At 42.5% G+C, this 288,358-nt stretch overlaps 4 protein-coding genes and 1 pseudogene across 15 annotated transcripts; 4 read left to right on the top strand and 1 right to left on the bottom strand.

Moving 5' to 3' along the window:
- Nucleotides 1–7,585: 7,585 nt before the first annotated feature.
- LOC147438470 (uncharacterized) lies at nt 7,586–8,192 on the bottom strand (annotated as a pseudogene).
- Nucleotides 8,193–17,871: 9,679 nt separating this feature from the next.
- On the top strand, nt 17,872–21,559 carry LOC147438469 (uncharacterized). The gene has a single exon (XM_086484569.1). It carries the CDS (start codon nt 18,315–18,317, stop codon nt 20,532–20,534), a length of 2,220 nt encoding a protein of 739 aa, XP_086340695.1. The 5' UTR covers nt 17,872–18,314; the 3' UTR covers nt 20,535–21,559.
- A 74,271-nt stretch (nt 21,560–95,830) lies between these two features.
- LOC147438467 (uncharacterized) lies at nt 95,831–222,280 on the top strand. 11 transcript variants are annotated; one of them, XR_015184494.1, is made up of 12 exons: nt 95,833–96,295; nt 158,970–159,061; nt 159,279–159,389; nt 159,531–159,613; nt 159,706–159,839; nt 159,933–159,985; nt 160,140–160,232; nt 206,755–206,846; nt 206,953–207,059; nt 221,082–221,144; nt 221,978–222,053; nt 222,143–222,280. XR_015184494.1 is itself a non-coding variant. In XM_086484562.1 (11 exons), exons 1-10 carry the CDS (start codon nt 95,894–95,896, stop codon nt 221,112–221,114), a joined length of 1,200 nt encoding a protein of 399 aa, XP_086340688.1. In that variant the 5' UTR covers nt 95,833–95,893; the 3' UTR covers nt 221,115–221,144; nt 221,703–221,805. The 11 variants fall into 11 exon arrangements, 7 of the variants coding, with proteins under 7 accessions (XP_086340694.1, XP_086340689.1, XP_086340688.1 ...); XR_015184495.1 differs by lacking the exon at nt 221,978–222,053 and adding an exon at nt 221,847–221,977 and having other exon boundaries at nt 222,143–222,276; XR_015184496.1 differs by lacking the exon at nt 206,953–207,059.
- LOC147438468 (uncharacterized) lies at nt 214,447–216,081 on the top strand. The gene is made up of 4 exons (XM_086484113.1): nt 214,447–214,702; nt 214,799–214,845; nt 215,099–215,143; nt 215,251–216,081. Exons 1-4 carry the CDS (start codon nt 214,485–214,487, stop codon nt 215,325–215,327), a joined length of 387 nt encoding a protein of 128 aa, XP_086340239.1. The 5' UTR covers nt 214,447–214,484; the 3' UTR covers nt 215,328–216,081.
- A 34,655-nt stretch (nt 222,281–256,935) lies between the features above and the next one.
- SPO11-2 (sporulation 11-2) lies at nt 256,936–261,566 on the top strand. Of its 2 annotated transcripts, XM_086484559.1 has the most exons (11): nt 256,938–257,101; nt 257,217–257,300; nt 257,392–257,521; nt 257,680–257,817; nt 258,014–258,102; nt 259,158–259,286; nt 259,385–259,479; nt 259,627–259,689; nt 259,770–259,846; nt 259,925–260,052; nt 260,138–261,563. In XM_086484559.1, the coding sequence occupies exons 1-11, from the start codon at nt 257,021–257,023 to the stop codon at nt 260,276–260,278; spliced, it is 1,155 nt and encodes a 384-aa protein (XP_086340685.1). In that variant the 5' UTR covers nt 256,938–257,020; the 3' UTR covers nt 260,279–261,563. The 2 variants fall into 2 exon arrangements, with proteins under 2 accessions (XP_086340686.1, XP_086340685.1); XM_086484560.1 differs by lacking the exon at nt 259,627–259,689 and having other exon boundaries at nt 256,936–257,101; nt 260,138–261,566.
- Nucleotides 261,567–288,358: the final 26,792 nt, after the last annotated feature.

The raw sequence follows: 288,358 nt of genomic DNA, 5'->3' as shown, positions 1-288,358 counted from the left end.
CGCTGCTACCGGGAATCGAAGAGACCTAAACTAGGGAAAAACATGAGTGTACTGTGAAGTTATCCTTTAACTTCCTCTAGGTTTGCCTAAAGTGCAAAACTTTCTTTTAGAAACCGCATAGCTTAAGATTGTTGTCTTTTGCTGTGTAGAGGTAGCTTTGAAGTAATCGTACTTGCTGAGTGCCTTTAGGATTGTAGGATTGTGGAAATAGATTATGATTTTGAGAATGATTGGTAGAAAATACAAGTCTTAAGATAAATGCTCAAAAAAACATAAAACACAAGAAAACGAGTGTTTGTGGACACTTTCCACAACCCCATTGCATGAGAATCTAGGAGTAGGGTAAGTAGGATCCGAGGTGGATTTCAAAACATTGCTCTCTCTGAAAGAATCAAGTGTGAGTTGTTATTGGAAGTTGCAGAATTTCAGGTCTACGGCTAGAAATAGCTCAAAAAGACTCGAAACCACTCAATCCGACTGAAGAGTAAGCTTAAGAGTTGTCTGAACCAGTTGGTAAGCTCAACGACACTTTGAGGTAAAATTTTCAAGAGTTGGCCAAAACTCATATTATTTACTTTTTCTTGACATTTTAGGCCAAATTAAGTTTTGACTTGATTCACAGGCTAAAATAGCTCATATAAAGACTGTCTTTGAAAAAATTGCAAAAAAGTGTTCACTTCAAGCTTGAAGTTAATAATCATGATTGTTAACTTTCTACTCTAAATTGACCAAGCTTCATACCATTGACTCATTGCATGTGTACAAACAACTTTTGTAAAGGCCCAAGAGATTTGGATCACTAAACTGGTAAAAAATGGGTAAAAACTAAAGTTTGTACTAAGTTTTTGAATCTTGAGTGTAAATTGGGAAAAAACTTGTTGAAAATTGATTCATAGGCTTATGTTGATGTGATAAACATGTGTACATGCTCAATTGAACAAAAATTTGTAAAAAGTTGTCATTTGTAAAGAATTGTGATTACTTACATCTGCCCCATTTTTTAACATTTTTGACCAGCATACCACTAGTTTTACCATGTTGTATAAAGCCCACAAACCAAATTTGGTAAGATTTGGATCACTAGATTGAAAATTGTGACTAAAATTGCAAAGTTAGTTTGCAGACAGATAATTCATGACCATTTGACCAAAAATTGTCCAAACTTGATGAAACTTGGCTAGTGACCTTAACTTAAGGTGCTTAACAGATCTGTATCAAAGTTGGAGCAAAAGGTTGCAAAAATATAGCTGGAGTAAATAATCGCGATTATTTACATCTGCTTCAAAACTTGACAAAACAGTTGATAAACTTGATCAGATTTTGTCCAAACTTGTTGAAACTTGTCTAGGGTCTTTAACAAGTTGTGTACTTGCCAAACCAATCAAAAAATTGCAAAAAACTGACAAAAGTAAATAATCACGATTATTTACTTCTGCTATCCAAAGACATCCATTTTGACTTTTGAACTTACACAGTGTTAGACCAACATAATATAAAGCCACATGGCAATTTTGGGTTCAATCATATCAAAATTCGTACATGTTCACTCAATTTCCAGGTTGCAGGTTAAACCTTTGATTTTTTGCTAAAGTCGAATCTAAAAGTCAAATTTTGACTCCCATAGCTCGATTTGAAGTGATAGACATAGACCAATCACGAGAGTTAGCAAAAACTCTATTGTCTTTATAGAAGAATAGCTAACTTGATCAAATTTGTACAGAAATCAGGTTGCAGACGAGGAATCAGTGGCTTGACAGAAAGTTGCAATCGGATCAAGTGGAAATTGACGACAAATCAATCCAAAGGTGAGTACTCTATCCAAGGCTTCATAAATCTATATGAACCTTAGATCTGGTCGTGTACTAGGAAATCAGGGCATACTCGGAGAAATCTCCAGTAGAGTATCCATCGAAGAAAGCGTGAATCAAGGCAATTCCTTGCACACAATTCTTGAAGAAGTCTTAGACACTTTTTCAGACTCAACATCCAAAATGTCTTCTTACTCGACTCACTCGGAAACCGGAACGACAATACACTATAAGCATATACTCTCTTTTTATAAGACTAACAGTCATGGGGACCAGGTTTACTTGGACCCTAACAAGGAGTATGCTATTCGCATTGATGACCATGGTATTAGGTTCGAAGAAGAGATTAGGGCAAACAAACAAGGAAAAATATACAAGGATAGAAACAGAACTCAGTATGTACAAGTTGAAAACCCTGATGTGGTAGACAATTGGGGATTAGAAGTAAACACCATAATCCCAGATATGTCAGCAAAAGAAGGACCACCAAATTTAGAATTCGAGGGATACGATTAAGTATATTTGAAGCCTTTGAAACGTCTTAGTACTGATAATCCTAGGATCGGGGTCTATCGTTGGGAAGATAGAAACATAAAAGATCTTCTGTGGACTTCGCATGCCAAACTAGGACAACTAACGACCATGAAGATCATCTATATCTTCAAGATCAAAGATAAGGGATCAGCAGACCTACCAACCTACTGTTTAGGGATTGTTATGACAACAACTTTGTTATGATGACTCTTGAGGAGGTAGAACAAACCAAATGCCAAGGGTATTCCATACGAGATTGGATATTAGGACAAGGACCAGAACCAATTCCAAGAGATGAACACCGTGAGAGATCATCTGAGAGTAATGTAAAGAAACCAGAAACCACCTCATCCCGTAGAAAACCGGGTGACACTAAGGCCAGTCCAAGGCTACATGAGTCACTATTTCCAATAGACTGGTTTGAAGGACTCGAAACAGGACCAACTGCTAGAAGACCTTGAGTTGAACCAAACAGACGCATCATACCAGCTAATTTTCAAAAATGGGTCAAAAATACAGTGGATCAGGGGATCCATACGACCACTTAGCAAGCTTTAAGCAAGTGCAAGAGCAGAACGAATATTCGATTTCCATACTCAATTCGAGGGGTTTGGAATGACATTAGAAGGAAAAGCGTTGACATGGTTCCAAAACATTCCACCAAGGTCAATCATGGACTTGAACACATTAGCTCAAGTATTTGTAGCTGCTTGTTCCAAAACGGGATCAAACATAATACGGTAGCTCAAATCTACAGCTTCAAACAGAAACATGGTGAGTCTGTTAGGGATTGTGCAACTCGAATGAAACAATACATTGCCAGATGCCCAGAGCTAGAGATACCTGCAGAAGAACGACTAGTGTCATTCTTTTTAGAGGGACTGTTAAACAAAGAACTCCATGCTATACTCTATAGCAAGAAGCATACCACCCTAGAAGCATGTGTGTCAGATGCTATTGACTTAGAAGACAATTGTGAGATTTTCAACGAAGAAGATGTTCCTAAGGATAACCAAAGCGAGAAAACAACATCTACTAAACCAGCACAAGTGGGAACGGCTGCTGCAGCACTCTCAGCCATAGAAGATATGCTTAAAAGGATGAACGACATGATGAACAACATGCAAAAAGCACTTATGAGGGGACCAGGATAGGGGATGCCTCAACAGGGACAACCAATTAGGCCACAAAAATGGTGTGCAATCAAGGGTAAATGGACCAACCATGAGACCCGCGAGTGCTACTTCAGATCAAAGTATGATGGGAATGTTCAGTACGTGTCTATGAGACCACAAGGAAAACCCATGTACAGATATTAGCCTAATATGGCCCAAGCTCAAAGACCACCGATGGGTATGGAAAGACTTCAACCTGTGTTGGGACAACAACCTCTATATCCAGGACATAATGCAGTGTATGTAAAGTACATGCACTATGAAGAAGTCATAGATGAACAAGCATTAGTGCCTGTTACACCCTATGCGAAGCCTAGTCCATCTACAATAATGGTAGAAGGAGATTGGTATAATTTGCATCCACCACCAATGGAAGAAACCATGACTTATGCTCCACCAAATCTCGCACCAATGTATTATGTATCTAATCAAGGCGTCAGACCTCCCATGGTAAGACCCATGATTAAGCCAAGAACATGCATGAAACTGTCATAACTGTGGTGCAGATGATCATTGGAAAAATGAATGTCCAGAGCCTCTGACAAAAACCTCAAACCAGTTGAAGCCTATTGCATACAATGTTACAAAAAGGGAGGACACTTTCCGGAAGATTGTCCTAAAAATCCTTTGAACAAGGGTAAAACCGTAGTAAACATAGTCCAAGTGATACCTAGTAGCTCATCAAAGAGTGAATCGATTGTTCCAATCAAGGTAATCACTAGAGCGCAGGCCAAGAAAAAGAAACACAACTCCTCTATTGATTCCAAAAATACGAAAGTTTCCTCTCAAAGAATCAAAAGAAGCAGAAGCAAAAGATATGAGATGAGAAAACAAAAACAACGGTTTGAAATAGAGGAGAAAGCAAAAAAGCTATTTCAGGAAAAGTTGAAGGAAACTGGAAGCGAATTCAAGGAAACAACCGTGAAATCTGGAGGATCCATTCTGGTTGATAAAATTTTTGAGCCTATTAATGCCGCCTTGGAAGCCTACCAAGTAGGACTTAAAGAAGGCCAAAACATGGAAAACAAATGGAAAAACTATACTTCTTCAGACATGGAAGCAACTAAGCTGGAAGCTTATCAAAATTTGGTAAGAATCACGCAAGAAATGCTAGGAAAACAAAAGCCCAAGCTTGACAGTTTTGCAAAACTTGAAGAGCTTGTGGTAAGAGACACTAAAGAAAAATCCGATGTGGTGGCGGAACCCCACCTTGAGACAAAAGAACCAGAACTTATAGTGCCTGACAGCGAAGATGCCTTAGATGGAATTCCATTCGTAGAGGAAGACTGGCCAGGACACTTATGGAAAAAAGTGAGGAGATCAATGATGGGAGCCTAACTCTAAAGTCAGCTCCTATAAAGGAAGTCTGGTTGGATAACCTACCTTCTGATATTAACATAGATGTACAATCCTTGTACGGGGATTGCGGATCTGAAGCTTTAGTAGTGTCAAAACCATTGACCTTGAAAACATTACCTTCTTACTTGGGAGATGAATCCATCGTGTGTAAGACCACTCAAGTAAAAAGAGCTGAACAGACCCTAGAAGTAGACAACATTCATTCAATCATGTCTACACCTATCCAATGCACTCTTACCTTGGGAGAACTGTTAAAACTCTTATACTTGATTTGTATGGCCCCCTAGTTAGTGTTGTAGAGGGTCACTTTGGCGAACAGCCCCCTGCATATGCAAACGTAATGGTGAAGTAAAATATTGATTGTGAACGGATAGTGTTTGTCGCAAAGATAGCCACAATTTTTTGGATTGGTGCCTCCAATATTTCCATGTTTTTATATGGAGCACTAGCATGCCATGTAAGGTGCATGGAATTCTAGGCCGTGTTCAAAAAGCAGGGAAAAATGCTAGCAGATGTCTTTACACAAAACCATTGCACTAAGAAACCTTGGAAGATTATGAATAAGCATGTGTTCTTCAAGAACTTGAAGCTCTTTTCACTAAACAAACCGGGTTTTGGGACCAAAAATACTATTATCATTGACAACAGTACATACAAAGTGTGCCAAATCGATGAAGGAACTTGGCTTATTGCTCCAAAGTTAGAGCACCAGAATGTTGACCAGCGACAATAGTTTCTAAAAGGCACTTTGATTGATTGGTTGTCTCTATGGTTGCAATCAGAGGATCGTGTAGAGTATAAAACTGAAAATGTGTTTGATACCGGCCCTAACTCGTATTTTGATGCAATCCTTAGCAAGGTAGCATCAGATATAAGAGGCAGTGATGAAGCCCACTTGAGGAAAGCAATTTGTCATCAACAAAGGGAGGCTGACCTAGAACATGAACGTCATGAGAGGGAAAGGCTAGATAGGGAAATATTATGTAGAGCGAGAAAACTGAGCACGAGCAAGAAGAGAGCAGGAACCAGTGGAGCGTAAACACAAGTGCCCTGGGCAAGGCAAAAAGGCTCAGCAGTAGCATGTCCATCCTATGTAACTTTTTGTGATGTAACTTTATGGAGTTAGCATCAGCAGACTCTTTGTAAAATTCAAAACTATGTAAATCCATTTGATGTTTTAATATCACGATGGGTTCCCAATATCAATGTCCAAAACTGCTTTGACTTTCATTTGAGACGTTAAGAACCAACTTTTGTGCTATAAGATTCTTTTGTGACCAAAACGGGTTTGTTATGTGCCGGTTAGCATACTGGGTATTCTAATTAGCATACTGCGTGGGTATGCTAACTAGCATACCAAGTATGCTGACTATATGCTATTTAGCATACCCAGTATGCTAACTAGCACACTAGGCATGCTATTTAGCAGTCCTAACTAGCATACTCTATGATAGCTAACGGTCTGACTAAGCTAGTTAGCATACGCTTGAGTAAGCTAGCCAACTTAAAAAGTATGCTAGTAAGCATGCCCAATATTGTTTTGAGCATACCTGGTATGCTAGTTAGCATATAGTATGCTATTTTGAAAACCTTATATTTTGTGCTTTCGTAGGGTTTGAGTAAGCTAGTTAGCATACGTAGTATGCTTATTTGCACAACTATAGCATACACTTGAGTAAGCTAGCCAACATAAAAAGTATGCTAGTTAGCATACCTAGTATTCTTATTAGCATACTTGGTATGCTAGTTTGAAAACCTTATATTTTGTGCTAATAAGAATCTGAATATACTAGTTAGCATACCCAGTATTCTTATTAGCATACATGGTATGTTAGTTTGAAAACCTTATTTTGTGCTAACAAGAATACTGAGTATGCTAGTTAGCATACCCAGTATTCTTATTAGCATATGTGGTATACTAGTTAGCATACAATATGCTAGTTTTCAAACCTTATATTATGTGCTTGCTTAGGGTCTGAGGAAGCTAACTAGCATAGTAGGCATGCTATTTAGCATACCTGCTATTTAGAATACTAAGTATGCTTTGTATGTTATTATGCCAACATAAAAAGTATGCTAGTTATCATACCCAGTATTCTAATGAGCGTAACCGGTATGCTAGTTACCATACAATAAGTTAGTTTGCAAACCTTATATTCTGTGTTGGCTTAGGGTTTGAGTAAGCTAGTTAGCATACCCAATATGCTAATTAGCACAACTAGAGCATACACTTGAGTAAGGCTAGTTTTTTGAACATAACTGTGAAGATAGTTGTGACAAGCTATTTAGCATACCTACTATTTAGCATACCCAATATGCTAACTTTATGCTAATTAGCATACCTTGTATGATAGTTAGTGTATAGCACGCTATTATGCCAACATAAAAATTATGCTAGTTAGCATACCCAATATTCTAATTAGTATACATGGTATGCTAGTTAGCATACAATATGCTAGTTTGCAAACCTTATATTCTGTGATGGCTTAGGGTCTGAGTAAGCTAGTTAGCATACCCAATATGCTAATTAGCACAATTAGAGCATACACTTGACTAAGGCTAGTTTCATGAACATAACTGTGAAGATAGTGGTGACAAGCATGCAAGGAAGTTATCATATTGACAGCATATACACACACAAGAGACACAAATGTGAGATAACTACATTTCTCACAACAAAAAGTTTATTAAAAATCCTCAGGTTACAACTTAAAAACTAAAGGGCATGCTACTATAGATTGTTTCATGGCGTTCTGGGGTGATTGTGTATAGTTGCCTTCTCTTTGTGATGTGCTGCATAGGTATTTTGATACATCGTACTAAATGTGAAAGTAGGTGGATGATGGGTTGTTGGTGGTCTAGCTTGAATGTGTATGCATCCAGTTGCTTGTAATACAATCCTTGCACAACATACGAGCCTCTATCAATTACATTGCTCCATTCATCAATGTATCCCTTCTCCACCTTCTCCCTTGCTACAACACACTGGTTGAGGTAGAAATCCACATCCTCCGCATTGGTTGAAGAATCTGGATTTACCGCAAATGTGTCGCCAACACATAGAGCACTACTTAATGCATCATGATGGCCTTGTACATGAAATCATCATAGCCAATGACTTCATCTACTAGAATGTCATGTGTTGGCTTCGAATCAACCTCAAGCTCATCAAGTAATGGTGTCAAAAGGTGATACTCCCAAGGTTGCACGCGAGGTTTGTTTATGCAGCGATTCCAACTTGAGTGCATGCATGCATCACAGAAGCATGCCAATCGTCTTGTTGCAAGGGCATTTGGATCCTACAAGTTGTGACCATGGAAGGCATGCAAAGAGCGAGTTTCTTTAACAGTGGCACAATTCCACTTGATTTCCCTGTTCACATCCCCTAATTTGACCTCTCAGAACACACGGGCACATTCCCTATCTTTTGCAGGATATGATGCAGGTTGTGCTCCCTTTGACAAGTTTACTTGGCAATAATAAATCACATCTGCTATATACTTTAGAATAGCTCCATTAGGCTTCAGTTCTTCATGGGTCAGGGTTCTTTTCACAACTACTCCTACACCATCGTGCTCTCCCTTGCCATGCCCTAATCCAAAGAAGAACCAGTTCATTGCGATCCCTTTCAGTCCACCATATCTTGCAATAAAATAGAAAGGTGTGGCTCCCTTGAACTGCGAGACCGCACCATCAAACCACACCCAGTGTTGTTTGGGAGTCACACCCTCTTGTTGTAACCAATCATGGTGTAGCATAAAGAAATCTTGCACAAAAAATGTGTCATGCACCTTGTCATCTGATATGAAGAAGTGGATTGTTTGAATACCTCCCCTTCCTTGCGGTAGTACGTTATGTGTACAAAAATGGTTGCCTGACTAGAATGCCAATGCATTGACTGAATCTCATTTTTGCTCCTCGAAGTCATAATTCTTTGCAAAATCAACAATTGAAACAACAACGTCATTCGAAAACCTAAGTAGACAATCCTTGAATTGTTGTGCTTGCCATCAAACTGTATAGTTATGAGTGATAAAGATCTTCAACTTGGTCTTCAAGAGTTGAAGGAACTCCCATCACTGCATTTATTTATGCAAAAGATCTTTTATTTTTTTTATTGTTTCCATGCTTGTCTTTGCTTCTACATATATAGGTGTAAGCCAAGGAAAAATGATGCACGCACCACAATGCAATTCTTGTGTATGAGAATTTATTCACGCACTATGGCTTACCAATTGAGATTTTTAGTGATAGGAGAACATATTTCCTTGATGAGGTTATTAAGTACTTGCTACATAAATTCATGGTAATTCACAATTTCGCTCTTTATCACCCCCAAGTCAATGGACAAGCTATACACACTGACAAATTTTTTAGTTCTGTTCTCATGAAGCTTCTTAGCACTAGACAAATTGATTAGAAAACACAACTACATTATATATTATGGACATATTGCATTGCTTACAAAATCGCTTTGAATTTAACACCATTCAATTTAGTTTGTGGATTAGATGCAATACTTTCCATGGAATTTATATTTTTACACGTCGGGTAGCAAAAACACTTAAGTGGAATGGCCATGAACTGTTAAGCAGGTTAGATGAACTTGAGAAATTTGATGAATAGAGACTCCTAAATATCGCTCATATCTACATGTAGAAAAGAAAACAAAAACAATTGTTTAGTTCAAAATTACTCACCAAAATTTTCAAAAAACGAGACCTTGTTTTGGTATACTCGTTGTAACACCATAATCCAAAGTTTAAGAAAAAGGGGAATAGAGCGATCGATAGTGAAGATTTATATTCGAATGGTGTAGTAAAACTCACCACATCAATTGAGGATATTATGGACAACTGGATTAATTATGGAAGCTATAAAAGTAATCATTTTCCGCTAACTAATCAGATTGCATGCAGCCAAGGAATAAAAGCTCAAGAAATAGCAAGTGATGAAAAAATCTCAAGATGAGGCATGACTTTGAATTCTCAAATGCAAGTAACTCATGCATCCAAAGACCACACCAATGGAAGCCATTAAACATGTACTTTCTAATGATTCCATACAAGAAGGCATGGATGTTAAAATCTGGATTGGTTCATCAATAGTTTATCAAGAGCGGGCACTAGTTTTATAGGTGTCAAGGCATATGATATGACTCACACTTATTTTCAAATGACCACTGAAGAAATGAAACCCTACAGAATGAATCTTTTTACTACCAACCAATTTTTGCTCTACACAATTGGGAGAGTATAAATTGTTGTTACCATTCAAGATATCCCATGCAGACAGTTGTTTTATATCATATCTGATAACAAGCTAGCAAAAAGGGTAATCCTTGGAACACCTTGGATTTGGACCTATAAGGCAATTCCAATTCCATGTAAGCTTATTGAAACCCTATATACGTAGTGATGACCAACTCCTTGACGCTAAACAAATTGTCATGCCAACCCAAAACATCTTGGAGCTCCAACCATATAGAATTTTGAAATCTCAAGAGAAAATCCTTTGGAATAGAATTCTTAGAGAAAACCTTGTCTACTGGGAAGAACTATCCAGAAGAAGATGCAACATGGAAAGATGAAGCCACCTTAGAGAAGGACTACCCTCACTTGTTCTCGAGATGAGGACTTCTTGAATCCCTAAGTTGGGGAGTGTGTTATGTGCCTAAGTTTTTATCAATAAATTTTGCTTCCACTCAAGACCCTTATTGAAAGTTTACAAGCATTCTTAAGTCTATTAATAATAAGGTATTTGTTCAAGACAATCGATTATGGAATCGGACATTCTATGCGCAAGTTATGTTAATTCTATGTTTTAAATCTTAGGGAATGAAGAGAAGGTTCTCGAGGCCTTACTTTTAGGAAAGTGGATCCTGAATATTTTGTGGATTTAAAATTAATACAGAGAAAAGGACTCCAAAAAGAAAGACCAATCTGCTCATAGCTAAAAGTAGAGGTCGTCCATAGTTGACTACGCAAAAAGAGTCTTACAAGTTGGCAAGCAAGTTTTTTCGAGCAACAAAAGAAAGGAGTGAGTTTCTCAATAAATCTATTTGTAAATTAGAGAGATTTCCAAAAGTGATAAGGGAAAAGAGATGGTCGTAGATTATCAAAATCATCAAAATCTTCGATGACACACACTAACTGACTTGATCACCGCAGAGAGGATCGTGAGTCAAGGAAGCCCTTCCCCGTCTTTGAGAACCACAACCAATTGCAGGACTACATAATTAAATGCCCTCATTGTTTCATTATTTAATTTTTATATGTATGAAACGTATACTTTCATTTGGCCAATAAGGCGAACTCATGATACTCTAAAAAATGTTTAAAACACAGACTTTTCTTCACTTAAAACTACAATGAACTGTGTGATGATTGTATTAAATTTGATCACATTTATTTTAAAAAAAGACTCTTGAGCATGTTGGCAAAGCTAGAAAACTGCTTGAATCGGTTTGTGGTGCCACATACCCTTTTCGATAGCTGTCCGGCTTCTCCAACATGCTCGAGAGCCTTTCGCTTGATATAAATGTGATCAAGTTTTACCAAGTTTTTGACTTTATATAATAACCACAAAATCTTCAATAGTAGCATCTGGCCCCGCTACAACAGTGCTCAGATCCACCATTGCTGCTAGTAGCATCACCCCGTGCTAGAAGCGATCTGTGCCAGTGTGAATTGGTTGGATTACAATCAAAAAGATCATATGAAGGCCTACTAAAGTTGTCATTATTTTAAAAAGGAAAAATTACCCAAGTATTCGTGTATTTTGTAAAATTTCCCAAAATGTCTCTCAAATTTTAGAAATTCCCAAAATGCCCTTGCGTCCATTTTTAATGGATTGCTTCAACTTTTAGATACCTCATCTTTTTTGCATAATAGAGATCTATCTTTAAGAGGCTTACATAAGCAGACAAAAAAGTCCTTTGTATCTACTAATAATGAACGATTTGATCCCAAGAGCCAACGATATGATCACAAATACTGCTCCTTGTAACATTCAATGGCCTAGTAACTTGTGTGTAGTGGAAAATAGCATGAACATAGTGAGCATTTCATTAGAATAGATTCCTAATGAGAATAACAAGAGTGCTTGGGTGGAGAGAGCAACAAAAAGTATAACACCTAGTTAAATAGCATGAACAATACTTCAAAAAAGAGAGAAATTAATCTATTGACAACAGTTGAGGACCGGATTTACATGGAGCTGGCGGTCCCCCCTCCAAAAGGCTTTGTGTTATGGTTTCTCGCATCAAGAGAGACATTTTACAATACTATTCTTTGTGTTCTTCAATACTAGCTAGTGCAATGAAGATGGAAACTTCAAGCACTAAGCAAAACACTTATAAAACACAACATCAATTCCCTCGTGGTCTTAGACCTAAGACCTCACACACCTTCGAGGATGGTGAGAGCTAGCGGGGTATGAGAGTAGATTGAGAGGAAGAAGGAGTAGTCTTACGAGAAAGATGTACATCTCCTCACATAATCACTCATATTAGCATAGCTTAGCTTAGTAATTAGCATGGTAGAGGAGATGAGCATGCATTGAAGCTTGGCTCTTGGTTGGATTTGCATCACAAAGCCAAGAGTTGTTGGTGTAGGCCTCCCTTCGCACAAGCTTGGAGTAGGTGATAATCTTTCCATTAAAGCTTGAGAAGGAGAGATAGAGTCTTCTTACTCCACACATGGACTAGTGTGAGTGTGTATGCCATAATGCTTTGAGAAAATCAGCCCCCTCTCTCTCTTGGTCGACCCCTCTTGCTATCTGCTCATGCTCACACCCTATTGGACCTCTCCAGGCTTAGCCAATGGAATTTCAAGAGCATAAGTGATAGCCTTCTGACATGTGTCCCCCTTTTCCCTTTTGTGAGAGATTTAGGTAATTAATTAATGCAACTAAACTCTCATTGGACCCCTTTGTCTCCTGGCCAATAGGAATCAAGCAAGCCATTGGACTGCTAAATGCTCAATGGACCCCTTGGGAGACTGTCCAATAGTCTTCTAGAGAGCTTAATTCCTATTGGTTCTTTTATTAAGTGCTTTAATTAAACTAGATTTACTCTAGCCTAATTCTCATTGATCCACCTCCATGGCCATCCAATAGGATTTGAGTACACCTTGTGGGCATCTGGGCTAGGGAGATGACATGTGTCCCTCTTTCCCCTTGTGTAAAGGAAGCTTGTGAGTGTGTGTGTGTGTGTTTCTCTCTCATCCCCTACTTCCAGGGCTCGCCCCCTCTCTTTGAAGACTTTTTAGCACACACACTAAGCATCCAATTTTCCTAGTGATTGACCTTTGGACACAACCTTTGAATTTTGGAACCTTAGCATTTTGGAAGTCTTAATGGGCTGAACCTTAGGGTCTTGTAAGCCCATTGTTGTACTTTGCTCTTTTGCAAATGCCCCCCCTTTGGATCCCTATTTTCCCTCCTTTGAATCCCTACTGTGGCCAATCTGTCAGCTTAACCAATATTCTAGCTTTTTCTCCCCTTATACTTCCCCATATTAAATGATGAGTTTAAGATGAGAAAATCATTTAGGAGAATTAGATATTAGTTATTATGACACTTCTAGTATTTTCTAACAATGGAGAACCAATATTCCTAAGAAGAGTTGCAAAAAATTATATGTTGAGAGATGTATGCGGGATTAATGAGGGGTATATTGGGAATTTTTAAAAATTGAAGGGCATTTTGGGAAGTTTTAGCCAAACAAGAGAGGTGTTTTGGGGGTTTTTGAAATTTGAGGGGTATTTGAGCAATGCTAACAAAGTTTGGTGGCATTTTTCTGATTTGCCATTTTAAGAAATAAAAACCCTTCATAGGTAGCTTTGAACAACTTTGAATATTACGTAGCTTTGAAGACCTTTTTGAACTTGCTGGACCCATTCCGCACCGATGCGGACTGGTTTCGACAAGTTTCACAAGGGTTGGAGAGAGGCATCAGTGATGGTGAAACCTGATTGACTTCACTCTCTCCTCTCTAACCCTGTTCAAGGTTAGCATTACTACCAGATAATGCCATCTACTCTCTCTTCCCTGGAAATCTTCAATATCAGCCCTCACATTGGAGATGGAGATGCGTGCCTACATCGACTCTAGCTGCTTCTTGCTTCGAATGCCTTATCGCCTCATCAACCGAGCGAAGGTGACTACCATAACCAGCATGCAACCATGACAAGCTTGAAAGATCTGGAAAGAGTAGTGGGTGGTGTTTTGCATGTGTCCAAGAAGGGCGATGCCTGACACAAAGGAGTGCATGATAAAGGTCTGTCAAAAATTCCTTTCATTTGCATGAGTGGCTAAGGAAAGTGGAGGGGGGCTGGCTCATAATTTCAACCATAGAGGAAGCTGAGCCTAGTTGTGATCCCTGGCCTCACCTCTCCTCAATGAGACTAGAGAGCTTATACATGTTGCAACTATAGCTTCCCCCTTCATTGCAATGAGCTACTTATCAAAGGCAAATATGGCGGCCCTGATGGTGTCTGATTGTTTAAATTAAGACTACAACTTGGATCTTGTAATATAGTAAATTACAAATTGAATCAAAGAAAGTCCTCACTCAATTAGTCGACCAATGCTCAAGAGCCTCTCGTCACCTTCAAGCATCAATCAACAGTTCATGCAGAAGGCGTACAGAGGTCCACTCAAGTCCAAAAACATTAACCATCAGCAATCTATTTGTAGATTGCCTAAGTTTTTTAGAGAGCATTTTCAAGCACTGGCTTGAGTCCAGCTTCTTTATGATAGCTGTATGTTCCCTTCTTTGACTCTTGCTACCTATTGAACAAAGGATCACAAGAGAATAGTCTTCTTAAGCAAGTAAGAAAATTTGGCCACGAGGTTTATGAGCCAGTAGGCAGTAGGTTGCGCTTGCATGACATGATTATTTTCTTCAATATACCTTGCATTTGCATCAATTTGTCAAGGGTGTTACTCATATTTGCTCGAACATTGGCTTCACTCATTTTTTTTGCTTGTTGATTGGAAAGCCCCCGCAAAAAGCACTGAGAGACATGTAGCCAAAAATAGAGATACACGAGGTAAAGATCCAAAAAGCATGCGCCAAGAATAACACACCCCAAAAGCGTATAAAAAGCAGAAGAGGGTGGGTGAGCACACAACAATTAGAGAGGATGAGCAAGAGAACTCTACAAAACAATTTATTGCGATGGTGAAAGTGCCACCCCGGCACTACCCCCTTCACCTTCCCACTCCTTGACTCCCTCCAAGGTAGTGACCAATGTAGCAATCAAGGCATAGTCCATCGCTCCTCCACTTCCTCCAAGGCAGTGACCAATGTAGAGACCAAGGCATAGTCCTTAGCATACTTGGCAACGAGGCTGTGAAGGCTTTGTTGACTGAGTGCAAGGGACGAATGTTTACCAAAAAAAACTTTTGAGAGGTCACCCATCCCAAAACTGTTTTGGCAGGAGAGCGCTTAACATGGATATAAGAGGACTCAAGAGGATCACTATTTGTACACGAAGAAGCTCAATAATGATTCATTCATTCTTCTTGTGTTATGTATCAATGACATGCTAGTTGTGTTATGTATAAATGACATGCTAGCTGTTTGAAGAGCTCTCACAAAATTACCAATTTGAAGCAAATGTTCAGACTTTTGCTATGAAGCATTTAGGAGAACCTTGTCACTTTTTTTATTTGTGTATCGAATGTAACAAATTCAAGGGGATTGCATTGTTTTAGGAATTGTACATTTGTAAGGTCTTGTAATGTTTCAATATCCAAAAGGGGGGGGGGGGGGGGGGGGGGGGATTTGTGTGTGGGGGGGTTATCAAGGATCCCAATGCCGATATATCTGGAACTTAGCAAGGATGATCCCCCTAAATCGGATGCAAAGAAGGCCGAAATTGCTAAGATTCCGTATTCCTTATTTGTGGCCTAGTCTCATGTACATGACGGTGGCTACGAGGCCAGACATTACATTTGCAATGGGAGTGCTAAGTCATTACATGGCTAACCCTGGCAAGAAACATTGCAGTGCGATGAAGTATATCCTTACGCTTCAAAAACAGTGATGCATTTGTCGTTATATACGTGAATGCAAATTATGCAGGGAATGTAGACAACATGAGGGGTTGCTATGTTTTCATATTTTTTGGAGGAGCTATCTCTTGGAGATCATGTCTTCAAGATCGCATGTCCTTTTTTGCTACAGAGGCTGAGTATGTTGTAGAGTGAGAGGCTAGCAAGGAAGCTTTATGGTTGTCACATTTAATGGGAGATCTAGACAAGGGTCATAAGCTTCAAGTGTTGCATTGTGATAGTCAGAGTGCCATTGGTTTCTGTGTTTCATTCCAAAACGGAACACATAGAGGTGACGTATCACTTCATTCAATATGTGTTGGCATTTAAATAAGCACTTTGAGCTTGTCAAAGTTCATACCGACGATGACCCTTGCGGATGCTCATACAAAGAGCCTAGCTTTGAAGTGGTTTTCATTTTCCATGGAGCTAATGGGTGTGGTTCATGGTTGTACAAGATTTATACATCTTTTGTTCTTTGGTCACTTAGGGCCACATTGGCCTTTAAGGGAGGTTGTTGGGATAAAGGCCATGTCAACTGACCCAATACCACTAACACTCATCCCTAACTCACTAACCTTGATCTTTGGATACAATAGATGAATAAGGGATCATGACTAATTCATGCTGTACTGACTCCGTCAAGTAAGCATCTCCCTCTTCTCATCTCCTTCCTCATCGTACACACATGCGCATTCTCTTGCACCGCTCACTCATAGAACTTGCAACTGCACCCTTTGTCTATGTACACCACAGCTTGGACAATGACAACCAAGAGTTGGCATGGTTGTTTGTGTCCACACAAGAAAACCTAAAACAGACCTTCCACAACCCAATTTCATGTCATCAACACACTATCATCATTCATGCAACCTTCAACTCACTATCATCATGGTTGTTTGTGTCTTCACACAAGAAAACCCAAAACAAACCTTCCACAACCCCATTTCACGTCATCAACACACTATCATCACTCATGCAACCGTCCACACACTATCATCACTCACAACACCTTCGACCACCTTGTTTATGTCATACATCATCACATTACCATCACTTGCACGAGCAAGGCAACAAAACAAAAATTCTTGAGTTAGATGCATTGGCAATTATAGTAAGTGAACCACTTATATATCATCCAAAATGAGATTTTCACTTTTCAAAAAATGCCAAAACAAATATGTTTACTTTTGTAAACAAGAAGAGCATATAGCCTTGGCTTTGTGCAAGCCATAACTGTTATGTCACCAGAATATGGAACATAGTCTAGCCATAACTGTTATGTCACTAGAGTATGGAAAATTGGCTAGCCCATTTCTCTTTAAAACCAGCTAGATAGATCACAATTGGTATGTTGGGATTGTTTCCATGGTGTTGGAATTCTCCCTCTCTCTCTCTCTCTCTCTCTCTCTCTCTCTCTCTCTCTCTAGTTTGTGTATTTGAAAGCCCTTGCACATGAGGATGAAATCAATTGTTGTGACATGCATAAATCAATGTGGCATGAATATTCTGACTGCCGCTAAGCCACATTAGTAGGACACAATATGTAGTTTACCATGGTAGCTCTCTTTTCATGCGTGAAGGCTTTCGATAATGACTTTATTATCCTCCCTTTCTTGCATCACTGATGACTTGTGTGTGCAAGTGTCTAAATCTCCCTCACTCTGCAATAGTCATCGTGTGTTGATGGTGTAGGTGGCAAAAATCTGTCAATGAGCGAAAGTATCAACAAATCTGATGGCTAGCGAGTAAGCCTCTTGCCACTTCCCATTTGTTATGTGCATTGTGCACTTGCATTGGCAAGCCAAAGGTTTTGACTTGGTGGGTATGAAGAGTTCGAGTGGGACTGCCCTCTCATTAAGGAGCTTGAATTGCAGCATCTGATGTGTGCATAGTTGAGTCCGTGCCCACTACAATACACTACACTATTCAGCCCTAAGGGTAGTTTGCCAATACGTTCCGTTGCGGGTAGTGCTTGGAGCTGTTCACAGACTGAAGCCCCAAGTTCTCCTTCCACCTCTTGTCTCTTCTCTCTCTCTTTCTCTCTCCCCCTCTCTCACCTCCCCTACCTTCCCTCACCTACCCGCAACATCATCCAGCCAATTTCCTCCTTTTGGGTCGTACGCTTGCCCTGTTCTACCGAACTCTGTGGATGCAACGGATTCGGGGAAGCTGTCTTCCAATTGAGGATCGTGGAGATGGTGGCGAGGGCGTGCGTGAGGAAGCAGGTTTGTAGAATCTAGTGAATCATGTAAATTCTGCCCCAGTTTTGTAGATCTGCAGTGGGATGGGCGGCCCTTTAGCATGGCAACGACGGCATCAGAAAATGCACAGGGGAGGATCAAGGAGCAGGTGAGGAGGAGGTGGTTTCATCAGTATGGCTCCTCACGAGGATGAACTCTCGGTAAAAACCCTTCAAAAACGGTACGAAGGGCTTGTTACTGTGCGCAGCAAGGCCATCAAGGGAAAGGGTGCCTGGTATTGGGCGCATCTAGAGCCAATCCTAGTGCAGAACCAGACTACAGGAACGATCAAAGCAGTCAAATTGCGATGCGGCCTCTGTGCTGCCCTTTTTTCCGCCTCGAACCCCTCCCGAACGGCATCGGAGCATCTCAAGCGGGGCACCTGTCCCAATTTTAATGGCGTTGTCCCCAAACCCCTTGCTTGTGCTCCTCCTCTCCCCTCTCCTTGTCTTTCTCCCAGGACCTTACAGGCAGCTGGTGGCGCAGGAAGTCGAAAACGGCATGCCCCTGCCTTGCCAGCACCACCCATCACGTCCCCTGACGATATGATGCTGAGGGGAGCGAATGCTGCTCCTCCGCTCATACTCTCAGGTGGCAAGGAGGATCTGGGTGCACTAGCCTTACTGGAAGATAATGTGAAGAAGCTCAAGAGTCCAGGGGGGGGCAAAGCTACCAGCCAGGGTCTAAACAAAGGGCAAATTGAGTCAGCGCTCAATCTGTTGGCAGAGTGGCTTTATGAGTCATGTGGGACTGTCTCCTTCTCATGTGTGGAGCATCCAAAGTTTAAGGCTTTCCTCAACTTGGTGGGGCTTCCTCCAGTCAGCCGAAGGTACTTGGCAGGACCCAGGTTGGATTCTAAGTATGAAGAGGTGCGGGGGGAGTCAGAAGCCCGGCTAAGGGATGCTATGTTTTTTCAGCTTGCCTCTGATGGATGGTGGAAAAGAGTGACAATCATGGGAGAAACTCTCATCAATGTGACACTCAACCTGCCAAATGGTACAAGTCTTTTCCACAAAGTTGTGGCCCTCAGTGGCCCAGCTCTTTCAGAGAAGCTGGCAGAGGAAACACTTTGGGAAGCCGTTGTTAGTGTTTGTGGGTCTGCCCTCGAGCGCTGCGTCGGTATAGTGGCAGATGCCGATAAACAAACACTGAAGGCATTGCAGGAACTAGAGCAGAAAAACAGATGGATGATAAATTTAACTTGCCAAATTCATGGTTTGAGCAGCTTGTTGAAAAGCTTCTACAAACACCTCTCACTTTTCAGAACCCTTGACAATGAATGCAGAAAGGTGACTAGTTTCTTTGCAAGCAAGCCACCCGCTTGGAGCTATTTGCAGAAGTTGCAAGGGGATGGCTTCGATGGAGTGAAGCTGTTGAGGACACCCCCTCCCAATTTTTGGTTCTCTGAACCTCCCCAATTTTTGTATTCTATAGCCATAGCTGAGGACATTGCCAGCTCTGCAAGGGTGTTGCAAATGGCTGGCATGGATGATTCTTTCAAGATGGCTTATGCAGACGATCCCTTAGGGAGAGAGGTGGTCGATCTTGTGTCGGGTATGCGATTTTGGTCAGACTTGGAAGCGGTCCTGTCCCTCATTAAGCTGGTCAAAGTGACAGTACAGGAAGTTGAAGTGGAGAGGCCATCTGTTAGTTACTGCCTTCCACTGTGGGTTAACTTCCGGACCAAAGTAAAGGACTGGTGTGCCAGGTACGACAAGGATGAGAGTCTTGTCGATCAAGTTATAGAGAAGCGGTTTAACAGGAGTTACCACCCAGCGTGGTCTGCTGCATTTATTCTTGATCCTCTCTACCTGATCAGGGACACTAGTGGCAAGTACTTGCCCCCTTTCACTTGTCTGACATCAGAACAGGAAAAAGATGTTGACCGCTTGATTACAAGGCTCGTGTCCCGTGAAGAAGCACATATCGCAGTCATGGAGCTTTTGAAATGGAGAGCTAATGGTTTGGACCCGCTCTATGCTCAGGCCGTCCAGATGAAGGAAAAGGACCCAACAACAGGAAAGTTGAAGCCTGTCACACCGCAGAGCAGAAGGCTTGTATGGGAATCATGCCTAAGTGAGTTCAAAGTACTGGGCAAGGTAGCCGTGCGGTTGATTTTTTTGCATTCCACTGCCAGCAGCCTCAAGTGCAACTGGTCCATATGGAAATGGGTGTACAGGAATGGGAATACCAGAGTTGCAGCAGAGAAGGCCCAAAAGATGATTTACATTGCATCTCATGCAAGGCTAGGGAATAGAGATTTCACTGCCGAGGAGGACAAAGATGCAGACCTGTTTTCCTTCGATGAGGATGATGGCATACCAGAGGAAGTCTTTCTCAATGCCACGTTGTAACATTCATTTTAGGACTTAGAGATTATTCTTTGTATCGTCTTTTTTGGCTTCTTTCCCTTTCAGGGTGTCATGACAGTACATGGGGAATGAAGCCCACTGCTTGGTTTTGAAGCCTGACATTTCACAAATCTGTACATCAGACGTGACCAGTCATATAGTGTCCATCAAAGCCACCAAAGGGTGAGAGCTTCAAATGCTCTTATACAATCGCCCTTGTCAGCTGGTCATGGATGGGAAGGTCTTCAAGAGGAACCCACTCTACTCGATGTTTCTCCCACGTGATTCATGACAGTGCTAAATCTGATTTATGAATTTAGCATGCGTCTGTATGAAGGAACTGGTCCCAAGGGAAGGGACTGACAGAGCTCTCTGCGATCGCTGGGTCTGTTGTAACTACAGCATGCGGTGTATGCAGGCTTTTTTGTATGTATTACCCTCATTACATATAAACTGTATCAGGTAATGTGCCTGTTGTTGGCAAAACAGGGTCCAATACGGTTTCCCTTCTTTACAAGTTGTGCTGCCAATTTGTCAAGAACTTCGGAGCGAGAAGCCGGGTTGATTACTTTTTTTTATAGTGTAGCTCTTGAAGCAGCACACTTGTTTTGAATAATTACAGTTGCGAAAGTGTAGATCCACCAGGACTGTTGTTGAAGTGAATTAGATCTTAGGGGCCTGTTTGGGTGACATTAGTCTGTTCTTAGTTTCAAATTGTACTTATGTCCTATGGAATGGTGTAGCTGTACTTTGAATATTGTCATTACTGCCCTAGGGAAAGAGTCTTACTCAATTTTATCTCAAGGTATTCCTTGTCATCATCTTGCTGCCTGCGTTTGCAAACACCCAAGCCTCACTTGGTTTGGTACAAGTGGCTTAAAGCACCTTGTGCATCACATAGATACGAAGATACATATATTGACCTCGTTTGAAGGTTATTTGTCGCTTCGTGACCCATCCTTGTACTTTTGACCTTACTTACGCATGTTTTGTGGGCTCCTTTGATCAATGTTTGGTTGTTATAGGGAGAGGCGCGTTCTTACACCTTCAAGAAAGTATGAAAGGCAATGCACACAAACAATAAGAGCTTGCATATTTCATGCATATGGGTATGTATGAAGAAGTCCGTGTCTGTTTGCATTAGGATTATGTACTCCGTTTCCGATTGGTATCTTGCAAAGCCTAGAGGTGGTTGCTATAAATAGGTCATACATGTGTTGATCGAACTAAACATTGCAGCAAAAAGTCCCTATCAAACCCTCCTAATGTTTGCTGCTGCATAGTATCACAATGCTTCTAGTAGAGATTCTCATTCGGCCTAAAGGACTTGTCAGGCTTCCTTCAAAAGGGGCTTTACATTTAAAGCTCAATCACTGACCAGTGAGGGCTTATACGGTTACATGAATGAGGGATATGTGCTGCAGGGTCAATTCTGACAAAACGACAAATCTACTATAAGTTACCTGTCTTCCGTCCCCCTGGATTCTTGATTGAGATGAAAAAACCCATAAGCGCGAGGAAATAAATTAGAAGAGCAAAAAATTATTTGGGGTAGTTACATATGGCTGCGGTATGACAACAATCGCATCCTTATGCAAGACCTCCAGGCTAAACATGCCTCCCTTTATACAATGTTTTTGAACCAAAAAGAAAGTCCCTAGACCAGCTACCATCCAACACATCTGTCTATTTTTGGCTGGAGCCTTTCCAGGTAATAATGGCCTTCGTTGATCCTTTCCTCCAGTTGGGCAAGCTCGCTATCCAACTTTCCTATGCTTATTAGACCCACCTTTTCTTATGAAAGCATTAAAATAGTAGCCAAAACAAGGCGTCAGGCTTCCGCACAGAGGTCTCTAAATTGGCCCCTTCATCCTACATGTTGTTGACCACACATCATTACTAAGCACCATCAACAAATTTCTATGGCAAGGCCAACCAAGCAAGACTAGTTCACACGACAAAGAAGCTTCTACTGATGCTTCTACTTTTTAACACAAAGTAGTAGACCTTGGGACATCTTGTCTTGGGCCAAGCTTTTGAGATCTCTTTAGTGCAAAAGCTAGTTCGGCCTAGCAAAGGTATTGGTGATGACACCTCTGATAGTTGATAGTTGATAGCTGATTTGGTAGGACTCAGCAGTAAATGATTTTCCATGTGGAAAAAGTTTGTGCGAAAGGATGTACCAATTGGGCCATTGTTCATACTAATAACCATACCATCACACGAGCTTGCTTGTCCTAGAATTTGCTTGCTTGTTTCAGAACTCAATACACGATTCACCTTTTGGGGGGCATTCTATTATTGACCCCCTTACCCTATTGGAGTGTAGTGCAGAGAGATAGGCATTGACAAGACATGAAATAATTGAGAAACAATCTAAGAGATATAAAATTAAAGAAACTTTTAATGGGGAAGGAACAATTCAAAAGACATACATTATAATGAGGATGTTCTCATAGCACAGAAGACCACAAGTAGAAAATGTCATATTGTGTGGCCTAATCTCTGTGCACTACATTTACTTCAAACCACTACCTAACGTATCGGTGTTGAGCTAGTTTCAATTTGATGGCAACTTGGTCCCTAGCTTTATAATGCTTGGATCGTAGCCTTGCATGGCTTGAGATCCTCAACTTGAGACTTGGCACAAGACATAATAGTGGCAACGAAAGTATGCATACATGTGCATTTATCAAATGTGTACAAAGTTTGATATCAAACATTTAGTATGCTAGAAAACAAGTGATGGCTAAAGCAATTTACAAGGAGTGAGATCAAAATGCAAAAAGTTGAAATGGACCACTAACCTGGTAATTGAGTAGGCATCTCGTCTGAGTATGCAAGGCAAAGGATGTTGCTTTCTCAAGCTATAAGAAAACCATGTGACTAGTTAAACTTTTCATTAGGCAATGAGGAAATGATACAAATTATAGACCATATAGTGCATGTCATACAAAAGTGCCATAGAGAAGTATGGTGGAGAGTAGAAAACTGTCTCTCTTAGATTATAAGCGAGAACGAAAGCCATGCCCTACCGCGTAGTTTAGTTGTGTGGTTTGAGAAATTGCATACACATTTGGATGCAGATGAAAAACCGTCAGGACCTACTGGCGTAGAGTTTTATCCGCCATTTTGTAAACGCTCCCCTCGTCAAGTTACAAAGCTTGTAGTGAATGTAGAAAGTTTGATGTGGCACAAAGGTGAATATATTTGAGGTTAATAATGGACATTCTATGCAGAAGATAAACTTGAAACCTATGTTTTGTTAAAGCAATGTATACAAGTGAGAGAGACTATGTTTTTTTCTTGCACATGTTAGTCAATTTTATAGTGACTAACAACACCTCAAGTTTCAGAATGAGGTTTCTTTTTTGCATTGGCAAAGTCAATGCTATTTTCATAAGGCTACCCCTCATGAGATCATTTCTTACAGGGATTCCTTTTGAGTGTCATTTGGAAAGAAAAACCTGGAATTTATTTACAAATATTGAATTCACTTCTAAAAATCTTCAACTTAAAGTTGAAAAAACCTACATAATTCAAAAAATAATAATAATGGAAAAACCTTAAAATATAGTCAATTTATCACTCAAGATATTTGGTCTCCTACCAAGGTGGCTTTTGTCGAGTGAGTGGATTGTGATGATGGCATGGATTCGGCCCACGTTTGTGGAAGGCCCAATCAAGGGTGCATATTTTGAGAGGCCTTTTTTTAATGGTTGTAGATTGGGCAACCCGGGGGGCAGCCTCGTTCTCTCACCGCTAGGTCAGTAGGTCAATCAACTCTAGGTACCCTTCAATCCAAGAAATCCTCTAGCAGGCCTACTTCAGATGTCACCCAAAGAGCACCATGGTTCCATGCACCCATTATTCCTAGTAGGGGTCATATATATTAGATAGAGGATGAGAAATAGAGATACTCACATTCATATTCAGAGTAAGGGAACAAAGTTTACCAATGAGAGGCTGTAAGGTCCCTCCCTAAACCCTAGAGCCATTCAGAACTTTTCCAGTCTAACTCGAAGTCTCATAAATTATAGGACGATCTTCTAGCTTCCTAAAATGGAAAGCTAGGCACCATAAGAAAAGAGTAGTTGTCTAAACCCGATAGAAGTAGTTCAATTTTTTGGTATTGAAGAGTATTTCTAAAATTGTCAATTTCAAGTTTGTTTGCAAATATGGGATGGGGGAGATAGGGGATAACTTCGCGGAATTGATGTCCGTGTTGTTTGAACTGAAAAATCTACAAGCTTCCATGGAGATGCCTCATGGATGACAAAGGATTGCAAAAACCTGGGAATCGTACAAAACGGGGATTGAACTTAAAAAGTTGGCATTTTCGAAGAGACATTAAGCATCAAATGCCTATGGCAAAAACTCGCTTGTATTTTCTGAATAAACTTGGATGGTAGATAATTAATGAAAGTAGGAATTAAGGTTGATAAATGAATGAACCTGAAAATTACCAACTACGAGTTAAAAAGGAATCTCCAGAGGTGATATGAGTAGCCCATTGCAAAACATAGATTTAACTAAGAGTTGTGAAGATTGTTTGGAAATGATCGAAAACCAAGATGAAGTCTTCTTGGGTCAATTTGATTGAAAGGCCGGCCCATTGAGAGGATTCTCTTGGGGAACTTGACGGAGATTGGCCCTTTTCGGCTAGGGCAGTGTAACCGGCAAGTTGTTATACCTAAGTCATTCATGCCCGAGGGATAAGGGATGAATGTGTTTGTTTTATTTTTGCCCGGCCGGGTGAAGTACCCGCAGTTTCTTATTGGAAAACGACCATAATCCGGGTATGGCCTGATGCCAATAGTTGGATGAGAAGGTCATACTCAGGGAGAATGATGTGAATTTAATTAAGGAAATTTGTTCAACTTGGTTGCTTCAAAAGGAACTGGAAAGGCTAGGAATATAGGTGCTGTCTTGTGCATCTGTCACCAAATAGTGCTATACCTCTCAAAAGAAAATGCTTAGGAAGGAATGATTAAATTACTTGATGAGCCTTTCCTAAACACTTAATTCTAAAAAATATTGTGAAGGTGCTGCCATTTTGATGGCTTATAATCGATTATCTTGGTCCTGAATGGGGAGGCAAGATGAATTGGTCGAAACTAAATGTGTTGCATGATTAGTTAGGAAACTAGTTACAAGCTAATTATAGCAGATAAAGGAAAGAAAATGAATTTAAAAGTTTCTAAATAAAGATCTGGTGGGAACAACCAAATGAATTTCCCTGAACGAGGGTATGCAACAACACATTGCATGCTGCTCGTTGTCTGATGATGTCTGATAGATTGTTGTCTTCCTGATTTTGTAGTAGTTAAGTATTACCTCGGGAAGGGATTTTCATGAAATGGTTCGGTGGGTGGGCGGATCCGCAGGGTCAAATGGCCGGATGTTGATTTAATTTTTTTTTTGTTAAACGCTAGGACTACGGGGGATAAAAATGGGTAATCAAGGACGAAAGAGACTAGGTAGGATTGCAAGATCCCTCTTCTTAGGGGAAAGTGATAACTGCCGTGCCTGCTTGTTAGGAAAAAGGGGTTATCGCCATGAACCAAGGGAGAACAAGAAATCAAGAGCAGATCCTCAAGTTAAAGATCACGAGAATCAAGACGAAGGACCACGATTTCGGGTGCGGAAAGCTATCAAGGGCAGATTGATTATAAGAAGCGGATAGAATCGTTGAATGAAGGGATGTACCCCCTTGGGTTGGCATTCGAGATAGACCAGAGTCCTATCAATATGAGTGCTTTCCAGCAATATGAGCAATATGAAAATCAAATTGCAAAAGAAAATTTTCCCACCTCATTCATTTGTAAAAAAAGCTTGGTTTGCATCATGAAGTACTTAAGACATTGGCGATCCATTTGTAGGATGAATGGAGTCCCCAAAAGATAATGCTTCCACGTGTCAAGGGCATGTAGAACAACTAGTAGCTCCTTTTTGTATATGCCCAACACTCGCTCATTGGAATTGAGTCTTCAACTCTCGCATGCTATGGCATGTCCTTATTGAAGCAAGACTGCTCCAAGGCAATCTACACAAGCATCACATTGGACCTCAAATGGATTTGAGAGTCCGCTGCTATTTGTGAAAGTTTGTCTATGAATCGTCTATAGTATGCACACATACCAATAAAGCTTGTAGTTCATGTAGATTCCTTGGATTATGCCATTCTTTTATTACCTCTAACTTTGTTGGATCCATACGGATACCATCTTGAGAGATAATGTGACCTAAGTATTGAATCTCTTGAAGGAAAAAATCATCTTCTTTTGATTAATGAAAAGTTTATTCTCCTTCAAATCTTGAAAGATTACCTGGAGATGTTTCTTATGCTCCTCAAGAGAATTGGAGTAAATGATGATATCATCAAAGAATACTCCAGTGAACTTGCAGTAGGGCCTAAAAATTTTCTCCATTAAGCGGTTGAATGTGGTCGGAGCATTTGTCAAGCCAAAAGACATGACAAGATACTCATAAAGACCAAATGGTGTGCAAAAAGTGGTCTTTACAATATCTTCATTGACTATCCTTATTTGATGATAGCCACTTTTTAAGGTCAATCCTACTGAAGTAGGTAGAGACTTGTAGCTTATTTAACAAATGTTCTACCCACGGTACGGAAAATTTGTTCTTGTTAGTGATCCTATTTAGTGCCCTATAATCAACACACATACGGTATGTGCCATCTTTCTTTTCCACTAAAAGGACTATTGAACAAAAGGGAGAGGAACTAGGCCTCACCATCCCCTTATTTACCAGTTCATGTACTTGCCTCATTATCTCCTCTTGTTGAGATTGAGAAACTCTATAAGGAGGCTTATTAGGCGGTGAGCTCCCAGGTAGAAGCTCTATTTTATGGTCATCATCCCCTCGTTTTGGAGGTAACTCTCTAGGGATGTCATCAATAAAAACATCTTGGAATCTATTTAGGAAATTAGACAACTCTAATTCCTCTTGATTCCTATGATTTCCATTGGATAAAACATTAGGATCATTTATGACTTCTTTAACAAAAGTCATGTACGAGGAAACTGGGATTTTCATTGACTTATCAAAAGCACGTGAATTTACAAGAGGTATAGTACGACCCGACTAATTAGCATCTATGTACATGTTCTTTTTTCTATACTTGAAATAAATTCTCCTCTCAAGGAACTTCATATCGGCAGTTGTGCGGTTGAACCATGGTGCCCCTAAGATGTTGGAGAGGGGAGATTAAAATGTGCTCTTTGTTGATGTAGCTTTGGACATGAAGCCTCAATTTCCCAATCAATGGAGTAATAGAGGTGTGTTGTCCCTTGAAAGCCCCAATAGCAGTCACAATATCTCCCATCTCAAAAGCTTGTATGCCCAGTTTAGTGGCCAACTTCGTTGATATGAAGTTGTGAGTAGAGCCAAGGTCAAAAAGGATAAAGGCATCATGCTCCCTCACCTTCCCCCAAGCATAGAAAAGGGACTGATCCTTTGTAATAAGTATCCTCTTTTGGAGCTTCGACCATGGAAGCTCCATGACTCTCATTGTGTGAATTTCCTTTGGGGCAAGAACGATAGCCATGTCCTTGCTCCCTACACTTGAAATATTTATGGTCTTTGTGAAAAGCCTCTAACTTTGAGAAATGTTCTTTCCTCTAGGTTCATTTCGGTCTCTAGTTCCCATGGGATTGAAATTCCTTTTAGCCCCTTGTTGAAAATTGATTCTTGAAGTGACCATAGTATGGTGAATCACTTCAGTGATGGTCCTAGGCCTTTGAGAGTTGACATACTCGGTTATATCTTCAAGTAGTCTCGCACAAAATTGCTGCTTTTTTTTGGCAAAGTCTATCTTTTGGTAGAATATAGCTTTGAGATGTAAACCCCAAAACTTGTCCACATACTTGTGGATAGAATCATTGGGAGATAACTTCAAACTTTGCCATTCGGTAAGCACTTTGTCTTTGGCATTGCTTGCAAGAAATTGCTTCATGTGGAAACTCGTAGAGTTTTCCATGTCTTTGGAGCTTTGCCATTACCTCGTAGAATAGCCCACCATTTTGGGGAAAACTTTTGAAAAATTCATAGCTACATGACATAGAACTTGGAGGACTCCGTTATAACCTCATCTCCAAAGGCCGCATCAAATTGTTGGATGAAGGCCAAAACTTTGTTTGTAGCACCAAAGGTGCCATCATAGGTGAGAAAAGAGATTCTCTTTCCTCCCTCCTTGAAATTTTTAAGCTTGTAGGACCTTTTCCAAGCAGCATAGGATTTGCGGTGTCCTCTCCTCTTGTATTCTCTAGGAGAAAAACAACTGCTTTCATCGGAAGAGGAGGAAGATGATCAAGATGGAGAAGAGGGTGACCTCTTTCTTGCCTTTTTCTTCTTTTGATTCTTCTCTTCCTTCTTAGAATAACAAGGAGAAGGAACTATATGACGATCTTTTCCTCTTGGAAGGAATTGGGGATCGTCAAGACTGTTGTCTTCTCACAGCCACATCTTTCAAGGAATTTGGAGATTCACTTCTTTCTCTTTCATAGGATTCCTCCTCTTCTAACCGGAGAGAGTTACAAGAGGCTTTCTAAGCTTTCTCTCTTCTTGGGGAGTTTGGAGAATCCCATGAGTGCAAAGTTGTTGGCTAACTTCGGCTTGCAAGGCAGGGTTGCCCATAGCTTGTTGCAACCTAGTAACAAGATAGTTCACAAACATGTGGGCATCATTAGTAGCACCCTCTTGTGCAAAATCAAAGTCGTTAGTATTCATTTTACTCTCTTCTTGATTTTGCACCTTCTTGTGCAAAATCAAAGTCGTTAGTATTCATTTTACTCTCTTTATTATTGTTAGCCATGCTAACTAAATTTATATTTACGCTACTTTGTGCTTTGGAAACTTCAAAACTTTAGTTGCTACTATTCTTAACTTTTGAAAATTAGCTCTCAAGCAGCCACACACCCATGGTTTAGAGACTGTTGACTGCAAAGATTAGTGGAGAGGGCCTAACAATGCTCAATTGATTATGATTCTTGTTGAGCTTGCTAGTAGCTCAATAATGGTTAAGCCAAAGGCAAGCCCCAAAAGACTCCATTATTAAGTCTATCGTTCCCAACGGTGTACCTCGAACTTAGTTCATTCCAACCGGAATAATAAATCCGTGTCCCACTTATTCTCTTGCAATGAACATGTCCCACCTTTCATGGACAACTTAAGGAACTCTCTTCTTAAGTAAGAAAAGAAAAACCAATAGCTCTCATACCAATGTAACCGAAGTATGGCTATACCATTGATTGTAGCGGAATTAAAGTAACAATAGTGAGCATTTTCTTAAGAGAATTATTAAAGCGCATAAGGAGAGTACTTGATTAAAGGTAGCAAAATGAACATTATACCTAGTTATCTTGGCATGAACAATGCTTGCAAAAGAGAGAGAGAATTAGAGAAATTGACAACAGTTTGATGACCGGATTTACTTAGAGCCCCCCCCCCCCCCCCCCCCCCCCCCCCCCCCCCAAAAAAAAAGGCTTATGTTCTCCCTTGAAGAGAGACTTGGTACAATACATACTTTATGTTCCTTGAGACCTTGTTGATGCCATGAAGATGGTAAGCTTTATGCACCAATATTATGCCCGTAACTAACTTGCAAAAGCACTAACTTGTCCCCGGCCTCAATCCCAAGACCTCAAACACCTTCAAAGGTAGCGAGAGATAGTAGAAGTGAGGGAAGGGAGGAGGAAGCAGAAGTAGCATACGAGAAAGAAGTACTTTCCTCACCATAGATTACTCTTGGTTCTTAGCTTGCCATAGTAATATAGATGGTAGAGAAGATGAGCATGCCATTGAAGCTTGACTCTTGGTTGGATTTGCATTCCATAGCCAAGAGGTATTGGTGTAGTCTTTCTACTTCTCTAGCTCGGGAAGGAAATGGAGTTCTTACTCAACACATGAGAGATCATGTGAGTGTGAGTGTGAGAATGAGCAAAAAGGAGAGCCCTAGCATGCCTTGGTCGACCCCCCCCCCCCCGCTCTCTCCTAGCACCAGCTTGCACCCCATTGGCTCATGCCAAGGCTGGCCAATCACAAGCTATGGTCAAATCAAGCAATAGGGGTAGCCTTTGGACAAGTGTCCTTCTTTCCCCCTTAGAGAGAGAGAGAGAGAGAGAGAGAGAGAGAGAGAGAGAGAGAGAGAGAGAGCTTGATTAGTTAATTACATGCATCTAAATTCTCATTGGACCTCCCTAAGGGCTATCCAATAATCTTCAGGCACATTAAGAGGGTAACCTAGCTAGGGGCTTTACATGTGGCCTTTATGCCTCTTGTGGAGAGGGATTGCCTTGAGTGTGTGTGTTCTCTCTCATGCCCCTACCTTTAGGGCTCTCCCCCTCCTTTGTAGGGATCATCTTTGACTTGAACACCACAAGCACCTTGGACATCAAGCATGAAAAGAACCTCAAGCACCTTAATCATGAATCACCTCAAGCACCTTAGTTAGCTCAAGCATGACAAGCACCTCAAGCACCTTCAAGCACATGCCTAGCTTGCTCAATGTCTAAAGTACCTAAAGGTCCTAGGTCTAAGTACTTCAACACTAACCTTTGGAGGTCTTTAATGAAGCTAAGCCTAAGGTCTTTTAAGCTCCATTACCTGCTCATTGCTCTTTTGTAGACCATCTCCCTTTTGGACGCTTCATGAGATGTAGCCTTCTCTCCCTTTGGTCCCGTGCTGAGATAGGTTTAAAAGCACATATCTATATTCTAACTCTTGTTCCCATTTATTTTCCCACAATAAATGATCAGTTCAATATGAGAAAATCATTTGGGATAGGTAGATATTAGATTTATGAGACAATTACGTGCTCTATAATATCATGAGAGACCAAGAGAATAATTTGGGGGGTGTAATGGTTGAAAGGACATGATAACTATAAGGCTAGAGAGGTACACTTTATTGGGTCACACACTAGAAAGCAGAGGGAATTAGTAGACTTGGAAAGAGTAGAAGCCCTAGAAATCTGTTCCTCAAGCAAGAGGATATTCTGAAGAAAAATTAGCTAGTAGGCTCGATTTTGATCCATTTGACTATGCTGCAAACATCAAAGAAGATTCAATACCTAAGCCAATGGATGGTGCATGCCCAAACCAAAAGAAAGACATAGAGAAATTAAGTGAGTTAACAATCTCTATAGGTAAAATTGTCAAGGTTTTCTTCAATTGATAGGAGTTGCAGTAGCACAACCGCTGGTAGTCAAAGGAAATTACAGTTTTTTGACCGCTTAAAGGAAACCAAAGGCAAAGCTTTAGGCAAGCCAAGATCCTCAAAGACACCGAGGTGAACGTGGACCAATTGATCTCCAACCTTAAAGTCAAGTTTGGTCACTTCTATGGGGGAAAGAAAGAAGATCTCGACTGTCAGAGTGCCTAATTTGAAATAAAATGGACGGCTAGTGGATTTGGTGGAGTGTATGGAGCTTAGGAAAAGGTTCAACAATTTCAAGCTACTTTGGAGCATAATGCAATGACTTGGTTTAACACATTCCTTGCATAAAATTTTGGGAATTATAATGCATAAAAGACATAATTGAGGAAATTTTGCAAAGAGAAAATACCCAATGATGTGTTATTGAAAATCAAATGCATTGAACAGAGACAGAGGCTGGCAAAGGCCCTATATGATGCACTCTACCACCCAATTGACATGGAGGTTGGTAGCAAATGAACGCCCAACTAATGAAATGTTGGCATGCTATTTCCTCAAAGCATTAAGGCCATAGCTCCGACATTTTGTCACTAGTGTAGAAGAAACAAGAGGAATTGTCGATTTGGTTAATGCAGATACAAGGGTAGAGAAAATCTTTGAGACTAAAGATACAAGGGTTAATGCAGATACAAGGGTAGAGAAAATCTTTGAGACTAAAAAGTCTTGAAGATCAAGTAAACATGATAGCGTGGGATTAGATATATAAAAATTTGATACCTCATAGTCAGATTCAAAATTGAATACATAGAATTCAGATAGTTCAACATCTGATAAAGGTTCATATAATGATTTAGATGAAGAGAATAAGAAAGTAAAGAGGAAGAAAAAAGAAAATGTCAAGAAAAAAAAGAAGAACAATGGGAAGGGAAAGGACAAACTTGATGATTTGGTGGAAAAAAGGATGAGGGAATTAGGTTTGGGAGGTCCATCAAAGCCTCTTATGAAATTGGCTTAAAGCATGGGCATGCAACTACATATTGCTAGTATGACCCAAATTTTAGAGGACCTATACTTGTTTGGATTTGACAAAGAGGATCGGGGAATGCACCAGGGGAAAATCAGGTGGAGGTAGAAAGAACTCAACAAGGGCCACAATAATGGTACCAAGAAGAGCAATGGAGACCACATAATAACCGGAGATCACTAAGAGAAATATATGGGGGATGAGGAGGAAATCTTAATCAATCACCATATTGGAGAAGCAATTTGGCAGATGAAGTTCCACTGCAACAACATGCACCTTAGGGTCAAGATGTTAGGAAAAAAGATACTCTAGCACGTTAATGTCACCATATATGGGGTAGTGATGTTTTTTGAACATACTTAGGATCGTTGGGGCACTATTTACCTTACTAGGAGGTTTTCCACCCATCACTCTAGGGCTAGCTAATCTTTCTATTTGCACACTAAGAAATTCAACCATTACTAGAGGGATGGATTCACATAGCATCAGTCTATCACAAATTGGCTAGAGCCAGACTAACCACAAAAAGACGTACCTTGTATGATGCTAATACCAAGACCTGAAATGCTTTGATGCCATAAAAAATGGAGATGATGATTGATTGTACGGAGTAGGTAGATCAGGAATCTATCTTTTGGCTTATTTAAAAGGAGAATGTTGGCACCAATGCTCAAGGTACGGGTCAACCTTTGGCAATCCAAGCTCCACCTCAGTCCATTCCAAAGCCTACAAGGAAGAAGGCTCCAGATAAAAGGAAACAATGACATTTTGGAGAGTGTCCAGATATGCAAGCCAATGCACAAGCATAGAGAGCTAAGAGGCCCAACCTCAGCTAAGAGGACCAACCTCAGCTAGCAGGAAGCATGATGCACTGGGAAAAGCTTCAAATCAATTGCAGAAGAGCGAGCTAGAAGGAAAGTGGGTGGACTCATACCACTTTTTTGAGGATATCAATCATTTTCATCAACATATCTAAAAAAATTGGAAATATTCCAAAATTCAAAGAAAGTGGGAAGGAAATGTAGACATTGGGAACATACCCTAATTGAGAATCACATTAGAAGTATGAACTGGTAATTTTTGAGCCTAGTTACCATGGTAAATGTACAAGAAATAATCAGTCAGAGGCCCAGTCTGACACGTATAAATAGGGCCCATTACACATATTGCGGGCTATTATTGTTGTCATTGTATCTTCATAGCTACTATTACTTTGAAGTTTACTCTTTGGCATTTTCTCTAAGCATTACTTGGTTCTCACTATTGTACTTGAAATGAGTTGTACTCTTTTTGGAATATAAATTCCAATTTTAGCCTCAGTCTCTTGTCTTTGTTTCCAATTCCTAATCTTGTATATGAGGTCTTTATATCTGAAGTCTACTTGTCTGATCTCATCAAACTAACTCTAACAATCCAACATGGATTAGCTGTTAGAAGTGTTGAGCTCATTCCATTCAACTATCCCAAAAATAACATGTTGATGCTAAACCCCACCAATGTGGTGATCTTCCAAGTATCCCAAGTCAATCACTCAAGAGAGTGGAAAATATCATGACATCCCAAGAAAACTAAAGCCGTAACCAGATTTTTGAATTACTACCACGTTAGTTCTCATCATTTGGAATGTAGAGGGGAGGAAACCCTACTGATGTCATGGACTCAAAAGCACTTCAATGTTGAAATTGATTATAGCTTTCATCTTTTTGGTGTCGACAGGCTACAACACTCTTACAAACATTAGGTTTTTAGCATATCAGTAACATTTTCATATTCTTTTTCTTAAAGCTTTTATCATTCATTTATTGTACATTATGGCACATTTACCATTACCACCAACTATTTTTGAGCAATTATTGCATCTGCAACATAATTTTTGGTATATGAGTGCTCTAGGTGCATCAATTTAAAAGCACTCTCATGCATGCACCTAAATCTAAATCCAAAATATGAAAGGAAGAAGAAAAGAAACATAATTAGTCGCAAAGCCTCATCTTTTAAAGAAGTCAATGGCACAAGAGATGTAGGCACAATATTTGCATGGATTAGCAAATTGGATGGATCTAGTACCATCTATTGGATGGATGGATCAATATCTTCTATTTAATCTAGTATCTTGCCATAGTTGATTGAGTGCGTGCGTGAGTGCGCGCGCGCGCGCGTGTGTGTGTGTGTGTGTGTGTGTGTGTGTGTGTGTGTGTGTGTGTGTGTGTGTGTGTGTGTGTGTGTGTGTGTGTGTGTGTGTGTGTGTGTGTGTGTGTTTGTGTCTAGATATGTCTACACATGATTTGGAAATAATGATAGGTAAGGCTGATGGTGTATAAAGCTCCATATTTTAACTCAGTGGTGATCCTCTCCTCCACTCTAACAGCTAGTTGTATCAAATCTTGGGTTCCATAGGTCAACAACAACCCAATCAAATTTGACAAGGAAATATGCTCATGACAAAGCTTCAAGATTATCAAGAATTTTTGGAAAACTAGATTTGATTATGGTATTTATCCTAGAATACATCAAAAAATAACTTTTGATGTTATGATATTGAAGCAGGTGAAGAAGATTCAAAATTTTAAGCTTGGACGCTCCTTCAAGGTGATTTTTGAGATAGATAACCAATTGAGGCTATCATAAGTATCATAAGAATCAAGAAGGGAATAATTTGAAGAAAAGAGAAGCTCTCAATTATCTACATGGGAAAGGCCTTTAACACACACCAAGAAGATCTATTGACCTTGGCAAAAGTTTTCCCAATGGCTCAAACTAGGTCATCTTTGGTTGAGCAGTGATTTCCTTTTAACACAAGGGTCAAGGAGCACCACAAACCGCTCCTTCTGGTCTCTTTCTTCCTCTTGTATCGCCATCATCATTCTACTCATTGTTCCACAAAGTTCTCATCAACCCTTTCACACTATTTTTTTTTATTATTGAAGTGGCCTATTGACCTCAAATTTTGCCTTTTGAAAGGTGGACCTGACTATATGTAGAACCCATTCTTGAAATTGGCTTCTAGAGTCTTCTTATGTTGATTCTCTAATCTTGACAAATTTGGCTTCGACAATGGAATCTTGTTAGATAGGGCTGAAATAAGAATGTGGAAGCATATGTTGATTGTTTTAAAAATTGACTAATTCAATTGCAAGTAATTAAACATGTTAGTAAGAGGATTCAAAAGGAAATTAATTTTTTGCTTAGCTCCATAGCTAGGGGTGGATGTGGATATGTTTAATCCTCCTACCATTGTAGAAGCCATTTCTTTGGCACTGGAAGTGAAAGGAAGGATGGGGGATATCAACCACCCAAGCTAATAATCATGGAAGAAAGCCTCAAACTTTTTCTAATTTTGATAGGTATAGAGCTTTCAAGAAGCCATTTTTCTAAAAAAGAGACTACATGACTCATCAACGAAGCAACCATAATGTCTTCGAGTAATCCAATTCTCAACCATTCACTCCCTATATCAACCACAAACCCCAAACTCAATGCAGATGCTTTTAAGACTATTATATATTATAAATTTCATAGCATTGGTCATTTTATAGATAAGTGTCCAAATTTAAAGGACAACAACAATAACCTTAACTCTTGACATTGGCTTTTGAAGCTCACTTAATTTCATTTTTGATTCTTGAAAAACTTGATTTTGGACCAAATTATTGAATAAACTTCAACTTTTTGTACATCAAGAAAACATCAAAGGTTGGAATACACCAAAACTAAAATCTATTCAAGAATTCAAAAAATCGAAGCCATAATAGGATTGGAAAAATATTGCAGACTACACTCATACAATTTTGGGCCAATTACAAAGTGAAAAACATGATTTTATCTAGCTTTTTGTACGCAAGTTTTTGAGTGATTACTTGAGGCCAAAAGTGAAAAATGCAACTTTACCAAGCTTTTCACGTGCAAGTTTTTGAATCTACCAACTAGTACTATTTCCTTGACACAAATTGATGAAGAACTTTGCCAAGTATCATTATTGTAATACTTTTCTTCGCCTACATATTTAGATTATCTAAATTAAATACTCTGGGACTCACTCCAGCTAGTTGCAGTGCCTATAAATTGCCAGTTAGTGCTCAGTTTTCAATGCCATCTATTGTGTCTACTATCACAAGGCTATACATATTTGTTATACGGAGTGGTGCAAGCTCTTCATCACTATCTCCATAAGCTCTTCTCTCTTGGGAAGAAGAAGAACAAGAAGAAGGATATCCTCTCTCTACTTGCTTACTATCTCCTCTCTCATTTCACGGTGTACGCGTTCTCCAAAAGCTTTTGTGGTGAATACCTCTACGTAGCTCTCATCACCCCTCTCTTGCAAAAAAGCAAGAAGACTTTTGGCTGTCCCTAATCGATTCTAAAGCACGGTGAAAAGCTCTAAACTCCATAGCCATCATCATCTCTCTCTCTATGTCGTTTTTTTGAGTAGTCACCCTCTTGGTGATTGTTTTTTCATATACGAGTGCAAGTATAGGTTAACCGAGTCCATATGAAGTTTCCCCATGATTATTTCATCATGTTTAACACGCTGATTTATGCACATGATGCGTTTAGTGCGTGCATACTAAGCGCTTTTTGTTTCACGTCATAGAGGCGGTAGGAACACTGTTTTGATCATAACTCACAAATTGTTATGAATCAGCCTCAACCCTTTATACCAGAGATAAAACACATCATTTAGAACAGACATCCCAAACTGCATAGGCAAATATGATTAAAGTGGCTCTCTTCTTGGGTTACCGTTTTTTTTGTAAGTACCATATGGGTAAAGTGATGTGATAGAGTGCTAGTCTATATTATGGAGCCGAGCTTGATGCATTGGTTTGAGGTCGAATAATTTCATTTGCATGTTATGCATGCTCCAAAAAATGCCAAAAAGTTTTTTTTTTCATATGTGTGACGTTATGATTTATGGTTGACCTAAAGATCGGAGCTGTTTTGCATCATGTTTATGGTGATGGAATGTTATTATATGATGTATGGGAAACTTACGGATTTATGTGGATGCCTCATATGTATGGTTATGATTGCTTTCCACCTTTCTAGGTCAAAGCTAGCTCTATGTGCTAGGGAGGTGAAGTGCAGATGTGATGCATCAATTTTGCATGATTGGATGTTGTCAAAATTGGATTTTTATATAATGATTAGTTGCTGGTTGGACTCTTTTTATGCATGAAAGAATCATGTCTTATGGGTCATATGTGTATAGACTCTGATTGACTACAGAGGATATGTCAAACTCCAAGTGTGGGAGTTGGTTCAGTGTGATTATGATTTATGGTTAAGGGCTGCGATTCCCTCATGGATTATGGTTATGATTTTTATGGTGGAAGCCGGTGTGGCTCATGGTTTTTTATCTGGATATGGTTATACTACCGAAATGTTGCCAAAATTTTTGCTGCCATGTTATGTTCTAAAGTTGTTAAGCAGGATTGGTCGTGTCTCACCCAAGTTGGGTGGAGTGCTCACCGTGTGATGTGATTGGATTATGGTTTATGGTTTTGGGATTGGGCCATGAAGTGATCTAGATGGTTTATGGTAGATGTGTAAGGGTAGAGACCCTGTACAGTCTAACTACTTGGAAAATATTGTTTGTGCGCATGGAAAGTGCTATTGTGATTGGAATCACGTGTTATGTTTCTCATGGTAGCATCTCTACAAGATTAGGATCAACTACATCACTTAGCCTTAGACTAAAGGGTCGTTGACCTGGGGCTTTGCTGGATTGGTGGTGTTGACTAGGTCTTCTTCTTTTTGTTAGGCTCATCTATACGGTTAGTGCGTCCGGGGTTGAATGACCTACATGGCTAATGCGTCGGGGATTTTGCATTAGCTTTGCCTAAACACCCGGTGCTGGGCATCGAAGAGGCATGACGCCTAAACTGGTATGGTTGGTGTTGATACCCTACCACCTATTGGTACTTGAAATCCTTTCAGAGCTCGCGTTCATGGAGGGAGGCGAAGCGGCCTTAGCTTATGTCTGGCTCGGGTAGGTTGGAGGTGTTTTGGCTCGCTCTTGGTGAAGTGAAATTCTCCCTATCCATAGTAGAGCGGATGTGGATAGGTGGACTAGTTGTTCCCTACATAGGGTCCGGTGCTCTGCTAGTTATTTTTTCATAAACTTTTTTTTGATGTTATGATATACCCAAATTTTGTCATTGCATTAATATATGGTTGCATGTTTCACTTAGATGGGGAATTTAAAGATTCTTTGTAGTCAAATTTGACTCATGTCTTCGTGCACTCCATTTCACCATCCACTATATTCTCCCTCTCTCTCTTCCCGCAACACGGTGTACACATATATTCACCCTCCACAATGTTATATTTTTATTGAGTACACTTTCATTCATAACACCCATTCATGGGTAGCACTAGTCGCTGGGTGCCTGTGGATGCAGTCCGGCTCATGGCATAAACTCCATGCTTGGTCGGGAACTGAGAGCTCCTCCCCTATGCAAATGCTTTTGCAACTTTGATGTATATTGAAAATTGTATAAAATTGTAAATTGTATATTTTGTGCATAGACCCTCGTGGAGGGGTAGCTCTCATGAGAAGACCATCGCATACTCCTCTTCACCATAATTCAAAGAGGGAAGAGAGAAAACAAGAGAGGAAAAAGGTGAGAAAAAGGTCACCCTCTTCTCCATCTTCTTCATCCTCTTCCTCTTCTCAAGAAAGTGATGGTGTAGACAAGGAGGAACAAGGGAAGAAAAAGGCGATAAAGGGGTCACCCTCTTCTCCATCCTCCTCATACTCTTCCTCTTCTAAAGAAAGTGATGGTGCAGCTCTCAAACCACCCAAAAGAAGAGGCCATAGGAAATCCTATGCCGCCTGGAAAAGGTCGTCCAAGCTCAAAAAGTTCAAAGAGGGGGGAAAGAGCATCTCTTTCCTTACCTATATGGCACCTTTGGTGTGATGGACAAAGCCTTGGCCTGTATCCAACAATTCAATGCGGAGTTCGGAGATGAGGGCTTCACAGAGTCCTCTAAGCTACACCATGTAGCTATGAATTTTCAAAAGGCCGCCAGGCAATGGTGGTCTAGGCTATGAGCAAACAGTGAAGCTCCACAAACATGGAAATCTTTAAGAGCTTCCATCATGAAGCAATTTTTGGCTACTGATGCCAAAGACAAAGTACTCACCGAATGGCAAAGCTTGAAGCTCTCTCCCTACAAATCTATTCACAAATATGTAGACAAGTTTTGGGATTTACATCTCAAAGCCACTGTCTACAAAAAGATGGATTTTGTAGAGCAAAAACAACAATTTTTTTATGCGGGTTTATCTGAGGATATGGTGGAGTATGTTAACTCCCAAAGGCCAGGCACCATAACTACGGTCATACACCATACCGTGGTGGCTTCAAGAATCAACTTCCAACAAGGGGCTAAGAGAAATCTTAAGCCCATGGAAAACAAGGAGTGTGATGAGCCTAAGGGGAAGGACAACGTCCAAAAGTCTCCCAAAGGCAATGCCAACAACAACAAAGCCAAGGAGAAGAAAGTTTAAAAAGGCAAAAATAAACTCTTTCCTGAAGATCTAGAGCGTTATTGAAAGATAACCGTTGTTTCAGGTGCACAGAGCAAGGGCATATCTATCGTGCTTTCCCCCACAAGAATACACGTAATGAGCCTCCTAGAGCTACCTTGGTCAAAATTCAAGAAGAGGATGCTCACCACAAAGGATCTCCTCTATGTCATGCTTGGGGAAAGGAAAGAGAACATGATGCTTTCATTCTCTTTGACCCTTGTTCTACTCACAATTTCATATCCATAGAGCTGGCCACCAAGCTAGGAATCCAAGCCTATGAGATGGGAGATGTCCTACTTGCCAATGGTGCTTTCAAGCAGCAAGAAGCCTCAGTCACTCCCTTAGTTGGGAAATTGAGGCTCCATGTCCAAAGCTATGTGGACAAGGAGAATTTCTTCATCTCTCCTCTCAAGCATGAGGATGTAATCCTAGGGGCACCATGATTTGATCGCATGGCTGCCAATTTTAAATTCCCTAAAAGGCAAATCTACTTTAGGTTCAGGGAAAAAGGTATGTACATAGATGCTAAGGAGTTGGGTAGTACCATACCCATTGTACATGACCAAGCTTTCAATAAGTCAATAAAGAGCTTTATTTCCGTGTACATGATTTTTGTTAAAGATTCTCAAAATGAACTGAATGTTCTAGCAAAATAAGATATAACCAATCAAAAGGAATTAGAGTTATCCAAGTTCCTCAAGGGATTCCAAGATGTTTTTATTGACGATATCCCTTGTGAGCTACCTCCCAAACGAGGGGATAACGACCATGTAATTGAACCTCTTCTAGGAATCTCACCACCTAATAAACCTCCTTATTGAGTATCTCAAGCTCAACAAGAAGAGATTATGTGGCAAGTGCATGAGTTGGTTGAGAAAGGCATGGTTAGGCCTAGCTCATCTCCATTTTGTTCACCAGTGTTATTAGTGCAAAAGAAAGATGGCACATGTCGTATGTGTATTGACTATAGAGCACTAAATATGATCACTATCAAGAATAGGTTTCTCATTCCACGGGTAGAAGACTACAAGGGTTGACCTACTTCAGTAGGATTGAACTAAAAAGTGGCTACCATCAAATAAGGATATTTGATCAAGACATTGTAAAGACCACATTTCGCACTACGTTTGGTCTTTACGAGTACATTGTCATGCCTTTTGGCTTGATCAATGCACCAGCCACATTTAACCACTTGATGGAGAAGCTATTTAGGCCTCACCAAACCTTTACTAGAGTGCTCTTTGCTGATATAATCATCTACTCTAATTCATTAGACAAACACAAGCAACACCTCCACATACATTAGACAAACACAAGCAACACCTCCACATAATATTTTAAGTTTTACAAGAGAATAAAATTTATATTAATTGAAAGAAAAGTGATTTTTTCTTACTGGCTACCAACCTTGATGACCCTCCTCTTGCTGATGAGCTAGACCTTATAGACATTGACGTCACTTAGGGGATGATGAGGACCTGTTGGATGACGAGGATGATGACTTTTTCCTAGCAAACCTTGCTAACGTCCCTCAAAGACGGAGCTCTCTGATTGAATGTTTAAATATTTTAATGCAAACTCAACAGCCTTAGAGAAGGTCTAGACTGATGTAGTCACAATGTTATAGAGCATCTCCACATGCCTAGATATGACATGGTGTACATGTATGACACCGTAGGTGGCCGTAGATGATGGAGCTAGCCATAACTTCTTAAACTACTTGTTAGTTAAGAAGTTAAGGTTAAATTAAAACCATGAACAATCATGATATATTGTTGGGTTGGCCAACATTTACTGCAAGACAATATGAAATACCGTAGCCTTGGGAGTTTCATTACCCATGCCAGGTTATGAGGCTTTCCTTTACTTTCTAGTCATACACTTGTCTACAACAAACATATATCTAAATAGAGAGTGGCTGTGTAGCCACGGCCCTAGTTTAGTTTGGAGTTATTTGTATAATACACTATAGTTTAAGCACCGTGGTAGGGTTATCACCTTATAGGGAGACCGTAGTGTCCACTGTACCCCTCTCATTTCATCCATGAAGCTACACATAACAATCCATAGAGGCTAGATAATAAAAATTAAATTCTATTTAATTTAATTTTTTTTGCCCTCTTTTAAATTCCATTTTTGTAAATAAAAATAGAAAAAAATATTTTCGTAGTTGAAATTGTAAGTAATGTTTGCATAGATATGCATGATAGAAAGATGGCCTTGGACGAGATCCACTACTTGAAAACCCTGTTTGGTATGCATGAAATTCCAAAACCAAAAAATCCAAGCCAAAGAGACCCTTAAGAAAAAGTACATAGATGCTTTAATGAATCTATGAGAGGAATTTCAGGATGTATTTTTTGATGATTTACCGGATGGCTTGCCGCCATCTTGAGAAGTAGACCATGGAATTGATGTTGTGCCATGTACAAAATCTATAAGTAAACCTACTTTTATAAGCCACTTTGAGCAACAAGAATTGAAAAAGCAATTGACAAAATACTTGAACAAAGGTTTTATTAGGCCTAGTTACAGTCTACAGGCATCGCTTATTCTTCTGATAAAGAAGAAAGATGAATCTATGTGGATGTGTGTAGATTATAGGTTCTTAATCAGATACTGATTAGGAAATAGTATCTGATGCCGCGTATGGATGAGTTGTTTGATCAACTTTTTGAGTCAAATTATTTTTAAAGATAAACCTAAGTTATGGGTACCATCAGGTTAGAACTAGACTAGAAGATGTTGCAAAGATGATATTTAGAATAGGTTTCAAAAAAAATGTGTTCTCGGGAATGCACCAATAACATTTATGATGCTTATGGATAATGTTCTACATCCGTACTTTGGAAAAGTTGTAGTAATTCATGATATTCTTATATATAGTAAAAGTTACTTAAAGCATTTGCGTTTAGTGTTTGAGTTGTAACAAAAACATAAACTATTTGTGAAAGAAAGTAAATGTGATTTCTTTGAGATTGAGATTCATTATCTTGGTCACATTACGTGGCCAACACAAATTTTTGTGAACTACAAATTTTTCTTCGTATGCCGATGTAACATTTAATGCACTAGTAACTTGTCTGTAGCGGAAATTGATAACATAGTGAGCATTTCATCAAGAACAAGTTCCTAATGAGCATAGAGAGAGTACTTAATTTGAGAAAGCAACATAGCAATTTACATCTAGTTAGCTTGGCATAGACAATACTTGAAAAGAGAGAGAAATAGAGCATGGAGCTAGTCCCCCCTCCATAAAGCCTTTGTATTATAGCTTCTCCCATCAAAGGAGACTTTTGTACAATACAATTCTTGTGTTCCTTGACAAAACTTGTTGGTGCAATGAAGATGGAAGCTTCATGCACAAAATTATGCTTGAAAAACACACCTAGTGTCCCTAGCCTCAGTTGCAAGACCTCACACACCTTCAAAAATGGTGAGAGCTAGCAGAGAATGAGGATGATTGAGAGGAAGAAGATGTATCTTACAAGATTGAAGTATTCTCCTCACATAATCACTCTAATAGCATAGCTAAGCTTAGTAATTAGCATGGTAGAGGAGATGAGCATGCCATTGAAGCTTGGCTCTTGGTTGGATTTGCATTCCATAGCCAAGAGTTGTTGGTGTAGGCCTCTACTTCTCAATGCTTGGAGAAGGAGATGGAGTTCTTCTTGCACACACGAGTTGTGTGTGTGTGTGTGTGTGTGTGTGTGTGTGTGTGTGTGTGTGTGTGTGTGTGTGTGTGTGTGTGTGTGTGTGTGTGTGTGTGTGTGTGTGTGTAGCATTGTGTTAGACAAAAATTCAGCCCTCTCTCTCTCTCTCTCTCTCTCTCTCTCTCTCTCTCTCTCTCTCTCTCCTTGGTCGACCTCTCTTGCTAATTACTCTTCATAGCTTCCCATTGGTCCCTACAGAGCTTAGCCAATAGTGATTAAGAGGTATAATTTCTAGCCTTGTGAAAAGTGTCCCCCTTTCCCCCTTTTGTGAGAGCTTTAGATAATTAAAATAATTTATTAAAAACTCATTGGACCTTTTAGTCTTCTGGCCAATAGGAATCAAGCAAGCCATTGGGCTGCTTGATGCTCATTGGACCCCTTGGTAGACTGTCCAATAATCTTCTAGGGAGCTTAATTTCTATTGGTTCTTTTATCAAGAATTTCTAAATTAATTAGACTAAGTTTACTCTAGCGTAATTCTCATTGGTCCACCTCTATGGCCATCCAATAGGATTTGAGGGGATATTGGGGGCAATTGGGCTAGGAGCCTTCCACATGTGTCCAGTGTTCCCTTTGTGTAAAGGGGGAGATTTGGAGTGTGTGTGTGTGTGTGTGTGTGTGTGTGTGTGTGTGTGTGTGTGTGTGTGTGTGTGTGTGTGTGTGTGTGTGTGTGTTCCTCTCTCCTCCCCTACTCTTAGGGCTCACCCCCTCTTTTGTAGGGATGTGGGAAGGCTTTTTGGTCTTCCCATGACCATCCAACATTTCTCAAGTTTTGGCCATTGAATTATTTAATTAAAATTTGGAAGTTTAGCCTATGGAAGTCTTAATGAAGCTAAACCTTAGGTCTTTAAATCTCCATTAATGCACATTGCTCTTTTGCAGACTTTCCCCCTTTGGATCCCTGTTGAGACTAGTCTGGCAGCCTTACCAATATTCTAGCTTTTACTCCCTTGGTACCTCTCCATATTAAATGATTAGTTTAACATGAGAAAATCATTTGGGAGAATTAGATATTAGTTTTTATGACATTACCTCTCTCTTGAAATCAAAGCCGTCCTCGACTATGAGGTAGAGAAGATAAAGCCTAGTCATTAGTCCATTTGCTAGCGGTAGAGGATCCCTATTTTACCCTACGACAATGTTCCAAAATGGATGACTAGTCCATCTGGTGCTTGAGAGCCTTAGCTTCCGCAAGCGTGTCTGCGCATTAGTCCGTATGAATCTTCCATAGTAGAGTGACAAGCTCTTCTTGGTGTTCGGGAGACGTCGTCTCCACAAACATGATCCTAAGAATGCATACTCATTAACATTTGTGCACAATAAAGAAAAAGAGAGTCTTATAAGACAAAAACTTTGTTCATTTAAACATATTTACATTTGCTTGCACTACGGAATCATTGTAAGCATTGACAAGGTTTAGATTATCCTTTTATTGTATGCCTTGCATCCATCTAGCATCTTCAAAAGGATAATTTTTTAACTTAATAAGATATCATCGGATAGTCTTATTGCCTCTCAATACCTTGTCTTCATATCAGAGAATGGACTCGGGCTGCAGCACCTCTTCTTGGTCCTCGATCTCCGGTGGGTCTTCAATGGTTGCTTCTTGAGGTGGCTCTCCTTTGTAAGGCTTTAGTAGGCTCACGTGGAAAGAATTGTGTATGAGCCAATGGTTGGGCAAGTTGATTTGATAGGCCATCTCATTGATCAGCCTAAGAATATAAAAGGGACCAAAATACCTTTTTGCTAGCTTAGCGTAGTACTTTTGGTGTCCCGTAAGATTCTTGCCCGTCGTGTGCCTTAATTGAGCCTTGGGAAACTTAAGCAATACCCAGTCATTTTCTTTAAAGGCTAGAGCTCTTTTGTGCTTATTAGCAACAGCCTTTTGCCTTTGCTGAGAGATGGATATAACATCCTTAATCTTTTGAGAAGATTCTTGTAGGTCTTGGCTATATTCTTGGATATATTCATGTGCAGTGAAGATCCTCCCATGTACTTTGAGTAGCAGGGGACTTTTTGATCTTCCCTCAATCACCTCAAAAGGTGCTTTTCTTGTGGAAGTATGTATTGCGTTATTGTAAGCATACTCCACTGAAGGTAAGTACTCCTCCCATTGGGACCTTTGATCTACTTTTGTGACATAAGATTTTAGTAGATCAAGGATTGTTAGGTTGGCTATTTCACTTTGGCCATTTGTTTGTGGGTAATAGGCCGAAGAGAGAAGTTTAGCCTTGTACCTAAGTTCTCAAAGAGACCCTTCCAAAAATTATTGTTCATTCTAGGATCTCTATCCTACACTATGGGCGTTGGCAAGCCGTGGTATTTGAAGATTTGTGATATAAAGAGGGTTGGCATTTGATGGGAATTGATAGTATTTTTGATAGGTATGAAATGTGCTTGTTTGCTAAACTTATCTACTATTGTCCATATTCCTGTATTCCCATGGATAGACTTGGGCAATCCAAAGATAAAATCCATGGATATGCTCTCCCACGGTGAATTAGGGATTGGCAAAGGTTTAAGCAATCCAGGTTGCTTTCCTCTATCAAACTTCTTCTTTTGGCATACCACACATTTTGAAACATACTCTTGTATGTTTGCTTCATGATAGGACAATAGAAGTATGTTTCTATTCATTTTAGGGTAGATTGAATCTCTCTATGACCTGCATAAGGAGAAGCATGAGATTCATACATTACTTTCTCACATAGTGAGTTAGTAACGCATAATCTATTGCCATAGAGAAGATAACCATCTTGTGGGGTAAATGGTTCTTCCTTCTTCCCTAGTGCAAGGGCTGAAATCACATCTCTAAAATTGGGATCGATAGCGTACTCATCTATCATAGTAGATAGATCATTGTGAGTTGCTATGGATATCGCATTCACTCTCGGTCGTCTTTAGAGTGCATGGGCTACTTGATTATGCTTGCCAACAATGTAAGCAATATGAAAATGAAATTGCAAAAGAAAATTTGTGCACCTCATTTGTTTGTCGAAGAGCTTGCTTTGCGCCATGAAGTGCTTAAGGCTTTGGTGATCCATTTGCCAAATGAAAGGAGTCCCCAATAAATAGTGCTTCCATGAGTGTAGATCATGTAGAATTGCTAAGAGTTCCTTCTCATATATCCCTAGAGCTTGCTCAATAGGTCGAGCCTTCGACTTTCATAGGCTATGGCATGCCCTTCTTGTAGCAAAACAACTTCAAAGCAATCACCACAGGCGTTGCATTGGACCTCAAATGGCTCTGAGAGATCCGGTAGTGTAAGCATAGGTTGAGAGATAAGCTTCTCTTTAAGCTTTTTGAAAGCATTGTTCTCCTTGGTGGACCATAAATATCTAACATTTTTCTTTGTTAGGTCATGTAATGGTCCTGCGATTTGTGAGAACTTTTCTATGAAGCATCTATAGTTTGCACACATACCTATAAAGCTTCATGCAGATTCCTTGGATTAGGCCATCCTTTTATTACCTCTAACTTTGATGGATCCATTTGGATGCCATCTTGAGAGATAATGTGACCTAGTCCAAGGACAGGGTCGACGTGACTGGCAAGAGCCCTCTGGAATAAGAGATAACTAGACATCTACGGCGGGACAATTTGGATGGGGTTAATCCTGCAATTAATGAGAGTAAACAAAAATCCTTTAAAACTAGAGGATGGCGGGGGCACACCACAACATACAATTTTTTCTAAAAATTCATGAAAATTAAATGTGAGAAAATAAAATAATAGAGATTTGCAAAAAGAAGTTAACAGATGAGCAAGAGAGGAAAAGTAGTTGTCCCCTCTCTCCCAAGAGTCACCGACCGCCGATGTTGAAATTGGTGGTGTGTTGTAGTATGTCTGCTATAAGAGTCTATCGTAAATGAGAAGCTCCTTGGAAAATCTATTCTCTTGAAATGAGAATGCCCTGTGAACTTCATAGCTGAAAAAAATTGTGTGTGTAAAGAGCTTTTTAATTGAGCTTAGATCCTTGAAGCCTTTGAATTGGTTCATGTTCTTTGTGTGAATATCGAGAACACACACACACACACACACACACACAGCGAGAGACCCTTAATTAAGCTTAGATCCTTAAAGGCGTTGAATTGGTTAAGGTTCATTATGAATACAAAGAACACACACACACACACACACACACACACACACAGAGATTTTTGGGTGTCAGCAATGTCGGCAACCGATTGCGATGGCGATGGCAACAGGTGGCAGCAATGATGGAGATTTGCAACGGTAGCAGCAACATGGAGACAAACACTACTAGGCCACTTTATCATTAGTGATGCTTTTTAGCATGGCATAAGCGACAAAAAATGCATCACTATCTGCATTTCTACAAGAACGTTGCTTAAGCTATGCTAAAATGTCAATTAAGTGATGCTAAAACATTGCATAAGTGATGCAAAAGGCCATCGCTTAAGCGACGGCCATCATCGTTGAAAAAATAATCGTTCTCTTGCGTTGTTTAAGCGACATAATGTTGAATATGTTTCTTAGGAAATGTTGTTCCATTTTTTTTCACACATAATGGTTGGGCTCTTGGGAGCCCGACCATTACTTGCTTACCAAGGCTCTCTCTCTCTCTCTCTCTCTCTCTCTCTCTCTCACACACACACACACACACACACACACACACACACTCAATAACAAGATTTGAAGTGAAAAGTGCACACTTGAGAGCATTCTACATACACTATAACAAAAAAACAACCGGTGAATTTATGCAAACACAAAATCGAAAGTATGAATGATCACTGTATGGTCCTTTCTTCCTTGGCACTATGCGATCAAACAAAAATGATTGAAATAAATTGAATATGAATGAAGAAACTTGGCAGTATAATAAAAATGATTGAAACAAACTAAATATGAATGAAGAAGCTTAACATTACTATACAAGTAGACTAGAACTGGTAAAAAAAGCGGGCTGATTATATAGATCATCAATGTATGTATATACACAATGTCAATACCCAAGCATGATCATCTATTTAAATGACACTACGGATATGTATTAGTATCAAACTCATTTGAATGATCCTCTTGTCCCCCACATGCTTGTTGCTCCTACCCTCCTCCTCCTCTCTCGCAACAAGCTCGAGATCTCTCTCGCCGTGAACCTTTTGCATTCATAAAAGTTAAATTAAATTGTAAATCATTTTAACTTAAGACAACCCAAAGTTACAAATAGCACTCACAAAAGGGCATGCTAGTGGAAGGATGCGATGTAAAATCATTTTAACTTAAGACAACTCAAAGTTACAAATAGCACTCACAAAAGGGCGTGCTAGTGGAAGGATGCGATGTAAGGCTTTATATCCTTGGTATGTCACTATCTTGATCTCTGCTAGAGTCAGAGGTCAACCGTAATATTTGGTCTGTAAAAGACAGATCCAAAGTTTAGGGTTGTTCTTATTCACATCATTCTTTTAACTATGCTATGAAAATCTATAATTATATACTTATGAAAGTGGCTATGAAGTTGGCCTCCCCATGCGATCCAAGTGGGACATGTGGCCACTCGCCACTCTAGCCTGTGATGCCTCCTACATTGCATTCATTGAAAATAAAATGATATTAAAGTTACATTATAGATGACATACTTTTTGTTGCAAAAATGCTACCAATAATTGCATCTCCCATCAAAAGTGGGTCCATGACTCCTCATGGAGTCCCAGAGGTCTCTTATTTTCAAGGACCATAGCATATTGCCTCTTTGTATTCACAACAAGAGAAAAAAATGTATGTTTGTATGTATAAATGTATGTCTGTGTTTATATATGTATGTACGTATTTATATATACACACACACTAGTACTTTATAATCTGCTAGGGTTTTTGTGGCAAATAATTCAGGATACCCCACTTTGCCAAAATCTACACTCTGAAGGAAGATGCCAAAAAGCATGTAACTTCCAACAATTTTTTTTGTGAAAGCTTGCCAAGTCCTTGGAGTTTGCAGCTTGGTAGCTATAGACATCCACCATTTCCTTTGAGAAAAACAACAGCTAGAAAAATCTTTGATCCTTCTCTTACAAGTGATCTTTATGACTTATGCCGCCCTATAAGTCAGAACGATGAAGATGGGAGCGTGCCCGATGTGCGATGGAGTAAGGGCGGGAGTGGCTAAAAAGTGCGGGTCAAGACACAAAGATTCTTTACTAAAATATTGATTTGTATGCTCTTTGGTAGTACAAGCATGCTTTCAGAAAGCACACGCCTAAAGCTCTAACACTATTGTCACGGGGACGGGGCGTCACGTGCCAAAGGAAAAGAATAGAAAAAAAAATTTAAGCATTACAAATAACAACTGAACTAAAAGTGATGCACGACACGAGATGAGGAGTGGTGGAGCTCCACCCCAAGAGAGCATTGGCCCCAAACCTTGGCACCCCTTTCGGTATTTCTTTATATTTCTTGAACTTTGTACATTGCCGGTACTCCATCCTCTGCACCTTTATGCAAAAGCATGCCAAAAAATGAGCCCATGGCACATATTTAAAGGCCCTTGGCCTCAAAAGAAGTTACATGAAAAGATTCAAATCAAAAGAATCTGGCCCAAAAGCAACGAGCGTATTTTGTGGAAATCCGTATAGGTGCCAAATCAGCACAGCCAATGTAAATGTCTTACTTTTTATAGAGGGACTATGTCGGATGGCCCACCACAAGTTATCTAGCCACACCCTCATCAGGGCGTTCTTCTTGCTCGAGCCATCCACCTTGGCCGCTCATGATGCCCAAGGATGCAAGGATCTTCACATCGTAGACAAGTTCTATACCGGAGGCTATAGATCATCATTGAGCAGCATTGAGCACGTGCCCCTTGAGAGCTGACCATGGAGGACATTGAGGCCATACTGTAGAGGACCATGAGAGAGCTCATGGTATGATAACCATTGTCTACTTCCCCCATTTCTCACCTCATGACGCCCAAGGATGCAAGGATCTTCACATCGTAAACGAGTTCTATATCGGAGGCTATAGGTCATCATTGAGAGGCATCGAGCACGCCCCCCTTGAGAGCTGACCATGGAGGACATTGAGGCCATACTGCAGAGACCCATGAGAGAGCTCATGGGATGATCACCATTGTCTACTTCCCCCGTTGCTCACGTCATTAGCCCTCATGCAAATGTACCCACTCCCCATATGTTTTGAGATTATGTATTATGTGATGAGGACATTGATGGTGATGAGGATATAGGTGAGATATAGCTTAGGCTTGCATACCTACCCACTCTAGGTACCCTCATTTATCTTATCTTTATGTTCCCTTGACACTGTACTAGAGTCACACATGATTGTAACCTTTTGGTCTCATAGGTCATTTTGTCCTTTTGAAGACGTTAATATAACATTTCATTTCTCTCTCTCTCTCTCTCTCTCTCTCTCTCTCTCTCTCTCTCTCTCTCTCTCTCTCTCTCTCTCTCTCTCTCTCTCTCTCTCTCTCTCTCTCTCTCTCTCTCTCTCTCTCTCTCTCTCTCTCTCTCTCTCTCTCTGTGTGTGTGTGTGTGTGTGTGTGCACGTGTGTGCTTGGCTGGTCGCTGATAAGAGATGGATAGGGGGAGACCTCGCGGGGGCAAGGAGCCGGAGCAAAAGAGAGTCTGTCTGTGGGATGATCTGCGTGTGGGACGGGACGAATGCAAGCTTCTACTCATATTTGGACTTTTTTGGAAGTTTTTGGCATCGTTTAAGCAACACCGTCGCTTATGCTACGCACCACAGTTTGTAAACGTCGCTATGAGCACCACATGATTAGATGTGTTTAGCGATGCTCATAGCGATGTTTTTATTTAATTTTTTGGGAAAATTCATGGGCATAGCTTAAGGGACGCATGAGTATTTCTTAAGCGACCTCGTAAATTTTCCAGGCGTCCCTACTTACAAAGAGGCCTTGTAGTGGACGTTCAACGGCAACGACAATTGATGGTTGATGCTAGCTGCTACTAGTGGCGGCATTGGTTGGTGGAGCATGGTGCTGCTATGAGCTGAAGATGATCCTACTGTCGCCTACTAGAAGGAAACAACTGGTGGAGGTAGGGTTGCCAATTGGCAGAAAGAAAGCGGGAGTGAGAGCGATGAGAGGAGTGAGCGAGGGTGAGCGAAGAGAGAGAGAAAAAAATGGCGAGCTCACCAACATTGTGTGTGTGTGTGTGTGTGTGTGTGTGTGTGTGTGTGTGTGTGTAGCAATTCTAAATATATATACCTAAATATATACGCAAACGAACACTACAGTTCACAGACCACTAAATCTAGGACAATACAATGGATTTGTACAATAATTTATTTGCAATTGAAAATAAATTTTGTACAAGGCAGAAAAGATATCAAAGTAAATCATGGGAAGCAGTCGTCCCCAATTTTGGAGTAATGTTGCTTCACGGTAAGCAAACATCCACTAGTCATCAATAACTTAGAACGGAATGCTTTAATCAAAGAAGGTAGCCCTCACCTGCACCCATAGCCATAAGAAAGCAATTCGTTAGCAGATGACTGTACGCAGGTGATGCTGGGCATCCCAGTTGTTATCCATGCCACAATAAAAAAAGACACACAGATCTTTAACATGTATTTTGTTTTTTGAAAAAAAGTCCCTTGGCTTTTGCCAATCCAAAAAGGAAAGTGGAATTCCATATAACAGCTACATATCTGTTTTTTTCTGATTAATATATATAAAGTTTTTTTTTGGCTAATCTTAGTTTTTAGGAGTTTTAAGGAGATTTTCAAAACTAAACAGTCTTTTATCCGATTGGAGAGAATTTCTCTCTATAGAAGTAGGCACAAGAAATCTCGAGCCAGAGATCAATTTTATTACGAACTATCACCTTCCTTAGTAATTGAAGTATAGAAGAAGCAATCTTTTGGAACATATCCTACTTCAAAAAAGTTTTATAAAAAAGCTGAGATATCCCAAAACTATCTAGGTAAATTACCAATTCCAAATACAAACCATAGTCGTTTTTTTTGTTTCAATTATATTTATTGTCTTTATCAAAAAAATAACTCGGTTATTATGTCAAGTCTGATATACTTTGCCAAAGCAAACTATAAACTACTTTTCTTACCATAATATCATAGAAGACTCAGTCACAGAGCCAACTCAGACATAGCACAATAAAAATTTGAAGTAAGACCAACCAGTTAGGATCAGGTACATAATTGCACCTTCCCTTGCCTTTACCCGAAGTTATGTTAACCAGGGAAGGTCATTTTTTTTTTTAAAACACGTCTAGCCAAGTTAGTACAGATAGAACACTTAGAGACCATGCTCCCACTCTTCCCAAGAGTGCCCACCAACTAATGCCAAGTATGGTCCAATCTTAGTTTAGACCAGTAGGGAAGGTTTTACAAGCACGGGATAGTCAATCCGCTAAAAACAGGTGACAAAGATCATCATAAGCTAAAAAACTCAGCACATATTACCGAGTATGAAATATATCATTGGTATGTCATTATAGCCTATACATGTTATACAATTTTAAGATGTGAACCATCTGGCCTTAAATATCAACAGGTAAATAACATTCTATTTTTTTTTATCAAAAAACCCCATTCAGACGCTTATAACCAGTTCATCAATTTTTTTCTTATCTGGCTGTTTTATACATTAACTTAATGTTGAAATAGTTTCGAGATTTCGGCATCCCTCACCATCAAAAAAACCCTTTAATTTTTTAATTATACTAGCTGGGGTTACATCACCAGAATTTAACCAAATTTTCCTTCCTAATTAACAACATATCAGATTTTCAGCAAATTCTTTTTTGCTAAACCATCCAGCATAACCTGTGTTTAATCTTCAATAAAGCTGAAGAAAACCAACCCAGTAGATTGGGAGATGAAGCAAATCAGCTAGCCCAGTCAAAAGATCAGGCTTCACAATATCCAAGTTCAAACGCAACCGAAAGAAAGAACATGCCCACTCTTTTTTATGAGTAGTTCATTAGGTAGGACAAGAATCCAGCCAAAGTCATACACCAAGGCATTATCCTGGCTTGGAAAAAGTGACCTAATCTTAGTAAGACCTACACGGAGGGTCTACTTCCCGCGAACAAGAATCCAGCCAAAGTCATACACCAAGGCATTATCCTGGCTTGGAAAAAGTGACCTTTAAGCATAAAATTGAGTCGATTTTTTACCTTCAGTCTATATAGTAAGCTGGAAAAAAATATATATATTCTTGCTGGTAAGCACCCATACTCCCAAGTACAGATCAAAGAGAGAAGGAATAGGTCAATCATTGGAATAACCATCTTTAGGGTTTCTTACAGTCGATGACTTACTATTTTTTCTTTAAAAATTGCATTTAGCCTCCAAATTACAACCAGTAAGCAAAACCCCCCGCAAAAACCATGTCAGGAGAAACTTTCAAGTTTATAAGCCTCAAATCCAAAACGTTTATTGATATGAACATCTTCAACATCCTCAGCATATCAAATCCAACTTAGCTGTCCTGAAGTCATCAGCCCGAGACACATTCTTTAGTCTCTAAATCTGGTAGCAATATGCCCCATTCATGATACCTAAATGACATCAAGTAACCAGTCGAATCAACTCCTCAAGCCATAGATCAATTTGAAGAAACAGTTAATTTAACCAATGTTAACAGATACCGCCAATCGGTTATTTGAAGCATCATTTCCCATTAAGCAAACGGGGAATCAGATTCACAATTTCCCCCTTTTTTTATTTAATTTAGAAACCCACAGAAATAGATAACCTATAAATTTGATGCAGAAGCCTCCATCACGGCTTTCTCACTTTTTTTTGGCATGATGAAGTCACCACAGCAAAGCAGAATTGAATGCAAAACAGAGGTCACAGAACACAGTGCTAAGTGAGCATAGCTGCGCACCTTATGAGGTATTTATAGGCGAGATACTGTCTCGCTTCAGAAAGGCCACGAAATCTGCACGCTTCCCCCCATCGAGGCTGGCCTTCAAGACCTTCTATTCCCGGATTACACTCAGCAAGAGATCGGGGAATTTGAAGCAAGTATAGAGCTCAAATACGTATCATCACAAGCAAGCTAAGGTATTCCTTACAAGCGGCAGAACGCCAGCGTGCGACAGAAACAACAGAGACAGTACTGCAGAGAGGTTAAACTACGAAACCTCATACAGGTAAAAGGTTTTAAAAGGTAATTCTTTTTTTTAAAGCTTGATGTACAAGGCAATCCCCCTTTTTTTAGATTAAAAAAACTTCAAAATAGAAAAACACATTATGTGTCCTATGTGTTTAATTGAAAGTGGCAGTAGACAGCCAGTGTTTATTTGCCATTTTTCGTAATACCAATACTCGGTCTACATACGAGCCAATTCTCCCACCTTGGGTGGATACAAACCGGCGGTAAACCATAAAACCTACATCACACCTGAGTCTATGGTAAAAGATTATTCCACTAGGACAAATTTTGAGACAGATGTTAATGCCTACTAGATGAGGCATACAAAGTAAATTGGTTAGTGCTTTTTTTAAAACCACATAACCATTGGGTTCAGCACCAATATGTCTATAAAAGACGAGCATCTTTTTATCAAACCAGTGCATAGCAATTGTCGAGAGTAGCTATTGGAGAGTTTATAGCAAACATTTAAATTTGTCATCAGTTGTATTCTACATATTTATTTGCTATGTCTCATAATGCGGATCAGGTTTTAGCTATATCTATTGCACATCTTCAGCAGTCAAGTGAGTCTACTAAGCGAGCCACACTCCTCCGTTATGAACGTCTTTTATTTCCGTAGTTAGGCACATCTGTTACTCAGACGAAGTGGTGGACATATCAGAACCAAGTGACAAGGGTGACTCTTTGGGGTCGAGAGCATTTTAGGAATAACATTCGTCTGGCGATGGTCACACTGAAGCAATGGGCATAGGGCCACGATACTATTATGTAGAATATTCAATGAAGCGATGTTTTTCAGAATGATTATATTTGCTAGCGCAATTTCTTCCATCGCAAAAGATGTTTTTGTATCGCAGCTATGGCCAGCCACTCAGAGGGTATTTTAACAACACGCCATGTACCATGGAGTATGGTGTAATCTTATCTACCCGTATCCTACCTTTGTTAGAACGTCCAAACACCTATTTTTACTATGACAGTTGTTTGTGCGATGACGTAATGGATGGTTTACTAGACATGTAAAGGTGAAGAGCAGGGAGGGTTTTTTTTGTAAAAAACCAAGTTTTTTTTCAAACTAAATAAAGTGGTGAATCTTGAGTAACGACTCGTGTATTTTAGTGTGTGTGTGTGTGTGTGTGTGTGTACCCGCCCTTTCCTAAGCACCATATTCTATGAGGTAGTAGACCCATATTAGCAACACGCTAACGTGGACACCATTTTTCGAAGTTCTCCTTGTAAAAACAATTATTATTTTGATAAATCGAGAATATTGTAACTCCTATTTTCTTGGTAAACCTTGTAATTAATGAGCCGGGGCTACAAGCTTTCAGATTGTATCAGCCAGTCAATTCCCATCTTTGGTAGAACTCCAGATTATTACTTTTGACCACCCAAAAACCTTGGCTAAGGTATAAAAGCCAATTTTTGTAAGTTTTTGGATAAGAAATACATAGTGTGAGCTAACGGTGCTCACTTCTCTCCTTCTCGCGCTTCCTACTCCCTCTCCCATTGTCACATTGTGAATGCGTTTGTTGCATTGGAATCGCAGGTAAGAGCTCTACGCATTGACGTAAGCCATTCACCGTATTTCGTAGCTTTTGGCGTCGCCGACCGTGGCCTAATTTCATCATAACTAGGAATCTACACTTTTAAAACAAAAACTAAGCATAGGTGGGGTATTGGGGCATCATTGCTAAGCATTTAGATGCATTATGGGTCGAAAACGACTAGGCCAAAAATCCACTGCTGTCAATAATCATGATTTTGGAACTTGACCTAAAGTGGGGTTTGAGGCCATAGGCATGTGTGCTTAGGTCTTATAAACTTGTCCTAGAAGTTTCGTTACGTTTGGATGTCATTTGATGCTGTAATGGATGTGATTTGCTTGCCGATGAGCGATTGGCTTTTGGTGATTTCAGTCACTTGAGTGTAGCTTGAGTTAGATGCGAGTTCTTAGTTGTTTTCCGAGAGATTGACAACCTCTTGTAGCCTCTATGCACTAGTCGAGTCAGCTTTGTCCCATGGTTTGACAAATTAATCGTGATTCTCGCTAATACTGCAATAAGATAGGATAGTGAGGTTAGACATGCGTCCCACAATGGTGAGGAGCATTGTGATGTTTTCACTCCATTCTTGGACCCATTCAATGGCAAAGAGTGAAGCATCAAGAAGGTCCTCATTCACCTCGATGGGCTCCTTCTCCCTTTAGGCCAATCTAGAAAGATGATCACATTTTGGTGCTTGATTCCCTTCTTGAGCACTATCTCAATGTCAAATTCTATAAAAATGATAAACCAGCATATTATCCAGTCCTTGAGGGTAATCTAGAAAGGTGATCTTCAGGTTGGTGCTTGATTCACTTCTTGACCACTACGTCAACGTCAAATTCTAGAAAAATGATAGACCAGCATACTGGCCCAACCCGTGTTGCATGGCTTATTGACTAGTATAAGAGGTCAACGAGGAAGACAAGCTTATTTGCAAGAAAATAGTATCAAAACTTCTTGGATGAATAGATCATTGAAAGTCCCTCTCGTTCCGTGGTAATGTAGTTTTGCTCAACAAGGTTTAATTGCTTTATAGCATATGCAATAGGAAATTCCATGTTTCCATCACAGGTTGAAGATGCAACCAATGGCATAATCACTTGCATCAATGTGTATATTAAAGATCTTACTGAATTTATGTGTCTTTTGGATAGGAGCACTTGAGAGGAGCATGCAGGGGCTCCCAAGTGCGTGCAATGAGGAGGAAGAACCATTGATTTGTAGTACATGTTAGTGCAACTAAAGTCAGTCTATGCTATGAGGAGAGAAAAGCAGGGCCATGGGTGTCTAATACAGGTTCATGCCAAGGTGATAAAGTAGATTTGAAGGTCAAGAGCAAGCAGGTGGACCCAAGTGTATGCATTATACAATTGTTTTGGCCAAGGTGCTTTGCTATAGGTTCTTTCAAAGGTTCCTAGTCAAAGGGTTCATAGTGCTAAAATGGAACTGCAGAGGTTAGTCTTTACAGTGTTCTACAGGCTAGTCCAAACAACATGTGAATCGGAGGTATACAGCTCCAATTATGGCACTTTGAAGAAAAGGGTGCTTTGTAAATTTTTGCCGGATTGGATAGGTGCAAGTGGATGGTTAGCATGGGTGAGTTGATATATTTAAAGTGCTCAATGTATGGAGCATGTTGGTATTTTTGGATCATCAATCGGAGTTCGAATGGCCAAGATATGAGCAATCAAAGTTTTGTCGAGGGCCAATTCTATACCACTATGGTCACCTCCAAAAACGTATCGATAGAGGTTTTTCCACGCTTGCCAAGGTTTTCAAAGTTGGTATGCAGCATACACCGCTAGCTAAAAGTGACAGCTCTCGATCAAAGATGCAAGCATTAAGATATACTTGATTGAAGTTAGTGGATGGCCCATTTTGGGATCATCAATTTGCGATCATGGAATTGTTGGAACCCAGAGGGGGTCTAGAATTTTGGAGCCCAAGATATGGAGTTTGACCATGGCTTTACGTCTTGAGCATTAGATCACTCGGCAAGTGGAAAATTTTGTTTTAAAATGGCCCATAAGGGGAAGTTTTTTGAGGTTGATGTGTTTGTTTTAAACCCACAAGGGGGTGCAAGGCTTAAGAGCGTGCCACATGGTTCTCTAATGAACCCATATGCGTTGTTGGTGATAGTGGGGTAGGGGTACATAGCCCGTATTGAGGCATGTCCGTTAGCATCAAACAAGGGAGAGAGGGTCGTTATTGGTGTCCTCACCTTATCCTTTGCACAAGTGTTTTTCACGGCATTGGGTGGTGATATGGTGGCATCATTGGGCGGCCGATGGTCGCGCTTGTGTCGTGGTGGTGATCAAGGCAGCACTTGATTGGGCTTTTTCACGTGCCGGGGGGGGTGGGCTCCCCCGCCTGATATCATTATTGCTTATAGGAAGGAGAAGGTGGGGTTCCATGAAGAGCCAAGCCAGATAGAGATTGAGGAAAGTTTGAAATAGCAGGGAAGGGGCACCGCCCAACCAAAGATGTAGTTCCCATGCAATAATACTAAAGCAATCTAGGACAAGTATTATGTTAAGAGACAATTTCAGAATTTGTAATCTCCCCCCTATATAAGGGGCCTTCTTTGACGTACGAGAGCTTTTCTCGAGCCAATTAAGTCTACATAAAAGTTTTTTTGAAGTGGAAGGATTGGGTGGTGCTTTATTAATTGAATCAAGCTCAAATATCCTCCCTTTTCGTCTATCCCCCCAACCCCCCTCTCCTCCTCCTGTTGTTCTTTTGTATATCGGTGCCGCTGTGTGGGTGTGTCCCCTGGACCGCTTGTGATACACACACACACACACACACACACACACACACACACACACACACACACACACACACACACACACACACACAGAGAGAGAGAGAGAGAGAGAGAGAGAGAGAGAGAGAGAGAGAGAGAGAGAGAGAGAGAGAGAGAGGGAGGTATTGTTTGTGGTTGTGACTTGTGCGATAGAAGCAGTGCAAATGGTGCATGGTTGTTGATTCTCAAAAGTGTGTTTATGCTTGTTGTGGTGCATAATCGTGTGTGTGTGTGTGTGTGTGTGTGTGTGTGTGTGTGTGTGTGTGTGTGTGTGTGTGTGTGTGTGTGTGTGTGTGTGTGTGTGTGTGTGTGTGTGTGTGTGTGTGTGTGTGCGTGCGCGCGCGCGCTTTCTAGGAAGTGTCTTTTGAAGGTGTTTTTTGAGAGGAGTGGGGTGTTGTGAATCCCTTGAGAAATAGAGAGGCAATTTGGTGTGTATCTAGGTGTGTTCCCAATCCCCCTGTCCAATTATGCTGGTGGAGTTTCTTTCAGACCAAGTGTGAGAGAGCCCCTTATTCTATATCTATAAATAATCAGGTATCATATGTATACAGATAGGGGCGGCCACTAGCATGCATCCAGCCTAAGGAAGGCACGGCCTTTACCCCAACATACTCCCACTTGAAGGTGAGTGTGCCAATAAGTGGACCTACTAGCTAACTCTAGTATATACAACTCATAGGGAGAGAATAGCTCTCAACATATGCTCACTTGCTCTCTCAAAGTATATGCATGTAGCTATAGCCACTCTAGTGATAGAGAAACATATGCATCACTATTAGAGCCCATACATATATCATATAGGTATCATGTAAGAACCTGCAAAGATCCACCGTGTATCATACCAATGCCAATAATCACATGACTCACATTCCCAAGTGAAAATGCTCCCACTATAGCTATTAGGTTAGGTCTCAACACTAGAAGGTCTTACATGATACTCCCTAACATTCATGATAATTGTGTGACCTCAGCTAACCTCAATGCTATTTGCATCATCACCATCATGACTAGTAACGTTTCATGTGTTGATTATGACTCCTGGAGAACCACCTCCCTCTCATCCATAAGGACTTGATGTTTGTGTCCTGGCATAACCATGTCAGCTTACAGCATGAGCATATCAAAGAACTCCATATCTATCATCTTTGACTCCAACCTACTATGACTCATGAGATCACTTTGTTACGAGATCACCGGAATAGACATCTATAGCATAGCTATCTAGCACTAGCATACACAATATGTCAATACTCAAGGAAGAAAACATGATGGGGCACAAAGACACATTGAGTTCGTCATGCCTGATGAAGTTACTGTGAATAGAGATGCAATCCTATGTAATCACCAAATCATCACAATTTATGCACATTGAGTCCTCTCTTTCGCTAACTACTTAATTATTTTTCTCAATCAAATGAGCATGAAACACCAAATCATCACAATTAGTCTACAATTAATGCACAATTGAGTCCTCTCTTTTACTAACTACTTGATTATTTTCTCAGCATGAAACACCAAAAAACTTGGGAGACTATAGGCAAGGGATAATAGAACCTATCTAGACCCTAACAACTCATTTCTAAGAGGTACATGAATCGCAATCCATCAATTTGTAGATCGACAAAACATGAACAAAAGTGGTCTAATAGCTTCACCTAAGGCTTAGGAATAGTGTCCTATAAAAAAAATTAGCATTAATGCTAAAAAAAATACCATCAAAATAGTTGCTTTATGCTCACACAAACAATGTAGGTGCAAACTCGACCCAAACCAACAATGTATACATTTAAATGAAAGAGCAAGAGCAGAGAAACGCAATGCAACAGTCAAAACTTTAATATTACAGTTGTGGCTTTTACAAGGGAGTTTTCACTAGAAGGGGTTTCTGCTTCAACATCTACAAACACTCCCCCCCTCCTAGATGATTGTCACCCTCAACATTGCTTAATCAAGGTTGTGGTGACGGTATGCATTGAGGGCATTGAGATCACGCCCAAATTTCATCGCTCTTGCTTCAACTCTGTGTGCTATGTATTGCAATGGATTTGAAACCCTTGATTTTGATAGGCAATGTGTCGAGCTTGAAGGTCCTTTATCAATGCATTGAAGATTGATGAGTCGATTTCAAAGAATCCTATAATAAAACTCTCTTCAAATGTCTACGTGTAGTGGTTGGGTAGTAGTATTAGCCTTGCATAAAGTCCCATGATCACATTTTTGGAGGGTGTGATGGTAAGGTCCCAACATAGAACTTTGATGCCTTCAATAAAAAATTGTTGAAGGATGGCCAACTACTTCCACATCATTTGAATACGGTTATCGTAGTGATGAGCATCTTGGAAATCTTACATAGCATTTAGCATGCCACATCTGGTACATCCCTCAACAAGTCTAGGGTAGCCTTCAATGTTCTGAGCATGTAGGCTTTTGAGGACATTGTGTGCATCGAAGGGCTTGCCAAGATTGGGTAGTTTAGCACCAATTTCCTTCTAACGTTCCATGTTGCAAAGGCTACTCAAGTTCTTCCTCTTGGAACGGGGTAGTAAGTTGGGTCTAGCCTCATGTGCTGAGGTGCATTTTTGTATCTTGTCTCATTACTTGGTCTCCTCTCTAGCCACTGCTTTCTCTAGAGAGGTTGGTTGTCTAAGATAGTCTGAGTTTCTTGTGTTGTGATAGCTACACCCTCGTAAGTGCCAAGAGGGTTGGTCTCTAGATTTGAAAGCATCTTCTTTTTTCATAGATAGACTTTGTGTTTAAGTAGTGGCAAGGGAATTATCTCATGCCCGATGTTCCTTTTTTCCTCTTTAGGTTTGATAAATTGCAGTTCTACTGAATAGAGTACCTTGAGCTGCCACTTCTTGTATTGCTTTACCGACCCTTCAAGCATGTCTTCAATCCACTTTGCTAGTTCTTCTCTTGAATCCACCAAGGTGACCTCAAACTTGAACTCGACCCTTGATGTTTCAAGTAAAATATGTGTGGCTTCCATTTGTGTTATTAGCTAGTAGCTTCTATGAAACAAACTCTATTGCCAATGTGCTTGGAGCATTTTATTTGACCACTTGCAAGTCTTTGATCAGCAGATCTTTTGCACATATCTGGTCCTCCTTTTCTTGTAAGTCCTTCCTATGTTGTGCCACCTAGAGTTCCATTTTTGCTTGAAAGTTGGCTACTTGCTCCTCCATCTCTTTGATTTTTGCTTCATTTTGTGAGGTGGTGGCCATGATGCTACTCACGAGCATTTGCCTTTGGATTTTCTCTTCTTCTAGCTCTTTCTTCCTCTTTGTTGTGTTGTAAGCAGGGACTGCTCACCATAGATGACTTTATTCAATGGGTCATGAGAAGGGTAGTCTTCTCATAAGCCTTGCGTCATTGTTTATTATGCTCTTCAAACCTTTGAATCTATACATGGTTTTCACTATCCCTTTCATTCATCTTTTCAATGTCTGTGTATGCTCCTTGGAGATCTTTTTTCAATCTCTCTCTTTCCTCCTGTAGGTTGTTCCGTTGGATCTCAAGGTCTCTAACATGGTCTTTTAGAGCCTTCTTTTTTGCCACTCTCTCCTTGTAATGTGCTTTTGACAGCTAGATCCCTTTCTCTGGTGTTGATGACATTGTTGTGGCACAAAAATTGAAACTTCAGTTATTTCATGGCTCCTTTCAAGTCAAAATATTTTTACAATCTTTTGCTCCTTTTCAAACAATCTCCTTTGTACTGTTAGGATTAATGAGTACTAAGTAGCACTTAGAGTGGTGTACTTCAAGGAGAAAGATGAAACACACACAAGAGAGATAGTACAGTAGAGAGAGAGAGAGAGAGCACACAAGGTGGTTCAATCAAGTGTGGGCTACACCCACAAGAAAGTAGCCACTCAATGGCTCTACACTTCAAACTTGTAATTTACAAAGGGCTTAGAAACCCTTAATGCTCTTCTTCCCTAATTTTATCTCGACCTTGCACTTCTTGCTTCTTCTCATTTCTCCTTGCTTCACTCTATTTTCATGTGTAGAAGAGGCCTCCTTTTATAGATGCAAAGGAGCCTCTATGGGAAAGCCTCTCTCTTGAGAGGCAGTCGTCCATGTGTAGATGCACCCATGTGTAGACGAGTCCACCTAAAACTTTTGGCCACCGACCATTGATCTGCTGGCCGTTTTTCATTTACTTTTTGGATGCCATGCGGCCATGATATTCCAACAAAAACAAATATTCTCGTGAGAATTTTTTGTTTTCTAGGGAGTGTTTTTTCTCATACATGATGGCATTTCCGCATAATGGGGGCCTTACAAATGTGAGTTTCTAGAATTAAAAATACATGGGTGAATCTAGCTCTATACTTAACATCTAGGTCAATTGCTTTGTCTTGGGTGATGCTTGTAGATGGCCCTACATCTTTGGATGTATCCACTTCTTTCATCTCTATAGGCCCTTGAGTATTTCTTTTGGCGGTGTAGTGGCTTGTTCCTTATACTTGGGAAGTGTGTCTTTAGTCATTGTGGTGCACCTATGCTCAGGCTTAGCTACATTTTCTTGTCTATCTGTGGTGTCTTCATTCCATCTAGATATGGAATATCCTAGGCTTACCCTTGGTTTTTTTTTAGACCTTTTTGCCAATTTGGAGCTATAGCAGTGGTGGTTTCCTTTTATGTTTCTTCAGTGGGTATGTTTGCTCATGGATAGCTTGCCCCATTGGTGTGTTCATAGATGGGCTTCTCACTGGTTGAGGGTTGAGAATGTTGTGTTTTTTTCTCTTGCACGTGAGATGGTTGGGCTATTGAAAATTTCTTCTTTATCCACCTTTTTCTTCTTTGATCCCTCTACACACTCTTGAGTCTTCCTCTTGAGTTCTCTTTGGATTCTTTCCTTTTGAGCTTGTGCTAGGTCTATCTCTTCTTAACCTTGTCATCTTCTTTCTTCTTGTTCTTTCTTGAATCTAGCGGCCAGCACTAAGTCTTGCTCATCCTCCTCTTTAGTCTATTTCTCTTTTAACTTTGTTTGGGTGGCAATGGCCTTTCTCTTCTCTTTCTCTTCTGTTCCCTATTCAAGGTAGCTTTCATCTATTGACTTTCCTCAATTTGTGGTACTTGTTGTTCTTTTGGAAGATTTTCTTCTCCCCTAGATTTGTGGCCTTCTTTTCCCAGGCTCCCATACATTGCCCGAAGGTCGGAATCACAAGCTGCTGAGCCGGACCGGATTTTCACTGTATGGTTATCTTATGAGAACTGCATCGATACCTTTCCACTTGCACAACAAGACAAATGATGTAGTGAGATTAGGCAATTGAAAAATCGATGCATTAGTCAAATCACTCTTTAGGTTCATCAGTATAGCAATATTTCATCAAATAAGATAGAAGCTATGGAGCACTTACTCTAAAGGTTGCCCTGACAAATTGTATCATAGACCTTTATTGCCTTCAAGGAAGAATATCTAGGTAGCATCCATCTGCTCGACGCAATGGACGGTATGTAGGCAAGTGAGTAGCATCTTTGAGATCTTGACCAGCATAACGCACACCAAGTATGGTATTCCGTAGAAGAGCTAGATAGTTGACAAGAGATTGTCCACCACATGTAGTCTTCAGTGGGCTTGCCATTTGGTGGTGGTGGGAACCTTGGGTAGTTGAGCCATGCTCGTCCCTTCTCTTGCAATCACAAAACATCGGTATCAATAAAAATTATGTTCATCATGTGTGTGAAAGTGGATGATGCATTGGTGAGACCAAACATCATTAACAAAAAATTCATAGTGTCGTGTTTGTATCTTAAATGCAGTTTTATAGACATCTCCTTCAATCATTTTGACTTGATGGTATCCCAACTTAAGGTCAGTTTTACTAAAATTAGTAGCCTCTTTAAATCTATCAAGTAGGTTATTTACTCTAGGAATAGAAAATATATTCTTGATAGTGATCTTGTTTAAACTCCTATAGTTAATACACAGATAGAGAGTTGCAATCTTCTTTTTGTCAAGACGTACTAGAGGCCCATATAGTGAGCTACTAGGTTTTATGAGTTCCTTCTCTAGTAAATCGTGAACCTAGGATTGTATTTTCTTTTGTACATTAGGATTTACTCTATATGGTGCTCTACAAGGTGGCTCCAACCAAGAGGGATATCTATCATATGGTCTTTAGATAATGAAGATGGTACTCTAGGGGGACAAATCATGCATAAAATAATCCTTAAATTTAGAAATAAATGTCTTGTGTGAGTCATATGTGATGATTGTGGTTTGGAAAATATTTCATCAACAAGCACAAGGTATGCTTTTCTCTAAATTTTTGATAGCTTTGTGTGAGAAATAATTGATATTTTTTGGTGCTCAAGTATGGATCGGTTCCAGCTGTGAAAACACGTTATTGAACTCATTCAAGTGAGCACTAACGTTACTGCCTTCTTTCATGTTCATGCACATGAATTTCTTCATCAAGAAAACCTTGTTCGACGCGTTGTTGCCATCCCAAGCTTGACATAGAGCATCCCACAAATATTTGGCGTTGTTCTTATCCATTATAGTAAATTAAATGGATTCACCAAGGTGCAAGCGAATGGTCACCATATCACGCTCATTCAAGTCATCCCACTCATCATTAGTGTAAACATTTTCTCTTCTTTCACGAAAGGGTGCAATCAGGCCTTTGTTGATCAAAACATCTTTCATACGCTACCACCAAATGACAAAGTTTGAGCCATCAAATTTTTTGATGTAGTACTCTTCTCTTTCGGAAGCACTACTCGTAGCCATGATTAAGGGAATGTAGCCAAAAAACTTTATGGCGAATTGCCTGGGACAATTTCAGGAGAGTTTCCCCTAGAATAGGAGCAAAAACTCAAACCAAAATGTAGTACAATCACTCTGTAAAAACAACAAACTGCCAAGAACGCATAAACAAGACTCGCGAGAAAAATCGAGCAGAGTCTCCTTTGTATAATGAGTTAGAAATCAACTAAAAAATGCATAAACTGCTTAAAAGAACAATCACTGTGCATATATTGTGCAAAACCACTGTTGTGTGGTCGCCAACTCGGTTCAACACAAAAAACCGTCCAGATACATGTCCTATGGTGAGGGTACCGTAAAGAAGAACTCTAGCTACCGTAACTTGTTGGCAAGAAGATAGTAGCAAAATTTCTTTACACGTAAATCATAGCTAAACCTTTTCGCTTTGTAGTGGTGTAGTTCCTCTCATCATCATTTAATTGACAACTTGCAAAGCTAATGAGGTAGTCCAATTTATGTTCTCCTAGTTGAGCTAGAACATGCCCAATAGCAAAGTTCGATGCATCAATATGCATAGAAAAAATTATATTCCAATCGGACACTCGTAGAATGGGAGCACTTGTCAAGGCCTTTTTTAATAACTCATAAGCATGATCACACTCCACGGTCCAGTGGACTCAATAAGAAGCTTGTACAATGGACGAGCTATCTCAGCAAAGTTTAAAATAAATCATCGGTAATGCCTAGCATGACCCATGACCCTTTGAACTCCTTTATAGTTTGTAGGTGGTGGCAAATTGGAAATGGCTTTAATTTTGCTCTCATATGTGGAAATCCCATTTTTGGACAATATATGTCCTAAAATGACTCCATGTTTAACCCAAAATTGGTATTTGAAATGGTTTAATGAAATGCAATAGAATTTGCACTTTTCAAACACTTTTCATAAACATGATAGATGTTCTTTCCAAGAGGAATAAACACAAAGGTCATCTAATAAAGCTTCACAAAAATCCCTCAAATATTCCCTAAAAGTAGTGTTTATCAATCTTTAGAAGGTAGCAGGGGCATTGGTTAAGCCAAAAGCCATAACACAAAATGTGAACACTCCAAATTTGATTATAAAAGCAGTTTTAGCTTGGTCCTCTAGTCCAATTGTAATTTGATTGTGGCCAGAGTACCCATCTAAAAAGCTATAAGTTTCCTTCTCTACTACTCTTTCAAGCACATGTTCCAAATATGGCAAGGGGTAATGGTCTCTCCTAGTGGCGGCATTGACCTTCTTGAGATCCATGCACACTCTAAATTTCCCATTCCTTTCTGGCACAATAACTATTGGAGACACCCCATTCTAAGTGCTCAATAGGGTATATGAATCCACATTTGACAAGCTTTTCAATCTCTTCTTGAACAATCTTTGCATACTTAGGATTCATCGGGTAGGGTCGTTGCTAGACTGGTTTAGCCATGCTATTCATGGGAATTTTGTGTTGCACCATGGAAGGTGGAATACCTTTCATATTATGATATGTCCAAGCAAATATAATTGTTGGAATTAGGGTTGCAGAGAAACGCACACAGCTTGGAGAAGACGAAGGAAGCTCAAGGCACACAATAGAGAGTGTGTTACTTGGCATGCAATGGAAAGATGGATAGCCCTAGATTGATGGGCGTATATACAATGCTCGGGGGGAAAAACCTCCTAAAGAGGGAAAATATGCCCCGGCGGTCCTAGTGTGTTCACACACATCACTACCACATGTATATGGTAACAAATCCCCCCTGGAGTGATGCGGTGAATGAGAGCTGGCACATGAGTAAAGGGAAGTGCCATGCCCTGAGGACATGATCAGTCCACAAAGGGGAGTAAGACCAAAGCTTTGCGGAAAGTTTCAAGCTTCTCACGAGACAAGGTCTACAAGGTTGTCCTGTGTTGGCACATAAGCCAAGCTGATCTCTCCTGTTGAGAGCCTCTCCCTGACATAGTGGTAATGCACCTCAATGTGCTTTGTGCGAGCATGAAAAACTGGGTTCCTCACAACTGCTAATGCGCTCTGACTGTCAATGTAGATAGTATTGGCGGTGTCCTGTCCAACACCCAAATCAGCCATAAGGCGTCTGAGCCATACACACTCAACCGTAGCTGTGAAGACTGCTCTGTACTCAGCCTCACAACTCGAAGTGGCCACAGTAGGTTGCTTCTTGCTCAACCATGATATACACGAACTGCCAAGCATGAAACAAAAACCACTTATGGACACTCGCATGTCAAAACAACCAGCCCAATCTGAGTCCGAAAAAGCATGTAAGTCTGGCGTCAATGATCCCCCCTTGGGATAAAACAAGCCACGATGTAAAGTGCCACTAAGGTAGCGGAAAATCCTCTTGACAGCCTGCAATGCTTAGACCCTGGGCTATGCATAAATTTGCTGACCTGTGAGACTGCAAACTGAATATCCGGCCTCGTGTTGCATACATAAATGAGGCAGCCAACAGCAGTTTGGTAAAGAGTGACATCAGCAAGATCGCCAGCATCATGTAGACTCAACTTCAAACTTGTTTCCATGGGAGTGGCAATAGGTTTGCAATCCTCAAGTCCAAACTTACATAGCAATGTCTCTATGTAACTTTTCTAACACAAGGCAATACCACCATCACACTGCTTAAACTATATACCCAAGTAATGATGCAACAGCCCCAAATCTTTCATCTTGAAAGTAGCATTCAAATCAGCCTTAAATTCAGCAATATGTCTCTCATTTGGTCCAGTGATCAGCAAATCATCAACATAAAGAACCACAATGAGAAGTACATCACCCTCATGGTTTACATACAATGTGCTTTCTGTTGGACTATTACGAAAGCCTTGTTTGACCAAATGAGTGTCAGCTTTCTCATACCAAGCACGAGGAGATTGCTTCAACCCATACAAAGCCTTCTTACATCTGCACACTTTGTCCTCTTGTCCTTTTATGACAAAACCGCGAGGCTGCGTTACATAAACTTCCTCAAATATGTCACCATTCAAGAAAGCAGTAACAATGTCTGATTGATGTACATCCCAACCAAAATGAGCTGCCAAAGCACATAGAAAACACACAGTAGTCATACGACAAGTGGGAGCAAAAATCTCTTCACAATCTATGCCTTTTTTTGTGCATAACCCTTTGCAACAAGTCAAGCCTTATGGCGATCAATCTCACCATCCGGCTTGCATTTCAACTTGTAAACCCACTTCGTACCAATGGCCTTTTTACCAGGAGGCAAATCACATAAAGTCCATGTGTCATTTTCTATAAGTGCATCATATTCTGATTGCATGGCAGCCATCCAATTTTCTGAATTCTGTGCTTCATCAAAAGATAGAGGCTCCTCAACATCATGTAAGCTAGACACAGCCAAAGCATAACAATCTGATGCATAAGATGCATGGCGAGAGCCTGAAAGAGTACGACCAGACAAAGGTGCATCGAATTTACTGTCACGCAAAGTGTGCACCAGCCATTTTGGCATACCTCTAGCCTTCTCATTTTCAGCCCTTTCCTGATCAAGTACATCATGTACATTTGCATCAGTAAGGCTGATCTGTAACATTTTCAGCAACCCCCATAGGTTGTACATTTGCCTCATTGGAAATTACATTCTATTTCCACCACTGAAAAGAGGTAACAAAGTGTCATAAATGTCATGTGAGTTTACATTATTGTCTCTAGTACATGATAACAAGGGCTGAATAGAATCTTCCACAAACACTACATCCCGTGAAACCAAAATATGTTTTGTTTGCGGATGATACAACCTGTAACCTTTGCTTTCAGCACTATAACCAACAAAAATACATTTGACAGCCTTATCATCCAATTTTCTGCGCTGTGTTTGTGGCACCAAAGCATATGCCTAACAACCAAAAACACGCATGTGCTCAATAAAAGGCTTTCTATCATGCCATGCTTCATATGGAGTAATAGACTGCAAAGCTTTCGTAGGACACCTGTTAAGTACATAAGTGGCACACATGATGGCCTCAAGCCCAAAAGAATGAGGCAAAGCTTGACTTTTGACCATACATCATGCCATTTTCATCAGTGACCTATTTTTTCTCTCAGCAACACCATTTTGCTAAGGTGTATAAGGCATTGTACATTGGTGTTTTATCCCACGACTAGCCAGAAATGCATTAAATTATGAGACATAGACTCCCCCCCTCGATCAGAACGGACGGTGCCCATAGTACATTTTGAGACATTTTCAGCCATAGCCAAAAATTGTTTGAAGCACATAAAAACTTCGGACTTCGCTTTGAGCAAAAATACCCATGCATGCCTGGAGTAATCATCAATGAAAGTCACGAAGTAAAGGTGATTGCCCAAGGACAGAGTTTGCATGGGCCCACAAACATCACTATGCACAAGCTGCAACCTGCATGTGGCCCGAATTGAACCATCCTTTGCAAACTTACAATGCTGCATCTTACTCAAAATACAGCCTTGACAAACATGTTTGACAGGTGCTTCAAGAGGCGGCAAAGAAGCAACCATATCAGATTTTTGCAAACGCAGCAAACTGACAAAATTCAGATGACCAAAACGTGCATGCCAAAGTTTTGCATTTGAAATAGCCCTTGAATCTGCAACAACATTTGCAAAATTTTGTCCACACTTGTCATACAAAGTGAGCTTATACAACCCATGGCACAAAAGGCCAGATGCAACAATTTCATCACCAAAACTAAGATCATGAACTGTACATCTGTCATCCACAAATTTGACTACAAGTCCAACTCTAGCATGTGCGGATACAGACAAGAGATTCTTCTTGATCCCAGGTACATAAAGTGCATCAACAAGTGTAAAGGAACTGCCATTTGCAACAGTAAGCACAATCTTTCCAACTCCCTGAACCGGATAAGAGGCATTGTTGGCACAAGTGACTGAACTCCCATGAGGGACAGACTCGAGAGTGGTAAACAATTCATGATGTGAGGTAATATGCTTTGTAGCACCACTGTCAAAATACCACACATGTGAATGTGCAGCAAAACTGACAAGCATGCATCATGGACAGCAGGATTGTAAGTGCACTCTGTCCTAAAAGCCCATTCTGCATCAACATCAGCAACACAGTCTCCTTTCATAGAAGACTCAACAATGGCTACATTTGTAGTGGAACCAGCATTTGCAGTGGAACCACCCTCTTTCTTGTTAGCCTCTTTGGCCTTCAACTTAGGACATGACTTGATCAAGTGATCATTAGCTTTACAATAATGGCAACGCATCTTCTTTTTGCCCTTATTACTAGAATTTCCAGACGAATTGCTCCCAGCAGCAGAAGCATTAGGAACAGAAGTTTTCCCACTCACATCAGAACCATAAGAAGTGGCCGCATTGCTGTTACCACCCTTTCTTTGAGAAGCAATAAAAGCCTGTTCAACTGCACACAGCCTAGTTCTTTTTTTTTTTTTGAAAAGTGACTCTTGCAACAACAATGTGCATAATTCATCAAACTTGACAACTTCAGGCTTTCCTTGGGTCATCAGTCTCCAAGTACTAGCAAAAGTCTGGTAGGAATCTGGTAAGGCATCAAGAACAGTCTACACAAGGGAATTGTCCGAAATAACTTCACCTGTAAAAATAAGTTGCTCATTAATATCCTTGACACTAGTAAGGAAAGTGTCCATATCATCTTCCTCATGCATAATCTTCGACTCCAGCTCTTTACGCAACAAAGCAATTTTAGCCTCATTGCGACTTGCATAAAGACCAGCCAAAATATCCCAAGCCTATTTTGCAGATTTTGCTGAACGAATGTGAGGAACAATGGTGCGCTTCACATACAATGTGATCAATGAATGAGCCTGCGCATCCTTTACATCCCAATGAGCCTTTTCTACCGTAGGCAAAACAACTCGAATAGCAGCAATCCTTGTAGCAAGACCTAAAACATCCTCAACATCTCCTACATCCTGAGAACCATGACGTACATCAATGCCCTGCACAATGTTCTAGACGCCCTTTGACACAAAAACATGTTGCATCATATAAGCCCACATAGGGTAGTTGTCCCCATCCAACATGTCCTCAGCAGCAAACATCTTGAACACATCTGTGTTGTTGTCAGCCATGGTAATTGCTGCACTTGATGTGAAAACTGCCCTAGAATAGGAGAAATGGAGCGGGAACAACACATGCTATATAGCACAAATCATAGAAGACTATGAGGCACCTGTTATGCAGAACACGGACTGACAAAAATTCTTCACAAAATGACGAAATAGTTTGTGCAGTACTGCAATGTCAATGGGTTGTGGATTGCACCACATGACGCTTTTAAGGTATTTTCCCCAATTATCTACCACTTTGATGAGCATCACATGCCCCCATATGACTGAGCCATTATGCGGTAATTTTCTTTTCATTTATTCTAGTACGCACATTTGCTTGATATCGTCACCTCTTATATCTCTTACTTCTCTTGTCTAATTTTTGACTATGAACTTCATCCAGTGAAGAGTCACTAGATGAATCGCTACTCATGTCTTCTCCTCTCTCGGATAGATTGTCATCTAGGGTATCATTGGGCCCTGAATGGTTTTGCCTCACATTTGCACCAAGATTTAACTCAGATTCTTTGTCCTCATAGTCAATTTCAATTGATGATTCTGACTTGAATCGTGTGGGCTATAGTCTTTTGAGATGCTACTGGTTTCAATGTCAGTCAAGCCTTCATTTGGTAGGTCATTAGAAGCTATATGCATTGCTCCTATCATATTCAAAGGTACGAGTTGTGGCATTTCATCCCCCTCAGGTGTTACCCAGGTTGTCCCCCTATTTCCCCAAGTGGCTATGCTTGCTGCTAGGTGGACCCAATCCACGTTGTCAAACTCGGTCATTCCAAGTAGAACATCCATATAAGGGGAATCTTCTAGGTAGAACATCCATATAAGGGGAATCTTCCCCAACATCAGTGTCTTTTTTACACGTATAACAATACTGCAATGGGGCTGAGTGAATTGTGGTGTCAAATCTATGATCAATTATAAACCTGTTTCCTAGAGGATGTGCATGACCAGTTACAAGATCAACTCAAATGACAGATTCTTGGAAGTGCAAGTAGACATGGTTTTTAGACCAGTCATGCACCATTTTTGCTTCCCTCATGAAAGAACATCCTAATATCATCTCAGATGACATAGTGTGCTTGGAAAAATCCATAACAATGAAGGTATGCTTTATTTTTTGTCCAAAGACCTTGATATGGAGATCTTCTAGCATCCCAATAGGTTCAACAATAGTCCCATTGGCCATCTTTACCACTATGTTTGTAGCCACAAGGTGAGGTCTTCCCATAGTTTCCCAGCAATTTCTAGTTACAATGCTAATCCCAGCGCCATCATCAAGGATTCCCTTCACAATTAATCCCTTGGTAGTGATTGGTATGGTCGCATTGGATTCATCGCCTTCAAAGCATTGTCCCAACTTGTTAATAGGTAATTCAACAATAGAGTTCTCATCTAGGTTGGATTGTGAATCTAAATGTTCCTCCTCTATTGGCACCTTCCTAGCTCCATCCATCTGTACAAATTGGGGTAGCGCGACTTTCAGTTCTCCATTGAGGAAAGCTCGAAGAGCTAAGAATAGCTCGGGGTCTCCATATAGTTTGGACATGATGGTGGTTCTAACTTCTAAAGCCATGAAATCCATCAATTTGGCAATATTTAACAACACTTTTTGGGCTTCAATCCCTTGACATGGGGAAGTGGGATCTCTATTTCTTTGATAGAATCCGGTAATCCCTCTGTAAACATTCTCTCCAACAAGAAGGGAGGACGTCCACTTCCCAATGACTTGAAGTCACTTTCTTCTTGAATGACACTAGGTATGGCTAGTGGTCTATGGTCTTTGTGAGGTTTATTTCGCATAGGGAACAGTGTGTCGGTAATTTGGATCTGCCTAGGTGCTGGCTCTAGATCCCTCTGGGTCTCTTCTACCAAACCCATTAATTGCTTGACTCGCTCGATCTCCTCTATAGGGTTTGGGTAAGTTCCTATCTTTTGCTTGGGTCCTGGCCATTGTGGGTCACAACAATCTTCCTTGTTTTTTTCTTTCCTAGTGGTTGTTTAGTCTCCATGGTTTCACATGAATTAGAATCCTCTTCAGCGTCGTTCATATATATGGGGTCGTCACGAGTCCCTATGTTGGTATTTGAACTAGGGTCTGACACTTCGTTGCTTTTTGCGATCTCTTCCTTCGTGTTTTCTTATTCTTCTGAGATTGTTACTGTGTCTCTTTCTTCAAGAATATAATTTTTGTTTTGGAGCATCGATCGTGTGAGTACATTTACTAAGTACCACATGTGTACTTTGTGATGGCTCCTCGGTAACCTCAATCAAGTTCAATGGCGTGATCTTGGTGCATTCGGATTATTAGGACATTGGACAATCAAATGATCTATGCCACATCGATTACACATGAGTATTGGCATTGTAGATGTGCTGGATTGATTGGTTTGCATTAGTGTGGCATTCTTTTGTAGCCTAATGGGACACTTGGCTACACAATGTGGACCCCCACACTCATAGCATTGAAGAGGTGGTCTCTTGGCAGTGAAATTGATATTTTGGCCTCTTGCCGCAATAGCAGCTACTTGATAGACAAGTTTGACTTGTCCCCAATAGTCCTCCATGTAGTATTATGGACTTTCTTCAACTGCATCAATCCCATAGACAATATTAGGGTCTAACTCATCCTTGCAATCCACACAAGCAATAGATGGCTCACAACCGACTTGATTCACAAAAGTAATTCTTGGATTGGGGGTTGCGGTCCTAGCACTAGAGGTGGTAATGGTGTTGTTTGAACAACATTTTGGGCCCCAGGGACCATGTGTTGTGACAATTGTTCAAGAGGTGGGACCGACATCAATACTAAGCAATCCTTGGATTGATGACCATACCTCCCACATGCATTAAAATTCCCATTAAATTTTACTCTAAACGTAGGGCATTCACACTGGTACTATGTGGACCATAGCAAATTGAGCACCATTGTTGCTCCCTTCTTGGATACATCTGATTGTTTTGTGGAGCACGATTGTCTCTAAGACTTTCTTGAATGGCCTTGGTGAGATCTGCTAAAGTCATCTCAGATGTCTTTGGCTCTTGAGCAACAGGCTTTATGATCATAGGCTCATGCCTCGATGCTTGCGAGCTAGTAGATTTAGGCTCAACAGACACTCTTTCTCCCTGGATCGTTAAATTGTCCTCTGATTGGATCGCATTGGTGGCGAGACTACTTCCCAAGTGGTGATACCTCTAATGACTAGGCCATTGTAGATATTCTCATGTCATAGTCCCCTAATGAAAATATTGAGCAATTGCGTTGGGCTTTATGGAGCTGAGATGCTACACCCCAAAGCACTCCGTCTTGTATGTACTCTTTCAAGAATAGTCTCCTAAGAGTAGGGTAAATTGTTTTCTCTTCCACCCTTAGGGTTCTATACCAATCCCCAGCCTTCCCACTCAAGGTCAGGCTTAAACATTACTCTTATGCAGGTCATTGTGTTCTCCTAAAGAATCACATATTTGTTCAAATACTTTCTCACATCCTCGTCTCCACTAAATTTTTGTGTGAGCTTGGCTATTTGTACTGCCTTACTTCTAGGCTCTCTATCCGACGTGTTACGCATATTTTCAGCAATAGATTGACCAATAGCTTGAGAAAATGTTGCCAAGTCACCCAAGTGAGCCCGTATAGTGGGGACAGATGCTCTCGGGACTACATGTGGAATGGGGTTGGCATTGGGTTTGGCATATATGCAACCCTTGGGTTCCAAGTTGGGTACGATGTTGTTCCATGTGGTGGCCCAAAGTTCATATGTATAGCCATGGGCATAACAGATGTGGGATGTGACATGCTAATGCTAGCTGGTATGGTCTCACTGAAATAAGGGCTTGTATGTTGTGAGTGTTGTTGCTCCTCTACGCTAGTAGCACCCGATGTAGATTGTAGGATATCTAACCAACCCACGTGATAGGTATGACATGTGTATAGGTCGGTTAAAGTCTCCGTTTGTAGTTCATACTCCAAGTTTTCATTTAGAAATGCTCCATCTAGGATTGAGGTGCTAGGGGTGTCCTTTGAACTAGATGCAATGTGGCTCTCTATGGGTTGACCCTCGGTGGTTGCTAATTCAGGAGCACTTGATTGCTCGACTAGCATGGATGTTGACATAGAGGCCTTAGCCTTTAGCTCTCTCCATTACTCTGCCTTGCGTAAGCTCTTGATTTCCTTTTCCCTAGTTGCAAGGATATATCGCTCAACCTCTTGCACTCGGCATGGCTTCTACCATCAGGTAATATAACCTTGGAGGGGAATAGCCCTGAAGAGTCAGGGGGTGCAGTGAATGGAGTATTCACATGCACACTCTCTAGGAGCATGGGGTCTGCGTTGGTCATGAATGACGAATTTACTTCCCCACCCCCTTCATTTACCGCTAGCTCTATGTTCGAAGCAAGTGGCTCTACTCAAAGTCTCGTTCAAGTGGGTAAACATTCTCGGCTCGGACAGTGGGTCCATGGCATGCATGTCTTGGCTTGAACTATCGGGATTAGGCATCGGGTAACCTTCCATGACATCGTAGTCAGAGAAAGAGTCACTAGTTGTGATATGTGGGTCTTGAGTGGTACTACCTTGGGTTCCCATTAAGAACCTAGAGCCTAATGTGGAGGAATAATGAGTGCCCACGTAAACGGAGACACTCTCTATGTGATCGTCCTCTAGCACACGATCAGAGCATAGGTGCATATGACCTCAATACTCTAGAGTGTTGGTGAGTGCTCGTGAAGGCTGATCACCTAATTTTTTTGGGGGTGTTTGCAACCCAAGTTTACTCTCAAATTTTTTATTTTTATGGTCTTTTTTTCTAACCAAGCATAGCTCAAAACGAGCGTCTTGGTTAGAGGGACGTGATGTGCTTTACAACCCCCTATTCGATTACTTATAGCCCTCGAAATCCTTAAAAAACTCTTTTCTTAGTCGAGAAAAAGGATAAAATTAGTAAGTCCAAAGCGTAATTGTGAAGGGAATGGTGGAGGACTTGAAGGACTTGTCCCACATACCCTCCCCTGACTTGAGGTGCTAATCTTTATATATATAGTAGTGTCTATACTATATCATAAGACTGAGGACTGAGGTCCGAGCTCGGGCTCTGGGACCGATCTGTTAGAAAATAAGACGTAGCTAAATAGATAATTGAGTAGATTACTTAATGGAGAGAGACAGATTTATATACACGAGATTATAGAGTAGAGAGAGAGAGAGAGAGTACACACGATATACGTGGTTCACCCAATGTGGGCTACGTCCACGGGAAAGCAGCCACTCAATGGCTTTAGTACTTCAAAACAAGAAGTAGTTTACAAAGGGATTATACCCTTAATGGAGCTCCCGCCTTGCTTCACTCTCACCACCTCACACTCACCTTGTTGCATCAACTTCACACTATGAAATGTGTGTAGAAATGGCCTCCTTTTATAGGCCAAAAGGGCTGCCCTCTCTTATGAGAGACAGCCATGTGTAGCCGCCCTTGTGCGAATAAGTCCAAATCGGACCCTCCAATCCGCCCATGTGTGGCCGCCCTTGAGAAGACAAGTCCGCTTTTGAATTCGGCCACCGGCCACCGGCCATTGACTTCCGACCACAGGCCATCGGCCATTGACTACCGGCCACCGGCCAACCGACCGGTTGTTTTCCGACCACTTTTCGACCGCCGTCCGGCCATAATATTTCGGCGAAAAAGAATATTCCGACGAAAAAAAGTCTCGAGGGCCTCCGCCCCCAAGGCCTTTAAAGTTGCCCCTGATTCTTGTCCGTGAAAATTTTGGTTTCCGGTGAGTGATTTTCCTTCACGCACGATGTTCTCCTCATAATGGGGGCCTTACAAATGTGCGCTTTTACCACAGAAAATTACAAGGGTAAATCAGGCTCCATACTTAACACGATCTCGATCCTTCCTTTTAAAATGAGATTTTTTATTTTTTATTTTATTAAAAAATATTTTTAATAAAAAACTTTTTCTGCGCATAATATTGCACGTGCTCGAAGCTGCACCTGGCAGCTCTGTCTAAGCTACCTAGAGCTAACAATACTAATTAACACTAATTAGCACTGCACACACACTTCCTATCATCACAGCAAATTGCACACTGTCTATTGCTCACTATTTACTGCACATTACAGAACATCAACACTAATTAACAGATCTGCTAACACCTGCACATTACAAAACTTAGCAGATCTAACAAAAAACTGCACAATGCAAAGATTCTAACAAAACATGCACATTACAACCACTACCAAATATAACACAAACTCAGACAAAAGCTGGAAACAGATGAAAGAATGGCTTCAAGAGGTAGCACTGACTGCTCCTCAAGCTTAGTGCAAGGCAGTCCCCGACAGCGGTGCCAAAAATGTGCACTTTATCGCATGTGTTGAAGGTTGGAAACTTGCCAAACACTGTGTGCGAGCCACAAATGACTGCAAGCACACAACTAGACAGTCCTAGCAAGCTCAAAGAGGCAATGGTGTGTCACTCACCGCTCAATGCTTTCCGTTGTGAAGAATTCCGTGCCGTGAAGAAGAAGGAGCCGCCATCGCCGCTGCGCTCAACCATCGATGCCGTCGCAATGCTCGATCACACACACACTCACTCTCTCTCTCTCTCTCTCTCTCTCTCTCTCTCTCTCTCTCTCTCTCTCTCTCTCTCTCTCAAGCATACACACACACACCCGTGAGCACACGAAGGAGAAGAAGATAGAGGTAGAGCAAGAGCACTTCTTAGCATACACCTCAAAGAATGAGGATTTTAGGTCAAGATGGATCTTTTATAAGAATTTGACCCATTCACACATGGGTGCCCACAGTGGCCAGTCATTGCAAAAATATTGTAAAAATAAGATAAGGGGTGCGCCTCTCATCGCCGATCACCTACATACCTGTAGGACCGACAAGCTCGGTCCATGACTCAAATAAGGAGATAAAGCATCCTTCAAAGGTGATGGGCGTCCGTAAGTGGTTAACAACAACCCCTTTGAAGTGCTTCAAGAAAGGAAATCCCCTGACCTTAAGGAACCTCCAGATTTTCCTAGGGCCACAACTGCGGAGATCGGGCAAGGTTGAGACGTGGAAGAGTTTGCTCCCGTCTCCCAATGATGGATGTCCTGACTATTCAGTCATGGAACATGAAAGGATTGAAGACCCAAAAGAAGAAGGCCTTTTCTGGGAGCAAGTTAGAAAGGAGAAGGAACTTAATTACTGGGCCATCTAAGAACACCAACTGTAGAGGCCGGGCAGGGTTCAGACGTGGAAGAGTTTGTTCCCCCTCCCAATGATGGACGTCGTGACTATTCAGTCATGGAACATGAAAGGATTGAAGACCCAAAAGAAGCATGCCCTCTTATGGGAGGAAGTTAGAAAGGAGAAGGAAGTTAATTACTTGGCCATCCAAGAACACCATCTTGATGCTCACAGCAAAAGAAAACAAGCTTTGGGAAAAAGTTCGTATTTTATGGAGAGGGAGTGGATGGGTTCAGTGGGGTCCTGTCTATTGTGAACAAGAACCTGAAGCCCAAAGTGGTCCTTAATCACCCCTTTGGGAGAGCCCTAGGAGTGAGAATCATGTGGGTACATCAACCTATCACACTATAGTAAACATATATGTCCCTTGCAATGCAAAAGATAGAGCCATACCGTGGTGCACCTTAGGGAGTCCCCTACTGAAGGAGAGTGGCTACTGATTGGAGACTTTAATATGGTGGAGAAGAGCAAGGATAGAACATGCTCAGCTAGTCTATTGGCAGGTTCTGAAAAAGCTAAATGGTTGGGTATTTGTGAGAGATGGGCTATGATGGACTTATGGGAGGTGGGTCCTTGGAACAACACGCTAGGTTTCACATACACAAGCCTTCAGTATGCCCGCACGGCTTCTCGGCTTAATAGGTGCTACTGCTCTCACCAAGCTGATTGGATCCCATCGTTGATCGAGATGAAGATCCTACCAACAAAGAGTATGTCATACCATTTACCGTTACACTTGAAACTCAGGAAAACCAATGGAGAGAAGCAGAATCCCAAGGGAAGTAAAAATCTATTGGTTATTGGGGTGCATTTGGTCAAGGACCCTCTATTTAGAAGTCTTACCAAGAAAGCTTTGAGTAAACTCAGAAAAGATGTTAATCTTAAAAAACCTAAAGCTTGGGGCCTCTTTGCTCAAAATATCCAAAAAGCGATCAAGAGCTCATGCCCTAGGGTGAAGAATGTGCGAGAAGAGCACTTGAAGCAGCTTGAAGAGGAGGTTACCAGTCTGACCTTCAAAAAAGCTTCTGGGTTAGACTCCAAAGAAGAACACGAAAGGTGGCTGGAAGCGAAAGCTAATCTACCTGAGCTGCAGGTCAAGGGGGTCAAGAGGGCAATATTAATATCCAAGGAGACCTTCCTCCAACTAGAGGCTGCAAATCAAGCACATTTTTTTAGGGTCCTAAAGATCAAGAAGAGCCACAGCTCCATCCACTCGCTCACAGATGAGAATGGGAATACTACGCAACACGAAGAGATTATGGTTAAGATGATGTTGGATCACCTCAGCCAAATCACTGGCCAACCAAAGACCCGCTCTCAAGAAGTGGATGAAGCCAGAGCGACCTTGATCGAGAGTGCCAATAGGAAAATTGCACAACCCGATGCCAATTGTCTTGAGGTGACCTTTTCTGAAGAAGAATGCTCGCATGCATTGAAAGCTCTTGGCAAGGGGAAATTCCGTGTTTGGGATGGTTTGACGACTGAATTCTTCAAAGAGTTCTTGGAGGACCTTAAGGTCTTGGTCACGTGGATGGCTAATCAGGCGTTGGTCAAGGGGTCCTTGGATGCCAATGTGAAAAGAGGGCTTATCAAACCTATCCCAAAACAGGTTTGCTGCTCGCAGCTTAAGCAATGGCATCCCATAACTATGATGTCTGCGGCATACAAGATCATTGCCAAGGCAATTGCTCTTAGAATGGTCCCCCTCCTTGAGAGTGTCATCTCCCCTCATCAGAATGGGTTTATCAAAGGAAGGTCAATATATGACAACATCCTCATAGCAATGGTTGGCATTGAGTACGCGACCTTCACAAAGCAAGAGTGAATTTTGCTTCAGTTAGATCTGGACAAGGCTTATGATAGGAGTGTATGGTACTTCATTGAAGATGTTATGAAAGCATTGGGCTTTGGACCGCACCTTTGTCAACTTATACACACACTGGGTACGGGCAACCAATATGAGCTCTTGTTTAATGATAGAATTGTGAGCTCCTTTGAAGCCAAAAGATTGATCAAGCAAGGATGCCCCCTGGCCCCTCTTCTCTTTGCTATTGGGTCACATCCTTTGATAACGATGCTCAAAGTTGCTACTGAGTGGGGGGAAATTCATGGGTTAACTTTGCCCCGTAACGACTAGCTCCTTGCCAAGATGTTCGCGAATGACTCCCTCCTTTTCTTGAAAGCCCACACTAAGGTGCTCAGGAAGGCCTTAAGATTGTGCAGACATTTGCCAAGGCTTATGGGTCAAAGTGTAGTATTGAGAAGTCTAGACTGTTGTCTCAATTTTGATGATGAAATGAAGGTCATTTTCTTGCTATGTTCGCTACCATCGTCATGGGATACTTTCAACATAGCCCTAAGCAATTCTGCACCCAATGGCAAGCAAGATTTCAGTAGTGTTGTTGCTGCGTTGCTCACTGAGGAGATTTGATGCCAATCTCTTGATACGAGTAGACATGGTGATGCATATGTGGCTAGTGGCAATCATGATAAGCAAAAGCAGCGTGGTCGTTCACAGGATCGCAGGCAAGGTCGTAGCAAGAGTCGTGGCAAAAGACATGCAAAATGTAGAGTGTTACTACTACCGTAAAAAGGGACACTTGAAGAAAAATTGCCACACAATGCAGCTTGATTAGGGCAAAGAGAAGCAAAGTCTGAAAAACCTAAAAGCAACGTAAAAATTGAAGATCTTAATGTGGTTGAGTCTCCAACCATTGAAAAAGTTTTTAAAGTGTCAAATGATGTGTTGATTTTCACATCGGATTTGAGTCCTGATGCATTGTTAGCTCATGATGAGTGTTATGTGCAGAATTGGATTGTGTACTCAGGTGCTAGCCTCCATGTGACTCCTCACTAGGAGTGGTTTTCTATGTACACTGCCATGCATGGCACGGTGAAGCTAGGCAACTCTTATGAGCTTGATATATGCGGTGTGGGCAGCATCAAGTTTTCTATGGGTAATGGCACTGAGTTTATGCTGCATAATGTCAGACATGTACCCAAGTTGACAAAGAGTTTGATGTCAGTTGTACAAATGGATGATTTGGGTTACACTACCATATTTGCTCATGGTTCTCGGATCATCAAGAAGGGAAATTTGGTCATGCTGAAAGGCCAGAAGTCTGGCTCATTGTATTCACTCTATGTCTCTTCTGTGAAAGAGAATTCTATTTGTGTAGCCGAGCTACCGTCTACAGAGTTGTGGCATAGCCGGCTAGGATATACTAGTCAAAATGGAATGAACTTCTTGCAACGTTCTGGTTATATCCCTGTGTTAAATTACTCTAACTTCTCTTTATGTGAGCATTGTATCTATGGCAAACAGACTAGGTTGACATCAACGCCTTTGGACAAGGAGTTAGGGAGTCCTCTAGATCTCGTTCATAGCGACTTGTGCAGACCTATGCCAGTCAAGTCTCTAGGAGGAGCGCTATATTTCCTAGCATTCATAGACAACTCTACTAGAAAGGTGTGGGATTATCTCTTAAAGCAAAAGAGTGATGTCTTTAGTGTCTTTCAAAAATTCTTAGCATTGGTCGAGAACCAATCAAGTAGAAAGCTTAAAGCTTTGCACAATGAAAATGGAGGCGAGTACATCTCCTCTGAGTTCAAGGCTTTTGCAATAAAAGAGGCATTAGAAGACAATTTACCACAACTTGCCCACCCGGCCAAAACGGTGTGGCTGAAAAGATGAACAGAACCATTCAGGAACATGTCACTTCTATGTTGTCTATGGCCAACTTACCTCAAGAATTTTGGGGAGAAGTTGTTACGACAACTGCTAAGTTGATCAATCGGTCACCTAGTACACCACTAAAGTACAAGGTTCCGCAGGAGATGTGGACGGGCAAAGAGCCCAATTATGACAGATTACATGTATTCGGGTGTGAGGCATTCACACATGTGCCAAAAGCGCTTAGACAAAAGTTGGACCCCAAATGACACAAATGCATCTTTATTGGATATGGTGTAGACGGAGAGAAGGGATATCGTCTCTGGCACCCGGAAACCAAGAAGGTTATACGCAGCTCACACGTGATATTCAACAAGGCTAAGATGCATAAAAAGCTAGTGAAAGACATTGAGTATCCACTAGTACACACACACACACACACATGTTTCTCCAGAGAGAGCAGAATCCAATAGTCAGACCCTTCGGAGATCTACTCGTACATCTCGTGCACCTGAGCGTTTTGAGCCAGGATTTGACTACTTACTAGTCACTGATTGCGGTGAACCCATTTGCTACAAAGAGGCAATTCAAATGGATGATAGCGTGAAGTGGGAAGAGGCTATGCAATGAGTATAAATCGATTTTAGCCAATGAAACTTAGGAATTGACAGAGTTACCTACGGGTAAACATGCATTGCCATGAAAATTGGTGTACAAGAAGAAGTATATCATAGATGATCCCGAGCCTAAGTATGAGGCAAGATTGGTTGCTAAAGGGTTCAAGCAAATGAAAGGCATGGATTTTGATGAAATCGTTTCTCCAGTGGTCAAGATGACTACACTGCGTCTTGTGCTTGGACTAGTAGCCATTGAGGACTTGAAATTTGTCCAAATGGATGTAAAGACAACGTTTCTTCATGGGGATCTTGAAGAGGATGTTTACATGAAACAACCAAAGGGTTTTGCGGTGATAAAGCCTGTAAAGCCAACAAGGACAAAGCTAGCGTGTAGACTCAAGAAAGCTTTGTATGGTATATAAGGTTTGATAAGTACATTCAGTCCTAGGGTTACATACAGAGCCAAGAGGATCACTGCTTCTACACAAAGAGGTTAAACGATGGTTCCCTCATCATTTTGATTTTCTACGTGGATGATATACTCATTGCCGGGAAGTCAAAAGATGAGATTGCACTTCTCAAGGATGCCTTAAGCAAGCAGTTTGCTATGAAAGATTTGGGCAATGCACATCACTTTCTTGGTATGCGTATCAAGAGAGATTGTAAACGTGGTATACTTGAACTTTCGCAGGAAGAGTATATTCACAAGGTATTGCAACATTTTAATATGCAAGGGAAGAAAGCATTGAGTACCCCAATGGAAGCATCGAAAACTTAGCAAGCATGATTGTCCCGAATCGGATGTTGAAAAGGCAGAGATGGCAAAGGTGCCGTATTCTTCGGCAGTTGGCAGTCTTATGTTCGCCATGGTTAGCACACGGCCAGACATTGCATATGCAGTGGGAGTGGTCAGTAGGTTTATGGCAAATCCAGGCAGATTGCATTGGGAAGCAGTGAAGCACATCTTGAGATACGTCAAGGGCTCAACTGGCAAGTGCTTACACTTTGGGAATAGTGATGCATCCATACTTTGATACACTGATTCGGATTATGCAGGTTGTGTGGACACTATGCGATCCACATCTGGCTACGTTTTCTTGTTCCCTGGAGCGGTAGTTTCTTGGAGGTCATGTATCCAAAATTGCACTTCATCTTCCACCACTGAGGCAGAGTATGTTGCAGTTTCTAGTTCCAATAAGGAAGTTGTGTGGTTATCTTGTCTAGTGGGAGATTTTGGTATACACCAAACTCCAGTGATACATTGTGACAGCTATAGTGCGATTGCGTTAGCAAAGAACCTCGTGTTTCACTCCAAGTTGAAACACATAGAGGTCAGGTATCATGTGGTATGGGATATTTTTACTAGCAAACGCATTGAGTTAGTCAAAATTCACAAAGATGACAACCCAACAGATGCTCTAACAAAGAGCCTAGCCTCAGAGCGGTTCACACAATGCATAGAGATGATGGGCGTAGGGTGAAGCTAGAGTCATGCTTTGTAATGGAATTTGCCTATTCAATTTGAGAATAGCGGAATTTAATGAGAGTACTTTCAAGAAATGATTTTGTGAGCATAGCGGGTAGACATAATTGAAGATAGCAACATAATCATAGCAATTAGTTAACTTGGCATAGACAATACTTTTGCAAGAGAGAGAGTTTAGAGAACATGACAACAATTGAGGACCGGATTTATGTGGAGCCGGTCCCCCCTCCAATAGGCATTTGTATTATGATTTCTCCCATAAAGAGAGACTTGTTACAATACAGTCTTTGTGTTCCTTGTGACCTAGGTGATGCCATGAAGATGGAAGGCTTCATGCACCACAAACATAACATAAACTTGAAGAAAGCTTTAACTATCCCAAGCCTCAGTCCCAAGACCTCAAACACCTTCGAAGGTGGAGAGAGCTAGCAGGGAATGAGGGTAGGGAAGAGGAAGAAGAAACATTTCGTAAGAGAAAGAATTAGTTCCTCACTTATCATACTCTTGTTGCTAGCATACATAATAGCATAGTAATGAAGAAGAAGGAGATGGCAAGCTTAAGCATTGAAGCATGGAATAGGATGGTTATCTTCTCCACGGCAATAGGCTATGTGTTACCCATTCCCTTCGTGAGAAGGTTATGTATGAATCCCATGCTCCTCCATATGCAGGGCATAGAGGTATTCAACCTACTCTCCGAGGAGTAGAGACGTATTTCTATTGGCCTACCATGAAAGTGGACATACAAGAGTATGTTTCAAAATGTGTAGTATGCCAAAAGACCAAGTATGATAGAGGGAAGCAACCTGGATTACTCAAGCCATTGCCTATTCCAAATTCACCATGGGAGAGTATATCCATGGATTTCATCTTTGGATTACCCAAGTCTATCCATGGGAATACAGGAATATGGACAATAGTCGACAGGTTTAGCAAGCAAGCACATTTTATTCCTGTCAAAAAGACTATTAAGGCACATCAAATGGCAACTCTCTTCATATCTCAGATTTTCAAACACCATGGATTACCCACATCCATCGTGTCAGATAGAGATCCTAGAATGACCAGTAATTTCTGGAAAGGTCTCTTTGAAAATCTAGGAACAAGATTGAATTTCTCTTCGGCCTATCACCCACAAACTAATGGCCAAAGTGAGATAGCCAATCTTACGATACTCGATCTACTCAAGACTTATGTTACCGAAGTAGATCAACGCTCACAATGGGAAAAGTATTTACCGCTAGTAGAGTATGCCTACAATAATACTGTACATACTTCTACGGGCAAAGCACCTTTCGAGATCATAGAAGGAAGACCTAAAAGTCCCTTGCTACTGAAAGTACATGGGAAGATCTTCGCCGCCGATGAGTATAGCCGTGACCTACAAGAATCTTTTCAAAAGATTAGGGAGGCTATAGCCATCTCTCAACAAAGGCAAAAAGCTGCTGCTGATAAGCACAGAAGAGCCTTAATGTTCAAAGAAAATGATTGGGTCTTACTCAAGTTTCCTAAGGCTCGATTAAGGCAAACGACGGGCAAAAATCCTACGGGCCATCAAAAGTATTATGCTAAACTAGCAAGATACTATGGTCCTTTCCAAATCTTGAAGCCTATCAATGAGACGGCTTATCAACTCAAGTTGCCCAACCATTGGCTTATACACAATGCCTTTCATGTAAGCTTACTTAAGCCCTACAAAGGAGAGCCACCAATTGAACCAATTATTGAAGACCCTCCCGAAGTTGAAGACCAAGAAGAGGTGCTACAACCCGAAGCTATCCTTCGGCATGAAGACAAGGTACTACGACATGGTAAGATTATCCGACGGTATCTTATTAAGTTCAAAAATTATCCTTTTGAAGATGCTAAATGGATGCAAGGAGTACAACTTAAGGATAGTATGAACCTTGTCAATGCTTACAAGGCTACATTAGAGTAAGCAAATGTACAAATTTCTTTTAAATAACTCATGTTTTTGTCTTATATGACTAGTCCTCTTTTTAATTGTGCACAAATTTAACTAGTATGCATGCTTAGAATCATGTTTGTGATGACGACGTCTCTCAAACACCAAGTAGAATTTGTCACTCTACTTTGGGAGAATGAAATGGACTAAAGAGCAGACATGCTTGCGGCAGCTATGTCTCCCAAGCACCAAATGGATTAGTCATCCATCTTGGAAAGATGTCGTAGGGTAAAAAGGGATCCTTTACCCGCTAAGTACGATTGACTAATGACTAAGACTTTATCTCTTCTACCTCATAGTCGAGGACGACTATGATTTCAAGAGAGAGGTAATGTCATAAAATCTAATATCTAACTAACCCAAATGATTTTCTCATATTAAATTGATCACTTAATGTGGGAGAATAAACGGGAACAAGTGTTAAGATATAGGTATGTGCTTTTAGATCTATCTCAACACGGGGCCAATGTAAAGGGGCCCAAAAGGGAGATGGTCTATCAAAGAGCAAGGCTAACCAATGGAGCATAAGACCTTAGGGTTAGCTTCATTGAAGACCTCCAATAAATGTGTGTAAAAGTCCTTTTGACCTTAAGTAAGCTAGGGCTGAGCTTGAGGTGGGAACCCGGCCCAAGCTCGAGGTGCTTGTCCTGCTTGAGGTGCTTGTCATGCTTGAGGTGTTTTTCATGCTTGAGGTGCTTGATTAAGATGCTTGAGGTGCTTGACTGGCTCCATGCTTGAGGTGCTTGACTTGCTGCATGATTAAGGTACTTGAGGTGCCTTGAGAAGCTTGCCTGAGATGCTTGTGGGAACACCCCCTAGTTCAAGTGCTTTGTCATGCTTGATGAGTAAGGTGCTTGATCACCTAAAGTCAAAATCATTCCTACAAGAGGGGGGGCGAGCCCTTTTCCTAGGATCTAGAGAGAGAACACCCACTCACACACACAAGGGAAGCCCCAACTTGAAGAGGCAGCAAGGACACATGTCAGGCCCCTACCCATGTTACCTTCATGTGTTGCTTGAAGCCTATTGGCTAAGCTTCAAAGGGGTCCAATGATAAATTACATGAATTATCTAATTGTTTTAGCATTTATCAAGTCCTCTCTCTCAAAGGGGAAAGGGGGACACTTGTCCCAAGGCTACCCATGTTGCTTGTAATGGCTCCTGCTTGTGATTGGCTAGGCCTGGAGGGGTCCAATGAGCTTCAGGCATGAGCTACAAGGGGGGGTCGACCCAAGCAAGCTAGGGGGGTGCCTAGGGGGTATACTCACCCACACACACTCACAATCACTCTCATTGTGTGCTATGCAAAGTGCAAGAGCTCCCTCTCCAAGCAAGTAGAGGTTGAGAGCCTACACCAACACTCTTGGCTATGGAGTGCAAATCCAACCAAGAGCCATGCTTCAATGCTTAAGCTTGCCATCTCCTTCTTCTTCATTACTATGCTATTATGTATGCTAGCAACAAGAGTATGATAAGTGAGGAACTAATTCTTTCTCTTACGAAATGTTTCTTCTTCCTCTTCCCTACCCTCATTCCCTGCTAGCTCTCTCCACCTTCGAAGGTGTTTGAGGTCTTGGGACTGAGGCTTGGGATAGTTAAAGCTTTCTTCAAGTTTATGTTATGTTTGTGGTGCATGAAGCCTTCCATCTTCATGGCATCACCTAGGTCACAAGGAACACAAAGACTGTATTGTAACAAGTCTCTCTTTATGGGAGAAATCATAATACAAATGCCTATTGGAGGGGGGACCGGCTCCACATAAATCCGGTCCTCAATTGTTGTCATGTTCTCTAAACTCTCTCTCTTGCAAAAGTATTGTCTATGCCAAGTTAACTAATTGCTATGATTATGTTGCTATCTTCAATTATGTCTACCCGCTATGCTCACAAAATCATTTCTTGAAAGTACTCTCATTAAATTCCGCTATTCTCAAATTGAATAGGCAAATTCCATTACATGCTTCACGTTTTGTACATTTATACATAGTAGCCCCAACATTCTTTAACCACTTAGGCCACGTTGGCCTTCAAGTGGGAGATTGTTGGTGGTCATGGCCGGACACCCATTAGTCTATTCTTTTGTTCATAAAGATAATAAGGAGGAGAGAGTGTTTTCACTCTCTCAAGTTCCACCAAAGGGTCTGTATACTGTTCTTTCCTTCCCCCTTCTCCTTCCCTCTCTTACACTCTCCATCCGTGCTTCATCAATACTTGCTCTCCCCGCTTAGGTGGCCTTAAGTTGGCCCCTTTACCCTAACCTCATAACCCCTTAGGCGAACCAAGTAACTAAGCCATCTGGTTTGCACATAGATTGTGCGCTTTTTCTATCTCAAACAAACGTGGAAGTCAAGAAACCTTCGAGTTTTCAAAAGAAACCCTGCAACAGCTAAGTTCAAAGAAATCGTACATGAAAGTAGGAAAATGGTTGGAAAAAAACAAGGACTCCAATGAGTGGAAGCAAATACTCTTTGACATTAGACACTCATATTAACCAATTGCGTTGCGAGCTTTTACCTTACTCGCATTGTCCCTCTTGTGTGTGTCCATCGTTGTGTGTGACAGTCCCGCTGCCCAAGCCTGCCTACATTTTGATTACCACCATGGACAATCCTAGACACCTCGGCAGTGGGTGGCGGTAGTGTCAAGACAAGGATCCTACGGGGCAAGGCCCAACCTAGGGGGTCAGGGACCTAGGCCAAGGGTCAGGGACCTAGGCCAAGGGTCGGCTGGACCAGTGCGGACTAGGGATCCGCTTAGGGCAAGTGCTAGGAGCTAGCCTATATAAGGGGCAGTAGGGAGGAGGATCCCATGTTCAGTTACCTTAGGTCTTATATTGGTATCAAAGCTAGGGGAGAGGAAGGCCATGGAGGAGGGAAGGAGAAGGGGCTTGCTTCATATTCGTGCATGGCTGAGGGCATGCCTCTCTCTCTCTCTCTCTCTCTCTCTCTCTCTCTCTCTCTCTCTCTCTCTCTCTCTCTCTCTCTCTCTCTCTCTCTTCGCTTCGAGCTTGCCTGCCATGGCGTGGGCAGGGTCCCTTGGAAGAAGGAAGAGTACAGGGCCGTAGGAGCGGCCCTTCCATAGGGCTCAAGCTTGCATGACCGAGAAGGAGCATCACCGACGGAGCGCGGGTAAGCACCCTTACACAGGGGAGGGTCGGAATCGACCTGCGCGAAACTGGATGTCTTGAGCTCGTCAGGGTCGCAAGGCCAGGGGGAGGAAATTCCGTCACGGGCTCGACATCGGTGGAGCATCACAGTGCGCCCGGGGTGCGAAGAAGGCAGCGCGATGGCGGCCGCCGTGGCAGCGCAGGTTTGAGTTTTTTTTTTCCTTTTTCTCGTTCATACGCGGGCGCCCAGAGCACTGTTTTGGGGTTTTTTTAAATCTAAACCCTAAGTAAGGGGGGGTATACCCACCTCGGGCACACACCCCTCACGATTTTCACCCTTTTGCTTGGCTGAGCTCAACGATCCGAGGCCGATGAGCTGCCCAGTTTTCAGTACGACGTCCCAGAAGTAGCAACGTCTTTATTCGATCATGCCCTTCACGGCATGGAGTACACACAAACCACTCCGAGGGCGACATCCACGGATGGAGTGGGGGGGTTTAAGACAAAATTGTGCCATGCAAGGGCATGAGGGTAAGCATACAGTTCGGGAAGATCCGATAGCTGGATTGGCAAAGCATGCAATCCTATTTGTGCAACTTGGACAAGGACCTCGGCCGTCGCAGGAAATACGGCATCTACTGAGCCAAGCCAAAACAATCAGGCATGTTGATGCAAGTATTTCCCAAGACATCACATAAGGCGTCGATGGTGAAGCAAGTTCTTGATCTTGGCCGGGACACGAACGGATTCTCAGGTTCGTGATTTCAAGTTCCTGCAATTTTCATCGTTTTATGTATCTAATTGTATTGCAAGACTATGTTCTTATGTTGATCTCGGCCATGGTGTCCGGAGAAATTATCTACAGGTCTAGTATGACCAAGGTCAACATAGTACGTCCAATCTTGGTAGTCAGTACAATAATTTGGACTAAGGAGCATGGCTCCAATAGAGATAACCTCTCCACAGGTTTTTTACAAGGCAAGATTGTCTAGTAATAGACCCAACTCTGGCATGGCATGTGCCTTATAAGGCATTGGTGATGGGCAAGGCCGATTATTCTTTCAAATTCTAAGCAGTCGGCAATTGGAAATGGTGAAGTTGAATCCACAGTGACCGTGCCTACTGAACCAAACATTATTATCCGGTAAATCACTTCTGGGTTTTCTTCTTGCTGGTGACTCATTTGATTCTTATGGCAGCAAGCTTCGTCAGTAAGTGTACGGGATAAGGTACGACAATTGATTTTTTTGGTTATGCAACATCTGTTTGATAGCTACGATATGAAATAGACGTGCATATAATATGCATACACTTTAAGCTCACAAGCATGGCCTGTGAAAATTACTGTAATTACCAAAACATGGATTTGTTTAAAGGTTGGAATGAAACATGGCAAAATTGCAATCTTTCAACAGACATGTATGGCCTTTTACGGCACCTGTTTTTGAAGGAAGCAAGGCTTCAATTCACGACTCTTACATTAAGTTGTTTCCTGTTTGGGGTATGCTATGAGCACACGCCCTTGGGAAATTTCTCCCTATGCCTACAGTATATTTCAGGCCAACTTTCTCTCGCGCAACGGAGATGAAGATCTACATTTGAGCGAGTTTTTCTTCCCACATCTCAAGACAACTGGTTACATCAGGATGACCAGGTTAGACCATGTTTAGTATTGTTTATTTTTTTCCATGTCTATACATTTACATTGGAAAATAATGCTTGTGTACAAAGCAAAGTTCTTTGACAATTTTTCATGAAGCAAGGCTTCTCCCTTGTGCCAAGGTATTGCCCAATGACTCGGAATCACGAGCAGTAGCACACAAGATTCACAAACTGGCAAAATAGGGAATACCACCTCACAAAATCCCTACCAGTTTAAACTGTGCAAGGCACTAATGGTTTTGGCTCTCACGTTTAAGGCCATCACTCTCGCCAAGGGCTTCACAATCTGTATGCATGGCATGCTAAGTAGGTGGCATAAATCCCACCGCTTCAAAGATTACGCTTCCGCTATCACACCGGGCACTCTGTCACTCACAGACATACTAAGTTCTAAATAGTTTAAATTTATGGTTGCTGTCAACGCACACTACCACTAAATGGAACCTAAATATACGACATATTTCACAGGCAAAGGCCATTTTAAGTCATTTTTCTACAATCACGACCCCATACATGGTAAGAGGGTCAAGTTGTGGCTTGTGTTTTCTGTCCCCTCTCTCAATGAGAGTGTTGTACAGGCAAATGGTTGCATGTTCATAGGATAAGTTGCACATCAGGCATAAGATGCCTAAGAGCACCTATTCTGGGCACACACTCAATAAATTGAAGGAAAGTTCCTCAGCCCCAGCATTGCTACTCTTCTCTCTCTTTTTCTTATTTCTCTCAAGAATAATGAAAACTTCCTAAGAAGCTTTTCATACATGTTTTGTTTGGAAGTCAGCACGAGCCAAGGAGCTCTAACTCTTATCTAGAAATGGGCTAAGATGCCATTCACATTAGCTTTTATCGGTTTATCGATTGAACACTAACTATCGTAAGAGCTAGGAGCCACACACTGGCTGGCTAAGAGCCATTGACAGATCTTGGGTAAGATCCAACTATTGCCATTCCTTGGGTTATTGTCCTTAGGATCAAACATATTTGCCCAGTGGAGTACACATCAAACATCTTGACGTTGATTGACGAGCAAGAGTCTCGTCATTTCGGAGGATTTCTTGCTCTATAGCACTACGAGTGTATATGGCATCACAGTTTTGGGGTATGACCCAACGGGTGCTTACTAGATCATCCCATAGGCATCGAGGATCACAGTTGATCTCTCCCAGTTATACTTTCAAGGAAAGAATTCCGCAATCTACCAAACGTGGTAGCGGACGGACACACTATTCAAGTTGACTCCAATCATTCTGGACACGGTGGACTATGTTGGTTACCGTTATCTACTAGTTGAGCAGCTTGGATTGCAAAGGTAACACCCAAGTAGGGGACGTGCTCCTCTCCATTTGTATACAGGTAAGTGTACATTACGTTCAAATCTCCAGCTACGCATCTATTGATTTGGTGTTATTCCATTTTTAGTATGCTTTGCTCGGTTTTTCAAGACGTATAAGTACGCTGGAATGTTAGGATGTTCTTTTGTACACATCCTCACTTGAGACATATTCCACATGTGGAAAATATGAGTCTCTGGACTGACACTGGCGCCATTATTTCAATTATGTGTCACGACAAAGTCCCTAGGTGTTGGTCACATATGTTTCCTAGACTATTTTCAGCACGACGTATTAGAAGCAATTTCGTGGCCCGAAATTGTCGGATACTTAGAATGACTTATTAAGGTACAAGTACCACTAAACAACATTACGGATGGTTGTTTATACATATAGCAAGGCTATAAGTTGTTAATGAAAAAGTTTCATTGTCTGTACCTAGAAGTGATCAATGTTTCACCTTCTACTGTGATTCAGACGTTTCAGCAAGGCTCGCAAAAGATTGCAACTAAAAGTATTTAGTTTCTTTTCAGAACTACTTACATTCCTTTTAATGTGTGCTAGACGCATCACATTTTGCCATAAGTATTGGCAAGGACTATTATGGGTATACACGTTCGGGTTAGTTTTTGCTAAATGCATGCACACTAGGTGTTATGGGCCCTAGTGTTTAGCAAAGGCTGATTTGAAACGGCATGCATATTCGTAAGGTTGTTGCTTATAAAGCATTTTGCACTCTATGTGCACTATCTCCATGAGATAACTTTTTGGTCTACTAATCACCAATAGAGGTCATGGCTCGGTTTGGGCGTTTGTAGATTTTTTTCAAGTTAACCATGATGGTTATTTCGGACGTTGTTAATTCTTCACCAATGTTAAACACTACTGTGATTCCCCGTTTACTAGTCGGGGACGACTGTCTGTAAACCGTGAGGAAAACACACCTCAGTACTGTCAGTTATCCAAGGGGATAGACAGATTACAAAGAGAAATCTTGTGCTAAAGGATATGCTAAGAGCATACATTAGCACAACGCATTTCTGAATAGATGATTTTCGACTTTGAACACCTCTTGTGGTGGGGTTGGAGATTGTGTCAATACTTTCATACGTCAAGGACTTACCAGGTGTGCTGACAAAGTATGTTGGCAAGTAACCTTCATTAGGGATGAGCATGTAGTTCTTTGTGTTCCAAACTATTCAGAACTCTAACACGAGGACATTCCCTATCTACGGACTTTTCAAGATACTCAGGCGAGTAGGAAATCTGGCTCACAACTGCATGGAAAGTTACGCCAAGGTTTCCTTGCATTATTCCAGTACCTTCAGAAGATCTGAAAACTGGTTATGCCTTTGGAAAACTCTTAGTTGGGGTTACTTCTTTACAGTACTCAAGTGAGTTATAAATGGAGTTACCATTTAAACCCAAGTGACTCTTAGTTGTGGTTACTCCTTTACAACACTCAAGTGAGTTATAAATGGAGTTACCATTTACACCCAAGTGGTTGCAAACGGACAACAATGTTGAAAATCAAGATATTGCTCTTGGTTTCATTGAACCTCCTCACTGCACCAATTACGGTCATACAGACAACTGGCTCACTTATGGGACGTCAATAAAGAGAACATCAGTATTCTTAAGAAGATATTACTACCTGTGTTTTCGAGGACGAAAACTCTCCCTTAAGGGGGGAGTAATGTCAGGACAAGGGTCCTACGGTGCAAGGCCCAACCTAGGGGGTCAGGGACCTAGGCCAAGGGCCGGCTGGACCAGTGCGGACTGGGGATCCGCTTAGGGCAAGTGCTAGGAGCTAGCCTATATAAGGGGCGGTAAGGAGGAGGATCCCAGGTTCAGTTACCCTAGGTCTTATAGGTAGCGTCTGACAGGGGCACCTTAACACTACATACCATGAGGTAGTAAATGAAGCTAGAGTGGTGGGATCAAAGGTGGAGAAGTCTAGGCACAAAAACAGAGGCATGTGACGACGTCGTATGTTGAAAAGTAAACAAGGACATGGGGGGGAGTAAACAGGAACAAACCTTGTAATAATATGAACTCACAATCGTTTCAACAGAACACATGCACGTGCGTGGTTAGCTCAAGGGGTTGCCCCCTAGGAGGCCCCCTAGGAGGTCCTGGGTTGAAATCCCTGGCTGTGGGCTTGACAGCCAATGCCATGACATTTTTTACGCTGGCTGTGTGCCTCGAGATTCGCACGCTTCAACCCCCACCTACGATCCCACCGCCCTGGGTCATTAGGGGCCTAACTCTCGCACTCACAATTGTGAGTAATGGCTTGACATCCAATGCCATTGACATTTTTAACTACAATCATGTGCCTCGAGATCCGCACGCTTCAACCGCCACCTACGATCCCACCGCCCCATGGGCCTAACTCTTCCACTCACAATTGTGAATATGGCAAAAATAAATAAATAAATAATTTCTCCTCCTCCTACTCCTCCTCCTCCTCTCTCTCTCTCTCTCTCTCTCTCTCAGGCACCTGAGTGCAAATGCTCACACTCGGGGTGGTGGAGACGCTAGGTTGGCGGTGCCTGTCGTCAGGGAACATGCCAGTGAGCTCACCATGCGCCCGTCCTTGGGCTTTCTCACACTCGCTGTTGGTGTCATCAGGTACATCTCCCTGGGCTCGTGGGAAGAAGATGGTGGTAGGGAAGAGGATAGAGGGGCAGTGCCTGTTGTTGGGGAGTATGCCTTTTCGTTCACCATGCCTGCGCCTCCTCCTTTCCCGCTGTCCTCGGGCTTTTTCACGCACGCTGGTGCCGTCATTGTCACCATTACCCTCCCTTCTCATTTCATCACCCACTCAGCAGCTTGCTTCGCACCATCTCCGGCCTCTCTTCGCCGCCCCTGGTGACGAGAATTCACAACCTGTTGATGATCAACAACACGAGGTTATTAGCCTGAACTTTTTTGCTTGCCAGGCTTCATTTGAAATGGTTCTAACGTGATTATCAAACTTTTTGACTATGTGAAGCATGAACCCATCATTTTAGTCCAATGTATTGTTGCTATGTCTGCAATTGAGATCTTGTATGGCACGTGTGATAATCTGATCTTTCTTTGGGCCTTTCCAATTGTACGACATGTGTAGCTTGGCAAATCTACAAGATGACAGCTGGTTCTTATGGTATAGTGCAATTATCAATGCTTGGACCGTCTCTTGTTCACTTACAAGGTTCTTATAAACAACAGTTTTCGGTCTCGCGGGCAAAAATTACCTTTGAGACCAAGGTCTTATTGATCTGATCAATGATACGGGCAATGCCAACGCGTAAACCTGGCGGCAAGCTACTGAATACTGACGGTAAAGGAGGTGAAGTCTGCTGTAATACAATGTCATGATATGCGTGTGCGTGTGCGTGTGTGTGCACATATAAGGGCTCGTGCACAAAATTGGGGACCCCAGTAATGCATAAGGCACAAAACAAGTTAAATGAACCTTCTATGTGTTTAGGGTTAAGATTGAAAATCTTTGCACAATCTACACAAAAAGGTGCTAGAAGATCTGTCTATCGTTTCTCCAAAGTTCACACTTTTGCATGTTTCCTTTGTACATTGGTGTGAGTTTTCGTAGCGAGTCACACAAGTAGGAAGACCGCCCGTTGATTTGTATGTTATATCTAACAATCAAAGATTAAGTTTTTGTAGAGGAGGTAGGCATTGCTCTCGTAGCCAAACGCGCAAGTGGTAAGACCCTCGCTTGTCATACGGTCATGGACCTTGACATCGTTGACGCAACATCAAAATTTTGTGGGGAGGGGATACGTGGAAGATAAAGACGACGCATGTGTCAAAGTGCAACAAAAGGTGTGGTGACAAGGGCACATGCGAGAGAGAGAGTGAGGAGAAGAGAGATAAAAATGGTAGAGAGAGAAGATAGAGAGAGAAAGTGGCACTGTCACGATTGTAACTATGTTAACAACAATACATCTACTTCTAGTTGTAGATACGCGAAGTGCCATGCCAAGGAGGACCCCTACGCTTGGATGGTCACACCCCTTCGCCCAAGAGACGTGCCTCTTCGCCAAAAGCAACACTCCTTCGACGACTGGTCACACCCCTTTGCTCTACGGGTGCGACTCTTCACCGAAAGGATGTGTCTTTATGTCTAAAGTCACGTCTCTTCACCAAGAGACGTGTCTTTTCATTTGTGTCTCTTCGTCTCCTATATAAGGAGCCCTTGTATCACACATTCAATGAATCAACACAGAGTATTCTGAGTCTTGTTTCTGAGTTCAGTTCAAGTTTCTTAAGTCTTAATCATGAGTTTAAGTACTTAATTAAGGATTAGCACCTAGAATCCTTACAGTGGTATCATAGCAAATTTTTTCCCGAGACCCGAAGGTGTGAGCCTCTCACCCTTGCCGCTACCCTCTCCCCCCCTTCCCGGATTTGTATGGAAGCAGAAGAAAGGTGGTACACGCACACATACGCGAGCATGAGGTAACAAGTATCTTTCTGTTTCACGCATATAAATATACAAAAACAGAAGTGAGATGTGTGTGTGTGCGCGCATACCTTGAGAACCCTGCGCACCCCTTCCCCGGGCAACCCCTTTGCGCAACTTTCAAATCGTTGAATCGCCGAGGTGCTGGCTGAAATTCTGCGCTGGCTGACTGCTGGGCTGAATTGACTATTTGTGCTGGCACCCCCTCCTCTGGTTCGCACCCCTTTCCAGAGGATCGCACCCCTCCCTTCCCCATGCGCTGGGCTGAAACGCCATGTTGGGCATGCCTCTTCGCTACGGAAAAACCTCAATAGTGCAACGTATTAAAGTCAAACAGCGCAAGCCTTTTTCGTCAAACACATTAGCAACGTAAAGTTTTTTTTTTTTGTTTACGTTTTCAGCCAGCAGCTTCTACGCTAGTATAGTGAGTGCCCTCAATTTTTATAATTTATAATGGCTGACCAATCCCTAACTTAAACCCATGTGAAACCACACTTGACCGGTCTCTCCCAAATCAACCCAAAATTTTAAACCCATGCGAAAACACCCAATTAAAAAAAAAAAAAGCCAATGCGAACACACCTTATAAATTTTAAAAAAACTCCCATGAGCCTACATTAAAAAAGTACAAAAAAATTAAATTACGCTGCCTCTCCCTTGCTATGCTCTGTGTGCCCCTTCTCTACGCAAGACGTTTCACACACATGGCCGACGCGAACCAGTACACGAGATTTCTCAACGAAATTTTGCGGGTAAATTTCCTTACTCAGAGCCGGCAGTGATAATTATTCTCGATTCCCCGACTCCAGAGCGCGAAATTATTCTAGATGCAGTTTCCACTCACGGAGCACCCGTCCCAGAACCTGTTCCCAAAACCGGAACTTGCACTTACTCGGGTTCCTTTGAGGCGTCACCATGCCGACATCACACGATGGAGAAGGTCAACGAGAAGATGCCCTTGCTCTTATCAAGGAGAAGATGGCCACACTTTCTGCAAACTTTGCATCACTTCACACTCGCTTGGATCAGATGTATGTGGAAAATACTTCTCGAAGTCGACCTGTTGTTTCTCGAACTACTAATGTAGCATCTTCAACACCTTCTTCCGAAGCTTCAGTGGATGAACCAAAGGAACCAGATCCAACTGAAGAGGTAGACAATCGTGAACTTCAATTACTTTACAAAATTTTTAATGCTGCACAGAAGAAGAAGCTTGATGTTAAACTGCCGGAACCATACACTGGTCGCCGCGACAAGCGCGTGCTGGACCAATGGCTGTTCAAAATGGAGATTAACTTATCGAACACGGACTCGGTCGAGAGTAAAAAAGTTGCACTTGCTAGTTCTCTACTCACGGACACAACATTTCTTTGGTGGCAACGACGGGTTGCTGATGGTAAACACACACCTTCTTGGGATAAATTCCAACGTGTTATTCGCAAGGCGTTCGAACCTGCCAATGCGGATTTTCATGCCCGGTCCTCTCTTCGCCGCTTGAGCCAGACAGGTTCCTTGGCTGCGTACATCACAGAGTTCCAAAGGCTAACTCTGGAGATAGAGACTCTTAGTCCCTCTGATAAACTTCACAGCTTTATCGACGGACTCGAACCCAACCTAAAGGAAGATGTGCACAAATATAACCCTACCACCTTGGATGCTGCAATTGCCTATGTGGAGCGTCTTGGCGATAATCGGCGCCCTACATGGATTTTTCTCCCCGGTGACAGATCTTCAAACAACGCTCGCTTTTCACAGCGCGATCGCAGAGACAGCTATAGCCAAAGTCAGCAACATCAGTCTCAGTTCAGACAGCAAGCAACGCAACCTTGTTCAACTTCAAGGTTCTATTCTCAAGATCGACAATCTCAAAGCAGATCTTCTTCAAATGTTCCTCCACTTGATCGTGGTAAAGGACGTGATTTTTCTCAAGATCGGCATTCCAATACTCAGCAAGGCTCTTCGTCAAATGGATCTTCAACTTCAAAGAAGGATTGATTATGTACAATTTGCGGTGGTGACCATAGATGGTATCAATGTCCAAAGAAACCAAATCAATCTAATTCGAAAAGAAATTCCAACGCGGAAACATCATCGAATGTTGAACAACCAGATTCTGCTAAGGATAAAGGAAAATCTGTGGTCAATACGATTCGTGTCTCAGAGGAGGATACGACTATTCTTATGAAGCATGCTCAGTGCAATTCTTCAGTTTTGGAGCCTCTCTCAAAGCAAGTTTTGAGCCGACTTGGAGCTATCAATGGTCCAAAACAGCGGATGCTCTAATAATTTCGTCAGCACTCAAATAGTTCAACAGCTTGGTTTGCCAACTCAGAAGACATCTCACTTATATGATGTGGAATTAGCAGATGGATCAATTTTGACTTGTGATCAAATAGCTCGAAAGTTGCAGTTTGAGATTTAAACTTATGCATATCAATTGGATTTCGAAGTCATGCCTTTATCTTATTACGACATGATTCTTGGTCAGCATTGGTTATTCCAATATGATCTAGCAATTAGCTTTCGAGGACATACTATCAATTTGTTCAAAGATGGACGTGAATTGACTTTACACGAGCTTTCTCGTGCGGAAAGAGTGATTCAAGCCTCACGTGTACAAGTCAAACAACATGATACAATGGATTATGAAACGAATATGATCCCCGATGCAGATGCAGAAACTATTATCGATGAATTTTTGTATTCATTAATTTCTCCTCAATCAATTGATGCGGACAAGCATGATATTAAACAAGAAGTTTTTCCAAGTGATACTTTGTTACCAGACAAAGATAAGGACATAGTTGCAAATTCCGAGTCTGAAGACGACTCTGCTTTCTTTGATTCTTTACTGGATGATGATATACCAATTGCACGTCATGAAGTGATAGTTCCTGAAGATGATTCTGAAGAATTTTGAGATTCATTCTTGGAAGATGATTACAGTCTCAAGCCAAAATCCTCTCCAGTGATTACTGAAGTTAAAGTTACCCCATCTGAAGAGTACCTTGAGAAGATTTCCTCTTCCCCAAATATTTCGCAGTTAGCGGAAGATTTTGAACCAGAAATCCTACATCGCATAAAGGATTTTGAAGATCAACCTCTCGTTGCATTCAACCTGATTATGCTAGATTCCTCTAAAAAGTCTTTGAATAATGCAATGACATGGGATTTAGCAGTCAAAGCAAAAAGGTTTTGCAAGAAGCAAAGGTTCAAGACAAAGGTTTCCGATAACTCAAAGATTGAAGATTTTCGAAGATTCAATGCTTTTCGAGAGTTCTATCAACATCAGAAGTCATTTCTTTAACACGGGCTCTCATTTTAAATGGGAGGGAACGTCACGATTGTGGCTATGTAAACAACAATACATCTACTCCTAGTTGTAGATACGCGAAGTGCCATGCCAAGGACCCCTGCGCTTGGATGGTCACACCCCTTCGCCCAAGAGACGTGCCTCTTCGCCAAAAGCCACACTCCTTCAACGACTGGTCACACCCCTTTGCTCTACGGGTGTGACTCTTCGCTCAATGGTTGCAGCTCTTCGCCGAAAGGATGTGTCTTTACATCTAAAGTCATGTCTCTTCACCAAGAGACGTGTCTTTTTCATTTGTGTCTCTTCGTCTCCTATATAAGGAGCCCTTGAATCAACACAGAGTATTCCGAGTCTTGTTTTTGAGTTCAGTTCAAGTTTCTTAAGTCATAATCACGAGTTTAAGTACTTAATTAAGGATTAGCACCTAGAATCCTTACTGGCACAAGCATTGCAGGGCACAAACTTTGCAAAACAAGAGAGTACAAGGCTACAATAATATGCTTGAATGGGACGTCCCTCTCTCCCTATGAAGGGGAGCAATCAAAATGACCGACCCAGCAATAAAGCCCCATGACCCATAAATCTTGGAGTATTGGAAAAAATAGGCGCCCACGTAAAAGGTCTGCAAGTGACCGGGGTGGACAAAATCTGGAAAATCCCCCCAACATGCCTAGATTCTGAAAATACCTCACAAGGTGTGGCACAACCACAAAGAAGCCCTCACTCGTTAGATCTAGACGGAGAAAGCCAGGATATGACCTCCAAAACTCTTAACAACCCCTCTCACATGATGGGTTCATAACAAGACCAGGGATCTGGGGTCTTCAAGGGTGAAGAAGGAATGTGCAAATGTAGTCCACCATTGCATCAAGGACACCTCTCTATAGAGAGCTGCGAAGCCCATGATAGACAATCTTGTCTGCCAATGGCAACAAGTGCTAGCAATTTGTCATGAGTGTTCGCAAGGTCCATGGAACCTGTGTCAAGCAGTACAAGCTAGAGCTCCTGTGCTTGTACGCCTTGCCGAGTATCACAAAGATAAACAACCTTTGACTTGTTGGCCACACCATCTTCCAAAGATTGAATAGGTCCTCTAGGCTTTGCCAAGGAATTAGGCGCAATGGTTTGATCCTTGTGTTGAGAAAGAACTCTGACAAGTGTGCTATCCTTATGCAAGTCCATGGGAGTCTCTTGGCTTCTCTCTGGATTCGTCCAGTCGGTCCCAATACCTCCCGAGGACATGTGATAGGGAATGGGGGCGGTTTTGTGGCTGTGCCCTGTCGGAGTGAGGTAGTTTCTCATGTCGGGATTTTCTAGCCATTTGTAGCTTTGGGTTTTTGGTTCTTTCCATGGTCATGCAGGCTCCTTGTCACGTGCACATCTAACCCTATGTGCATGTGGACAAGCTACTTCATGACAAGGGTTCAGTTCAGCTTAGGAAGTGTTATGTCACCTTTGTGAGTCTGTTCGCAGGCCGTGCGTCCAGGCACTTAGAATAGTTGCAACATGATATCAGATTACAATCAGTAGCCATCATGAGCATTTTACAGTGCATAGAACCCATTTTCCCTATTTTAGACATTTTTCACGTATTATCATTAAGTGACTTTGTTGGGAAACTGGGTAGGGCAAATTTACTAAGGCAATATATAAGAAAAGCTAGCGCTAGCACTTTCTGGTAGAAGAGGCAGCAGAGACCTAGTGTCTGACAATGCACCTTCTAAGCTAGACCCGGCTGGAACTTCTAGCGTTTTTCAGCCATCAAGACAGCCTAGCGTTTTCAGCAACTGCAGATCAGCCCTAGCGTTTTGCAGACTGCAAGACAACCTGGCATTAGGAGATCCATAGTAGCAAGCCTAACGTTTCTGCAGCAGAGCACAGGACTGCCCTGCGTTTTTGCAATTGCAGCCCAACCTCAGCGTTTTGCAGATTCCTGGCGACAGAACCATCATATGCATCAGCGTTTCAGTTTTCAGCAGTCCGACTCCGCATCACAGCCCCCAAACCTCGCAGATCTCACCTTCCCGCATCAGATCCTCGCTGCACGGTTAGATCAGCCAGCGTTCGCTGATTCAGCCCGCTATTCAGGGGTGCGCCCGTAGGGAAGAGTAGAGCTCGAGTAAGAGAAGATCCTTCTCTAACACAGATTGCAAGCTAAAGAAGAACCTCAAGAACTCAAGGACTCAAGAACCTCAAGAACCCAAGAACCTCAAGACCCCACGTTTCTCGTAAACTTAAGAACCCAAGATCTCAGTGTATGGTCATCACGCGAAGCGGAATGGATACTTTGCATGAAGGTGATTAGCATGGAGGCGGTGAAGAAGAATTTTCCCACCAGGAGGTTTTTCCGACCCTCCCCCTTCCTCATCTATGCCATGGTTTGCATCAAATCCGATGGAGGCTTTGGTCAAGTCAATGATGGACATGATGCTACAACAAGAGGCGCGACGCGCTACCTTGGAGCGCGAGCACGATGAACGAAGGTTAACCTTTGAGCGTGAGTGTGAGCAAGCGTGCTTGGCGGCCGAAGAAAGACGAGCGGCTCTTGGAGTTAGAGCGTGAGGCACAGAGAGACCAACGCATGCAAGAGTTGGTCCTACAAGTACTTACCTCGAAATCCGAGCCGGTCAAAGACGTTGGTAGTTCTTCAGGTAGCACAAGCAGAGATTCGGACTCCAACAACCCCGTCACTGAGAAGTTGACGTTCAGTAAGTATGATGGTAAGATGGATGCTACTATTATTCATTCTTGGTTGCATCAATTTAATGCTTACTTTGCGATAACTAAGAAGATAGGAAATAGCAAGGTTTTGATGGCAGCCATGTATCTTGCCGGTGATGCCATTAATTGGTACCACGCATTGCAAGAGGCACAGTTGACCGCGCACCTAAAGGAAGCTGACGAAGGCGCGTCCCTTTCCTTCAATTGGGCCGACTTCCAAGGCAAGCTCAAGGCGCGGTTTATGCCACCTCAGTACCTAGCACGATTGAAGGACGATTGGTGCAGTCTCAAGCAAAATTGTTTGCTACTTATGTCTTTTTCTAACCGTGTTTTGCAGCTTGGCACCCAATTATGCAAATCGGATGATGAGCGCAAGGAGGCATTCCTTTATGGATTGGACGAGTATATTAAGTATGATATCGAAGTGCTCGATCCAATCGATCTCAACAAGGCGGTAGCGATTGCTCTTGCATAGGAGATAAAGCACAATAAGGGAAAGCCTAAGGAGAGCAAGACTTCGCAAAGTACCTCTCAAACTTCTCAGAACCCGCAGAACGGTAAGAATAGTAACTCTTTTAACCAATCTTTCTCTAGTCTGTCAGAAAAGAACTCACAAAATGAATCTAAGGGTAAAGCTAACACAATTGCTAAACCTAAGCTCACCCCAGATGAAAAAGCAGCACAAGGAATTTTAGGAGGATACATCACGTTAGAAGAACAAAGCATTTATTCTAAGGAAGGTCGATGTTATCGTTGTCACATCAAGGGTCACATAAAAAGAACATGTCCTAAGATTGAATCTAACGAATCTAAAGAACCCACAGAACCCACATCCTCTGTTAATGCCATAAATGAGAACACGAGTGTGACCCAAGTTTCTCATGATCCTTCCATTGATGAGTCTCTCATTAAGTGTTATGGTCATGTGAAGGGTCAGCGTTTTGTCATATTGTTTGATCTAGGAAGTATGCATGATGTGATAAGTGACTCTCTTGTCGAAAGAGCCCGCTTGGAGGTTAGCAAGACATCTCCTTTCGAGGTGTCGTGCTTCGCTCCCGGTATGGACTCTCATTACACGAGAGTGCCTTGATGTGTTGTTCACTGTTCAACAAGCGTCCTTCCGCAGAAAATTTGTAGTATCTCCTCTTTCAGGATGTGATATGCTTTTAGGCATTCGATGGTTTCGTGAGCATAACCCTCTCATTGATTGGGCAGCCAATACTTTCACTTTCAATGCCAAAAGTGACTCTCCCATTGTCATTTATGGGGAGGAAGTTGTTCATTCTTCATCTCTCATTTCTAACGTGCAGGCGAAGCTTGAAAAGAATCAGGAGAAGGAAACTCTCTCAGTCTTGTCTTCTCCAAAGCACGACACATATGTTTTGCATGGTAAAGATGTGATTATTCATGATGATGATGATTTGCAGGATAAAGATGTGATTGTTCACAAGGATGATGATTTAGTTGATGCTTTTTCTAGTGAAGCTAGCCTCATTGCAGATTCGATCAATCACGAAGAACTGATCTTGGCTCTCGAGTCGAGGTTCAAAGAACCCCCACAGGAAGTATTGTGTGTACGCATGATCAGTCAACACGCATTGTTCGAGTGTTCATTTGTGATGGTTTCTTGTATTTTCATCACCGTCTTTATGTGTTTCCTTTCCACAGGCATGCCGTTTTGTACGATGCACATGATTCACTCATGAATGAGCACGGATGTATGCGGATTACTCATGAAAAGATGAAATGTTTGCATTCAAGGAATTCACATTCCATGTCTCGTCCTTGGCATGACACAGTATCCGAAAGAGCACAAGCATCGGCATTTCCATTGTGATTTGCCAAAGTTGATAGATTTAGATCAGAAAGACAAGTTTCAATTCCAATTTTTGCGTGTGTTTGATGAACGGTTTGGCACTCACATTGCATGCATAGTCTTTAAAGAAGACTAGAATTTTTCTAGTCACTTTACATGGATTAGGCTTGTTCATGTTTTTGTGTTGTAAAGAAGACTAGAATTTTTCTAGTCACTTTACATGGATTGGGCTTGTTCATGTTTTTGTGTTGGTAGTTGTCACAAAAATACGGAAGCGTAAACTGATGTTTAATTGCACTTCAAATACTCAAGAGAATTAGAGAGAGAGAGAAAACTTGACACTCCATTGGGGACCAGAAGATGGGCTGGTCCCCCCCCCATAAAGAGAATATCTTTATTACTAAGGGAGAATCTTTACAAGCACAGGAACGGGGCATACGCCCGTCCTCTATTCTTTCTTCTGTTCTGTTCTGACTACTGACTGAGAAAGTGTTTCCACTTTCTTACTGCTTAGGGGATTTCCCCTCTTGTGCGAGACTGGTTGGAAGCTCTTGAAAAGAGAGTCTATCTTCCGAAACAGCTCATCGGAAGCTCTCACAGAGGAGAGTCCATCTTCCGTTATGTGTTGCCTTCATGCTCATTCATTCATGCATCGAACACAAAAGAGAAACAAGCAAAATGCACACGCACATGCTTGCTGTAATTTTTTGCACATAACCTGAAATTCTTACCTGTGCACACTCCTACGCCGAAACAGAGGTCTTCTTCGCGATGGAATCGCGCCAAACTTGATGTAGACTTAGGATAAGGAGAGAGAAGAGAATTTCTATGGCTGATCTGCTGAAAACAGCCCTAATCGAGGTGATTAGGGGCTGAAAACAGAGAATTACAGCAGCCGCACTCTGCTAAGAGAGCGTCTACGGTAGCTTCTCGCGATGAAACTTCACCAGAAGGTGTCTATGACTGTGAGATCCCTTGTTCTTGACAATGGGAGCACAAGGCTACCACATATGTCGCAAGGGGCTGCTCTCAAGCTTCAATGGAGGGCTCCACCGCGTAGAGCACGCTCACATTAGGGGGGGTAGGTGCACTGCCAGCCCTGAAAATGGGGGAGGGGGGCTCCTAAATAGCCATCAGGGAGAGGGGGACGCTAGGAAGAGAGAGAGGGTGAGAGAGAGTGAGAGTTAGTTTGCATTGGTAAGTGTGCCACTTGGCACACTTACTTTAAAAACTTAAAAACCATTCAACTTTTGACTTTAAAAACTTCTAGCTCATTAATTAAAGATGTGCAACTAACTAACAAATGCTACCAATGATTCTTTTATGAGAACACCAAAGGTCTGCCGGCGCAATGCCGCACTGGCACTGCATTGCCTTTACGTGTTCACACTTGTCCGGCCGTCTGCCCGGGCACGGACCGTTAAATTTAATTTAACGAAACTTACCCTAAGGCTTTATTAGCTTTATTAGCCTTAGGGTCACTGTTCTAAGGACCCCATCTCATTCATGTGCTTGTACTGACGCGTGTATTTTTCTGAGCCTAAAATCTGAGGCTACTGCTTACCCCTTTCTGAAGACCCGATTTCCCAATCACTAGGGCTTCAGGGTAATTTCTGCTAAGGTCCCTCTGAGGTGTTGTGGCCCGCATTTAGGCTCACCCGAGGCCTTAGAACTGCTAGGTCTATTCTGGTGTGCACACAACTAATTAGATGATTCTGTTCTCGTAAATAAATTAATTATTTATAAAGTCTGACTTAGTTACAGTAGTGGTTGCATGAATTTTCCTCCTCGGAGATTCTTGAAGAAGGTAGATCCACGACTATAACTGAAGTTGGAGCTTTGACGCAGCCACAGATGACTGTCGCTTTCGACGCGGCCCAAAGAAGCAAGCGTTGCACACCTTCATGAAGTTCAAGTATCGCATGACCCACGCATCATAGTGGGCCGGCGAAGAGTCCTTCCCAGGATTCCAGACGTTGTTGGCGATCTCCCTCGACGCCATACAGTTCGGTACTAGTACCTCACTTTAAAAAGGAGGGGATGTCACGTGCACATCTAACCCTATGTGCATGTGGACAAGCTACTTCATGACAAGGGTTCAATTAAACTTAGCTTAGGAAGTGTTCTGGCACCTTTGTGAGTCTGTTCGCAGGCCGTGCATGTCCGGGCACTTAGAATAGTTGCATATCCTCTGGTTGCACACAACATGATCATCAGATTACAGTCAGTAGCCATCATGAGCATTTTACAGTGCATAGAACCCATTTTCCCTATTTAGCCATTTTTCACTTATTATTATTAAGTGACTGTTGGAAAACTGGGTAGGGCAAATTTACTAAGACAATATATAAGAAAAGCTAGTGCTAGCACTTTCTGGTAGAAGAGGCAGCAAAGAGCCAGTGTCTGACAGTGCACCTTCTCAGCAAGACCCGGTAGGAACTCCTAGCGTTTTTCAGCCATGAAGACAGCCTAGCGTTTTCAGCAACTGTAGATCAGCCCTAGCGTTTTGCAGACTGCAAGACAACCTGGCGCTAGGAGATCCACAGTAGCAAGCCTAGCATTTTTGCAGCGGAGCACAGGATAGCCTGGCGTTTTTGCAATTGCAGACCAACCTCAGCGTTTTGCAGATTCTTGGCGACAGAACCATCATATGCATCAGCATTTTCAGTTTTCAGCAGTCTGTCTCCGCACCGCAACCCCCAAACCTTGCGGATCTCACCTTCCCGCAGCAGATTCTCTCCACACGGTCAGATCAGCCAGCGTTTGCAGATTCAGCCCGCTATTCGCAGATTTCAGCATCTGCATTTTCAACGCATCGTCGTCGCGTTGTCATCACCGCCGTCGTCACCGACATAGAGTCAGAATTCAGCAGATACAAGATTTGCAGATTTCAGCCCTTAGCGTTTTCAGCCCGCGTCGCCGTCCTCATCGTCGTCGACATCGTCGGCAATTCCATTGCATTTAGACCATTGTACGAGATTTGTGCAATCAATAGCATAGACCTCTCTCGCCATAGAGAATGGGGTCCTTGGGGGAGGATCTGACAACATTCTGGTGTCGTATTCTTCTCTCTCTATCTCTCAGTCTCAGCACCTTCATTCACAATGTTTATCCACTTTGTTTGTGATCTTTTGCACTCTCTCACTAAAGGAACGGAAGGCTCTCCCTTCCGTAAGTAAAAGGAACCCTTGAGCACAGTTCGGAGCACTATCTTGAGCAAAGTTCAAATTCACTTCCGTTGCACCTAACACTCCTGTAGGCATGGGATATTTTATCCTAGCTTCACCTTTTTTAACCAGGCCGTGGTGTCTTCTTCTGCCCCGTTTCTCCCATTTTCTTTTTTTTCCCCTCTTTTTACCAAGTCGTGAGGGCTGGATCTGGGTCGGGCAAATTTATAGAGGACCTATATATGAGAGGGTAGGGGGAGGCCTTAGTAGAAGTGGTGTGCTTAGTTAGCAGGGCGTCCCCTCTTGGAAAAGCCCTAGATGGGACTTCAGGGCAGCCCATTGGGATTTCCCCATAATTATAGGGAATGGCAATTTTCAGGTCCCCGTTCCTTGTTTTTGGGGGCAGCTCATCGGGCAGCGTGCATTTTCTCCCAGATTTGGCTATGGAGTAGCACCTTGACGACATCATCTCCTCAGGGCAGCCTATAGATAGGCGATCACATGCAAAAGTGGGCCATCTCTGATGCAAGCCTAGGGGAGCAGAGGATTCCCTTTCCGCTGGAGCGCAGCCATACGACGACAACCTTGAGTCGTGTATCCTCTCTCTCCAGATCCATCTTGTTGCCGAGAGGAGATGTAGTTTGGTGTGATTGCAGTTCACTGTGTGGATGTTGCCTATGTTGAAACCTTTTAATACGCTAAGAAAAGATGGTGAATCACAATAGCAAATCCTTCAACTTGAAAAGAGAGAGAGAGAGAGAGAACCCAAACACAAGACACAGCCGTTCTCGGCTATGGGTATAATGAATTTCAGCCAATAGGCTTATGAAATCATGCATCTTTATGCATCAGAAAAGTATTTGGGACATTAACAGTGAATTCAGTTTTGGATTCACGTGCTTGTAACAATTCAGACATTAATAAAAATCTCCTTCAAGTGGGGGGGGGGGGGGGACCGGCCCATTCTTTGGTCCTGAGTGCTGTGTCGATTTTTTACATTGTTTTTCCCAAATTTATGTAGTGCAGAATTCCATGTGAAGTAGCCAATTAGCTTTAAAATATTAAGTTAACGCTTCCGTTTCCGTGGAAGTGGTATTAGAGCAAGGTCCTCTCTTTTCCTTTCTTAAGGAGAGACAGTTCTTGGCAGAAAAATACTCGTCTCGAAGGACAAGCAGAAGAGCTTGAGCGGCTCACGCAACAACAGAATTGCAAGCTGCTGTTGCTCAATTAGGAGTGCAGAAAGTGCTTAAGACCCTTGAAAAAGGGAAGCAAAGATGGCCTCAGAGGGATCCTACAGTAAAAACCTCCTGACAGCACGAAGAAGAAGTAATCCCTTCACCGAATTACTCGCCAAACTACTCTTTTATGAAGAACTTGGATAATATCATTCTTGATGAGGAACTTGAGTTGCCCCCAGACGAGGCTATAGGTAAACAGCTGGAAGTAGAAAAGCAAGACGAGGATCAAAGGAAGAGCTGACACAGAATTCCGGTGCATAAAGATTCCAAAGCCATCTCCAAGAAGCGGTCCCGACACCACTAGAAGAAGAAGAAGAAGAAGAAGAAGAAGAAGAAAAAGACATTCAAAGCTGGAGATAAGGAATGAAATACGAATGCTATGATGGAAGGAGGGTTGTTTCGAAGGCTCTCGCTTTCATTCGACAATTCAAGGCGGCCTTTGCACAAGGTAATTTCTCAGAGCGCTCAAACACTACGCCATGTTAGCATGTATCTAAAAGATACGGCTAGCAACTGGTGGCTTACCATAATTTTGAAAAAATGCAAACCCTAGAAGTTCTAAAAGGAGTTTTATGCTCAGTTCCTCTCCCCCGACTTTGTCAACGATGGAAGAAAGAATGGGATTGGCTCTCCCAAAGAGAGAATGAAGTTGTGTCTGACTACGTCGACAAGTTTTGGGAGCTCCTCTTTAAAGTCACTCCCTTCATGAAAGTTTATGATGAAGAGAAGGAGGTGCGCAAGTTTGAAGCTAGACTCTAGCCGGTACTTGAAAAGCATGAAGTTTTACTCATGAATGTCACGTGACACATCCAACCCTATGTGTCCGTGGACAAGCTACAACATGACCAGGGTTCAGTTCAGTCAAGTCAGTCTAGGATAGGAAGCGATCTAGCACTTTTGTGAGTTTGTTCGCAGACTGTGCATATCTAGACACTTAGAGTAGATACATATCCTTTGGTTGCGCACAACATGATCGTTATATTTCCATCAGAACCCATCAGGAGCATTTTTACGGTGCATAGACCTATTTTCCCTAGAACCCATCTCGTGTAGTTTCTGCAAAATCGTTTTCAATAAGCAGAAAAATAAAAAACAAAAATTGCTTTTTAGGTATGTACGTAGTCCGCGAACGATAACTCAAAATCGGTGAAGAATTTGAAAACACTTTCTTCTGCAAAGTTGTAGACCACATCGATTCCGGTCTCCATCGCGGGTAGTTTCTGCAAAATTGTTTTCAATTAGCAGAAAAATCAAAAACAAAAAGCGGAAGTTGCTTTTCAGGTATGTACGCAGTCCGCGAACGATAACTCAAAATCGGTGCAGAATTTAAAAACACTTCCTTCTGCAAAGTTGTAGACCACATCGATTCTGGTCTACCTCGCGGGTAGTTTCTGCGAAATCGTTTTCAATTAGCAGAAAAATCAAAAACAAAAAGCGGAAGTTGCTTTTCAGGTATGTACGCAGTCCGCGAACGATAACTCAAAATCGGTGCAGAATTTAGAGAAACTTTCTTCTGCAAAGTTATAGACCACATCGATTCCAATCCCCATCGCGGGTAGTTTCTTCTGCAAAGTTGTAGAACACATCGATTCCGGTCTCTCACGTGGGTAGTTTCTGCAAAATCGTTTTCAATAAGCAGAAAAATAAAAAACAAAAATAGAAAGTAGGTAGGGCAATTTTGCTAATTTTGTATATAAGAAAACCTAGCCCTAGCACTTTCTGGCAGAAGAGGTAGCAGGAGCACTTGCTCAACAGGCACCTTCTCAGCAGGACCCCCAACAGCATGGGCTAGCGTTTTTGCAACACAACATCAAAGCTAGCGTTTTTGCAAGACAGATCAGCCTTGGTGTTTTTGCATTGCAGAGCGGCATTAGCAGACACAACAGAACCACTTTACGACAACAAAACCAGCAAAAGCCATAGCGTTTTTGCCAGGAGACAGTTTTCAGCCCTAGTGTTTTTGGTTTGTAGATCAGCCTCGGCGTTTTGCAATTCCATTGCAACAGAATCAGCAGTAGACCAGCGTTTTCAGTTTTCAGCACCTAGACACCGCAATAGAACCGCCAAACCTCGCAGATCTCACCTTCCTGCAGCAGATCCTCGCCGCACGGTTAGATTCCGCGAAGTTTGCAGATTCAGCCCGGAAAACGCAGATTTCAGCATTTGTGTTTTTAGCGCGGCGTCGTCGCATCGTCGCGATCGACATCGTCACCGACATAGAGTCAAAATTCAGCAGATAAAGATTTGCAGATTTCAGCCCTTAGCATTTTCAGATTTCAGCCCGTCTCATCGTCGTCGACATCGTCGGCAAGTCCAAAGCATTGTAGAGATTTGTGCAATCAATAGTAGACCGCTCTCGCCATAGAGAGTGGGGCCTTCGGAGGAGGGTTTGACAGCTTTTCTGGTGTCGTATTCTTCTCTCTCTATCTCTCAGTCTCAGCACCTTCATTCGCAGTGTTCACCACTTTGTTTGTGTCCATTGCACTCTATCACTAAAGGAACGGAAGGCTCTCCCTTCCGTAAGTAAAAGGAACCCTTGAGCACAGTTCGGAGCACTCATCTTGAGCAAAGTTCAACATTCACTTCTGCTGCACCTTACATTGGTATTAGAGCTTTGGCAGTGTTCTGTATCACTTAAGGAAAGAACCACAAGAACCACATAATTTTTTTTTTTGCTTGTTGCGGTCGCACGTAACCCAAGTCCTCTTGGGCGTGTCGATTCCTAATCGTGTTTTTGAAGAGTGACCTGAATCCCAAGAAAGAAGGGCTTGTCCAGCCTCCCCTTGTGCCTCTTTTCACTCATTGAGAGGGGACTGTGCACTTAGCGGCTGGCCAATCGACGTGAGGTGGGAAAAAGCAACCTTGGTGTGAGCGCAAGGCTGCCAAGGGGTGCGCATGTGGAAAAGAGCAGAACTCGGGCGAAGAGAAGATCCTTTTCTAACACAGATTGCAAGTGAAAGAAGAACCCAAGAACCTCAAGAACCTCCAGAACCTCAAGACCCGCAAGAACGAACCAAGACCCCCAAGAACCAAAGTTCCTCGTGAACTTAAGAACCCAAGACCACAAGAATCCACAAGAACCCACGACTTCAGTGGATGGTCATCACTGGAAGCGGAATGGATACTTCGCTTGGAGGTGATGAGCATGAGAGAGGCGACAAAGAATTTTCCCCACAAGGAGGTTTTTTCGACCTTCCCCCTTCCCCATCTACGACAAGGATTGCACTAACTCCTATGGAGGCTTTCAACAAGAGGATGATGGACAAGGAGTTAGAACGCAAAGCAAAAAAAGCAGAAAGAATGGCAGCCATAGATCGTGAATCCGCAGAAAGAAGGGCAGCCATAGATCGTGAATACGAAGCAAGAATGGAAGCCATAGTGTGTGAGCACAAGCAAGCACGCCTGGAAAGACAAGCCAAATTTGATCGTGAGAACAAAGCAAGACAAGCAGAATTTGATCGTGAGAACAAAGCAAGAAAAGAAAAGAGCGACCAACACATGAAAGAGTTCTTGCAACTCTTTTCTATTGTGCAGGTGCAGTTTGCACAGAATCAGGGAAAGGAGACTCTCTCAGTCTCTTCTTCTCCAAAGCATGACACACATGATTTGCATGACTATGATAAGCATGATGATTTGAATGACAATGATAAGCATGATGATTTGAATGATAATAACAAGCATGATGAATTGCATGATAATGACAAGCATGATGAGTTGCATGAAGATGATGTGGTTGTTCACAAGGATGATGTGTTAGTTAAAACTTTCCCTAGTCAAGCTAACCTCATTGCAGATTCGATCAATCACGAAGCACCGATATTGGCTCTCGAGTCGAGGTCGAAAGAACCCCTTCAGGAAGAACCGATCTTGGCTCTCGAGCCTAGGTCCAAAGAACCCTCTCAGGAAGAACCGATCTTGGCTCTCGAGCCTAGCAGATCAGCCTTGGCGTTTTTGCATTGCAGAGCAGCTTCAGCCTTGGCGTTTTTGCATTACAGAGAAGCTTCAGCATTAGCAGACACAACATAACCACTTCACGACAACAAAACCAGCAAAAGCCATAGCATTTTTGCCAGGAGACAGTTTTCAATCCTAGCATTTTTGGTCTGCAGATCGGCCTCGGCGTTTTGCAATTCCACCGCGACAGAATCAGCAGTAGACCCCCGAACCTCGCAAATCTCACCTTCCCGCAGCAGATCCTCGCCGCACTGTTTGATTCCGCGAAATTTGCAGATTCAGCCCGGAAAACGCAGATTTCAGCATCTGGTTTTTCAACACGTCGTCGTCGTCACCGACATAGAGTCAAAATACAACAGATAAAGATTTGCAGATTTCAGCCCGTCTCGTCGTTCTCATCGTCGTCGACATCGTCAGCAAGTCCAAAGCATTGTAGAGATTTGTGCAATCAATAGTAGACCGCTCTCGCCATAGAGAGTGGGGCCTTCGGAGGAGGGTTTGACAACTTTTCTGGTGTCGTATTCTTCTCTCTCTATCTCTCAGTCTCAGCACCTGCATTCACAGTGTTCACCACTTTGTTTGTGTCCATTGCACTCTCTCACTAAAGGAACGGAAGGCTCTCCCTTTCGTAAGTAAAAGGAACCCTTGAGCACAGTTCGGAGCACTCATCTTGAGCAAAGTTCAACATTCACTTCCGTTGCACCTTACAATGAAATACTCTTCAAATTATGATGCAGTCCGCCCTCATAGCTGGTAACTTGCATTTGAAAGGAACTCCTCGTAAGCAGGAGTTTAGTACCTTCCATGCAAAGCAGAAAGCTGTCACTATTGAGGTAGAAACCTCCACACGAAAGCGGCCTTCAGATCAGTCGAAAGGCCCAAGGAAAAAAGCTAGAGGAGAGCAAAGAAAAGTAAATTCCTCACTCCCTCTCAGTTGGAGGCCTATATGGAAGAGGGTAAATGTTTATATTGTGGCGAGAAAGGCTACAGGAAACCAGATTGTCCACAACTTAAGAAAGATTCTCCTCCTTTAGCATCTAATTCAGTACCTGATGTACAAGCCAACACCAGGAAGGAGAAAGGAGAAAGGAAGCTACTCAAATGGTGGGGCAGGTAGAGAGTATCGATCTTGTTTGATGCAGGCTCCATCAAAAATTTCATTTCATTTGATACCTCATAATCTTTTAGACTTACTCTCAAGAGACTTGGGAACTCCAATCAATTCAGGATTAGCCTTTGAAGGGTTGATTACGAATTCCATTGGAGTGCAAGGGCATTTGAATCTAAAGATTGGGAAGTACTTTGATCGAGAGTCTTTCCTAGCTGCTCCCATGCAAGGATGCGATGTTATTTTGGGAAATGCCTTGGCATTGCATCACATCACTATTAAAAGAGAAATAAAGAATCTGCTCACTTGATTTTTGTTAAAGACAGAGAGATGAGTGCTGAAAATGTCTTGTCGAATTTAGATAAAGATTGATCAACTTTTCTTAATTTGTACAAGGATTGTTTTATTGACACTCTTCCAGATGAATTACCTCCTGAAAGACCGGAAGATCATCGTATCGATCTAATTCCGGGCAGTTCACCCCCAAATCAGCCACATTACCGAGTTGGTCTCTTACAACAAGAAGAAATCCTTAAACAAGTAAATGAACTTCTCGAGAAGGGTCTTGTTTGATCTAGTACTTCTCGTTCCTGTTCACTAGTCTTGGATGTTCAAAAGAAAGACGACACATTTCGAATGTGCATCGATCATCGTTCTCTAAATAATATTTCGATTAAGAACAGATTTCCGATTCCCCGAATCAATGATATCTTAGACAAGCTACAAGGAGCACTGTCACAAAGTGATGACGTGGCGGACAACAAAAACCCTAATTTCTGCCAAAAACTCTAAAATTCCTGTAAACCCTAACTTTTGCCAGAAACCCTAAATTTCGGAAATTGCGGAGGCGGATTATTATTATTATTATTATTAATTTTTTGGAAAATGATGAGCGACGCGAATTTTGCTTTTGCTTTTTTTTATATAAAAAAAAGAGAAAAGACTCTCTAAGAGAGAGAGAATTGATGCTTTTGATTTTAAAAGCTTTTGGGGCTCTGCTTTTGGGCATCCCTTGTAACCTTTAAATTAGTGGTGAGGGCCTCACTTCTCAGGGCATCTGGACGCAAAGTCTGAGAGTGAAACCCTAACCGCTCTCTTGTACTTTGATGATTGATTAATATAAAAAGAAATACCGAAAGGGACGCCAGTCTTTGGGGCCAATATCTCTAGGCACGGAACTCTGCCGGGCCAGTGCAAATCTATTGTGATCTGTGAATTGTTTTGAAGTGGTTATTTGGTGCTGTCGCGGTTGATTCTTGACTTGGAGTGTCCAAGTTTGTTACAGTGGTATCAGAGCACGGCCGATTTCTCTTCTACGGGAAATCCGATCCCCGAATTTTTTTCCGCGGCACCTATGGCTTCAAGCAATGATCAGTCGACTCCCTCTGCATCTGGAGATGCGGGCTGGGATCACAACGAAGATTCAGGCATAGTATGGCCCGCCTTGGCCTACTTAGGCGGAGCGGCGAGAGATAGAGCGTCGCCAGTTGATCAGCGATGCAACAAAGATGATGCTCAATTTTGCCAATGACCTGAAGATGGCAAAATATATGAACCAGACCTCTTTGAAAGAGGTACAGATGGAGTGGCAGAGAACCACAACAGCACTCCCGAAACCCGCTCTCAAGAAACCTTCTGCCTCCAAGAAATATACGGAGAAGGAACTGGAGAACGTGGTTGATGCACGGCTTGCTCAGCTTTTTGACACTCAAAAGAAAGCCAAAAAGCACGGCAAAAAGCAGAAGAAAGGCACTGACTTCCCGGGATATTTGGGTCGTCGGTCGACATTTGACAAGGCAAAGTGAAGGATCAGGAAGCTCTTTTGAAGGAGCCAAGGCCAACTTCTTTTCACTTGGAATTGGCGGCTCGATTTGGAACTACGCCCGACAGACTGACGCCACAGGCGGAGGTAGTTCCACTGGCACCCGGATGGGATGTTGCCATTACACCGAGCATTGGCAAACTTCGTTTGCAATGACAGAGGTGTTCAGGGCACGTGAGTGACGTCTACTCTGGATCCCTTGGTACCACAAGAACTACGTCGTGGTTGACTATCGGGCCGAGAAAGCGACTTTGATAAATGAAGGGCTTAGAAATTGTACTTGATGAACTTCAGTTTTCTTACTCATTCTTTTGGGAGAACTGAACGATGGATAAAGGTTGAATATGTTTTGACCTGAAGAAAAGAACGCCAAGATTTTTTTTTCTCCACGCTCATGCCGATTGCTTTTGAGAGGGCATGAAGATCATACCATTGATCTGATATCTGGAAGCACGCCACCGAATCGGCCACCTTATCGTGCGAGCCGAGTACAGAATGAAAAGATTATGAACTCAGTGAAAGACCTCTTGGAAAAGGGTCTTGTCCAGCCTAGTACTTCATCGTATTGCTCCAGTGTTGTTGGTTTTGAAGAAAGACGGATCTTGGAGAATGTGCATCGATTCTAGCACTCTCAACGAAATCACCATCAAGAACAGATTTTCGATTCCTAGGATCGATGATATACTCGACAGGTTACAGGGATCCTCGTGCTTTAGCAGGATTGACTTGAAGAGTGGATATCATCAGATCAGGATAGCACCAGATGATGTCTACAAGACAGCTTTCTGGACGACTTTTGGGTTATTTGAGTTTTTGATGATGCCTTTTGGCTTAACCAATGCTCCTGCGACATTTAACCGGATGATGGACAAGATTTTTCGAGAGTACAGGCTATTTGTTGGCACTTTCTTTGACGACATCATTGTTTTCTCCAAGAATGAGGCAGAACACAGAGATCATTTGCTTCAAGTCTTTCAGGCATTACGAGATCACACATTAGTGATTGATGCTACGAAAAGTGAATTTTTCCTACCAGAGATACACTTTTTGGGACACATTGTGTCAGCAGCAAGAGTGCGAATGGACCCGGCCAAGATAGAGACTATCCGTGATTGGCCCGATTTGAGGAATGTCCATGAAGCTAGAAGCTTCTTGGGACTATGTTCGTACTACAGGCGGTTCATACGAAAGTTTGCAGAGGTTGCTTCCCCTTTGCATACCTTGACACAGAAAGGAGTACCTTTTTCGTGGGGACCCACAGAGGTGACTGCCTTTCGGACATTGAAAGAGAAATTGACTACGAGACCTATTTTGACTTTGCCGGAATTGCAGAAGTCATTTGAAGTATATTGTGATGCTTGTGGTCGTAGTCTGGGTGCCTTCTTGCTGCAAGAAGGCCATGTCATAGCTTACGAGAGCCGTTTGTTCTCTAGGCCGGAGATGACAGCACAGATCTATGGGAAAGAGCTTTTGGCGGTTATCCATGCTCTTACTCAGTGGCGGCATTACCTACTCGGAGCGGATTTTACTGTCTTTACAGACCATCAGAGTTTGCGCTACTTCTTGTCACAGAAGCAGCTTTCGGAAAAGCAGATGCGGTGGGTGAACATCTTGTCACAGTTCCACTTCCAAATTGTCCATGTGCATGGACAGAAGATGTGGTGGCAGATGCTTTGTCTCTGAAACCGTTGGTTCTGGCTATTTCTGCGATACATCATAGGAGCTTCGAGGATATGGTCGATCAGTATGCCACAGATACAGGTTTTGCAGATATTTTCACACGGATACGGGATGGGGAGACAGTAGCTGGATACTCCCTTCGGGAAGGCTACTTGATGAAAAAGACTATGTTGTGAGTTACACAGCCGTTGAGGGAAAAGGTTATGACTGATTGCCACTGTCCACCTTTTACGGGTCACCGCGGCATTGCTACCACCGTGAAAGGGGTAGAGAGAGATTTCTTTTGGCGGAGACTGAAGAAGGATGTGGAAGAGTTTGTGTGCAGTTGCTTGGTATGCCAGAAGGTCAAGTTTGACAGGCATAAGGCACAGGGATTGTTACAGCCTTTACCCATACCCACCCGCCCCTGGGAAAATATTGAAATGGATTTCATTTTTTTTGATCTCCCGAGAATACAGAATGATCACGATGATTTTCCGATCACATGGCACGCCTGAGACGATTGTCTCCGACAGAGACCCCAGATTTATGAGTTTGTTTTGGAAGGCAATTTGGGAGAACATTGGCACGCGGTTGTAGTTCTCGTCATCGTTCCACTTGCAGACTGACGGGCAATCTGAGATTGCCAATTCAGTGATTTTAGATTTATTGAAGTCTTGTATCTCGCATCAAAAGACTCAATGGGAAAAGAACTTACCTTTGGGGGAATTTGCCTACAATAACACGATACACTCTTCGACGGGGAAGATGCCATGTGAGATTGTTGAAACTGCTGCGAAGGTTCCATCCTTCCTGAGCACGAAAGATTAGAAATTTGAAGCGGATGAATATTCGCGAGATTTGGATACGGCTTTTGCCAAGGTTCGCGAGACTTTGCAGGAGTCTCAAGAATGACAGAAAAAGGCAGCGGATCGCCATCGTCGCGACTGGAAACTGAAGGAGGATGATTGGGTGCTCTTACTTTTGAGAAGGCACGCCTAAGAAAGAAACAGGGAAAGGAGAGGCTTTTTCCAAAGCTTAGTATGTGATACTACGGACCTTTCCAGATTACTGACAAGATAAATGATGTCTCCTTCCGATTGAAATTGCCAGATACTTGGAGGATTCACAATGCATTGCATGTGAGTCTCTTGAACCCTGTTAAGGGTGATGTGCTTGATGATGGGGAGCCTGATGAGCAACCCGAAGTGGAAGAAAACGAGGAGATCCTTGTTCCTGAATAGATTTTGGCACATAAGGATACGAAGAATAAGGGTAAAGTTCGAAGGCGGTTCTTGGTTAAGTTCAAGAATTATCCTGCACTTGATGCGAAGTGGATGGAGGAGGAGGACCTAGCAGATACTCCTCAGATTGTGAAACTTTACCTCGATGCTTTTGGTTTAGCATAGTCTACTCCAAATGGAACCCAGAATTCAGCTTGGCCGAAGATCTGGTGCAATGGGATGCACAAGAAGGGAGTTACTCCACTCCTTTGTCAACAGATGCCTCGATTTTGATACTAAAGTCACTGATGTCTCTTTGAGCTTCAGGGATACTGAGAGCTGACAGTATTCTGTTGGATGACTTTATGAAATGGAATTCCTGATTATGATATTGATTTGTTCTTGACTTCTTGTGAATGCAGGAACTGATAGCCGAAATGACTGCAGCATTTTGTTCTACTTGATCTCGAATAGACATGGTTGCAATAGGGGTTAGTCAATCGGACATCGATGAGGTCCCGATTGGACCTAGATGTGATTGCTAGCTACATTGCCGATAAATCATGGTCTAAGATCCGAATGAATGTTGAATGTCATGTGATGTCCTGTGATGTCTGGTGATGTCCTGTGATGTCGTGTGATGTGACTGTCGATTTTGTACATGTGCTAGATGTGCGTTCCTAGTACGTAGGTACTAACAGTCAGTGTCTGCTAAGACGGTTTATGGCTTTTGTCGGTTTTGCAGGCGTAATCGCGGTCGATTACAATGCTTTCAAGAGGGGGGTATGTCACAAAGTGATGATGTGGCGGACAGCAGAAACCCTAATTTTTGCCAAAAACCCTAAATTCCGGAAATCGCGGAGGCGGATTATTATTATTATTATTATTATTTTGGAAAATGATGAGCGACGCGAATTTTGCTTTTGCTTTTTTTTATAAAAAAAAGAGAAAAGACTCTCTAAGAGAGAGAGAGAACTGATGCTTTTGATTTTAAAAGCTTTTGGGGCTCTGCTTTTGGGCATCCCTTGTAACCTTTAAATTAGTGGTGAGGGCCTCACTTCTCAGGACATCTGAACGCAGAGTAACCGCTCTCTTGTACTTTGATGATTGATTAATATAAAAAGAAATACCGAAAGGGGCGCCAGTCTTTGGGGCCAATATCTCTAGGCACGGAACTCTGCCGGGCCAGTGCAAATCTATTGTGATCTGTGAATTGTTTTGAAGTGGTTATTTGGTGCTGTCGTGGTTGATTCTTGACTTGGAGTGTCCAAGTTTGTTACAAGCACGAATTTTTAGCCGCATAGATCTCAAGAGCGGCTACCTCAAATTCGTATTGCTCCAAAAGATATACATAAGATTGCATTCTGTACAACGTTTGGATTGTACGAGTTCTTATTAATGCCTTTCGGCCTTACTAATGCTCCAACAACTTTCAATCAAATGATGGACCGAATTTTTCGTCCTCATCGACAATTCATAGGAATCTTCTTTGATGACATTCTAGTCTTGTCTCACACAGAGGAAGAACACAAACAACACCTACAGACTGTGTCTGAAGAATTGTAGCAACATAAACTTCAAGTTAATGCTAAGAAGAGTGAAATTTTCTTGACAGAGATTCACTATTTGAGACACATTTTCTCCCATAATCAAGTATGCATGGATTCATCCACGGTTCAAGCTATTTCAGATTGGCCACAGCTTGCTTCGGTTTATGATGTCCAAAGTTTCCTTGGCTTTTGTTCCTACTACAAACGCTTTATTCGCCATTTCGCTCATGTAGCTGAACCTCTCCATGATCTCACAAAGAAAAAGATATCTTTTGTACGGGGGGGCTAAGGGGAGGAAGCTTTTGAAAAGCTTAAGTTCCTTCTCACCCATGGATCCATCCTTATTGTACCTGATCTTCAAAAATCATTTGAAGTACATTGTGATGCTTCAAGTGATTGCATTGGCTCAGTTCTTAATTAAGAAGGCCACACAATAGCTTATAAAAAAAGACGACTTTGTGATGCGGAGCTTCATGCTTCCATCTATGAGAAGGAACTCATGGCAGTTATTCATGCTCTCTCAGTTTGGAAACACTACCTTGTGGGAGCAGATTTTACGATCAAGACGGACCATCAAAGTCTTCGGTATTTTCTCTCTCAACATAAGTTGTCTGAGAAGTAGATAAGGTGGGCCAATTTTGTCTCCATGTTTCATTTCCAAATTTCACATACCTAGGAAGCAAGAATGTGGTGGCAGATGCTCTCTCTTGACGGCCCCAAGTAAATGCTATAACGAATATACATCATCAAGAATTGGAATCTCTATCGGAAATGTACCCTGATGACCCTGATTTTGGTGAAATTTGGCAACAGCTACAAAATGGTACTGAAATTTTTCCTTACTCTATTAAAGATGGTTACCTTTATTTTCATCAGGCTCTTTGTGTGGTGTGCCTATCAAAGGTGCAACGGAAAAGGGTGAATCGGGTTATGAACTTGTCTGCAACCGGAGCAAACCACCTCTCCGTAGCGGGTGCCCGGATAGTGTGAGTTTTTCTCTCATGTCGGGTTGTGCTTAGCCATGTTTAGCTCGGGTTTTGGCTTGATTCCATGGTCTTTTGTGGTCCTGCAGGCTGTGAATATTATTCCCCAGCCTTGGCACATTTTTCCCATGGACCCCCTGTGCATCTGGTGCCCTCTGTCCGCTCTCTTCCTATTTTCCCCCATTTATCACAGTCATGGGGCTGGAGGTGTGGATCGGGCAGCCAGCCCATTGGCCTATATATGGAGCGGGGGGGGGGGGGGGGGGGGGGGTTCTTTAGAGCAATGCATTATAGCCCAAAGGGGGGCGCTAGCGCCCTCCCTTGGGTGCCCTAGAGGGGCCTGTAGCAAATGAGTAGAGAGCAGGGCAGCCAACGTTTTGGCACGACATCAACCCAACGTTTCTGCTCAGCAGGACAGCCCCAACGTTTTTCATGGGCAGCAAGTGTAGTGCTCAGAGATCATCTCTACGGTGCAACGTTTCCTCATGGTAGCCTTTCATAGGCCTTCTGAGTTGTGACCATATAGTGGAAGGTTTCCTCAAGCGAGATCTAGATCCACATCTAGATCTAGCCAAGAGGAGATGCACCAGATCTATGCTCTTAGAGCATGTTGGGGGTGATGTCCATGTGGAGACCGTGTTAGTGGTCTCGTGGGCAGGAGAAGTTGGCAGTGTCTGCAGTAGTCGTAGTTGTGTGCACCTCGGGTTTATCCGGTTGGCATATTAGTTTTATGTCGGACCACCCTTGGTCACCTGTATGAGCAGCTTGTTATCAACATAGAGAGCCTAGATCTCTCTCTCTCTCTCTCTCTCATTCTCAAATGTCCTGTCTCTTTCTACCATAGTCACAAGGGACACATTCCGAGACGGAGGACGAGGGACAGGGCTCAAATAGAGTTTTAGTGTAAAAAAGAGGGCGGGGCGGCAAGTGGGGACGGAAAAGTGGGGATGGGAAGCCCGAAAAAGGGCGTCCCCTGTGACTGCTTTCTACCTCGATGATCTCTCTTCTCCACAGGTGTGCCTTGTTCATGTGTTTGGCATTGCAGATGTTCTAGATGTCACAAAATAGTGACGTGGCAAACCGTAACACACACACACCCCCTTGGCATGGCAAAGTCCCTGGCGGGTGCAGAAAAGATGACGTGGCTGCAGCCCGGAGAGCTTGACACGTGGCTGCCCCTGTACGGATTCTGCACAGCATGCTGACGTGGTACTCGCGATTTACAACGGATTTTTAGGGTTGCTGACGTGGCATTTTTCCGATAGCTTTTGGAGATTGCTTTTGCTGTTTTAAAGCTACGCAAGGAATCACAAAGAGAGAGACTTTTTAAAGCTTTGCTTTATTTGCCAAGGCTTGAGAGAGAAAACGTGTGAATTGCTTTATTTTCCAAAGCTTTTGATTTTCAGCTTTTGGGGCTCTGCTTTTGGCATCCCTTGTACTCTATAAATACTTGAGCAGGCCTCATAACTTAGAGCATCTGGACGCAAGTCTGAGTCAGAGGCGGAGCGTCGAGAGATGGAGTGTCGTCAATTGATCGGCGATGCAACAAAGATGATGCTCAATTTTGCGAAGGACCCAAAATTTGCAAAATATATGAGCGAGACTTCTTTCGAGGAGGTGCACGAGCAGTGGCAGAAAACCACACCACCACCTCCAAAACCCGCTCTCAAGAAACGTTTTGCTCACAAGAAATATACAAAGAAGGAATTAGAAGAGGTGGTTGATGCACGAATTGCTCAGCTTTTTGACGCGCAGAACAAAGCTAAAAAGCATGTCAAAAAGCAGAAGAAAGGCACTAACTTCCCGGGTTATTTGGGTCGTCAGTGGACATTTTAAGAGGCAAAGAAACAGAAGAAGCGTGTTCTATTTGAAGAAGTAACCAGTTCTTCTTCTTCTTCTTCTAACAATTCTTCTAGCTCATTTGACTCGAGCGAAGAAGACCGAAAAGGTAAAAAGCGAATCAAGAAGCAACGCTTCGGAAAGGGCAAGAAAAAGGCAAAGAAGTCTAAATCTCGCCCCGTGAGTGATAGTTCTACAGAGGACTCGTCTACAGACAGTTCAGACTTTGATGGGAGCAACTTTTATGCAAAGAAGAAGAATTTTTACAAAGCCAACGAGTATGACTTTCTGGAAGACAAAAGCAAGAAAGTCCAAGAGTTTAAAGTAGGTGGACAGTCAATTAAATTTGACACGTTTACGGGATATACAGATGCTTCGAAGGCTTTGTCTTTTGTACAACAGTTTGACATCGCTTTCGCGACAAGACGTTACTAAGAGCACTTCAAGATTCGGAGAGCTGCCCCTTACTTTAAGGGGAATGCTCGAACTTGGTGGTCCACGCTTCTATTAAGCAAGACTACGCCATTAAATGGTTGAAATTCAAGCGGCTTTTTATTTCTTCTTGGTTGACTCTAGAGTATGAACGTGATATACGAACTGCTTGAAACCATCTTCGGATGACCAAGAAAGATACAATGGACGCTTATTGCGAGAGATTCTGGATCTCTTTTCTACCCGCCTCTTCATTTAAGAAGATCTCATTCAAGGAACAGATTGAGCGGTTTACCTTGGGTCTACCTACAGAGATCCGAGATCACTGCTTGGAACAGAAGTCAGCTTCTATTCAGGAGTTGATGAGTCATGCGAAACGGGGTTTTTCCATCCACTCTGGCAGTCTGACTTACCCCATCGATGAGATCATGACACAAAGAGCTGAACAGACTTCGATAAATGAAAGTAGAAAGAGAAAGAGCAACTCAAAAAAGAAAGATGCACGACCCAAGCTTACTCCTTTGGAGCGGGCTCGCTTTATCAGGGAGGGGAAGTGCTTTGGATGCGGGGAAACTGGATATATCTCCGCGAAGTGCCCTAAAAAGGCACAGAAAGAACAGAATAACAAGGACGACGAAAGGCCTGAGAGTTCGAGAGCAGATGAGGAACGTGGAAGAAAAGGCAAGATGAAAACAAGACTGATTCCAGATTGCGCGGGTATCGATCCCAGCATAGTGGACGAGAGTACAGAACCTTGTCGAACTTGGGGCAAAGTGAAAGATTGATCTTCTTTGATGGAGGAGCCAAGGCCAATTTCATTTCACCGGAATTGGCGGCACAGCTGGAGATCACTCTCGATCGGATGGGACCACTTGCAGAGGCAGTTCTAGCGGCACCCAGTAGGGACGTAGCCATTACACCTGTCATTGGCGAACTTCGGTTGCATTGTCAGGGGTATTTGGGGCATGAGGACTTTTACATGATGCCTTTAGAAGGTTGTGATGTTCTCTTGGGAATTCCTTGGTACCACAAGAACAACGCCCTGGTCGACTATCGGGCGAGGCAAGCGACATTGACTAAAGAGAAGGGCAGAACCATTGTACTTGACATTAAACTTAAGGGCGAGTCTATCCCTATTGTATCGGCTTCAGCCATTTCTAAATTAATGAAATCTAGTCTGTTTGTTTACTCGATCTTTTTGAAAGAGTTCAATGATGAAGATAGGACAAATATGTCTAAATGTGATAAACACCAATATTTTCTCCACTCTCATGCCGATTGCTTCTCAGAGGGCCTACCAGGTGAGTTACCACACGCTCGTCCTGAAGATCATACTATTGATCTGATACTTGGAAGCACACCACCGAACCGGCCACCTTACCGTGTGAGCCGAGCCCAGAACAAAGAAATTATGAACCAAGTGAAAGACCTCTTGGAAAAGGGTCTTGTCTAGCCTAGTACTTCACCGTATTGCTCTTTAGTGTTGTTGGTTTTGAAGAAAGAGGGATCTTGGAGAATGTGCATCGATTATAGAGCTCTCAACAAAATCACCATCAAGAACAGATTTCCGATTCCTAGAATCGATGATATACTTGACCGACTTTAGGGATCCTCGTGCTTTAGCAAGATCGACCTGAAAAGTGGATATTATCAGATCCGAATCGCGTCGGGAGATGTCTATAAGAAAACCTTTCGGACGACTTTTGGGTTATTTGAGTTTTTGGTGATGCCTTTTGGCTTAACCAATGGTCCTGCGACATTTAACCGGATGATGGACAGGGATTTTCGAGAGTACAGGCTATTTGTTGGCACTTTGTTTGACGATATCATTGTTTTCTCCAAGAATGAGGCAGAACATAGAGATCATCTGCTTCAGGTCTTTCAGGCATTACGAGATCACAAGTTAGTGATTAATGCAAAGTGTCACGAGGACGTGGCAACTGCTAACCTTAGTTGTTGGTTTCTTTCCAATGATTTTTGTTTACTTTTTGAGACCCTCTTTTTGAAGTTGCAAATGGTCGGACATTGCATGGCCAATGTGAAACGGCTGCAGCCAAATGGGTTTCTCACATCGGGGATCTAGGTCAGTCAGACTGGGACTGCCCGGGCCAGTTAGCACTGAATTCTGATGAGTATGGAAGCTCGTGTGCGCCAAACTGGAATTTGGGCCACTCGTCAAGTCACTACAACTTTATAAGTTGAAAGGGGCCAGTAAATTAACCCACATTGTAGATGTAGGTCAAATGGTAGTCTTCAATGATGGTCAGGAGACCGATAGGGACGCCGTGGAAGCATCTCCTAAAATTTAGGGAACTGCTATTTTTGACCGGGAAATGTGTTCGCGTCATTAGCTCTGGAATGACAAGGGGAACATTTTATTGCTCTGCTGCCAAGTCAACTGACGCACCAGTTGAGATATTTTTAGCAGGGAAAGCCCAAACTCGGAAACTAGGCGACGTGTCAGTCTGTGAGCGATTCTGTCACTCTGGGAGGCAAAAACGAGCTGCATATCAACAAAGGGGGCGCCATTTTCAGCCTCAGGTGGATTGTAGCAGGTACAAAAACTATGGAATGCTTACCTTGCCCTCTATGCACAGTATGGTGACGGGAGTGATGCCCCGCACGCTACATACTGCTCTCTTTCTCCCCTACGTACAGTATGTTATGCCCCACTAGTGGGCTTCTCATTTGACCTATGTACAGTTCTGGGGGTTTATGCGTGTTTGCCAAGGCAAGAGCCTTATGAACAAGAACCGGATTAGCTAATTGCTAATCCCCCACAGGTACGCACAGTTCCATCACGAAAGATTGCGAATTTGGAGAGTTTTCTCGCGTGAAAACTCGTCCAATTCACAGGGGAACTGTCCCATTGCGTGCGGGAGCCCTTGGGACACGCGTCGGCGTGTTCGCTCCGCTAAAAACGATCCGAAACAGGGAATTACAGCCTGCTGTGTTTTTCTGCAGGTTTACGGTTTCGCACCTAAACTGCAAGGGAACATCGGGGGAGCCTCGTGAGAGCCTTGGGATGCGTGTACAGGCTTTTGGGCTCCCGGCAGTGAAAAACAGAGAATTACAGCCCGCTGAATTTCTGTGACAGCTCACCAGAAAGCTTCCAGATATCGAGGGAATCCGTCCTAGATAGGTGTTTTTGACCTACAGGGGTTTTTGCGCTGTTATGTTGTCGAAATCCGGTCGAAAACCTGCGTTTTCAGCCCTCGCCAGGTTTGGACAGCTTTGTGAAAGCTTGTGCTAAGCGGTCGGATCGTCTACCTTAATTTGAATAAAGAAATACCGAAAGGGGCGCCAGTCTTTGGGGCCTACAGAGTGTCGGTCTCATGTGCGCAGTGACATTCTAGTCGTTGGACGCAACTGTGTTCTCTTCCCTTCTCAGTGTGTGTAAAGTTTACAGGTAATTGAAATAGTACCGCCCTCTACGTTGTACGGGCGGGTTATATGGTTCCATTGCCGGGATATCAATCACTTTTTCCTCAAAGAGTGAGCCTCGGTTGTTTTGGGTAAAGACACAGAGTACAGGAACGTGGGATTACACTATGGCCCCGACATAGTGAAGGGTATTATGGAAGAGGGTTTCTTTTCATAGGACAGACATGAAATTCCCCATGTTCGCCCTGCCAAAAAGTGGTCAAATTAGGGCTGATTTTCGGCTGCGTTTTTAGGGTTTGCAAGTATGAACCAAGATGGGATAGGGAGAGGTCTCACGGTGGTAGATTGGCCACTAGATCTCCTGCGGGAGTGATGTGGGTCTGCCAGGTGACGCGCTGCTTGCCGATTTTCCGAGGTGATTGCTTGGATTCTATGATGCATTGGTAAATCATCTTGAAATTTGAGCTTACTTGGTCGTGGGTGGTACGTCAGTGTTGTGGAATTATGCTTGTTTGTAGAGGCAAGAGCCTCTTGCACAGGTAAAAAGTTAAGGGACAGGTTGCAAGATGCCATGTGGTGAAGTTCAAGAACTATCCACCTATGGATGTAAAGTGGATGGAAGAGCATGAACTGTCAGAGTCACCAAATGTATTGCAGCTTTACCTTGAGGCCTTTGGGTTACAGCCTACTTATGCCCCAACCCAACGTGTGCAAAGGAGGGGTAATGATAGAGCTAGCACATGAAATGTACTTATGGATTCAGTGCAACAGCAGTGTACAGTTTGACAAAAGTATGAAGGTCTCATTAAGTCATTTGTACATATGTTTTGACAGTCTTTCTTGCGGATACATGCGATGATAAAAGAGTGCTAACAACACAAGATCATCAGTGGCATGTATTTATGGTATGCAATTGAGGACGATTGCGATTTCAAGAGGGGGGTATGTCACGAGGACGTGGCAACTGCTAACCTTAGTTGTTGGTTTCTTTCCAATGATTTTTGTTTACTTTTTGAGACTCTCTTTTTGAAGTTGCAAATGGTCGGACATTGCATGGCCAGTGTGAAACGGCTGCAGCCAAATGGGTTTCTCACATCGGGGATCTAGGTCGGTCAGACAGGGACTGCCCGGGCCAGTTAGCATTGAATTCTGATGAGTATGGAAGCTCGTGTGCGCCAAATTGGAATTTGGGCCACTCGTCAAGTCACTACAACTTTATAAGTTGAAAGGGGCCAGTAAATTAACCCACATTGTAGATGTTGGTCAAATGGTAGTCTTCAATGATGGTCAGGAGACCGATAGGGACGCCATGGAAGCATCTCCTAAAATTTAGGGAACTGCTATTTTTGACCGGAAAATGTGTTCGCGTCATTAGCTCTGGAATGACAAGGGGAACATTTTATTGCTGTGCTGCCAAGTCAACTGACGCACCAGTTGAGATATTTTTAGCAGGGAAAGCCCAAACTCGGAAACTGGGCGACGTGTCAGCCTGTGAGCGATTCTGCCACTCTGGGAGGCAAAAACGAGCTGCATATCAACAAAGGGGGTGCCATTTTCAGCCTCAGGTGGATTGTTGCAGGTACAGAAACTATGGAATGCTTACCTTGCCCTCTATGCACAGTATGGTGACGGGAGTGATGCCCCGCACGCTACATACTGCTCTCTTTCTCCCCTACGTACAGTATGTTATGCCCCACTAGTGGGCTTCTCATTTGACCTATGTACAGTTCTGGGGGTTTATGCGCGTTTGCCAAGGCAAGAGCCTTTCGAACAGGAACCGGATTAGCTAATTGCTAATCCCCCACATGTACGCACAGTTCCATCACGAAAGATTGCGAATTTGGAGAGTTTTCTCACGTGAAAACTCGTCCAATTCACAGGGGAACTGTCCCATTGCGTGCGGGAGCCCTTGGGACACGCGTAGGCGTGTTCGCTCCGCTAAAAACGATCCGAAACAGGGAATTACAGCCTGCTGTGTTTTTCTGCAGGTTTAGGGTTTCGCACCTAAACTGCAAGGGAACATTGGGGGAGCCTCGTGAGAGCCTTGGGATGCGTGTATAGGCTTTTGGGCTCCCGGCAGTGAAAAACAGAGAATTACAGCCCGCTGAATTTCTGTGACAGCTCACCAGAAAGCTTCCAGATATCGAGGGAATCCGTCCTAGACAGGTGTTTTTGACCTACAAGGGTTTTTGCGCCGTTATGCTGTTGAAATCCGGTCGAAAACCTGCGTTTTCAGCCCTCGCCAGGTTTGGACAGCTTTGTGAAAGCTTGTGCTAAGTGGTCAGATCGTCTACCTTAATTTTAATAAAGAAATACCGAAAGGGGCGCCAGTCTTTGGGGCCTACAGGGTGTTGGTCTCATGTGCGCGGTGACATTCTAGTCGCTGGACGCAACTGTGTTCTCTTCCCTTCTCAGTGCTCTGTGTAAAGTTTATGAGTAATTGAAATAGTACCACCCTCTACGTTGTAAGGGCCGGTTATACAAAGAAAAGTGAAATTTTCCTACCTTCCTGTTTGATCATCCGAATTTTTTGGATGAGGTCTAAAGGTGGAGCATGTGGTACCAGACGCTTGAACGACAATGACAACAGTTAGAGGAGCTTTTGATGGAGTGTGGACTTCTCCTTTCTCCATGTTCACTCCTTCCCTGATCGTAGTGTGGCCCTGCAGATTTGGTCACTTCTTTGCCCTCTTGTGAGCTTGTCAATCTCAGTTGTGGGACTGTTTATGATCTCTTGTGAGCTTGTCAACACCAAATCTAGGGCAGGTTTGCACCTTGGGCAGCTTTCTTGACGATTGGCAACAAATTTGTCGAGATCCTTTCGATGACAGGTTTGCACGTAGTGTCGGCAGTTGTTGGGGACATCTAGTTCCTACTCGCACAGTCAGCAACATTTGGATGCTTCTTCCATACATCCCTTTGGAGAGCTCCAACCTTGGGGGAAGCCCTTCGGGTGCAGATGTGGCCATGGCTGGCTAGTATAGCAAGTTCTTCTTCTCGTGCAGTGTTTTTGCCTAGCTTTTTGACATGTTACAGATCAGCCCCAACGTTCTTCACGGGCTTGTTCCCCGTACGTACAGATCCATTCCATACAGTACAGCTGTACCATATGGGTATCCATCCGCAGGGATTTATCCGTACAGCTTTTTAGCTCAAAAACACACTTTTGGCCGTTTGTGTGAGTGCTTCTACTTGAGGCTTTTAGGTGCCTGTAGACCCTTATTAAACTCGATCCAAAGATGTCGCATGCGCATTGCATTGGAGCCACGTGGACAAGCTATTGCTACAGGTTAACGTCAGTCTTAGTTTGCTTAGGATCTAGCCTGGCACTTTGTGAGCCTCTAGAAGGACGTGCATGATCATGCAGGTCATAGTTGCATACCCTCACTTGCACACTACAGTCACTTAAGCATATAGGCATATGAACAGTCACTTAAGTTATTTATTAATAAGTGACTGACATGACATTTATTAAAAGTAGGTAGGGCAAATGGCAAAAAGACCTATAAAAGAGTCACTTGACCTTCAGGTAAGGGGACAACAGAATCCAGTACCCACAGAACAAGTACCCGTAGCACAAGCACCCACCAACTTTCCCATCGCCACCACCTTCATCATTATGAGTACCCTTAGCACCAATAGTTCAGCACCTTTCAGCCTACAACATCAAATCTGTCCTAGGGTTTTGCATCAGATTCAGCCCCAGCGTTTTTGCAGCAGATCAGCCCTCATGTTTTTGCATCAAATTCACCCTCAACATCAAATCAGCCCTCACGTTTTTGCATCAGTTCAGCCTAGCGTTTGCATCAGATCAGCATCAACATGCAGCATTCAACATCAGCATTTAGCCAATGTATCAGCATTTGTGCTAGTAATTAAAGCAAGTACTTGCTCTGGCAACAGAGCAAGGGGGCCCTTATGGGTGGTTGGGACCCGACACGCGATGTCGTCTCTCTCTCTCTCTCTCTCTCTCTCTCTCTCTCTCTCTCTCTTTCATTATGGTCAATTCACTTCTTTCAAGCAAAGTGAAGTAACCTTGTGTTTGTGCGGAGTACTAGATCCGAGTTGAAATCCTTGACCCTTCGCTGCACCTGACAAAAGAGTCTAAAGTGCAGACAAAGACCTTCATTGTTTTCTTGTAGTTTCTGAATGACTGTATCGAGTCTTGACTCGCATCCACTGTGTAATCTAAAGTTTTGGAGTTTGAGTGGTAATTGAAACTTTTGTATCCTTTGTTTGATTCTAATTCTACTCTACAATGTATCATTTGAGAGGTAATTGAAGCTTTGTATCCTTTGTTTAATTCTAATTGTTTAGTATTCCATGTCCAAAGCGGTCGTCTATATAGAACAATCATATAAAAGCCTCAAATTTTATAGGTGATGGCAATCTTGGTTTGTAGTGTTAACAATTGGGGACGGATGCTTATGAATTTATCATAAATCTCCAAAAGTATTTACAATTAGGTTTTAAAAAAACCCATATAAATTTTGCATACCTAATAACTCAAACCATTCACTACGTATAGTATGTACCGTACACATTGGAGAGGGGTATGGGAACACAACCGGAAACACACACAGATGCCTGTCTATAGCCCAGGGCACTCACAACACCCTCCTCCTCTTAGAATCACTTTCAAAACAACACTATTTCCCCTACAGAATTCTGCTACATAGTGCAAACACGCGCACACACACACCCCGCTTGGAGAACCCGAACTCACACCATGCACTCGCAACTTCGATTACACACACCACAACCGCACGCACAATCCTCTCTCTCTCTCTCTCTCTCTCTCTCTCTCTCTCTCTCTCTCTCTCTTTGCACCACACCACACACGGTTCGGGGGGACACACCGGCATCGGCACCAAAGAGCAAATACAATAGAAAAGAGAAGGGGGGTGGGGAAATCGACAAACACTCGGGCAATGGTGAGCTTCTTCTTCAAAAAACTGAGTACAACCTTCACTGGTGAGCTTCTTCTTCTTCAAAAAACTGAGTACAATCTTCCTTGTGTTCTCCCTTTGCTTTGTGCAGGCTCTCCCCCCAAAAGGTGAAAAAAAGATGTGCCCTTATAGTGCAAGCCCTCCTATTTTCGGCACTTTTCCTATTTTTAGCTTCTTGCATGCGAACTGCCCTACTATTCTCGACCTTGATTGGAGCCCAAGTGACGCATGTACCTACCCTCCCCAAGGCAACGACGGTGCTGTCACTGCTAGGGGGGGGGTGTGCATCTCCCCTTCAATAAAAGGTTGGGCCCTTAGGGGCGTGAGAACAAGGCCCCACGGGCACACCACGTCATCGTCCTCTTCACATTGCTGTCCGACGGCGTATCAACACCGCCGCCGCCACCACTCAAAGCCGCCACAGCAACGCCCGTGAGCACCACGGATGCGCGCAAGCAACGCCCACACAGGGATTCCACCATGGCCACGAGCTCCAAGAGAGCTCTCTCTCCATTGCGATGCTAATGAGGTAGGTCCTCTGCGATATATATAGAGTGAGATCTCCTTTTCAGCTTCCCTATGTGGGATAATCTAAACGCCATGTGGCACTGCCTTGGTCAACCACCCCTCCATGGCTTGAAAATTTAACCAAAAAACTAAAAAGAATCCTTTTTCTCCACCAACTTTCATAGCTCTGCTACTTACTGCTCCAAGAACCGATGACCGAGCCGCAAAAGCCTGATGAAAGCCCTTTGTGTCGGCTTCAATCCACGAACATCCCCCCGCATTCGACCTTTCCAAAGACAGCTACCGGCGTGATGGTATCAGATGATTTGTGGCTGTATTTTTGTTGCGGAGGCTGCCTCAGATCCAACATTTTTGCATTGGGAGGGGACTGATTGGAGTGTTCTGTGTTTTTGTCGCCAAGAACCCTTGTGTACTTGCATTTTTCAACTTGTAGACGACCGAGAAGTGCTGCTGATTTTCAGTGTGGAGTTGGAAGGCCTTTTGAAGCCCAGAAGGTGAGTGGAGTGCGACGGTTTGTGCCCCATACCTTTGCAGATTTTCAGCCAACCGGTTCGAGACTGTGCGGCAGAGGGGGCTGATTGTGAACCAATTTCACCAGTGTACCTGCCTTTGCTAAGGATCTTGGAAATTCCTTTTCATGGCAGGTTGCTTGCAGCCTTGTATGACGAAGAATGTTGCACATAGTTCTCATGACGGGAACACAAACAAAAAAGAAGTATGCTTGGATACAGTGATGATGCTTTGGAGCTTTTTGCAGAAGTCTGCTCATAGGGAGAAGTTGCAAAGTTAATTAAGATGACCGTTCTAGTTTTACGGGTGTTTCCACAAGATCAAAAGCTAGACGCCACCAACTACCACGACTCGAAGGTTCTTATGGAGGCAGTATCGTAGATGTAACAGACTTGGACACTCCAAGTCGGGAATCTACCGCGACACCACAAATAATCACTTCAAAACAGTTCACAGTTCACAATTGATTCGACACTGGCCCGGCGGAGTTCCGTGCCTAGAGATATTGGCCCCAAAGACTGGCGCCCCTTTTGGTATTTCTTTTGTATTAATCTGCAACTCAAAGTACAAGCAAGTAGCCGGGACTCACTCTCAGACTCTGCGTTCAGATGCTCTGAGCAGTGAGAGCCCAAACTACCAATATAAAGGTTTACAAGGGATGCCAAAAGCAGAGCCCCAAAAGCTAAAAATCAAAAGCTCTTCAGGAAATAAAGCAGAAGAGGTTTCTTTCTCATAGGCTTTGCAAAAATAAAGCAAAGCTCTCTCTCTCTCTCTCTCTCTCTCTCTTACCAGATCAGTGTCCTTTGTGCACAGCCTATGGGATACTACTAGAGACAGATATGCTAGATTGGCCCTTGAGTCTTCCAGACAGTTAGCTCTACAGGGGGACACTTCATGCTGGTATGCACAGATGACTTCATGGTTTCAGACGCATGGCTTCACCATGGACAGGTTGCCCCCTTTCCAGTATTCTCTTCAGGCACCCTCGCTGTCTCTTACACGGGTGGAGATCACTAGACTCATTCGTCAAGACCTGATCCAGCTCGACACCAGGAGGACATGGATAGAGCCGCCTCAGGAGTTGAGCACAAAGATGGCTTTCTATAGAGAGCATCTTCTCCACCTCACAGGAGATGGGTTTGTGATTCGACCCAGCTACATGGACACACATATGTCTCATGGTTTGCGTTGTGCCATTGGTCAGATACGCACATCCTCACATCAGCTCGAGATTGAGACCGGTAGATTCAGAGGGATACCAGCAGACAGCAGGATATGCCGATTATGCCAGAGAGAGCCAGAGACAGAGTTGCACTACATATGTCATTGCACAGTGTTCTATGAGATACGGGGGCGTTTCCACTGCTTATTCAGAGAGGGTTTTGGTCCTCTATCTAGGGGCATGAGTTATGAGGATCAGAGATGTCTTGGACTATATCTACTTGAGTTACACAGGTATAGAGACACTTTACTGGGGAGAGCTAGAGAGAGGCAGTCCCAGAGACACATTACAGATTTCTTTTCACTAGATATGGGACAGCCAGAGGAGCAGCCACCACTGCAGAGCTCGTCCCACACTCATTCGACCACTACTGGCACTCTCATCGACCGAGCATTGGAGCTACAGAGATACAAACGACCGCGACTGAGGAGAGGAGCTACACAGCATCGACGGAGACTACAACAGAAGATTCGAGCCATACTCTCTCGACATCCAGAGTGCAGATGAGGATGGATCCTCACCATTTCTTCCATCTTTGTTTCACACACTGTTACATCCAGTTTACCGGGTACCTATTGTATCAGCTGCTACACCCACGTAGTTTTAGATTGTAGTAGTAGTAGTAGTATTTTGTTCCACTTCTAGTTCTTTTCTAGTTCTTTTGTACCCAGACATGGTATTAGATTCACTATTTTGTAACTGATTGGTCTCATAGGTCATTTTGGCCTTTTGAAGACGTTAATATAACATTTCATTTCATTTCATTTCTCTCTCTCTCTCTTCCAATTGTGTAGCCAGCCAAAAAGCAAAACTGCTGCAAGTCTGCCTGCTTTTTCCTGTTGCCGCAATTCCCGTCGCAAAACGCGGGCATCCGTACAGCCTGCCACGTGTCACCCAGCCGGCAGCCAACCACGTCAGCATATCCAGCCACGTCATTATTTGTTGCATCCTTGCCAGAGGGTGTGTGTGTATGTATTGATTAGCCACGTCACCGAGTTGTGACATACCCCCCTCTTGAAAGCATTGTAATCGCCCTCGATTACGCCTGCAAAACAGACAGAAGCCATAAACTGTCTTAGCAGACACTGACTGTTAGTACCGACGCACTAGGAACACACATCTAGCACATGTACCAATCGACAGTCACATCACACGGCATCACAGGACATCACTTGACATCACACACGCGACAAATCACATTCAACATTCATTCGGATCTCAGACCTTGATTTATCGGCAATGCAATTAGCAATCACATCTAGATCCACTCAAGACCTCATAGATGCCCGATTGACTAATCCCTATTACAACCATGTCTATCGAGATCATTCAGACCAAAATGCTGCAGTCATTTCGTCTATCAGTTCCCGCACTTATACAAGTCAGGAACAAATTAGTTTCATATAATCCGGAATTCCATTTCATAAAGTCATACAATTGAATACTGTCAGGTCTCAGTATCCCTGAAGCTCAAAGAGACATCAGTGACTCTAGTATTCAAAAAATCGAGGCATGTGTTGACAAAGGAGGGGAGTAACTCCCCTCTTGTGCAAACGCATTGCACCAGATCTCCGGCCAAGCTAAATTCGGGGTTCCATTTGGAGTAGACTATGCTAAACCAAAAGCTTCAAGGTAAAGTTTCACAATCTGAGGAGTATTTGCTAGGTCCTCCTTGTCCATCCACTTCGCATCCAAGGTTCTCCTCGTTTTCTTCCACTTTGGGTTGCTCATTAGGCTCCCCATCTTCGGGCACATCACCTTTAAAAGGTTTCAAGAGACTCACATGAAATGCATTGTGAATCCTCCAAGTGTCATGCAATTTCAGTCGGAAGGAGACATCATTGATCTTTTCGAAGATCTGGAAAGGTCCGTAGTATCTCATACTAAGCTTTGGAAAAAGCCTCTCCTTTCCCTTTTTCTTTCTCAGGCGTGCCTTCTCAAAACGTAAGAGCACCCAATCATTCTCCTTCAATTTCAAATTATGACGATGGCGATCTGCTACCTTTTTCTTTCTTTCCTAAGATTTCTGCAAAGCCTCGCGAACCTTGGCAAAAGCGGTGTCTAAGTCACGCGAGTACTCATCAGCTTCAAAAATCTTATCTTTCGTGCTTAGGAAGGGTGGAACCTTCACAGCACCTTCAATAATCTCAAATGGCGCCTTCCTCGTCGAAGAGTGTATCATGTTGTTGTAGGCAAATTCCACCAAAGGTAGATACTTTTCCCATTGAGTCTTCTAATCCGAGATATAAGACTTCAATAAATCTAAAACCATTGAATTGGCAATCTCAGATTGCCCATCAGTTTGCGGGTGGAAAGATAACGAGAACTGCAACCGCGTGCCAATGTTCTCCCAAATTGCCTTCCAAAACAAACTCGTGAATTTGGGGTCCATGTCGAAGACAATCGTCTCGGGCATGCCATGTAATCTGAAGATCTGGGCCACAAACAGTCTCGCTAAGTGATCCGGCTTAACTGTTTCCTTCACTGGAATGAAATGAGCCTGCTTTCTAAATGTGTCAATAACAGTCCAGATACCATCGTGACCACTCTGTGTTCTCGAGAGATCAAAAATGAAATCCATTGCAATACTTTCCCACGGGCGGGTGGGTATGGGCAAAGGCTGTAACAATCCCTTGCTTTATGCCTGTCAAACTTGACCTTCTGGCATACCAAGGAACTGCACACAAACTCGTCCAAATCCTTCTTGAGTCTCGGCCAAAAGAAGTATCTCTCTACCCCTTTCAAGGTGGTAGCAATGCCGCGGTGACCAATAAAAGGCGGACAGTGGCATTCGGTCATAACCTTTTCCCTCAATGGCTGTGTAACGCACAACATGGTTTTCCTCATCAAGTAGCCATCTCGAATGGAATATCCCGCTATTGTCTCCCCATCCCGTATCCGTGTGAAAATGTCTGCAAAATCTGTATCCGTGGCATACTGATCGACCATATCCTTGAAGTTCCTATGATGTATCGCGGAAATAGCTAGAACCAACGGCTTTCGAGACAAAGCATCTGCCACCAAATTTTTCTGTCCCTGCACATGGACAATCTGGAAGTGAAACTGTGACAAGATGTTCGCCCACCGCATCTGCTTTTCTGATAGCTGCTTCTGTGACAAGAAGTAGCGTAAACTCTGATGGTCTGTAAAGACAGTAAAATCGGCTCCGAGTAGGTAATGCCGCCAGTGAGTAAGGGCGTGGATAACTGCCAAAAGCTCTTTCTCATAAATCTGTGCTGTCAATTCCGGCCTTGAGAACAATCGGCTCTCATAGGCAATGACATGGCCTTCTTGCATAAAGACCGCACCCAGACTACGACCACAAGCATCACAATATACTTCAAATGACTTCTGCAAGTCCGGCAAAGTCAAAACTGGTCTCGTAGTCAATTTCTCTTTCAAAGTCTGAAAGGCAGCCACCTTTGTGGGTCCCCATGAGAAAGGGACTCCTTTCTGTGTCAAAATATGCAAAGGGGAAGCAACCTCTGCAAACTTTCTAACGAACCGCCTGTAGTACGAACACAATCCCAAGATGCTTCTAACTTCATGGACATTCTTCAAATCGGGCCAATTACGGATAGTCTATATCTTGGCCGGATCCATCTGCACTCATGCTGCTAAGACAATGTGTCCCAAAAAGTGTATCTCTGGTAGGAAAAATTCACTTTTCTTCGCATTAATCACTTAGTTGTGATTTCGTAATGTCTGACAGACCTGAAGCAGATGTTCTCTATGTTGTACCTCATCCTTGGAGAAAACAATGATGTCGTCAAAGAAAGTGTTAATAAAAAGTCTATACTCTCGAAAAATCCTATCCATCATCCGGTTAAATGTCGCAGGAGCATTGGTTAGGCCAAAAGGCATCACTAGAAACTCAAATAACCCAAAAGTCGTCCGAAAGGCTATCTTGTAGACATCTCCTTGCGCGATTCGGATATGATAATATCCACTTTTCAAGTCGATCCTGCTAAAGCACGAGGATCCCTGTCGGTCAAGTATATCATCGATTCTAGGATTCAGAAATTTGTTCTTGATGGTGATTTTGTTGAGAGCTCTATAATCGATGCACATTCTCCAAGATCCGTCTTTCTTCAAAACCAACAACACTGGAGAGCAGTACGGTGAAGTACTAGGCTAGACAAGACCCTTTTCCAAGAGTTCTTTCACTTGGTTCATAATTTCTTCATTCTGGGCTCGGCTTGGGCTCGGCTCACACTATAAGGTGGCCGGTTCGGTGGTGTGCTTCCAGGTATTAGATGAATGGTATGATCTTCAGGACCAGCGAGTAGTAACTCGCCTGGCAGGCCCTCTGAAAAGCAATCGGCATGAGCATGGAAAAAATCTTGGCGTTCTTTATCAACTTCAGACACATCCTCATCATTCAACTCTTTCAAAAAGATCGAGTAAACAAACAGACTTGATTTCATTAAATTTGAAATGGCCGAAGCCGATACAATAGAGACAGACTCATCCTTTAATTTTACATCGAGTACAATGGTTCTGCCCTTCTCTATGGTCAATGTCGCTTTCCTCGCCCGATAGTCGACCACGGCGTTGTTCTTGTGGTACCAGGGAATTCCCAAGAGGACATCACAACCTTCCAAAGGCATTATGTAAAAGTCCTCATGCCCCAAATACCCTTGACAATGCAACTGAAGTTTACCAATGACAGGTGTAATGGCTATGTCCCTGCCGGGTGCGGCTAGAACTTTCTCCGCTAGTGGTCCCATTCGATCGGGTGTGATCTTGAGCCGCGCCGCCAATTCCGGTGAAATGAAGTTGGCCTTGGCTCCTCCATCAAAGAAGATTTGGGCTTCTTGGTCTTTCACTTTGCCCCAAGCTCGGCAAAGTTCTGTACTCTCGTCCATCGAGCTGGGATCAGTACCCATGCAATCTGGAACCAGTCTTGTCTTCATCTTGCCTTTTCTTCCATGATCCTCAGCTGCTCTCGAACTCTCAGGCCTTTAGTTCGGTCCTTGTCGCTCTGTTCTTTCTGTGCTTTTTTAGGGCACTTCACGGAGATATGCCTAGTTTCCCCGCATCCAAAACACTTCCCCTCCTTGATGTAGCAAGCCCTCTCTTGAGGAGTGAGTTTGGGTCGTGCATCCTTCTCTCTCCTTCCTCTTTCTACTTTCATTTGTCGAAGTCTGTTCGGCCCCTTGCATCATGATCTCATCTGTGGGGTAGGTCAAACTGCCCGAGTGAATGGCAAAACCCCGTTTCGCATGACTCATCAACTCCTGAATGGAAGCTGACTTTTGTTCTAAGCAGTGATCTCGGATCTCTGTAGGAAGACCCAAGGTAAACCCGCTCAATCTGTTCCTTGAACGAGATCTTCTTAAATGAAGAGGCGGGTAGAAAAGAGCTCCAGAATCTCTCGCAATAAGCGTCCACTGTATCCTTCTTGGTCATCCGAAGATGGTTCCAAGCAGTTCGTATGTGGCGTTCATACTCTCGAGTCAGCCAAGAAGAAATAAAAAGCCTTTTGAATTTCAGCCATTTAACTGGCGCTGTCTTGTTCAATAGAAACGTGGACCACCAAGTTCGAGCATTCCCCTTAAAGGAAGAGGCAGCCCTCCGAATCTTAGAGTGCTCTGAGTAACGCCCTCCTGAGAAAGCTATGTCAAACTGCTGTATAAGAGACAAAGCCTTCGAAGCATCTCTATAACCAAAAAACGTGTCAAATTTAATTGACTGTCCACCTTCCTTAAACTCTCTGACTTTCTTGCTTTTGTCTTCCAGAAAGTCATAGTGGCTGGCTTTATAAAAATTCTTCTTCTTCGCGTAAAAGCTGCTGTCATCAGAGTCGGAACTATCTGAGGACGAGTCCTCTGTAGCACTGTCAACCACGGGGCGAGATTTAGGCTTCTTTGCCTTTTTCTTGCCCTTTCCGAAGCTTTGTTTTTTGCTTCGCTTTTTGCCTTTTTTGTCTTCTTCGCTCGAGTCAGATGAGCTAGAAGAACTGTCAGAAGAAGAAGAAAAAGAAGAAAAAGTGGGTACTGCTTCAAATCGAACACCCTTCTTCTTCTTTTTTGCCGATTCAAATGTAGACTGACGACCCAAATAACCCGGGAAGTCAGCGCCTTTCTTCTGCTTTTTGTCGTGCTTTTTAGCTTTGTTTTGCCCGTCAAAAAGCCGAGCAATTTGTGCATCAATCACCTCTTCTAATTCTTGCTCTGTGTACATCTTGGGAGTAGGAGGTTTCTTGAGAGCCGGTTTGAGGGGTGGTTCTGTGGTATGCCGCCACTATGAGTGCACCTCATCGAAAGAGGTCTCGCTCTTATATTTTGCAAGTTTTGGGTCCTTCGCAAAATTAAGCATCTGCTTTGTTGCATCGCCGATCAATCGTCGATGCTCCATCTTTTCGAGCTCCGCCTGAGTAGGCCGAGGCGGGCCATACTCCTCGCGTAAATCTTCGTTGTGGTCTCTTCCTGCATCTCCGAATGCAAAGGAAGTCGACCGATGTGTGCCTGAAGCCATAAGTGCTGCGTAAAGACGATCGGATTTCCCATAGAAGAGAAATCGGCCGTGCTCTAATACCATTGTAACAGACTTGGACACTCCAAGTCGAGAATCTACTGCGACACCACAAATAATCACTTCAAAACGGTTTACAGTTCACAATTGATTCGACACTGGCCCGGCGGAGTTCCGTGCCTAGAGATATTGGCTCCAAAGACTGGCGCCCCTTTCGGTATTTCTTTTTGTATTAATCTACAACTCAAAGTACAAGCGAGTAGCCGAGACTCACTCAACGACTCCGCGTCCAGATGCTCTCAGCTGTGAGAGCCCAAACTACCAATATAAAGGTTTACACGGGATGCCAAAAGCAGATCCCCAAAATCTGAAAATCAAAAGCTCTTCAGGAAATAAAGCAGAAGAGGTTTCTCTCTCATAGGGTTTGCAAAATAAAGCAAAGCTCTGTCTCTCTCTTTCAATTGCATAGCCAGCCAAAAAGCAAAACTGCCGCAAGTTTGCTTGCTTTTTCCTGTTGCCGCAATTCCTGCCGCAAAACGCGGGCATCTGTACAGCCTGCCACGTGTCACCTAGCCTGCAGCCAACCACGTCAGCATATCCAGCCACGTCATCATTTGCTGCATCCTTGCCAGAGGGTGTGTGTGTATGTACTGGGCAGCCACGTCACCGAGTTGTGACAGTAGACCTATGGCCATATCTCGATTGTGCATGACGAGATTGAGCAGCCAAATGCTCCTACTGTCAAAGTAGGCAGTGGAATTGGCTCGTGATCCGATGGGCACCTCGACTCTGATCTAGAACACTTGCAATGCCAAACACATGAACGAGGCACATCTGTGGAGAAGAGAGATCACTGAGGTAGAAAGAGACAGGACATCTGAGAGAGAGAGAGAGAGAGAGAGAGAGAGAGAGAGAGAGAGAGAGAGAGAGAGAGAGAGAGAGAGAGAGAGAGAGAGAGAGAGAGAGATAGATAGATAGATAGATAGATTTTATTATCGTCCTCGGAGGTCAAATATGACCTATGGGACCAAAGTTACATGTGATGTAGTATGTGTATGGCTGATGAGTGACTCTCGATGCTCCAAAATTGTAGTGATGAGAGTCGCAATGGAGAGCCCACACTTTGGCTGGGAGAGGAAAGTGTGTAGGTCTAAGTTATGGCTGAAAATGTGAGAGAAGCAAGTTCGGATGTGATCAAAAGCTGAGCACTCTAGTAGTGTGTGGTACTCAGACTCTCGAACTTGCAGTGAGCATAATGTGCACAATCGATTTGACTCTTCTCCATTGCCCCAACGCCCTATCTCGCATCGAAGGAAATGGGAGCTCAGCCGAATTGCTGCGATAGTGCGTATCGCGGACAAGGGAATAGGCTCAAGCATGTAAGTGTGAGTACGGTTTCCTCTCTCAGCGAAGAACATGGTTTTGTAGTTGGGGGCAATATAGGTGGTGTAATGTATGAAGCGTGACCCACCGGATTTCTCCCAAGCCGTAATACATTGGCGTTGTAGAAAAGCTTCATTCACTTGAGAGTCAATTGAAGCATCATGTAGCAAGTGTAATGCATCCCATCTCCCAAACCACTTCTTTATGTCTTGCATCCATCCCGTGCTCAAGATCTTGCTTTTATGCGTCTTTTGAACTTTTTTGCTTGCTTCCCATGCAATTGTAGGAAGTCGATGTGAGGGGTTTTGACGCATCTTTATCATGTACTCCACAACCCTTTCCATGCCCATAACCTCAATTGGAAGAGATCCCGACTCAAGAAGTAAGAGCATATATGGTGTTTGTGTCTTAACTTGGAGAAAGTTTGTAAGAAAACGCTTTTGGACATTCTCAAACTCTTTCCAAGTAGACTTTGAGATGCTCCCGCCCCACACTTCAACTCCATAAAGAAGAACCGGTGTCACCAATGCATCAAAAAGATACTTCTTGAGAACCCAACACTTGATGTTTCCTGCATTACACATGTTCTCAAATGCATAATATGCTCTCTTTCCCGCTTCCAAACGACGCATAGCACATTCATGCCACTTGTGATTGGATGGAACCTCAAGGCCAAGGTACTTAAAGCTCTCAACAACTTCAAGTGTCTCGTTGTTGTACACAATGCATGGCTTCTCCTTATGGTTGGTTTTCACAAGCATAACCTTTGTTTTGGATTCATTTACAATCAGCCCACTATGCAAGCAAAAGTTCTCAAGGACAACCATAAGCTTTTGTGCATCTTCTAAAGTGTGTGCTAGAAGCACTACATCATCCGCATACAACAAAAGCATGATTACCGCATTGCAAATAGTGACCTCTTCAATGCCTTCTTCTTGCATAAAGTCAAGTACCATTTGTTCCAATTGATCGATGCATAGACCAAAGAGAGTTGGTGACAATGGACATCCTTGTTTAACCCCAATAGTGCTTACAAAAATTTCTGAAATTTCTCTTCCCATGCGCAATTGACAAATCACCTTCTCATAGATTCGAGAAACCGCAAGCATAAACTCACTTGGCACTTGGAGTTCTTCCATCCTTCTTCACAAATTGTTACGTGGAATCATATCAAAGGCTTTCTTAAAGTCCACAAAACAACAATACAATCGCTTGCCTTTCAACCGACTTTCTTCCATGAGAACACGAAGAGTGACAAGATGATCAATGGTGCTATGGCATCGACGAAAACCCGCTTGTCCCTTTGCACGCTTGTCATTCTCTTCAGCCCAATCACTCAATTTCATTTCCATTATGCACCCAAACAACTTTGCCATAAGAGACCCAATCATTATAGTCCGGTAGTTGCTTACATTCTTTACATCCCCTCCTTTAGGCAAAGGCTTAACCCAATTAGTACTCCAATCATAAAGCATACCATGTTGAAGTGCAAGGTTGAACATATCACACATCCACTCATGGGTAAAATCTCCCGTCCATTTGATCATCTCCGGCTTGATACCTTGAAGATCTCCCGCTTTGCGAGTGGCCAACTTTTCAAGCCCACCGCATACATCCTCAATAGTAAAAAAAGACGGCATACATGGGAGTGAACCATAAAATGGCATTTTTTCAGTATTTTCTTGCTCATATAATTGCCTACAATGTGTGTACATATCCACTAGACTCAAGTTACCAAAATTCTCAATCCGCTTGCCTCTCAAGTTTCTCCAAAATCTTCCACATGCATGTGCCTTTTCTTGGACTTGAAATTCTTGTTGCTTTACTTCCCATCTTCTTCTCTTCTTTTGAATCAATGCCTTGTATGTATGCAAATGACTTTGATAGTTGTCTTTGTCCATCGTTGCATCAAGCTTTATCAAGGACTTTCGAGCATCTTGACATTCTTTATCAAACCACCTTTTGCGTGATCTATCTTTGTTGATACCATGGAGATGCTTTATGGCAAAGCATTCTTCCGCACAAGAACAAATAGCTTTTTTGAAAGCTTCCCATTTAGTTTCCAATGGTGCATCACATTGAAGCTTTGTCATCCATAATTTTTGCTCAACCATTTCAATGTACATTGGTGCCCGTTTGAAATCCATACATAGTGATAACTTCTCTTTCCTTTGGCTGAGATTATCATGCTTAGTTGCTTCTCCACATGAAAGGTCAATACATAAGGTGCGATGGTCGGATTCCGGGGTCCATTGACCAAACATAAAACTCTTTATGCGATACATGATGGCTTCAGAGAGTAGCATATAGTCAATCACACTATCCCCATTATGTCTTCTACATGTAAATCCATTGGTTCCACTCCACAAAGATACACCATTGGCAATGAGCATACCCGTGCTATTACACATGTGTAAAAGTAACTTTCCATAGTGATCCGGCTCTTTCTCATCCATTGAAGTACGATCATACAAGTGAACTTCCTCCAACTCCCTTGAAATGTATGGCATATCAAATTGTTGAGTATCATGTTGCAATGTTTTTGTGCGAGCATTCATATCCCCAAATACAATAACATCACCTTCACCTTTGAAATAAGCAATGTCCTCTTCCAAATCAGAAAATGGTTGATCTCTATCCATGCAAGCATAAAAGAGAGAATCATGATGAGGAATGTAGCAACCGGCTACAAAAATGGGTACTCTTTTTGGTGTCATAATTTTCAGCCATACATAACGTTTGTACTTGTCATCTTTCACAATTGATACAAAATCTTCCAATCCTTTCTTAACCATACATGCTAACCCTCCTTGTCCTCTTCGTTGCTTGAGATTCTTTGACCACATCAATGAATGTACATTGTAATTCTCCAAGCCGTCAATCCTTTGTGTATCATGCTCCCAAGTTTCAACAAGAAGTACAACATCGGCTTTGCTTGTTAGTTCATCAATACCAACCCCCGCATTCCATGGGTATCCATTACAATTCCAAAAGCATATTTTCAATTGTAACTCGGTCTCATAGGTCACGCATTCCTATTTGCTTGAGAGACTTGCCTCCTCCTTGGGCACATTTTCTTCATGAGAGATCTCCTTGTTTTTATTATTCTTTTCCTCATATGCCTTGCGACGCATATTTTGTTGCTTAATAGTGCGATCTTCACATACAAAACATTTTGTATCCCTCAAATAGATCCAACTATTATCAAGGATAATCTTTCGCTTGGTCTCATCCGGCATGGTGCATACAATTGGCCGTTCTCCCGAGCGAGGAGCTCCTTGCTTCCCCACTCTATGTGCTCCATAGACCATAACTCCGGACATGCCAAAGTGGGTTTTGAAGAAATCTTCAATAACAATGGCAAGAGAAGGAGGTGTCTCTGACTTCTCTTCGCGAATTCCACGAATAACAATGTTCTTGGAACGTCGCTCCCGTTCTTTCAACTCCTCCACATCCACATTCTCAACATTCTTTGTTTGAACCATAGCTTGCATGAGTGAGGAATTAGAAACCACATTGCTACCACATACATTAGCCCAAGACTTGTTTGTGCATACATTTTTCATGTCGCATACATCCCGGCTCATAGTGTCAAATTTCTCCTCTTTCAATACATGGTCATGCTCTACTTTGCTCATCCGCTCCTTCAAAGCATTCAAGTCCACAAGAGAGCGTTTACATTCCTTGACTTCCTCTTCAAGTTGCATCAAACGTGTTGTTTGCATCTCAAGTGTCCTCTTGAGATTTTCATTCTCAACCACAAGTACCCTTAGTGTGCCATTCTCCATTGCAAGTGCTCGTAAGTCTTCGCCTTGTTTGTTTACGGTCTCTTGCAATGATACCAAGTACGCCATGATCATGGTTTCCGATGTCGTTGGTTGGGGGGTTGTGTTGCTATCTCCACACTTAGGAGATTTTGGATCACTTTCCACAATGGTTGTGGATCTTGTTGAAGAAGAAGAACCCTTGCGAGTGCCGGAAGACATTGTATGTAAAATAGGAGATGAGAATCAATTTTGTTGAACCTGTTCACTTCGGAAATGCTGCTACAGAAACGCCTTCCATAACTCTGAAAATTTCTGTCTTTACATCAATGCGTAGAGGACTTCGTGCTCTTCGATTGAGGCTATAGATCACCCAAATCGGAGTTCGGATGAAGAAGTTATGATCAAAAGAGTGGACTGCTGTCTACTAGGTCAAAAAACGGCTGCACTGAGAGAGAGAGAGAGAGAGAGAGAGAGAGAGAGAGAGAGAGAGAGAGAGAGAGAGAGAGAGAGAGAGAGAGAGAGAGAGAGAGAGAGAGAGAAATGAAATGAAATGTTATATTAACGTCTTCAAAAGGCCAGAGTGACCTATGAGACCAGAAAGTTACAATGTGGTGGATCTGATACAAAGTCAGAGTAACAAAATGACAAAATAACAAAATAAAATACTATGGAATCCTAGACTGCTGAGTGTGGACTAAGCCGCTAGAACAGCTAGCCGGGATAGCTAGATCACAGGAGATCTAGCATCGATCGCTGGCGGATCTCATCAATCTCCTCCATGGTCAGTAGTTTGACCGGGCGTCGTGCATGTCGAGCCAAAGTGACCCGGATCCTCTGCTGTAGCCTCTGTCGATGTTGTGTAGTCCTTCGCAGTCGTGGGTGTCTGGATCTCCCCAGCTTAGTCGCTCGGCCGATCAGTATGCCTCTGGTGTAAAGCGACGAGCTCTGGTGTGGTAGTAACTCCTCTGGGTGTCTAGTGGCAGCTTTAAAGAAGTCTGTGATCTGTCTCTTAGACTGGCTAGTCTTTCCTCTCATCAAGCTCTCTCTGTGTCTGTGTAGCTCGAGCAAAAACAAACCCAGGCATCTCTGATCCTCATACCGCATGACTCTAGAGAATGGTCCAAAGCCCTCTCTGAACAAGCAATGGAAGCGGCCTCGTATCTCGTAGTAGAGGGGGCAGTGGCATGTGTAGTGCAACTCTGTCTCAGGCTCGATGTCACACAGGGGGCATGTCCTGGCCTCTGCTGGTATTCCGCTGTATCTCCCAGTTTCGATCCGCAGCTGGTGTGAAGATGTGCGTATCTGGCTGATAGCACATCGTATCCCATGAGACAGGTGAGTGTCCATGTATCTGGGCCTCCTCACAAAACCATCCTCCGTAATGGTGATCTCGGATTGTGTAAGAGTCACAGAGGGCGCATCCAGTGAGTACTGGAAAGGAGGCAATCTGTCTATGTTGAACCCATGCGCCTGAAACCATGACGTCATCTCCCCATACCAGCATGCTGTATCTCCCTACACGGCTAACTGTCGAGAGGACTCAAGTGTAAGGCGTGCATATCTGTCTCTGGGAAGTTCCAAGATGCGGTGTATGAAGGAGACAGATCTGGTGAGCGCCTCAACCACCAGTGGGGAGGCAGCTAGCTCTGCTCGTATAATAGCACGTGGTACTGAAGTCTTGGCCTTAATGAGCTGTGAGATCATAGAGACCAGAGGCTTCTCCATGCCCCCCCATCCATCACTGCGGCCTGTCCTCCCGTGATGGTCTAGTGAAGGTCCCCAAATCTCAGCTCCATAGAGCAGTACAAAGGCCACCAAAGTGTCAAAGAGCCAGAGCTTCGTCTGAGGCTCCTGAAACTGAAGCTATGAACACATCCTTTCCAATTTACCCAATGCTGCATGGGCTCTGGTCAATCTAGTCTCTGCTGCCCTCCTCAATGAAAATGCTGGTCCACTGAAAACCACTCCAAGGTAAGTGTAAGCATCTGTATACTCCACCTTCTCCTGTCCATATGTGAAGGCGGGCGCTTACCTCCTGATCCACTATGGGGTGGTATTAAAAACCATGACCTTGGTTTTACCAAGGTTGACGGACAAACCACTTTCTTGGGCAAACCTATGCAAAGCATCCAATTGACGTTGCATCCCCTTCGGAGAGTCAGAAATCAAGACAATATCATCAACATATAACAATAGTGGAATCCATGTCCCCGCTAGCTGTGCACCTCTATCACCATCTCTCTCAATGTAGTCAGAAACCTCATCTACATACATACCAAGTAGAGTAGGAGAGAGCGGGCAGCCCTGCTTCACCCCAATAGTGGAGTAAACTGGTGTGGATAGACCCTCTGGGTTGCGTACGTGCCCCACTACTGACCTGTATAATGCCATGACCCCCCAAATGAGCTCTGTGGGTACTCCCATCTGCTGTAATCTGCGCATCAATCTCGCTCTGGGCACTGTGTCAATGCTTTACGGAAATCCACAAAGCTGCAATAGATCGGTCTCCCACGCGATCTGCCCTCCTCAATGATGGCTCTGAGTGTCAAGATATGATCAAGAGTAGAAAAACCAACCGTTCAAGAAGTGGACTTGGACGACAAGAACCGAGAATTGGATGAATAAATATATCCTAGCGGCTGACTTCAGCTCAGTACGCTACCATGCATGGGACAAGTGGGACGAGAGGCATTCGTGCCTGGCGTTGGAGCCCTATAAGGAGGCCGGCTATGAACAAACACGTGGATACCTGTTGCAAGTCAATAGGAGCACAATAGTTACTAGGAAGGAGGAGAGAATGCTGGCTCTCGCGAGAGTAGGTGGGCTCAAACTGGCTGATAGTTATATGCGCGGACACAGCATTTGCCCGCTATGCTCCCAGTTAGAGGGTCGTTCGCTTTCGCATTTGCTGGTGAGGTGTCCGGCGGCAGATGATTCTAGGGGGAGATGGCTAGACCAATTCAACTCCACCTTCAACACTCTCGACCCTTCGTTGGACCCTGAAGAAAGAACCGTTATCTCCTTGGTGGGGAGGCTCGCGGGAAGCGGCTGCCCTTCTGGGTACGCCGTGATCCGCACTCGCGAGGGACGGGACTGCAGGGCACGTGCCTGTGGCGAAGTTCCTCGGTGAAGTTGTACCCCGGTATTTAGGTGCTCTGCATAGGCGGATGAGGAGATAATGCTCCCCTTCCTATGCCGTTATTTGAATCCGATCCCTTCCGGGGGCAATGACGTAATTCTCCCCAAGCGAAGCTAGATGAGCTACGAGAGCACCCAAGTGCCATTCCCCCGCGGGGGGGTCAACTTCACCTAAAAGGGGGTTGGGAAATGCATAATGGGAGACATTACCAGCCTCAGCGGACGCCACCTGTGAGCCGACGCCCTTCCAAGCGGGTATGGCATTTCCTAGGGGAAAACCGTCAGGTTTCAAAGGTAGTTTAGTGAGGTGAGCGATAAGTTACCTGGAGGAGGCAGCTCCAAAGGGAAGACCGAAGCAAGTCCCGCAGTACGTGGGCCTCTGAACAGAGGTGCTGTCACACCCTCCGAAATGGGTCTCTCAAGGGAAAAGTCATCGCCCTAAGAGTGTAGATAATTCTGGCCTCCCGAGTCCAGAGGAAACTAGTGACAAAAGCGTCTGCCTTTGGTTTCTCGGGGCATAGTCCTGGTCGTTCTTCTTGTTCACTTTTTATGGTGGATAAGGGGAGCGGCCGGGCTTGCCCCGCCCGACTCCGAAAGCAAAACAAAAAGTAGAAAAACCCCTCCTGCCTGCCCGGCTGTGCGCATCCCCTCTCTCTCTGCCCATCTACTTAACTGCTGCTCAAGAATAGATGCGTACAACCGTGCCAATGTGTGTCCAATCATGATAGTGCGATAGTTCCCAGGCTCCATAGGGTCTCCCGACTTGAAGATAGGTACAATAGTAGATAGGCTCCAGGTATCAGGCAATCCCTCACACATGGCACGGTTAAACATAACTGCTAGAAGCTCTGCTAGTAAATCTCTGGCATGCATGAAATGCTCAGCCGCTAAGCCATCATGATCATATGCTTTCCCAGTCTTCATCCTGTCAATGGCCTTCTTCACCATCTCAGCGGTGAAAAAACCACATGTGTGCAGGCATGGATCGGGGGGGTCGGGAAGGGGGGGCTGCTCAGGAACTGTGTACAAAGATGATGCATACTGGCCCCATGCCTTTGTAGAAGTGATGGCAGGGGGGGGGGGGGAGTGCTCATGAAAGAGCCTCCACGCCTCACGTGAGTCCTGACTCAAGAATAGCTGGTATAGATCTTGCTCTAGGCGAGCCAAAAATGCCCTTTTCTTCAGCCGCACTAGGCGTTGGAAGTCAATCTGTGACTCCTATGAGTGATGTTCCCCAAAAGCACCTCCCTCTGAAGTCTAGCGCTAGTGTCCCGGCATTCCTCATCATACAAACTGTTCTGGGGCATGCTCCCTAAACGGCGTCTCTGCTCAGGCTGGGTGTGTGGGTATGCCTTTGCTGCAGCATCATGTAGTGTCTGTGTCAGTCTAGTAGTAAGATCCTCCAGAGGTCGCCCTGGCTCCTTGTGCACAGGCGTCTGTAGATCCTATCTATTTATACAAAGTCCGTCTCCCGCGTGAAGGTGTAGCGAGTAGGGGTTGCTGCCCGTAGCCTGTGTGCCACACTGAACTGAAAAGAAATGCTCAGCGATACAAGAGCATGATCCACTGCCACACCAACAGGTCTAGGTCCAACCGTGAGGTCCTGGATACTAGAGATGAGGCTCGGTTCTGCCATGACATACTCCACTGTGCTGGCTCCATGTTTGTGTGGGAAGCATGTGAAGCCTCCCGAAGCAGGAAACCTCTGTATGCCATTCAAGATGGCCAGTCCATGTGCGGTGCCCATGTCTATCAGGTGTCGTCCATATTCAGTATATTCCGCATCGTGTGATAATCTGGACAGGCCCGTCTCTACAACATCCAGCTCTCTCAACATCTCATCTGAGAGAGAGAGAGAGAGAGAGAGAGAGAGAGAGAGAGAGAGAGAGAGAGAGAGAGAGAGAGAGAGAGAGAGAGAGAGAGAGAGAGAGAGAGAGAGAGAGAGAGGCTCTCCATGCTGATAACAATCTGCTCATACAAGTGACCAAGGGTGGTCTGTTGGCATAGAACTCATAGTTACGCGGAACAGGAACGGCAACGGGATCCCTGCGGAACGAAGGAACGGCTAGGGGTCCGGAATGGGAACGACGCGGAACGGGAGGTGTAAAAAACACCCAAATAGTGCATTTTTTAGCTCCTTGTGTTGAAATACAAGGAGTATTAGAGTCCTTTGACTCTAATACTCACAAAAAGCTTGTTTTGAAGACCATTCAACCTTACTATGACTAGATGATGAGAGAATGAGAGAGAGAGAGAGAGGGAGAGGGAGAGAGAGCTTGAGAGCGGTAGAGGGAGAGACTCCAGAGAGTGAGAGGGAGAGGGAGAGATTTGAGAGAGTGGGAGGGAGAGGGAGAGATTTGAGAGAGTGGGAGGGAGAGGAAGAGAGCTTGAAGGCTTGAAGCCTTCAGCCTTGAGAGAGTGAGTCTTGAGAGTGTGAGAGGGAGAGAGCTTGAGCCTTGAGGATTAGCTTGTGGAGAGAAAGGGGGAGGGGGGTGCATTTCATGAGTCCTTGGGGCCTTGCACACTTCAAAAAGAAGCCCAAACACTACTTCAATTTTTTCAATTTTTGCCAAATTTGTTTGTAGCCGTTGGCCGTTTCGGAACGTTCCGGAACGGCCGTTCCGGTTTGCATTGGCCACCTGGAACGTCCAGACGTTCCGGGATGTTCCGAAACGTGCGAGAAGGGAGCTGCCCCCCGGAACGTCGGAATGGGGACTAGGGGGCGTTACTCTGATAGAACTGACATGCCAAGTGGATAGACCTGAGGTGGATGTTTCTTTTAGCCATTTTGGTGGTTGCTTTGTGTTTTGGATTTGAATTTCTTGGTGTGATGGTTGCTCTTTCCCGTGCATCCGAGCAATCGTTCCTGTGTTTTGTCTTCCAGATTGGCTCTTGGAGACTATACCATTCAGGACACACCTACTTCCCTTATGTTGGAATTAGGGTTGCAGAGAAATGCACACAGCTTGGAGAAGACGAAGGAAGCTCAAGGCACACAATAGAGAGTGTGTTACTTAGTATACGACAAGTGGGAGCAAAAGTCTCTTCATAATCAATGCCTTTTTGCTGTGCATAACCCTTTGCAACAAGTCAAGCCTTATGGCGATCGATCTCACCATCCGGCTTGCGTTTCAACTTGTAAACCCACTTCGTACCAATGGTCTTTTTGCCAGGAGGCAAATCACGTAAAGTCCACATGTCATTTTCTATAAGTGCATCATATTCTGATTGCATGGCAGCCATCCAATTTTCTGAATTCTGTGCTTCATCAAAAGATAGAGGCTCCTCAACATCATGTAAGCTAGACACAACCAAAGCATAACAATCTGATGCATAAAATGCATGGCGAGGGCTTGAACGAGTACGACTAGACAAAGGTGCATCCAATTTACTGTCACTCAAAGTGTGCACCAGCCATTTTGGCATACCTCTAGCCTGCTCATTTTCAGCCCTTTCCTCATCAAGTACATCATGTACATCTGCATCAGTAATAGACTGATCTGTAACATTTTCAGAAACCCCCATAGGCTGTACATTTGCCTCATTGGAAATTACATTCGTATTTCCACCACTGAAAAGAGGTAACAAAGTGTCATAAATGTCCTATGAGCTTACATTACTGTCTCTAGTACATGACAGCAAGGGCTGAACAGAATCTTCCACAAACATTACATCTCGTGAAACGAGAATACGCTTTGTTTGCGGATGATATAACTTGTAACCTTTGCTTTCAGCACTATAACCAACAAAAATACATTTGACAGCTTTATCATCCAATTTTCCGCGCTGTGTTTGTGGCACCAAAGCATATGCCACACAACCAAAAACACGCATGTGCTCAATAGAAGGCTTTCTATCATGCCATGCTTCATATGGAGTAATAGACTGCAACGCTTTTGTAGGACACCTGTTAAGTACAGAAGTGGCACACATGATGGCCTCAAGCCAAAAAGAATGCGGCAAAGCTTGACTTTTGACGATACATCGTGCCATTTCCGTCAGTGATCTGTTTTTCCTGTCAGCAACACCATTTTGCTGAGGTGTATAAGGCACTGTACATTGGTGTTTTATCCCACGACTAGCCAAAAATGCATTAAATTCATGAGATATATACTCCCCCCCTCGATCGGAAACGAGGGTACCCATAGTACATTTCGTACATTTTCAGCCATAGCCAGAAATTGTTTGAAGCACATAAAAACTTCGGACTTCGCTTTAAGCGGAAATACCCATGCATGCCTGGAGTAATCATCAATGAAAGTCACAAAGTAAAGGTAATTGCCCAAGGACGGAGTTTGCATGGGCCCACAAACATCACTATGCACAAGCTGCAACCTGCATGTCGCCTGAACTGAACCATCCTTTAGAAACTTAGAACGCTGCATCAAATACAGCCTTCACAAACATGTTTGGCAGGTGCTTCAAGAGGCGGCAAAGAAGCAACCATATCAGATTTCTGCAAACGCAGCAAACTAGCAAAATTCAGATGACCAAAACGTGCATGGCAAAGTTTTGCATCTGAAATAGCCCTTGAATCTGCAATAGCATTTGCAAAATTTTGTCCACACTTGTCATACAAAGTGATCTTATACAGCCCACGGTACAAAAGGCCAGATGCGACAATTTCATCCCCAAAACTGAGGTCATGAACTGTACATCTGTCATCCACAAATTTGACTACAAGTCTAAGTCTAGCAAGTGTGGATACAGACAAGAGATTCTTCTTGATCCTAGGTACATAAAGTGCATCAACAAGTGTGAAGGAACTGCCATTTGCAGCAGTAAGCACAATCTTTCCAACTCCCTGGACCGGATAAGAGGCATTGTTGGCACAAGTGACTGAATTCCCATGAGGGACAGGCTCGAGAGAGGTGAACAATTCACGATGTGAGGTAATGTGCTTTGTAGCACCACTGTCGAATTACCACACATGTGAATCTGCAGCAACTCACAAGCATGCATCATGGATAGCAGGATTGTAAGTACACTCTGCACTTAAAGCCCATTCTGCATCAACATCAGCATTACAGTCTCCTTTTACAGAACACTCAACAATGGTTGCATTTGTAGTGGAACCAACATTTGTAGTGGAACCACCCTCTTTCTTCTTAGCCTCTTTGGCCTTCAACTTAGGACATGACTTGATTAAGTGATTATTAGCTTTACAATAATGGCAACGCATTTTCTTTTTGCCCTTATCACCAGAATTGCCAGACGAAGTGTTGCCAGCAGAAGCATTGGGAACAGAAGTTTTGCCACTCGCAGCAGAACCATAAGAAGTGGCTGCATTGCTGTTACCACCCTTTCTTTGAGAAGCAATAAAAGCCTGTTCAACTGCACGCTGTCTAGTCTTGTTTTTTCTGGAAAGTGACTCTTGCAACAGCAATGTGCATAATGCATCAAACTTGACAACTTCTGGATTTCCTTGGGTCATAAGTCTCCAAGTACTAGCAAAAGTCTGGTAAGAATCTGGTAAGGGATCAAGAACAGTCTGCACAAGGGAACTGCCTGAAATGACTTCACTTGCAGAAATAAGTTGCTCATTGATATCCTTGATACTAGCAAGGAAAGTGTCCATATCATCTTTCTCATGCATAATCTTCGACTCCAACTCTTTACACAGCAAAGCAATTCTAGCTTCATTGCGGCTTGCATAAAGACCTGCTAGAATATCCTAAGCCTGTTTTGCAGATTTTGCTGAACGAACGTGAGGAACAATGGTGCGCTTCACAGACAACGCAATCAATGCATGAGCCTGCGCATCCTTTACATCCCAACGAGCTTGTTCTGCCGTAGGCAAAACAACTCTAATAGCAGCAATCCTTGCAGCAAGACCTGCAACATCCTCAACATCGCCTACATCCTCAGAACCAGGACGTACATCAATGCCCTGCACTATGTTCCAGACGCCCTTTGACACAAGAACATGTTGCATCATATAAGCCCACATAGGGTAGTTGTCCCCATCCAACCTGTCCTCAGCAGCAAACATCTTGAACACATCTGTGTTGTTGTCAACCATGGTAAATGTTGCACCTGATGTGAAAACTGCACGAAAATAGGAGAAACTGAGCGGGAACAACACGTGCTATATAGCACAAACCGTAGAAGACTATGAGGCACCTGTTATGCAAAAAACGGCACTGACAGAAATTCTGCACAAAATGACGAAACAGCCTGTGCAATACTGTCTGTAGTGGAAACGGAGGCTGAAATGAGCCCGAATAAAAAATCTGAGCAGAATGAGCTCTAGGATCTCTCCCGAAATTTTTGTCGACTTGCGAACGCTCGCCAAAGCTCACTGAAATTGGAGAAAGTGAGCAGGCGTGTGCTAGAGCATCTGGCGACTAAGCCCGGGAGGACGCAACCTGCTCTGCTACCAATTGTTGGAATTAGGGTTGCAGAGAGACGTACACAGCTTGGAGAAGACGAAGGAAGCTCAAGGCACACAATAGAGAGTGTGTTACTTAGTATGCAATGGAAAGATAGATAGCCGTAGAGTGATGGGCGTATATACAATGCTCGGGGGGAAAAGCCTCCTAAAGAGGGAAAAAATGCCCCGGCGGTCCTAGTGTGTTCCCACACATCACTACCACATGTATATGGTAACACCTTATCCTTAGGCTGGCATGTTATCTCGCATAGGTGGATAGTAGTCCTTCTTGGACCAAGAACTAATTACAGTTAGCTCGAGCATTCTTCACCGTGGGGAGACAGTCTTCTTGGTTCTCTCAGATTTGGTTCCAGGTTCCATAGGTATGTTATTTTCCCTTCAGATTCACCTATCTTGGGTGATCCAGCTACACAAGCAGAGACTGTTGGAGAGTTATCACATTTATCCATGGTTCGGGTGTTCTCCCTTCAGAGGAGGATGTGGAGCCAGCTTGGGAGTCAGTTTGCGCAGACTACTTCCTTTTTAGTTTTTGTGGCTCCATGTGCAGCTGACAGGATTGACAATCTCTTTGGTGGCTTTCTATAGCATGTTGTTCTTCTCTTGCCGAGCTTGGGAGCAGGATCTTCTCTTGATCTTGCTGTGTTAGTTGCAATCTCAGTATTGATGTGTGTTCCTTTCTGTTGGATGTTTGTTCTTGATTCACTTTGAGAGTGGGGTGATATTACTACGGGATGTGTTCCAGACAGATGAAGATCAATAGTAGTTTTTACTCTCAAATTCGATGAAGTTCGTTCGGATACAGTTATGCACTTCATCATTCCAGATGGTGGTTGGTGCAATTCTTGGGTTCTTCCTGGTTGTCCCATTCTTTGGACTTCCCGTAGCAGCTTGGAGTTTCTGGCATGTGGTATGTGACCGAAGGTGCAGGTTTCTAACTCTTTCCTTGAGGGTGGAGTACTTTAGAGCTGGGAAATGATCTGGATACCAGTAGTTTATGCCTTTACCCTTAGTTTTGATGCATTCTCTTGGAGCGGTCAGAAGTGGTGCTGGTGGTGCGACTTGTGAATTGGTTCGCTTGAGGAGATTCTTGTTAGAGCTAAATTTACTATCAGCGGACAACATTTTACTTCCCGGACGTCTTTTGGGGGTAGCAGTTGGATTGTATACTGCATGATACTTTTCTACTGCGGAGTTTGTTTGTCCACGAACCCTCTCTTTACACTTGCAGATTGCTCACCACGGCTTCTTGGTCCGACTTTCTTTCTCTTCCTATTTTCCCCCATTTATCACAGTCGTGGGGCTGGAGGTGTGGGTTGGGCAGCCAGCCCATTGGCCTATATATGGAGCAGCGGGAGGGGAGAGGGGGGGGGGGGGTTTGGTCACTTAAGGGCATTGCATTGTAGCCCAAAGGGGGGACCCCCTCCCTTGGGTGCCCCAGAGGGGCTTGCAGCAGATGAATAGAGGGCAGGGCAGCCAACGCTTTGGCATGACATGAGCCCAATGTTTTTGCTCAAGAGGACAGCCCCAACGTTTTTCCTGGGCAGCAGGTGCAGGGCTTAGAGATCATCTCTATGGTGCAGCGTTTCCTCATGGTAGCCTTTCATAGGCCTTGTGACCATGCAGTGGCAGGTTTCCTCAACCAAGATCTAGATCCACATCTAGATCTAGCCAAGAGGAGATGCACCAGATCTATGCTCTCAGAGCATGTTGGAGGTGATGTCCATGTGGAGACCGTCCTAGCTGCTTCAGTCCTTGGCCATGCTTTTGCTTGCCTGTACACACCTGTCCATGCCACCTTCTAGCGTCGACACACTTTGGCTGCACCACCGTGTCAGTGGTCTCATGTGCATGAGCAGTTGGTAGTGTCAGTAGCAGTTGCAGTTGTGTGCCACGTTTGATGGGAGAGTAGGGCTGTTTTCTCTCTTCAAGAGCTGGGGTAGTAAACTGATTGTTGATCTCATTCCCTTCACTCTGAACTCATCGATGATCTGTTTGCTCTTTGTTTTTGTGCGTATGCGTATGATTGAAAATGTTGAAATATGGCTCTTGCCAAGAGAAACAAGTTGTGGAGGAATAATTAGTCACTGAGGTGTTTTAACTCGAAAGGGGGGTCCTTCAATTTTAAGTCTTACAAGCAATTGACCATCTCTGTTTCCTTGTGCCAAAACAAAGAGCAGCTTAACAGTGCTACTGGTCTTAATAGAGCGTTAATTGCACTCAATAATTTACTGATTTTTCTTCAAGTTTTTGTCTATGAGGAACTTCAAATGACAAGGATTTGATATAAAAATAAGTTGTTCGAATGGGTTGGAAATTGGAATGCAGAAACGAAGTTTATCTTGTCATGACGATTAGGTGAAAACTCTTAAGGACTCGTGTACCCTTTCTAGGTTGAGAAAGTTATATTTCCCTCTAGCCTTGTTCTTTTTGCAACAGATTACTTTAGCTAGGCATGTTGCCACAATTTGATTTTGCATTTGACGCATGTAAACATTCTTGTAGTTGTAACAATATTTGATATGTTTGCTGATAAATTTACAGCTTGCAAAGTCCACGTCAGGCTTTTTGGTAAAATGGGAAATACCCTGGGATGGAAAAACTGTCATTGTGACAATAACAGCTTTTGGATTAAGGTAACCTTTTTCTCCCACCTTTCTGCTTCCGCTGCTTTTTGATTTAGAAGCAAAGCTGCACCTACAAGTTTTTTTTTGCTCATTGGAAGTTCAACAGTGTGTTTTTGTTTGTTTTTCTTTGATGTAAAGCTAATTTTTCCATTTGCAGGTAGCTTTACAAATTTGTGATTCTAGAACATGAGTTCTAATATAATATTTTGACATTGTTGTGCTATAGCTTTTTGTTCACTGGCCTTGCAGTGTCGGTTCTGCTTGCTCAGCTTGGTTTCAGGCATAGACAACTTTTGGATGTTGATGAACGATCTCTCGTGATCTTCATCAATCAAATGTAAAAGAACGTCCTTTCCCATCTCCCTTCTGACAAATAATTTATTATGTGTCTATCATTCAATTTATGGTCTCTTATGTCTTGTGGAGACATGTTGCCTGCAGTACTTAGCCGATTTTGGGTCAATCTGTTGTTTCTCAGTTTGCAGACATTTGTTGGAACATTTGTAATCAAGATTTGCACCAAAAGCTACATACCTCTTCCAAGGGACCTTTTTTACTATGGTTTGCACTGAAATGCTTTGTGCAACATTATGCTCTGACATATTACATATTTGAGAGAGTGTGTAACTGAAGTTTGGAACGACTTGTATCAGATTTTAGAGACCCTTTCAGTTTTAGCCGTGGGTGGCTGTTATGGAGTGTAATTGGCACCTTTTGCGGTGCTGCTGCCGTCTTATTGTCTGGTACTCTAGCTGCATACATCAATGGGGAACCGTTGCCAAGGGAGGTGTGTGTAACCTTCATTTTGAGGGAGATCCAAAGAGACTTTCACTTTGCCGAAATACCTGCTATAACTGATTCTGAGCATGTGCTTATTCAGAGGCGAGATGCATTATTGCAATTGCTTCCTTTGATTGGGGCCTCAAGCACAAGGTCAGTTTAAGTGTAAATTATTTTTTCTGTTATATGGTTGGTTTATCATTCTTTGTTTCCCATAATACCCTCTTCAAAACAAATGCTAGTAAGGCATGAAGCTGATAATCTTTTCTAATCCCTGTTTCTAATTTTTGTGGTTGCTGTGCCATAGTACTGCATTACTACTTGCTGTTACAGGAGTTCTGGCTCCTTTTCTGGAAGAAACTCTTTTTAGGGGGTTTCTCATGACTTCTTTGACAAAATGGTACATCTCTCTCTCTCTCTCTCTCTCTCTCTCTCTCTCTCTCTCTCTCTCTATATATATATATATATATATATATATATATATATATATATATATATATATATATATATATATATATATATATATATATATATATATATATATATATATATATATATATATATATCCCCCCCCCCCCCCGGGCCCAAAACCCCTTCTGTGTTTATGGGAACATAAATTAAACAAGGCAAGTAAAGCAGATCAAATGCTTTTTCAATCCAACCAAAATAGTGCTCTGTATTAGCGCAACATACCATGAATTAGGGGAAAGTATCATTGCCAATTTAGAGAGGGTCTTGGTCCTTCGAGATTACACCATATGCTGATCTACAAAAGGAACATCATTTATTGTGGTCACTTTCACAACAAAGGGGGAGGGTCTTACAATTATGTGTGATCTCTGAGCCATCTACCATGGAGGCGGTTGACCACATGCAACCATCTTCCAGGGGGTTCACTCTACAGATGAGCCATGAGTGTAAGGGCTAGCGGACGGTCTCGACTAGTCATAGAGACCTTATGGTAACGAGGGGAGCAAGTCACCTCACGTCACGTCATACCACAAGGAAGGTGCTAGCTTAAGCTCAGGGCTAGCTTAGGCAAGGGGCTTCCTTAACCAAGGGGTCTGCTTACCGAGCAAAGGGCAGCTTTCCACATTTTCAAGATTTCATTCCTGCACACACCTGCACTTGCTCACTCACACACCCCCTCCTCATGCTTGGCACATGAGAGAGGGAGGTCACTTGAGTCCAGCACTCCCATGAAATCAAGCAAGGACGAGGGATGAGGTGGAGGAGGTCATCAAGCAAGCCATTTTGGCACACAAGAAAGTGACAGATAGTGCCCTTGATATTGGCAATAGGGCTCTATCGGAGAAGATCATGCCTCTAGAGGCGGAGTGTGCCTCTCAAAAGCAAAGTGGAGGCATGAGATGAAGAAATTGACAAACTACAGGAAGAGTTGGAGGACCCCAGACCAAGCTTGAAGAAGGGGAAATTCAACCATTCATAGCAAAAGAGCTGAATAGCATTAAGGAGCAAGTGCTCACCATCCAAGCTGAGGAGGAGGAGAAGGAACGAGAGACCTAGCCATGGGTAGAGGTGCTCATCCGCACCAAGAAGCAAGTAGACGAAGTGGACCAATGGATCTAAGTGGCCAAAATAGGTAAACATGAAACCCGCATTCCCACCTCTATCATCAACATGACAATTGAGGAAGAGCAGATGAAGGAACGCACTCTACATGTACGAGTCACATATGTCAAGGACACCAACAATGTGGAGAGGAAGTGAAAAGCCTCTATGCATGTATGGAAATCATGGAGCCAAAACACATTGGAGCATGAAGAGTGGGCAAGAAAGGAGGAGGAGATGGGGGAACCTCCAAGGAATGTTCTCTTATTATTTGTTTCACTACCATGGAAGAGAGGAAGGAATTTTGAAAAAGAGACCTACACTAAATAGGGATTTTCTTGGGAGATGATCCTCGAGTGTAATGGGAGGAACCTTTTTGCCACCACCAACAATCTCAAAAGGTGTCTTGCCTGTGGACGAATGCACCGTATTATTGTATGCATACTCAAGCGTAGGCAAATACTGTTCCCACTTGCCCTTATTATCTGACACATAGCATTTCAGCAGATCCAAGACAGTAGAATTAGCCTTTTCTGACTGTCCATCAGTTTGTGGATGAAACCAAGACGAGAACTTGAGTGTAGTGCCCATGTTCTCAAACAATCCTCTCCAAAATGAACTTGTCATGCGAGGATCACGATCATTGACAATCGATTGTGGCATACCATGGTACTTGAACACATTGTAGATGAATAACCGTGCCATTTGGTCAGATTTTATCTTCTTCTTGACAGGAATAAAATGGGCCTGTTTTTTGAACCTGCAAATAATGGTCCATATACCATCATTCCTTGTTGGCGTTTTGGGAAGATCAAAGATAAAGTCCATAGCAATGCTTTCCCATGGCTTATTCGGAATAGGCAGTGGTTGTAACGACCCTGGTGCCTTTTGCCTGTCAAACTTGACCTTTTGGCAAATGAGGCATGCTCGCACAAAGGCATGCACACCTCTCCTCAAGGTAGGCCAATAGAAGAATGTCTCTACCGCTTTAGTTGTCGCATCAATACCATGATGCCCTGCATACCGTGGGACATGACTTTCTACCATGACCTTAGGTCGCAATGGCTTAGTAACACAAAGTCTGCCATGCATCATCATAAAATTGTCTCTGAGGAGGTAGTGCTCATGATGTTGCCTCTCTTGCAACTGCTCAAAAATTCTTGCAAAGTCTTCATCTATAGCATATTGTTCCTTCATGTCATCAAGTTCATGATGATAAGGAATTGACACAGTTGAAATCTGTGGCTTTCTTGATAATGTATCAGCCACAACAGTCTTCTTGCCTTGCACATTGCATAATCTGGAAATGGAACATAGAAAGAATGTTTGCCATTGCATATGCTTTTCGGATAGCTTTGAAGTATTGCAAGGTCTGATGATCTGTTTGGACAACAAAATCAACACCTAACAGGTAGTGCTTCTAGCTAGAGAGCGCAGCCAATAACTCTCTCATAGATTTGCATAATCTTTTATGGCCCTTGTAGGATTCTGCTCTCATAAGCTACTACCCGACCATCTTGCATTAGCACTGCTTCGATGCTATCACAGTGGACCAGAAATGACTTCCTAAGATCTGGTAAAACAATCACGGCATCTGAAGTCAACTTTTCCTTTCAGCGACCGAAAGCTGAAATCTCTCTTTGGTTCCATCTAAAAGTGCGCTCTTTCTTTTGTAAAGCGTGAAGAGGTGAAGCTATCTCTGCAAAATTCTTAATAAACCTTCTATAGTATGAACACAATCCCAAGAAGCTATGGACATCTTGCACAATCTTTAAGTCTGACCATGTCTTAATAGCTTCAACCTTTGCGGGATCCATTCAGACACCATCCTTTGATACTCTGTGGCCAAGAAAGTGGATCTCTTCCAAGAAGAATTCACTTTTCTTAGGATTGACAAGTAACTTGTGACTGCGCAGCTCTTTGAACATAATGGTCAAGTGAAGAGCAGGAGCATTTGTAAGACCAAATGGCATCACTAAGAACTCATAAAGACCAAATGTCGTTCTAAAAGCAGTCTTGTGCACATCCTCTGGCCTTATACGAAGCTGATAGTACCCACTCTTAAGGTCTATCCTGCTGAAAATTGTATCCTTGGGATAGGAAACCTGTTCTTGATGATATTCTTGTTCAACGCACGGTAATCAATACACATGCGCCAAGAGCCATCCTTCTTCTGCACTAAAAGCACCGGGGAGAACTAGGGTGAATCAACCCCTTCTCTAAAAGCTTCTCTACCTGGCCCATAATCACTTTCTGCTGCGCCACACTAACCCTGTAGGGAGGTCTGTTCGGTGGGCTACACCTTGGCACCAAATTTATCAGGTGGTCCTCAGGTCTCTTTGGCGGTAATTGCGACGGTAATGAATCGAAAAAATAGTTATTAAACTCTCGCAAAAATGCTGACCTTTCTTTATCTAACAGAGATAAATTTGACTGACAATTATCTGAAACATCACGTGCAAAGATCAAGTACATAGAAAGATGATTTTTAATTACAGAAGTGATAGCTGAAGCAGATACAATAGGGGCAGACTCCTCTTTGAGCTTTACATCCAAAACATGAGTTTTGCCCCTATGCTGAAGGGTGATCGTTTTGCCGAAGGCATCCAACACACCATGTACTCTGAACATCCACAGGATTCCCAGTTGCGCATCGCACCCTGCCAATGGCATGATATAGAACTCTTCAATGTCCACATACGACTGAAGATGGAGAGGCAGTTTTCCAATGATGGGAGTAACACACTGAGTGGCCAGGACATGCCAACCCTTCCTCTGCCGTGTACCCCATCTCTTCAGCTCTGATGCCCAGCTTCATAGCTAACACTGGTGAGATAAAGTTTGCTTTGGCACTTGGATCAAAGAAGATGAGTGCCGTCTGATCTCTCACTTTGCCCCATGCTCTGCATAACTCGCTGGCATCTGTACGTGACCTGTCACCCACCATATCTGGCACCAAACCTGTCGTGGGCTTAGGCTTCTTTCCTTTCTTATCTTCTTTATCATCCGAATCAGCTGGCCTTTTTCTTTGTGGACAACCTGCAACAAAGTGACTAAGCTGCTCGCATATAAAGCATTTATTTTCAGCCATCAAGACCTTCTTTTCCTCGAGCGACTTGCGCACAAAGGGCTTCCTTTTTGGCTTCTTTGCCTGCGCTCTAGAAGTCCCGGCTAAGTCCTTATCCTTGTTGTCCTTTTCTGACTCTTGTGGTGCTTCAAGAGCCGTTTTGACAAAGGGCTTCTTTGCTGAATTTTTCTTTTGCTGACCCCCTTTTGCGTTGCCCAGGAACCCACTGTCCTCTCCCTTCAACAAGACAAGACCAGTGTTGGCAACTTCCATAAGCTGAGAGAGAGTAGCTACTCTGTTCTTTGTACAGTAATCCCGAAGCCCTTTAGGCAGCCCACAACAATACTTCTCAATTGCTCTATCAGTGGCACAAACCTGTAGGAGGTTACTGAGAGAAATGCTTTGCAAAACATCCGATTGTACTCCTGTAGGATCTTGCAAGTAGCTGCAGTGAGTTGGTGACAATCCGTCATGACATTGGCTTCAAATTCATTTGACAGCCACGCAGATGCAAACATTTGTTTGAAGTATACCCATGCGGCGGGTGCCTGTCCTTGCATCAACAATGTCGTCCACCATGTAAGCACATTGTCTTTCAAGAAAGTGGCAACTTTCTAGACCTTGGAGGCCTCTGTAAAATTCCCTCCTGTATAAGCTGTATCAAACTGCTGGAGGAAAGTAGTGAGTTGGTGCCTATCTGTCATGACATTGGCTTCAAATTCATTTGACAGCCACGCAGATGCAAACATTTGTTTGAAGTATGCCCATTTGGCTGTCCTTGCATCAACAATGTCGTCCACCATGTAAGCGCATTGTCTTTCAAGAAAGTGGCAACTTTCCAGACCTTGGAGACCTCTGTAAAATTCCCTCCTGCATAAGCTGTATCAAACTGCTAGAGGAAAGTAAGAGCCTTTGGCTTATCCTCAAAGCCGATGAAAGTGCTAAACTTTACAGCTGCACCACCTCTTTATAAGCTTTTGGCTTTTCCTATGTCCCCAAATTTTCATAAGGAATTGTCTGCAACATGGGCATTGTAGTAGGGATCATTGGTGCGTCTTGGCCATTGACATTTTGTGTCATAGGTGCCTTATCTGGCTGCTGTCCAGAAAAACCAGCCATGCCAAAATTGCCCTGTGGCACCCCAAACTGGCCCTGGTTGCTCTGAAAGCCTTGCTGCATCCTGATGCTACCATACATGGGGTGAAACCGTCCCGTAGGGCAGTAGACTTTGGCTTTCAACCGAAATTCATTACTTTACTTTAGACACACACAGAGAAAACTTTGCAAAGGTAATCTGCGACTGGAATTAACACTTAAAGCACACACGGCTCGGAAGCTAGAATGCTCTAAGTAGACGCCGACAACTTGTAGGCCCCCAAATTGGCGGCCCCTTTCGGTATTTCTTTATACTTTAAGAGGGTAAATTACAAGAAGAGTCCTGGAAATTCTTTACCTGTATCCAGCTAGATACCACCTCTTCTGGCAAAATTTCGGCAGCATAACATCCCAAAACTTGCCTCAAACCAATTCCCCTGCTGGAACTCACTTCCACTGACATAAACCCTTTGATTTCTGCCCAAAAACAGTAAATTCAGCATGCTGTATTTACTGGTTTTTGCCCTGTTTTCAGTCCAAACAGTCATTAAACTGTCCTCTAACAGTGGGGCACTGTTCCCAATGGTTCTGGCATCCATATGGCTGAAAAACAGTCCAAATTCAGCGCATAACCAGCGCTGAAAATGCACCTGTACGGTGAGGTTATCATCCTCACCGGTGCCTGATTTTGGAGTAGCAGAGAGGGTCGTGCCTTAGCAAAAACGCATAAGACCTCACAGCTGTACATGAGTCAAATGAAGAGCCCTCTTGAGGGGCATCACATTACTGCACGTAGGGGAAAGAGAGAGCGGTGTAGGGTGTGCAGGACATGACTTCTTGCACTACACTGTACATTGAGAGGGAAAGCTTGCAGTCAATAGCTCTTAACCTGTGACAATCTTGCAAATGAGGCCTCCCTATCTAGAAATCGAGCGCCCCTTCTTGCTGCAAGAGGAAAGTGCACCAAAATGTGCCACTTGGCACTTTTACAAGGAATTTTCCGTTTCGGGGTTGCCGCTTAAAAATCTCCTGAATGGTTGCCCAGTTGACTTTGCAGCAGCGTTCTAAAATGTTCCCCTTGTCATTTCGGAGGTAATGACGCGAACATATTTTATGGTCCAAAATAGCAGTTCCCTAAATATTAGAGGATGCTTCCGTTGGACTCCCATTGGTCGTCTGACCATCTATCCCCACTGGGACCGCATCCAAAAATGCAATGTGGTCTAACTGTCCGGGTACTTTCCTTTGGTGACCCGACCGTGGCATTGTGCCTTTATTGTGTTCACCTCCTTGTATCCACCAACTTGCTAAGTGCGACAGGGGACCTACATGATCTTGAACTGATCCTAGACATCCTCTTACTATACGAGTTCCAATGCCGACCAACTTCTTGTTTGCGGGTGAAACTACCGTTCACATTGGTCATACAATGTGCGACCATTTGCAACTTCAAAAAGAGGGTCTCAAAAATTAAACAAAAATTATTGGAAAGAAACCAACAACTAAAGGTTAGCAATTGCCACGTCCTTGTGACATAGTTAACAGTTGCCACGTCCTCGTGACATACACCCCTCTTGAAATCGCAAACGTCCTTGATTGCATACCATAAATATACGCCACTGATGATGTTGTGTTGTTAGCACTCTTGTATCATCGCATGTATCCGCAAGAAAGGTCGTAACACATAAATACAAATGACTTAATGAGACCTTTATACTTTTGTCATTTCCATCTATTACACTGACTTCATATGTACATTTGATGTGTTAGCTCTAACATTACCCCTCCTTTGCACACGTTGGGTTGGGGCATAAGTCGGTTATAACCCAAAGGCATCAAGGTAAAGCTGCAATACATTCGGTGACTTTGACAGCTCATGCTGTTCCATCCAAGCGTCGGGCAATTTCAGCCTAGAAGCAACATCGCTGATCTTATCAAGCACTTGAAAAGGCCTATAGTAATGCATGCTGAGCTTTGGAAATAACCTTTCCTTGTCCTTAACCTTTCCTTGTCCTTAACCTTTCCTTTTCAAACCATAAAAGTACCCAATTATCAGGTGAAAACAATAATTCACAATGTTGACGATCAACAGCCCTTTTCAGCTTTGCCTGAGTTCCACCCTATCGGTTCGTAGAGATGAGAGTGCCCGCTATATATGGGTCAAAATTAGTGTGTGGAGGAGGGTAGAGCTCTCTACATTTCCATATGTTCTTTCCCTCCTAGCTCATCTCATTATGCTTCACCTAAGGGGTAGTCACCATACATGATACTAGATGAGGATATTTGGGAGTTCTCGAGGGATGGAAATGTCATCCTACTCAAGGATTTCAATGCTAGGACAGCATGTCATCAAGCATCCTTCTTTGACACTTTCGAGGAGATGTTAGAGAGCTAGACTCCAAAGAGATGGGGATCTCCAGGACCTTAGAGGATACTGAGGAGTTTACAGAGTATGGAAGATACCTAATTGAGATGGGCACAACACTTGGATTGGCCATTTCGAACGGCCTTGATAGATACTCCTCTTTAGACAGCTTCACTTACTTCCCTCACATGCATCACATTGCCATCCTAGATACCACTTTTGCAGAGAGACAAATGGAGTGTATACATGAGAGCTGTGTAGTCTTCTAGCAGGGGAGGACCCCCATAAACCGGTGTCAAAGCTCACCGAGATAACGACAGAGATGATACACACAACGGCAACCACAACTTTTCCCCACTCTCAGTTTACTAGCATTGTTTGGGAGCATGCCTCAGATAATTGGTATGATGAGGAGTGCCGAGATACGAGAGCCTGGCTTGAGAGAGAGGTGGCTTCAGGTTGGCAGTGATGACATACCTACTTGGGGGGTAGCTGACGGTTTCACATGGCTACGGCTGGGTCAGACATGCAGATATCTGGGCTTTCAAGTTGGATTCGATGTTACCTCACAGCAGCAGTTTGCACCCGTACTACAGTCTATTCGCAGGAAGCTATGCCATTGGTCTTCACGTCAACTGCCGTTGGCTGGCCGTGCATTGGTTGCCAACCAGGTCATTCTGGCTACAATATGGTATACGGCTTCTTGTTGGATGTTACATTCTGGTGTGATAGCTCCGCTCCTCTGCCTAGTGCCGAACTTTTTATGGAGTGGCACAGATGGGACTACTGATACCTGTGCTCGAGTTCGTTGGTCCACGATTATTCGTCCTAGGTCAGAGGGAGGCCTTGGCATTATTGATCCAGAGTTACAGAGCCGCGCCCTTCTTACCAAGCTTATTGTTCGGGGTCTTTTTCCCGGACAAGAACCTTGAAAGATGCTTCTTCAGGCCGCTCTTTGCGCAGTGACTCCGCGACTCGGCACTAGAGATGGTCATACTTGGCAGACAGGGTATCGTTTTCTCTTACTGATGCCCCCTTGTCCACCGCCTCCCTCTCACCCTTCATCCGATCGCTCCTTCAGATTTGGGTTTCCATGCGACGGGCTATCATACGCTCACCTCCCTCATGTCGTGAGGAGATTGAGCGCCAACCTCTCATTTGGAATGGTGCAGTTCTTGATTCTTCAGTTGATCCACCCCGTCAGCTTGGAGAGAGGACTCACATTGATTGGGCTGCCTGGGACACTGGCCCTACTGCCTCTATGCGGTTGTTTCATGAGACACGTATGCTGGATGCTGATTTTGTGGCAGAACATTGGTCGCGGGGTGACAGACAGACTGCTTGAGATTGATTCCGCTGTTCCTTCACAGTGGGATGCAGTCATGAGAGGCACGGTTCAGATGTCTCCCCATTGTGGCTGGGAAGGCCTCTTTGCTCAGAGCACTCTCTTATTAGTTCGTTTAGACACCATGCTATTCACAGTTGATACTGACCAGTCTCAGGGATTCATGCTAGATTGACATATGATGCCACCTCTCCGCACCTTGTCCTTCCTGGAGCTCGATGGGAGGCCATCAGAGTAGTTGGCTCCCGCGGGAAGCGTCGTTGTGTTGACCCCGTTTCGCTTCCGCTGATGCTGCACTTTGGAGACTTTGGGTGTGGGAGGGTCGTGCCCTATCTCAGCTTTATTGGGACCCAGGAGAGTGGCATTGGCCTCACTCTGACCCCACCGGTGCACCTGTATCCTTCTTTGAGTACATTGTCAGGATTGGACGGTTAGCATTGATGAGATAGCAGCTAGAGCAACCCACTTGTATGCGTTTCTGGTTACATTCAGGCCTCTCCCATGCCTATCTGCAACAGTTTTGGTCCGCCATCTTGGATTTACATGCGGCTCGTCGTATTTCTTTTTTCATGTGGATGATTGCACATGCGGGACTTCCAGTTGGGACTTGGCTAGCTACTATGGGTCATGATCCGTTATGTACTCGCTGTCCTTTGCGACTACTTAAGTCACCTGCACACTGTCTTTGGTCATGCTCAGCTTCCCATGTAGTGTGGCTTGCAGTTTGCTTTCTACTTAGCAGATCAGGTGTTCAGCATGGATTTCTTACTTGGGGATCTGTCTCATGGTTGATGCCGATGGCCGGCCCCCACTTTTCTACGAGGGCTTAGACACAGATCCAGCCTTTATGCTTACCTCGGCTAGTTATTGGCGAGGGACTTTGGCTATGCTACCACAGATTGCTTGGCAGGGGGATTCTTAGACACGTGATGAAGTTTTTTTAGTCATCACTAGTATTACACTATGGAATGTTTGGAGAGCTCGTTGTCTCCACATTCTAAGTGCGGCTCCACAGCTCCTTCAGGATACCCTCACTGCCATTTGGCTGGACATCATTCACACCCTGATTTGGCAGTGGGATTCTTCCTCAGGTACATCTCGAGCAGCCGAGGCTCGCCGATTTGCCTTCCTTCGGCGTTGGGCACGATCCCCACTCTTCTTCACACTTACAGGTGGCCAGATTACGTGGCATTATGCCCCTCCTCGGTGGTTTCTCTTCCACTCGTCACACCGACCACCATGAGATTGTTCTAGTCGAGTTGTCACTATAGTGGCTCTCCTCCTTACATTCAGCTTGTACACCCCACGTGATAGGCTATTTTGGCATCCGCTGGGGATTATATTGTACTCAGTAATATACAGCCCTTACTTTTTCCAAAAAAAGAAAGAAAAAAAAGAGGTGGCTTTAGGAGACATCACACATAGGTAGTCATGTACACTTTTCCGACGCAATATGCAGTGAAAGAAGAGAGCTTTCTTGGCTCAGCTTGTGAGAGATATTTATCAAATGCTCTTGAGCGAGGACTCTAGGGATGCTTGGCGACTCTTTAGAGAGCACTCACTCTCTCTAGTCATTACTTCTACAAAGACATGGACACAATATGCATCCTCTCTATACACAATAGCAAAGCAACTAACATTGCTAGACCCACCAAAGCCTTGTCCTCCCACTCCTACTTTCTGCACAACAAAGATGGTGAGGCGAGCCATCGATAGATTACACAACATGATCATGATCATTGATGGCATAGTGGTAGAGCATTTCGTACATGCCAGAGATCATAATGATGATTTGTTGGCCTTCATGTTCAATAGGGCCATGTATAAGGGGTTTTCTGGGACTTGGAGTACGTCTAAGATTGTACCACTACTCACCTCTGTAGATCTGACCCTGCCAACTAATTATCTCACTGTCATGATCATTGGCCAAGCTATATGCATCTATACTCGAGCATGAGTTGAGCAAATGGGCGGGGAGAGGGTGTACGAGCTTCAAGGTAAGCTGGATTCAAGAGGGGATTCTCGACACTTGATCATATCTCACGCTTAGAGTGATCATTGAGGAGGGGAGAGCACATGGGAGGAGGATTTATTGTAGCTTTATGGATTTCCGCAAAGCCTTTGACTTAATCCTGAGAACCAGATTGATATGGAGACTACAGGGCGATCTCCCTTGCGTTTTTGCTTCTTAGGGCAACTGCATAGAGGCGATGTGATCATGTAGACACAGAGCACCCACACCTTTGGTGCAGGCATTGGAGTGGAGGAGATCCACAATCTCCAGAGGGCATCTGTTATGTCCTGCTACAGGAGAGGGGATCTAGCCCAGACGCTGTCGGGATGGGCGTCCAATGTTCGGGTAGACGTAGTGTGAAGCCGGCTAGTGTGGCCGGCCACTATTATAAAAGGGAGGCCAAGGCCTCATTTGCAGTTATCGACCCCCACTGGCAGAGTGCTAGTGGTTAGCCCGCGAGGTTAGGGGTGCGAGAGGTCACCCCGAGGAGGTGAGGCCGGGTGGTATGGGACGCTCGGTCTTACAGGTGCACGCCTACATCCTCGGACACTGGCCCCAACACGGGGGAGCTGCCGGATGGTGGCTATGGTCGGGTGATTCGTCCGACGCGTGTCTATGGGCGGTCCGTGTAGCCGGGAGATCCACTCTCTGTGTTCGTTTCATGGTATCAGAGCCGGCTTGGCTACGGAATGGACCATGTGCACACCTACGGGCTGGTTAGAATCAGATAATCAGTATTTCATGCAAGTTTTGATGAAATAACTGTTTAATTGATTATTTTCTTCTCTCATGAGTATGTGAACAAGTGAGAGTTAATGCTTATTTTACTGATTTTTGGTGAAAATCAGTTTTTTTAACTGGTGGGAGTGTTTAAAATCAGCAATTTTATTAACTTCTTGTGTTTTACTGCAGTAGAATACAAGATTTGCAGATTTTTGTGTGATTTTCAATGAAAATCCACTGATTACCTTTCAATTTACTGGTTTGTAATTGAAATTCAGCATACAGTCAAAACTCTCTTTGTGTAATGTTCTCTGTGCGAAGTAGAGAGAGAGAGAGAGAGAGAGAGAGAGAGAGAGAGAGAGAGAGAGAGAGAGAGAGAGAGAGAGAGAGAGAGAGAAGTACCTCCCTCTTTGTAGCAGGGACTTTCTCTGCAAGCGTGGAAAGACTGAGCAGTGGAGGACTTTTTTTTCCAGTGTGGAGGACTGAGTTGGCTCGAGCCTGAACTAGTCGCATGCTTGGCACAAGCCCGCACACGCACAAAGGCGGGGGAAAATTTCCCACGTGTTGTGCTCCTCTCTCTCTCTACACACACCGTTTCTACATATTTTTTTTAATGCTGGCAGCCTTAGGCCTTGCGCTGTTTTTTATAAAAAAAACATTGCCTTGTTCTTTTATTCTACTAGGTGGCCTTTTATTCAAATGGCGAAGGACACTTGGGTTTTTTTTAGTAAGGTCTGAAACATGCAACTCAAAAACACTTAGAGAGAGTGAGTTTGTGTAGAAAAACCCAGTTTTCAGCCCTCTTCTTCTCTCCCACCGCTTCTCTCTCTCACCTGCTCGCACTCCCGCGCTCCCGCCATCACCTGCTTGCCTTCGGACGCTCACGCCGACGTGTAGAGTTCCTCGAACTTCAACTTTTCGCAATCAAAACGTGCAGAAAAGGTCCAATTTCTCGTGAAACTTCCAATTTTTCACGAAACCTTGCCATGGATTCCTCCTGCTCGGATGCGCAGCGTGATGATGCGCCATGTAACATTCAAATTCCGTTCACGCATGCTCTATACACATGGATTACAAGCGTGTTATCGCTCTGGAAAACGCAAACGTTTAGACGAACGTTCGCTTGGCCTCTCTTGAAGGGGCCGTGCAAGGACTTAATTCTTGGCTTACCGCTTTGGAGAATACGACTCAGTCGACGACTGCGCGTATTTTCGATGGTAAAACCCATCTCCAGCAACTGTGGATGCAGATTGCTGCTTTTGGGCGTTCACAGGGTGGTCCAACTGCCACAATTCCGTACAAAACTACAAATTTCTGACGAGAGAAGAAGGAATGTACAGAACTGGCCGTAAATAACTAGCTTCACCAATGGACCACGTATTTTGATCTCCATGGGGAGCATGATGAACGGAGGATTCAGACGATTCTTCTTTATTTGCGCAGCAAGGCGCTTACCTGGTGGCGTGATATGACTTAGAAGCCTACGACGTGGGTTGACTTTTGTGTGAAATTCAAGAAGGATTTCACCAAAATGGATCCTTTGAAAGCTTACACGAAACTGCAGAGTCTTTTGATGAAAGCTCTAACTTTTGATAAGTACAGAACGGCTTTCAAAGAAGCGCTCACCTTTTGCAAGGTGGATTCCACGCATGCTGTGCACATGTACCTCCTAGGATTACATGAAGATTACCGTGGGGCCTTAATCGAGGACAAAGTTCCGACTGACGTCGAGGATGCAGTGGCAAAGGCCATGACGTTCCATTTGATAAATGTAGCGAATTATGAGAAGAAAAGAACTTTAGACCATCAATCCGGTGAGGGCGTTTCGAGGAAGCGATCCCGATTTCAGCAAAAGTCCAAATCACCGTCGAGACCTTCTCAGGAGAAGAAGAAAGCCAAAAATGCTTTAGTTGCTGATGCATTGAAGAAGGGGGCTTGCTTCGGATGTGGCCAGACAGGTCACCAAATCAAGGATTGCCCCAAGAAGAAGACAAAGAAACCGCAAGGTCGTCCTTCGGTTCAGACTCACGAGATCTCAGGTAACTCTGATGTCATTCGAGTTGAAATCCATCATTTGGCACACAGTTCATGCACTAATTGTACTTTTAGCACCAAAGTTTTTGATAAGCACCGTCTTCTCCGTTCCCCCGGGAAGATCAATGGTCACGACGTGACCGTACTCCTTGATAATGGAAGCACACACAATTTTATGGATGCAAAATTGGTGCAGAAACTAAGCCTGCGGACGCGGGACAATGACCATGAGTATTGCTGAAGATGGCTCGTTGCGAGGATACGGATGTATGGAATTGGATGGTTCCAGATTTGTCGCTCGAGTCGGCTGATTACAAAGAGAACCTGGATTTCCACATCATGCGCCTGGATAGAACAGATGTTATTTTAGGAATTCCATGGTTTTAAACAAGACTCATTGTGTATAGACTATGTACATCACTGTCTTGTTTTTGTTAAGCAAGACATGCCTCATGTATCTGTTTCTCTTTGTAATCAGATTTCTGTAAATAATGGTTTTGCAATACCAGTTGTTACTGCTTTCGAAATGTATAAAGATACAAAGTCTTTTGATGTTGACTTTTATCGATTTGTACATCTGCTTGGTTTAATTCATTAGCGCTTGGTACTTCTGTCATTGAATTTCATAAAAATGTTCCATGTTCTTCTGTTGAACTTGGGCATTCCGACGAATTTAACCTTGTCCGAGAAATCATGACTGATTTCAAGGAAAGACCATCATTTATCTTTTCTTTTATCTGGAAAGGTCCATATTATCTCAGGCGTGCCTTCTCAACACGTAAGAGCACCCAATTGTTCTCCTTCGATTTCAAATCGCGACCATGTCGATCTGTTGCCTTCTTATGTCTTTCTTGAAATTTCTCTAAAGCCTCCCGGACCAAGTCCAAGTCCCTCGTGAACTGATTGGCTTCAAAAATCTTATCTTTTTGTGCTAAGGAAGGGCGGAACCTTCGTAGCAAATTCACTAATCTCAAATGGCGCCTTCCCCATCAAAGAGTGGATTGTGTTTTTGTAGGCAATTTCCACGAAGGGCAAAATGCTTTTCCCATGTAGTCTTCTGATCCAAAGAAGAACACTTCAACAAATTCAGTACGACTGAATTTGCAATCTCAAACTGCCCATCTCTCTACGGGTGGAAAGATGACAAGAACTGCAACCGTGTGCCAATGTCACAAACGGGCGCATAATAATATAAAATACATTCGGATAAATAGAATTTATCACTTATTACTGAAGCCAAAGGATATAGAGAGAGAGATAGAGAGTGAGAAGATCGACACAGTACTAGGGACGAGAAGATGGGCTAGTTTCCTCCCGTAATAGTATCTTTATTACTGAGGAGAAGTCTATACAAGCACTTGAACCGAACGTATTACCACGTTCGTTCTAGAATAAGACTTGATTGTTCCCGGAAGCCTCAGCTTTCGATTCCTAGTGCGAAACCCTATTCCAAGGAACTTCCGTTTCTTATTCCTAATCCTTGAGAACCAAGGTTCTCGCCTCTGGATCTCACCTTCCAGACTCAGGGCATGACATCCCTGCAACTCTCTTTTCCAACTCTGTTTCCAGAGTCCTCTTCCTACAGAACAACTCTGCTTTCCCAGACACGAAGTCCTTACTTGGGAATCCCAACTTCCGGATCACAACTTGAGAGACTACCTCTCTCCGATCGTGGATCTACTTCCCAAACTCGGTTACAAAACCCTTGGGCTGATCTGGCTCTAGTTCCTCAGAGCGCTTTTCTCCTTCAGAGAGAGGCTCATGCCTTCCTCTGCTCCTACTCCCTCACGAAGAGAAAGTACACTTGCAATCAAATACTCAATGATCATAACATGAAAATCGTTACCTTCAAATTCTCGACGCTCGAAACGCAACTCGGTTCTCAAAAATCAATTCCCCGGAAGAGATCTTTGCATAGAAAATCCTCTCTTCCAATCCTACACACAAAAGAGGTGTGTTCTCGGGTTCCTTCTTGTAAATCAGCCCCGTCTACGACATTTATGGGCTGAAAACAGAGAAAAACAGCAGCTTGTTGCGATGGAAACATGCTCCGTAGGAACTTCTTCGCGAGGGAACTTGCGCACTGGGTCTTGGCGACATCGGGTACACTTGGGACAGTCATGGGCATCATTGGCAAACGTCTTCTTTGCGGGTGAACTCTGCAGCATCATCTCCTTCTTGCAAAAACTGATCCTCCCTTCTGAGTGAGGGCATGTGATGCTTTTATAGCTCCTGGCCACGGGCACGAATAGCTGCTCGCGTAGAGATCGCGACTGTTCCTTTTTTTTTTTTTTTGCGTTGTTCTGCGAGAAAGAGAGAGAGAGAAAACACTGGCTGAATCTCTTGCCTTATTTATCAGATGGCTGCCCACTTTTTAAGTGGGCAGCCGACGTATTTAAAAAATAGTCCGAATCTGTCCAAAAACTCAATAAAACCTTATAAGTTAAAAACAATGCTTTCACAGCACTTCCCAAGCGTCCCTGGATGCAATCACATGCACAGTTGCAATGCAGACATAGGCTTCCTCGCGGGGAAGCATCTGCTTTCCCGAAAGGCAATCCCGCTTTCTCAAAAAGCATCTGTTTTTCCTCAAAGTTTCCTCTGAACCCATCTTCATTCAAGTGCTTGCTTTTCCTTGTGCACAATTCCAACACAGTTCGGAATTTCCTCTCGACTATGAATATCCCCTTTCCGATGCACCCGTCACCCACCTTGTGACGCATTAGGAATACCCATCACCTAGTCCTTTCCTACCGAACTTACGGTACAATCTCCTTCGCGATGCTCTATGTCACCCATCCTATGACGCATCGGAGATGTCCGTTCCCGGATGGTCGGATACTTATTCCCGATGCTCCCTGTCACCCATCCAATGTGACGGATGAGAAGTACCTGTTCCTGGTGGCCTTACAGATATTCCCGTTCTCAATGCTCCCGTCATTACTTTGAACGACGTACTAGGAATACTCTGTACTTGGATGTCTCAAGTGAGAAAAACCCTCTCACTTAAAATTCCAATAATTCATTCAGAATTATTTTTCCTTGGTGTAACCAAGCGACAAAACCCTCTCACTTATTGATCCAATAATTCATTTAGAATTATTTTTTGTCAGATAAAGCCAATTTAGCAATAGCCAATGTTCTCTAAAATAGCCTTCCAAAACAAACTCGTGAATCGGGGATCTCTGTGAGAGACAATTGTTTGAGGCATGCCATGTAATATGAATATCTGGGCAATGAACAGTCTCGCTAAATGATCCGGCTTGGCTGTCTTCTTCACTGGATGAAATGAGCTTGCTTGCTAAATCTGTCGATAATAGTCCAGATACCATCGTGCCCACTCTGTGTCTTCGGGAGATAAAAAATGAAATCCATTGCAATACTCTCCAAGGGCCGGGTGGGTATGGGTAAAGGCTGTAACAATCCCTGTGCTTTATGCCTGTCAAACTTGACCTTCTTGCATACCAAGCACCTGTGCACAAACTCGTCTACATCCTTCTTGAGTCTCGGCCAAAAGAAGTATCTCTCTACCCCTTTCAAGGTGGTAGCAATGCCGCGGTGACCCGTAAAAGGCGGACAATGGCATTCAGTCATAACCTTTTCCCTCAACGGTTGTGTAATGCACAACATGGTTTTCCTCATCAAGTAGCCATCCCGCATGGAATATCCTGCTACTGTCTCCCCATCCGTATCTGTGTGAAAATGTCTGCAAAAACTGTATCTGTGGCATACTGATCGACCATATTCTCGAAACTTCTATGGTGTATCGTGGAAATAGCCAAAACCAACGGCTTCCGGGACAAAGCATCTGCCACCAAGTTCTTTTGTCCTTGCACATGGACAATCTGGAAATGAAATTGTGACAAGATGTTTGCCCACTGCATCTGCTTTTTCGATAGCTGCTTCTGTGACAAGAAGTAGCGTAAACTATGGTGATCTGTGAAGACCGTAAAAATGGCTCCCAGTAGGTAATGTCGCCACTGAGTAAGAGCATGGATAACCGCCAAAAGCTCTTTGTCATATATCTGTGCTGTCAATTCCGGCCTTGAAAACAATCGGCTCTCGTAGGCAATGACATGGCGTTCTTGCATTAAGACCGCACCTAGACTACGACCACAAGCATCACAATATACTTCAAATGACTTCTGCAAATCCGGCAAAAACAAAACTGGTCCTGTAGTCAATTTCTCTTTCAAAGTCTGAAAGGCAATCATCTCTGTGGGTCCCCACGAGAAAGGGACTCCTTTCTGTGTCAAGATATGCAAAGGGGAAGCAACCTCTGCAAACTTTCTAATGAACCGCCGGTAGTAAGAACATAAGCCCAAGAAGCTTCTAACCATGGACATTCTACAAATCGAAAAAAATCACGAATAGTCCCAATCTTGGCCGGGTCCATCTGCACTCATGCTGCCGAGACGATGTGTCCCAAAAAGTGTATCTCTGGTAGGAAAAATTCACTCTTCTTTGCATTGATCACCAACTTGTGATCCCGCAATGCCTGAAAGACCTGTAGCAGATGTTCTCTATGTTCTGCCTCATCCTTGGAGAAGACAATAATGTCATGAAAGAAAGTGCCCACAAAAGATTTGCACTCTCTGAAAATCGTGTCCATCATTCGGTTAAAAGTCACTGGAGCATTGGTAAGCCCAAAAGGCATCAATAAAAATTCAAGTAAACCGAAGGTCGTTCGAAAAGATGTCTTGTAGATATCTCCCGACGCAATTCGATCTGATGATATCCGCTCTTCAAATCGATCCTGCTGAAACAAGAGGATCCCTGTAGTCGATCAAGAATATCATCGATCCTAGGAATCTAAAATCTGTTCTTGATGGTGATTTTGTTGAGAGCTCTATAATCAATGCACATTCTCCAAGATCCGTCTTTCTTCAAAACCAACAACACCGGAGAGCAGTAAGGTGAAGTACTCGGCTGGATAAGACCCTTTTCCAAGAGGTCTTTCACTTGGTTCATAATCTCTTCATTCTGGGCTCGGCTCACACGATAAGGTGGCCAATTCGGTGGTGTGCTTCCAGGTATCAGATCAATAGTATGATCCTCAGGACGAGCTGGTGGCAACGCGCCTGGCAAGCCCTCTCAAAAGCAATCGGCATGAGTGTGGAGAAAATCTTGGAGTTCTTTATTAAGGTCAAAACATATTCGACCTTCAATCATCGTTCAGTTCTCTCTAGGAAAATCGAGTAAAGAAATTGAATTTCATCAAGTACAATCTCTTTGCCCTTCATTTGTCAAAGTCGCTTTCTCAGCCCGATAGTCAAGAACGGTATTGTTCTTATGGTACCAAGGGATTTCGAGGAGGAAGTCACAACCTCCCAAGGGCATTACGTAGAAGTCCTTGGGCCCTAAACACCCCTGACATTGCAAACGAAATTTGCCAATGATCGGTGTAATGGCATCATCCCGTCCGGGTGCCGCTAGAACTACCTCTGCTTGTGGCCTCAGCCTGTCGGGCATAATTCCAAATCGAGCCGCCAATTCAAGTGAAAAGAAGTTGGCCTTGGCTCCTCCATCAAAGAAAATGAGGGCTTCCTGATCTTTCACTTTGCCCTAAGTGCGGCAAAGTTTGTACTTTTCATCAGATTCGGTTCGGGCCCCACACAATGTGGTACCAATTCTAATTTCATCTACCCTTTTCTGCCACATTCCTCTGCTGCTCTAGAACTCTCTGGCCTGTCTTAAGTTTGTTCTTGCTGTGCCTTTTTGGGGCACTTTGCAGAGATGTGCCAATGTTCTCCGCATCGAAAACACTTCCCCTCTTTCAGATAGATAACCCTTTCTCTAAGAGTTTGTCGGGGTTTCTTTGTTCAAGGAACTCTTTCTCTTTCTTCTTTCATTGTGAGAGGTCTGTTGGGTTCTCTGAGTCAAGATCTCATTAGTGGGGTAAGTCAGATTGCCCGAGTGTATGGCAAAACCCCGTTTCGCATGACCTATCAATTCTTGAATAGAATTTGACTTTTGTTCCAAGCTATAGTCTCGGATCTCTCTAGGAAGTTCGCAGCAAAACCGCTCAATGTGTTCCTGAAACAAGACCTTTGTAAATGAAGAGGCTGATAGAAAAGAGTTCCAAAATCTCTCGCAATAAGCGTCCAAAGAATCTCCCTTGGTCATCCCAAGATGATTCCAAGCAGTTCGTATATCTCGTTCGTACTCCCGAGTCAGCCAAGAAGAAATAAAAAGCCTTTTGAATTTGAACCATCTAATCGGAGCTTCCTTCTCAGTAGAAGGATGGACCACCATGTTGGAGCATTTCCCTTGAAGAAAGAGGTAGCCCTTTGAATCTTGGAGTGCTCTGAGGAATGTCCATCAGAGAAAGCTATATCAAACTGCTGTATGAAGGCCAAAGCCCTCGAAGCATCGCGGAATTTATAAAAAGTGTCAAACTTAATTGATTGTCCACCTTCTTTAAATTCTTTTACTTTCTTTGTCACCAGCGTGTGACTACTATCTATCCTTTTTGTTGATTTCTTTCTTATTATTTATTTACTTCCACTTTTTGGAAACACCCCTCGGGAAATCTAACTGCCCTGCATTGCATAGCTAGTGTGGAACTGTCCAGAGGGAGTCCAGGCCTCAGGGCAAGAGAGCACTAAGGTTGGACAAAGACTATGGTTAGCCAAAGTGGGGTCATTGACTAGCCAAAGTGGAATCCTTTGCTACAGAGGCTACATTTTAGTTTTGGGTGTGGCTGCAATGTACAAAGCGGGTCAGATGACCTAGAAAGATACAATGGCAGCATCTCCTAAAATTTAGGGAACTGCTATTTTGGGACCTGAAAATGTGTTTGCGTCATTACCTCCGGAATGACAAGGAGAATATTTTCTTACTCTGTTGTGAAGTCAACTGGGCAACCGGTTGGGAGATTTTTAGGCGGCAACCCCGAAACGGGAAAATGCTTGTAAATGCGCCAAGTGGCACATTCTGGTGCACTTTCCTCATGCAGAAAAATGGGCGCTGATTTTTAAGCTGGGAGAGGCTCATTTTCAGATTTGCCCTCTCTCTCTCCCCTATGGCAATATGTTATGCCCCTCTAGTGGGCTTTTCAATTGACCAATGTACAGTTGTGTGGGTTCATGCACGATTGCCGAGGCAAGAGCCTCTTGCATAGGTACTGGATTAGCTAGCGGCTAATCCCCCGTAGGTACAGGTGAATTCGGAGAGGTTTCACGCCAGAAACCTTGTTCGATTCAAAGGGCAAGTAGCCCTACAGGTGCGGGAGCTCGAGGACTTGCTACGGATGCGATCGGCACGCGAAACGGAGCCCGAAACAGTAAATTACAGCCTGCTGTGTATTTTTGCAGGTTTAGGGTTTTGGCCCTAAACGGTCCCTAATACCCCCAGCAGGTTCGGGGACGCGAGGGGACCGTTGTACAGGTGATCTGGCGCATTTTCGGGGCTGAAAACAGAGAACTCAGCGTGCTGCAGATTCTCGCCAGGTTTTGCAAAGTGCCCGTATGCGTCGGGAAAGTCAGTCAATGCGAGGGAATACTGACTGTGAAGGGTCCTAGTACAGTTATGTTGCCGAAATCGGGCCGGAACAGTTAAAATTCAGCCATGTTTGTGCGGGGCAGCCACAGCGTTTATTCCCTCTTTTGAACAATAAAGAAATACCGAAAGGGGCGCCGAAGTTAGGGGCCAATCTGGTGTCGGTCTACTCATACAGGTGCAATCTAACAACCTGTATCCCTCTCTCCTTTGTTGTGTCTTGAAAGTACAGGTAAAGTGGACGACAAATTAAATGGGTGAAAGTAAATAAGGTTTAAGTTTAAAGTGTATCGCCCTTTTTGAAAGTACAGGCCGGTTCCATGGTTCCATCGACGGGATTAAATCACTTTTTCCCATAGAAGTGAGCCTTTGTCAGGTTTGACTTGAAGACACAGGGGATCATAGACCAGACACAGGGAATTGCAATTATGGTTGACAGACCAAATGATGTGACTGAAGAGGTTTCCTCTTCACAGGGTCAACAGACACATGAAGTGGGCGAGTCCTCAAGACCACCACAGACGGATGATGATATATTGAGGACCCAGTTGGCTACTGTTGTGGCTATGTTCACACAAGTAATGCAGAATCCGAGGTTTTTAGCCTTTCTGCAACCTCCTGTTCCGTCTCAGCAAGTTGGGTCACTGGATCATATTCAAAAGCCTGTTAAGGCTCGAGCACAGGTGATTCATATTGCACAGTCAATGGAAACACCTGTACACTTGACGGAGAACATGCAGTCTCCACAACGTGTGCCTAAGGTGCAAGAACAGGTGGCTGAGATGCCAGTCTTTCAAGCTGTACCAGTTCAGCGAGCCACTTTTCAGCAGCCTATAGCTGGTTCTAATGGGCAGGGAAGCAACCTACAGGCTATGCAACAGATCTTTCCACCACCTTGAGTACACCCTGACTATTTTGGAGGTGGATCGGTATTCCAGAGCATGGTTGGTCCTGCACCTGGAAATCAGTTTTACAGCTAAGAACAGTGTTCGGGGGTGCTCAAACAATGATGCCTAACCCCATGTATGGTGTCACGGACATGCTACTAGGATTTCAAAGCACTCAGGGCCAATTTGGGATGCCATAGACAAATTTTGGTATGGCTGGAATTACAAATCAACAACCAAATATGGCATTCCCAGGTCCACTTAATTGTGGTCAGGGAACACAAATGAACCCTAACAGTGTTCCCATGTTTCAGTCACTTCCATATGACAATTTAACGCCGCTAGAGAGGCCAACTCCGTACAAAGAAGGTGGCAAAGGTGTGTCTTTCACGACCTTTACAGGGTTTGATGACAGGAAGAAGGCTCTCTCATTCCTCCAGCAGTTTCACAAGGTTGCATTCACAAGGCCTATGCAGGGGGAAACTTTACATAGGCTTCAAAGGTCCGCAAGGCAGCCACTTTCTTCACAGGGAATGGGGGACAATGGTGGACAACTTTATTGCTTCAAGGGCAAGCTCCGTCCACATGGATTTACTTCAAGCAGATTTCTGCAGCAGCATGGTTATCTGATGATTTTGAAGCAGATGTCATGACAGAACGGCACCAGCTTAATGCTGCCACTTGCAAGAATCTGGATGACTACAATCGGAAGTTTTGGAAAGCTCTACTTCCAGTAACTTCCTATAGGTTTGTGCCATTGACAGAACAGATTGAAAAATACTGTTGTGGCCTACCCAAAGGATTGAGAAAATACTGCACGAAGACCAAAGTCACTACTTTGACGCAGCTCATCGAGGTAGCAAACACTGGCAATGGTTTGCTCAAGGGAGAAGATTGTGAATTCAATACTGGCATCAAGGAAGGATCAGCCAAGAAAAATTCAGCGAAGAAGTATCTTCCCAAGGAGGCTCCGAAAGTGACTCAGGAGCCAGCCAATGTAGGGAAAGACAAAGCTACGGCTGAATCATAAAAGGGACCAGCGAAGAAATGGAAAAGACGTTTTCCTCGCAAGTCGGAAGAGCAAAAGAAGGTCCTGAGGTCAGAGAACAAATGCTTCATCTGTGAGCAGCCTGGCCACATTGCTTACAATTGTCCTACAAAGAAAAGGCCATTTGATTCTGAAGACAAGGAGGACAGGCAAGGAAGAAGCCCATGGCTGGTCTAGTGCCAGATATGGTGGGCGACAAGCCAAATTTAGATGCAAGTGAGCTTTGTAGAGCATGGGGAAAGGTCAGGGATCAAACAGTGCTTATTATCTTTGATCCAAGTGCCAAAGCCAACTTCATTTCCCCAAAATTGGCTTCAAAGTTGGCCTGAAGAGATGGGGTATACAGTAGAGGCAGGTTTGGCATGTCCTGGCCATACAGAGGCTGTGACACCCATCATTGGAAAGTTGCATCTACATATCTAGTCCTATGTAGATGCTGAAGAATTTTACATCATGCCACTAGACGGATCTGATGTGTTGTTAGGTATTCCTTGGTTATTTCGTGTACAGGGAATCATGGATGCCTACAACAAAAAGATCACTGTACAGAGCAGGGTAAAGACTCACATTCTGGATGTAAAGCTTAAAGGGGAGTCTATCCCCACTGTATCAGCTTCTGCTATTACTTCTGTAATGAAAAAGCATCTTTCTGCGTACTTGGTTTTTGCATGTGAAGTGTCAGATTGTGATGAATCAAATTTATCTGTGTTAGATAAAGAAAGGTCAATGTTTTTACAACAGTATAGTGACTGTTTTTCCGATTCATTACCGTCTCAATTACCGCCAGAGAGACCCGAGGACCATGCGATAGATTTGGTGCCAAACAGTAGCCCACCGAATAAGCCTCCGTACAGGGTTAGTGCGGCTCAGCAGAAAGAGATAATGGGCCAAGTACTGGAGCTGTTAGAAAAGGGGCCGATTCAGCCCAGTTCATCTCCATTCTGTTCTCCAGTGTTGTTGGTGTAGAAAAAGGATGGCTCATGGCGTATGTGCATCGACTACCGCGCACTGAACAAGAATACCATCAAGAATAGGTTCCCTATACCTAGAATTGATGATATTATAGATAAATTAGAAGGAGCAGCTATGTTTAGCAGGATAGATCTAAAGAGTGGGTACCATCAGATCCGCATTAGATCAGAGGATGTGCACAAGATTGCTTTTAGAACAACGTTTGGCCTTTACGAATTTTGAGTGATGCCCTTTGGTCTCACAAATACTCCTGCTACGTTCAATAGGATGATGGACAGAATTTTCCGTCCACACCAGCAGTTTGTTGGTACATTCTTTGATGACATGATAGTCTACTCAAAGAATGAAGAGGAGCATAGGCATCACTTGGCCATTGTGTTCAAAGAGCTACGCAGTCATAGGTTGCTCATCAATGCAAAGAAAAGTGAATTTTTTCTGGAAGAGATCCACTTTTTGGGACACATTGTCTCTAAGGATGGTGTCAGAATGGATCCTTCAAAAGTTGAAGCGATCAAGTCATGGCCAGATTCGAAGACGGTGCATGATGCCTGAAGTTTCTTGGGACTATTGCTCCTATTATAGAAGGTTTATCCGAAATTTCGCTGAGATTTCTTCACCTTTACATGCTCTTCAAAAGAAGGCAGTCACCTTTAGATGGAACAGAAAGAGATTTCAGCTCTTAATCTCTTAAAGAAAAAGATGACTTCAGGTCCAGTCATTGTGTTGCCAGATCTTAGGAAGTCATTTGTTGTCCAGTGTGATGCCTGCGGTAGTAGCATTGGTGCAGTGCTAATGCAAGATGGCAGGGTAGTAGCCTATGAGAGTAGAATTTTGCAAGGGCTAGAGATGACCATGCAGGTCTATGAGAAAGAGTTACTGGCTGTGATTCATGCGCTCTTAAGTTGGAAACACTACCTGCTAGGTGCAGATTTCGTTGTCCAAACGGACCTTTAGACCTTGCGATACTTCTTGACATAGACAAAGTTATCTGAGAAGCATATGCGATGGGCAAATATCCTGTCCATGTTCCATTTTCAGATTGTGCATGTGGAAGGCAAGAAGAACGTTGTGGCTGATCCCTTGTCAAGGAAGCCACAAATTTCAGCTGTGTCAATTCCTTATTATCATGAACTTGATGATATGAGAGAACAGTATGCAAATGATGAAGATTTTGCAAGGGTCTTCGAGCAGCTAATGGCTGGAGAACGTCATGAACACTATCTTCTCAAAGATGGGTTCATGATGATGCATGGAAGATTGTGTGTCACAAAGCCATTGCGACGCAAAGTTATGGAAGAGAGTCATGTCCCACCGTATGCAGGGCATTGTGGTATCGATGCTACAGTTAAAGCGGTTGAAACATTCTTCTACTGGCCTACATTGAGAAGAGATGTGGATGCCTTTGTGCGAGAATGCCTAATATGCCAAAAGGTCAAGTTTGACAGGCAAAAGGCACCAGGGTTATTGCAACCACTACCTATTCCAGATAAACCATGGGAAAGTATTGCTATGGATTTTATCTTTGATCTTTCGAGAACGCAGACAGGAAATGATGGTATTTGGACCATTATTTGTAGATTCAGCAAACAGGCTCATTTTATTCCTGTCAAGAAGAAGATAAAACCAAATCAGATGGCACGCTTGTTTATGAGAAATATGTTGAAGTATCATGCCATGCCACAGTCGATTGTTAGCGACCGTGATCCACGCATGACAAGTTTGTTCTGGAGAGGCTTGTTTGAGAATATGGGCACAACGCTCAAATTCTCTTCTTCATTTCATCCTCAAACAGATGGGCAAAGAGGCAAATTCTATTGTCCTAGATCTCCTGAAGTGCTATGTGTCAGAGCATAAAGGAAAGTGGGAGCAGTATTTGCCATTGGTGGAGTATGCATACAATAATACAGTGCATTCATCAACTGGCAAGGCACCTTTTGAGATAGTTGAAGGTCGCAAGAAAGTTCCTCCCATACTTCATACAAAGGACAAGATATTTGAAGCAGATAAGTATGTTCAGGACATGGATGAAATGTACAAAAAGGTCAAAGTGGCCTTAGAAAAGACTCGGGCAAAGCAAAAGAAAGCAGCTGATCGTCACCGTCATGAAGTGGTATTTTCACTTGGTGATTGGGTGCTTCTACGCTTTGAAAAGGGAAGGTTAAAGAAGATGAAGGGCAAGGAAAGACTTTCCAAAGCTCAACATGCGTTACTATGGGCCTTTTCAAGTGTGCGACATAATCAGTGATGTTGCATATAGGCTGAAATTGCCTGACAGTTGGAAGATTCACAATGCGTTTCATGTGAGTCTTCTCAGACCCTATGTGGGTGATGTGCCAGAAGATATGCCAGCTGAAGATCAGCCGGAAGTCGAGGAACTTGACGAGATCTTGGTCCCAGAACAGATTTTGGCACACAAAGAAAGGAAAGTGAAAGGCAAGGCTGCTAGGCGTTACTTGGTAAAGTGGATGGAAGAAGGTGAACTTGCAGAGTCACCAACTGTGTTATCACTTTACATGGAAGCCTTCGATTTGCAACCTACTATGACCCCTTGAGTTTCAAAGCTACATGGATTGTCAGTGTGACAATGGCTTCTGAAACAAATTATGTGCATGGTATTTAAAGTGGGCTCAAATGAAATACCTGTTACATGAATGTTAGAGCTGTATAGATTGTCAGTTTGGCAATTGCTCTTATGGAATGTCCAAAAGTTTGGTTAGTGCTATAGAAGTGAGTATTTCTTGTCAGTTGGTCAAGGATACAGTAATTGCTTCTATTAAAGGGTACATGTGTAACTGCATTCTTAAACTGTCGGTTTAGGTATGCTCGAAAGTGTTACTGGGCCCAACGTGTACTATAAGACAGTGGCAAAATGTGTAGCTACCATTTTGTCATTTGAAAGGTAGTAACTCAAAGCAATGGCAGAGGGCGAAGCTACCACAATGTCATTGGGACAGGGTTCACACGCAGGCAATACATGTGTCGACGAGGTGTTGAATACACCAGGGTTGACAATGAGCATGTATATGTCGTACATGTGTCGACAGGTGTTGAATACATGTACGACATAGATGCAAATGAGGACGTTTGAGATTTCAAGAGGGGGGTAGGTCACCAGCGTGTGACTACTATCTATCCTTTTTGTTGATTTCTTTCTTATTATCTATTTACTTTCACTTTTTGGAAACACTCCTCGGGAAATCTAACTGCCCTGCATTGCATAGCTAGTGTGGAACTGTCCAGAGGGAGTCCAGGCCTGAGGGCAAGAGAGCACTAAGGTTGGACAAAGACTATGGTTAGCCAAAGTGGGGTCATTGACTAGCCAAAGTGGAATCCTTTGCTACAGAGGCTACATTTCAGTTTTGGGTGTGGCTGCAGTGTACAAAGGGGGTCAGATGACCTAGAAAGATACAATGGCAGCATCTCCTAAAATTTAGGGAACTGCTTTTTTGGGACTTGAAAATGTGTTTGCGTCATTACCTCCGGAATGACAAGGAGAACATTTTCTTACTCTGCCGTGAAGTCAACTGGGCAACCGGTTGGGAGATTTTTAGGCAGCAACCCCGAAATTGGAAAATGCTTGTAAATGCGCCAAGTGGCACATTCTGGTGCACTTTCCTCATGCAGAAAAATGGGCGCTGATTTTTAAGCTGGGAGAGGCTCATTTTCAGATTTGTCACAGGTTAAGAGCTATGGAGTGCTTCCTTTCCCTCCTATGTACAGTGCGGTGCCAAGAGTGATGCCCTACACGCTACGCACTGCCCTCTCTCTCTCCCCTATGGCAATATGTTATGCCCCTCTAGTGGGCTTTTCAATTGACCAATGTACAGTTGTGTGGGTTCATGCGCGATTGCCGAGGCAAGAGCCTCTTGCACAGGTATTGGATTAGCTAGCGGCTAATCCCCCGCAGGTACAGGTGAATTCGGAGAGGTTTCACGCCAGAAACCTCGTCCGATTCAAAGGGCAAGTAGCCCTACAGGTGCGGGAGCTCGAGGACTTCCTACGGATGCGATCGGCACGTGAAACGGAGCCCGAAACAGTAAATTACAGCCTGCTGTGTATTTTTGCAGGTTTAGGGTTTTGGCCCTAAACGGTCCTTAATACCCCCTGGAGGTTCGGGGACGCGAGGGGACCACTGTACAGGTGATCTGGCGCATTTTTGGGGCTGAAAACAGAGAACTCAGCATGCTGCAGATTCTCGCCAGGTTTTGCAAAGTGCCCGTATGCGTCGTGAAAGTCAGTCAATGCGAGGGAATACTGACTGTGAAGGGTCCTAGTACATTTATGCTGCCGAAATCGGGCCGGAATAGTTAAAATTCAGCCAAGTTTGTGCGGGGCAGCCACAACGTTTATTCCCTCTTTTGAACAATAAAGAAATACCGAAAGGGGCGCCTAAGTTAGGGGCCAATCTGGTGTCGGTCTACTCATACAGGTGCAATCTAGCAGCCTGTATCCCTCTCCCCTTTGTTGTGTCTTGAAAGTACAGGTAAAGTGGATGACAAATTAAATGGGTGAAAGCAAATAAGGTTTAAGTTTAAAGTCTACCGCCCTTTTTGAAAGTACAGGCTGGTTACATTCTTGCTTTTATCCTCGAGGAAGTCATATTGGTTGGCTTTATATAAAAATGTTTCTTCTTTGCATAAAACATGTGATTGTCGGAGTCCGAAGTGTCCGAGGATGGCTCATGTGTAGAACTGTCAAAAACTGGGTGAACTCTAGCTTCTTTGCCTTTTTCTTGCCCTTTCCGAAGCTTTGTGTTTTGCTTCGCTTGTCCATGTCTCTCTGCGAGTACAGGTTCTGCTTTTGTCTTTTCGGCTTTACTCCATATCTGAGAGGAGAAGCAATGACCCTCAAGTACTTAATCAATCTGTTCACACATATGCCAATGTGCAGTTGACGTTTGTACTCCTTTTCTGGCAAATTTGTCAAAAGTTTTTTTTGCCCAAATCTTCATTGTTTTCTTTAGTTCCCGAACTGGATCTTCAACTTTTCTTTGCCTTCCCATTGAGAGGTGTCATCTTTGTCAGATTCTTCACGAGAACCCATGTGTAATCTGGGATTCTTAATGGCTTTATGCCCTGTAAGACAGAGCGATGAAGACGGGAGCACGCCCCATGCGCGATGTATGAAGGGTGGGAGTGGCTAATAAGCCCGGGGTTCCCAAGAGCTGTGTGCGCTGTAAAAAAAAAAGAAGGATCGGATCCTCCATAGAAGAAGAATCTTTCTGTGCTCTGATACCACTGTAAAAAACTTGGACACTCCAAGTCAAGATTTTACCGTGACACAGCAGAGATTCACTTCAAAACAGTTCACAGTTCACAATTGATTTGACACGGCCCGATGGAGTTCCGTGCCTAGAGATATTGGCCCCAAAGTTTGGCGCCCCTTTCGATATTTCTTTTTGTATTAATCTGCAACTGGAGTGGGAGGGGTCTCACTCTCAGACTCTGCGTCCAAATGCTCTGAGTTGTGAGGGCCCTGCTCACTTATTTATAAGTTACAAGGGATGCCCAAAAGCTGTCAATTTTAAAAGCCTCTTAAAATAAAGCAATGAGTCCAAAAGCTGTCCTAAAAACTCAGCCAGCGCAAAAACAGGTTTCCTTACAGCTTTGCCACGTCATCAACTTCGTCAAAAGCTGCTTTTCCGTACGGATGCCACGTCAACAATTTCTCCACGTTTTCTGCTGGAAAATCTTGATTGCCACGTCAGCATGGTCTTCGCATTTCAGCCTGCTGGCAGCCAGTGTGGGAATAGTTGGGCATGCCACGTCACCGGTTTGTGACATGTGAAGTGTTTTTAAGTGAATCTTTCTCTCGTGTCGCGATAGATTATAGACTTGGGTCTGTGACATGCTGACCTCGTGACCCACTGTGGTGTGGTGTTAAACACCATAACCTTGGTTTTCCCAAGGTTACTAGACAATCCACTATGATGAGGAAATGTGTACAAAGCATCTAAGTGATGGTGCATCCCCTTTGGAGAGTCAGAGATCAACACAATATCATTAGCATATAACAATAGTGGGATCCATGTCACTGCCAATTGTGCTCCTCTATCACCATCTGTAACAAACTTGGACACTCCAAGTCAAGATTCTGCCGCGACACAACAGAGATTCACTTCAAAACAGTTTACAGTTCACAATTGATTCCGACACGGCCCGCCGGCGGAGTTCCGTGCCTAGAGATATTCCCAAAGACTGGCGCCCCTTTCGGTATTTCTTTTTGTATTAATCTGTGTTCAAAGTACAAGAGAGTGGGAGGGTTCTCACTCTCAGACTTTGCGTCCAGATGCTCTGAGTTGTGAGGGCCCTGCCCACTTATTTATAAGTTACAAGGGATGCCCAAAAGCAGAGCCCCAAAAGCAGTCAATTTTAAAAGCCTTTTAAATAAAGCAAATAGCCCCAAAAGCTGCCAAATTCAGCATGCGTAGAACTCATCCTGCTTTTTCGTATGCACTGCCACGTCAGCAACTCAACGCAAAAAACGCTGCAAATCACGGAAGTGCATACAATGTGCCATGTCAGCATGCTTAGCGTGAATTCCCGAAATCTGCCACGTATCACTGTCGCATTTTCACCGGCCTGCCAGCCAGGGTGTGTGTATGGGTGCTCTGCTGCCCCATGTCTTGGCCATGCCACGTCACCAGTTTGTGACATACCCCCCTCTTGAAAGCATTGTAATTGCCCTCGATTACGCCTGCAAAACAGAGAGAGGCCATAAACTATCTTAGCAGACACTGACTATTAGTACCGACGCACTAGGAACAACACATCTAGCACATGTATCAATCGACAGTCACATCACAGGACATCACTTGACATCACATGACATCACGTGACAAATCGCATTTAACAATCATTCCAATCTCAGACCATGATTAATCGGCAACGTATTTAGCAATTGCATCTAGATCCAGTCGGGACCTCTCAGATGCCCGATTGACTAATCCTCATTGCAATCATGTCTATAGAGATTTATCAAACCGAAATGTTGCAGTCATTTCGTCTATCATTTCCTGCACTTAAACAAGTAAAAAACAAATTAGTATCATATTATCGGGGATTTCAAATCTTAAAGTCATTAGAGCAGAATAGTGTCAGCTCACAGTATCCCTGAAACCCAATAGGGACATCAGTGACTCTATTATCAAAAATCGGGGCAATCTGTTGACAAAGGAGCAGAGTGACTCCCCTCTTGTGCAAACTTGCTGCACCAAATTCCGCCCAAGCATAAATCGGGATTCTATTAGAGTAGACTATGCTAAACCGAATGCTTCAAGGTAAAGATTCACGAAGTATCTGCGAAGTCGTCCTCCTTCATCCACTTCGCATCCAATGCGAGATAGTTCTTGAATTTAACCAAGAACCGCCTTATCGCTTTATTTTTTATCTTTCTATCTTTATGTGCCAATATCTGTTTTGGAACGAGTATCTCCTCGTTTTCCTCCACTTTGGGTTGCTCATCTGGCTCCCCATCATCGGGCACATCGCCTTTAAAAGGCTTTAGGAGACTCACATGAAAAGGATTGTGAATCCTCCAAGTATCGGGCAGCTTCAGTCTAAAGGAGACATCATTTATCTTTTCTTTTATCTGGAAAGGTGCATAGTATCTCATGCTAAGGTTTGGAAAAAGCCGCTCCTTTCCCTTTTTCTTTCTCAGGCGTGCCTTCTCAAAACATAAGAGCACCCAATTGTTCTCCTTTAATTTCAAATCGCGACAGTGTCGATCTGCTGCCTTTTTGTGTCTTTCCTGAGATTTCTCTAAAGCCTCCCGGACCTTGGCAAGTCCCTCGTGTACTGGTCGGCTTTAAAATCTTATCTTTCGTGCTTAAGAAGGGTGGAACGGTGGAACCTTCGGAGCACCTTCAATAATCTCAAATGGTGCCTTCCCCGTTGAAGAGTGAATCGTGTTATTGTAGGCAAATTCCACCAAAGGCAAATACTTTTCCCATTGAGTCTTCTGATTCGAGATGTAAGACTTCAATAAATCCAGTACGAGTGAATTTGCAATCTTTTGCAATCTCAGATTGCCCATCTGTCTGCGGGTGGAAAGATGACGAGAATAACAACCGTGTGTCAATATTCTCCCAAATAGCCTTCCAAAACAAACTCGTGAATTGGGGATCTCTGTCAGAGACAATTGTCTTAGGCATGCCATGTAATGTGAATATCTGGGCAATGAATAGTCTCGCTAAGTGATCGGGCTTGACTGTCTTCTTCACTCGAATGAAATGAGCTTGCTTACTAAACCAGTCAATAACAGTCCATATACCATCGCGCCCACTCTGTGTCTTCGGGAGATCAAAAATGAAATCCATTGCAATACTTTCCAAGGGGCGGTTCGGTATGGGTAAAGGCTGTAACAATCCCTGTGCTTTATGCCTGTCAAACTTGACCTTCTTGCATACCAAGCAACTGCGTACAAAATCGTCCACATCCTTCTTGAGTCTCGGCCAAAAGAAGTAACGCTCCACACCTTTCAAGGTGGCATCAATGCCGCGGTGACCCGTAAATGGTGGACAGTGGCGTTCAGTTAGAACCTTTTCCCTTAACGGTTGGTAACACACAACATCGTTTTCTTCATCAAGTAGCCATCCCGAATGGAATATCCCGCGCTACTACCTCCCCATTCTGTATTCGACTGAAAATATCTGCAAAATCTGTATCTGTGGCATACTGATCGACCATATCCTCGAAGCTTCTATGGTGTATCGCGGAAATAGCCAGAACCAGCGGCTTCCGGGACAAAGCATCTGCCACCAAGTTCTTCTGTCCCTGCACATGGACAATCTGGAAGTGAAACTGTGACAAGGTGTTTGCCCATTGCATCTGCTTTTCCGATAGTTGCTTCTGTGACAAGTAGCAGCGTAAACTCTGGTGATCTGTGAAGACCGTAAAATCGGCTCCGAGTAGGTAATGTCGCCACTTAGTAAGATCATGGATAACACTTATATATCTGTGTTGTCAATTCCGGCCTTGAAAACAATCGGCTCTCGTAGGCAATGACATGGCCTTCTTGCATCAAGACCGCACCCAGACCGCACCCAGACTACGACTTCAAGCATCACAATATACTTCGAATGACTTCTGCAAATCTGGCAAAAAAAAAACTGGTTCTGTAGTTAATTTCTCTTTCAATGTCTGAAAGGCAGTCATCTCTGTGGGTCCCCACGAGAAAGGGACTCCTTTCTGTGTCAAGATATGCAAAGGGGAAGCAACCTTTGCAAACTTTCTAATGAACCGCCGGTAGTAAGAACGTAAGCCCAAGAAGCTTCTAACTTCATGGACATTCTTCAAATCAGGCCAACCACGTATAGTCTCTATTTTGGCCGGGTCCTTCTGCACTCCTGCTGCTCGGTCCATCTATTTTGGCCGGGTCCGTCTGCACTCCTGTTGTTGAGACGACGTGTCCCAAAAAGTGTTAAGGTATCAGATCAATGGTATGATCCTCAAGACGAGCTGGTGGCAACTGGCCTGGCAGGCCCTCCGAAAAGCAAACGGCATGAGTGTGGAGAAAATCTTGGCGTTCTTTATCAAGTTTAGACATAATTGTCCTATGTTCATCATTCAACTCTTTCAAAAAGATCGAGTAAACAAACAGACTCGATTTTATTAATTTTGAAACGGCTGAAGCCGATACAATAGGGACAGACTCGCCCTTGAGTTTCACATCAAGTACAATGGTTCGGCCCTTTTCAATAGTCAAAGTCGCTTTCTTCGCCCGATAATCGACCATGGCGTTGACTTAGGGTACCAAGGGACTCCCAGTAGAACATCACAACCTTCCAAGGGCATTATGTAGAAGTCCTCATGCCCCAAATACCCCTGACAATCAACCGAAGTTTGCCTATTACAGGCGTAATGGCCACGTCCCTGCCGGGTGCCGCTATAACTGCTTCTGCTTGTGGTCCCATCAAATTGGGTGTAATCTCGAGCCGCGCCGCCAATTCAGGTGAAATGAAGTTGGCCTTGGCTCCTCCATCAAAGAAAATCAGGGCTTCTTGATCTTTCACTTTGCCCCAAGCTCGGCAAAGTTTTGTACTTTCGTCAATCGTGCTTGGGTCAGTACCCATGGAATCGAGAACCAATCTTGCTTTCATCTTGCCTTTTCGTCCACGTTCCTGAGCTGCTTTTGAACTCTGTGGCCTTTCTTCATCTTGTTCTGTCTATGCCCTTTTAAGGCACTTCGCAGAGATATGCCCATGTTCCTCGCATCCAAAACACTTCCCCTCTTTGATGTAGTTGGCTCTCTCCCGAAGAGTGAGCCGTGGTCGTGCATCCTTATCTTTCTTTTCTTGGGGGCTCTTCTTCTTTCTACTTTCATTACTAGGAGTCTGTTCGGTTCTCTGCGTCATGATCTCGTATGTGGAGTAAGTCTGTCTGCCTGAATGTATGGCAACACGCTGTTTCGCATGACTCATCAGTTCTTGAATAGAATCTGACTTTTGTTCTAAGCAGTGATCTCGGATCTCTGTAGGAAGTCCGTAGCTAAACCTGCTCAATCTGTTCTTAAAACGAGATCTTCTTAAATGAAGAAGCAGGTAGAAAAGAGCTACAAAATCTCTCGCAATATGTGTCCAAAGAATCTCTCTTGGTCATCCGAAGATGATTCCAAGCAATTTGTATATGTCGTTCGTACTCTTGAGTCAGCCAAGAAGAAATAAAAAGCCTTTTAAATTTCAGCCATATAACTGGCTCTTTCTTGTTCAATAGAAGAGTGGACCACCATGTTCGAGCATTTCCCTTGAAGTAAGAGGTAGCCCTCAGAATCTTGGAGTGCTCTGAGTAATGCTCTCTAGAGAAAGCTACATCAAACTGTTGTATGAAGGCCAAAGCCCTCGAAGCATCTCGGAATCCAAAAAAAGTGTCAAACTTAATTGACTGTCCACCTTCTTTAAATTCTCGAACTTTCTTGCTTTTATCTTCGAGAAAGTCGTAATGGTTGGCTTTATAAAAATGCTTCTTCTTTGCATAAAACCTGTGATCGTCGGAGTCCAAACTATTTGAAGACGAGTCCTCTGTAGAACTGTCAGAAACTCGGCGAAACTTAGGCTTCTTTGCCTTTTTCTTGCCCTCCCGAAGCTTTGCTTTTTGCTTCGCTTTTCCCCTTTCCTATCTTCTTCGCTCGATTTTGAAGAGCTATAAGAACTATCAGAAGAAGAAGAAGGAGTGGAGCGTCCACTTAGAACAAAGGTAATGGATGAAGCACATGCTTCTCCTTACGCAGGCAACAGAGGCATAATGTCTACGACACAGGCCCTAGAAAGATATTTTTATTGGCCAACATTATGAACTGACATAGATCAATATATCAGAGAGTGTGTACCATGCCAAAAAGCTAAGTATGATCGCCATAAGACTCCTGGCTTGCTTCAGCCCCTTCCGACACCAGAGGTACCTTGGCAAAGTATCGCCATGGATTTTATAATGGATTTACCGCGCACTCCGAATGGAAATGATGCAATTTGGGCTATTATAGACAGATTCAGTAAGCAAGCTAGAAAAACCATTAGAGTTGATCACATGGCTAAGATATTTCTGGCCCATATTTTTAAGCATCATGATATGCCTAAAACGATTATCAGTGATTGCGACCCACGAATGACCAGTAATTTCTTGCGAGCACTTTTTAGGAACTTAGGAACTAAGCTGAATTTCTCTTTGGCTTATCATTCTCAGACAGATGGACAAAACAAGATCGCTAACTCCACAATCCTAGACATTTTGAAGTGCTATGTCTCAGATAACCAAAGAGAATGGGAGAAGTATCTCCCTCTTGCAAAATTTGCCTATAATAACACCATACATTTCTCTACAGGAAAAGCTCCTTTTGAGGTTATTTATGGCAAACCACATCTTCCTCCAATCCTTTTCATTAAGGAAAAGATATTTGTAGTTGATGTATTTGTTCGAGATCTGGATACCGCTTACACGCAAGTGAAACGCGCTATCCTTAGATCTCAAGAAAAACATAAGAAAGCAGTAGATAAACATCGTCGTGATCTCAAGCTAAGTGAAGGATAATTTGTTCTTCTTAAGTTTGATAAAGCGCGACTGGCCAATTAGAAAGGGAAGCTTACAAAACTTTCCAACATATATTATGGCCCATTTAAGATTGCAAAACAGATAAACGACGTAGCATTTAGATTAGATCTTCCAGAGAATTTCAAAATCCATGATGCTTTTCACATGAGCCTTTTACGACCTTTCGTAGGCAAACTTCCTACAGAACCAATTACAGAAGATGCTGCCGAGGTAGATGAAATTGAAGAAACACTTCTTCAAGAACAAATTATTCATCGTCAGGGACGCTATTTCAAGTCTGGAAGCACTCATCGTAAGTACTTAGTAAATTTTATGAATTAGTCTCCTCTAGATGCTTAGTGGATGACGGAATCAAACCTGCAAGATTTTCCATACATCCTACATAAGTATCATAAAGCCTTACAGTTGAGGACAACTGTTTAGAAGCCAGAGGGTTGTAATGTTTTTAGATACGGCTACAGTTAAATAAAAATGATTTTTTGTGCACACAGAATAAATATGTGAATTTATTGGTACCAATTAATTATTTAAAAATAGTACGGGTAAGTTTTTTCCAATGTAATTTGGGAATTTATCCGTGTCCGGATAGTATGATAAGTAGAGTAGCAGTCGGACACAGTGTAGAATAGATAAGAACAAGCGCATGAATAAGATGGTGTCCCTAGTAGGATCATAAAATTTATAATTAAATATTTTTACTGTGCCAGTGGTGGTCGGCCGGACAATGTAACTTTGTCCCGGCAAGAGCTGACAGAATTGAGTCTCAAGAGATATGAAATCGGCTAGGTTGATAATGCCCAAGAATGGCCAAAAAAGTGGGAATTTATGCCCGTTTTTAAGTGCAAAGGTTAAAAAACCAAATTCAATGGCCGGTCAGTTTGAATGCGGCCAAATTAATAAATCTTAAAAAAACTCAGCTCCAGCGTAAAAAACAACTGTAGAATTTACGAACTCTCTCTCCCTCCCTCATGCAGCGCCAGGTGTCCAGAATACTAGCTCAAGCATAAAATAAAGCCAGCGCTTCCTCTTGGCGTGTGTTCTGCAGAACAGGTACAGAGAACCTCCTCCCTCTCAGCATCCAATTTAGCCCATTCTCTCTCGTAGCAGCAAACTCGTGCGCAGAGCTTTGGTGAGAGCTGTGTGAGGTTCCCACAGCTTCCGGCTAAGGCCGTAGATGATCCACGAGGCTTGACTGCGTCTCCGCGGGGAAAGGCGGCACTTAGATAAGCAAGAATACCGGCTGTCCACTCGGTTTTCTGCGTTGAAGCAAGCTCCAGAGGCATTTTCCGCCCAGAAAATCACAGTGCAAGACAGATTAGTCATTCGTGGCTACAAGTACGACAAATTTCAGCAATTTAGCTTATGAATCCATGCATTCTAATGCATCAGAACATATTCAGGATATGAACGGTGAATTTCGATTCAGGTTCACATGCTTGTAAAAGTCTAAGAATTAATAAGGAATCTCCTTCAAGGGGGGGGGACTAACCCATCTTCTGGTCCCTAGTGTTGTGTGCGTCTTCTGCGTCACTATTTCTTTATCTTTATCTGGTATTCTCATGTGAAAAAGCTTGATTAATTTGAGAAGTATTAACTGCACACTTCCGTTTCTGTGACAGCCAATCCCTGATAGGCCATGGGAAAGCATAGCGATGGACTTTATCTTTGATCTTCCAAGAACGTAAACAGGCAATGATGAGATTTGGACTATCATTTGCAGATTCAGTAAGTAGGGCCATTTCATTCCTGTTAGGAAGAAGATAAAGCCAAAATACATGGTCAAGATATTGATGAGCAATATCTTTAAGTATCATGGGATGCCTCAGATCATTTATTTGTTTTTGAATCTAGAAAGGGCCATAATAGCTCATGCTAAGCTTTGGACAAAGCCGCCTTCTCAAAACATAAGAGCACCCAATCTTCCTTCAACTTCAAGTCGCGTCTATGTCTATTTGCTGCCTTCTTGTGCTGTGCTTGAGACTTTTCTAGAGCCTCACGAACCTTGGCAAAAGCAGTGTCCAAATTCCTCGTGTACTGATCGGCTTCAAAAATCTTGTCCTTGGTGCTTAGAAATGGAGGGACCTTCTTAGCACCTTCGATTACTTCAAATGGCACCTGCCCTGTCGAAGAGTGAACCGTGTTATTGTAGGCAAATTCCACCAAAAGCAAATATTTTTCCCATTGAATTGATGGACAGTTAGAAGAGGTCGACTGTCCTAGATCTGCTCAAATGTTACGTGTCAGAGCACAAGGCAACTTGGGAACACCATCTCCTATTGGTTGAATATGCTTACAATAACACTGCGCATACGTCAACAGGCAAGGCACCATTTGAGATAGTAAGAGGGAAGAAAGTCCCACCCATTTTGCAAACCAAGGACAATATTTGAGGCAGACAAATAGGTGCAAGATATAGATGAAACATATAGAAAGATAAAGATTGCTTTTGAGAAGACTCGGGCTAAGCAAAAGAAAATTACTAATGGTCATCATCGTGAACTTGTATTTTCGTCTGGTGATTGGGTGCTTTTGCGCTTTGAAAAGGCGAGATTAAGGAAAAGGAAAGGCAACGAACGTTTGTTTCCTAAGCTCAACATGCGATATTATGGTTCTTTTTCAGATTTCAAAAAAGATCAGCGATGTAGCTTACAGGGTGAAGCTGCCAGAAGGCTGCAAAATACATAATGCTTTTCATGTTAGCCTTTTAAGGCCCTTTGTTGGTGATGTGCCAAAGAAAATGCTTGATGAGGAACAACTCGAAGTGGAAGAATTGGATGAGATTCTTGTTCGTGAACATATATTGGCACATAAGGAAAGGAAGGTTATAGGAAAGGTTGCAAGACGCTATTTGGTGAAGTTCAAGAACTATCCATCTTTGGATGCTAAATGGATGGAAGAGTCTGAATTGGTTGATTCACCTCAGCTATTGCAACTATATCTTGAAGCCTTTCAGATGGAACCCACAGTGACTTAATGTAGCTCTTTGGAGCCAAGTGAGAGTATGGTTCATGATGCTCAAAGGAGTAGTTTGGCAATTGTATCTACTCTTTCTATACAGAATTTGGCTAGAGAAGTTTGTGCTTTAGAGTACACCTGAAGACTTCTATGCTTGATATATGTGTGGTAGCCAGGTTGGTGGGATTGTCTAATCGTCCAACGCTACATTTCCGGAAGCATGTATATCCTTGATTCCCATCATGGAATATATGTGATATTAGGAGATATCAACATGTATTATTGGCATGCACGAGGTCACTTGCAGTATTTCAAGGGTGGGATGTGTCTCTTGGAGGTGTATTTTTTATGTTGCCTTCTTTAAATATGTACTACATATTTTTATATTTTATTTTTACTTGTTTTCCACGAAACCCTTGAAAAGCTGCAAGTGGACATTGCATGGCCAGTGTGGAACGGCTGCGGCCGAACGGGTTTCTCACGTCGCGAATCTAGGTCGTTCAGTCTGGGACTGGTCGGGCCAGTTAGGTGCCAAATGGAATTTGGGCCACTTGGCAAGTCACTTACAACTTTATAAGTTGGTGGGAACTAGGAATTTAAACTAAAGGGGAAAACTGGACACATGGCAGTAGGAGGTGAACCTGTAGGTATCGGACACCTCAGCAAGCGGGGGCGCCCAAATGAGAGTGGAGACTTTGGCTTCATTCTGAACTGTGTGACATGAAACGTTTTGAGGTTTCATGCGTTTCTGAAACATTGCGTTTCGGAGCTCAAAGAAAGCGGAACATAGGTTTCATTTAACATGTATGTACCTATAATTATACATTGAATATATATACAAATCACCTGTCAAGACATGTGAAATACCAAAATCTAGATGTGAGACTTGAGTTCCGAGTAATTAAGGTAAGGCTTAAAAAGTCCCCAAACGGGTGGTTTGAGGTCAACTGATCAAAAGGGGACCAAAAAAAAAAATCAACTCGTTTTGCCAAAACGTTTCGTCCTTTTTGTCGTTTCGGGGTTTCAAAGGGCCGAAAAGTGTTTTTATGTCACTATGATTTTGAATTACAAAGTGTGTGTGAGTAATGGGTGCAAGTTCACAACTTTAATGGAAAGCTTGCCTTCTCCTCTGTCTCATGTAGCGCAATGATTTGCTCTCGCGCATCTCTCTCCCCTTTGCACAAATGGTAATGCCCCGCTAGTTGGGCTACTCAGATGATCATGTACAATTAGGAGGGTTTTATTTGCGTTTGCCAAGGCAAGAGCCTTCTGAACAGGTACCGGATTAGCTAATTGCAAATCCCCCACAGGTACACACGGTTCCATAGCAAAAAATTGCGAATTTGGAGTGTTTTCTTGCGTGAAAACTCGTCCAAATCACAGGGAGAGTGTCCCATTGCATGCAGGAGCCCTTGGGACACGCGTAGAACCTGGCTGTGGCAAGACAGGGATTTACAACACATTGAAATTCTGTCATTGTGCTAGCCCCATGCCTATGTGGGAAACAAGTAAAAGCGGCTGTTGCTAGAAATCTGTGTAGTCTATTAAGTATGGCCAGCCCATGTGTAGTATCCATATCTGTCACGCATCTCCCATACTCCATAACCTCCACATCTTGTGAGCATCTGTCTAGTCCCATATCCCATAGGGTCCAACTCTCTCAGCAACCGTCTGATGGTTTCCTGTTCGGGCAGTGAAGTCCTCAAAAGCATGATATCTCTATCCCTAGAGAACTCCCATATGTTATCATCAAGCACTGAAAAAGGAGACTGTCCATTGGGTGCCGCGTAAGTTGATGTACTAGCCTACTACTAGGGCAAAGAAGCATATGGCAATGCATAGGAATCTGCTTGTCTCGGACCTCAATCTCACCCACATATATCTGGCTTGCTCATCCCTCTGAATGATGTGCAAGAGCGGCTGTAACTCCTCTGTAAAAAGAACTGCTACACCGCTTGATCCTCTACTCCTGTGCTCAGATCTCGTCTCCACTCAATGAGCTGTCTCCCATCTGTATCCAATCACCTATGGCTTCAACTGGACCCAGGGCCTGATGGGTCTCTGAGTAGAAGACATTATCTCTATCTCTGAAGCTGTCATCGAAGGCACCCCACCTCTAGTCTGATAGATCCATTGCACTTCCACACTGCCATCTTGAGTTTGGTCCCATAGGTCTCGCACCGTTATGTAGGCAGACTTTCTACAATGACCACCCTATAGAAGGCTGTCTTCTCCTTTTCTCTTGCGGCCCTAAGCTCTAGCCCGACTTCCTCCATGTGGGCAAGTTGTATAAGGGTTAGGTCGTCGGCGAGAAAGACGCCAGTCTTCTTGAATGTAGGCCTCTTTTTCAAGAAGTTCTTTGCCTCAATACAGGGGAAGCGTAAAATGAGAGCCCTCTCTTTCGACGTTTCTCCCGTGCCTCCACTTTTCTTGCCAACTCTCCATGCTCTTGCATGTGTCGCTTTATCTATCCCCATTAGTACCATCAGCTCCTGTCACAAAAAAATACTCAAGAGAATTAGAGAGGGAGAGAGAAAGCTTGACACTTCGTTGGGGACCAGAAGATAGGCTGGTCCCCCCTCCCCCCCATAAAGAGGTTATCTTTATTACTAAGGGAGAATCTTTACAAGCACACTAACGTGGCAATAGCCCGTCCTCTGTTCTTTCTTTTCTGCTTCTGACTGAGAGAGTGCGAAAGCTACTCTCTGAATACTGAGAGGATTTTCCCTCTGCTATGAGATTTTGGGAAGCTCTCGAAAACGAGAGTCTATCTTCCACAAAACTCAACGGAAGCTCTTGAAAACGAGTCTACCTTGTGCTAACTGTGTCTCTTTATGCATAATCAATCCTGCAATTAAAACAAGGGAGAAACACGCAAAATGCACGCACAGATGCTTGCTGTAATTTTCTGCACAGAACCTGAAAATGTTACCTAAGCATGTTCCAATGCCGAAATAGAGACCTTTTTCGCGATGGAATTGCACCAAACTTTGTGTATGCGTAGTGTAGGTAGAGAAGAACTAGATTCTATGTGTACTTTGCTGACCCTAAAAGAGATGATTAGGGACTGAAAACAGAGAATTTACAGCCACCACACTCTCGAAGAGAGTGCCTGCTGAGCACGAGGCCACCACATATGTCGCAAGGGGCTGCTCTCAAGCTTCCATGGAGGGCTCCAATGCGTAGAGCATACTCACGATGGGGGGGTAGGAGCACTGCCAACACTAGAAATGGGGGAGGAGGTGCTCTTATCAAGTCAGCCAGAGAAGGGAGCACTAGGAAGAGAGAGAGTGTGAGAGTGAGAGTTAGAGAGCTAGTTTGCATTGGTAAGTGTGCAAAGTGGCACACTTAATAACTTAAAAACCTTTCAACTTTCACATTTAAAAGTTCATAAGCTATTTATGAAATGTGCAAATTGAACCACGACTGCACACATGGATGCAATCAATGAAATGTTAGCTGCTCCCCAGCACAATGCCGTATCGGAACCGCTCTAGCATTACTTGTTCGCACTTGTCCGGCCATTTGGTCTAGCATAAACAATATAAAAATATTTTAACTAACTTATCCTAAGGACGTAAAAATAATTCAGGCCTTAGGGTTAGTGTTCTAAGGACCCCATCTCATTCCTGTGCTCGCACTGACGCACGTAATATTCAGAGCCTGAAATCTGAGTCTACTATCTACCCCTTCATTGAAGACCCGATTTCCCAATCACTAGGGCTTCATGGTATTTTATCCTAGGGTCTCCCTGAGGTGCTCTGGCCCAAATTTGGGCGCACCTGAGGCCCCAGAACTGCCAACTAATTATATAATTATTTCCTCGTAAATAAATTAATTGTTTACAAAGGCTGACATTGTTACACCTTCACTTCTTGGTCAACTTGGTCTTGGTCTTTGAGGCCTGTGACTCTCACATGTAAAGCCCTTGTACGTCTTCGTTGTTCCTTTTCAAGTGTCATGTTGATGATGGTGGGAGTGGGGGTTGATACCTCCTTGCCTTTGCCCTTCTTTGCGACGGCTATCCACTTCTCCGCCTCATCCACTTTCTTTTGGGTTTTGGCGATCACCTCTACCCATGAAGACATTTTAGCCTCTTGCTGCTTCATGGCTTGCATTTGTTCTTTGATTACCTTTAGTTCTTCTATCACTGAGGATTGGAGTTCTTCTTCAAGTCTGGCATTTGCTCTTGCTTCGGCTAGCTCTTTCCTAAAGGTAGGAATCTGATCCTTAAGCTCTTCAATCTGAGTCCGAAGCTACGTTTTCTTCTCAGCCCGTACCTCGTCTTTGCTGATTTTCCATTCAAGAAAGATCGCCTTCTCCTTCTTCCGTTCTTTCATCGCCGCCTTGTACTCTTTCATCTCCTTCTCTATGTTTGCTAACCGCTTGTTGTTGACCATAAATGTTGCTTTCATCGCTGTCGGGGACGCCGTGGAGGTTGCTAGTTGCAGCCGCTTTAAGACAACAGGTAGCCCATTATGGGGCAGTAGCCCATGCTATGACGGGCCCATGTGCAGTCGGAGGAGGGGGACTGTTCAGCTCGGAAAGGGGGGGGGGGGGGTTGGTGTGGATTAGCACGAAACAACAAAGAGAGAGAGAGAGAGAGAGAGAGAGAGAGAGAGAGAGAGAGAGAGAGAGAGAGAAATGAAAATGAAATGAAATGTTATATTAACGTCTTCAAAAGGCCAAAATGACCTATGAGACCAAAAAGTTACGATGCGGTGAATTTGATACAATGTCTGAGTACGAAAAATAAAAGGGTACCGAAAAAGGGGTACTATAGAATCCTAAAGTGCTAGATAGATGTGAACGAAGCAGCTAGCTGGAACTGTGTAGGATATGAGTAGTGATTGAGGGCTAATACAACACGATGTGCATTGTGGGTGTGTGTGTGGGGATATAATGGGTAAAAGCTGATACAAAGGCTGGTACAAGATGAGCAAGGTGTACGATCCTCAAAAGAGCTACATCACATGAGATCCATCATCGGTCCCTGGCGGATCTCATCAATCTCCTCCATGGTCAGTAGTCTGAAGCTGGTGTGAAGATGTGCGTATCTGGCCGATAGCACATCATATCCCATGAGATAAGTGGGTGTCCATGTATCTAGGCCTCGTCACAAAACCATCCTCAATAAGCTAGAGAAGATGCTCTCTATAGAAAGCCATCTTCGTGCCTAGATCGTGTGCTGGCCGTATCCAAGTCCTTCTGGTATCTAGCTGAGAGAGAGAGAGAGAGAGAGAGAGAGAGAGAGAGAGAGAGAGAGAGAGAGAGAGAGAGAGAATTTGACACCAGTTGAGGGCCGAACTTTTTGGAGCCGACCCCCTCCCCCCCCCCCCTCTCTCTTCCTTGAAAGGACTTTGTATTAATATAATTCTTTTTCTTCAGAAGAGCTTTTGATCAATACAATTGGCTATTCGTACTTTTAATTGCACAAATTGAAGAGATGAAAGCTTTGAAATTAGGTAGAGATTGTAATTAGACTTTTCACTTAAAATACCTCGTTGAACCCAATCCTAGGGCCCTAAACACCTCCCGGGTGACAGATTCTTTGGGGATTAAGCAAAAATCAGGTTGGAAAGAAGACATGTAAGCATTAAGAAGTAATAGTGTGTATAGTTTATTATGCATAAGCTTGAACACCCATAGCTATGGAGATTTGTGTGGGAGAGAAAGAGAAGATGATGAGCCTTGAGAAGAGTATGAAGACCTTCCTTTTGGCTGAGGATTGCATGGAGCTTCAAGAGCAAGGAAGATAGAAGTACTCTTGCTCTCTCCATTGTAGTCTTGCTCAAAAATGAAAAAATCTCACTTTTGTGGTCCTCAAATAAAAAAACTTTGAACATGAAAGTTGTTCATCTCGCCGTTTGTGATAAGTCTTGTGGGCCGTTGTTTTAGAAACGTCTTCTTTTTCGAGTTATTCCAAAAACACTCACACTAGGTCCTTTAAAAGCAGTTTTTTATTTTTTGAACTACTCGTACCTTCTCTTTTGCATAGGAGGCCTCTGGACCACATCCCTCATCTCCACATAGCTTTAGGTTGGGATGTGTCGATAATAACACCTTGGCTCCCATTCGCACCTTTTGGAGGCTTTCGAGATCCTTTTTAGACTTTTCCGAACTCGCAAATATCCGGTTTTTCGTCCCATAAAATCCCGGTTGAATTCTTATGGAATTCCGTTGGCACTTTTGAAAAATGCATTCAAATTTTGGAACTCTCTAGTATAGGAATACATTCGTCTGCCCATTGTACATAACTGGCCCTTCTACTATTTTTATTTCTCTCACTAGAATGGCCAATTTTAGAGGGAAAAGTTTCATTTAAGTAAACAAAAAATGAAATTGGGTGACAGTAAGATGTAGAAGTTACAGCATGTCCACATACACATAGGGTCAGATGTGCCCCCCCCCCCTGCCATTAACACACAGAGACACATTTCTTTTTGGGTAAAACTAATTTTTCTTTGATCGGATATGCAAGACGGGTGAAACCACGCCAAAAATACTAGAATCAATCATAGAAAACCTGAAATTACTGAATTGAGATGTCTCCCCCAAATGGAAATTATCACGAAGATTGAAGGAGCTGAGTATGAAAGTATGGGTAGGATTAAAGTGAAGAATTTTTGCCACATCGAAAAGCTTACTGAAGGTGATTACGTGTATGAAAAATAGCCCCAAGGGCCCAGAATCTAAGCCAGGCAAGAAAGTACTCAATTGATAATGGTGGATTTAGTTCACAAAAAATCTAGAAGAATCTTCCAAAACAGCAGCAAGGGAAACGATATTGCAGCCTTTGTGTCATTAACCTCATGAAAAATTGTGAGCATGAGAACGATGCCATGACATATGAGGCAGTGTCTCAGGACAGTGGCTGAAACAACAACAGCGGGAACAACAACATAAAAAAGAAGCAAGGCGCTGGTGTGGTAGAAGAACCCCAATAGGAAGCGTACCTGTGAGAGTACTAAAAGAAAAACATAGAGAGATTATATGCTTTCCTTGGATAGGCCAAAGCTTTATTGCCCATGCACACACACGCACACACATACTCACACGAATATGCACGCTTGCATGCGTGTACCCACACAAGTCGCCCCCTCGGGTGGATGGCTACAATGAAAAAATGCCTATCACGTGCATTCAACATTCGGAATTATTTTATTCTATATTTTCTCACATTTTCAAATACAGAAGGGTGTTTTTAAACGAGGTCGCATGTTTTATTCCTACTCATATTTTCACTCACTTAACACTAATGGTTGAGCTATTAGCTTAAGGTTTGAAGTGTTGTTTTATAGGATGCCAACATATGCTGCAGTGATACTCAGTGCAGGAGCCTTTGCTCTTGCACATTTGACCCCAGGGCAAGCACCACAGCTATTTGCATTGGGTAATTCAAATTTTTTTAATAAAGCAAGCTAGTTATTAACAGCCTTATTTTTATTTGTATGCATGTGCACTGTGATTGATAAACATGTGGTTTCTTTATGAGCTAGGTGTGGTCTTGGGATTTTCTTATTCAAAGTCAGGAAATCTTTTAACTCCTATTGTGATACATGGACTCTGGAATTCAGGAGTACTTCTTTTATTAACTGTGCTGCGAGTAAGTATTCTGAGATAGAAGTTTATCTGTGTGCAAATTAAGGTGGCTTATACAGTTGTACTATTTTGAGTATTTTTCTGGGTTGCTAACTTGAAGGGTATTTGCCGCCATTCATTTTTTTCTGAAATTGTTGTATATGCTCCTGATGTTATCTTCTTATTAGGGATTGTTTTAGTATAATGTATACTTTCAGCGGTATGTAAGCATGCACATTCCATTAGCAAGGACTCTTACCTATTAATGCATAAAGGAATTCTATTTTTGACTTGGTCCATGCACTTCACACTATCGCGACAAGTTTGAGTGACTGCTACTTTTGGTGAGAGGAAGCCTAGGGTGTTCCAAAAGGTTTCATGAGAAGGGTTGTGAAACTTTCTTAGGTTCAACTGTTGCTCTGAGGAAATTTTTTATAGTGATGCCTTTAGAAGGAAGCCTTCTAGAGCTCACGTATAGATTAGCATTCCTTCTTGCTTACAGGTTTTGAACTGACAAGTTCGGGAGACTGTGGCTTTGGATGGACGATGTGGAGGATGTGTTTTATAAGGAATGAAGTATCCTAAAACAGGGTAGTTCTTTATAGTACATGGCTGTTAGTTGCTCGGGGAGCCGTAGTAGCGATACTGTTCGTGAAGCCAACATGCTTGCTGCAAGCAACTCTTGCCGTTGTGTGATGCTCTTCAAGGTATGTGGAGCCGGTTGAGGCGGTTTTCCTCCAAATGCCTTTCAGTTGCCCAAACCTTGGGCATCTGTGCTCTGCTGACATGAAAGCCAGGTGTGCCATTCAATCTCCTTAGTTGTGGTAAGGTGGTTACTGATATAGCGGCTGCAGTTAGTGGCTGAGATGCTACTGCTGAGAACTCGCTCATATTGGAGCTCTTGCCATCCTGAAGGCTCTGATGGATGCCAGATTTGACCTTGGGGCTGCTCCGTTAACTAGAGCTCGCTTGAGTAATGTGCCTTCTTGATGCCCTTGTGGCAGCTGGCTAGTGCTGATAATATAGGCAGATGGGTGAGGAAAGGACGCTAGTAGACGTTCCCTCATAGAGCTCTGAGCTTTGATGGGCCTACGCCTTTTTTGTTTCTTTGTCAACTAATAGAATGTTCTTCGTGGAGCTTTTTTGCAATATTGCCAAAATAGGTGGCCTCAACGGATAGATTTAGGTGAGCTAAAGGACGTAAAATTTTAGAAATCAATTGGGCAATAGTGTAGCATGAAGGCTTTTCACAAATTTCTGACTAAGCAGCTCGAGCAACTTGAGGTGTTATAGGGCACCTCTTGGGAGAGGAACTTGCTGACCAAAAATAGCATGTGGTTGATGCCGATCAATTGGGCAATAGTGTAGCATGAGGGCTTTTCACAAATTTCTGACTAAGCAGCTCGAGCAACTTGAGGTGTTATAGGGCACCTCTTGGGAGAGGAACTTGCTGACCAAAAATAGCATGTGGTTGATGCCGATCCAAAAATAGAATGTGATGGACTGGGCGACCCAAAAATAGCAGCTGGCTTCATATGGCGATTCAAAAATAGCAGGTGGCTAATTTGGCGATCCAAAAATAGTAAGTGGCTGATTTGGGGATCCAAACAGAGCAGGTGGCTGAAGTGGCAATCCAAAAAAAGCATTAGGTGGGCCACATTAGCTCCTCATGCATGGCAGGTGGACAGATTGGCAGCAGATACATGGAAGGTGGACACACACAGACTTTTCATGCATGGATAGTGGACACACACTCCCAGCATAGCAGGAGCATACAAGTGGCACAAATATCTCAGCTTTGCACACGCATATTTAATGGGCTGAAAAGCCAGTTGGGTCCTTTTCATCACTTTTTGGGCGTCGTTTCTCTTTGAGAACAATATGTATTACTGTTGAATTTTAATATAATAAAGAAATAGTGTTAAGAGGCACCTATTCAGGGGCCAATGCTGTGTAGGAGAGGAACTCTGCCTCTCCATTTCTTTCTCCCTCTCATCCTACCTCATAAACTCCATCTCTACAATGTCTATGAGCTGATTTCTCTCTTCCTCTCATAAGAAAATTTTATGAGCTGTGAGCTATCCGTCTTTTATGTTCACCTAGGAGGAGTATGAAGAAGTTGAGGAAGAGGTCGAGGTTGAACACACTGATAGTTCCCATGATAAACAAAAGGCCTTGTCCTTAATAAAGTAATTTGACAGAGCTTTTTCTGGGAAAAATTTCACGGATGCCTTCAAGGTTAAGAAGGCTTCCTCTTTCTTGGAGAGGAATGCTCAAAGGTGGTGGTCCACACTCCTATTGCAAGGCCAAGCTCCCAAAACATGGCATGAATTCAAGCAACTTTTTGCATCTATATGGCTGACACCATCTTTTGAAAAAAATGTTCTTTCGGCATGGAACCAGTTGCTTTTTGAAGAAGAGGATACCCTTAAGGATTATGGCCAGAAGTTTTGGCATTTTTATCTTCTTGTAGCTTCTTCATGACTAGCTACTCTGGAAGAGCAGTTGGAAAAGTATTGCTGTGGTCTGCCTCGAGAGCTCAAACGTCATTGTCTCAAACGAGGCATTCAACAATTGATGGCCTCATGCTTAGGAGTTGAAGGCGTATTGTATGCTTGGGGGAAAGCTTGCTTTTTGAAGAAATGGAGAAGGTTCTTAAGCCAGAATGTATTCTTGCACATAAAGGAAAGGCCTTTTATTGATTGTTAAGCTAAAGGGCTACTTGATACATCAAGAAATCTTTGGGTCAGGTTCTTCTGACAAAAAAAAGCTCTTGTTGGTAAAAGCAACAGATGTATATTATTGAAGGGTTTTCTGTTGTTAAAAGATAGATTGAGTAAGTGGTCTTTAAATACTTAGTGCTGAAACACCTCGCTAGGTATCTGCACGATGAGGAAAAGGTGAAAGGGTAAATCTTTTTGAATTATTCGGAGGGGGCCACAAAAGAGTTGGGAGGTTCTATATGCATGAAGATTAAAACCAAGGAAACAATTTAAGCAATCATTCTTCCGTTTCTTTCTAAGAAGGAATAATCATGGAGGAGACATCTGCTTCCACTTTTTCCAAGGGCTACAAATAAGCTGGCCGATCCAAGAATGATGTGCCCACAGTTTTTTAATTATATAATTTTATTTTTCATGTTGCTCACATTTTAGAGAAGCAAATAATGTAAAATATGCTCTCTCGTGACACACAAGGAGTATTGAGTTACTTTTTTAGCATACAACAATGATCTACTTGGCATGGTAGGTGCCAATGCTGCTACTAGATTTGACACATATGATGCACCCCAGGAGTGACTCGGTGATACCGAGTAATTTGGATGGAGTGCAGGGTGAATTGGACCCTCGTGTCAGGTATGTCAAAGGGTGTTCACTGCCAGCTGCTGGTCCTGGATGCTGTCCATTGAACTGCATCGTTTGCAAGGTGCTGTGATACCTGAAAACCTTGGGCAAGCTGTTGGCTCACAATTGACCAAATAACATACAATACATCAAATAACATGCTCTTGAGGCCTCCACAAACATATACATGTAAGAGGCACCAGTCTGTCTGCTGGCTCTAGAGAGAGAAGACCTGTTCCGGAAAAGCCAATTTTTGTATCAAGGCCTCAATAGCTAAAGGGCTTGGTGCAATTTCTGTATCAAGGCCTCAATAGCTAAAGGGCTTGGTGAAATTTATCACCTGTAGTTGAAAGGGCGGTGGTAATGCGTGTGCTAGTCTCCACCCAACCGTGCTATCTTATAGCCTCCCCCTAGCATACACACTGTCCGGCCGTGACGGTGGCCTTGCCCACAGGACCCTGTCCTTACATTACCCCCCCCCCCCCCCCCTGGAGAATCTTTTTCGAGGACGAAAAAGAACGTAGGAAAACGTTTCTCAAGTGCAGAGACATTCTCCCATGTAGAACCTTCTTCAGGTCTATCTAGCCATTTTACCAACACCTGTCGTCTGACATGATGTCTGGTGCGAAGCTCATGAGAATCCAAAATCTTTTTGGGCTCATGAGGAATGCTTGGCGGTTTGATAAGGTCAACTAACACACCTGTGTCAATGACGTTATCATTCTGTCCTAGCTGTTTTCGTAAACGGCTAACATGAAAAACAGGATGAACTCGTGAGTGCTCTGGGAGAGCTAACTTATAGGCCACTTGACCTATACGTTTGAGAATGGTAAACGGTCCACAATAGCATGGTGAAAGTTTAGCAACTTTTCCCGTCTTCAGACTTTCTGAATACTCCGGAACTTTAAGGAAAACCTTGTCTCCTTCTTCGAAAGTAGCAAGATGACGATGCTCATCTGCGTACTTCTTATATCGATCTTGAGCTTGCTTAACATTCCATCAAGCAACTCGAAGCATGTCAAAATGGTCTTGGAGAAAATCCTTCGCTTGATGTATCTTCTCCTTAGCCAACCCCACGGTAACGGGTGATCTAGATTGAAATCCATACAAGAGCATAAATGGACTAAACCTTGTAGTCACGTGCTTTGAACTATTATAAGCAAATTCCAATATAGGTAAGTAGTCTTCCCAATTGGTTTGCTTCTTGCTAGCATACGCTCGTAGCATATCTTCTAGCACTTGATTAACTCTTTCTGTTTGACCGTTTCTGATGATCAGCCGTACTTAGATTAAGTTTAGTTTCCAACTTTTGGAACACAGCTCTCTAGAAGTGATTATCGAATTTTCGATCTCTGTCACTAATGATACTAGCTGGAAGACTGTAGAGTTTATATATATGCTCTACAAATAGCCGTGCTAATTCCGGTGTCTTAACTGTAGTCTTAGTGGGAATGAATCGACCATCTTTGTGAGACGGTCTACAATTACCCAAATGGCATCATGGCCGAGATTTGTAGTAGGTAGTCCTACTACAAAATCCATAGAGATACTCTTCCACTTGCCTTGTGGAATCTCTAAAGGATGTAAAAGGCCACCTACCTTGAGGGGCTCTGCCTTATTAACTTGGCACTGTTGGTAGTTTAGTACGTACTCTTGAACATCATGATGTAAGCCCGGCCAATAAAATTGCCGTCTAACTAAGGCATACGTCTTACGGATACCTGGATGACCAACACTTGGACTATCGTGACACTCAAATAAGATTTGGCGCCTAGTGTCCGAGTCCTTTGGCACACATACTCTACCTTTGTGGAGTAAGTAGCCATCATCAATGGAAAAATTCTTCCATCGCTTAAGCTCTTCCTGAGTAGGAGTCGAGCTCTGTGTGTTGGAGTTTCTATCTGCGCGTGCAGAGACATGTTGATCTGGCTGTTGAGAGACATGTGAGTGTGAGGGATCCCTTTTTAAAACTGCACTCCACACTTTAGCATATGATTGATCACACTTGCCACGTAATGACTTCAAAAATCCACTCTTTAGTTCCGTGAAAGCAAGTAAATTAATTTGAGGCATCCGACTTAGCATCCCCTACTACATTATATCGCCCCTTGCGATATCGTAGCTTACAATCATAATCTTGAAGGATTTCTGTCCATCTAGCTTTACGGCCCTTCAAGTCTGTTTGAATAGTAAGCCATTTGATACTCTCATGGTCAAAAACTACTTCAAACTCGGCAACATATAAATAGTGTCGCCACTTTCGTAAAGCGTGAATTATGGCATAGAGCTCTCTCTCATAAATATAGTTGTTTCCGTACGTACGTCCGGTTGCCTTCCGTACCGTACAGTACTTCCGTACGGAATCCGTACGCACCGTACGTGCATGGCTTTAAAAAAAAAAAAAATCGGCCGTCGGTTGCTTATCCGCCTGGTCGGACTCTTTGGGCGAGCCTTTTTATAAGCCAACCTATCTTATTACCACATTACAGAGTAGCAAAAGTTAGAACTCAGTCTCAGGAGTCTGCACAGTGTCTGCACAGAGACAAAGGAAGTGTGGAACGCCGCCGATAAGGTTCTCCCTCCCTCCCTCCCTCCCTCCCTTTGTGTTTGGAGTCAGCAAGCCTGAAGGAGGCACTCTAGAGTCGTGACCTCGCGAAAGATTGTAAGTTTTGTATTCAACTTTGAAGTTTGCGTTAATTGTGTTGCAGAGTTATCATGCCTCGTCGACCTAATCCTCTTTGGGCCGAGCACACCAATGTCCTGAGAGTTGTCAACACAGGAGGCCAAGCAGGTTCAAGGACTCGCACTTGGGTGTGCAAGTACTCCGGAGAGCAGATGACCAGTACAATTACCAGGGTTTTGAAGCACCTCACTGGTATTGGCACCACTGGACATTGTGGGGGTTGCGAGACTATCCCGCAAGCATTGAGGGATGCCTTGATTTTGGAGCATTTTCCTCCAGGATCTACTCAGTCAGGGGGAGCACGTGCAGTAGCAACAACAACAGAGGATGCCTTGCAGGATGCATTATTGGAGATATTGGCGGCTCTGCGTCTGCAGCGCCATCATTTGCAGGCACTAGTAGAAAGAGAGCTCGTGTTTCACAGGCTGAGGATGAGGGTGCTAGTGCTTCAGCAGCAAGTGCAGGTGGGGTTGAGGGTGTACGTGGCCCAAGGCAAACCACATTGCCATCACGTGTACACAGTGATTCATGGGTAAAAGAGCAACAGAAAGTTGCAGAGATGGAGATTGCGGGGACTCCCATAGAGTGCAACATTGCATTCAATGTGTTGAAGACTGATCAATGGAAGAGGATGGTGAGAGCTATTTCACAGGTTGGTGCTACAGATTCCTGGAATGGTCTTGACTACCAAAAGATGCGCACTACCATGCTTGACGACCAAAAAGAGATCATAGACCGAGCATTGACTCCAGTGAAGGTTGGGTGGCAACAATTTGGATGCACTATTCTTTCTGATGGGTGGAGTGACACGCGGAGGCGCCACATTATCAATATCCTTGTTTCCTCCTGCTTGGGCACATACTTCTTACGAGCCGTGGATGCAAGGAAAGCTGGAGAACGCATTTCTGCGGAGTTCATCTTCAAACATATTCGCCAGGCCATCAAGGAGGTTGGGGAGAAGAACGTCGTGTAGGTAGATACTGATTCCTGACCATGTGGCATGCACATTTGAATTTTGCATACATTGTCCAACGTAATAATGTCCACACTTCATTTAATATCTTGTCATGACTCATTGTAGGTGGTCAGTGATAATGCCTCCAATTGCAAGGCCATGGGGGATATGGTGGAGGCTGAGTTCAAGCACATTGTGTGGACACCATGCGCTGCACATTGCCTAGACCTTCTCATGGGGGACATAGGCAAACTTCCCTGGGTGCAGCCTACAGTGTCTGATGCGTCTAAGCTTACCACTTTTTTCCCCAAAAAACACCAGGCCTTGGCAATCTTCAGGAGCCACAGCATAGTAGACATGGTGCGCCCCTCGAAGACCAGATTTGCATACATGTATCTGGTGCTTCAGAGGCTGTTCAGATTGAGAGATCCACTGTTGCAGACAGTTGTGGATCCAAAGTGGAGATTGATGCACCACGCTCAGTCAGAGGCGACCAAGTACATTCAAAGAAAGGTTCTTGATGAGACCTTCTGGACACAGGTGCAGTCCTTGGCAGTGGCTCTACAGCCATTGTATGTACTACTACGGGTCACAGACATGGAGGGCTCTACACTTGGGTTGGTGTATCATCTGTTTATGCAGATGAAGACACACATTTCTGGATGTACCTCATTGACACAGGATCGGTAAGTACAAACTACAAAGTGCTCTAATGTCCTCATGTGACATGTCTATTTATAATTTTTCAAAACACATACTTACTGTGACTATTTTGTTTGCAGTCGTGATGATATTTTGGCTATTGTAGAGACTCGATGGCAGTTCATGCGTCGTCCCATCCATGGGATGGCTGCAGTTCTCCATCCTCTCTACAAGAGCCAAGAATTGTTTGAGGAGGTTTGTTGCTCACACTACGCTCTGAATATCTGAACATTATATACGATGAGGATGAGCAATTGATTCTGGATTCAGAGATGAGTAGCTACATGAACAGTTTAGGACCCACCTTTGTGCGGTCCGTAGCATTGAGAAAGGAAGCTACCAAGCTTTCTTTAACATGGTGGCAGAACTATGGACGCCAGGGCCTTCCCAAGTTGTGCCACCTTGCATTGCGCATCCTTTCTCAGGTGAATACTGAAGTCTAAATTATAATTTATATTTATGGCATGATGAATCTATATTGTCACACGTGACACTTGTGACCCATGAGTGTTCGCTATTTGAATTGCTGTAGGATTGCTCAGCTGGGGCATGCGAGCGCAACTGGAGTGCATACTCTCTTATTCACACGAAGATCCGCAATCGTCTTAGCACCAAGCAGTTAGAGAGATTGGTTTATTGCCGTGCTAACATGCGGCTTGTGCGCAGCTTTCATGCCTTGGGGACACCCAAGCAGGTGAGATTTACATGCACATTTATGAAAACAAGTCAATGATCAAAAGACAGTGTTGAATCATGGACTATGTTTTGTCTTGTCATTGTAGGTGGATCCCATAGAGTTGAAGATGGTGGCAAATCCTACTGCGGAGGAGGTCGATGCACGGATTAGGATGAGCAGGAGGAGATTCTTCGAGAGTTGCACAGGGAGCTAGAGAGCGTGGATCGTCGGGTCACTAGATCTCGCTCTCGAGCTTACAGTATTCCTCTTCGCATTGCTGCTGCAGATCCAGAGGTTGCACACAGAGAGAGCATTCGCAGAGGAAAGTTACCCGTTCGGCCTGCTCTTAAACGAGCCAATGAGGCTGTTCGACTCATCCACACCCAGAGTTCAGAGGCTGATGATCAAGATGAGCGTGATGCACCCCTAGCATCTGTGCCAAAGGAGAGAGAGCCCGATTATGATGATGAGGGCAATGTCTTGACAGATGGAGACATGCTCTCTGAGTCTTCATCAGCCTCTGATGATGATTTTGAGTAGTAGTGATTGCCCAGTGCTTTGGGTCTTGGGACTTGGACATTTGTCATGACTCATTTATGCTTTTTATTTTGTTGCTTGAGCCACCCAGACTCTTCATTGAGTGACTATGTTATTTTTGTATCAGGATTCAGCATTCAGTTATGTACTTTTGACTTACACTATGCCATGTGGTCTGGACTCGATTCTAGCAGTTACTTAACTTGTGGGGTGATTTTAAGTGTTTTTGGAAAGTTGTGACTATGTTTAAGTATTGTGCAGTGTTTTTAAACTAGATAGGTTGTATGTAAATTTGAAATTCTCTGTATTTTTAGCTTTTAAAAAGTATACCACGAATTTTACGTACCTTATGGCCCAATCCATACGGTACAACGTACAGTACATACTGAACACGTACCGAATATTACGTACCTTACAACCTTGCTCATAAACAGAATAATTCTGTTGAGCTCTATCTAACTTTTTACTTTCAAAGGCTATAGGTCTTCCCTCCTGGAGAAGTACCGCACCAATGGCTTTATCACTAGCATCAGTCTCTACCACAAACGGCTTAAGTGGGTCGACTACCTTGAGCTGTTCGAAACTGCGTTTTTGGGCTTCTTCCTAAGAAAAGGTCTTACCTTTTGCTTTGAGTTGATCCGTCGTAGGAACAGTGATTTTGGCTTAGTCACGGATATACTGTCGATAAAATCCAGCCATGCCTAAAAATATTTGAAGCTCTTCAACGGTGTTGGAATGTGGCCATCGAAGAATGGCAGCGACCTTGTCAGTGTCCATCTTGATACCTGAATAAGAGATCACATGACCGAGGTAATGTATCTCTGTTTTAAAGAAATCGCACTTGCTTCGCTTAGCATACAACACGTGAGCTCGTAGCTGTTCGAACACTAATCCTAAGTGTTCCATGTGTTCATTTTCAGTCTTATTGTAAATGAGAATGTCATCAAGGAAAACCACAACAAATTTTCCAAGATAGGGACGTAAGACACTATCCATGAGTGTCATAAATGTAGCTGGAGCATTGGTTAGACCAAAAGGCATAACCAAAAATTCAAAATGCGGGAACCGTGTTCTAAAGGCAGTTTTGGAGATATGTTGCAGTAGGATACGCACTTGGTGGTATCCTGAACGAAGATCTATCTTTGTATAGTATCTTGCCCCGTGGAGTTGATCAAACAGCTCATCTACTCTTGGTAGAGGATACTTGTTCTTGATGGTTATGGCGTTTAATCCGCGATAATCTAAGCACATGTGCATAGTACCATCTTTCTTTTTTTACCAATAGAATTGGTGATGCCCAAGGCGAAGTGCTAGGTCTAATGAAACCACGGGCGAGGTAGTCAGCCAACTGACTCTCAACCTCCTTGTCTTCTTTAGCAGTCATACGATAAGGTGGTTTACTCACTGGTTTAGTGCTTGGCAAGACATCTATGCCATGCTGCACATCACGTGTAGGGGTAAACCCGGTGGTAAATCACTTGAGAACACATCACTATACTCCGTGAGTAAGTGAGTCAGCTTTTGCCGTGCAAAAGGAGAGAGTAAACTAGAGTTATGCTGGGATGGAGAATCTTGTAATTCTTGTAATGTTTGTTTTACAACAGTTGCACGTTGCTCTATAGAATTAAAATTGAGAGCACTTTGTTGGTTAGATTTGTTAACACTTTGTTTATCAGTAGAATTCATTGCACTTTGCATACCATTACTAGAATTCACCGCACTTTGCTCTTGAGAATTCACAAGACTTGGAGACAAGCAATAACACAAAAAGACTTCATCTATTCAATCTGCTTTCTGCAAAATAGAAAGCTCGGCTGTACATATAAGAGGTGCAGATGGTATATTTTTCTCACCAAGCAAAAGCACATGTTTACCATTGGCCATAAAGGATAAGGAGTTGTGTTCATAACTAATGTGCAATATGTTTCCTAAACCATGCAGCCACTCCCATCCTAAAACTACATCAACACGGTCCATGTTCATAACTTGGAAGTCAAGGGTCATCGTATGATCTTGAACAATAAGCTCAACCCCTTGAACTACCGTGTCCCGTACATCTTTACATTCCCAGACATCTGCTCCATCACATACTTGTGAGAGCAGGGAGTCTGTGTAAGCTTCAATTTCTTGACTAGCTTATAGTTCAAGAAGTTATGAGTTGCACCATCATCCACTATAATACGAACACGTTGTCCGTTAAAAGTGCCATGCATGTGAATCAAATCATGGGGGCCAAAGGTGGGTTGCCACATTGAAGCAGGCACACAACACTTGTGCTTTTCTTCCATATGAAGAACCTCTACAACACAATATTTAGGAGATGAATCTAATGTGAGGCGTTGCACCATGTGCATGGCCTTTTCTTTGCCTTGCAAAAGAGGACAATCTTTCTTGTTATGTTGGTTCGAAAGACATTTAAAACACAAATTGTGTTTCTTTGCACGCTCAAAATTAGTAGTGTTGAGAGACCACGTGGAGTATCTTGTGATTGCTTAGGCTTCTTAGCCTCTTGTGGGCGTGGAGAGATAGATTGTCTTTTATTTCTCTTGAAACGTGTGGGAGATCTACCTCGCCATTGGCTCTTAGCCACATTGCTCTTAGCAAAAGTAATCTTAGAGTAGGGAACATTTTCTTTCCTCTCTTGATCATCATCATATCTTTGCGCATGACTGATGGCTTCTTCCAAAGTTTTTGGATGTTGGGTCTTGACATGAAGACGATAGTCTTTGTCAAGACCCCTATTAAAACCCCGTATCTTTTGGAATTCATCTAGACCTTCTAGTTTCAATATGATTTCTTGATACTTCGAAAGGTACTGTTTCAGAGAGAGGCCAGACATGCGGCATGCATCCCATGCTAACCAATTCTTATCTTCTTCATTGGAGTCCAAAAACTCTTTGGAGAAAGAAGCTTGAAACGCAGCCCAAGACGGAGGACGAGCATCTATTGGAAATGTCATCCACCACTTGTAGGCCTTGCCTTTAAGAGATAGACTTGTTTCCACAGCCGTCTTTATATCCGGGGTGTGTCTCAATCTATGAATATCACTCCATTTGTGTAAGAACGTATTGATTGTATCCTTGTTGCGATCACGCTCTTTCCCTGAAGCTGAGAAATGGTGATATTCTTAAGTAATGCATTGCTACCTTCTGCATCTTCTGCAGCACTTGTCTGTTGGACTCCTTGAGTCATGCGAGCTTGGTTCCCTTGAACCGTGCCACTTGTTGCTCCTTGAGTCGTCTGTGAATTCATAAATTTCACAAGTAACTCCGTAAGATTGGTAACATTTGCATTGAGTACAGAGAGGTTGCTTTCAAGTACGCTTGGGCGATGTTCCAAAGTCTTGAAAGAAGCCATATCTACAAGCCCATGATCTCCTAGATCATCATCATCATGCATTTTAGTGTCAGCAGCAACCTTGGTGCCCTGATTTTGATCTACGTGCTCAAAATCAAACGTGTGTGTAGGTGGGATATCCTCACTGGCCATGGTAAACACACTAATGCAAAGAGAGAAAAAAAAAACGACAACTTGTACCTTGTGAAATTGAAGTCTTTGTGTTTGTATGCTTCGCGATTTGCGTTGCATGCGAACCTCGCCTTGTAGGAATTTGAGCGCTTCACTTGTCGTTCGTTGTAAGAACACCTTTGTTGATTCTTCACAAAAACCCGTCGTTTTTGTGAAGGCTTTTGTTCACTTTGAAGCTACCTCCTTCAGGAAAAAAGAATTTTTGGAGGAAAACTTGCCTTCCTCCAAGAAGTGAAAAGGAAGGGTGAGCTACTTCCTTGAAGTTTGAAGCTTTCCCTTTCCTTCTAGTTTTCCTTTCAACACAAGTAGGCTATCTTTCCTTGTTATACACAACAAGGGTCAATAGCCTGATGGTAAAGTGTTGACCTCTTACCCTCATGGGGTGGGTTCAACCCTCCTTCATGCAAGGGTTAAGCGGGTCTTCCTACGCGTGCAGCCAACGGTGCCAATGGCAGCCTTCGGAGCGTTGGTGCCGTCGAGTTGCCGGTTGAGTTTGCCTTGGTCGCCTGCCTTAGTCGTGCGCTGTGGAGGGCGTAGGTGGGGTCGTGGTCGGCTGTCTGTCCACGCGCTGCGCACAGGAAAGCGTGCCTGTCTTCTTTTGTTGCACAGCGGAGCCGTCGCTGTGTGCGGAACGTGGGAGAGGAGCAACGCGTCGCATGCAGATGCACCCTCTTTTCCTCTTCTCCAAAAATAGCTCGGATACTAGTGAAAGGGCGGTGGTAATGCGTGTGCTAGTCTCCACCCAACCGTGCTATCTTATAGCCTCCCCCTAGCGTACACACTGTCCGGCCGTGCCGGTGGCCTTGCCCATAGGACCCATGTCCTTACAGTAGTAGAGATTGAGGAATCGAGCAACTTGTAAGACCTGTACTGCAAAAATGCTCCCTTTCACTCTCTGTAACCCTGACTGTTCATAGCACTGGCTGTGGATAAAACCCAGTAGGCTATGGACGCTGGCAATAAAGTAAGAGGGTGAGTCGGCTATGCACATTAAGGCTATTTGGAATGGAATGATTGCAGGATATTCTCAAATGGAGCAGGGATAGGAAGCATTTGGCTGTTATCAGAAAACACAAAGTGAGGGTTTGTTTCCATGCTGATATTTGCTAAGCTGGATGTTTTTTAAAGAAAACCACATTTTCAAAACCTAGCGAAGCTCGTCCTTTCATTATTTGAAACGTTTAGAACAGTCATGGCTACTGTGCATGTAAGCAAAACACACTTAAGGCTGGAAAGTTGAGTGTGTTGGGAATCTTTCAAAAAGAAACTTGATTGAAGAACTTACATGAGCTGTTATAACTAGTGCTTGGGTGGGTATCTGATGAGACCTGGCCTAAAGTGGTAATGGAATGTTGGGAAGTTACTGTTACCCAGGTCTCTGCACCCTCTACCAAGAGAGTTGAGGTCCCAGGAAGGGACGAAGCTGGTGTTTAATGGACCAGTTTGGTTTAGGCCCCAACTATCGCAAAGTGTGGGCTGGGTATTTTTGTTCGTGGCATAAATGTCTGGATTACCTGCATCATAGAGCTCAGTTCCTTTGGTTTTGAGCATGCAGTATTTTTCTAGTCTGTCTGTAAGTCTCTGAATCTAAGTCGGACTTGCTGTGTTTATTGTGTGTGCAGATGGAGGGTTATGACATTCAAGAGATGATATAGGCTCGAGCTTCACTTCTCTTTGGTATTCAAGTAAGCCATTTTTTTTGTTCTCTCCTTAATATACTGATTTTGGGTCTGACTTGCAACCACTTGAATTGTGTACATCTTACAATATTCGCCGGTGTGTAGACACGACCAACAACCTTTTTGTTATTACCTTTTTCTTTTCATATTTTGTTCTAGTGCCAATGGCTGCGCTGCGTCTGGCCTGAATCTGAGAAGCAATGATTATATAGACCTTCAGATCAATGTAGTTGTATCTGTTATTTTTTTTTAAATAATATTTTTTGGTGGGTGAGGGATATTACAACATCTCCATCACTGTTATCCGTGCTCAAAAGTGGGTGTAGAGCCAGGTCCAATAGATGCTAACCCCCCCCCCCCCCCCGGACCCACCCCACGCCCCCGAATCAGGACTCTGGACGAAAGAGGTCATGGTTATATGATCTTGTTGTGAGACCGTAACTTTTGCTTTGCATAGACCTAGTCATGGTTTTGGGCTATTCATCTAGTCACAGTATGTTCATAGACCTAGTGTGTACCTGTTTGCAAAACATTATAGGAAAAACACCTCTATTTGCTTTTCAGGACTGTTTCATTTCACATGTCAGCTTGCTCTTCTCGTAAATTGGGGTTAACAAGCAATTACAGTATGCCTTTAATTTTAATTAAGAGAGCCCAAGCTTTCGAAGTATCATCATGTAAATACCCATTGCAAAAGAGATTTTCTAGATTAAAGCACAACATTGGAAGAGATGGCGGTGCAGAAAAGACTTGTCAAAGCAACCAGACTTGAAGGTCAAAAGCACCATAACTAGTGTCAATCTTGAAAACTTATCTTCCTTGCCACTTTTCTTCAACAGGTGAGTATGGGGTTTTCATGGATTCATCGAAGTTTAATATCGATTGCACATGTAGCCCAAAAGTTTTTTGTGAAGAGTAGGTTTTATCACTGTGATTTTTATTCTGTGGTAGATTACTGCTTGCATTTGAGGAGTGCTATGCTGATTTTGAAAGGTGGTAAACAGATATGTATTATGGTCACACACGCAGTGGATTTCCCTCATGGCGTGCACTCTACACCTGCAAGCGAGCAGCTGACATGGTTGAACGATTCTGCTCAGCTACCGAATTGCAGATCTCGAGGACTCTCTTTTCTTCAGCAAGCGTCATACTAAACGCACATTGACGACACAGTTTGTGAGGGATGGAGCCACAGTGAAGTTGCTCTTTGCTTGGTCCTTGAGTGGATTCAAGGATAAGAATCTTGTGGTTCATAGCTTAAAAGCTCTCGCTGTTGGTGAATTACGAGCCCGTAATTCTTGCTGTATAGCCTTCTGTAAAGTTACCATGCTCTCTCCACCCAACCCCTCGCCGCCCCTTATTCAGATCAGAAAATATATTTAACTTTAAATAATGCTTAAATAATTGCTCCTCGTATTTGAAGTTGTACCTTAAACGTCTGTTCAATTTCAAAAATGGGACTCGTTAGATGGAATCTCACTAGATTCTTGTGTGGAGGGGAAAGGGAGGGAGACGACACTTGGAGAGAGAGAGAGAGAGGATGCCATCTACAATGCAAAGGCAAAACCCAATAAGAAGATTTTTCAGTGTCGGTGTTGGAACGGACGAAGGAGCATACTCAAAGGAGGTCATGCGTGCTGACTGCCGTCACACATTTTAGGTGGGAGTCGTCACCTGTTTAGTGAAAGACAGCTATGGTCTGAGGTTGATGTTGGAGATGAAAATTGGTTTGTGTGTTGAGTGACGTTCGTGGCTTGCTTATGAGAGAGATTATCTTGCAATCATCCAACGTTGCAGCTCTGGATTCCGACCAGGAATGTCCAGCGGATCGACGGCTGGGAGGGGCTGCCCCTTGACCCCCGACCTTGACGGGACGACGCAATATGAGATGATGGAACTAGGATCTATCCAAAATTGATACAATGGTATCTTGAGCATTGCAAAGTTAGAGATATATTCACACAGTTTTAGCTATTCATTCAATTGCCATCTTTCGTGTTGCCCCACCACTCTGCAAAGTGAGTAGTGAAGGAGAATAGGGCAGAATGGATACGAGAGAGAGAGAAAGAAAGAAAGAAAGATTTTTAACGTCTATGTCAGGCCGAAATCGGCCTATGAGACAAATCAAATGTACATGGTGTGTATGTCATCCGTCTATCGGAAAGACAAATGAAACAAAACTGATACAAAACTGAACTGAATGTAGGTAGTGGAGTATCTGAGGAGGGATGGAGCTCTATCTCTAGGGGTATATGCATGTCTATATGCTCAATGTAGTACAATCATGAGAATGCATCAAGCTATCTAGCTCCATCCTGTACTAATGGGGGGATGTAAGATGTGGTACATGGGCGGGTCTGGTGCCAAGGCTACCCGGATGAAAGCTGTCGGGTTGGCCCTCATCTGAGCCACTCGCTCCTCAGATGTGAAGAGAGAGAGAGAGAGAGAGAGAGAGAGAGAGAGAGAGAGAGAGAGAGAGAGACATGTGAAGCCACCATCTCCATAGCACCAGAGGCAAGAATAATGCAGGATGCTAGATAGTGGACAAGGGCTACATTGATATAGTAAGCCAACCTTGGATTGCACAAAACTTCCAAAAATAGTAAACGTAGGGAATCCACAAAAATTGAAAGAAAATCTAAGATGCACAAAATGTGTAGTGCATAATGTATACATGCCTAGAGGAGATGGTGAAGCTTGGTAATTGTTTGAGGGATGTTGACATTGATGGCTGAGACATCATCGGAACTTGCAACCCAAGGCATGTGCGATAGACTATAGAGTAATTCATGTTTGGAGAGGCAAAGACCTCATGTGGACACAATGTGCTTATTCTAATGTTATGAGTGCCATGTACTTGACATTGGGCAATGCTGGTGAGAACTTAAGCGATTGATGAAGGACGAAAGGGTTGCCAATCCACAACCAAGGGCCTAAGTGCATGTGAGAAAAGTTGTAAGTAGGAGCAAAAGTGTCTAGGGATCGTTGATCAAGAAGCAATAATTGAGGAAGCCGAAAGAGTAGGACTATCGGTATTGGTTTTGTTTGTAAGCTAGACACACAAGTCATTCATCATAAGATTAGTCATGATCTTCATCTTCCAAATTGTAAAGTTGGATTTGCCCAACTTCTTTGAGGGATGAAAGATTGGCATTCCATTGTTGAAAGTTGACATCTTTGCAAGTATGTCAGTAGAAGCACAAGGTTGAAGGAGATCTAAAAAACATGCCCGATGGAGCACAAAGTTGATGAGAGGATGGGGGAATAATTAGAATTAGTCAAGGAAATTTAATAGCTGCAATCCAAACCGAAAGATAATCCAGTAGAACTCGACTGAAAACTAAAAAGTAGAAGTCCGCAGATAATATATATTCTTAACCTTGCATAAAGATAAGTTTTTTACATTGTAAGTGTCGGATACTGGAACTGGCACAACTTTACATAGATTTGATACACTTCAAAAAGAATTTTCTATCATGTGAGATTGCAAATATGTGAACAAGAAGTATGCACAAAGCTTGAAATTTTCTCGAATGTCCATTCATTTCTTTGCAAACCTTTGAAATTAATTTTGTCAAAGAGGTGTGGTGGTGTTGCGCACATATCTTGTATGGGAGTAATTTTACATCATTTTGGGCTTGAACATTGATGAAAACAATTTTTGGTACACTTTGATTAGCATATTCAACATCCTCAAAAGCATTTTTTTTATATACCTCACAATTTTTTTTGAAAATGAATAAGAACACTAGTGTTTTTTGGTACCAAACTAAGCTAGCAACTCAATAACTCTAGACGCAAAAGCATTTTATTGCTTAACTTGGACCAATATTGAATAGTATCAAACACTATCTAGATATTGTAGAGGTCTTACAACTCAATTTTCTAAAAGAACTTTGAGCCTACTAAAAACATATTTGACTTGCCTTTGAGATAGTTTACTGAAATTTTGTGCAATGGATAACTATTCCTCAAAGATGGGCACCTTTAGTCCTTGAGTTATTCTCTTACTATACTAGGTACTAGGTATATTCTCTTAAAAGTTTTTTTACATATGTCCCTAAAAGCCACAAAAATGGTTTGTCTTTACGAGACAAATGTCACGGAAAAATTATCAAAGTGGCTTATGATATTTGTGAAATTTTTCTTTATGGTTCAAAAAAATCTCAAATTACTCCTGATGTAGATGATTAATTTGTCAAACTTTTTTTGAATGTCAACTTTTGCTAAAGTTTCAAAATATACCTTTCCAATCTTGCAATATCTTTTAGAGACTTATATTTGGTAACTCTATATAGGAAGACTAGTATCCCTTAATAGAAGATGGTAGCACTAGGATTTGTTATGGTATGGTGGTCTCATCAGACAAAACAGTTCATCTTTTATTCAAGGACATAAATGGGGACTCTTTTAACGGTCTTATGTACCTCAACCTCTATGTGTGTGTAGGCGAGGATTGTGAGTCCCTCTCCCTATTTTTGCTCAAGGGGAGGCTTGTGTTTTGTGCCCCTCACCCTAGTGTGGTTGGAGGCCAGAATTATGTGAGTGATATGCAACAAAACCCACATAGGGGAGGTGTTGGGATGCGGGATTTTATTGCATCTCATTTGAGAACAACTTCTAAACCTAGGATTGTGATGTTCCAACAAGCCATGTGAAGACCATGTGTGCATTCTATGTGGAAAGCTTAGTCAACAATCCTAGTTGGCTTACTTGTGATGTCACCCACTATGTGTGCAAAGATGCCTATCTCAAGTCTACAATACACTCAATAATCTATCTAATTAATCAAGTGTATTTGTGTCAAGTTTAGGCTCCCATTACATTGTATAAATAGTATGTGATTGGTTTCTCGAAATACTTTGATTATGTACATATCATTAATGATACAATGGCTTATCCACCATGGCCATTGGTACCAACAAAGTTCAAGTGAAACCCCTAGATACTCTCTCTCTCTCTCTCTCTCTCTCTCTCTCTCTCTCTCTCTCTCTCTCTTTAAGTGCATAAGTTTGAAAACAATGAACTGAAAGCAAGAACACAAGGTTAAGTGAGGAAATACCCACACCTTTAAATAGAGAGATGGGGAAGGAGGTTTAAGACTATAAACATGAAAGCCACCACCTCTCCATGCTAGGTCCAACATGTCCTATTGTTGCATCAAGATCTTCATTTCTCTAATGCAATCTAGTTAAGACCTAAGCGTGCAGTCCAACCACATGACATGGTATAGTAGATCCACATGAAGCCGTCCAAGTGAGAAGTAAAACATAGAGAGGGTATGGAATCATACCTCAAGGGATGTGAGGCAAGGGATTCTTTTATTCACAATACATGAAGTCTAACTCCATAGACAAGTAGAGGGTGGTACCAGTGCTAGGGAAGCATCAGATGTTGATGCAAGATCATGCAGATGGGTATGAGAGAAGGGTCTCAGCTAGAGTTAACGAAGCATAGCGTGGAGAGTTAGAGAGCCCAAGGTATTGGAGTGAGGGAAAAGGTGTTGGGCAAGTAATGCTCCTCCTTATCTCCCACATCCATTAGGAGAAATTCAAGTTAATAGTCAAGGTATCATTCCCAATGGAGGAGATAATTCCACCAAGGTGCAATTCCTATAAGACCGTGAAGGTAAAGTAACCCCTAGGATAGATACAAGGATGTTAGATAACATTATGGAAGACTTTACTCAAATTGGGTTCCCATCAGGCTCAAATCAATGCAAGTTTGATGAATTTTTTCCAAAGCCAAAACCAATGTTGGGGATAAGGTTCTATAAGCCAGCTTAGATTCAAGGCCCTGTAAGAGGCAGTAACTATAAGCATCTAGTCTACTAACAATGTGTGTGTGTGTGTGTGTGAGTTGGAGTTAGGCAAAGATTTACAAGTACCATTATGGGTGTAATGGGCCATTGGGTCAATAGTAAAAAGCTAAAAAATAGCATGGCATGCAAATGGGGTAGAATTAGGAGTATCGAGTGTAGAGAGAGAGAGAGAGAGAGAGAGAGAGAGAGAGAGAGAGAGAGAGAGAGAGAGAGAGAGAGAGAGAGAGAGAGAGAGAGAGAGAGAAGTAGAAGGGAGGAGAAATGTGCTAGCATAGTGTGTGCATGGGACCAGAGCACTATAGGAATTTTCTTCATCATCTCATTGCTTGTAGGCATTTAGCATCTTGCATGCTTTCTCTAGCAATGATGTCGGTACAAGTTTTACTAAGGGGAACAACCCACGATGCATGCAACCCTTAGGGGTTAAATTATTAGGGGAGTGATCACACCAACACTCGCTTACTAGGAAAGATAAATTAAAAATAACATAAGCAAGAGGATGTACCTAGGATACACTCATAATCACCCTATAAGGAAATTGCAAGGTATAAACTCAAGATAGACCCCCACAAGACAAAAGAACTATCAACAGGATTTAGTATAAGCAAAATGATGTATTTAGTATAAGATTAAATTTTCACTTAAAGGAATTGCATGGTATCAACTCATGGTAGTTACCCCCACAAGACAATATAACCATCGATTGAGGACATTATAACCATCTAGGAAAGTGTAAGGTAAAGCTTTATAGCTATCATCCTCAAGGCAATATACTTATCAACTCCAATAATCATAGCACAAGCTAGATTCTCCTACACTCAAGGTAAATATACATGGTAATCACTAAGACCAAGGGAAAGCACAACTAAGCCTTGTTCTCAAACATTATAGGCAGTTATGTTCAACCTAGGTAACAATTTTAGCCAGCAAGTGAGTCCTAGTTTAACAAAGGTAAACCAATATAGTCTGTGTGTGTGGTGAAGGATGAAGCAATCACAGCCAAGTATAGTGACCAAAAGTAAGTAAGTAAGTAAGTGTGTGTATGTGTGTGTGTGTGTGTGTTTTTTTTTTTTTTTTTTTGGGGCGGGGGTGTGTGTGTAGAGAGTGAGAGATGTACGAACATAAGTGGACAACCAAATAAGATCCCTTGCACATGATGCATTTCAAGTTTATTGTATTAGTGAACTAAAAATTGGAGACCTTTTGGGTTATGAATTTGAAGAGCGTCATTCACTAGGTGAGTTTGGCCAACACACATGGAGATGTCGGGTGCCCAAGTGCATTTTGTTGAGATTGCAAAAGTTATGCCAACTGTTCAGTGATTGATGTGCATCTATCAGGTGCAGGTAGTTCAAGATTCTTCCATGCAATTGCAAGTGTGTATGTACAAAGGCAACAAACTTATTAAAAAGAGAAAATATTGTAGTGAAAGGGTCCATGCATAATGTCCTTTTTCTTTCGATAGCAAAGAAGAGAGCAGAAGTATATACATCTTCAATTCTCTCTCTCTCTCTCTCTCTCTCTCTCTCTCTCTCTCTCTCTCTCTCTCTCTCTCTCTCTCTCTCTCTCTCTCTCTCTGGGTGTGTTCATCAATCAAAGTAGACATGCAGAGGTTTCTTGAATACTTCCAATATTTCCACATACATGGAGCTAGTCTCCATCACACCACATCTTGTTTGAGAAATAAGTACAGATCAACACTTGCATGGTGACAGAGAAATGCATTGCCACACACTTTAGTTATCAAGAAAACAACCTACACCATTATAGTGTTAAGAGTGTTCATTCAAATTTTTGTCTTCATGTCAATTGGTAGTTGCTATGGTTTTCCACAGTAGGCTCTAAGGTGATGCCTATTAGACCCTTTTTTGGGTTGGTTCACACAACATGAGTGAATTGATTATAAAGGCCATTCAAGCAACTCAATCTCTATTTTATTAGGTTTTGAATGAAGTCAAGAAACCATTGATTCTCTGGGTGTGTGCATCAATCAAAGTAGACATGCAGAGGTTTCTTGAATACTTCCAATATTTCCACATACATGGAGCTAGTCTCCATCACACCACATCTTGTTTGAGAAATAAGTACAGATCAACACTTGCATGGTGATAGAGAAATGCATTGCCACACACTTTAGTTATCAAGAAAACAACCTACACCATTATAGTGTTAAGAGTGTTCATTCAAATTTATGTCTTCATGTCAATTGGTAGTTGCTATGGTTTTCCACAGTAGGCTCTAGGGTGATGCCTATTAGACCTTTTTTTGGGTTGGTTCACACAACATGAGTGAATTGATTATAAAGGCCATTCAAGCAACTCAATCTCTATTTTATTAGGTTTTGAATGAAGTCAAGAAAACATTGATTCTCTGGGTGTGTGCATCAATCAAAGTAGACATGCAGAGGTTTCTTGAATACTTCCAATATTTCCACATACATGGAGCTAGTCTCCATCACACCACATCTTGTTTGAGAAATAAGTACAGATCAACACTTGCATGGTGACAGAGAAATGCATTTCCACACACTTTAGTTATCAAGAAAACAACCTACACCATTATAGTGTTAAGAGTGTTCATTCAAATTTATGTCTTCATGTCAATTGGTAGTTGCTATGGTTTTCGATAGTACGCTCTAAGTTGATGCCTATTAGACCTTTTTTTGGGTTGGTTCACACAACATGAGTGAATTGATTATAAAGGCCATTCAAGCAACTCAATCTCTATTTTATTAGGTTTTGAATGAAGTCAAGAAACCATTGATAGCCTGATCATTATCAACCTCTATATTAGTGGCGAATAGCTTCTCCAAATAGCGTGCAAAAAGCAGATGCATTTTAGGAAGTAGAGTATGTTTGTGGCTTTCCATCCTAGGAAAGGGAAATTGCGTGGCTGTCTATTGGTAGCTAGCTTTTCAATTAGGTTTGAGGCTTTTGTGCCAAGAAAGGGGAACTCAAATAGCGACCTTTTGGTATTGGATTATCAATAATAAAGCTAGCTTTCTCATGTTTTGCTTCATCCCTTGTTGTTGGAGCATGCCCACATCAATGGAATTGAACGACCTTGTCGAATTCAAGCAGTAGGAGGACACAAAATGGTATCAAATTTATGTGGTTTTCTCATCTCAAAACCCTTGCTGCCATCAAATGATGATCCTCTTGGGGCTTTGCAAGGGATCTTGGCTCCACCCCCATGTTCTTTCTCTTGAACATTCACTCATCATGCTTCCATGATACCAACTATTGTGTATCCCCCACCAACCTGGACATCATTTAGTGCACAACCACCGTTCATAAATCTAGTCCCCAAAATTCCTCCCTTTGGCATGTTTCCTTCATTTTCACTATCCCTAGATTTCATGTCCCCACTTCATCAGCCAAAAAATCTAGGTTTTCGACTTTTCGACATCCTTGGGGATTCACTATGCGTAAAACCTATATATGACATGCTTTAAAGGACTATTTATAATACCCCTTAGCTATGAATTTTTCACCAATAAAAGGGACCCTTTTCCTGTTAATCTATAAAAAAAATTTCAAAATCATTTTTGTAACACCCTTCTATACGTGAAAATGTGAGAAAATATAAAATAAAATAATCCCTACTATTGAATCCACGTGATAGGCATTTTTTAAATTGTAGTGAGCCCTCAAGCCAGCGTCCTCAACTACCAACAAGCCCCAATTTTGTAGTTGAAATGAGGGCAGTGATTTTGATCAATGTGAAGGGGAAAAGTAGTCCAACGCTCAAGCAGATGGTCAAAGTGGTTGTTGTCCCCTAAGTAGGGTAGCCGAATATGCATTCAAGGAAGCACACATCTTGCACGAGAGAGAAAGGCACTCACAACAATGGGAGTGGTTCAAAGCACGCAAAAGAAAAGGAACAAAGGCAAAATCTATTTGATGGAAAAGGATTTAACATACAGAGATCAGTGGTCTCTTGAAGATTATTGGATTTGTGTAGATAACAAGCTGAGAATGGATGAGGAGATGGAGGCAAAAAGGTTTTAAAAAACAGCTTTTCTCATTAAGTGAGAGATGGCATAGAGTGTTTGCTTCAATGCATAGATAAGTAAGAAATAAATTCCTACATTTCAAGAAGATAAGAGATTGAGGTAAAGCTATGCCTTAAAGGAAAAAATCATATGTAATCATGTCCATAGATGAGCATCTAAAGGGCGGGCTCCCAAGGTCATTCAACAAAACTATGTATTGAGATTCTAGAGTCTAGGTTTGGTGTGGAAGTTCTTGTCAACCTTGGTCCAATCATGGTTGATAATTCATTAGATGCTTTGGGAAAAACACAAACTCACTCTCCTAACTTTGCAAATTTGAACTTGACAATAGTAGCACGTGACATTAATTTAAGCAGGATTGACAATGCAGACTCGTTAGGATCATGTGAGGGGGTGTTTTGATGGATGATCCTAGCTCCATGAAGAAACAAAGGGGCCATGGAAACAATAGACAAGAAAGCGTTAAGAAGGTATTCAAAGATGTAAGGCTCAAGAAATTGATGGACAACATTGAGTGGATGCATCATGAGCAAGCAAGTCAACAACAACATCAAGCATGCTCGCTCTAGTAGTTGAAGGGAATATGATCGTGCTAGCTATGGAGGATGAAAGAGAAACATCGTTCACACAAGTGAGTGTGTGTTGGCTAGATTATCACTCAAGCAAATTAGGTTCCAAGATCAATTAACTTGGACTCATAAACACGATCTTGAGTTGTTGCTAAGCCATCACAAGCTCACCATAAACAAGAGAGATGTAATGCAAAATAGACTTGTGTTTATTCATTCATGAAATGAGCTTTAGGAAGCTCTACAGCCTTGCACCATAGCATGTGGGATAATTCCACTCTTCTCTCCTTGACTCTCACTTTAGGACAAAGCTCACACTTTACAATCCTCCCCTTGAGGTTTGGACTATGACAAAATATTGAAGATGTAATATCCACACAGGATGGTAAAATCCACATAGGCGGACAAAATCCACACAGGAAAATAAAAGTCCTCCCTTACAAGTAGAGAGGTTGCATCTTCAAAGTATGTCATCATAGAAGACAAGGTTGTTCTCACCTTCGTCTTCTACCATGTAAGATGATCCTTTGTTAGGTCTCTTTCCTTAGTAGCTTTTGCTATTGCTTCTACTACTGCTACTGCCTCCATTTGAGTAGCATCAAGAAGGAGTATGTCCCTTCTTATTGTATTTGTTGCAAGGTTTGATTGTGTAGCAGTATTTCACTACGTGTCCCATTATTCCACATTCATAACACTTTCTTCCAGTTGATGATGTCGATGGCGAGTATCTTCCCCTTGAGGATTTCGTGACAAAAGCCCCTCCTAATGATATTAATGAATCTGTTTTCTTTCTTTCTTATGCTTGGATTGAGTTGATGACATCTTGGAAAGGTGGAGCCAGTTCTTTTTCTTCAAGAATTGTGACTAACTGGTCATAAGAAGGTGGAAGTGTTGTTGTCTTCTGGTACTTTGACTTGGATGTAAGTGATCTGCATGACAATGCTCTTAAGCCAATTTACTAGGCTAGCAATGTCCTCTCCTATAGTCATAATGATATTGTAAAGTTGTCTTTTGAGACTAACTTTACTTCTTTGGCCCTTGCTCCAAATTTACTTTTTAGGACATGCCAAGCTTCTTGTGCATGCTTACATTCGTCTATGAAATGCACATAGTTGTCATGAGAGGTAATGATGAACGCTTGTACGTCTTTGGCCAAATTTTGTGCACTTGCTATGAGTGTAGATGCCCTAGTATGTACTCCATCGGGTTCGGCTTGTTGTTCTAGGGATATGCTGATAACAGATCATAAATATTTTTTCATTAGGTAACCCCTTAACTTTGTTTGCTAGGTGGGAAATCCTTCCCCATTGTACTTTTCAATTACATTTTCCCCCTTGGTGCTAATAGAGGGGTCTTAGCTTAGGAGACTCTCCTAGCCAGTGTCTACCTCTTTACACGAGCACGAATTCCCCTTCGGAGATGATAAAGAATTTATTTGCAATTTATTGTGCTTGGCTGCAAAATTTTAGGGTTCATTGCCCACGCCCCCCCCCCCCCCCCATCAAAAGGGTATCTTGAACTCGCAACCCACCACGTCCACACCAAATTATGATGTTTGAGCTAGGCCAAGGGGCACAATGGGCTCCACGTGAGGAATAGTCCAAAAGAAAGATATTTTAGCTCGGTTTTGCAGGGCTTCTCCCACAAAAACACACACACACACACACACACACACACACACACACACACACACACACACACACACACACACACCTATTTTAAGTACTTAAATTGGGCTTAGGGATGAGGGAGCTCTTGAGCTCAGATTGAGGTGCTTGAGAGCTCTTCCGGTAGCTTGTGAGTGTGGCTTTAAGATTATGTAGCCAATGGAAAAAGAAAAATAATTTAGTGAAATTAATCAAAGACTCAATAAGTGCAAAAATTGACCATAATTTAGTGCAAGGAGCTCTTAATCAAACTCGACCTAGCTATGGAGGGTAGTGGCTCAGTGGACTTTCACCATGAACTTGCCCACACATAGCTTAGGCATGAATTGATTAGAGGGTAGAGAAATGTAATGGAAATGCTAATGATAATAAAAGACTGATAATCATACTAACACAAAAGCATGGTAATAACCTAGCTAGCACACCAAAGCTCTGATACCACTTGAAGGGAATAGGATCGTGCTCGCTGTGGTGGATGAAAGAGAACAACGTGCACACAAGTGAGTGTGTGTTGGCTAGATTATCACTCAAGAAAATTAGATTCCAAGATCAGTTAAATTGGACTCATAAACACGATCTTGAGTTGCTGCTAAGCCATCACAAGCTCACTATAAACATGAGAGATGTAATGCAAAATAGAATTGTGTTTATTCATTCATGAAATGAGCTTTAAGTAGGTCTACAACCTTGCACCACAACATGTGGGATAATTCCACTCTTCTCTCCTTGAATCTCACTTTAGGACAAACCTCACACTTTACAGTAGTGATATGTGTGTTTGGTTGTCGCTAGAATCTAGACAAGCATGCATGTATTTTGAGAGAGCCAGTGGATGTAGGTTGAAGGCTCATCTCTCCTTATCATTGTATATACTATACTTAGCTAGTGGCCCACTTATCAACACACTTGCCTTTAAGTGGGAGGTTTTTAGGGTAAAGGTGGTGTACCTCTTCCCTAGAGCCAAACATTCTGATCACCCACTCATTGTTTTCTTATTATTTATATACAAAGTAATAAGGAGCTCTCTCACCATTACATCGAGAGTTAGCCCTGGAGACTTGTACGAGAGAGAGAGAGAGAGAGAGAGAGAGAGAGAGAGAGAGAGAGAGAGAGAGAGAGAGAATATGATGAACCTTGAGAAGAGCAAGGAGACTTTGCTTTAGACTGAGGATTGCATGGAGATTCAAGAGGCAAGAAGATAGAAGTATCCCTGTTCTCTCTAGTGCAATCCCGTAGAAAAACAAAAAAAATATCCCTTTTTCAATCCTCAAAGGAAAAAACTTTCAACATGAAATTTGTTCATCTTGGTGTTTCCAGCAAATTTCGTGGCCCATTTCTTCTTAAGAAAAGCCGTTTTTAATTATTTTTAAAATACTCACATTAGATCCTTTAGAGATAGTTTTATGTTTTAGAAACTACTCCTTTTCCCTTCTCTCTTGCATGGAAGTCTTGTGGACCATGCCCCTTAGTTCTGCATATATTTAGCTTTGCATGTGTGGATAATAAAACCTTCCATTTCTACCTTTTGGTTAGCCATACTGTCCACTTTGAAGATCTGTTTCAGACTCTTTTGGACTTGCAAATATTGTATTTTCATCCCGTAAAATCTTGGTTGAATCCTTATTGAATTTCGTTGTCACTTTTATAAAGTGCATTTGCCTTTTGGAACCCTCAATTCTTAGAATACATTTTACTACCCATTTTACATTATTATCTCTTTTACTATTTTTAATTTTCTCTCACTAGAATGGCCAATTCCAAAGAGAAAAAATCGTTTTAGTAGACCAAAAATGAAGTTTGGTGATATTACCTCGCCCTTGAAATCATGGTCGTCCTTAAATATGCATATATACAAAAGAGATATCCTTGGTCCATTGGCTTTTTGCACAAGATTCACTTTCAGCACATTGACATCTTTTGAGAGTAGATGACCAATCTAATTGGCATTGGAAAGAAAATTTTCTGCAATTATGTCTATCCATTTAGCACTAATACATTTTTGAAGTATCTTGCAAGGCTACTTGGTACTTGAAAGAAAGTATGTCGCAAGTGTGCAACATTTGGTACGCATTCACTTAGAACATTTAAACATTAAAGACAAGCATGGGAGAACAGATTTCAAAAGAGTGAATTGTGTTATTCTTCAGTACATTTACCATGGTATACATTGATATAAATAGATTAAGGCTTTGTTTGTAATTCATTGTAGGTATCTACAAGGGTCATGCTATCCTTTAGTCATGGCTCTTGCATCTAGTTAGCATCTTCAAAAGGAAATTTTGTGAATTTAACTAGATACTTACGCAAAACCTTCCCATTACGTAGAACTTTGTCTTTGTGGTGAAGGATATGCTCAAGTTGCAATATCTCCTTGACTCTTTCAAATTCAGGACAATCTTCTGCTATTGGCTCTCATGTTGGATCACCCTTATAGCATTTGAGTAGACTGACACAAGATGTCTTATGGATTAGTCAATGAGAGGGAAGCTTAAGTTGATAATCCATTTCATTGATTGACCTTTGAATTTGAAAAGGCCCATGATACCTGCGTGCTAGTTTAGAATAGTGATTTTGATGACCTGTGAGCTCACCTTGCCAATTTTTTCCTGTAGTGTGTCTTAAACGAGCTTTGGGAAAGTTTAGAAGAAACCAATCATTTTCTTTGAATTGAAGAACTTGTCTACATATTTCAACAATAGCTTTGTTCTTTTGTTGTGCTATGGATATATCTTATTTGATCTTAGCAAAAGCATCATGTAAGTCACGACTATATTCATCAACAACAAAAACTTTTTCATGGATTTTTTAATATTGGAGGAAATTTTGTTATGCCTTCAATTACCTCAAAAGGTGCTTTACTTGTAGAAGTATGATAGTATTGTTAGAGTCATATTCTATTAGAGGTAAATATTTCTCACATCAATTGAATTGTTCTACTTTTGTGACATAGCTACACTCTCCTATGAGAATCAAGAAATGGTAAGATCATTGTAAGAGGCTACAGACACAGCATTGCAACAAGGTCTTCATGATAGTGAATGAGCTACTTAATTGTGCTTGCTAGGAATGTGAGCAATATGAATTTGAAACTGCAAAAGAGAATTACCACCTCATTTGTTTGTCAAATAGCTTGGCTTGCATCATGAAGTACTTGAGACTTTGATGATCCATTTGTATGATGAAGGGCATCCCAAGCAAATAATGCCCCGATAATTTCAAGGCATGTAAGACAATTGAAATCTCTTTTTCATAAATTCCAAGGCTCATCTCATTAGAGTGCAATCAATGACTCTCATATGCTATGCATGCCTATCTTGGAAAAGAAATTCTCCAAGGCAATTACTACAAGCATCACAATAATGAACCTCAAATGGTTTAGAGAGGTCAAGTATTGCTAAAAATAGGTTGAGATGTGAGTCTCCTTTAGAGTTCAATAAATGCTTCTTGCTTTTTATCAATACATACATATTTGATGTGCTTCTTGGTCAAATCATGTAATGGTCATGATATAGCACAAAACTTTGCTATGAATCTTCTATAGAATGAGCACATTCCAATGAAACTTTGTAGCTCATGTAGATTTCTTGGATCAAGCCATGCATTTATTACCTCAAGCTTTTGTGGATCCATTCGGATTTCATCCTTGGAGATAATATGACCTAGATATTGAATCTCTTGTAAGAAGAATTTACTCTTTCTATGATAAGTGTAAAGCTTGTTATTTTGCAATGCTTCAAACATTGCCTTGAGATGCTCATTGTGTTCTTCCAAGGATTTTGAGTATTCTATGATACCATCAATACTCCAACATAAGTCTTATGTACACGAGAGATGCACTACATCTTTTGATTGGATGTGTTTTAAGAATTTGTCAATCCGAAAGGCATGGTAAGATATTCATATAGCCCAAACGTTGTCGATGTCTATCCTATAAATATCTTCCAGTACGATTTGTATTTAATGATAGCCACTTTTGAGGTCTATTCTACTAAATTAGAAGAACCTTGTAGCTTATCAAAAAATTCATCAATTCTTGGGACGTGAAATCCATTCTTTACTATTAATTTATTTCATGTATGATAGTCTACACACATCCTATATGTAACATCCTTTTTGTGCACTAATAAAATAGGAGAAAAAAATGGTGAGGAGCTAGGTCTTACCATTCCTTTTTATACTAGATCGTTAATTGCCATCATAATTTTCTCTTATTGAGTTGGTGAGACTTGATAAGGAGGTGAGATCCCTGGAATTAGATCAATCTTGTGATCATAATCTCTCCTTTTAGGAGGTAACTCTCCAAGGATGTCATCTATGAACAATTCAACATACTCATTTAGAAATGAATGAAGATCACTTTGTACTTTTGAACAACCATGAGAAGGGGCACAATTATCATTGGAGCATCTTTGAAATATCATGTAGATAGAAATGCAATTCTTTATTGATTTGCCAAAGGAGTCATGAGGTACAATGGGGATATTACACCCTTTCTCATTGACTTGAAGAATGATATCTCTACCCTTATGATGAAACTTAACAAACCTTTTAGGAAATTTGATGCAGGTAGCCATACGATGGAGCCACACTGCTCAAAGTAGTATATCTTTGTTCTTTTATAGAGAGATTAGGAAATCCTCATGATCCACATAACCTTGCACATGTAGCCTCAACTTTCCAATTAGAGTCTCTGGGCCTCCAAAGGGTCCTTATGCTGGATAGGATTGTCCATCTCATGAGCATGTATTACCAATTTTGATGCTAGTTCTGTGTGGAACCGAAAGAAAGTAGGATTAGTGCATCATTCTCATGCACTTTGCCCCATGCATAGCTTAGAGGACTTCTAGGTGGTAAACCTCTCTCTTCTTGAGTGGTTGCCATCACAACTCTAGGGTCTTCCTTCTTTGCATGCTTTTGAAAGCATGCACGGTAAGAGTGGCCTTGTTAGTCGTATTTAAATCATTGTCTATCTTTAGAATAATGCTCTATATCTTTAGGATAATTGAATTTAACCTTGGTAGCCATATTTGTCTTTCAAAAAAGGATTTTGATTTCTCCCTTTCTCCTGCCTCTTGTCTTTCCCGCTCTTTGGCTTGGATGCCTTGTTTGAATCTTGAAATTTACGTTTGGAGGCTATCATTGAATGGTGGATAGCCTTTAATATATTATGTGCGGTCTTTAAGTGTTGACATATTCTCTCCAATCCTCTAGGAGCCCAATAGAAAACTATTTCTTTTGATTGGAGCAATTGATGCGCTTATACACAATTTCTTTGAGATTGAGATCCCAAAATTTCTTGATGTATTTTTGCATGTTCTCTCCATCCTTGAGTTCTAGAATTCTCCTTGTTGTTGGGACTTGATTTGGAGCCACACTTCATAGCAATTGCTTCATGATAGCAACTCGACACGTCTTCCAAGTTTTTGGTGCCTCTCCTTTGGAATGTAGACATACCCACCATTGATAAGATGATTTTTGAAAGTGCATAGTAACATGTCATAGTAGTTTGGAAGACTCCGAGAAATTCTAGTCTACAAAAGCCACATCAGATTGTTGGATGAAGCTCAACACTTTGTCAATATTTCCAAAGGTTCCATCAAATGCCTCCTTCCTTGAACTTTTGCAAGCAGCTAGGTCTCTTCTAGGATGTATGAGAATGTCACCGACCTCTTTGCTTGGACTTTTTGGAATAGCTACTATCGAAACTGGAAGAACTTCCCAATTTAGACGTGGTTGTTGGTGATGAATGAGAGTGCTTTCTTCTTTCTCCACTTCTTCTAGATTTTCTTTTCACTCTCCTTTGAATGAAGAGAGGAGTTGGAGCTTGAAGATCTCCTATTTGAAGGGGAAAGGAAAAGGTGATCTTTTAGGATGACATCTCCTGTGGAAAATATCTTCTCCAAAGGACACATGACTATCCATATTGTTTACAGGAGATTTCTCTCATGTAACCTTAACATTCTTCCTTCCCTTTTGGTCACTTTGAGGGCTTTTGGATGCCTCTTTGAGAGACTTTGTATAGTATAATTCTCTTTGGGAGCAAGAGCAATCAAATTGTGTTTGAAGCTTTGTTTGCACCACATATTGAAAATTAGGATTAGACATAGCTTCCTGCAACCTATAGAAAAATACTCAACTCCCCATACTCCATCAAAAGTAGCGTTGTCATTAATTAAGTCAAGACTAGTGAAATCAATCTCTATCTCCTCTACAGGTGCAATTTCACCCATGATAACAAAGTTTTGTGAATCAGGAATTTGTTTGTAAAGACTGATTACTTAGTGTAAAAATAGCTATTTTTCTCTTGAGAATCAAGAAAAAACTCTAAAGGTTTTCACAAATCCCTGGTTTAAACTTTGTTGATTAATCAAAATAGATAGAAAGATCATAATCTTGCTTATTTTTAATGAGAAAAATCCTTCCAGCTTCCTGATAGCTCAATAGTGGTAGAACCTTAGGTACCCTTGTAGGGTCCACTATTAAATTTATAGCTCTTGGGATGTTTAAGCATCTACTATATACGAGCTAATAGATCGTTGTGTCCCTTATCTTGGCTAATTAATAGGCTCAACCTTTCATGCTCAAGCCAAGAGCCATCCTTTCTTTAAAAAGAAAGAATAACCTAAAAAATCTTTGGTATCAATGTCAGAGTATTGGTAATATATAAACAAAAATGGGTATTAATTTGTAGATGAATCACTTTTCTGTATAACTAAGTACGTTGTAGCATAAATTTGCAAAGACATGCATATTTTATCAAGATTTAGTCATGCATGCACACATGAACTAAAATACAATTAGAGAGAGAAAGATTGGGCACCAATTGAGATCAGATTTTTTGGAGGCGACCACCCCTTAGAAAGGACTTTTTATTAACTGTTCTTTTCATTTAAAGAGCATCTTATTACTTATGATGCTAATCGCATTTCTCTCTAATCAAATTAAGAAGATGGAGACTCTAAAAGTTCACAACATCTTGTTAATAGACTTGATTTGCAAATAACTCGTTAGGAACCAATCTCAAGGCCATACACACCTCATGGATGATAAGATCTACAAATATTAAGTAGAATACATAAGTATTAAGAAATAATAACATGTTCCATTGCTAAGTAGCATAAGCTGTATAATTAGCCATGAAGACTCATGCGAGAGAGAGAGAGAGAGAGAGAGAGAGAGAGAGAGAGAGAGAGAGAGAGAGAGAGAGAGAGAGAGAGCAAATGATGAACCTTGAGAAGAGCATGGATAATTTTCTTTAGACTAAGGATTGCACGGATATTCAACAAGAGCCAGGAAGATAGAAGTACCCCTGCTCTCTCTAGTGCAATCCTATAGAAAAATGAAAATCTCGTGGTCCTCAAATCGAAAAACTTTGAACATGAAAGTTATTCATCTCGTCGTTCCCAAAAAGAGTAGCAACCCCTTGTTTGAGAAACACCTTCTTCTTTGAGTTATTCTCCCACTAGGTCCTTTAGAGACAATGTTTTGTTCTTAAGACTCTTCCTTTTACCTGCTCTCTTGCATGGGAGGCTTGTGGACCATGTGCCTAATCTCCACATAGCTTTATCTTTGCATGTGTGGATAATAACACCATGGCTACCATTCCCACCTTTTGGTTGGCCGCCATAATGCCCACTTTCGGAGGCTTTTGGGATTCATTTCAAACACTTTTGGACCTGTAAATATCCCATTTATCCCGATTGAATCCCTATCAAACTTCATTGCCACTTTTATAAAATTTATTCACCTTCTGGAACTCTCAGGTCCTAGAATACATTATTATCCATTTTACATTATGAGGCCTTTTACTATTTTGTAATTTTCTCTCACTAGAATGACCAGTTCTTAAGAGAGAAAATCATTTTAGTAGACCAAAAACGAAATTTGCTGACACCTTCGGCAAGAATCCATGTACATATCATTTTCCTTATGCATGTTTAGGTTGTGTGTGTGGAATGCTAGATAGATACTCTGTTGTGTCAATGTGTGTGTAAATAGTTATTGATTGATCTGTTTAGAAGCGGATTAGGGGTGGTCAAGCCATGGATTCTCTCTACTCATGTTAGCTTCTAGCATCGTTAAGGATCCTCTTATTAACATTAGCTACGTAAATGGACACTCCAAGTGTCTTGTTTTTTTAGCAACTTGTCATAATTATTTGGTGAAACTATTAGAATATTCATAGGTCATGTTCATGCCTTAGGTCATTTATGAGGTGAAGGACATAGACAAGTTTTGATTTTGCCAAAATTAATTCCATATTAAGATTATGGTGATAAATTTTAAGATGGGAAAATCATCAAAATTTAGTGCAATTTATGGATAGGAAAAAGATTATCAAGACAAGAAATTGAGCTTCATAACTTAGTCCTTAGACTAAATTTTTGTTATAATAAAAACTTCAAATCTTGAAAATTCTAACAACAAGGAATATTTTAGTCTTTCAAATCCTCTTTTATTAACATGATAAGGTTATGGGAAAAAACTTAAGGTCTGTATTATATCTATAGGCTAGCACCCATCAACGAAGCATTTTTTTGAGGTTTCAAACTCACAAGCATCCTACAATTTAAGCTCATTAAAATAGATAGTGCATAATTTCTTGCAAAACAAACATTGCTTTGAAAACCTAATGAAAGTGTGCAATTGTATCCATATGCGATATTTGTATACAAATAAGTGAGATGAATGAACAAATCCAACTTTATTTCAAGAATAATCTTTAATAAATTAAAATAAAAGAAATTCAACATGCACAATTTCTGGGATATGACATAAATCACAAAATGTGGATTTCATAACCATCAAATACTATCATTTTAAGTAATTGAGTCTTAGATCTAGTATATATATGCATCACAAGACATTGCAAATTTAAATGAACTAAGCATTTTATGTGGTTGTTAATTGAATTCAAATTTGACCCACCCGACTTTCAATATTGAATTCTAGTCATGAAGATTTTTTTAAAACATGAGAGTTACAAAAATGTCACGCACATATGTAACTAGTTACCATGAAATATTGCATGCACCTTGATTATTTTTTTCTTAGACTAGAGAAGTTTAGTGAAATATTGATAGTTGATTTGCATAGGTGCTAAATTTTGTGAGTGTATTTATTATTGAGGCTATGTACAAAAGTGAGGGATTATGATTTTTATGAGTACTTTGGCTAACATTTTATAAACTTGCTAAAGCATTTTTTGAGATGTTTTTAGATTTCATGCATCATTTTATTGAAATTCATGAAAAAGACACTTTATGAAAAAAAGACACTAAAGTGTCTTTTTTTCTATCAAACTAGTGTTGAAGCATCTAATGAGACTCTTGCACATCTTGCGGGATGCCTCCAAGCCCTAGCTGATCTTTATACTCTTTTGATTGACAATTACGTTGACCCATTGTATGTGGTCTAGGTCCTAAGCTATGTGACACCCCAACATTAACTCTAATTCTTGCGACAATAGCTTAGACTAATGGAGTCTAGGATGCATTTGTATGTGGACTAGGTCCTAAGCTATGTGACACCCCAACATTAACTCTAATTCTTGTGACAATAGCTTAGACTAGTGGAGTCTAGGATGCATTTGTAATTTGGTAAGAGTCTTACCATCATTACTTTTCACTAGCTAATCATTAATCTTGTTGGGTTTGAGTGTCTGTAAGACAATTTTGGTTTGATCTTTTATGTGTGTGCAATAATTACTTACTAATTTTGAGTTATATTACCCCCAAAACACCCCAATCTCATTGTAACTCTCACTAGTTTTTGACTAACCATTGACTATTCCCCACCAGCAAATGGAAAAACTCCATCATAACCATTGACTATGTGTGACTAAGAAATCACTAATTTAAATAACTATTCACATGATCTAACTATTTCTTTCTTTTTTTTAATGTGCAAAGAATTTTGTAACCCATCACTATCATTGACGTTATAAATTTGTAATCTCCTGATTATAGGTTTAGCTATCATTGTAAGCAAGTGAATTTCTACTAATTGATGCGTTATCTTACGACTTGATTTTTGGATGAAATCAACCAGATTTGGGGCTAAATTGGAGGCTCATAGTATGGTTGCATTGGTGTCTACTCGTGGAGTAGCTATTTTCTTGGAATGCTTGTGACTTCTCTTACTTCGTAAATGGCTTTTATGGATGTTAATTGGGATCCATTATGGAAGGAATATGGAAAAAGTTAGTTGTATGCACCTATGGTAAACCCACATTGATTTTGTAATTTATGGTCTCCAATAGAATTTGACTATCTTTTGGGCTACCACTTCCAAGTATAACCGTGTCAAGGTTGTAGAGATTTTTTTGGAGTACTCTACTGTTTCACTTTGATTACCACTTGTGGAGTTTTTGGCTTGGGTATCCATATCTGCTTAGGTTTATCAAATTGGGTTGAAGGGAGCGGTAAATATCTCAATTGATGCCGTACTGAGATTTTTTTGTGTGTTAACATTGTGATAGTGCCTAATTGATGGAATCATGTCATTCCTAATGTGAGGATTTTGGAAATTTTTTTATTGGATCATTCATTCATATTGGCATTCCAACTCAAGTGTGTGTTCCCCATTGTATGTGTGTGCACTTGTGAACATTGTTGATCTTGGCTTGATATTGAGAATCAATGGATTCCTGATTTGAGTTTGTTAAATGATGTTCAACAATGTTGAAAGTGGAGATTAAGTGCTCATTGTGTGCATGCAATACTAAAGAATGCCCCAATGAGGCACCAATGCACGTCAAATGCACAATAGGTGGCTACAAAGTCAAATTTTATGAGTAGATTTGCAGTTCACTTAAATATTGTATATAACTAAATATTAAGCAGTGAATTGGTGATTTCCAATTTTGATGGTCGATAGATGTGGATTCATCGTTGTAAAGTTTAAATGCAAAACTTGCATAGGAAGCAAGCTAGAAGTTTGCAATAACTAATGGGATTCCGTCCTTTTGAATGTGTGTGATATTGTGATTGATGCCCAATCTTAAATATGGGGATGACATAATGCAGCAAGTTGATATTGCAATTGATGTCAATCTTAAATATGGGAATAGCACTGGATCTATAGGGAAGAAAAGACCAATATAACTTTTTTTACTGATACATGCAAATGATTCACGTTATCCACAATTCCAAAAGTTGAACACCCAACAAAGATGACTATGTCCTCTTAGACCGCACTTGCTTGTCAAAAGGAGAGCATTCATATAGAATAGATGTGAGAATGTTAGTTAGACCATGTGGATAAATCTTGTGAATCTAGGTAGGGTGGTGACATGTCAAGGATAATACAAACCCAAGTGCTCAAAAAACTTGGATCCAGAGGATTAAGGTAGTGAAGAGGTAGTACCTAGAGACGTCAGATTTCAGTGTTTTAAAGTGCTATGCTAAAGTTTTTGGACATTTTGGATGCATCCTAAGGCTTAAAAATGCTATATCTTAAGCTTAGGGCCTCATGAGTCAAAACCAAGCGAATGGAGACCCTTGAGACCCCTCAAGAGCCTCTATTTGCTTGGTTCTAACCTCATGAGGCTATAAGCTTAATATGCTATATCTTGAGCTAGAGACGTTAAATTTCAGCATTTTTAAGTGCTATGCTAAGGTTTTTGGACGTTTTGGATGCATCCTAAGGCTAATCTTAGGGACTCATGAGGTCAGAACAAGCAAATAGAGACCCAAGAGACCCCTCAAGGCCCTCTATTCGCTTGGTTCTGACCTAAACAATTGTTGATTTTGTATTTTTAAGTTTCAACTTTGCATTTTTTATTTTTTATTCTTTAATTTTTTGCTAGTATTTATATTTTCTTACTCATCTCTTGTTTACTTGAGAGATGCTATGTGATCACACAACATTGCTCAGGGTTTTTAGATCTAAAGATCTTTAGATCAAAAGATCTTTCGATCAAAATCTTTTTTGATCAAAAAAGTTTTCGATCAGAAAAACAAAGAAATAACACGGTTGCCCGTTTTTGGGACGCGGCATCGTGTCATACGCCCGTATAATATGGAGTATTGTATAATACATCCGTATATGGTGTATTATACATATCACGTATAACGTATAATGCAACTTAGATGTCGAACACATGTGACCAATAGTGACACCCCCTTACATAAAGAAATATTTAAATGCATTGAACAAAATCCATGCTCTGCCAATGCACGCAAATACTATGTATCGTCCTTTACATTTGTAGCCACAATGTGCCTACATGGTATGCTAGCAAAGGGTTGTGGATGAGACATCAACAACGTCTTCATTGACGAATGAATTTGCAGCTTTGGTCTATGTTGTTTCACAATTCCTTGCATGGTTAAAAGAAGATTTTATGCCAAATCATTCGGAAATATATGTGACACCCTAAACCTGCCAAGAATAACAACAACCAAATAATGCATGCCACTACTGCAATTAGAAAGATGTCCCACTACCTCCTCGTGCAAAAGATCAACGTTTAGCATCATGGATGCAAATCGGATAAATGTATATGTATCTGCAGGAGGCACCTCCTTTGTGTCCACAATCTGAGAGTCCTCCGCATCAATGTTCTCTTTCTCAAGAGGCGGTGAGGATGGTGTATCTCCAAGCCCAAGGGAAGTCGAGTCAGCGGAGCCCTCTTTCGTGTTGCTTGCTCCCCCCTCCTCCTCCCCGCATTCCTATTCGTCTTCTTGGCCATCTTTATCCTCCTTAATGTCTTCATCCTCCATTAGAGTCCACTCATAATCTCTAGCCTCTTCATCTTCTCGGTCCGACTAAAAATCATCCGCATCCTCCTCTAGCTCCTTGCCCTTGAAGTTGCCTATGGGCTGGTTGATGTCCTCAATGTCATCCATCATGACATTTAACCAAGGAGGTACAACCTTGATCCGCCTCTGCATTCAATCAACCAAATGAAACCACAAGTTAGCCCATTCATGCATAAATTTCATGCATAACAACAACGAGGATTGAGCTCAGTGATAGCCCCCGTTGAACCCAACATGTTTAGATGAATGTAGCCAAAAACCCAACACCACAAGCAGTCTGTAAGAAACCAACATTTTTACATAAAATGATTTCAATCAAGACGCCGAGAATTAGCTTAAAATCCCTTCGAAAGCCACCGGTAAACTAGGACAACTACTAGCAAACAATGCATTGCCTTGTAAACTAGGACCAAGAAAGCAAACATGCCTCAACCACAAGTTATTAATCATAAGCAAGGATAGTCTTCATTGACAATGCACTGCCTTGTAAACTAGGGCCAAGAAAGCAACATGCCTCAACACAAGTAATCATAAACTTCGTTGTGCCTAAATCAGCCATTCAAAGGGGAGCTAGTGCAATGTAGATCTAAACTGTTCTCAGTAAAGGGTAAACTAAGCCGCTTTTGGGCAAAAGTCCACCTTGAAGTGAACTAGGACCATGCAAGCAAACATGCCACAACAAATATAGTAATAAGCCATGCTGCAATAGTATGTAAAATGGTAGTCTCCATGAATTTTTCAGTAAACTAGGACAACTTCTAGCAAACAATGCACCTTAAGATAAGCTGGGACTAGGCAAGCAAACATGCCTCAGCTCATTAATGGTAAATGGTTTGCAAGGATAATCCTCCAAGGTGAATATGCCTAAATCAGCCATTTAATGGGAGAAATCTCAATGTGGACCTAAACCCGTCTCAATAAACTAGGACCGCATTCAGGCAAACAATCCACCTTCAAGTGAACTAGGACTGACAAAGCAAACACACAACAAATGTAATAATAAAGCATGATGCAATAATATGTAAAATCGATGGAGTGGCCATGTTACTTACATTCTTTTCATAGCCTTCGTTGATTTGCTGTTGGATGCGATCCATGCGCTCTTTTGAGGACGCGAGGTAGGCTGCCATGCGCTCTTTGACAATCTTCTCAACAAACTCTACCTTTGAGACTCTTCTAAACTCAGGCCCTAGCTTATCCCACTTCTCAGCTACTCGAAGACGATGAAGGCGCTCTGTTTTTTTTAGATTTCTATCCTTAAGCGCATCTTTGCTTGCTTGTGCCACTGTGCACTGTCTCTTGCATTTGGCGGTTTTTCTCTTGAGCCCAATTTAGCATTGGAACGCCTCCATGCTCTGTCTTTAGATGCCTCTCCATCCGCAATCGAACTCTAGCATTTAATGGTCTAGTAACTTGTGTGTAGCGGAAAATAGCATGAACAAAGTGAGCATTTCATTAGAATAGCTTCCTAATGAGAATAACAAGAGTGCTTGGGTGGAGAGAGCAACAAAAAGCATAACACCTAGTTAGATAGCATGAACAATACTTCAAAAGAGAGAGAAATTAAGAAATTTACAAGAATTGAGGACCGGATTTGCATGGAGCCGGTCCCCCCTCCAAAAGGCTTTGTATTATGGTTTCTCCCATCAAGAGAGAATTTTACAATACAATTCTTTGTGTTCCTTCAATACTAGCTAGTGCAATGAAGATGGAAACTTCATGCACTAAGCAAAACACTTATCAAACACAACATCAATTCCCTCAGGGTCTCAGACCCAAGACCTCACACACCTTCGAAGATGGTGAGAGCTAGTGGGGTATGAGAGTAGATTGAGAGGAAGAAGGAGTATTCTTAGGAGAAAGATGTACATCTCCTCACATAATCACTCATATTATCATAGCTTAGCTTAGTAATTAGCATGGTAGAGGAGATGAGCATGCATTGAAGCTTGGCTCTTGGTTGGATTTGCATCACAAAGCCAAGAGTTGTTGGTGTAGGCCTCCCTTCTCACAAGCTTGGAGTAGGTGGTAAGCTTTCCATTAAAGCTTGAGAAGGGGAGTGAGTCTTCTTTGCTTCACACATGAGATTGTGTGAGTGTGTGTGTGATAATGCCTTCCAAAAATCAGCCCCCTCTCTCTCTTGGTCGACCCCCCTTGCTAAATGCTCATGCTACAGCCCTATTGGACCTCCCTAAGTCTAGCCAATGGAAATTAAGCAGCATAAGTGATAGCCTTCTGACATGTGTCCCCCTTTCCCCTTTTGTGAGAGCTTTAGGTAATTATTTAATTCAACTAAACTCTCATTGGACCCCTTTGCCTCCTGGCCAATAGGAATCAAGCAAGCCATGAGGCTGCTGAATGCTCATTGGACCCCTTGGGAGACTATCCAATAGTCTTCTAGAGAGCTTACTTCTTATTGGTTCTTTTTTAAAGTGTTTTTAAATTAATTAAACTAGATTTACTTTAGCTTAATTCTCATTGGTCCACCTCCAAGGCCATCTAATAAGAATTGAGTACACCTTGTGGGCATCTGGGCTAGGGAGCTGACATGTGTCCCTCATTCCCTTCGTGTAAAGGAAGCTTGTGTGTGTGTGTGTGTGTGTGAGAGAGAGAGAGAGAGAGTTTATCTCTCATCTCCTACTTGTAGGGCTTGCCCCCTCCTATGTAGGGATGGTTGAAGACTTTTGGGACACACACAAAGCATCCAATTCCCTAGGATTTTGACATTTGGACAGAACCTTGAATTTTGGAACCTTAGCATTTTGGAAGTCTTAATGGGCTGAACCTTAGGGTCTTTTAAGCCCATTGGTGCACATTGCTCTTTTGCAGATGCCCCCCCTTTTGGATCCCTATTTTCTCTCCTTTGGATCCCTATTGTGGCCGGTCTGCTAGCTTAACCAATATTCTAGCTTTTTCTCCCGTGGCACTTCCCCATATTAAATGATCAGTTTAACATGAGAAAATCATTTAGGAGAATTAGATATTGATTATTATGACATTACTTCTCTCTTGAAATCATAGTCGTCCTTGACTATGGGGTAGAGAAGATAAAGCATATTCATTAGTCCTTTTTCCTAGCGGGTAGAGGATCCCTATGTTACCCTACGACATCGTTCCAAAATGGATGACTAATCCATTTGGCGCTTGAGAGCCTAAGCTGTCGCAAGCATGTCTGCACATTAGTCCTATCAATATTTCATAGTAGAGTGACAAGCTCTACTTGGTGTTTGGGAGACATCGTCTTCGCAAACTTGATCTAAGCATGCATACTACTTCATTTTTGTGCACAATAAAGAAAACGAGAGTCTTATAAGACAAAAACTTTGTTCATTTTTTTTAACATTTGTACATTTGCTTACTCTAGGGAAGAATTGTAAGCATTGACAAGGTTTAGGTTATCCTTTAATTGCATGCCTTACATCTAGCGGATAGTCTTACCGCCTCTTAGTACCTTGGCTTCATGTCGGAGAATGGACTCGGGCTGCAACACCTCTTCTTGGTCCTCGATCTCCGGTGGGTCTTCAATAGTTGGTTCTTGAGGTGGATATCCTTTGTAAGGCTTTAGTAGGCTCACATGGAAAGCATTGTGTATGAGCCAATGGTTGGGAAACTTGAGTTGATAGGCCATCTCATTGATTGGCCTAAGAATTTGGAAGGAACCATAGTACCTTTTTGCTAACTTAGCATAGTACTTTTGGTGTCCCGTAGGATTCTTGCCCGTCGTGTGCCTTAATCGAGCCTTGGGAAATTTGAGTAAGACCCAATCATTTTCTTTAAAGGCTTGGGCTTTTCTGTGCTTGTCAGCAGCAACCTTTTGCCTTTGCTATGAGATAAAGATAGCATCCTTAATCTTTTGGAAAGATTCTTGTAGGTCTCGCCTATACTCATCTGCATCGAAGATCTTCCCGTGTACCTTAAGTAAGCAAGGGACATTTTGATCTTCCCTCAATTACCTCAAAAGGTGCTTTTCCCGTGGAAGTATGTACAGTGTTATTGTAGGCATACTCCACTAAGGGTAAGTACTTCTCCCATTGGGATCTTTGATCTACTTCCATTACATAGGCTTTTAGTAGATCGAGAATTGTTAGGTTAGCTATTTCACTTTGGCCATCTGTTTGCGGGTGATAGGCCGAAGAGAAATTTAGCCTTGCCCCTAAATTCTCAAAGAGAACCTTCTAGAAATTAATGGTCATTCTAGGATCTCTATCCGACTCTATGGACATTGGAAAGCCATGGTACTTGAAGATTTGTGAAATGAAGAGGGTTGCCATTTGATGGGCTTTGATAGTCTTTTTGACAGGTATAAAATGAGCTTGTTTACTGAACCTATCTACTATCGTCCATATTCCTGTATTCCCATGGATAGACTTAGGCAATCCAAAGATAAAATCCATGGATATGCTCTCCCATGGTGAATTTTGGATTGGCAAAGGTTGAAGCAATCCAGGTTGCTTCCCTCTATCAAACTTTGTCTTTTGGCATACCACACATTTAGAAACATACTCTTGTATGTTTGCTTTCATGGTAGGCCAATAGAAATATGTTTCAATCCCCTTTAAGGTAGACTGAATCCCTCTATGCCCTGCATAAGGAGGAGCATGAGATCCATACATTACTTTCTCACGTAGTGAGCTAGTAACGCATAGTCTATTGTCGTAGAGAAGATAACCATCTTGTAAAGTAAATGGTTCCTCTTTCTTCCCTAGTGCAAGGGCTGAAATCACATCTCTAAAATCGGGATCAATAGCATACTCATCTATCATAGAAGATAGACCATTGTGAGTTGCTATGGAAACCGCATTCACTATAGTATGCGCACATACCTATAAAGCTTCTTAATTCATGAAGATTCCTTGGTTTAGGCCATCCTTTTATTACCTCTAACTTTGATGGATCCATTTGGATGCCATCTTGAGAGATAATGTGACCTAAATATTGAATCTCTTGTAAGAAAAAATCACTTTTCTTTCGATTAACATAAAGTTTATTCTCACGTGTGTGAAATGCGGTCTTTACAATATCTTGATCAACTATCCTTATTTGATGATAGCCACTTTTTAGGTCAATCCTATTGAAGTAGGTGGATCCTTGTAGCTTATCAAATAGGTATTCTACCCGTGGAACGGGAAACCTATTCTTGATAGTGATCCTATTTAGTGCTCTATAGTCAACACACATACGATATGTGCCGTCTTTCTTTTGCACTAGTAGCACAGGAGAACAAAATGGAGATGAGCTAGGCCTAACTATGCCATTCTCAACTAACTCATGCACTTGCCGCATAATCTCCTCTTGTTAAGCTTGAGAAACTCAATAAGGAGGTTTGTTAGGCGGTGAACTTCCTGGAAGAAGTTCAATTGCATGGTCATCATTGCCTTGTTTAGGAGGTAGCTCACAAGGGATGTCGTCAATAAAGACATCTTGAAACCCCTTGAGGAATTGGATAACTCTAATTCCTTTTGATTGTGTATATTTTCTTTTGCTAAAACATTAGGTTCATTTTGAGAATCTTTAACAAAAATCATGTATACTGAAATAGAGCTCTTTATTGACTTGTTGAAAGCTTGTGTATGTACAATGGGTATAGTGTTACCCATTTCCTTAGCATCTATATACATATCTTTTTCCCTGAACTTAAAGGAGATTCTCCTTTAAGGGAATTTAACATTGGTAGCCATGCGATCAAACCATGGTGCCCCTAGGATTACATCATCATGCTTGAGAGGAGAGATAAAGAAGTCCTCTTTGTCCACATAGCTTTGGACATGGAGCCTCAATTTCCCGATTAAGGGAGTGACTGAAGCTTCTTGCCCCTTGAAAGCACCGTCTACGTGTAGGACATCTCCCATCTCGTAGGCTTGTATGCCAAGCTTGGTGGCCAACTCTATATATATAAAATTGTGAGTAGAACCAGGGTCAAAGAGAATAAAAGCATCATGTTCTCTTACCTTTCCCCAAGCATGGCATAGAGGAGATCATTTGTGGTGAATTTCCTCCTCTTGGATTTCAACCAAGGTAGCTCTAGGAGGTTCATGGTGGGTATTCTTTTGGGGACAAGCGTAGTACGCATGCCCTTGCTCGCCGCACTTGAAACAACGGTTATCCTTGCCCAAGCTCTTCAGGAGAGAGTTTATTTTTGCCTTTGTAAACTCCCTTCTCTTTAGCTTTGTTAGAGTTGCCCTTAGGAGATTTTTGGACATTGTCCTTCCCCTTAGGCTCATTGGAACCCTTGTTTTCCGTGGGCTTAGAATTTCTTTGAGCCCCCTTTTGGAAATTGATTTGAGAGGCCACCATAGTATGGTGTATAACCGCCGATATGGTGCGTGGCCTTTGGGAGTTGACATATTTCGCCATTTCTTCAGTTAAGCCTGCACAAAATTGTTGCTTTTTCTCTCCAAAATACAACTTTTTGAAGATAGTGGCTTTGAGTTGTAGGTCCCAAAACTTCTCTACATATTTGTGGATGGATTCATAGGGAGAGAGCTTCAAGCTTCGCCATTCGGTGAGTACTTTGTCTTTGGCATCGGTGGCCAAAAACTGCTTCACAATGGAAGCTCTTAAAGCTTTCCATGTTCGTGGAGCTTCACTGTTGGCCCGTAGGCTAGACCACCATTGCCTGGCGGACTTTTGAAAGTGCATAGCTACATGGCATAGCTTAGAGGACTCTGTGAGGCCCTCATCTCCAAACAAAGCATCGAATTGTTGGATAAAGGCCAAGACTTTGTCCGTAGCACCAAAAGTGCCATCATAGGCAAGGAAAGAGATGCTCTTCCCTCCCTCTTTGAATTTCTTGAGCTTGGATGACCTCTTCCACGTGGCATAGGATTTCCTATGGCCTCTTCTTTTTGATGGTTCAAAGGTTGCACCATCACTTTCTTCTGAAGATGAAGAATTTGAGGAAGAAGGAGAAGAGGGTGACCTCTTTCTCGCCTTTTTCTTTCCTTGATCTTCTTTGTCTTCACCATCACTTTTATAAGAGGAAGAGGATGAAGAAGATGGAGAAGAGGGTGTCCTCTTTCTCCCCTTTTTCTTCTTGCTTTTTGATATCCCTCTTTGAAGTATGGTGTGGAGAAGTATGCGATGGTCTTCTCCGTTTTGGAAGTGATAGAGAGCGTTTAGTCCGCCGTCTTCGTGGAGCCATCTCCGTCGAGGTGGCAGGAGACTCACTTCTTTCTCGTTCCTTCAATGGAGGCTCTTGAATTCTCCTTTGAGAAGGAGATGCATCATCAAGGAGCAAATTTCTGAGCCCTTCATATGGATCCTCTTCTTCTTCCCGAATCGGAGAGAGGCCTCTTTTGGAAGTCTTGCAAGGAGGCTTCCTAGGTGCTCTCTTGTCATGGTGGGGAGCTTGGAGAATCCCATGAGCACGAAGCTGCCGTTGCACTTCACTTTGGAGGGATGGATTGCCCATGACTTGTTGAAGCCTAGAAACAAGATAGTTAACAAGCATTGGGGCATCATTAGTAGCTTGCTCGTTAGCAAAATCAAAGTTATCAACATTAATTTCACTCTCTTTACTATTGTCAGCCATTCTAACAACTTTTAGGTGTAAACTTTTTAGGTGTAATTTGGCACTTCAAGCCCTAGTTGCTACTCCTCTTTACCCCTTTAGAAAAAGCACTCAAACTATTGTACCCGTGGCTCGAATACCATTAATTGCAAGGAATAGAAGAGAGGGTCGTTCAACACCAAAACAACACCGGCTCCTGTCAAGCTTCTAATAGCTCAATAGTGGTTAAGCCGTAGGCAATAAGCCGTAGGCAAGCCCTGTAGGACTCCACTGTTAAGACCATAGCTCTCGACGGTGATGCCCCGTTAACTGCACAAAGGCAGGCGCACTGCAAGGCTGAAAAATACCTATTCTACTTATCCACATGCAATTAATAATACCAACCATTTAAAGTTAACTTGAGAACCTCCCTTCTTGAGCAAGAAAAGAGAAACCTTGTGCTCTGATACCAATCTAACATTTAATGGTGTAGTAACTTGTGTGTAGTGGAAAATAACATGAACATAGTGAGCATTTCATTAGAATAGCTTCCTAATGAGAATAATAAGAGTGCTTGGGTGGAGAGAGCAACAAAAAGCATAACACCTAGTTAGATAGCATGAACAATACTTCAAAAGAGAGAGAAATTAAGCAATTGACAACAATTGAAGACTGGATTTGCATGGAGCCGGTCCCCCCTCCAAAAGGCTTTGTATTATGGTTTCTCCCATCAAGAGAGACATTTTACAATACAATTCTTTGTGTTCCTTCAATACTAGCTAGTGCAATGAAGATGAAAACTTCATGCACTAAGCAAAACACTTATCAAACACAACATCAATTCTCTCATGGTCTCAGACCCAAGACCTCACACACCTTCGAAGATGGTGAGAGCTAGCGGGGTATGAGAGTAGATTGAGAGGAAGAAGGAGTATTCTTATGAGAAAGATGTACATCTCCTCACATAATCACTCATATTAGCATAGCTTAGCTTAGTAATTAGCATGGTAGAGGAGATGAGCATGCATTGAAGCTTGGCTCTTGGTTGAATTTGCATCACAAAGCCAAGAGTTGTTGGTGTAGGCCTCTCTTCTCACAAGCTTGGAGTAGGTGGTAAACTTTCCATTAAAGCTTGAGAAGGAGAGAGAGTCTTCTTTGCTTCACACATGAGATTGTGTGAGTGTGTGTGTGATAATGCCTTCCAAAAATTAGCCCCCTCTCTCTCTTGGTCGCCCCCCTTGCTAAATGCTCATGCTACAGCCCTATTGGACCTCCCCAGGGCTAAGTGATAGCCTTCTGACATGTGTCCCCCTTTCCCCTTTTGTGAGAGCTTTAGGTAATTATTTAATTCAACTAAACTCTCATTGGACCCCTTTGCCTCCTGGCCAATAGGAATCAGGCAAGCCATTGGGCTGCTGAATGCTCATTGGACCCCTTGGGAGATTGTCCAATAGTCTTCTAGAGAGCCTAATTCTTATTGGTTCTTTTTTTAAGTGTTTTAAATTAATTAAACTAGATTTACTCTAGCTTAATTCTCATTGGTCCACCTCCAAGGCCATCCAATAAGAATTGAGTACACCTTGTGGGCATCTGGGCTAGGGAGCTGACATGTGTCCCTCATTCCCTTTGTGTAAAGGGAGCTTGTGTGTGTGTGTGTGTGTGTGTGTGTGTGTGTGTGTGTGTGTGTGTGTGTGTGTGTGTGTGTGTGTGTGAGTTTCTCTCTCATCTCCTACTTCTAGGGCTCGCCCCCTCCTATGTAGGGATGGTTGAAGACTTTTGGGACACACACAAAGCATCCAATTCCCTAGGCTTTTGACCTTTGAACAGAACCTTTGAATTTTGGAACCTTAGCATTTTGGAAGTCTTAATGGGCTGAACCTTAGGGTCTATTAAGCCCATTGGTGCACATTGCTCTTTTGCAAATGGCCCCCCTTTTGGATCCCTATTTTCCCTCCTTTGGATCCCTACTGTGGCCGGTCTGCTAGCTTAACCAATACTCTAGCTTCTTCTCCCCTAGCACTTCCCCATATTAAATGATCATTTTAATATGAGAAAATCATTTAGGAGAATTAGATATTGATTATTATGACACGAACCAACTCAAATGGAATAGCTGAGGGCACTTATCGCTCGCCTGACATTGCTGTGCAAGCCTTCCATCAGACAAGAAGACCTCAACATATGGCAAGGGTTCACAACCATGGCTGAGGATGCACCAATGCCTCTATTTCCTTCTCCCCTCAAAGAATCCATATTGTTTTGCACTCCGTCAGCTACCGTCTCGACACGCGGTTGATCCCTCTTGCCTTCACCAACTTTTGCTTTACCAAGAATCTTTTGGTTTGCCTTGGTCCTTCCAACCTTCTTCTCATCCACCAGATTTTCATTCTGATCAGGCCCTTCAAACATTGCCTTCCAACTTCTTTCTTGGGCGCGGATTCGCTGATTTTGGTGTCTCCACTTGGGCCATCTTGCCTGAGCATGGAGAAGGCTAATTCTCTATTTTCTTTAACTCCTTCTGCCTTAGTTGAGGGCCACAATGAGCAATTTTTACAGGCGAAGCCTCCCCTGTGCCCCTACCGAGATCTCACCCATGCTTCTTTCCAACCAGCTTCTTTGCATGCACCTCTTGATGTGGCCTTCTTGGCGCCATAGTTTTTCCTATGGTGATCACCATACAATGAACATTTTATTGTAAGAAACACCAGCGGCCATTCATCATAGCATGGCAACATGCAAGCACCATAATGGGCATCCTCGCCATACACGCCATACACGGACAAGCAGGACAAATCATTCGGGCAAAAATATGCAGAAAGGAGAAGGGAAAGGGACACATCTCCCTCCCCTCCTCTCTCTCTCTCTCTCTCTTTGTGTGTCTCTCTCTCTCTCTCTCTCTCTCTCTCACACACACACACACACACACACACACACACACACACACACACACACACACACACACACACACACACAGATACCTGGTAGTCGTGCCTACCGCCCCAGTCTGTACCTGCGTTACAATCTCCACCTCCGAGAGGACCTGCGAGGCCTGCACCCTGGCTCCAATCTTTGTCTGTGTAAATCGGTCTAGAGGCCCCACATGGCTCGTCTAACATAATGCAAGCCCTCCCCCAAGCCCTCTCGCATCAACTAGCAACAAAACTTCCCTCGCCCATAACGCATTCACTCAGCCCCCATGCATGCGACGTACAACACGGTACAAGGTAGACCCTCATGATACCTCATGTAGGCCGTCCACCTCGGCCCACCCCCCACCCCATCATTTGCCACTTGGGACTCCACCTCAGTCCATGCGCGCCACATTTCCAATCCACATCATCCTCCCGTCCGAGTTTACCTCCCGACGCCCCCGTTTACCAAACCCCATTTTTTAAACCACGTATAGCGCCCCGATGGCCTCAATCACGGTGCCCCACTTCCGCCCTTGATCCCACCGCCGAGTCTTCCTTAAAGCTCCCGTGCCCCTTACTAGCCACGACCAAAAGCATGTATCATTCTGTCACAACTTCTAACGTTTCGAAAATCTTTGAGCTGGCATGGCTATGGCGTCTCGGGAGGAGACTCCATTTCACACACTAGAATACGCCTGCACAGCCGAAAGCGTTCCTTCTGAAGAGGTACACGTGGGGGAGAGAGAGAGAGCTGAGAGAGGGTGCTAATCATTACAATGCATGTCAGAAAGTGACCTTATCCCGAGTTCACATTACTTGTGAATTGGTTTCTCACATGCAGGTTCATGCTAGAATTCAATCTTTGATGCTCCTTTTTCTGAAAAACTTAACTGCAGTTCGGCCATCAATCCTAGACCTTTCCCTGGTAATTCAAACGCCAGTTTCAGTGAAACTTCCATTAAACTACTGCTCGCTTACGTGTACCTTACTGTAGAAAGCATCATACTGCCTTTCAGCTCTGTCGATCAGCAGAAAATTGCCATGCGAAGACCTCTTTTTTTGGAGCAGACGAACCTCTTTTTCTCTCGCATTCAACTTACAACAGGCCATTTGTAAAGAAGCAATTCACAAAAGCTTTTGTTAGAGGTGACTTGGCACGAGTTGAACTGTAATATCCAGATTTTGGCAAGTTATAGGTTCAGAAAACTCCCGTAAACAGTTGCTTCAGTATGAACTTGGTCTCAATGTGTATATCCTATACAGTCTGAAGGGTGCTAAAAGTTTTTTCAGCTTTGTTTTACCAGTTTGGATGGTACTGAGGATAAGTTACCAGCTTCTAGAAGAAGGAAAGCAGGCTACACAGCGTGAGCTATTTTATCGTCTTTTGTCTGAATCCCCTGGCTTCTTCAAATGCCAACAGCAAGTCAATGACACAATTCAAGGTTCGCTTCTTCTTGAAATATATCTCAAAGAAGTTATTTTTGAGAAGCCAAGGTAACCTACATGCTTCTGTATCTATTAAGCTGTTGATGCTTTGAACTTCTGCAGCTTTAGACAATTTTTGCTGTGAACCTTTTAGTAGCAATTTCTGCTATGGTATCGTATTTGCCAGAGTATGTGCAACCGTTGTTTGTGCAGATGTGGTAGCTGTTCTCAAATGCAGCAGGAATAGTCTTGGCATATTGGCATCAAGTAAAGGATCAGTGACTGGGCGTCTCCTCATACAGGTTATTTTGCTTGCGTAGATTTGTAGGTTTTGAGATTCAGGATTCAGCCACAAGATTGTGAGGGCTTATTTTCCAAAGGATAGATATGCATCACAAGGAGATGTAGAGAGTACCATCATGTTTTGAGTGTTGAGGTGCTGCTCAATGTAGTCAGGGATTGTTGTGACTGTTATATATGTGTTTTTAAGGAAGCAGCAAATGAGAGCATTAAATGAAAAACGCCCAAGTTCTAAGTTGAAGCTTCTATAGACCACCATCATGTTTGTGAGCATAGAGGTGGTTCTCAAGGTAGCCAGAGATTGTAGTGACTGTTATATATGGCTTTTTAAGTGAGCATTAAATGACAAAATCCCAAGTTGCACGTTTGAAGCTTGTATGCTATGCTAGTCAAGATATGTTGGGATACTCTCTCCGTTGTTGCCATGAAATCGAGCCCGCCTTTCAAGTGTCCCTAGGTTGGATTTGTATAGTGCTCGAAAAGTTGAAAACTAGATTATTCAATCTTGGTAGCCTGGTAGCCAATGATCATGCTTCATGGCACACCACACAAGGTAAAATAATTAGCGAAGTTGCTGAGTATGTTCATGGGGGCAAGGGATGTAAAATGTTTTGACTCTCTAAGAGCATTTTTCTTTTCTGATTGTATCTTCTTAGCACACTTCTTGTAAGCTTTGTAATATACAAGTAGTGTTTCTAGATATGCATGTGGATATGTATATGTCTTATTTGGGTGGTCTTTGAAAGAAGGGAATGCTTTGCTGTTCCCAAATAGACAGATCTGTTTGCCTGCATGCAAATTCTACAGTGTCTGCCTTGTAGATTAGCTCTTTGGTGTGTATTAGGCACGGTGTGGCAAGGTCAATGGCTGATCTAAGTTCGTGACTTGAACTAGTTTTTAAAAATCTGTCAATTGTTTTTTTGTTGGTGTTTCTAGGACAAAGGTTGGTTGCATAACAGGCAGACTTTCTGAAGGCTTCTGTCAATTCATGTACAAGCTTAAATGCTATTTCATTCTAAATGTTGTGGAGATTCACAGTCCTCCATGATATCTGTAGGAACCTAATGGAAGCCTTTTGGATTGCACAAAAATAGGATCAGCAGGCCAAGTAATTAGCGGGGACTTGAAATGTGTTCAAAACTGGAGATTTCAGTCAGATGCAAGATACATTCTTCTGGTTGAGAAGGTATGTCCACTAATAGGCTCACACTTTCAGGCTCTTAGTAGGAAGGTATGACCATTCCCCCCAAGTTATTCTATATACGATCTCGATTTGCTTTTCAGGATGCAATTTTTCAAAGGCTTCAAGAAGACAGATTTTTCCACTCTGTGCCTTGCATTATCATAACAGCAAGAGGATATCCAGACTTGGCGTCTAGGCAAGATCTTTAAACCTCTTTATCTCGCAAATAAGTCGGAAATGTCAGATGACATGCAGTTGTGCATTGACATCCCATCAAAATACCTGAGCAGTCTATCTTCAGAAACGTTGTTTAAATCTTTATTCTTCCCTTTTTACTTTGCAGGGTTTTTCTTCATCAATTGAGATGCTCATTTCCACTATTGCCTATTGTCGCTTTAGTTGATTGGTATCTTTCTGCGTTAGAGCCTTTGATCAGCTCTGTATCTAATAAATGTGAGGTCTTGAATTTTGTTCTTGGGCAATCAGGAATCCGGCTGGCTTAGCCATAATTTGCACCTACAAATTTGGGAGCATAAGAATGGGGCTTGAAGCATTGAGTTATGGTATACGAGCAGTCTCAAAGATGCTTGTAGTTCTGAATATCACGCACGTGAAGTGCTAAATTTGAAATCTTTGGTCAGTTTGTGATGTAAAGTGGCTTGGACTGCGGAGCAGAGACCTTGAACTGATACCAAAGGAATCACATTTACCACTTACTGCAAAAGATAGGCGACTGGGAGCAAGCTTGCTTTCCTCAAAAATGCTACAAGTACGTATCTGGATATCTGATGGCTCTTTATGTGTGCGAGGTCCTTCGCACCTTATGATTTGCTGATGGTCGTGCTTTGTGGAAGAACAAGGAGCAGTACAAACAGGAATTGGCTTATATGCTGGAATTCGGACAGCGCATTGAAATTGAAGCTCTATATGCTCATGGCTACAGTTTTCTTGGGAAATATGTATCACAAAAAATAGTGCAGAGAGATTACATTTAGTGTGCGCAAGTGGCGAAGATGACTCTGCACTAGAAACAGCATCATCCATAATGTGGGTTGTTTACCTGAAGGGAAATGAGGACAGTTGGTTGTTATAATACTGGTTGACCTGCATGATCAAGCTCAATTTAAAGGATGTGGGTGGCTCCACCTCAAGACAGTGATACTATTCAACCTGCATACATACCACACGAATAGTTTACTATTTGGACTCCATAGAGTAGTAAGCAGTTGTTTACATCCAACATATCCCCCATGTTTGTTATCCTTAGACGGCGTAAGCTACTGGGAAGAAGTGCAGTCATTAGAATTTGTTCTGAAACACTTAAAAAGATTTTGACATGTGCTTGCAAGCAGTGCAATATGAGAGGGCCTCTTGCATGGGGAAGATTGAGAATATTACAAGGGTGGCGGCAGAGAGTGGCTACAAGTAGAAATTTGCCTGCTAAGAGAGTATTATTTCTTGTCATGTGTCCATCTGGCTACTTGTCCTCTTCCATGTCTCCTTGGTATGTCAATCCCATTTGGATGGTGACAAGTTCTAAAGTTTTGTCTTCTGATTGCTCGACAGCTTGGTTGCTCCAGCTAGTAATGCCCTTTGATGCAGGTTCGGATGATGAAGGTATTGATGCCCTTTGACTTGTTAAGATATACAAAAGAGAGCCACTTTTTAAGCCTTCCGAGTGGTATGCTGAATCTACACAACTTTGACTACCTTGAGGAGCCTCATATGCAAGAACATTTTTACAAGATCATCCATTACACTCGAACTCCTTTGCAAGAGAGCAAAGCCTACAAAATGCAAGTAGGGCTAGAGGATAGGCAAACTAGGAAGGATTGGAGCAAGTACTAGACAGTGGAATAGATTGACATTGGACACCATGAGCTAAAGGGGTTAGATATTCTTATGTACAAGAATGAGGATAGAAGATCCTTGTGCCCCTAGAGTATATGGAGCTAGATTACCATAGATAAGTCGAGATGCGTGACGAGGAAGCCTCCATTTGGTGTTGATAAACTTTTTGCTTAGATTGCTCGAAACAAATGTACATTCTCACATCTATCATAGCAATTTTGAACATATTTGACATCAACCCATCGTCTCTCAATGACTTGCGCAATGTTGCAAGCCTTCAGGGTGCACGCGTAGATGATTGCATTTACAGTAAACCTTTATTTAGCATTTGTTGGCATTGTTTGCTTGCAAGGAGTGATATAGGTGTGGTGCCTATCAAATGTTTCACACATTTTTAAGGTTTTTTGAAGCTATTTTAAGATGCAACTTTCAACGTTCCTTTGGAGTCATGCCTTTAATAAAAATAGCGATTGTGTAAGAAAAGCTTATTTGTTGTGAGTGCAAAGAGATGAGAGTAGCTCTCTCTAAAATTTGTCCAAAGAGATGAGAGCAAGGAGTGCAATGTATGCTTCTCTCTCTCTCTCTCTCTCTCTCTCTCTCTCTCTCAATTTGTCCGACAACAAAGGCGCAAAGAGAGCAAGGGGTGCAAGCTATGTTGCTACAACTCTCTCTCTCTCTCTCTCTCTCTCTCTCTCTCTCTCTCTCTCTCTCTCTCTATGTCGCTCCAATGAAAAAAAAAGACTCTTTCCCTCTCTTTCTTTGAGTGTGTAAGCGATCTCTCTCTCTCTCTCTCTCTCTCTCTCTTTGAGGTCTTTTGGGATAGTTTCCCACGACATTAAAAATTCTCTCTCTCTCTCTCTCTCTCTCTCTCCACATTTTTTGTGGACCGGGCTTTAGAACCTCCATATGAGTAGGGCAACTCTAAATTTGTGAGAGATAATCACACTATAAATCTCATATTATAACTAAAAATTCCTTAATTTGAACTGGCTTAAGAACCTTTTTGCCCAAATTTGAACTTGTTTTTCATTTTGAACAGGCTTTGGATAAAGCGAACCTATCTTTTCCCGATGCCTACCCCCCTTTCCCCCCTGTTGGCAAGTTAGTGACATCCTGGTTGAAAATAGCAAAGGTCTCCAATATTATATTTTACTTGACCTCACCTTCTCTCAAGTAAAGTTTAGGTTGCAACGGTTTACCTGGTGTGTGAAGGGAGCATATAGATTTTATAGGTTGTAGCAATTAATATAGTATTGGTAGTAGCTACTAATGCTTATTAAGATGTTACATTTTTAGGCTCATTTTAGAAAACCTTGTCTTTTGGATATAGTTGTGAGAATAGGAAATGAAGCTGACTTTCTTCACCCAACAATACTCCTCTTATAGGATTCCTAACCTACCTTTAAGAGACTCCTTGACTTCCGTACCTAGTAAGAATGCTTTTATTCACCCAACCATACTCTCTTATAGGTTCTTAGCTTACCTTTAAAGTACCCCTTGACTTGCATGCTTAGCCGGTTGTGCAAGGGAGATATCCTCTCTTTGGTCCCACCTTTATGACATTATTCTTCCCTTGAAAGAGTTTTTGTTCTCAAAAACATCAATGAAACAACTTTTCCTAAGAATACCAATATTTTCCTCTTCTAAACTTGTTGCCTTTAGTTTGAGTAGCCAAACATGACCGTAGATATAATCAAAGATGAATTCAAACTACACACTCACAGCCTTCTGAAATAGTAATGCCAATAAGACAAATTGTATACATTTTGCAATAAAATTCTTGAAATGCAAAGTTAGAAGCACATATTGTATTGCCGATGGACATACTTAGACTACTATAGTCCTTAGTCTGTCAATTGTGATCGTATATATGATCAATGTTATAAGTAAAATTGCACTCATCATGTCTTGTATTGGACTTATACATCCCATTGGAGAGCTATAATTTATAGCCTTGCATATGGATAGAAAATACATACGTTGCTTGCATATGAAAATGAAAAGCTCAATCATAAATGAGCCGTTGTTCGTCCATCAAAGCAAAATGAATGCTTAGAAAATGATATCCATATCCACATAGAAAAATAAATGCCAGTGAGAAACCTTGTTGCATTTTTGTGCGTACCTTGCATACTTTAATCAGAATCAACCTCGTTAAAAATCAATAGTAATTTGGTCGATGTTGTCTTTGGAAAATTATCATGCATCATAGGAAAAACATAAAGAAATACCTTCTTGTGTGGAGTGAAGTCTATCAAACTCGCGTGCATGGTCTCCCATAGCAGTATATGGCCTTGCCTTGCTTGGTTCACACAGTATATAGAGCCGTGCTCTACCAATCTTGAATTGCTCATTGTACTACAAGTCGTGCTTGTAAAGAATCATGGCCTTGCTAGATATTCGTCCTATTGTGATGTTTGAATGCCGCAAAGAATACCTCCTTGTTTGGATGCCTTTACATAATTGAGCCTTGTTTGATTTTCTCTGATGACTAATTAAACCTTGTTTAAATCTTAAATGTTCCTTAATATGATGATATCTTCATGATGAAAATACGGTCAAGGTTTTATGCTTGTAGACTTTTGATTCTTCTTCAAGCATTCACATGCCATGCATGATAAAAATCTCCTAAAAAATAGAAACCTTCGAAGCTCTTTAAGAGGAGCCTTCAAGTTCCGGCTCTCAACCCTTGAATCCTCCACACCGTGTGATCATCTTGTGCTTTGGATTGCCTTGCAATTTGAAAAATTCCATGGCACTGTGATTTCAAACCAATTTTGATGAATAGCCTATCAAGAAGGTCATCTACACAAAAAATGGGATATCGATTTTTGATAGAGACCTTGTTTAATGCTCTAAATATATGCACATGCAATATGTTTGTAATGGAATTGGCCTATTTAACTTGAGAGTAGCGGAAATTAATGAGAGTACTTTTGAGAAATAACTTTGTGAGCATAACGAGTGAACATAATTGAAGATAGCAACATAATCATAGCAATTAGTTAACTTGGCATGAACAATACTTTTGCAATGATGACTAATCCATTTGGTGCTTGGGAGACATAGTTGCCGCAAGCATGTCTGCTCTTTAGTCCATTTCATTCTCCCAAAGTAGAGTGACAAATTCTACTTGGTGTTTGAGAGACGTCGTCATCACAAACATGATTCTAAGCATGCATACTAATTAAATTTGTGCACAATTAAAAAGAGGACTAGTCTTATAAGACAAAAACATGAGTCATTTAAAAGAAATTTGTACATTTGCTTACTCTAATGTAGCATTGTAAACATTGACAAGGTTCATACTATCCTTAAGCTGTACTCCTTGCATCCATCTAGCATCTTCAAAAGGATAATTTTTAAACTTAATAAGATACCGTCGGATAATCTTACCATGTCGTAGTACCTTGTCTTCATGCCGAAGGACAGCTTCGGGTTGTAGCACCTCTTCTTGGTCTTTAACTTCGGGAGGGTCTTCAATGATTGGTTCAGTTGGTGGCTCTCCTTTGTAGGGCTTAAGTAGGCTTACATGAAAGGCATTGTGTATGATCCAATGGTTGGGCAACTTGAGTTGATAAGTCATTTCATTGATGGGCTTCAAGATTTGGAAAGGACCATAGGATCTTTTTGCTAGTTTAGCATAATACTTTTGATGGCCCGTAGGATTTTTGCCCTTAGTTTGCCTTAATCGAGCCTTAGGAAACTTGAGTAAGACCCAATCATTTTCTTTGAACATTAAGGCTCTTCTGTGCTTATCAGCAGTAGCTTTTTTCATATAGCCTCCCTAATCTTTTGAAAAGATTCTTGTAAGTCACGGCTATACTCATCGGCGGCGAAGATCTTCCCATGTACTTTGAGTAGCAAGGGACTTTTAGGTCTTCCCTCAATGATCTCAAAAGGTGCTTTTCCCGTAGAAGTATGTACAGTATTATTGTAGGCATACTCTACAAGAGGTAAGTACTTTTCCCATTGTGAGAGTTGATCTACTTCGGTAACATAAGTCTTGAGTAGATCGAGTATCGTAAGATTGGCTATCTCACTTTGGCCATCCGTTTGTGGGTGGTAGGCCGAAGAGAAATTCAATCTTGTTCCTAGATTTTCAAAGAGACCTTTCCAGAAATTACTAGTCATTCTAGGATCTCTATCTGACACGATGGATGTGGGTAATCCATGGTGCTTGAAAATCTGAGATATGAAGAGAGTTGCCATTTGATGTGCCTTAATAGTCTTTTTGACAGGAATAAAATGTGCTTGCTTGCTAAACCTGTCGACTATTGTCCATATTCCTGTATTCCCATGGATAGACTTGGGTAATCCAAAGATGAAATCCATGGATATACTCTCCCATGGTGAATTTGGAATAGGCAATGGCTGGAGTAATCCAGGTGGCTTCCCTCTATCATACTTGGTCTTTTGGCATACTACACATTTTGATACATACTCTTGTATGTCCACTTTCATGGTAACCCAATAGAAGTACGTCTCTACTCCTTGGAGAGTAGGTTGAATACCTCTATGCCCCGCATATGGAGGAGCATGGGATTCATACATAACTTTCTTACGAAGGGAATAGGTAACACATAGCCTATTGCCGTGGAGAAGATAACCATCCTGCAAGGGGAATGGTTCCTCTTTCTTTCCCAAAGCAAGGGCTGACATTATGTCTCTAAAGTCAGGGTCAGTAGCATACTCATGTATCATAGAGGATAGATCATTGTGAGTAGCTATAGACACCGCATTAACTTTTGGTCGTCGTGAAAGTGCATCAGCAACTTGATTGTGCTTACCAGCTATGTGAGCAATATGGAAATTAAATTGCGAAAGAAAATTTGCCCACCTCATTTGTTTGTCGGAAAGCTTGGTTTGCGTCATGAAATACTTGGTCGGTTCGTAGGATAAATGGAGTCCCCAATAGGTAGTGCTTCCATGTATCTAGGGCATGTAGAATAGCTAAAAGCTCTTTCTCATAAATGCCCAAGACTCGTTCATCAATATTGAGCCTTCAGCTCTCATATGCTATGGCATGCCCTTCTTGAAGCAAAACTGCTCCAAGGCAATCACCACAAGCATCACATTGGATCTCAAATGGCTTTGAGAGATCCGGAAGCACGAGGACTGGTTGGGAAGTAAGTTTCTCTTTGAGCTTTTCAAAAGCATTTTGCTCCTTAGCAGTCCATACAAACTTAACGTTCTTCTTAGTTAAGTCGTGTAGTGGTCCTGCTACTTGAGAGAATTTTTCTATGAAGCGTCTATAGTATGCGCACATACCACCAAAGCTTCTTAGCTCATGTAGATTTCTTGGGTTAGGCCATGCTTTTATTACCTCTAACTTTGATGGATCCATTTGGATACCATCTTCAGAGATAATATGACCTAGGTATTGAATCTCTTGAAGGAAGAATTCGCTTTTCTTTTGGTTGAGATAAAGCTTGTTCTCTCTCAATGCTTGAAAAATCACTTGGAGATGTTGCTTATGTTCCTCCAAAGACTTGGAGTAGATGATGATATCATCAAAGAACACTCCAGTGAATTTACGATATGGTCTTAAAATTTTCTCCATCAAACGATTGAACGTAGCTGGTGCATTAGTCAAGCCAAAAGGCATGACTAGATATTCATAAAGACCAAACGTTGTGCGAAACGTGGTCTTTAAGATATCTTCATCCACTATCCTTATTTGATGATAGCCACTCTTAAGGTCAATCCTACTGAAGTAGGTAGAGCCTTGTAGCTTATCAAACAGATCTTCTACCTGAGGTACGGGAAATCTGTTTTTGATAGTGATATGGTTTAGTGTTCGATAGTCCACAGACATACGGTATGTACCATCTTTCTTTTGCACTAAAAGGACTGGAGAACAAAAGGGAGAGGAACTAGGCCTCACCATCCCTTTGTCTACCAGTTCTTGCACTTGCCTCATGATCTCCTCTTGTTGAGCTTGTGAGACTCAATAAGGAGGCTTGTTAGGTGGTGAGCTTCCAGGAAGGAGCTCAATGCGATGGTCATCATCCCCTCGTTTTGGAGGTAAGTCCATAGGGATATCATCGATGAACACATCTTGGAATCCTTTTAGAAAATTAGAAAAGTCTAACTCTTCTTGATTCCCATTATTTACATTTGATGAAACATTAGTATCTTTTAGAGACTCTTTGACAAAAATCATGTACGCAGAAACTGAGCTCTTCATTGACTTATCAAAAGCAAGAGGATTTACAAATGGAATAGTGCGACCACGCTCACTAGCATCTATATACATGTTCTTTCCCCTGTAGGTGAAGTAGATTTTCCTTTCAGGGAACTTCATGTTGGTAGCCATGCGATCAAACCATGGTGCCCCTAGGATAACATCCTCATGTTGGAGAGGAGAGATGAAGAAGTCTTCTTTGTCAACATAGCTTTGGACATGAAGCCTCAATTTCCCAATCAAGGAAGTAACGGAGGCTTGTTGTCCCTTTAAAACTGCATCAGCCACTACTATATCTCCCATCTCAAAAGCTTGAATGCCCAACTTGGTGGCCAACTCTATTGATATGAAGTTGAGAGTAGAGCCAGGGTCAAACAAGATAAAGGCATTATGCTCTCTTACCTTTCCCCAAGAATAGGAAAGTGATGATCCTTTGCAATGAGCATCCTCTTTTGGAGCTTCGATGGTAGAAGCCCTAGGAGTCTCATTGCGAGCATTCTTCTTGGGGCAAGAACGATAGCCATGTCCTTGCTCTCCACACTTGAAACACTTATGGTCCTTGCGAAATGCTTCAAGCTCTTCAGGAGAGAGTTTGTTTTTACCTTTGTAAACTCCCTTCTCCTTGGACCGATTGTTGTTGTTGTTGGAATTGGCTTGGGAAGTATTTTGAACATTGGTTTTTCCCTTTGCATCATTTTTTTCTTTGTTTTCCATGGGCTTGACATTACGTCTAGCCCCTTGATGGAAATTGATGCGTGAAGCAACCATGGTGTGATGGATTACTTCGCTAATAGTACTAGGCTGTTGAGAGTTGATGTATTCGGCCATCTCTTCAGGTAATCCCACACAGAATTGCTGCCTTTGCTCGACAAAGTCTATCTTTTGAAAGACAGTAGCCTTGAGATGTAAATCCCAAAACTTGTCTACATATTTGTGGATAGACTCATGGGAGAGGAGCTTCAAGCTGCGCCATTTGGTAAGCACTTTGTCCTTTGCATCGCTTGCAAGGAATTGCTTCATGATGGAAACTCGTAGAGTTTTCCATGTCTTTGGGGCTTCACCATTTCCACGAAGGCTAGCCCACCATTGACGAGCTGATTTTTTGGAAGTGCATAGCTACATGGCGTAGCTTGGAGGACTCTGTGAAGCCCTCATCTCCAAAGGCCGCATCAAATTGCTGGATGAAGGCCAACACTTTGTCAGTAGCACCGAAGGTGCCATCATAGGTGAGAAAAGAAATACTCTTTCCTCCCTCCTTGAACTTCGTTAGCTTTTGTGACCTTCGCCATGCAGGAAATGATTTACGGTGTCCTCCCCTCTTGTATTCTCTAGGAGAATAGCCATAACTTTCATCGGAAGAGGAGGAAGGTGAAGAAGAAGGAGAAGAGGGTGACCTCTTCCTAGCCCTTTTCTTCCTTTGTTTCCTCTCTTGCCTTTCAGAGTGATGAGGAGAAGGACTATGTGTTGATCTTTTCCTCTTGGGAGGAGTAGGCGATCGTCTAGACCGCCGTCTTCGTGGAGCCACATCTTCAGAGGAACTTAAAATTTCCTTGCTTTCTTGATCTTTGGATTACTCCTCTTGAATGGGAGAGAGTCTTCTTTTGGGGGTCTCTTCAAGAGGCCTCCTAAGCTCTCTCTCCTCTTGGAGAGGAAGGGAAATTCCATAAGCACGAAGTTGTTGAGTAACTTCGGCTTGCAAAGCAGGGTTGCCCATAGCTTGCTGCAACCTAGTGACGAGATAATTCACAAACATGGGAGCATCATCATTAGCACCTTCATCATCATTTTGCAACTTCATGTGCAAAATCAAAGCTATCAATGTTCATTCTACTCTCTTGATTATTGTCAGCCATGTTAACAAAATTTATGTATGTACTTAGTATATGCTTTGGCAATTCAAAACCTTAGTTGCCACTCCTCTTAGCCTTTGAAAATCGGCTCTTAAGTATCTACACCCACGGCTCGAAGTGGTTAATTATAGAGAGTAGAGGAGTAGGTCTAACATAGCAGAGTTGCCAAGGGCTAGCTCCTTTTGGACTTCTTATGGCTCAATAATGGTAAAGCCGTAGGCAAGTCTAAAAAGACTCCATTATTAAGTCCAAAGCTCCCGAGGTGTGCACCATCCCTCACATAGTGGGCTCAACAAAACCGAGAATAGATCCCAGTTCCACTTACCCTATTATAATTAACAACATCAACCATTTATAGGCTACTTAAGGACCTCTCTTCTTAAGCAAGAAAAGAGAAACCAAATGCTCTGATACCAATGTAATGGAATTGGCCTATTTAACTTGAGAGTAGCGGAAATTAATGAGAGTACTTTTGAGAAATAACTTTGTGAGCATAACGAGTGAACATAATTGAAGATAGAAACATAATCATAGCAATTAGTTAACTTGGCATGAACAATACTTTTGCAAGAGAGAGAATTTAGAGAACATGACAACAATTGAGGACCGGATTTATGTGGAGCCGGTCCCCCCTCCAATAGGCATTTGTATTATGATTTCTCCCATTAAGAGAGACTTGTTACAATACAATCTTTGTGTTCCTTGTGACCTAGGTGACGCAATGAAGATAGAAAGCTTCATGCATCACAAACATAACATAAACTTGAAGAAAGCTTTAGCTATCCCAAGCCTCAGTCCCAAGACCTCAAACACCTTCGAAGGTGGAGAGAGCTAGCAGGGAATGAGGGTAGGGAAGAGGAAGAAGAAACATTTCGTAGGAGAAAGAATTAGTTCCTCACTTATCATAACTCTTGTTGCTAGCATACATAATAGCATAGTAATGAAGAAGAAGGAGATGGAAAGCTTAAGCATTGAAGCATGGCTCTTGGTTGGATTTTCACTCCATAGCCAAGAGTGTTGGTGTAGGCTCTCAACCTCTACTTGCTTGGAGAGGGAGCTCTTGCACTTTGCATAGCACACAATGAGAGTGTTTGTGAGTGTGTGTGGGTGTTTGTGAGTGTTTGTGAGTGTGTGTGGGTGAGTATACCCCCTAGCTTGCTTGGGTCGACCCCCCCTTGTAGCTCATGCTTGAAGCTCATTGGACCCCTCCAGGCCTAGCCAATCATAAGTAGGAGGCATTACAAGTAGTAGGGGTAGCCTTGAGACAAGTGTCCCCCTTTCCCCTTTGAGAGAGAGGGCTAGATAAATGCTAAATCAATTAATTAAATCTCCTTAATTACTATTGGACCCCTTGGGTGGCCAACCAATAGGCTTCAGGCATCTCATGAAGGTAACATAGGTAGGGGCCTGACATGTGTCCCTATTGCCTCTTCAAGCTTGGGCCTTCCTTGTGTGTGTGAGTGTGTGTTTTCTTTCTATCCCCTAGGAAAATGGCTCGCCCCCCCTCTTGTAGGGATACTTTTGACTTTTGGTGCTCAAGCACCTTAGTCATCAAGCATGACAATGCACTTGAACTAGGGGTGTTTCCACAAGCATCTCAGGCAAGCATGTCAAAGCATGTACTAGGTCAAGCACCTTAATCAAGTAGTAAGTCAAGCACCTCAAGCATGTACTAGGTCAAGCACCTCAAGCATGACAAGCACCTCAAGAACCTCAAGCACGACAAGCACCTCGAGCTTGGGCCGGGTTCCCGCCTCAAGCTCAGCCCTAGCTTACCTAAGGTCAAAGGACTTTTACACACATTATTGGAGGTCTTCAATGAAGCTAACCCTAAGGTCTTATGCTCCATTAGTTAGCTTTGCTCTTTGATAGACCATCTCTCATTTGGGCCCCTTTACCATTGGCCCCGTGTTGAGATAGATCTATAAGCACATATCTATATCTTAACACTTGTTCCCGTTTATTCTCCCACATTAAGTAATCAATTTAATACGACAAAATCATTTGGGTTGGTTAGATATTAGATTTTATGACAATGTTTTTTTTTTCTTTTGGACTAGAAGGGCACCAAAGTGAGATGAACCAGGGTCCGTACAATTTTTTTAGAAGTTCAATTTTTTGTTTTTAGATTTTTAAATGTCGCAAAGGGCTATGCCTATACGGGGCTCTGTGTGGAGGTTGTGATCTCGAAAAGAATTCAATTTTATAGTCTAAATCTCCATGAGAGGGTGAAAGGTAAGGGGGATAATTATCAGCAAAACAATCAGAATATTGTGAAAAACAAGATATATTATCTCCTTGCATCCAAGACAATTTGGCCTAGGCATAGCGAGCATTGAGATTAAATTGAGAAGGTAAAAAGAATTTTCTTATCCGATGTTCAAAATTTTTTCATATTTTCAATTGTTATAGAGTTTTGTGAAGTACGCTCCACCATAGTGAGGGTTGGCGAGATAAATGGTTAGTTTCACATTTAAGTTTGTCTTTCTTATGAAAGGATTCTCCCCTAAAATAGCCATCAATTTGTGTAGGCCACGAGAGCATGACTTTAGTAAAATAGCCATCAAATTGTGTAACCCAAGAGAGCACTACTTTATCAAAGAGAGTACAACTTTACCAATTTTTTTGGCATCAAACTTAAAGAATGTAAAAGATTTTTGATTTATCTTATGATCTTTGTGTCTGATGTGCTTCGAAAGTGGCGTTTAGAATTATGATTAGTTATTCATCTGTGAGGTGGTCTTTGCACGCTCGTTCAATGTTACATTTTGCAAGAGTTTGTGTGCTTTGTTTAAATCCTATTGCTATAGAAGTCCATTCTATTCCAAAGTTGGTGTGGGTAGCAGAGAATTGCTATTCCCATCAAAAAGTTTGTTAGTATTGGTCTATAGCGAGGGAGAATTTTGTTAATTATGTTGATTTGCATTCTAGGGCAGAGAGTTTGTAATGAATAAATTTGACATGCTGCATACCACACAAACTGATCAATTAAAAGAGCTCATATGACCACCGCCAATTGTTGGTGGTTTCTCGTTGATGAATTGTAAGCACTATGTTTTGATGTAGAAGCGTGTGACTCAATTGGGTCATTGTAGATCTAGAGGCTAGAAATTAGTGGCTTGTTGGCTTTCTAAAAGAAGCATTAGAGGAGAGTGGAGTCAATCATACTTTAAATGTTTTCATGGATGTTTGTATTTCACCTTTGATTTCATATCATGACACGACTTTTTTTGTATTCTATTATTTTAGAATGCTAAAGTAAAGCTTCACCGTGCATAATTCTAGTAAATTACATACATACATACATACACACACACACACACACACACACACACATATATATATATATTTATATTTATATTTATATACACACAAGTGTGTGTGTGTGTGTGTGTGTGTATATATATATATATATATATATGAGTTCTTTTTATTTAACCTTTCACATTCTCACATGGATTGACTTTTCTTGCATTCTATAACTTAATTCTAGTTATCATCGGCCGAGTTTCCTCCTTGCAAAGAAGCAAACAAAAAATACTAGTAGAGAATTTTAAAATTTGCATGATTTTTGAACTCTTTTCTCATATATTTTATCGATTTTTCTTCCCTTTACCATGGTTTACAACCAACTAGTCTCGATTTTCAACTGGCTCAAGGCAAAGCTAAGGCAATCCTTTCTCAGACATTGATTCTAGTTAATCTCAATCTAATGATTTTATCACTTTCTTATTGTTTTAGAAAGTCACCGTGACCTTTTCACTTGTTTGGCTTTCTAAAAGAAGCCTTAGAGGAGAGTTGGGTTAGTCATACTTTGAATGTTTCTAGTGATGATAGAGACTTACCTTAAATGTTATTTCACTTTTAAAAAAGTAAATGGATCTTTTTATTTCACTTTTCATTTCACTTCTTGACATGTCTTCACTTCTATTGCATTCTTTTGTTTTAGAATGTTAAAGTGAAGCTTCACCTTGCATAATTCTAGTAAATTCTATACCTATACACACACATATTGATGAGTTCTTTTTATTTCACCTTTCATTTCACATCGTCACATTCTTGACTTTTCTTGCATTCTATAACTTAATTCTACTCAGCATTCGAGAAAGTCTCTTTTATTAAGCGATCGTCAGCCAAATAAACAAATCTGAAATACTAATAAAAATTTAAAATTTGCATGACTTTTGAACTATTTTCTCACATATTTTATCGATTTTTCTTCCCTTTACAATGGTTTGCAATCGGCTAGTCTCGATTTTCAATTGGCTCAAGGCTAAGCTGAGACAATCCTTTCTCGAATACTGATTCCATTGAACTCAACCTATTGATTTTATCACTTTCTTATTGTTTTAGAAATCCACTGTGACCCTTTCACTTGTTGATTGTATATTTGGCATACTACGGAGTTCATGCCATGGTATAAGCACGCAAGGGTGAAAGTACTTACAAATATAAAGTGAGTTATGCGAGAAAAAGTATGTATGTGTGAAAAGCGATTAAGAAGAGAATTGTTAGAAGCTGGACACACCCCACGGCATCTAACTACTCAGCGGACTATTATTTTTTGTAATTATTCATTCGTTAAAGAAAACCCTATTTTTCACCTTGTAAATATTGGAACTTATAGAAGTTTCCAGCTTGTATCCCAGTTTTGATAGTTAGATGGAGTAGATGGATGATTTTGGGACTTTAGGGTTTGAGAAGTTGTAAGGTATATATACCACTTTTTGACCTTAATAAAAAAACCCCCCTTTTGTCATTTGAAACGAGTTTTGAAGTCTATGAGTGAGCGTGCTGTGTACGTGAGAGAGAGAGTGTGATCTTCGTCTTGACGCTACGTGTGCCACGGTGGTCGGAATCGAGTGCGGAGAGGTGTAACGTGTTGCCCCCGACTAGCGCTACGAGCCGATACCAACATTGCGCGTGTACGGTCCGGCTTTGGGAGCTCCTTCTACGAGCTTCATCGGTTGTTTGGGTGAGCATACGTTATCTGATTTCTCCTTGCAGCATATCCATGCGTTCACATTGAGTAGAGCTACACATTAGGCACTTCGGATTTCAGAAACGAAGACCTGCAGAAATCTGGCCAGACATCCTACGTGTTTCTGTACCGGGTGTTTTGGGTCGTGATTTTGGCTCATAGACCTTAGGGAGAGCGGCCTATAGGTATTAGTAGGGTCTCCTTCAAGTTCTATGGTGTTTCGAAAGTGTTTGATGGGTGTTCGGCTCTAGCAAGCGTTGTAGGAAGAATCCTCTTTTGCACTTTTGAAGACTGTGACTTAGACAATTGGTAGGGACCTCTGTAGGAATTAGTTAGGAGTCGGTCGAGTGTAGGTTGACACCTTATGTTTTCTTCCACGCGCCTGCGGGTCGAGCTTCGTCCTTAGCTGACATTACTTGTTAGGTGAGTTCTCGCTGTGCTGACGTCCATCGCGGCGTACCCGTCCAACATTGGCGCGGCTGTCGGGGACGAAAACCTTAGGTAGGTGACCGAGACTAATCCTTGAGGATTGGGATTTTTGGCTTGCCAAGAGTCTCGCTTTACATTTAGATAGAATCAGAGGGTGGAGGACTCTCTAGGTCTTAGAGGGAGTCTAGGAAGCGTGTGTCTGGCCTAGATCCTTCGACTTAGGTAGAGGAGGTAGACTTAGGTAGTAGTCGAGTTCTAGAGTAGGAGTGGGAGTGGTAGAAGTGGTGAGAGGAGAGCTTGAGAGTTCGGAGAGGCCAAAAAGCAACCAAAAACACCATTATCACCATTTCTTCATGATAGGTAGGAGTAGAGTAAGTAGGACATCATGATTCAGATCTAGAGCATTTCATGCATGTACACTTGCTTGGTAGAATCATTACAAGTTTGTAAAAGACATAAAAAGATGCAAAAGTGTGGTTGAAAGTCTAATTGAAGTCCAAAAGTTACTGTGAGTGTTTCTGATAGGTCTACAGAGCATCAGGAGCATTCCTGTCAGAAAAAACTTTAATTTTAAGCCAGGAGACATCCTACGCGTAGGATGTCTACAGGCCAATCTGGGAGGAATTTTGGGATTTTGAGTTGACCAGTGTGTTCTGAAGGTGGGGTTTACCCTAATTTCAACTGGAGAGTGGAAATTTGGCCATCTCTTGACAGGATAAGGCCAGATAGACTGAAATTGCTAGACATCTTACCCAAATAGTGCCAAAACATTAACTTGAGACCAAAACCATAAGATGGCTGCATGAGTGTGTCTTGCATGAGATATTGAGTGACTGAAAGGGGTTTCACCTCATCAGGTAAGAAAATTGGGTTCAAAGTGGACTTTAGCACTTTTGACTAAAAAAAAAAAATAGCTGAAGTTTGGGACCTTTGACATCCAAATCAAAATCTAAGCATACCACTGGGATACTGACATCAAAGGGAAGCTGTGGAACAAATCTGGGGTCAAACAGGCCAAAAAGACATCCTACGCATAGGATGTCTTCTGAGTGATTTGGGACTCCAAACTAAAATCTGAGTATATCAAGGTGATCAGCAGCTCAAGGAGAGCTTAAGTCTTGAGTTTAAAGCCATTCTGATGAAAAAGACATCCTACGCGTAGGATGTCTAATGCAAGAAAATGAAGCCATAATTTGACTTTGAGCAGTGTAAGGTGTTATATAGCCTAAGGCAAGCCTACTAGACAATTTTGGTCCAATTTGGAGTTGATTAGACTGATCAATACCATCAACAGACAGTCGGAACAGATTTCTGACTCATTGACCAGCTTATAGAAGTCCAAATCAAAAAGTAAAAGCAGCTGTAAGCTCAGCACAACAAGGGGAAACAACAGTGCAAAAAATCCAGGCAAAATATAGCAGGAGACATCCTACGCGTAGGATGTCTATTGGGCCACACTGCAGAGAAAATTTGACCTGGCCTAGATAGTGAGGTTCCATTTGGCTTAAGGGTTCCAGAACTTCTTTCAGAAGTGAATTTGGACCTTGGTTGCCCATTTGACAAAGCAAAGACTGAATTCAGACTTTTTCGCGTAAATTGGCCAACATCAGAGAAAAGTACTGTTTCAGATTAGCAACCTAATCCGGAACATCAGCAGTGTATAAAATACAGTAGTGGTTGAGATTAACTCTCCAGTTATACCAATCATTACTGAGATAACCTCTAGCAGATAAATGCTTTGATTCAATTGCCGAAAAATTAAAACTCTTGTGTACGGGTATATTCAGCAACAAAGCAAGAAGTTGTGCAAAAACTGACCCATTGCCAAGTGAGTGGTTGGAATTGTGCTAAATTTCATTGATAAGTTTGATGAATTTAAGATCAGGAAGATACATTGTTAGAGACCAGAAGGTGGCAGGTGACCAGGGTAGCTTAGTGTCCACCGAAGAGAGTGTAACTCAGGCAAGGTTAGATCCGCTAGCACCGATTATTGAGGAAGGTAGTGATACTGACACTTTGTCAGACAAATATTTCTTCATGATGGATAGTCAACAGCCAAGAGGTTTCACCTATGATGGACCTATGCGAGGAGGAAGCACCTCCCAAAATCCTTTGAATGATTCCAGGCTTACGGTGATCTTCTTAGAGGGAACAAACTCAAGACGAGTCCTAGTCTATTCTGACTATCGAGGCCGCAAGTGCATTTGTATCGAAGAGAGGCCAGCACAAAGATTGGAGATAATCAGCGTGTATGATGATGGAGATAGATTCCGAGACAAAAAGGGGAACCACTATTTAATAGTTAGTAACCCTGAAGATTACAATAGATATGGAGATAACGTGGCTAAAGGGAAAATGGTTTCAGAAACTCAAGAGCCGCCACCAAACATTGATCGACAAGGAGCTATTTTTATGTACGATAAGAAAAAAATCAGGATTCCAACTTATAACGAGAATGTGGGAATCTACAAACACGAGAGCGAGGGTATTGTCTCTTACTTTCGCAGCAAAGAACCATACGTAAATGAACTAAGCAAAGACAAGGTTATTTACTTATTCTCTTATGAAACTGCTACGGGGAAGGGCATAGTTTTTGTTGATAAATACGGGAGAGAATACCAATGTATTCTCCCAGAGGAAGTAGAAAGAGCAACAGGTTCAGGAGCATCATCATATGCCCCTGAGGAAATGTCGAGAGCCGTCCACATCCCAAGCAAGTCAACGAATCCATTTTCAGATGAGTATGACACTACATCACATTCCACCAAATAGCAAGTATTCAACAACCAAGACCAACCAGCAAACCATCCATCATTGCAGGCATGGCTTCGACAGAGTGCAACAATGGAACCAGACCAAAACCGAGATGGTTATCAAGCTGCACGAGGGCTCAGGGATTTGCAAGAACCACCACACTATTCAAGGTATCAAGCAGAGAGTAAGCCAAAGACACAAGGGTCGACCGAGCTTGGAGGACCACCCATGGAACGAGTTCGAAGAGAAGAACCACCTCCAGCGAGAACCGTTAGAAATTATGGCTTAGGAGCACCGTTGGGCGAGGAACCAACCTATTACAGAAGGCCTGAGGAGGTGTATAGACTTGGAGGGGGTGATCCAATGATGAGGTTTGTAGACCATCGCAGAATTAGACCTTCTCAAGTGCAAAAATGGGTAAACAAGAAATACACAGGAAACAGAGACCCAAGAGATCATGTAGCAGCCTTTGTGCGTGTAATAAGAGCAGAAGAGGTGTTAGACTTTCCTACCCAATTTGCAGGGTTTGGACTAACCCTAGAGGATGATGCTGCAACTTGGTTTGACTCTGTGGAGCGTAGAGACTTCGAGTCGATGGAGGATGTGTTTGACGAGTTTATTGAGGAATTCTCTCAAAGGGGAATAGCTCATAATACTGTCTCACAAATCCATAAATTCAAACAAAAAGATGGAGAATCTGTACGAAAGGCAGCCCTAAGATTAAAAAGATATGTTAAGTTCTGTCCCGTCGAAGAACTGCCAACTCAGTCCAGACTTATGGAGAATCTGTACGAAAGGCAGCCCTAAGATTAAAAAGATATGTTAAGTTCTGTCTCGTCGAAGAACTGCCAACTCAGTCCAGACTTATGCTGATATTCATCCAAGGACTAAGGAATGCAGATCTCCAGAAATACTTACATATGAAGAGGAGCACGACGTTGAATGAGTTGACCAAGGAGGCTCTGTACCTTGTGGACAATTGTGCGGTCTACAAAGAAGGGGAGTTCAAGGACCTTGATGACGATTCATCTTCACAGCAAAGTGGGATCAAGTCTTCCAAGACAACACTGAAAGGAGAAATAACGGTAAACCAGGAGCAGCTTGTAGATGAAGTGCTAAAAAAGATCAACTTGTACGCCAAACCCCAGGCTAAACAGCCCAAGTGGTGTGCTATTGAACAAAAATGGACAAACCATGGGACCGAGGAATGTTACTATAACAAGGGATATGTGAGGGAGAGACCTTATGCTCCCCAAGCTCCTGTAGCTTCCCCTCAAGTTTCACTGATGCCTAGATATCAAGCAGGCAACTTACCAGGACCTGTAGGTGTAGAAAGACCACAACCGGTGTTGGGGCAATAACCACCCCTACCAGGTTTACGACCAGTTGGTATAAGATACACACCAACGGTAACTGAATCAGAAGAAAAGGCTTTGGTGCCTATGCATGCATATTATGAAGATCCCAATGGATATGCGGCAAAACCTGTCTATTATCCACCGAAAGAACCCGCGACACCAGAACCATGGAGCATAATAGGGAATCAAGGACCTCCAACTACTGCACAGGCATAAGGAGAAGGAAGATGTAGCTTAGATGAACGAACATTGTTGTTCATAGCCAATGGAGGCATGGGCAGACAAAGACAGGCTTACCAACAACGAGAGTCTCAAGGAGCACCTCAACAACTCAAGGGCCCCTGTTACAAGTGTGGTGGAGACCATTGGCTGAGAGATTGTCCTCATGATGAAATCATTAGAGTCAATGCGTATTGCCTAGAATGTGGAATTACTCATTTGATTCCCGATTGCCTTAAAAACCCGAGCAAAGGAGCAAAAACCACCTTGAACCTGTTGGAAACAGTACCTTCCAGTGGAGTATTGGAAAATGAAACAATCATACCTGTTCAGGCGGTAACACGGGCCCAAGCCCAAAGAAGGACGAAAGAACCCATAATAGAAGAACCAAAAACAGATGCCCAAAGTTCAAAAACGAAAAATCAGAGAAGCACTTGGAAAGCGAGAAAGGCGCGTAGGAAAGCCAGGAAAGAACGAGGGCAACCAACCCTATCTGATGAGTTGAAACATACAAAGAACAGATTGGAGCGGTTAGAAGATCTAGCTAGCTTAAGCTCACACACCACAACAGCCACAGCACCTAAGGAAATAGCAAAGCCCAAAAGTGCAGGATTAGGAGGATCTGTACTGGCAGACAAGGTAAACGAGCAGCTGGATGCGCTTCTAAAAGCTTATGAAGCTCGACTTAAAAAAAACCAAACCCAGGATCAAAGGTGGATGACTTATCCATATGTGGAAATAGAAAAACAAAGGTTGGATATGTGTAAAAAGATGATTGAGATGGCTCAATCATTGATGGAAGACCCGTTGGGTAAACCGGCAAATTGCCATGATGCACCAGCTCCAACCCCTATTCAACCAACATTAGAGAAACATGAAGAAACAGACTCACTAATGATTATGAGTCTAGAGGAGAGCCTATCATAGTGCCAAATACCACCGATGAGGCAAGTGACGGGGTCCATCCTAAAATATTGGCAGAAATGGGAAAGGACGGTAACGGTCTAGATGATCTGTGGAAGCAAATCCGAGAGGCCAACGAGGCTAATAGAATGAATGACCACATGAATAGCACGAGAAAAGAAAAGAACGTGATCTTACCTCCTATTGAAGAATTTGAGGCAAGATCACAAATGAACTTTGAGATACATTCACAAGGGGGAGACCAAGGATCTATTGGTTCAAAGCACAGCCAACCAGACTCTTTGAAAACTTTACCCTCTTACCTAGGAGAATATGAAGCTAAGTCGGAAGTTAGAGCACTCCCATCTCAAAGACTTTCTTCTAACAAGGTGATGGATTCACAAGGATTGATTGAGCTGTTATCCACCCCGGTGGCATGCACAATCACGTTAGCAGAACTCCTAAGGTTAAGGCCAAACATGTGGACCACAGTAGGAAAATGCCTAGAAAAATTTGGAGTGAAAGACCCCACCTTGAAACCACAAGAAGGAATCAGGGAGTTGGACAGGCCTAACCTAAACACTAGGCCGATACCATTGAATAAGATTGGAGAATATTGTGAGGGAGAAGACGGAAACACGACGCTACCGGTAGAATTCCAAGGAGTAGTTTCCAAAGCTATTCTTGACAGTGGAGCGGGAGTTGCTATCGCCACCAAGGAAATTTGGAAAAAATGGGGAAAACCAGCTCTGAGGGCTACCAGGATGAAGCTGCAGTTGGCAGATGGGTTCATGGAGAAGCCTCTCGGACTCTTGGAAAAAGTAATTGTCACTTCGTGCGGGATCAAGTATGAGCATACATTTGCAATAGTTGATTTCGACAAAAAGAACAATTATGAGATAATCTTGGGACGACCATTCATGCGACAACTGAAGATGGTCCAAGATTGGGGCTATGAACACATATACCTCAGACATGGTGAGACGACAACTAAAATACACCTAAAAGATCATAGTTACAAAGATGTAAACCAAACACCTGTGGAAGAATTTGATTCGGCTACAATAGCAGGATCAGAACTACCAGCATGGTTAGGGCAACCAAAAGAGCTATGGATGTGCGGAGCTTCACATTGTGGAAGCTTAAGAAAAGAGGAATGCGTCTTAGAAAGAGCAATTGAGGACAAAGAGTACATTCCGGAACCTTTCCCTGAAGATGCCTTGGAGCCTCTAGAATGGAAACACATACTGGCAACATTAGATGTCTGTACCATTACCGACAGTCCAACAACAAAATTTTGCGATAAGGATGGCTACGATGCTACCCTATTACATGGTAAGCGTTGTGCCAGAGAAAGAGACGGTAGAACCTCTAGAACAAGAAGAGTTTTACAACTCCTCTGAACAATTGGAAGTAAATGATGAGGCAGATAATGAGTGTTCAGACACCTCAAGTGAGCGTGGGAATGAAGCCGAGAATATCAAGTTTTATGATTTTGCTAATCAACACCCTAGACGCCAAGAACGCTATAGGAGGAAAAGAGTCGGAAGGCAAGCGAGAGAGAACCTGATGCCCAGGATAAAAGGTAAAACTCACTTTTTGATGCTTGTAAAAGCAGAGGATTGTGTGAAAGATCAAATATCAAGGAAATTCTCAGAAAATCAAAAAGAACGAACACGAGAAGAAATAAAACAGGAAAGAAAAGCTAGAACCGAAACAAAATCACAAAAATCAGAAAAATCAGAAAAAGAACCAACAAAAAACCACGAGTGGACCAAACTGGAGCGTAAACAAAAATACCAAGAACTGAAAAGGTCTTTGAGAGAGATATGGACTACTGAAGAAGATAGTGATGGTAAAGGGGAGTCAGAACAGGGCAACATGAACGTACCACCACACTATAGGAAATTTACTATCCAAGATAGAAAAATTATCATGACACCACCAATCAGGGAGAGAACCAACCAAGAATCTTACGATGGGCCTGAAAATGCAAAAAGAATAGACCTCGCAGAACCAGGTGAAACGCCTCAGCCGGTCTATATAGCTAACGATTTACAGCCTGAGGAGGAAGTGCAGCTAACACAACTTCTCACGAAGTATAAAGATGTGTTCGCCTGGTCCTATAAAGACCTCAAAGGAGTGGATCCATTGATATGCCAACATACAATTCTTTTAAAATTGGATGCAAAACCTAGCAAACAACGTCCTTCTACATATAATGACACATTTGCCAAGCGAATCAAAGAAGAGATTGATAAACTGATGGAAGTAGAGTTCATCTATGAAATTGAACATACAGATTGGGTTTCACCCATTGTGGTAGTTCCCAAGAAGAACGGAAAACTGCGGGTGTGTGTAAACCTCAAAAAGGTGAATGAAGCAACCATAAGGGATAATTATCCCTTGCCAATTACAGAACATTTCCTTGAGCGAGTGGCCGGGAAACGGGCTTATTCCTTTCTGGATGGGTTTTCAGGATACAACCAACTGGCAACAGCAAGGGAGGATCAACACAAAACAGCGTTTGCAATAGAATGGGGGATTTATGCATATCGAGTTATGCCATTTGGCTTAACAAATGCACCAGCCACTTTCCAGAGGTTAATGACTCACGCTTTCAAGGAATACCTAAGGATATTCTTAGAAATTTACATGGATGACCTATGTGTACACTCTCTTCTGCGAGAGGAACATATTGACCATCTGCAAAAGGTCTTTGAAAATTGCAGAACATATCGAATCTGTCTAAACCTGGAAAAGTGTGTATTTATGGTTAAGCAAGGACGAATCTTATGACACATTGTCTCAAGAAACGGCATAACCACAGACCTAGACAAAGTCAAAGTCATAGTAGACCTACCCAGGCCTACTAATGCGAAACAAGTGCAATCCTTCATGGGGCACTGCGAATATTATCGAAGATTCATATACATGTATGCGATTATCGCACAACCTCTGTATCGTTTGCTAGTCAGTTTTGAATGGACCAATGAGTGTGAAACTTCATTCCAAAGTCTGAAAGAAAACCTTATATCCGCACCTGTATTAAAGGCACCAGATTGGGAAAAGATATTCCATGTGCACATAGATGCTTCATCATATGCCATTGGAAGTATTCTAGCTCAACTTGGAGACGGAACAATGGATTTTCCGGTCTGCTATGCAAGCCGACATCTAAACAGTGCAGAAAAGAACTACACAACCACCGAGAGGGAAGGGTTAGGAATGATTTATGCTGTAAAGAAATTTCGGCATTATTTGCTTGCAAACAAATTTGTGTTCTTCACGGATCATCAAGCTCTTCTATACCTAGTAAATAAACCTTGCAATACAGGGAGAATCGTATGCTGGTACATTATATTGCTAGAATTTGACTTCACAGTGGCGGTCAAAAAGGGTAAAACCCATCTGCGAGTTGATCATCTTTCAAGAATACACAACGGGGAAGCTCCTCAAGGGGTAGATGATGACATACCAGATGCTTATCTTTTCAACATTGAAATGGTACCCAAATGGTCTCATGAAATAGTTAGCATTCTCTCCTTTGGAAGTGAGTTTGATAATACAGGATGTAAATCCAAACAGCAAACAATTCGACAAACAAAAAACTTTCAGTTGATAGTAGGACGGCTGTATCATCTTGAATCTGACTCAATCCTACGATTATGTATAAATCCGGAAGAATTCGAGTGCTACCTTGAAGAGGCACACGTCCAGGGATGTGCATTTCATTGTTCAACAGTGAAAACACACCAGAGACTGAAACAATTAGGGGTTTATTGGACAACTATGTATGCGGATACACATTCTTATGTTACCAATTGTACAGTATGTAGTGCCAAACGACTAGTGGATCACGCAACTTTGTTTCGGGCGAACATAGCAACTGCATGGAGTCAATATATCATTGACTTCCTAACCACTAGAACGTTCCCTGAGAACATTACAAGAGCACGGGAGAAAGCTATAGATCTAGAAGCTCGTGACTTTCAGTTAATTGGAAATCAACTCTATAAGCGGGGAAAGGACAATCAACTTAGAATCTGTGCAAGTGAAAGCGAATACCTACTGATTCTCGAACATGCACATAGCGGAGTAAGTGGAGGCCACTTTTCGGGCAATAAGACGGCAAAAATTGTCTTGACCGCAGGAATTTGGTGGCCTACATTGCACATGGATGCCGATGAGTTTGTAAAGCGTTGTGATGCATGTCAACGCACCAAGATACCAATAAAAACAGATGAGATGCCATTACGGCCAATGATGGGGGCAAGAGCATTTGCAAAATGGGGCATTGATTTTGTGGGACCTATATCACTCCCTGCATATCGCACCCATACCCAATATATCATTGTGGCTACGGACTATCTCACAAAATGGGTCGAGGCCAAAGCAACACAAAAAGCTGATGCACGCACCACAGCTCAATTTTTGTATGAGAATGTTTTTGTACGTTACGGGTTACCAATAGAAATTGTCAGTGACCATGGAACACACTTCCTCAATGAAGTCATTGAATATCTACTAGAGGAATTCATGGTCATACATAGGAAATTAGCACCATACCATCCACAGGCCAATGGGCAAGCGGAGGCCACGAATAAAACACTATGCACGGTTCTCACTAAAATAGTGTCAGAATCAAGAACCGATTGGGATCAGCAGCTACACTCAACACTATGGGCATACAGGGTAGCTTACAAAACCTCAATAGGAACAACACCATATAACATGGTGTTTGGGCTAAATGCTATACTACCCATAGAGTTTTTAATCCCAACTCTACGAGTAGCAACAAACTTGGAATGGACAGGGCATGAACTCTCTTCAAGAATTAATGATCTTGAAAAGCTAGATGAACTCCGCTTACGAGCTGTCGCTTCGATCTATGCTAAAAAGAGAAGACAAAAGGAATTTTTTGACAAACATGTGCGTACCAAAGAGTTCAAAACAGGTGATTACGTACTTGTTTATACCTTGAAGCAATATGCCAAGAAACTAAAAAAGTGAGGCATGGGACCATTTGTGATTCATGATCTATCACAAAGTGGAGCTGTCAAGCTTGCTACATTAGCAGGTGAAGAAATGCCAAACTGGATTAGTGGGTGTCGACTGAGGAGATATCATCTACCACTCACACAGGAGATGCTCCAACAAATTCACCAAGGGAAGCAAAGAATGAAGGAAAAACAGAGAGTACGAGAGGAAGCTCAAGCTGAAGCCCAAGAACGCATTGCAAAAAGACGTCTTCTGCGACAACAACAACAGAGTAAACCACCATTGAGAATCAATGCCATTCGACTGATGAACTTGGAGGAGGAAACAGTAGAGCCAATAATTACAGTCAAGGTGAGCAACAATCAAGTTGAATCAACAGCCTTGCTCGATTCGGGTGCTCAAGCAAATTTAATCTCTTACGGATTATACCAACAGCTCCAAGTCACAGATCAACTTCATCCTACTCCCCAAGTGCTGGAAAGTAGCACATCATACGCATTGAAAACATTAGGATGGAGTATATTGCATATACAACTACATCAATATATTTACCCACACAAATTCTATGTGGTGACAGATGAAATCACACAACAACCAATGATGCTAGGGCAACCTTGGCAAAAAGCATACAATGTCCAGAGAGACTGGAAAGCAGAGGCGGTCAAAATTCAACACAAACATGAACAATAGGTAATAGCTTTTGCTCAGAAGTACCATCATGATCAACTACAAGCCATGCAAACACTGGCAACAAAGACAAAAGAACAAATACCATCAAAGAACAACATGAAACCTGAGACCAACAACCAGGTAAAGGCCAACCATGCTAATCACAGACAGCTGAAGTCATCGGCTACACTGCAAAAATCTAGGCTACCAAAACAAGGTAAACAAGTATGGATGCGGAAGGATAGAAAGGCCATGGCGGGAAGGAAACAATGTAACAACCGGATTCCAACAAAGCAGACGGTGCAACCCAAAACCAAGGTAACCAAGCAGATATGGATCCCAAAGAAAATGCTTAGCCATAACCCAAATGTCACTCACATTTGGATACCAAAGCAAAAGACAAAGGAAATACTTACGGTACAAGCAACAATAGAAAGCAGACATCTGCAGGTCAACAAGGAGAATCGATATATGTGGATGCGATGACAGACAAACCAGTGGCAAACAAGAAAGTGCCAAACCATCTACAAAAGTTGGCAGCACCAAACTACCAATGGAAAGCCAAGGCCATAAGGCCCATAGCTATCACATCCAGGCCATCTCTATCCTCAGATACAGATACGACTCCAACAACAGTGTCGGCAAAGCAATTGCCTCTTGCCAAAAAGACAATTAAACATAGAGCAGTAGAGTTTTAGCAGCTACTTGCAAAGAAAGCAGGAAGCCTCGATGGCAAATGCCAATAAGCATCTTGCTTATTCCCTTCTCTTGCACAACTTTAATTTTTCCATGCATTGACCGAGTATGCATAAAATAGGGCCACATTAATTGGCCAGGCATTAGCACGACTTTTTCAACCTATGCACGGCACATACTCCGAGGCGAAACCTTGTCGTCCGGGAGGACTCCGACTAGGAGGGGGGGAGGCATTCTCAATGCGGAACCAATAACAGAAACAACAAAAAAGGGCATGATTTTCGACTATTTTAAGGGTTGACGTTTGATTGCGAAATTTTCTGGAGTAACCCAAGTATATATGCCCTTATACAACATGAAGCTACAGGTATATGGGGCCAAACGCCAAATCAAGCCCCTAGGTGTGTGTATATAAATAGAAATAGCCATTTTTTCAAGCAAAATATTGATAAAACGGAGAAATCTGGCCATAAAATTTGCATGTGAGTGTATATAATGTGTTGCGGTGATGTTTGTGATCTACTATGAATTTTGGGGATTTTCTGGGTTTGATTTGCTATTTTCCTTTTAATTTTGCTAATTTTCGGCAGAAAAACTTCAAAAATACAAAAAATAGGTGAAAAACAATCGTAATGAAAAATAAAAAATATGGGGATGACCAGTGACTAAAGAAAAACCTATGGTACAGTGGGGGTGCAATTATGAGACTGGAGCGGAAAGCGTGTTTTAGCCAGGTTTTGACCGAAATGACAAATTTCTGGTAAACAGATCAAATAGAGTCCAAATCAAGAAATTTTTGAGCCTAAATTGCATCTCACAGAAAGATAAGAGCACATGTCAAATTTCATGAAAAATGGTTCGGGGACCTCCATTATAAGAAATTTTCACCCCATTTTTAGCTCATTCTCACTATTGACTTTGTGGAGAGAGCTTCTGCCACCTAGAGCGGATCGACCTTCCAGCAGCTTCTATGACGCGCACGTCTACCCGACCAGCTCCAGACATGAGAGGTAGGCTCACCACCTTGAGCTTTTCGCGCATGTTTGTCATTCTGTCACGAAAACTAGCGTAGAGGTCACACACAAAGCGAGCGGTAGAGACCTGCAAGTAGAAACGGCGGCCTAACGGCTAACCCAAAAGCAACAAGACTTCATCAGCAGCTTACCCTAGTTTAGGAGACCAGTCCTGGATAGCCAAAGGCAGTGGGAAACCATTGGGAAAAACCCTAATTCCCAGAAACCCGCAAGAGGCCACCAAATGGGAAATCAGCGAAACGGCGACCAAAGGCTACCAAAATTTATGGGTAGGAGCATCTCGACATGCTCGACAAGTCCATATGACCCACATGACCCAAAAGTGACCCGAAGCGGCACTAAACCTCAGAAACGGCATCAGACACACAAAGCGTCAAAATGCACTTGTGGCCAAACCGCAAGTCCGTTTGCCACCAAACTTCACGAGCGGCTTTCCTAGACCATCAACAACCAAGTCCTATGGTGGTAGACCACCACAAATCATCAAAGGCATGTAAACGCAACCACGGGTGCTTCTAGAGCGACAAATTGCCAAATGGAGCTCCGGTGAAGCCAAAGTCAACAAAAACCATACGGTAAGGATCCCCAAGGGATTGGGAAGCTATGGAGACCAACATCGAGGAATTTCATCGCCAAAAAGCACTCCAAAAGTCAGAAAACGGCTCGGAGGCTCTGAAGTCCACACAGAGAGTTATACTCTATCCATTTGCCTTTTTTATTGAAATTAGGCTCAAAAGGGACTTAAGGGGGCAAAGGGCAAGCACTGGGAGCACTAACACTGGAAAAATCATCAGGAGACATCCTTCGCGTAGGATGTCTCAAGGGCATTTTTTGGCACAAAACCCAACAATTCTTGTCATGCACATGTTCTGAATGACAGTTACAAGCCCTACACCAAGTTTCATCACATTTGGATCAAATTTGACCTCATATGCATGGAAAAACGCAAAGTTAGGGCATAAAGGCACTAATGGGCCATTGACCTACCAAATCTTGTCCAAATCTCATGAAACCTGCACAACACATTCACATACACAGCAGCTAACTTTCTGTGTGGTAAGGGAGTAAAAATGAGAAATAAGACATCCTACACGTAGGATGTCTAATTGACCTTCTTGGCATGGGGGGGAAGTTTTGTCATTC

Source organism: Adiantum capillus-veneris, chromosome 16 (genome assembly GCF_014529385.1).
Source record: "Adiantum capillus-veneris isolate H3 chromosome 16, ASM1452938v2, whole genome shotgun sequence".
In the NCBI taxonomy this organism is placed as follows: Eukaryota; Viridiplantae; Streptophyta; class Polypodiopsida; order Polypodiales; family Pteridaceae; genus Adiantum; species Adiantum capillus-veneris.
This window is presented reverse-complemented; position numbering and strand designations above follow the sequence as displayed.

Coding starts and splice junctions, on each gene's coding strand:
- LOC147438467 (XM_086484561.1), top strand. CDS start 95,894: ATGCTCACACTCGGGGTGGTGGAGACGCTAGGTTGGCGGTGCCTGTCG. Junction 159,614..159,705: donor AAGGGACCTTTTTTACTATG/GTTTGCACTGAA, acceptor GACTTGTATCAG/ATTTTAGAGACCCTTTCAGT. Junction 207,060..221,081: donor TTTTATTAACTGTGCTGCGA/GTAAGTATTCTG, acceptor TTGTGTGTGCAG/ATGGAGGGTTATGACATTCA.
- LOC147438469 (XM_086484569.1), top strand. CDS start 18,315: ATGGCTCCTCACGAGGATGAACTCTCGGTAAAAACCCTTCAAAAACGG.
- LOC147438468 (XM_086484113.1), top strand. CDS start 214,485: ATGCACCACGCTCAGTCAGAGGCGACCAAGTACATTCAAAGAAAGGTT. Junction 214,846..215,098: donor GACTCGATGGCAGTTCATGC/GTCGTCCCATCC, acceptor TATGGACGCCAG/GGCCTTCCCAAGTTGTGCCA. Junction 215,144..215,250: donor CATTGCGCATCCTTTCTCAG/GTGAATACTGAA, acceptor GAATTGCTGTAG/GATTGCTCAGCTGGGGCATG.
- SPO11-2 (XM_086484559.1), top strand. CDS start 257,021: ATGGCTATGGCGTCTCGGGAGGAGACTCCATTTCACACACTAGAATAC. Junction 259,480..259,626: donor TATCCAGACTTGGCGTCTAG/GCAAGATCTTTA, acceptor TTTACTTTGCAG/GGTTTTTCTTCATCAATTGA. Junction 259,847..259,924: donor GCTTGAAGCATTGAGTTATG/GTATACGAGCAG, acceptor ATCTTTGGTCAG/TTTGTGATGTAAAGTGGCTT.